Source organism: Macrosteles quadrilineatus, unplaced genomic scaffold (assembly GCF_028750875.1).
Source record: "Macrosteles quadrilineatus isolate MER2022 unplaced genomic scaffold, UCM_ALF_1.0 Scaffold_2__2_contigs__length_208266976, whole genome shotgun sequence".
NCBI lineage: Eukaryota > Metazoa > Arthropoda > Insecta > Hemiptera > Cicadellidae > Macrosteles > Macrosteles quadrilineatus.
Genome location: NW_026542595.1, coordinates 87,679,033 through 87,967,390, shown reverse-complemented (window position 1 = coordinate 87,967,390; position 288,358 = coordinate 87,679,033). Strand labels below are relative to the sequence as shown.

At 35.6% G+C, this 288,358-nt stretch overlaps 4 protein-coding genes across 5 annotated transcripts; 3 read left to right on the top strand and 1 right to left on the bottom strand.

The window, feature by feature from the left end:
• Window positions 1-106,362: 106,362 nt before the first annotated feature.
• LOC128986787 (signal peptidase complex subunit 3-like) lies at window positions 106,363-136,118 on the bottom strand. 2 transcript variants are annotated; one of them, XM_054407309.1, is made up of 5 exons: window positions 135,725-136,118; window positions 116,251-116,303; window positions 115,293-115,381; window positions 108,285-108,388; window positions 106,363-106,878 (listed from the first exon to the last, which is right to left on the bottom strand). In XM_054407309.1, the coding sequence occupies exons 1-5, from the start codon at window positions 135,865-135,867 to the stop codon at window positions 106,749-106,751; spliced, it is 519 nt and encodes a 172-aa protein (XP_054263284.1). In that variant the 5' UTR covers window positions 135,868-136,118; the 3' UTR covers window positions 106,363-106,748. The 2 variants fall into 2 exon arrangements, with proteins under 2 accessions (XP_054263284.1, XP_054263283.1); XM_054407308.1 differs by having other exon boundaries at window positions 116,251-116,324; window positions 135,725-136,115.
• On the top strand, window positions 116,906-118,175 carry LOC128986786 (52 kDa repressor of the inhibitor of the protein kinase-like). Its single transcript, XM_054407307.1, has one exon. It carries the CDS (start codon window positions 117,044-117,046, stop codon window positions 117,914-117,916), a length of 873 nt encoding a protein of 290 aa, XP_054263282.1. The 5' UTR covers window positions 116,906-117,043; the 3' UTR covers window positions 117,917-118,175.
• A 12,820-nt stretch (window positions 136,119-148,938) lies between the features above and the next one.
• Window positions 148,939-150,642, top strand: LOC128984556 (uncharacterized). The gene has a single exon (XM_054403891.1). The coding sequence runs from the start codon at window positions 148,939-148,941 to the stop codon at window positions 150,640-150,642; it is 1,704 nt and encodes a 567-aa protein (XP_054259866.1).
• Window positions 150,643-170,706: 20,064 nt separating this feature from the next.
• LOC128984555 (Bardet-Biedl syndrome 7 protein homolog) lies at window positions 170,707-263,038 on the top strand. The gene is made up of 18 exons (XM_054403890.1): window positions 170,707-170,975; window positions 172,189-172,312; window positions 187,493-187,607; window positions 189,379-189,508; window positions 189,891-190,087; window positions 195,779-196,570; window positions 197,369-198,421; window positions 198,834-199,029; window positions 216,011-216,095; window positions 216,616-216,733; window positions 226,965-227,082; window positions 227,638-227,790; window positions 228,421-228,623; window positions 243,912-244,130; window positions 245,004-245,113; window positions 258,936-259,015; window positions 262,168-262,312; window positions 262,911-263,038. The coding sequence occupies exons 1-18, from the start codon at window positions 170,880-170,882 to the stop codon at window positions 263,036-263,038; spliced, it is 4,062 nt and encodes a 1,353-aa protein (XP_054259865.1). The 5' UTR covers window positions 170,707-170,879.
• Window positions 263,039-288,358: the final 25,320 nt, after the last annotated feature.

The window sequence follows — 288,358 nt, the reverse complement described above, 5'->3', positions numbered from 1 at the left end:
CATACAACTGGCATTTACATATAGCATTGACATTTAAACAGAGAAAAAATGATTTAAGACCATCTATCTACAAATATTGCAGCTAAGAAATGCCTCTATTCAATGAAATACGTCGAGATTGAGCATGACATCTGACAAGAGTTTTGAACTTTTTGAGGTAACATACCGGTACTCAATTATGTGTAAAGATACCTAAGCCACAAAATAATTGTTATGTAGAAAATCGAACGGTCAATTTAGCCAAAGATAAATCATACTCCTTTAGGTTTTAGCCTAGCTTGCTATCCAGAGTTAAACCCAACAACTTGACTGATCGACAGCAAAAAGTATAAGTTAGTTTTGTTATTTAAGGTGAAAACTGTTTTAAATGACTTGTTTTCGTGGAAATAAGAGATTTCCGTCAAACCAGAAGTTTGCACATTTTATCGGTATATTTAGTTTAGTCATGAATGATTTTCGACATCAGAGTCTACAATACATGGTTCATTTACGTAGAAATCATTTACAAAACAACAGGAATTATAAGAAACCTAATACATAACGAACAACAATAAATACAGATTTAGGAAATGCATTTTTTAACTTCACCAATTGTATCCTATTAGATAACTGTAGGCACTATATAAGATTCAATTTTTTGTACTTATACTTATAACATTCCAAATTCTTCCAGAAACGCTAATATTGAATGTGACACTATGTCAAAAGCGTTCTTAAATTCGATTCAATACAAAATATAACTATATAATTATTATTTTTTTTTATTATTATTATTTTTTTTCTATTTGTTTATTTGTTTTAACTCAACGACGTCCATTGGACTGAAGACTCAAAACTGGCCCGCCTGATGATGGTACAACTTCGTGCCGAAACCTAGGTCGCAATAGCCGACTAATTTGAACTGGTGACTGAAGGTATTTAAACCATTATATTAGTTATATTATTATTTTCAAAAGTTATTTCTACAATAACATCTACAGCGCTCAGTTAGTTCTATTTCTATACAACCCCACTTATATCCTGTTATACTATACCTTTGATTATATACTCAATATTCCTTTGCCAATTTAATCATTTATTATATTTTAAACAAAATTAATACGAACATGCATATTTTATTAATACTCTTATTATAGGTGTCTTTCCCCAATAGCCATTGTCAGTAAGGGCCTCCTTTGACAACTTGTATTAATTTGAATTAACATAGTGCTTACATGAAATCGTAACTAGGCCTACCTGGAAAGTTAGTCTGTTAGGAAAAATACAATTACAATGCATTTGTCTTCGTTCATTCTCATACGGGACTTTGGAGCGTACTCCTAGTATAAATATAAACGTAGCAGAAACTGAAGATATTAGTCCTGAGGATTTAGTAATAGAAGGTGGATCTCAAGAAATTAATAATACTGGCATAGTGAATGAAAATACCCTGAAACGTAAAAGAAAGTAAAGACATCAAGTGACAGAAAACTAATGGGAATGTACAAAAGCAAAACTTTTGCGTGAACAAGGCAAAGAATATAAAGGACGAAAAGTTAATGGAAGAAAAGTGACAGGCTTTGTCAACAGACCGGAAAGAAAATTGGGAGCAATTAAGTGCAAGTGTAATGGCAAAACATATCCATTAATAAGATGGATATCTTCACTTCATTAGAAGAAACAGAAAGACAGAAAATCTTCGATGAATTCCGTAAATTAAGTTGAAGAGTAAGGAAGATGTTTGTAAAAACTATTACTGATATCAGCTTAACTCAAAGATCACAAGATAAAAAAACAGAGAATTATACTCGTGTAACACCAACCTGGTTGATGAGTCCTGGAAAAGTGTTGATGAGACGTCCTATCAAAAACTCTAAGTATGAACCAATAGTACAGGAGGTGACGTTGCTGGAAGGAAACTCTGATTACGCTCATGTACAATTGCCAGATGGGCGTGAAGCAACAGTGTCTAAATGTAACTTAGCTCCCCTTGTGTGAGTCTTGGGGTTCTCTTCATCCACGCATTCAACAATTGCCATGGTTACCAATCACCCCATTAGAGACTTCTACGCATTACTCATAATCAATTGAGCTGTTATCATCAGTTATTGATAACAGAATTTTATTTCTTATTGTAGCTATTAGAGAGTTATAAACAACAAATGTTAGTTGAGAAAACAGATTTTGATGATAATTCAACACCAGAGAACCACACAATAGAACTGAGTAACGATGGAAACTTAGTAGCCGAAAGCCAATATGTATCTCATCCCGATGCAGAAGTGTTAGAAGAATCTACAAATTTAAGAGCCTCTACAAACTGTGTTTCTAAAACCTGTGAAGTAATGCACCATGACATAATCTATAGTATTAAAACGAAACAGTGTTTTTATATTTCACGATTCTGAATCAACCAATCGACGGATTTTCATGATTTTTGTGTTGAAAGAAAGATAATTTTGAGAACTAGGGAATGTCGAAGCCATAATTTTAGTTTATGGTTCCAGTTTTTTAGAAATTAAGTTTTAATTTTTAAAAAGTCTAGCAGCCGACGCTAAGATTCTAAACTAGCTTTTTGCATAAAATAATTTGCTTAACATAACAGCTGTAAACATTCAGCTTTTGTGTCACAAATTCAGCATTTGGATAAAAATGTAAAGACATACTAAGGGTTGACTTATTTATACTATGTGTAATGCTAATCATTGATACGTTCAATTCTTCTGTAAGAGGATGACAGATTAATTAAATATACATAGTAAAATACTAGGATGTTCAAATGATTTTTTAAAGCAATCTTTGTAATCTTCTGTTTGTTTTAGAGCAATGTAATTTGTTTTAACTCACAGCTGGTTAAATATAAACTATGGAACTATGAGGTTATTTTATTTACTCTTATTTTGTCATTGATTATAGGAAATAAGTAAGATTAGTAGACCACCGAGAAAAGTAACGCCATCGATGTATACAAGTCGAGGCTCTGTACACGAGTCTTAAAAAAGAATATGCAAATTATTATACTGCTCAACTTTTTTAAAAAAGGGTAGGAAAATCCATTTTTTCACGTTTTAATTCATCTTGGTTTGTTTACAAACAATGTTTTTGAATGATTCAACTTTTTAGGATTAGGCCCGGAAATATTGATGACATAAAGAAAATCAAGAACCCTCAGGAATACAATTTTAAATTACCACCACAACCCAGACGGGTTTTATCCAAAGATATACAGATATGAATGACATAGATTGAGCACAACGTCATCATTGACCTAGGATACTGCAATTAGACTAACCATCCTTTTATGAAATCTAGAAAGTTGTTTGGCGTGTGTTTAGTTGTGGTTACGTTTGGAGGCACTGCATATTTTATAGTTTAAATAAATGAATATGGGGGATACGGTGTACATTGATTCAATGAGGGATATTTAATTATTAAGGATATTAGAACTGATAACGGAATGGATAATAAACATAGACAATTAATTACGTCACTAGCTTTACTAGCGTGTTTTACGTTTTAAATTCCTTCAACATGTGACCAGTTCTTTTGTTCAAATGAATATTATTTTATTTTTGACTCAGCTGTTTACCAAAACAAACTATATGTTGTTGTTTTTACTTTTCTTTGTTTACACTTATTTATTTAGCAATTGATATACAGTGAAATTGATATCTATATATATAATACGTGAAGCCGTATTTTGTTATAAAGGATATGTGTGGACGATTCGTTTAATGATGTCATGACACCAACGTTATAATTATGTGTACTGTGAATTTTATTGGATGTTTTAGTTTTATTTTAGGGAGTTTCTATTCAGACCTACTGGAAATTGTGTATAGTATGAGTAATTGTATTGTGTGTTTTTTCCTTCCACCATGGTGTTGAATGGAAGAGGCAGGTATGCGATGGAATTGGAAGGTGATATCGTTGACTAGGCCCATACACTTTCTCAATTGATAATTACTCTTTCTACTGTAGGCTGCAATACAATTTGTCTTTATACGTGTAAGCTAGCTGTTCTGATTTATACACAGTTTTAACTGACTACTCCCGTACGTAGGACGGGCTAACACCTCGTCTATATATTAATTTGAAACTGTTTTTCTTTGTCACAGCTAATTTGAGAGAACGGCTGGGCGTAGAAACTCGGTAGAGGTGTCTAAAGAATCTATATATTAATTTGAAACTGTTTTTCTTTGTCACAGCTATTTTGAGAGAACGGCTGGGCGTAGAAACTAGGTAGAGGTATCTAAAGAAAGGTCTTGGTCTGTAGATGAGCCATCAAAAGAGAAACATGGTGAATTCCCTTGGGGCTCTGCCCCCGTGGCCTTTAAATTCCCATCCCATGTTATTCTTATGGAGGAAAACGGGGTTTTTGTTACAGCTAATTTGAGAGAACGGCTGGGCGTAGAAACTTGGTAGGGGTCTTTAAAGAAAGGTCTTGGTTGTAGATGAGCCATCAAAAGAGGAAAGAGGTAAATTCCCTTGGGGCTCTGCCCCAGAAGCCTTTAAAGTTGCCTCTTCAGATTTGTTTACATTACGACCATATGCATAATTCTACACTACTTTTAATGCAACAGCTGTTAATATTTAAATTGTGATTTATTGAATTTGTCAAAATAAAGTACAGTATTTGCAATGGATTTTTCTGATTTTAAAATTGATTTTCTTCTGCATCGTGTCATGTTTTGCAATATAATGTTCTATTACCAAATCAGTGGAAAATCCTAATATCACAGTAACTTTTAAAATTATTTCTTATGGAGTTAACTTATATTATCTATTGTATGGGCTGGTTTCTGCCTTTTTTACCACTTCTTGGATATTGTACGTAGGTGATATTCTTTGGCATGTTGCATCTGTAGATGAAACTTGGGTTGGTGTAATTATTACAATGGAAAAGAGCGAGAAATCCTGGGTAATTTGATATAGGCTAAAAATAAAACTGAATTAACACTGTGCTACATTTCTTGAGCAATCATTGAATTTGCAAACAATGGAAACATAGAAAAAGTCATAGAACACAACCAAGTAAAATAAATAGAAATAATGTGTTTTTTTACACTAAAAACACTAAAACAACAAGATCAGCTTTTTGAAAAATCGTGAGTATTTCCAAAATCTTTGAGTCACCTGTAATGCTTCGCAATTGCTCGAATTTGAGCAACAGGTACACTAGTCTATATATTATTTGAAACAGTTTTTCTTTGTCACAGCTAATTTGAGAGAACGGCTGGGCGTAGAAACTCGGTAGAGGTGTCTAAAGAAAGGTCTTGGTCTGTAGATGAGCCATCAAAAGAGAAACATGGTGAATTCCCTTGGGGCTCTGCCCCAGTGGCCTTTAAATTCCCATCCCATGTTATTCTTATGGAGGAAAACGGGGTTTTTGTCACAGCTAATTTGAGAGAACGGCTGGGCGTAGAAACTTGGTAGGGGTCTCTAAAGAAAGGTCTTGGTCTGTAGATGAGCCATCAGAAGAGGAACGAGGTAAATTACCTTGGGGTTCTGCCCCAGAAGCCTTTAAAGTTGCCCCTTCAGATTTGTTTACATTACGACCATATGCATAGTTCTACACTACTTTTTAATGAAACAGCTGTTATATTTAAATTGTGATTTATTGAATTTGTCAAAATGAAGTACAGTATTTGCAATTGATTTTTCTGATTTTAAAATTGATTCTCTTCTGCATCGTGTCATGCTTTGCAATATATGTTCTATTACCAAATCAGTGGAAAATACTAATATCACAGTAACTCTTAAAATTATTTCTAATGGAATTAACTTATATCTATTGTATGGGTTGGTTTCTGCCTTTTTTACCACTTCTTGGAGATTAATGTCTGTAGGCCTATCCAATAGGTGATATTCTCTGGCATATTGCATCTGTAGACGAAACTTGGGTTGGTGTAATTATTACAATGGAAAAGAGCGAGAAATCCTGGACAATTTGATATAGGCTAAAAATAAAACTGAATTAACACTGTGCTACATTTCTTGAGCAATAATTGAAATAACCGATTTGCAAACAATGGAAACACAGAAAAAGTCATAGAACACAACTAGAAGAAATAGAAATAATGTTTTTTTTTTCATTTATAATCGTTATTATAGGCAACCGTTATTATAGGGAAAAATTGGTAGAAAACACTAAAAAAACAAGATCAGCTTTTTGAAAAAAAGATCAGATATTTACAAAAGATTTTGATTACGGTATATCTAACTGTTGTATAGATCGTGAGTATTTCCATAATCGTTGAGTCGCCTGTAATGCTTCGCAATTGCTTGAATTCGAGCAACAGATACACTAGTGGTGGTTGAATTTATGACTTTTATTGGGCTACTTTTACATACCAGTACTATACGATTGAATAGGTTGAATGACTACTGGAAAAGACGTCATTTGCTCAATGTGAAAGCTTTCAGTCAGTTCATGTCCCGAGACAGATTCCTTCTCATCATGAGATGCTTGCAGTTTTTTAAACCCCCAACAGCTGAACACTCCGAACCTGCTAACGATAGAACATATAAAATTAGACTTATGGTTGATTATTTGAATAACAAGATGAGAGACATTTACTACCCTGATCGTGAATTGACAACTGACGAGGAAATGGTACTGTGGCGGGGCCGCTTAGTCTTTAACCAATATATCAAGGGGAAACGCCACAAGTATAGCATACAAATATTTTCTCCCAATGAACCTGAAGGTTTTATGCTACGCTTTCACGTATACGCTAGGAAAGACGATCCTTGCGGAGGAAAAGGCCATACTATCAAAGTTGTCATGAAACTCATGTCCGATTATCTAGGTAAGGGCCACAATACCACAGATTGAACTGGAATATTTTCAGTTATTTTTTACAGACAACCTAATAACTGAAATTATGAATGAAACCAACCGATATGCAAGGGAAAGGATACAAAAAAAACACGCCCTTGATGAAAAGGTCGATATGTCGGTCTTGGAAACCTATGAATATTCCAGAAATGAAGGCGTTTTTTGAATGATTAATATGGGAATGAACCCAAAACCAGAAATAAACGATTATTTTTCTAACAACTCTGTGCATTCAACCTTTTTTCAAGAGTATTTTGTCGAAACATAGGTTTCTCCAAATCTTTTGGTCCCTTCATGTAAATACACCTCACAATGGACGGGCAGGAGGAGTGTTGTCAAGATCTGGTAAAGTACGTAGAGTTGTACTATATTTGGATAGAAAGTTTAGGCAGAACTACGTACCTTTAGACAAAGTAAGAAAGCAAAAGCTTTCTATGATTATTTGAAAGAAGAAGAGCCCGAAGTATTGAACATATCGTTTGACTGTCAGAAGAATTTACCCTTACCCAAAATCCCTGATCAGGAAGTTTACTATAGGCGGCAGGTTTATCTTTATAATCTCACTGCTGTAAAAGGTACTTCCAAAGATAAACTAACAAAAGAAAACTGTACCAGCTATTTATGGACAGAAGATCAGCACAAGAAAGGATCAAGTGAAATCTCGTCATGTATCTTTCACTTACTAAACAATACCGATTTCAGCGGTAAAACAAAACTGCGACTCTTTGCGGATGGATGTGGGGGACAGAACAAAAATCAAATCCTCCTTGCTATGTGCTCAAAATGGCTTTTGAAAACCCCATCAACTTATCAACGTGTAGAAATCATTTTTCCAATCCGTGGCCATTCATTCATGCCAACAGATAGGGGTTTTGGCCACTGTGAAAGCAAATTTAAGTCACTGCAGCAAGTAGAAAACCCGGAGAAATATGTGGAAATCATATCAAATTTTTCCACTTTAGTTCACGTAGGTATCGATTGTGACGTCCAAGATTGGCGAGAAGAAGCATACAAAGTTTTTAAGCCAGTAAATACTTGGCATTTCAAGTTTGCACCAACAAAAAAGTTTTTCCTCAAGAAATCTGTTAAAAATAAAAAGCAGGTCGTGGTGAAGGGGGAACACTTTTACTATCATGAGAAATGCAAGTACAGATTTCTGACGAAATCTAATTTTGCAATAGACGACATTAACCCTAAGTTGATTTCTACTGGAAGGGTTGGTTTGGTGAAAAAGGTGAAACTCACGGATGTTAAAAGACTACTAGAAATTCACTACGGCCCCAATTGGATTGAACACCCAAGTTTGAACTATTACAAAAACCTGTTCGAGAAGTTTGGTGACCAGGAAGAAATTCAGTATGAAGTAGAACCTGAGTGTGAAGGGACCGAAGAATCACCGGAGACTATTGTTTAGGAAAAGTCAAGTTTAAAAAAATGAAGTACTTCATTCGCTTTTTTAATTACGCTAAGAAACTCTGCGTTTTTATGTAATAAAGTTACTTTAAAATCCTTATGTTTTATTTATTATTTCCTTCAAACCTAATTAATATTATATTTAAGGCAACGCTAACATTATAGTTAACACTATTGAATTACAATTTAGTGTTAAAATAGGTATTTTCAGATATAAAATGTTAAAAACATATTCATAACAAACCCAATTAAGTAAAGACTTGGAAGCAAAAGCAGCAAAATCCACATCTTAAAAACAAAACTAGCAATGTCCAAACTAAAAGCTTGTGTAACTACTAAAATAATGAGTTCTAAGAACTAATTAATTTTAAATATTCATTTTTAATATATTGGAAGGTAGAGAAAAATTTTCAGCTTTCTATCTTTGGTTTCACCGCCTCAAATTGTATTTTGGCTCTCCTGTAAAATTTTCAGGAGTGAAATTGTGGCTTTTGCTTTTAGCCCCCACAGTTGTAAATGAAGTATATCCGAAGGCTGTTAGGTTTAATAGTTGGTTGATTTATTTCAATTAATTGTTTAAGGAATTTCCTTACAAGGAAAAGGCTGTTTACGCATTTCCCCAGAGGGATGAAGCTATTACCTTAGCCGGCAAGGTAAGACCTAAATGCGGAACCATTATAGTTTTTCATTTTGTGGTCTTAAATAATGAAACTGATAAAACATTGAGACCGAGCAAACCCTAGTAATCATAAAGTCAGTTTATCCTACTAATATTATAAATGAGAAAGTTTGGATTTATGTATGTTTGTGACAAGTAAACGCGAAAAATACTGGTCAGATTGGGCTGAAATTTGGCACGAATATAGCTCACATTCCCGATTAACATATATGCATATTCTTATCTCAAAAATCCTTTCGGGCTCCGCCCCAGTGGCTCTGAAGTTCCCCATGTTAATCCTATCTTTAAAAGGAATTAAAGAATTTTTTCAGCTGTTTCAATTAAAAAAGATGGTTCTATGATATACAAAAGCATTAAAAAGTTATAAGATTTACCAACAGGGTGCAGCACTATTACTTTTTTTGCATTCATGAAAACAGCTAATTTAGCAACAAAAAGCTGTAATACGCTATTATAACTGTCAAAGTAGGATTGTTTACAATTGTTTATGTTTTTGATTTAATGAATAATTTGTGATATTTTGCAAATTTCTATATAATTATAATTAATTTTTCTCTATTGATTAGGTGGCTTAGGTGAAGCGGTAGAACATTATGGCTATGGTAGAAGTGTAATACTATGTATACCGTAAATTTAAAGAAACAAATTTTATGAAACTGTGTCCTCCCCCATTGAAAACGCAAAGCTTGAATATAACTGCAATACAAATTTTATTCCTAACCCCGTACGAAGGACGGGTACTCTGCTAGTTAAACATATGTAATTTTAATATGATATGTTATTTAGTATTACATTGGACCCTATGAGTCTTCGGGCCCAAAGCCACATACAGCGCCAACGCTGCTGTACCGATCACAACTCTACAATCACTACATACCTACATATAGGCCTATTTCAGTAATATGTTTTGGAACAAACAAATTTTAATAAATAGAAAAAACCAAATGGAGGACCTTTTGTGCCAAATTACATTCATATGTTTGACCATGGAGAATGGGAAAAACTGAGGAACAACATCTGAGGAAAGGATTTTCACAGGTAACCTATTGTTTAATTCTACATAGCCTACAATTTTGGTAAACATTTGGAAACAGATATTATTGTTGCTTGATATTATTGTTAAGATTTGAATTGTGAATCGTTACTGTTCATTAGAAGAAAAAAACAGGATAACCACTGACTCTGGTGTCATGAATCATAAATTCTAGGAATTTTTATTTTTATTCCTATAAAAGTTTTGCCCACATATCTAAAAAAATTCAAACCTAAAAATATCTAAAAAAATAAGTTTGCAACTCATTATAATATCATAACTTGTAAAAAATAATCAGATCTCATGAAATTTAGCACAAACGCGTAAACCCCAATAAGACTATGGGAATGAAGGTTTCAGGGGGGAGGTTATATCCCAAACATGGGTTATTCGTTTTTACCTTGATTTGTTTGATAAACATTATTTTTGACTACTTCTTGAACTAGGCTTTAAAAGACAAACAATTTAGAACCCGACACTGTTATTCTACCCCTAACCATTGCCAAGAAATGAAGTGCGGTAAACATTGTCTCCGATGTTATTTTTATGGAGAATAAGTTTAAATTGCCTTTAATGTGCTTATTTGTAGTTGTGCTTATTTCTATTAAAGCGTATTCTCACTTTATATTTACACATACTCAAGTGGAAACCTAGCTCCCCACTATAAATCAGTTCAGTTGTGTTCATTCACTTGTGTTCTTCTGTTACATGTTAACTGTTTGAAAATTGTTGAATATTGTGAATATTGTTTGAAATAAAATATTAGAGGTATTTACTTGAATGAAGCGTAATTTGTCATCTCTACTTATGGTATATAGACATTCCATGCTTAATATTTTGTGTCACCCTACAGCCAGAAAAAGAAACGCCACTTCTCCATGGTAATTCAAAATATAAGTTGCCAATATGTCTATTTGATGACAAACTACAACTACGAACTTCTATTAGGCCTACATATTTAATTTTTTTAGACATTGTAACAAATTGTGGTGACGACCTTTAGGACCAGTAATCATCTCACCGGTTATACAGACATCAGAGATGCATTTACCAATTATCGACCCACAAGCAATCACCACTTCACCGGTTATATCGACATCAGAGATGCATTTACCAATTATCGACCCAAAAGCAATCACCACTTCACCGGTTATATCGACATCAGATATGCATTTACCAATTATCGACCCACAAGCAATCACCACTTCACCGGTTATATCGACATCAGAGATGCATTTACCAATTATCGACCCACAAGCAATCACCACTTCACCGGTTATATCGACATCAGAGATGCATTTACCAATTATCGACCCACAAGCAATCACCACTTCACCGGTTATATCGACATCAGAGATGCATTTACCAATTATCGACCCACAAGCAATCACCACTTCACCGGTTATATCGACATCAGAAATGCAACTACCGATTATTGACCAACAAGCAATCACCTCACCCAAGATATCTTCTAGCTTGATGTCAACTTCTTTTTGTGGTGAGGTTACTGTACCACCAGTTGCTCCTGTACAACTTATTACATACCGAGATAGGCCATTCTCAGTTACTAAATCCTGTGTTCAAGAAGATGAAGATACTTTATATGATTACTAAACCTGGACGGATGATAACTACTATCCAGACGATTTATCAGTATTATCAGATACAGTTCTGATAGGCCTACAGAAAATTCATCATCAGCAATTGGACATATATCTGACAAAACATATTTTTGGTGGGCATTTTAACACTAAACCAAATCCCCCTTCCCTTCTAATTGACTCTTCTATATCGTTTTACAAAATATTGATATTTCTATATTTACAGATACCCTCCAAAAAACCAGGGGGAAGGCTAACATTGCGCCCACTTGATCCGATGTCGACAAAGACTTGGGAAAAAAACAGTTATAAAAAAAATAGAAAATATGTTTTTGAATCAGACTCGCAACCCAGCTCAAGTTCAAACATAGCAAGTGGGATGGAAACAGTAAGGAAGACACTTTGGCCAAAGACAATGTATTCAGTGGCAAAAAGGACCGAAAGATTCTCCTTTAAAAAAACTTCCGAATCTTCCACGGAGATCAACGAGGAAAATTATTGAGATGCCGGTGGTCACTTAACCATCATCGGCCATGGACGATGAACGACCGACAGCTACCAGTACCCCTAGAGCAGGGCCATCAACAACTGAAAGTGAGACATCTATATTTAGTTCTTAGAGCAATTTTAAGGTCTAGGATAACATTGTTGTATCAGAGTAAACCATTACATCGAAATTATATAACTGAACATTTGGTAACTATTCATTGTATAATTTATAATTAAACTTGTTGACTTTCCAATAATTGCCAAATTAAGGTGAGCCAGTAGCAGCTATTTTGTACAGGTGCTATTTGTCCTTGCAAAGAAACTTAAAATGAAACTAAAAAAATAGGCAATATTTATTTAATAGTAGTTTTGCATTGGGTTCTTAGTTACAGTCCCAACATAAAGCAAATTGTACACATTGGCTTTGGACCGAATTATACTAGAACTGACACTAAGAACCACCAACTTTTTCAAGGTATATCATTCGGTCCACACTTTAGGTAAATGTAAAGGAGCAATGGAGTTGGCTAGCTCCGGAACAGGTTTACTCTTAATTAAATAACTTACGTCATCAATCCCCTAGAGGAATTAGATTGAGTTGTTGTGGAGTACGCGTTTCAACCATCAGGCCATCCTCAGCTCCACTGTCACTAGGTTGAATCTGTTTCTATGTTGCTTCGATTTTGTAGAAACAACGTCGATATGTCGAATAAATAGGCCAAACACATTTTGCATACATTACACATACACGACACGTACGAAACATTTACATAACGATAAAACTATGATTATACTACCGTGCGCACGGCTGGACGGGCTCAGGTTTGCGGCTACACTCACAAGTGACGAGAGCCTACCGCAGAGTTGGATTAGTCGTGCTGCTGACGACAATTTGAATCTTTTACGTTGGCCTCTACGAAGCCCGGACTTGACTCCTTGTGACTTTTTTTGTGGGGTTATGTGAACGACAAAGTTTTTGTTCCTCCTTTGCCATCGAACCTTATAGAGCTCCGAAATCGCATTACTACTGCATTTCAAAGTGTCAATGAGACCATTCATGAAAAAGATTGGGCAGAATTTAGTTTTAGAATAGATGTGTGTAAAATAAGCCGAGGATCCCATATTGAGCACTTGTAATATATGGGAAAAAAACTTGGGAATCTTAGCTTTCTAATGGTGTATTTCACTTTCTCCTAGGTAGTATAACTTTTCTGTAATCTTTTATTAAAGTTGTTCACTTCTTTTTGTGTTCACCTTGTATTTTTGTTAATTTCAGCATCGAGTCCCACGCTAATGATGGTGATGTTAAATAATCTGCAGGATCTAACTGATAATTCTTTAAACAAACTGATCCAAAACTTTCAAATATATCACCTAATAGCATCACATCTAGAATATTATACAAATCAGAATAATTTCCTGATGTTTTATGCTTTAATTTATTCCAAACTTTTAAACAGTGTTTAAAACCATCATCACTTATATTTTTATTTAATAAACAGCTATAAAATTGTAATTCATCGAAGATTTTATTTTATTTTATAATATCATCTATAAATTCATATGGAAATATGCCTTTGGAAGATAATATTTCAAGTGTTTCATTATCTTTTTCAAGTATGTCAATATTCTTTATATATTCACTTAAGGGTTTAAATTCTTTAAGATATTTAGCTAAATTGTCAATCGATGAAGCTATAAATCTAAATGTATCAATAAATATGAATTTTACAAATTGCTTAGGTTTGTTATCTTCAAATTCATATCCGTACCCAGAATTAACTGAATAGTTTATAAATTTGTCATCGGTGTTTGCTATTAAGTCAATTTTACCATATTTTTTTAGCTAATTCTCTAATGTGTATCATAGTTTGAACTATTAAGACAAAATATAGGAATGTTTTGTGGAAACTTAAGATTTAAATTACAACATAAATGTACTGCACCTCTATATTTTCCTGTTAAATGACAGTGATCTCTTACTTTTCGTCTTTTGTCATTATCAAAACCTATATTTTAGCAAATATGACAAACACTTGCTGAACTCATAGGCTTTTTGGTTTTTTAATTATACTTCTTAGCTATATACTTTGAAATGTCATCTAAATATTCAAATAGTTTATTTGTCACATTTTCCAACTCTTCTTCTTTTTTGCTCTATAACTAATATGTTTAAACATTATATTAGTCACTCTAGAAACCAAATAAATTGTAAATCCATAAGGTATGTATTTTTGAATTTTATTTGTATATGCGTTGTATGGATTATTTTCACAAGTATCAATCTTTTTTCAAAATGCTTTCAAAGTCCATATAAATTACATTGAGGTGTTTAAACTTTTTAAGTTTATACAGCACTTTTTGTTATTAAATTCATTTGTAATTCAAAATATGAACCAGCATTTAGTGAATTATTTTTAATTAGTTTTATATTTAATTCTTAACATCTATTTAATGACCAACCACTACCTTTAGATGGTCCATTTAAATTTTCTCATAATATTAAATTTTTTAACTGATCATCAATAAATTCATTAATATTCAATATATCTGAGCTTCTAAGAGCATAATACATTGTACTTGTTTCAATTTCACCACTATCAAATTTTCGTTGATATTAACAAGCTAAAGCAAATTGTCCTTTTATATTGTTAAATTCTAGTTTTTTACTCAATTTTTGAATTTCACTTCTTTGTGATTCTAAATAATCAGATATATCTAAATCATCATTTGAATTTGTTAAAATATATTCTTCAAAATAGCCTTTTAATGAAGATGCTTCTTGAATATTTAATATATTTTCTTTGGAATTGGTTTATGTTTTAAGATAATCAGTCAATAATTCAATCAATTCTTTTTTAGTTTTATTAAAATTTTCAATATTATTTTTAACAGCTAAATCTTGAATAAATTCAGATGATTTGTACCTTAAACTGTTTGGATTTTGTTTAATGTGTAGCCTTATGGTGGGAACAGGGGCAGAAACTAGGTTATGAATTCTGTGGTGATGTGATGTAGCCTACTGATTGTAATTGAGTGAAATATGTAGGTAATTGGCTGTTTTTGGTGCTAGGGCCTGGAGGGCCCCAGCATGTTGCAATTAAGAATATGCTATCATCTACTACCATCTTAAAATGATAATTTAATAGGAAACGTTGTTGGGGAACCAGAGGGCGGAAATCTTTACTCAGACCAGAAGCAGGCCAAGCCAGCTTTGATTACTTATAATTTAACTAGAAACAGAACTATAGCTAACCTCCCAAACTAAACTGCTAAATAGTGTAAAATTAAGATGATGATAAAATAGGTGAATTGCGTTCCCTAACTCCTTATTGAACAAATTTGGATTCATAATTTGTACATTGAAGTCGGTTGTATTTTTTACAAAAATTAATTAATTTCATGATTTTTAGTGACTTTATAATTCCTTATATATTAATTACTTTAAGTTTTTTGATAAGAAAAACTGTTTGAAACAATCAAAAGTGCCACAGAACAATCATTATTTTAAAACTGCTTGAGTCACCTGTTCAGGTTACATAATCAATGGGTATAAAAATAAACATTTTTAGATATTTCTTAAAAAAGAAAGAGTTCTCCATTACATTAGGCCTAATGAAAAACTAAATATCTTTTCTAGAGACATTGAAATGTCAGACATCATCGTTTTCTGCAATCGGTGTACTTCTACATTATAAAAAGAAATACAGTAACGTCTCAAGCCTTTTGGAAAAATATGAAAGTTATTCCTCAGCACACAGGAACATCAAGTTTACACTTGAGGTTGAAAACAACAAGTCATTAAATTTTCTCGACTTAAACATTTCAAAATGCTCTGACGAAAACAAACTGAAATTCTAAATTTACCGAAAACCTAAGACCACAAACCAGACGACACACAATTCCTCACACCATCCTCAAAATCAGAAATTAGCCGCTTATCATAGTTTCGTCGATAGATTATTGTCAATTCCATTGTCTATAGAAGATTACAAGGATGATGTCAACACACTAAAATACATCGCAGTGTCCAATGGGTACAATAGTAATATTATTGACAAACTGATTAAGAAACAAAAAGATAAAAACGTTCACATTGTCAAAAGATCCAACAATCCAATATATATATCCACCGAGTTCGGCACTTACTTAAATAGCACATTGAAGAAGGAAATGTAAAATAACAATGTTATACTATCTTTCAGTACTAACAATAAACTTTCAGGTGTTTTGAGAAATAAAGGGAAAAACCTATTACCGAAAAAACAGAAGGATCTGGTGTTTATAAACTAAATTGTGACAGCTGCCCTAGTTTTTATATTGGACAAACCGCCCGCTCATTAAAAACGAGATATAAGGAACACTTGCCGAAACCATCCATCCACAAACCCAATTCTGCATTTGCCGATCTTCTGATTAATTATAACCACGATGTCTCAAATATTGACAAAACCATCGATGTGCTACATTTTCACAAAAAAAGAGGCCGCTTTCTCGATACTATAGAAGCATATGAGATTTTCAAGGCCGGCAAAAAATCCCCCCAACACAAAATAAAATTAACGAAAAAACGTCGTTTGAATCTGACATAATTTATGAAGCAGCCGCAATGATAGAAGGATTATCAGAAGAAAAGACGCTGATAACAATGTGAGGGGAAGGGGGGAGGGAAAGGACACGGCGACGGTCAGTCTAGACCTACACCCTGAACCCTCGGCCGCGCCGTGAGAATTAGTGTTCTTGTGGCCATACTATATTATTTATTTGTAAATATGTTTGTGCGTGTCTCGTGTATATATTTTCAAGACTTTATGACGACCTCCTATAGGACGATGGCTCACAACTAGGCTCCTAGTTAAAATGACACTTTTTCTTAAAAACTGAATGAAATGTTAATTAAGACTATGCATCTTAAAGAGAATTTTCTAACGATAAATAGTATCTAAAAATCTTTGTAATGGGACAATTATTAATGGTCTTGCTTAAGGTGGTAAACTAAATATATTGTGACCGTAATATAAAAATGTTAACATTTAAATGTAAAACAAATAGACTAATTTAATATAAAAGAGCATAACTCAAAATAATTAACTTTCGAAGAATCGTTCATAATATGATGGATTTCAATATATTATTGCAAAAGGTAAAGAGTTGTGTTGTTTCAGATTAGTTGCATGTAGAGAGAGTCGTAGTAGATTGTTTTTCTTGGAAGAACGGTGGTTGTATATTTTTGGAAATTCCTGAGAATAGCCTCTCCTCCCACCCCTAAAACTTTTCCGCCCAGCAACCAGTTCACCACCGCGCTCCTGTGTTTGTAGATGTTTACCTGTTTCAGTTCGCGTTGTTGTGTGTGACTTGTGCGATGATGTGCTTGTGAGTTGTGATTGTAGCCGACGTTTTTCGTAATGCCGGGCAGTCAAGGGAAGGCACTAAATAGTCAGGCTAGTACGATCGTGCTCAGTGTCGTGCGGTATTTCCAACAGGAGAAAATAAATAATAGGCCGTTAAGGAACGTTAATCAAGTTTTAAAACGGGTTGCGGAAGCTTGTAATATAAGTCAGCGAACAGTGGTAAATATTCGAAACCAGGAGAAAACAGCTGAGAAAAACGATAACGGGAGTCCTGTAATGGCAACACCAGGTAAAAAAAGAAATAAGCAAACACCAGTTACGGATGTAGATAATTTTGACATTGATGCCATAAGACGACATGTATACTCATACTACAATAGGAAAGAAGTTCCAACTGTTCCAAACTATTAAAAAGTCTGAACGAATGTTGAATATTTAAGGGTAAACACACCTCCCTTCGTAACATTTTAAAGAAAATTGGATTTAAGTATAAGAAAATTAACAAACGTAAGGTACTAATTGAGAAATCCGACGTGGCACTTGCAAGATACCGTTTTTTAAGGGCTTCCAAACAGATTGACTGGAGTAAAACTGTATTTTTGGACGAGACATGGATGAATAAAAACACTACGAAAACTACAGGGTGGACTGATGAAACTGTACAGGGTAGTCTGGGGGCACCAATTGGGAAAGGAAGTAGAATTATTGTTTGCCATGCTGGATCAGCAAAAGGGTGGATTAACTCTGAACCACTTATATTCGGTTCAAAAAAGACTAACGACTACCATGAAGAGATGAACTCTAAAACATTTGAAAAATGGTTTCAGGAATCTCTGCTTCCCAACGTTGAAAGAGGGAGCACAATAGTCATGGACAATGCGTCTTATCACTCTCGAATTTTAGATAAAGCTCCAACAATGAAAAATAGAAAAAGTGATATAATTAAGTGGTTAACGATAACGAACAAAGGATTGCCTTTTAACCCTACATTAATTAAACTCAAACTTATGGAACTGGTTAAGAGGGCTAAACCCCACGTCCTCAGTATGTCTTAGATAAAATAGCGGAACAGTTGGGACATAAAACTACTAAGACTTTTCCCGTACAATTGCGAGTACAATCCAATAGAAATGGTGTGGGCTTGGCTTAAAGATTATGTAAAGGAGCGAAATGTGACTTTTAAAATAGGCGATGTTGAAACATTATTGCGGGAAGCAATCGATAAATTTACGCCAGAAATGTGGGCGAGATATGTCTCACAACACGGAAAAATTAGTAAATAATGCCTGGGAAGCAGAAGGTCTGCAACACGAAGACGTGGAACAGTTTATAATTTGTCTGGGTGGGGACGATGATGACTCTGATAGTGACAGTGACAGTGGCAGCGAGGATGAAGATGTTGATGATGATCTCCAAGAGTACGAGTTTCCTCCGGGTGTGTTTGACGACTTGGGTGTTTCGCCGTTGGATTAATAATTCGTCGTTAAGATTGGCAGATCCAGGTAAATGTTTTAACTATTACATTATACAACTGTAAACGCGGCTTATATTTGTCCAATTTAAATTATTTTTTTATATTAATTATCATTAAAGTTTGACCTAACATGTTATGATAAGAAATATTTTTAAAAAATCTCAGATAAAAAAAGTATTTGCAATTTCGAAAGAGCCTTTCTCATGAAGGGCACCTCGAGCCAAAGCGACAAGAAGCGGGCACTCGCCTCGGCGGTGCGACGTTGCCGATACAAAATCCACACGGAACACCAAAAATCCCAAGTGAAAAGTTATCGCGCGCGGACTATAGGAGTGACAACACGTCTTTAAGGCTTGACAATGACACCATGAGTGTCGAAACCGGTCACCATCCAGACGACAGAGGATTACAGTGGCAACAATAAGGTATTTAACCTCTAGAATAATAACATAGTCTGCTGGCGGTACAATAAAACTGGCCATATGCAGCGTTTTTTTTCGCGTGCGGCCAAACAACCCTGGAAGGACGTCGGGAAACGGGGAAGGGCCCAGTGGTGTCGCCGCAATAAGAACAATAAGTGCCGCAATAAGTGGACCCCGGCAATATCCACTTGAAAGAAAAGACTTGCAATACATTGTGTGTAGCTATATAAAATCAGTGGATAGAAAGACGACATTCAGAGAACACAAGCCATGCTACGACTTCATGGTAGGTTTTGAAAAAAGGTGGGTAGCAGAACTATCAAGAGAAAACCTGAAATATTGACTAAAGCAAGGGCTGAAGGACTATCTAATTTCGTAGTGGATGATTTTTTTTATTGTATGAGAACGCTCTTAAGGATAACGGTTTAAAAAAGCACCCAGAAAGGATTTTCAACTTGAACGAAACTGGCCTAGGCACAGATCAGGCCCGCCGAGAGGGGGGGGCAGCGGGGGCATTGCCCAGGGGCCCGGGCCTACAAGGGGCCCGGGCCCGGGCCGGGCCTGGTCTAAAATGTAGTATGTAGTATAAGTAGTTATAACGTAATAATATAATAGAGAATATTGCTGAACGTACTTTTTCAATAATTTCACAATCCATGTTGTATTTAAAATAAAACATTTTTTACGTCTTATTGATGATTTATGATGAAGATTTATTGATGATAATTGTTACAAAAGTTTTAAGTTTAAGGCTTATTGCGTAAGCTGTGGGGCACTGGCACTAATGTCTAATGTGATATTATTACCGACCGCGACGCACGACGGGTGACCAGTGACCATAGAATTTAAACAAACACGGTGTTTATTTAAATTCTATGCGGGTGACGCTCGCTACGATTCGTAGGATTGTATACCCGCCACGGGCAATTTCAGTTTCAGCCTGAGGGAAAAAAGGGAAATTTCGGGCTTCGGCGAGGGAGGAACTGTCGAAGCGAAGTGGAAACACTGTTTTAGTGTCAGTTCGTTGTTTTGATTGTGCAGTGAGTGAGGTTAATGTTCTGTTCTGCTGTTTACCGTGTGAGAAGTGGCGTTGCCGGCGTTGGTTTTTCTAAGCTTGTTTTGTTGTGAAATGACGATCGTTCTGTGTATAGGCCTTGTTTATTAATTAAAAAACTGTGCGTTTCTGAGAGTTTTGTAACTACAACTATGGACCCTTATAAACATAAATCGGGGGCCCTTAAAAGAAAAGAACGAGAAAAGCGACTTGAGGCTAGTAAAAAGGGATTGAGGACGTTATTTGAAGTTGGTTTAAAAAAGAAGATTCTAGTAATGAAGACGTATCATTGGAAAGTGCATCAAGAAGTACAGACATCTGTTGTAAGAATGATAAAGATGACAATCAAATCTCTTCATTTCAAGTTGAAAACGAACAGCCATCCTCAAGTAGGCCTAAGCCTATTCAGCTTGAAACCCCATTATTAAAGTCACAGAATGCAGAGATTACTCTATGTAAGGATAAAGCAGAAACTAGTACTAAAGAACCATTGCTTCAATTTGAGACTTGGGAGAGTGAGCTGTTTTCGATTGAGGATATTCCACCCGAAAGTAGGCCTACTTTAATTAGGCCTAATTTAGTCACAGACACATTATCTGATCAATATGACCTACTACAACTGCCAGGATGTCCAACTTCAGATCAACTTGAAAGTTATGTCCGTAAAGGGCCTAATTTAATTCCTGAATGTTTACCAAGTGATGGTAAACGACCCTTCCCGAAGGTTGTTCTATATTCCAAATCTAAGAATGGAGAAACCCGGCCTAGGGATCGGTTGACATGGAATAAAAGTAATGAATCACTTTTCTGTTTTCCATGCCGTTTATTTGGTCGTAGTAGCAATGACAGTTCTGAAAAAAATCGCTCAGTACTAATGAGCAACGAAGGTTGGAAAAAAGAATATACTTGGAGAAAGTTATATGACAAGCTACCTAACCATGAAGTGAGTGAACACCATAAAACTTGCTATTTAGAGTGGAGAAAACTAGAGAGGCGACTAAAAGAAGGTTCAGACATTGGTTCTCAATTAGACAAAGAATTGAAAGAAAGAACAAAATATTGGAATAAACTGTTAGAACGTATTTTAGCAGTTATTTTGTTTTTGGCTGAACGAGGTTTGCCCTTGAGAGGATCATCGTCAAAAATCGGTGACCCGCAAAATGGAAACTTTTTAGGGATCATTGAACTACTTTCCGTGTATGACCCGGTTCTGCTTGAACACGTAACAAAAGTGAGGGAGTGTCAAAAAGATGGAAAAAGAATTCAAGCACATTATCTATCATGGCAAATCCAAAATGAGTTTATAGAAACATGTGCCAATAAAGTAGTAAATGTTATTTTGGCTGAAAGGGAAAAAGCCAAATACTACTCAATTTTAGTTGATGCAACCCCTGATGTTTCTCACGAAGAGCAGATTACATTTGTGTTAAGATACATTTTTGAAAATGAAGACGGTTTCAAAATTTCAGAAAGATTTCTTAGTTATGTCAGTTTGTGTGAAAAAACAGGCCAAGACATTGCAGATGCGATATTAAAGGAACTAGCCAACCATGGGATTCCCTTAAACGATTGTCGAGGTCAAGGTTTTGACAATGGCGCAAACATGGCTGGCATTTACAAAGGAGTGCAGGCACTGATACTTCAAAAGAATCCATATGCTCTGTTTTCAAACTGTGCCGCTCACAGCCTTAATTTGTGTGGTGCCAATGCTGCTGAATGCTGCACAGAAGCAGTGACATTTTTTGGAATACTGCAGCGTTTGTACAATTTTTTTTCGAAATCTCCTACCAGGTGGAAAATTCTGGAAGAAGAAATTAATTGTTCTCTCCATAACCTGTCTGAAACACGGTGGTCAGCTAGGGTTTACGCAGTGAAACCACTAGCCCAAAATCTTCCTGGAGTCAAACGAGCTGTTTCCAGATGCACAGAGCTAAATCTGAGCGCTGACGCAAAATCAGAACTTAACGGAATTGAGAAATACCTCCAATCTTTCAATTGTACTTTAATGTGTTCCGTTTGGTACAAAATATTATTGCCAATCGATCACTTTAACAAAATACTGCAGAAAAGAGATGCAACCCTTGATGTAGAGATTTCTAACATTGAAAGCCTATTACAAGAGTTGAAGGATTTAAGAGAAAAATTTGACAAAATTTTGACGGAGACTAAACTTGTTACTCAAGCTATGTCTGCTATAGACAAAAACACAGAAACGACACTGAATGAACGAAGACGTAAAAAAAGGAAAATTTTCTTTGATGAAGAATGTGAAGAAGAAAAAACTGATGATGGAAACGAGGACGAAACCAAGCAAGAAAGAGATTTTAGAATTAATGTTTTTTATACAATTATTGACGCAGTGATAGCTGGATTGACCCATAGATTTAAAACCGCAAGAGAGCTAAATGATATTTTTAAAATATTGTGGCAATACCTCTCATCTACAGAAGAGACAATAGTTGAGGATTCCAACCGACTTTCAGTTACTTTTCCAGAAGATATATCAAAGGATATTAAAGAAGAAATAATCCATCTGAAAACAATCCATCGAACAAATTTAGGAAGCACGGCACTGAAACCATTTGACCTTCTAAACAAATTAAAGGAAATGAAGCTTGATTGTCTTTTCCCCAATGTTTGTGTGGCGTTAAGAATTTTTTTGACATTACCTGTGACAGTTGCTGGGGCCGAAAGAGTTTTCAGTAGTTTGAAACGGATCAAAAACTTTAATCGTTCTACAATGGGACAAGAAAGACTGTGTGGCCTTACAACACTTGCTATGGAAAGTGATCTAGCACGGCAAATTGACTTTAGTGAAATTATTGTAGAGTTTGCAAACAAGAAAGCGAGAAATTAAATTAAATCCTATCTGGCCTGATTATGTAATGATCTGAAGTTCCCTCAGATCATTAACTTTTAGGAAAATGAAAGTTACGCAAACTGCTAACTCATTTTAGTAGGCAATTTAGTAGGTAACTCATAAAGTTATGCAATTCTCCTTACTGTACTTTATGTAGAGAATGAGTAATAATTGTTTATCCATATACAGATTATTGAACGTGTAACCTTTTTCACCTAAAATTGCTTAATGTATGCATTAAAGGGAATATATGTAATTGTTCACTCGAGACCAACTATTAATAAACTAGTAACTAGTTTTAATTTTTAAATTGTGCCTTAATCATGCCTTGAACCTTTGTATTCAGATATTTATTTTTTTACCATCAAATTATAACCTAGTAACTCTTAGTGGGTTTCTTCGACTAAGCTTGGCATTGGCTTGGGCTTGAACTACCGGGCGTCCGGTAACCCACAGTGAACGTGTTAACAGCAATAAACAGTATTTAAGTATGAAAATATAGATATCTCTAACTAGCTTCTTATTTAAAAAGCTAGAGATCTTTAAATAACAGATCTCTTTCGAAAAAAAAGAAAAGTCCTTTATGGCCTTAAAAATGTATTTAAACTCTGAGATTGTGTGATAAGTGCTATCAATAAGTTTAAGACCATCAACCGCCGCGCCGGCGCCGTTGCGTTTGGTGGATGGGGGAGTGGAGTGGGCCCGCGGCAACGATTGCCCAGGGGCCCGAGATTTCTCTCTGCGGGCCTGGCACAGATCCTACCAAGGGTAGGAGGTTTGTTCCTAAAAGAGCAAAGGTTTCCTATTCTACAGCAGGAGGTGCTGGTAGACTGAAATACAGTGTTAGTAGTGGGGGTAGAAGGTTATCTTCACATCCGCTGATTTCGAGATTTAAAGTTTTAACGGATGTTTGGTGATTTTATGTGGAAAAACATGTGATTGGTGACGTTTTGTAGATAATTAGCGTATGTCGTCACAAGTGCAGCAGGTGGTACCAGAATGCAGGTGGTAGCAGCAGGTGGTAATGTTAAGAAGTCATACACCAAAAAGTATAAAAAACACGAAGCTATTAGTTTTTCATATTACGTTGTACAGCCTGAAAAAGATTATGCAAGACCTGTAACATATACTTTGGTGACGATGTACCCTTGTTTGAAGTTCCGTCCTAATCTAGCCATATCAGTATAGTTTTCCCCTTAAGATTGCCTCCCACCTGCGTGACGGGTAATTTGGTAATTTGATAATATTTAATATAGAAATAAATCGATTAATTTACTTGGCCTACGTGACAAAATGCTGTTTAAGAGTACATACAAAGTTCCTGTTGGGACTTGCTTATGGGGATGGCGTCAATGCGATGACGCAAACATGTCTCGTATATCTCCGGGGAAGTTCAGGAGCCGAGGGTGAGTTCGGCAGCCAATGGGAGAGCTCGAAACACACGGGTTAGGTGTGTGAGGTGAGCGGTGAGCAGGGACTAGGATAGGCAAGGCAGTCGAGGTATAGCAGCCTAGATGAATACACGTTTTTGTTTCGGCTCCGCATATAGTAGTGATTGGTACAGTCGAAGTGCAGTTTGAAGGACGACCATTCGTAGCGATTCCGTTGGTGTAGTGTTTTGAAGAAGATTGGTAAGAGGCAGCTTGTGTGGGCCCGATAAAATCAATTATAAGTAACAGACATAGGGCCTAATCACGAACCGACAACGTGTTGAGATGCCACCGGTACGTCTACAGAGTCGAGACCTTCGTCTGGATACAGGCCTGCTGCGTGACCGTGGAACGACACGTCAACGAGGGAACTTCAGATCATTACATAATCAGGCCAGATAGGATTTAATTTAATTTACTTACATAGCCATACATATCTATAACTTACAATCATATAGGTACTCTAAGTTAATTAAAATTTTGTAACCGGTCACTAAACTTAAAACAATATGTTCGATTTTGAATTGTGTATTTTATAAATCATTATGTTTAAATAAATGTCAATTTTTGTTCTTAACTTCATGTTTTTTATTTTTCATGTTTACCGTACAGCAATAGATCCTGAGTATGAAATAAACAATGAGGTAGCTTAACTTATTAGAACCCGAATAATTGGAAATAAATTTTAATTTTATTCAAAGATAAATCAAAAGACCGTAGCAGAATGGCGTACATCGTAGTGGCTAATTATTAAAGTTAAACTTTTAATAACTAAAAAGAACACAATATGCTATACAGGTATCAGGAAAAATAAACAATCAATTTCATTCAGGAAACATGGACTTAGATGATAGTGATATACCTCTGTCACAAATGCTGAACAATACAGAGACTGAACCACTTAGTAAAGCGAACCTAGATAGAGAGATATCAAATTGTGATGAAATTTTAATAGATGCTAACGACATTGATGTTGAAAATCAGAACCAAGTAGGCCTAAATGATAGTATGGATAGTGACATGATTAGTAATAATGGGGAAGGGAAATTCCGATAATAAGGCAATAGGTCTAAATGTTTGCTTTGATAAATAACATGAACAGCAGCATTAATGCTTAGTTTAATGTTATAGATAGTGATTGAGTTTGATGCCATGGATGCTTAGATAAACGAAGCAAAAAATGAAATGATAATATGTGTGTCCGACAAAATAAATATTTTGGAAAAGAGTACTGACCAAAAAATAGAGGTACTGTAGTAAGAACAGAATGTAGGAAATTGAAAGAAGTTGTGTTTGGTAAGGTAGAATGGCTTGAGAAACAGGTAACAGGGAGGGGGGGGGGAACAGGAAGCAGGGTATGCAAACTGTAGACGTAAGGTGTGGGAACGTTGGTAAGAAAGTACATAAGATTAGGAATGAATTAGTACAGTCAATAGGGGAGAATAGGGAACAAATGAATGACTTGTCAGTTGGTCATCGTCAAATTGTGAAAGAATTTAAGTCTTTGTCTTGAAAAAAGTAATAACAAGTTAAATTTACACTCATACTATTTTTTTAATAAGTTAAATCAACAGATATGTGTGATAGTGTATTTATTTTGTTTAAATATTAAGTACAACATATATATATATATATATATATATATATATATATATATATATATATATATTAGATATGTTTTATTAGTTTCGTCACTGTCCTCAGCCAGGTAATGTTAAGTTTTCAGGTTGTTCAAATGAAGAAAAATGTTTTTAAAATAAACGTAATACATATGAATGTGTTCATTTACCCTTATGTTCCTTACCAACACCTAGTTTTAATAAACTACTTGTATTTAATTCAAAATAACTGAAATCGATGAGTCACCTGATGTCAAATTCGTCTGCAAGCAGTTCAACAAATTGCCTCCAGAAAGTCAGACGACAACAAAAAACTCCCATCAACCCCTACTTTGTGTGAGAAACGGCAGAAGTTTGATACTGTGCAAGTTTTAAAATGAATTTTCGCAATACAATACTGTGAATTAGATAAAATCAAGTAAAACTAGGTGAGTACCTTAATCACTTTAGTTACTTTATTATTTCAGATAATCATCACAATTGTGAATCTAACAAGGCCATAGTTGAAGACACCGATGAAAGTTGACATAACCTCAAAGGTTTGTTTGTCGAATTCAATTTAGGTTAGAGCATTGTGGAAGCTAAATGCAAAGAACGTCAAGTTTCGCTACGATCAGTTTCGTTACGTGATGAAACTGATTTACCATTAGTCAGGTTACGTAACGTGACGAAACTGATTAACGTCACGTGACGAAACTGATTAAAACGTAATGAAACTGAGGGTTTTGGTTAAATAATAAGTACATTAACAATACTTGCTTCCAGTAAGTCTGAATTAGTTTAAAATACATCATATAATGTATTATTACAGAAATTAGCTAATTTATCGAAACATTTCCATAAGAAAAATAGCTATTCAGATGACCAACGTGATATTTTCACAGGATTTTTAGAAGAGGGGGGTTTAGACCATGATGTAAGGATAAAGACAAGGTGTGTGCATAGTCAGCTGATGTTACGTCAGCGAGCTTGTCGCTAGGGCTTCAAACTAAGATGTGTGTTTTTAGGGTTTGGAGTATTAACAATGGGGAAAACCACTAAAAGAAACGTTAAAACCCAATCTGAAAAGTATGCTAGGCAAAGTAAACTTACTGCTGCACGCCAAAAAAAGTACTGAGATAGAATGACTGATGAAAAAAGAAGAGTATAGAAGAAAAGCAAAAGAAAGATACCACAGTCGAAAGGCAAAAAATTAAGTGAGATTGATTAAAGACTTAAGTGTCAAGGAACAAAAAGGAAAGAGGAAACAATGGAAAATGGACTCAAGAAAGTACTGAGAAAAGAAAAAGATGGAGCAACAAGCTGTCGCCAACCCCCACCCCCCAAAATCAGAAGTAGATGAAGTCGAAGAACATTTGACCAGACAGGCTATCCTCGGAAGAAAAAAAGTGGGACGTGACAAGGCAAAGGCCTACAGGGAGTTTAAGGAAAAAAAAATGAAAAAATCAAAGAACTTGAAAGAAAATTATCAACAAAAAAAACGTCTTCAAAGAGAAAAAGACAAAAAAAACAAAAAGTATCCCCGGCAGTTAAAAAACGCCTCTTTGTCGAGTTCGCTCTAGAAAAGCAAATAAAAACTCAATTAAAAAGTGTAATCCCGAAGTCTAAAGAAAGCAATATCTTAAGGAAGTCTATTGGAACAAAAATAATAAAAAAATATAGAATCCAAAATCACTTGAAGGCCTTTTTACCGTACACAATTAATAAACATGAAAATAATGCAAGCGACACGGTAAATGTTACAATACAAAATAATAAAACTCAACTATGTTGAAATCACTTTTGTTAATTTTGTTAACTTATTGTATTTTTTTCAATGTAACGCAAATACTAACAAGCATAGCCACCAGTGCTACGGGAATTCAGTTAACTTCAAAATCGAGTGTTATTATTACATGCCATAATAATGATGTAAAGAATGTGTCTTGCTAGTAACTTATAGAAGCTCATGTTTAAATTGGCAAAACTTATATTTTGTTCGCTTATAGGTAACACTAAAACAAGGTCGTATAACAAGTTTTTTTTATTGGGCAAAAAATTCAATTCTTAAGATAAAAACCACGTTTTCCACCGCCAGTTTGAAACAGCTTTGATATGGCTAATATCTGGTAAATTTATGAGTAACACTATAACGAGGTTTCATACTAAATTTCATGATATTCGAACTAAAAACGCATAGTTTATAGCTTAATTACCATGTTTTAAATTGATCGATTTATTTATTAACATTGACAATAATTATCTCAAATTCTAGAAGTTGCCCAAAGGTACTTTGTAAGTACCCGCTATTTTCTGCATCTATATACCAAAATAAAATATAATCAGTAAAAAAACGTAATAGAACAAAAGAGGGTTCAAGGAAAATTCCCTGTTTGGTTGCCGGACTATTCCCAATTTACAAATCAACAAATTACAAGAAAAATTATTGATTTATTGATTGATGATCTATACCTATAATTTTTTGAAACCCAATAATTAATATTTTCCATGAAAGCCAGTACGTTACCGACTGTTTTCTTATAAATACATAAAACATAACATAATCACTAAAGATATAGGTAGGGCTTTGATGAGACTTTTTTATAATTAAAATTACTCTTTTTTGGGGGGGTCTATAACTAGCTACATCCTATGATTTAAATTATAATTAGCGTAAATGAAAGCCATTGGTTTATTGAGCATTTTGATACCAAAAACAGTAGAAAAGAACTACAGAATATTCTTAGGAAGAATTATATAAATCATTTTCATTTATTAGATACCCCTCTTTGTCATAGAAAAAATAAATAAAAGTAATTGTTTACACATTATTCTGAAGTTATCATTGATCCAACAAAGATCCATATAGGTGCATTGGATGCACAATTTTAAGATCTACAACTTTTGTAAAATGTATCATGGCCTTTTTCCAGAGATTTTAGCACAAAGTTGAAAAAAATAGGGATAGAACATATTTTTTATCTAAATGATTAACTTTAAAAAGAAATACTGGCTTTAAAACACACAATATATAGTTAAAATATGATATTTTCCTGCATAGAATTTCACTGTGAGTATTTTAAAAGTGTTTGCACTGCTGTAGGTAGCATGGTATTTTCATAACATAGTTTTAAGTAAAAGCTTACACTGTAAATTACGTTTTCCGCCATTTTCCAAGATGGCGGCTATTGCCCAAGGGTACCAAAAAAGTACCCGGTGGTTTTATGGTCTACATACCCTATATAACTCAAAACAACAATAAAAAAAACTTAATAGAACAAAACCAGGTTAGGGACAAAATCCTCATTTGGCTGCCGGACTAAAATCTATGCTGATCAGTCTGGATTTTATTCCCACTTCTTGTATTGTAAGAGTGTGTTTGATTATTAAAAGATACATCTTTTTTTCAATTTAAAAATCTTTCTGTTAACTTTTTTTGTCATACTCTTACAGTTTCAGTATTACAAGGGCCTGACATTTTTCAACGAGCATGTATCCCTGAATTAATTTTGGAAAGTACTCCTTCTACGTGTTGATCCCAAGTCAGGGTTTCATCAATCTTCAATCCAAGAACATTTGTAGTATTTTTTATATCAATAATTTGCCCCTGACAGACTAACCGTGGGTAATGCTTGAAATTTTTTTATTGATATGGGGTAAAATGGGTGTATAATGCTTTAAAAATCGAAAGATCGATTTTTGATTTCAGGTCATGCCACACACATATTTCTGACAGAAACCCCTCATGTATGACGAAAATGCTATCAAGGAGGCAAATCAAGAAATTGTAACAGGAAGCTCAGTTTATGCTGTAGCTAAAAAGTATAATATTCCGTACAAAACCCTGAGATGATGGTGTGAAATTCTCCCAAATGTGTCTGGTTTTGGGAAGACAACAGTGCTGTCAAAAGAAGAGGAAAAATCTATTGTAGAAGCTCTAGTGTTTTCAGTAAAATGTGGATATCCACTTGAAAGAAAAGACTTGCAATACATTGTGTGTAGCTATATAAAATCAGTGGATAGAAAGACGACATTCAGAGAACACAAGCCATGCAAGCCATGCTACGACTTCATGGTAGGTTTTGAAAAAAGGTGGGTAGCAGAACTATCAAGAGAAAACCTGAAATATTGACTAAAGCAAGGGCTGAAGGACTATCTAATTTCGTAGTGGATGATTTTTTTTATTGTATGAGAACGCTCTTAAGGATAACGGTTTAAAAAAGCACCCAGAAAGGATTTTCAACTTGAACGAAACTGGCCTAGGCACAGATCAGGCCCGCCGAGAGGGGGGGGGGCAGCGGGGGCATTGCCCAGGGGCCCGGGCCTACAAGGGGCCCGGGCCCGGGCCGGGCCTGGTCTAAAATGTAGTATGTAGTATAAGTAGTTATAACGTAATAATATAATAGAGAATATTGCTGAACGTACTTTTTCAATAATTTCACAATCCATGTTGTATTTAAAATAAAACATTTTTTACGTCTTATTGATGATTTATGATGAAGATTTATTGATGATAATTGTTACAAAAGTTTTAAGTTTAAGGCTTATTGCGTAAGCTGTGGGGCACTGGCACTAATGTCTAATGTGATATTATTACCGACCGCGACGCACGACGGGTGACCAGTGACCATAGAATTTAAACAAACACGGTGTTTATTTAAATTCTATGCGGGTGACGCTCGCTACGATTCGTAGGATTGTATACCCGCCACGGGCAATTTCAGTTTCAGCCTGAGGGAAAAAAGGGAAATTTCGGGCTTCGGCGAGGGAGGAACTGTCGAAGCGAAGTGGAAACACTGTTTTAGTGTCAGTTCGTTGTTTTGATTGTGCAGTGAGTGAGGTTAATGTTCTGTTCTGCTGTTTACCGTGTGAGAAGTGGCGTTGCCGGCGTTGGTTTTTCTAAGCTTGTTTTGTTGTGAAATGACGATCGTTCTGTGTATAGGCCTTGTTTATTAATTAAAAAACTGTGCGTTTCTGAGAGTTTTGTAACTACAACTATGGACCCTTATAAACATAAATCGGGGGCCCTTAAAAGAAAAGAACGAGAAAAGCGACTTGATGCTAGTAAAAAGGGATTGAGGACGTTCTTTGAAGTTGGTTTAAAAAAGAAGATTCTAGTAATGAAGACGTATCATTGGAAAGTGCATCAAGAAGTACAGACATCTGTTGTAAGAATGATAAAGATGACAATCAAATCTCTTCATTTCAAGTTGAAAACGAACAGCCATCCTCAAGTAGGCCTAAGCCTATTCAGCTTGAAACCCCATTATTAAAGTCACAGAATGCAGAGATTACTCTATGTAAGGATAAAGCAGAAACTAGTACTAAAGAACCATTGCTTCAATTTGAGACTTGTGAGAGTGAGCTGTTTTCGATTGAGGATATTCCACCCGAAAGTAGGCCTACTTTAATTAGGCCTAATTTAGTCACAGACACATTATCTGATCAATATGACCTACTACAACTGCCAGGATGTCCAACTTCAGATCAACTTGAAAGTTATGTCCGTAAAGGGTCTAATTTAATTCCTGAATGTTTACCAAGTGATGGTAAACGACCCTTCCCGAAGGTTGTTCTATATTCCAAATCTAAGAATGGAGAAACCCGGCCTAGGGATCGGTTGACATGGAATAAAAGTAATGAATCACTTTTCTGTTTTCCATGCCGTTTATTTGGTCGTAGTAGCAATGACAGTTCTGAAAAAAATCGCTCAGTACTAATGAGCAACGAAGGTTGGAAAAAAGAATATACTTGGAGAAAGTTATATGACAAGCTACCTAACCATGAAGTGAGTGAACACCATAAAACTTGCTATTTAGAGTGGAGAAAACTAGAGAGGCGACTAAAAGAAGGTTCAGACATTGGTTCTCAATTAGACAAAGAATTGAAAGAAAGAACAAAATATTGGAATAAACTGTTAGAACGTATTTTAGCAGTTATTTTGTTTTTGGCTGAACGAGGTTTGCCCTTGAGAGGATCATCGTCAAAAATCGGTGACCCGCAAAATGGAAACTTTTTAGGGATCATTGAACTACTTTCCGTGTATGACCCGGTTCTGCTTGAACACGTAACAAAAGTGAGGGAGTGTCAAAAAGATGGAAAAAGAATTCAAGCACATTATCTATCATGGCAAATCCAAAATGAGTTTATAGAAACATGTGCCAATAAAGTAGTAAATGTTATTTTGGCTGAAAGGGAAAAAGCCAAATACTACTCAATTTTAGTTGATGCAACCCCTGATGTTTCTCACGAAGAGCAGATTACATTTGTGTTAAGATACATTTTTGAAAATGAAGACGGTTTCAAAATTTCAGAAAGATTTCTTAGTTATGTCAGTTTGTGTGAAAAAACAGGCCAAGACATTGCAGATGCGATATTAAAGGAACTAGCCAACCATGGGATTCCCTTAAACGATTGTCGAGGTCAAGGTTTTGACAATGGCGCAAACATGGCTGGCATTTACAAAGGAGTGCAGGCACTGATACTTCAAAAGAATCCATATGCTCTGTTTTCAAACTGTGCCGCTCACAGCCTTAATTTGTGTGGTGCCAATGCTGCTGAATGCTGCACAGAAGCAGTGACATTTTTTGGAATACTGCAGCGTTTGTACAATTTTTTTTCGAAATCTCCTACCAGGTGGAAAATTCTGGAAGAAGAAATTAATTGTTCTCTCCATAACCTGTCTGAAACACGGTGGTCAGCTAGGGTTTACGCAGTGAAACCACTAGCCCAAAATCTTCCTGGAGTCAAACGAGCTGTTTCCAGATGCACAGAGCTAAATCTGAGCGCTGACGCAAAATCAGAACTTAACGGAATTGAGAAATACCTCCAATCTTTCAATTGTACTTTAATGTGTTCCGTTTGGTACAAAATATTATTGCCAATCGATCACTTTAACAAAATACTGCAGAAAAGAGATGCAACCCTTGATGTAGAGATTTCTAACATTGAAAGCCTATTACAAGAGTTGAAGGATTTAAGAGAAAAATTTGACAAAATTTTGACGGAGACTAAACTTGTTACTCAAGCTATGTCTGCTATAGACAAAAACACAGAAACGACACTGAATGAACGAAGACGTAAAAAAAGGAAAATTTTCTTTGATGAAGAATGTGAAGAAGAAAAAACTGATGATGGAAACGAGGACGAAACCAAGCAAGAAAGAGATTTTAGAATTAATGTTTTTTATACAATTATTGACGCAGTGATAGCTGGATTGACCCATAGATTTAAAACCGCAAGAGAGCTAAATGATATTTTTAAAATATTGTGGCAATACCTCTCATCTACAGAAGAGACAATAGTTGAGGATTCCAACCGACTTTCAGTTACTTTTCCAGAAGATATATCAAAGGATATTAAAGAAGAAATAATCCATCTGAAAACAATCCATCGAACAAATTTAGGAAGCACGGCACTGAAACCATTTGACCTTCTAAACAAATTAAAGGAAATGAAGCTTGATTGTCTTTTCCCCAATGTTTGTGTGGCGTTAAGAATTTTTTTGACATTACCTGTGACAGTTGCTGGGGCCGAAAGAGTTTTCAGTAGTTTGAAACGGATCAAAAACTTTAATCGTTCTACAATGGGACAAGAAAGACTGTGTGGCCTTACAACACTTGCTATGGAAAGTGATCTAGCACGGCAAATTGACTTTAGTGAAATTATTGTAGAGTTTGCAAACAAGAAAGCGAGAAATTAAATTAAATCCTATCTGGCCTGATTATGTAATGATCTGAAGTTCCCTCAGATCATTAACTTTTAGGAAAATGAAAGTTACGCAAACTGCTAACTCATTTTAGTAGGCAATTTAGTAGGTAACTCATAAAGTTATGCAATTCTCCTTACTGTACTTTATGTAGAGAATGAGTAATAATTGTTTATCCATATACAGATTATTGAACGTGTAACCTTTTTCACCTAAAATTGCTTAATGTATGCATTAAAGGGAATATATGTAATTGTTCACTCGAGACCAACTATTAATAAACTAGTAACTAGTTTTAATTTTTAAATTGTGCCTTAATCATGCCTTGAACCTTTGTATTCAGATATTTATTTTTTTACCATCAAATTATAACCTAGTAACTCTTAGTGGGTTTCTTCGACTAAGCTTGGCATTGGCTTGGGCTTGAACTACCGGGCGTCCGGTAACCCACAGTGAACGTGTTAACAGCAATAAACAGTATTTAAGTATGAAAATATAGATATCTCTAACTAGCTTCTTATTTAAAAAGCTAGAGATCTTTAAATAACAGATCTCTTTCGAAAAAAAAGAAAAGTCCTTTATGGCCTTAAAAATGTATTTAAACTCTGAGATTGTGTGATAAGTGCTATTAATAAGTTTAAGACCATCAACCGCCGCGCCGGCGCCGTTGCGTTTGGTGGATGGGGGAGTGGAGTGGGCCCGCGGCAACGATTGCCCAGGGGCCCGAGATTTCTCTCTGCGGGCCTGGCACAGATCCTACCAAGGGTAGGAGGTTTGTTCCTAAAAGAGCAAAGGTTTCCTATTCTACAGCAGGAGGTGCTGGTAGACTGAAATACAGTGTTAGTAGTGGGGGTAGAAGGTTATCTTCACATCCGCTGATTTCGAGATTTAAAGTTTTAACGGATGTTTGGTGATTTTATGTGGAAAAACATCTGATTGGTGACGTTTTGTAGATAATTAGCGTATGTCGTCACAAGTGCAGCAGGTGGTACCAGAATGCAGGTGGTAGCAGCAGGTGGTAATGTTAAGAAGTCATACATTAAAAAGTATAAAAAACACGAAGCTATTAGTTTTTCATATTACGTTGTACAGCCTGAAAAAGATTATGCAAGACCTGTAACATATACTTTGGTGACGATGTACCCTTGTTTGAAGTTCCGTCCTAATCTAGCCATATCAGTATAGTTTTCCCCTTAAGATTGCCTCCCACCTGCGTGACGGGTAATTTGGTAATTTGATAATATTTAATATAGAAATAAATCGATTAATTTACTTGGCCTACGTGACAAAATGCTGTTTAAGAGTACATACAAAGTTCCTGTTGGGACTTGCTTATGGGGATGGCGTCAATGCGATGACGCAAACATGTCTCGTATATCTCCGGGGAAGTTCAGGAGCCGAGGGTGAGTTCGGCAGCCAATGGGAGAGCTCGAAACACACGGGTTAGGTGTGTGAGGTGAGCGGTGAGCAGGGACTAGGATAGGCAAGGCAGTCGAGGTATAGCAGCCTAGATGAATACACGTTTTTGTTTCGGCTCCGCATATAGTAGTGATTGGTACAGTCGAAGTGCAGTTTGAAGGACGACCATTCGTAGCGATTCCGTTGGTGTAGTGTTTTGAAGAAGATTGGTAAGAGGCAGCTTGTGTGGGCCCGATAAAACCAATTATAAGTAACAGACATAGGGGCTAATCACGAACCGACAACGTGTTGAGATGCCACCGGTACGTCTACAGAGTCGAGACCTTCGTCTGGATACAGGCCTGCTGCGTGACCGTGGAACGACACGTCAACGAGGGAACTTCAGATCATTACATAATCAGGCCAGATAGGATTTAATTTAATTTACTTACATAGCCATACATATCTATAACTTACAATCATATAGGTACTCTAAGTTAATTAAAATTTTGTAACCGGTCACTAAACTTAAAACAATATGTTCGATTTTGAATTGTGTATTTTATAAATCATTATGTTTAAATAAATGTCAATTTTTGTTCTTAACTTCATGTTTTTTATTTTTCATGTTTACCGTACAGCAATAGATCCTGAGTATGAAATAAACAATGAGGTAGCTTAACTTATTAGAACCCGAATAATTGGAAATAAATTTTAATTTTATTCAAAGATAAATCAAAAGACCGTAGCAGAATGGCGTACATCGTAGTGGCTAATTATTAAAGTTAAACTTTTAATAACTAAAAAGAACACAATATGCTATACAGGTATCAGGAATAATAAACAATCAATTTCATTCAGGAAACATGGACTTAGATGATAGTGATATACCTCTGTCACAAATGCTGAACAATACAGAGACTGAACCACTTAGTAAAGCGAACCTAGATAGAGAGATATCAAATTGTGATGAAATTTTAATAGATGCTAACGACATTGATGTTGAAAATCAGAACCAAGTAGGCCTAAATGATAGTATGGATAGTGACATGATTAGTAATAATGGGGAAGGGAAATTCCGATAATAAGGCAATAGGTCTAAATGTTTGCTTTGATAAATAACATGAACAGCAGCATTAATGCTTAGTTTAATGTTATAGATAGTGATTGAGTTTGATGCCATGGATGCTTAGATAAACGAAGCAAAAAATGAAATGATAATATGTGTGTCCGACAAAATAAATATTTTGGAAAAGAGTACTGACCAAAAAATAGAGGTACTGTAGTAAGAACAGAATGTAGGAAATTGAAAGAAGTTGTGTTTGGTAAGGTAGAATGGCTTGAGAAACAGGTTATTGGACGAAATCAAATAGAAAAGTAGACAAAGTTAAGCAGGGTATGCAAACTGTAGACGTAAGGTGTGGGAACGTTGGTAAGAAAGTACATAAGATTAGGAATGAATTAGTACAGTCAATAGGGGAGAATAGGGAACAAATGAATGACTTGTCAGTTGGTCATCGTCAAATTGTGAAAGAATTTAAGTCTTTGTCTTGAAAAAAGTAATAACAAGTTAAATTTACACTCATACTATTTTTTTAATAAGTTAAATCAACAGATATGTGTGATAGTGTATTTATTTTGTTTAAATATTAAGTACAACATATATATATATATGCATATATATATATATATATATATTAGATATGTTTTATTAGTTTCGTCACTGTCCTCAGCCAGGTAATGTTAAGTTTTCAGGTTGTTCAAATGAAGAAAAATGTTTTTAAAATAAACGTAATACATATGAATGTGTTCATTTACCCTTATGTTCCTTACCAACACCTAGTTTTAATAAACTACTTGTATTTAATTCAAAATAACTGAAATCGATGAGTCACCTGATGTCAAATTCGTCTGCAAGCAGTTCAACAAATTGCCTCCAGAAAGTCAGACGACAACAAAAAACTCCCATCAACCCCTACTTTGTGTGAGAAACGGCAGAAGTTTGATACTGTGCAAGTTTTAAAATGAATTTTCGCAATACAATACTGTGAATTAGATAAAATCAAGTAAAACTAGGTGAGTACCTTAATCACTTTAGTTACTTTATTATTTCAGATAATCATCACTATTGTGAATCTAACAAGGCCATAGTTGAAGACACCGATGAAAGTTGACATAACCTCAAAGGTTTGTTTGTCGAATTCAATTTAGGTTAGAGCATTGTGGAAGCTAAATGCAAAGAACGTCAAGTTTCGCTACGATCAGTTTCGTTACGTGATGAAACTGATTTACCATTAGTCAGGTTACGTAACGTGACGAAACTGATTAACGTCACGTGACGAAACTGATTAAAACGTAATGAAACTGAGGGTTTTGGTTAAATAATAAGTACATTAACAATACTTGCTTCCAGTAAGTCTGAATTAGTTTAAAATACATCATATAATGTATTATTACAGAAATTAGCTAATTTATCGAAAAATTTCCATAAGAAAAATAGCTATTCAGATGACCAACGTGATATTTTCACAGGATTTTTAGAAGAGGGGGGTTTAGACCATGATGTAAGGATAAAGACAAGGTGTGTGCATAGTCAGCTGATGTTACGTCAGCGAGCTTGTCGCTAGGGCTTCAAACTAAGATGTGTGTTTTTAGGGTTTGGAGTATTAACAATGGGGAAAACCACTAAAAGAAACGTTAAAACCCAATCTGAAAAGTATGCTAGGCAAAGTAAACTTACTGCTGCACGCCAAAAAAAGTACTGAGATAGAATGACTGATGAAAAAAGAAGAGTATAGAAGAAAAGCAAAAGAAAGATACCACAGTCGAAAGGCAAAAAATTAAGTGAGATTGATTAAAGACTTAAGTGTCAAGGAACAAAAAGGAAAGAGGAAACAATGGAAAATGGACTCAAGAAAGTACTGAGAAAAGAAAAAGATGGAGCAACAAGCTGTCGCCAACCCCCACCCCCCAAAATCAGAAGTAGATGAAGTCGAAGAACATTTGACCAGACAGGCTATCCTTGGAAGAAAAAAAGTGGGACGTGACAAGGCAAAGGCCTACAGGGAGTTTAAGGAAAAAAAATGAAAAAAATCAAAGAACTTGAAAGAAAATTATCAACAAAAAAAAACGTCTTCAAAGAGAAAAAGACAAAAAAAAAACAAAAAGTATCCCCGGCAGTTAAAAAACGCCTCTTTGTCGAGTTCGCTCTAGAAAAGCAAATAAAAACTCAATTAAAAAGTGTAATCCCGAAGTCTAAAGAAAGCAATATCTTAAGGAAGTCGATTGGAACAAAAATAATAAAAAAATATAGAATCCAAAATCACTTGAAGGCCTTTTTACCGTACACAATTAATAAACATGAAAATAATGCAAGCGACACGGTAAATGTTACAATACAAAATAATAAAACTCAACTATGTTGAAATCACTTTTGTTAATTTTGTTAACTTATTGTATTTTTTTCAATGTAACGCAAATACTAACAAGCATAGCCACCAGTGCTACGGGAATTCAGTTAACTTCAAAATCGAGTGTTATTATTACATGCCATAATAATGATGTAAAGAATGTGTCTTGCTAGTAACTTATAGAAGCTCATGTTTAAATTGGCAAAACTTATATTTTGTTCGCTTATAGGTAACACTAAAACAAGGTCGTATAACAAGTTTTTTTTATTGGGCAAAAAATTCAATTCTTAAGATAAAAACCACGTTTTCCACCGCCAGTTTGAAACAGCTTTGATATGGCTAATATCTGGTAAATTTATGAGTAACACTATAACGAGGTTTCATACTAAATTTCATGATATTCGAACTAAAAACGCATAGTTTATAGCTTAATTACCATGTTTTAAATTGATCGATTTATTTATTAACATTGAAAATAATTATCTCAAATTCTAGAAGTTGCCCAAAGGTACTTTGTAAGTACCCGCTATTTTCTGCATCTATATACCAAAATAAAATATAATCAGTAAAAAAACGTAATAGAACAAAAGAGGGTTCAAGGAAAATTCCCTGTTTGGTTGCCGGACTATTCCCAATTTACAAATCAACAAATTACAAGAAAAATTATTGATTTATTGATTGATGATCTATACCTATAATTTTTTGAAACCCAATAATTAATATTTTCCATGAAAGCCAGTACGTTACCGACTGTTTTCTTATAAATACATAAAACATAACATAATCACTAAAGATATAGGTAGGGCTTTGATGAGACTTTTTTATAATTAAAATTACTCTTTTTTGGGGGGGTCTATAACTAGCTACATCCTATGATTTAAATTATAATTAGCGTAAATGAAAGCCATTGGTTTATTGAGCATTTTGATACCAAAAACAGTAGAAAAGAACTACAGAATATTCTTAGGAAGAATTATATAAATCATTTTCATTTATTAGATACCCCTCTTTGTCATAGAAAAAATAAATAAAAGTAATTGTTTACACATTATTCTGAAGTTATCATTGATCCAACAAAGATCCATATAGGTGCATTGGATGCACAATTTTAAGATCTACAACTTTTGTAAAATGTATCATGGCCTTTTTCCAGAGATTTTAGCACAAAGTTGAAAAAAATAGGGATAGAACATATTTTTTATCTAAATGATTAACTTTAAAAAGAAATACTGGCTTTAAAACACACAATATATAGTTAAAATATGATATTTTCCTGCATAGAATTTCACTGTGAGTATTTTAAAAGTGTTTGCACTGCTGTAGGTAGCATGGTATTTTCATAACATAGTTTTAAGTAAAAGCTTACACTGTAAATTACGTTTTCCGCCATTTTCCAAGATGGCGGCTATTGCCCAAGGGTACCAAAAAAGTACCCGGTGGTTTTATGGTCTACATACCCTATATAACTCAAAACAACAATAAAAAAAACTTAATAGAACAAAACCAGGTTAGGGACAAAATCCTCATTTGGCTGCCGGACTAAAATCTATGCTGATCAGTCTGGATTTTATTCCCACTTCTTGTATTGTAAGAGTGTGTTTGATTATTAAAAGATACATCTTTTTTTCAATTTAAAAATCTTTCTGTTAACTTTTTTTGTCATACTCTTACAGTTTCAGTATTACAAGGGCCTGACATTTTTCAACGAGCATGTATCCCTGAATTAATTTTGGAAAGTACTCCTTCTACGTGTTGATCCCAAGTCAGGGTTTCATCAATCTTCAATCCAAGAACATTTGTAGTATTTTTTATATCAATAATTTGCCCCTGACAGACTAACCGTGGGTAATGCTTGAAATTTTTTTATTGATATGGGGTAAAATGGGTGTATAATGCTTTAAAAATTGAAAGATCGATTTTTGATTTCAGGTCATGCCACACACATATTTCTGACAGAAACCCCTCATGTATGACGAAAATGCTATCAAGGAGGCAAATCAAGAAATTGTAACAGGAAGCTCAGTTTATGCTGTAGCTAAAAAGTATAATATTCCGTACAAAACCCTGAGATGATGGTGTGAAATTCTCCCAAATGTGTCTGGTTTTGGGAAGACAACAGTGCTGTCAAAAGAAGAGGAAAAATCTATTGTAGAAGCTCTAGTGTTTTCAGTAAAATGTGGATATCCACTTGAAAGAAAAGACTTGCAATACATTGTGTGTAGCTATATAAAATCAGTGGATAGAAAGACGACATTCAGAGAACACAAGCCATGCTACGACTTCATGGTAGGTTTTGAAAAAAGGTGGGTAGCAGAACTATCAAGAGAAAACCTGAAATATTGACTAAAGCAAGGGCTGAAGGACTATCTAATTTCGTAGTGGATGATTTTTTTTATTGTATGAGAACGCTCTTAAGGATAACGGTTTAAAAAAGCACCCAGAAAGGATTTTCAACTTGAACGAAACTGGCCTAGGCACAGATCAGGCCCGCCGAGAGGGGGGGGGGGCAGCGGGGGCATTGCCCAGGGGCCCGGGCCTACAAGGGGCCCGGGCCCGGGCCGGGCCTGGTCTAAAATGTAGTATGTAGTATAAGTAGTTATAACGTAATAATATAATAGAGAATATTGCTGAACGTACTTTTTCAATAATTTCACAATCCATGTTGTATTTAAAATAAAACATTTTTTACGTCTTATTGATGATTTATGATGAAGATTTATTGATGATAATTGTTACAAAAGTTTTAAGTTTAAGGCTTATTGCGTAAGCTGTGGGGCACTGGCACTAATGTCTAATGTGATATTATTACCGACCGCGACGCACGACGGGTGACCAGTGACCATAGAATTTAAACAAACACGGTGTTTATTTAAATTCTATGCGGGTGACGCTCGCTACGATTCGTAGGATTGTATACCCGCCACGGGCAATTTCAGTTTCAGCCTGAGGGAAAAAAGGGAAATTTCGGGCTTCGGCGAGGGAGGAACTGTCGAAGCGAAGTGGAAACACTGTTTTAGTGTCAGTTCGTTGTTTTGATTGTGCAGTGAGTGAGGTTAATGTTCTGTTCTGCTGTTTACCGTGTGAGAAGTGGCGTTGCCGGCGTTGGTTTTTCTAAGCTTGTTTTGTTGTGAAATGACGATCGTTCTGTGTATAGGCCTTGTTTATTAATTAAAAAACTGTGCGTTTCTGAGAGTTTTGTAACTACAACTATGGACCCTTATAAACATAAATCGGGGGCCCTTAAAAGAAAAGAACGAGAAAAGCGACTTGATGCTAGTAAAAAGGGATTGAGGACGTTATTTGAAGTTGGTTTAAAAAAGAAGATTCTAGTAATGAAGACGTATCATTGGAAAGTGCATCAAGAAGTACAGACATCTGTTGTAAGAATGATAAAGATGACAATCAAATCTCTTCATTTCAAGTTGAAAACGAACAGCCATCCTCAAGTAGGCCTAAGCCTATTCAGCTTGAAACCCCATTATTAAAGTCACAGAATGCAGAGATTACTCTATGTAAGGATAAAGCAGAAACTAGTACTAAAGAACCATTGCTTCAATTTGAGACTTGTGAGAGTGAGCTGTTTTCTATTGAGGATATTCCACCCGAAAGTAGGCCTACTTTAATTAGGCCTAATTTAGTCACAGACACATTATCTGATCAATATGACCTACTACAACTGCCAGGATGTCCAACTTCAGATCAACTTGAAAGTTATGTCCGTAAAGGGTCTAATTTAATTCCTGAATGTTTACCAAGTGATGGTAAACGACCCTTCCCGAAGGTTGTTCTATATTCCAAATCTAAGAATGGAGAAACCCGGCCTAGGGATCGGTTGACATGGAATAAAAGTAATGAATCACTTTTCTGTTTTCCATGCCGTTTATTTGGTCGTAGTAGCAATGACAGTTCTGAAAAAAATCGCTCAGTACTAATGAGCAACGAAGGTTGGAAAAAAGAATATACTTGGAGAAAGTTATATGACAAGCTACCTAACCATGAAGTGAGTGAACACCATAAAACTTGCTATTTAGAGTGGAGAAAACTAGAGAGGCGACTAAAAGAAGGTTCAGACATTGGTTCTCAATTAGACAAAGAATTGAAAGAAAGAACAAAATATTGGAATAAACTGTTAGAACGTATTTTAGCAGTTATTTTGTTTTTGGCTGAACGAGGTTTGCCCTTGAGAGGATCATCGTCAAAAATCGGTGACCCGCAAAATGGAAACTTTTTAGGGATCATTGAACTACTTTCCGTGTATGACCCGGTTCTGCTTGAACACGTAACAAAAGTGAGGGAGTGTCAAAAAGATGGAAAAAGAATTCAAGCACATTATCTATCATGGCAAATCCAAAATGAGTTTATAGAAACATGTGCCAATAAAGTAGTAAATGTTATTTTGGCTGAAAGGGAAAAAGCCAAATACTACTCAATTTTAGTTGATGCAACCCCTGATGTTTCTCACGAAGAGCAGATTACATTTGTGTTAAGATACATTTTTGAAAATGAAGACGGTTTCAAAATTTCAGAAAGATTTCTTAGTTATGTCAGTTTGTGTGAAAAAACAGGCCAAGACATTGCAGATGCGATATTAAAGGAACTAGCCAACCATGGGATTCCCTTAAACGATTGTCGAGGTCAAGGTTTTGACAATGGCGCAAACATGGCTGGCATTTACAAAGGAGTGCAGGCACTGATACTTCAAAAGAATCCATATGCTCTGTTTTCAAACTGTGCCGCTCACAGCCTTAATTTGTGTGGTGCCAATGCTGCTGAATGCTGCACAGAAGCAGTGACATTTTTTGGAATACTGCAGCGTTTGTACAATTTTTTTTCGAAATCTCCTACCAGGTGGAAAATTCTGGAAGAAGAAATTAATTGTTCTCTCCATAACCTGTCTGAAACACGGTGGTCAGCTAGGGTTTACGCAGTGAAACCACTAGCCCAAAATCTTCCTGGAGTCAAACGAGCTGTTTCCAGATGCACAGAGCTAAATCTGAGCGCTGACGCAAAATCAGAACTTAACGGAATTGAGAAATACCTCCAATCTTTCAATTGTACTTTAATGTGTTCCGTTTGGTACAAAATATTATTGCCAATCGATCACTTTAACAAAATACTGCAGAAAAGAGATGCAACCCTTGATGTAGAGATTTCTAACATTGAAAGCCTATTACAAGAGTTGAAGGATTTAAGAGAAAAATTTGACAAAATTTTGACGGAGACTAAACTTGTTACTCAAGCTATGTCTGCTATAGACAAAAACACAGAAACGACACTGAATGAACGAAGACGTAAAAAAAGGAAAATTTTCTTTGATGAAGAATGTGAAGAAGAAAAAACTGATGATGGAAACGAGGACGAAACCAAGCAAGAAAGAGATTTTAGAATTAATGTTTTTTATACAATTATTGACGCAGTGATAGCTGGATTGACCCATAGATTTAAAACCGCAAGAGAGCTAAATGATATTTTTAAAATATTGTGGCAATACCTCTCATCTACAGAAGAGACAATAGTTGAGGATTCCAACCGACTTTCAGTTACTTTTCCAGAAGATATATCAAAGGATATTAAAGAAGAAATAATCCATCTGAAAACAATCCATCGAACAAATTTAGGAAGCACGGCACTGAAACCATTTGACCTTCTAAACAAATTAAAGGAAATGAAGCTTGATTGTCTTTTCCCCAATGTTTGTGTGGCGTTAAGAATTTTTTTGACATTACCTGTGACAGTTGCTGGGGCCGAAAGAGTTTTCAGTAGTTTGAAACGGATCAAAAACTTTAATCGTTCTACAATGGGACAAGAAAGACTGTGTGGCCTTACAACACTTGCTATGGAAAGTGATCTAGCACGGCAAATTGACTTTAGTGAAATTATTGTAGAGTTTGCAAACAAGAAAGCGAGAAATTAAATTAAATCCTATCTGGCCTGATTATGTAATGATCTGAAGTTCCCTCAGATCATTAACTTTTAGGAAAATGAAAGTTACGCAAACTGCTAACTCATTTTAGTAGGCAATTTAGTAGGTAACTCATAAAGTTATGCAATTCTCCTTACTGTACTTTATGTAGAGAATGAGTAATAATTGTTTATCCATATACAGATTATTGAACGTGTAACCTTTTTCACCTAAAATTGCTTAATGTATGCATTAAAGGGAATATATGTAATTGTTCACTCGAGACCAACTATTAATAAACTAGTAACTAGTTTTAATTTTTAAATTGTGCCTTAATCATGCCTTGAACCTTTGTATTCAGATATTTATTTTTTTACCATCAAATTATAACCTAGTAACTCTTAGTGGGTTTCTTCGACTAAGCTTGGCATTGGCTTGGGCTTGAACTACCGGGCGTCCGGTAACCCACAGTGAACGTGTTAACAGCAATAAACAGTATTTAAGTATGAAAATATAGATATCTCTAACTAGCTTCTTATTTAAAAAGCTAGAGATCTTTAAATAACAGATCTCTTTCGAAAAAAAAGAAAAGTCCTTTATGGCCTTAAAAATGTATTTAAACTCTGAGATTGTGTGATAAGTGCTATTAATAAGTTTAAGACCATCAACCGCCGCGCCGGCGCCGTTGCGTTTGGTGGATGGGGGAGTGGAGTGGGCCCGCGGCAACGATTGCCCAGGGGCCCGAGATTTCTCTCTGCGGGCCTGGCACAGATCCTACCAAGGGTAGGAGGTTTGTTCCTAAAAGAGCAAAGGTTTCCTATTCTACAGCAGGAGGTGCTGGTAGACTGAAATACAGTGTTAGTAGTGGGGGTAGAAGGTTATCTTCACATCCGCTGATTTCGAGATTTAAAGTTTTAACGGATGTTTGGTGATTTTATGTGGAAAAACATCTGATTGGTGACGTTTTGTAGATAATTAGCGTATGTCGTCACAAGTGCAGCAGGTGGTACCAGAATGCAGGTGGTAGCAGCAGGTGGTAATGTTAAGAAGTCATACATTAAAAAGTATAAAAAACACGAAGCTATTAGTTTTTCATATTACGTTGTACAGCCTGAAAAAGATTATGCAAGACCTGTAACATATACTTTGGTGACGATGTACCCTTGTTTGAAGTTCCGTCCTAATCTAGCCATATCAGTATAGTTTTCCCCTTAAGATTGCCTCCCACCTGCGTGACGGGTAATTTGGTAATTTGATAATATTTAATATAGAAATAAATCGATTAATTTACTTGGCCTACGTGACAAAATGCTGTTTAAGAGTACATACAAAGTTCCTGTTGGGACTTGCTTATGGGGATGGCGTCAATGCGATGACGCAAACATGTCTCGTATATCTCCGGGGAAGTTCAGGAGCCGAGGGTGAGTTCGGCAGCCAATGGGAGAGCTCGAAACACACGGGTTAGGTGTGTGAGGTGAGCGGTGAGCAGGGACTAGGATAGGCAAGGCAGTCGAGGTATAGCAGCCTAGATGAATACACGTTTTTGTTTCGGCTCCGCATATAGTAGTGATTGGTACAGTCGAAGTGCAGTTTGAAGGACGACCATTCGTAGCGATTCCGTTGGTGTAGTGTTTTGAAGAAGATTGGTAAGAGGCAGCTTGTGTGGGCCCGATAAAATCAATTATAAGTAACAGACATAGGGGCTAATCACGAACCGACAACGTGTTGAGATGCCACCGGTACGTCTACAGAGTCGAGACCTTCGTCTGGATACAGGCCTGCTGCGTGACCGTGGAACGACACGTCAACGAGGGAACTTCAGATCATTACATAATCAGGCCAGATAGGATTTAATTTAATTTACTTACATAGCCATACATATCTATAACTTACAATCATATAGGTACTCTAAGTTAATTAAAATTTTGTAACCGGTCACTAAACTTAAAACAATATGTTCGATTTTGAATTGTGTATTTTATAAATCATTATGTTTAAATAAATGTCAATTTTTGTTCTTAACTTCATGTTTTTTATTTTTCATGTTTACCGTACAGCAATAGATCCTGAGTATGAAATAAACAATGAGGTAGCTTAACTTATTAGAACCCGAATAATTGGAAATAAATTTTAATTTTATTCAAAGATAAATCAAAAGACCGTAGCAGAATGGCGTACATCGTAGTGGCTAATTATTAAAGTTAAACTTTTAATAACTAAAAAGAACACAATATGCTATACAGGTATCAGGAATAATAAACAATCAATTTCATTCAGGAAACATGGACTTAGATGATAGTGATATACCTCTGTCACAAATGCTGAACAATACAGAGACTGAACCACTTAGTAAAGCGAACCTAGATAGAGAGATATCAAATTGTGATGAAATTTTAATAGATGCTAACGACATTGATGTTGAAAATCAGAACCAAGTAGGCCTAAATGATAGTATGGATAGTGACATGATTAGTAATAATGGGGAAGGGAAATTCCGATAATAAGGCAATAGGTCTAAATGTTTGCTTTGATAAATAACATGAACAGCAGCATTAATGCTTAGTTTAATGTTATAGATAGTGATTGAGTTTGATGCCATGGATGCTTAGATAAACGAAGCAAAAAATGAAATGATAATATGTGTGTCCGACAAAATAAATATTTTGGAAAAGAGTACTGACCAAAAAATAGAGGTACTGTAGTAAGAACAGAATGTAGGAAATTGAAAGAAGTTGTGTTTGGTAAGGTAGAATGGCTTGAGAAACAGGTTATTGGACGAAATCAAATAGAAAAGTAGACAAAGTTAAGCAGGGTATGCAAACTGTAGACGTAAGGTGTGGGAACGTTGGTAAGAAAGTACATAAGATTAGGAATGAATTAGTACAGTCAATAGGGGAGAATAGGGAACAAATGAATGACTTGTCAGTTGGTCATCGTCAAATTGTGAAAGAATTTAAGTCTTTGTCTTGAAAAAAGTAATAACAAGTTAAATTTACACTCATACTATTTTTTTAATAAGTTAAATCAACAGATATGTGTGATAGTGTATTTATTTTGTTTAAATATTAAGTACAACATATATATATATATGCATATATATATATATATATATATATTAGATATGTTTTATTAGTTTCGTCACTGTCCTCAGCCAGGTAATGTTAAGTTTTCAGGTTGTTCAAATGAAGAAAAATGTTTTTAAAATAAACGTAATACATATGAATGTGTTCATTTACCCTTATGTTCCTTACCAACACCTAGTTTTAATAAACTACTTGTATTTAATTCAAAATAACTGAAATCGATGAGTCACCTGATGTCAAATTCGTCTGCAAGCAGTTCAACAAATTGCCTCCAGAAAGTCAGACGACAACAAAAAACTCCCATCAACCCCTACTTTGTGTGAGAAACGGCAGAAGTTTGATACTGTGCAAGTTTTAAAATGAATTTTCGCAATACAATACTGTGAATTAGATAAAATCAAGTAAAACTAGGTGAGTACCTTAATCACTTTAGTTACTTTATTATTTCAGATAATCATCACTATTGTGAATCTAACAAGGCCATAGTTGAAGACACCGATGAAAGTTGACATAACCTCAAAGGTTTGTTTGTCGAATTCAATTTAGGTTAGAGCATTGTGGAAGCTAAATGCAAAGAACGTCAAGTTTCGCTACGATCAGTTTCGTTACGTGATGAAACTGATTTACCATTAGTCAGGTTACGTAACGTGACGAAACTGATTAACGTCACGTGACGAAACTGATTAAAACGTAATGAAACTGAGGGTTTTGGTTAAATAATAAGTACATTAACAATACTTGCTTCCAGTAAGTCTGAATTAGTTTAAAATACATCATATAATGTATTATTACAGAAATTAGCTAATTTATCGAAAAATTTCCATAAGAAAAATAGCTATTCAGATGACCAACGTGATATTTTCACAGGATTTTTAGAAGAGGGGGGTTTAGACCATGATGTAAGGATAAAGACAAGGTGTGTGCATAGTCAGCTGATGTTACGTCAGCGAGCTTGTCGCTAGGGCTTCAAACTAAGATGTGTGTTTTTAGGGTTTGGAGTATTAACAATGGGGAAAACCACTAAAAGAAACGTTAAAACCCAATCTGAAAAGTATGCTAGGCAAAGTAAACTTACTGCTGCACGCCAAAAAAAGTACTGAGATAGAATGACTGATGAAAAAAGAAGAGTATAGAAGAAAAGCAAAAGAAAGATACCACAGTCGAAAGGCAAAAAATTAAGTGAGATTGATTAAAGACTTAAGTGTCAAGGAACAAAAAGGAAAGAGGAAACAATGGAAAATGGACTCAAGAAAGTACTGAGAAAAGAAAAAGATGGAGCAACAAGCTGTCGCCAACCCCCACCCCCCAAAATCAGAAGTAGATGAAGTCGAAGAACATTTGACCAGACAGGCTATCCTCGGAAGAAAAAAAGTGGGACGTGACAAGGCAAAGGCCTACAGGGAGTTTAAGGAAAAAAAATGAAAAAAATCAAAGAACTTGAAAGAAAATTATCAACAAAAAAAACGTCTTCAAAGAGAAAAAGACAAAAAAAACAAAAAGTATCCCCGGCAGTTAAAAAACGCCTCTTTGTCGAGTTCGCTCTAGAAAAGCAAATAAAAACTCAATTAAAAAGTGTAATCCCGAAGTCTAAAGAAAGCAATATCTTAAGGAAGTCTATTGGAACAAAAATAATAAAAAAATATAGAATCCAAAATCACTTGAAGGCCTTTTTACCGTACACAATTAATAAACATGAAAATAATGCAAGCGACACGGTAAATGTTACAATACAAAATAATAAAACTCAACTATGTTGAAATCACTTTTGTTAATTTTGTTAACTTATTGTATTTTTTTCAATGTAACGCAAATACTAACAAGCATAGCCACCAGTGCTACGGGAATTCAGTTAACTTCAAAATCGAGTGTTATTATTACATGCCATAATAATGATGTAAAGAATGTATCTTGCTAGTAACTTATAGAAGCTCATGTTTAAATTGGCAAAACTTATATTTTGTTCGCTTATAGGTAACACTAAAACAAGGTCGTATAACAAGTTTTTTTTATTGGGCAAAAAATTCAATTCTTAAGATAAAAACCACGTTTTCCACCGCCAGTTTGAAACAGCTTTGATATGGCTAATATCTGGTAAATTTATGAGTAACACTATAACGAGGTTTCATACTAAATTTCATGATATTCGAACTAAAAACGCATAGTTTATAGCTTAATTACCATGTTTTAAATTGATCGATTTATTTATTAACATTGAAAATAATTATCTCAAATTCTAGAAGTTGCCCAAAGGTACTTTGTAAGTACCCGCTATTTTCTGCATCTATATACCAAAATAAAATATAATCAGTAAAAAAACGTAATAGAACAAAAGAGGGTTCAAGGAAAATTCCCTGTTTGGTTGCCGGACTATTCCCAATTTACAAATCAACAAATTACAAGAAAAATTATTGATTTATTGATTGATGATCTATACCTATAATTTTTTGAAACCCAATAATTAATATTTTCCATGAAAGCCAGTACGTTACCGACTGTTTTCTTATAAATACATAAAACATAACATAATCACTAAAGATATAGGTAGGGCTTTGATGAGACTTTTTTATAATTAAAATTACTCTTTTTTGGGGGGGTCTATAACTAGCTACATCCTATGATTTAAATTATAATTAGCGTAAATGAAAGCCATTGGTTTATTGAGCATTTTGATACCAAAAACAGTAGAAAAGAACTACAGAATATTCTTAGGAAGAATTATATAAATCATTTTCATTTATTAGATACCCCTCTTTGTCATAGAAAAAATAAATAAAAGTAATTGTTTACACATTATTCTGAAGTTATCATTGATCCAACAAAGATCCATATAGGTGCATTGGATGCACAATTTTAAGATCTACAACTTTTGTAAAATGTATCATGGCCTTTTTCCAGAGATTTTAGCACAAAGTTGAAAAAAATAGGGATAGAACATATTTTTTATCTAAATGATTAACTTTAAAAAGAAATACTGGCTTTAAAACACACAATATATAGTTAAAATATGATATTTTCCTGCATAGAATTTCACTGTGAGTATTTTAAAAGTGTTTGCACTGCTGTAGGTAGCATGGTATTTTCATAACATAGTTTTAAGTAAAAGCTTACACTGTAAATTACGTTTTCCGCCATTTTCCAAGATGGCGGCTATTGCCCAAGGGTACCAAAAAAGTACCCGGTGGTTTTATGGTCTACATACCCTATATAACTCAAAACAACAATAAAAAAAACTTAATAGAACAAAACCAGGTTAGGGACAAAATCCTCATTTGGCTGCCGGACTAAAATCTATGCTGATCAGTCTGGATTTTATTCCCACTTCTTGTATTGTAAGAGTGTGTTTGATTATTAAAAGATACATCTTTTTTTCAATTTAAAAATCTTTCTGTTAACTTTTTTTGTCATACTCTTACAGTTTCAGTATTACAAGGGCCTGACATTTTTCAACGAGCATGTATCCCTGAATTAATTTTGGAAAGTACTCCTTCTACGTGTTGATCCCAAGTCAGGGTTTCATCAATCTTCAATCCAAGAACATTTGTAGTATTTTTTATATCAATAATTTGCCCCTGACAGACTAACCGTGGGTAATGCTTGAAATTTTTTTATTGATATGGGGTAAAATGGGTGTATAATGCTTTAAAAATTGAAAGATCGATTTTTGATTTCAGGTCATGCCACACACATATTTCTGACAGAAACCCCTCATGTATGACGAAAATGCTATCAAGGAGGCAAATCAAGAAATTGTAACAGGAAGCTCAGTTTATGCTGTAGCTAAAAAGTATAATATTCCGTACAAAACCCTGAGATGATGGTGTGAAATTCTCCCAAATGTGTCTGGTTTTGGGAAGACAACAGTGCTGTCAAAAGAAGAGGAAAAATCTATTGTAGAAGCTCTAGTGTTTTCAGTAAAATGTGGATATCCACTTGAAAGAAAAGACTTGCAATACATTGTGTGTAGCTATATAAAATCAGTGGATAGAAAGACGACATTCAGAGAACACAAGCCATGCTACGACTTCATGGTAGGTTTTGAAAAAAGGTGGGTAGCAGAACTATCAAGAGAAAACCTGAAATATTGACTAAAGCAAGGGCTGAAGGACTATCTAATTTCGTAGTGGATGATTTTTTTTATTGTATGAGAACGCTCTTAAGGATAACGGTTTAAAAAAGCACCCAGAAAGGATTTTCAACTTGAACGAAACTGGCCTAGGCACAGATCAGGCCCGCCGAGAGGGGGGGGGGCAGCGGGGGCATTGCCCAGGGGCCCGGGCCTACAAGGGGCCCGGGCCCGGGCCGGGCCTGGTCTAAAATGTAGTATGTAGTATAAGTAGTTATAACGTAATAATATAATAGAGAATATTGCTGAACGTACTTTTTCAATAATTTCACAATCCATGTTGTATTTAAAATAAAACATTTTTTACGTCTTATTGATGATTTATGATGAAGATTTATTGATGATAATTGTTACAAAAGTTTTAAGTTTAAGGCTTATTGCGTAAGCTGTGGGGCACTGGCACTAATGTCTAATGTGATATTATTACCGACCGCGACGCACGACGGGTGACCAGTGACCATAGAATTTAAACAAACACGGTGTTTATTTAAATTCTATGCGGGTGACGCTCGCTACGATTCGTAGGATTGTATACCCGCCACGGGCAATTTCAGTTTCAGCCTGAGGGAAAAAAGGGAAATTTCGGGCTTCGGCGAGGGAGGAACTGTCGAAGCGAAGTGGAAACACTGTTTTAGTGTCAGTTCGTTGTTTTGATTGTGCAGTGAGTGAGGTTAATGTTCTGTTCTGCTGTTTACCGTGTGAGAAGTGGCGTTGCCGGCGTTGGTTTTTCTAAGCTTGTTTTGTTGTGAAATGACGATCGTTCTGTGTATAGGCCTTGTTTATTAATTAAAAAACTGTGCGTTTCTGAGAGTTTTGTAACTACAACTATGGACCCTTATAAACATAAATCGGGGGCCCTTAAAAGAAAAGAACGAGAAAAGCGACTTGATGCTAGTAAAAAGGGATTGAGGACGTTATTTGAAGTTGGTTTAAAAAAGAAGATTCTAGTAATGAAGACGTATCATTGGAAAGTGCATCAAGAAGTACAGACATCTGTTGTAAGAATGATAAAGATGACAATCAAATCTCTTCATTTCAAGTTGAAAACGAACAGCCATCCTCAAGTAGGCCTAAGCCTATTCAGCTTGAAACCCCATTATTAAAGTCACAGAATGCAGAGATTACTCTATGTAAGGATAAAGCAGAAACTAGTACTAAAGAACCATTGCTTCAATTTGAGACTTGTGAGAGTGAGCTGTTTTCTATTGAGGATATTCCACCCGAAAGTAGGCCTACTTTAATTAGGCCTAATTTAGTCACAGACACATTATCTGATCAATATGACCTACTACAACTGCCAGGATGTCCAACTTCAGATCAACTTGAAAGTTATGTCCGTAAAGGGTCTAATTTAATTCCTGAATGTTTACCAAGTGATGGTAAACGACCCTTCCCGAAGGTTGTTCTATATTCCAAATCTAAGAATGGAGAAACCCGGCCTAGGGATCGGTTGACATGGAATAAAAGTAATGAATCACTTTTCTGTTTTCCATGCCGTTTATTTGGTCGTAGTAGCAATGACAGTTCTGAAAAAAATCGCTCAGTACTAATGAGCAACGAAGGTTGGAAAAAAGAATATACTTGGAGAAAGTTATATGACAAGCTACCTAACCATGAAGTGAGTGAACACCATAAAACTTGCTATTTAGAGTGGAGAAAACTAGAGAGGCGACTAAAAGAAGGTTCAGACATTGGTTCTCAATTAGACAAAGAATTGAAAGAAAGAACAAAATATTGGAATAAACTGTTAGAACGTATTTTAGCAGTTATTTTGTTTTTGGCTGAACGAGGTTTGCCCTTGAGAGGATCATCGTCAAAAATCGGTGACCCGCAAAATGGAAACTTTTTAGGGATCATTGAACTACTTTCCGTGTATGACCCGGTTCTGCTTGAACACGTAACAAAAGTGAGGGAGTGTCAAAAAGATGGAAAAAGAATTCAAGCACATTATCTATCATGGCAAATCCAAAATGAGTTTATAGAAACATGTGCCAATAAAGTAGTAAATGTTATTTTGGCTGAAAGGGAAAAAGCCAAATACTACTCAATTTTAGTTGATGCAACCCCTGATGTTTCTCACGAAGAGCAGATTACATTTGTGTTAAGATACATTTTTGAAAATGAAGACGGTTTCAAAATTTCAGAAAGATTTCTTAGTTATGTCAGTTTGTGTGAAAAAACAGGCCAAGACATTGCAGATGCGATATTAAAGGAACTAGCCAACCATGGGATTCCCTTAAACGATTGTCGAGGTCAAGGTTTTGACAATGGCGCAAACATGGCTGGCATTTACAAAGGAGTGCAGGCACTGATACTTCAAAAGAATCCATATGCTCTGTTTTCAAACTGTGCCGCTCACAGCCTTAATTTGTGTGGTGCCAATGCTGCTGAATGCTGCACAGAAGCAGTGACATTTTTTGGAATACTGCAGCGTTTGTACAATTTTTTTTCGAAATCTCCTACCAGGTGGAAAATTCTGGAAGAAGAAATTAATTGTTCTCTCCATAACCTGTCTGAAACACGGTGGTCAGCTAGGGTTTACGCAGTGAAACCACTAGCCCAAAATCTTCCTGGAGTCAAACGAGCTGTTTCCAGATGCACAGAGCTAAATCTGAGCGCTGACGCAAAATCAGAACTTAACGGAATTGAGAAATACCTCCAATCTTTCAATTGTACTTTAATGTGTTCCGTTTGGTACAAAATATTATTGCCAATCGATCACTTTAACAAAATACTGCAGAAAAGAGATGCAACCCTTGATGTAGAGATTTCTAACATTGAAAGCCTATTACAAGAGTTGAAGGATTTAAGAGAAAAATTTGACAAAATTTTGACGGAGACTAAACTTGTTACTCAAGCTATGTCTGCTATAGACAAAAACACAGAAACGACACTGAATGAACGAAGACGTAAAAAAAGGAAAATTTTCTTTGATGAAGAATGTGAAGAAGAAAAAACTGATGATGGAAACGAGGACGAAACCAAGCAAGAAAGAGATTTTAGAATTAATGTTTTTTATACAATTATTGACGCAGTGATAGCTGGATTGACCCATAGATTTAAAACCGCAAGAGAGCTAAATGATATTTTTAAAATATTGTGGCAATACCTCTCATCTACAGAAGAGACAATAGTTGAGGATTCCAACCGACTTTCAGTTACTTTTCCAGAAGATATATCAAAGGATATTAAAGAAGAAATAATCCATCTGAAAACAATCCATCGAACAAATTTAGGAAGCACGGCACTGAAACCATTTGACCTTCTAAACAAATTAAAGGAAATGAAGCTTGATTGTCTTTTCCCCAATGTTTGTGTGGCGTTAAGAATTTTTTTGACATTACCTGTGACAGTTGCTGGGGCCGAAAGAGTTTTCAGTAGTTTGAAACGGATCAAAAACTTTAATCGTTCTACAATGGGACAAGAAAGACTGTGTGGCCTTACAACACTTGCTATGGAAAGTGATCTAGCACGGCAAATTGACTTTAGTGAAATTATTGTAGAGTTTGCAAACAAGAAAGCGAGAAATTAAATTAAATCCTATCTGGCCTGATTATGTAATGATCTGAAGTTCCCTCAGATCATTAACTTTTAGGAAAATGAAAGTTACGCAAACTGCTAACTCATTTTAGTAGGCAATTTAGTAGGTAACTCATAAAGTTATGCAATTCTCCTTACTGTACTTTATGTAGAGAATGAGTAATAATTGTTTATCCATATACAGATTATTGAACGTGTAACCTTTTTCACCTAAAATTGCTTAATGTATGCATTAAAGGGAATATATGTAATTGTTCACTCGAGACCAACTATTAATAAACTAGTAACTAGTTTTAATTTTTAAATTGTGCCTTAATCATGCCTTGAACCTTTGTATTCAGATATTTATTTTTTTACCATCAAATTATAACCTAGTAACTCTTAGTGGGTTTCTTCGACTAAGCTTGGCATTGGCTTGGGCTTGAACTACCGGGCGTCCGGTAACCCACAGTGAACGTGTTAACAGCAATAAACAGTATTTAAGTATGAAAATATAGATATCTCTAACTAGCTTCTTATTTAAAAAGCTAGAGATCTTTAAATAACAGATCTCTTTCGAAAAAAAAGAAAAGTCCTTTATGGCCTTAAAAATGTATTTAAACTCTGAGATTGTGTGATAAGTGCTATTAATAAGTTTAAGACCATCAACCGCCGCGCCGGCGCCGTTGCGTTTGGTGGATGGGGGAGTGGAGTGGGCCCGCGGCAACGATTGCCCAGGGGCCCGAGATTTCTCTCTGCGGGCCTGGCACAGATCCTACCAAGGGTAGGAGGTTTGTTCCTAAAAGAGCAAAGGTTTCCTATTCTACAGCAGGAGGTGCTGGTAGACTGAAATACAGTGTTAGTAGTGGGGGTAGAAGGTTATCTTCACATCCGCTGATTTCGAGATTTAAAGTTTTAACGGATGTTTGGTGATTTTATGTGGAAAAACATCTGATTGGTGACGTTTTGTAGATAATTAGCGTATGTCGTCACAAGTGCAGCAGGTGGTACCAGAATGCAGGTGGTAGCAGCAGGTGGTAATGTTAAGAAGTCATACATTAAAAAGTATAAAAAACACGAAGCTATTAGTTTTTCATATTACGTTGTACAGCCTGAAAAAGATTATGCAAGACCTGTAACATATACTTTGGTGACGATGTACCCTTGTTTGAAGTTCCGTCCTAATCTAGCCATATCAGTATAGTTTTCCCCTTAAGATTGCCTCCCACCTGCGTGACGGGTAATTTGGTAATTTGATAATATTTAATATAGAAATAAATCGATTAATTTACTTGGCCTACGTGACAAAATGCTGTTTAAGAGTACATACAAAGTTCCTGTTGGGACTTGCTTATGGGGATGGCGTCAATGCGATGACGCAAACATGTCTCGTATATCTCCGGGGAAGTTCAGGAGCCGAGGGTGAGTTCGGCAGCCAATGGGAGAGCTCGAAACACACGGGTTAGGTGTGTGAGGTGAGCGGTGAGCAGGGACTAGGATAGGCAAGGCAGTCGAGGTATAGCAGCCTAGATGAATACACGTTTTTGTTTCGGCTCCGCATATAGTAGTGATTGGTACAGTCGAAGTGCAGTTTGAAGGACGACCATTCGTAGCGATTCCGTTGGTGTAGTGTTTTGAAGAAGATTGGTAAGAGGCAGCTTGTGTGGGCCCGATAAAATCAATTATAAGTAACAGACATAGGGGCTAATCACGAACCGACAACGTGTTGAGATGCCACCGGTACGTCTACAGAGTCGAGACCTTCGTCTGGATACAGGCCTGCTGCGTGACCGTGGAACGACACGTCAACGAGGGAACTTCAGATCATTACATAATCAGGCCAGATAGGATTTAATTTAATTTACTTACATAGCCATACATATCTATAACTTACAATCATATAGGTACTCTAAGTTAATTAAAATTTTGTAACCGGTCACTAAACTTAAAACAATATGTTCGATTTTGAATTGTGTATTTTATAAATCATTATGTTTAAATAAATGTCAATTTTTGTTCTTAACTTCATGTTTTTTATTTTTCATGTTTACCGTACAGCAATAGATCCTGAGTATGAAATAAACAATGAGGTAGCTTAACTTATTAGAACCCGAATAATTGGAAATAAATTTTAATTTTATTCAAAGATAAATCAAAAGACCGTAGCAGAATGGCGTACATCGTAGTGGCTAATTATTAAAGTTAAACTTTTAATAACTAAAAAGAACACAATATGCTATACAGGTATCAGGAATAATAAACAATCAATTTCATTCAGGAAACATGGACTTAGATGATAGTGATATACCTCTGTCACAAATGCTGAACAATACAGAGACTGAACCACTTAGTAAAGCGAACCTAGATAGAGAGATATCAAATTGTGATGAAATTTTAATAGATGCTAACGACATTGATGTTGAAAATCAGAACCAAGTAGGCCTAAATGATAGTATGGATAGTGACATGATTAGTAATAATGGGGAAGGGAAATTCCGATAATAAGGCAATAGGTCTAAATGTTTGCTTTGATAAATAACATGAACAGCAGCATTAATGCTTAGTTTAATGTTATAGATAGTGATTGAGTTTGATGCCATGGATGCTTAGATAAACGAAGCAAAAAATGAAATGATAATATGTGTGTCCGACAAAATAAATATTTTGGAAAAGAGTACTGACCAAAAAATAGAGGTACTGTAGTAAGAACAGAATGTAGGAAATTGAAAGAAGTTGTGTTTGGTAAGGTAGAATGGCTTGAGAAACAGGTTATTGGACGAAATCAAATAGAAAAGTAGACAAAGTTAAGCAGGGTATGCAAACTGTAGACGTAAGGTGTGGGAACGTTGGTAAGAAAGTACATAAGATTAGGAATGAATTAGTACAGTCAATAGGGGAGAATAGGGAACAAATGAATGACTTGTCAGTTGGTCATCGTCAAATTGTGAAAGAATTTAAGTCTTTGTCTTGAAAAAAGTAATAACAAGTTAAATTTACACTCATACTATTTTTTTAATAAGTTAAATCAACAGATATGTGTGATAGTGTATTTATTTTGTTTAAATATTAAGTACAACATATATATATATATATGCATATATATATATATATATATATATTAGATATGTTTTATTAGTTTCGTCACTGTCCTCAGCCAGGTAATGTTAAGTTTTCAGGTTGTTCAAATGAAGAAAAATGTTTTTAAAATAAACGTAATACATATGAATGTGTTCATTTACCCTTATGTTCCTTACCAACACCTAGTTTTAATAAACTACTTGTATTTAATTCAAAATAACTGAAATCGATGAGTCACCTGATGTCAAATTCGTCTGCAAGCAGTTCAACAAATTGCCTCCAGAAAGTCAGACGACAACAAAAAACTCCCATCAACCCCTACTTTGTGTGAGAAACGGCAGAAGTTTGATACTGTGCAAGTTTTAAAATGAATTTTCGCAATACAATACTGTGAATTAGATAAAATCAAGTAAAACTAGGTGAGTACCTTAATCACTTTAGTTACTTTATTATTTCAGATAATCATCACAATTGTGAATCTAACAAGGCCATAGTTGAAGACACCGATGAAAGTTGACATAACCTCAAAGGTTTGTTTGTCGAATTCAATTTAGGTTAGAGCATTGTGGAAGCTAAATGCAAAGAACGTCAAGTTTCGCTACGATCAGTTTCGTTACGTGATGAAACTGATTTACCATTAGTCAGGTTACGTAACGTGACGAAACTGATTAACGTCACGTGACGAAACTGATTAAAACGTAATGAAACTGAGGGTTTTGGTTAAATAATAAGTACATTAACAATACTTGCTTCCAGTAAGTCTGAATTAGTTTAAAATACATCATATAATGTATTATTACAGAAATTAGCTAATTTATCGAAAAATTTCCATAAGAAAAATAGCTATTCAGATGACCAACGTGATATTTTCACAGGATTTTTAGAAGAGGGGGGTTTAGACCATGATGTAAGGATAAAGACAAGGTGTGTGCATAGTCAGCTGATGTTACGTCAGCGAGCTTGTCGCTAGGGCTTCAAACTAAGATGTGTGTTTTTAGGGTTTGGAGTATTAACAATGGGGAAAACCACTAAAAGAAACGTTAAAACCCAATCTGAAAAGTATGCTAGGCAAAGTAAACTTACTGCTGCACGCCAAAAAAAGTACTGAGATAGAATGACTGATGAAAAAAGAAGAGTATAGAAGAAAAGCAAAAGAAAGATACCACAGTCGAAAGGCAAAAAATTAAGTGAGATTGATTAAAGACTTAAGTGTCAAGGAACAAAAAGGAAAGAGGAAACAATGGAAAATGGACTCAAGAAAGTACTGAGAAAAGAAAAAGATGGAGCAACAAGCTGTCGCCAACCCCCACCCCCCAAAATCAGAAGTAGATGAAGTCGAAGAACATTTGACCAGACAGGCTATCCTTGGAAGAAAAAAAGTGGGACGTGACAAGGCAAAGGCCTACAGGGAGTTTAAGGAAAAAAAATGAAAAAAATCAAAGAACTTGAAAGAAAATTATCAACAAAAAAAAACGTCTTCAAAGAGAAAAAGACAAAAAAAAAACAAAAAGTATCCCCGGCAGTTAAAAAACGCCTCTTTGTCGAGTTCGCTCTAGAAAAGCAAATAAAAACTCAATTAAAAAGTGTAATCCCGAAGTCTAAAGAAAGCAATATCTTAAGGAAGTCGATTGGAACAAAAATAATAAAAAAATATAGAATCCAAAATCACTTGAAGGCCTTTTTACCGTACACAATTAATAAACATGAAAATAATGCAAGCGACACGGTAAATGTTTCCTACAAAAAATATAAGTACTTAACAGTTAAGTAGTCCAGTCAAGTAAAACATCCGTCTGTGCAAAAGGTCATGTAGTTCTGATTTTTAGTATGTTGTTATGGCCTATACCACAAGTAAGACACCAGGTTTGCAGCTTCGAAAGACCTGTGCTCCCGGCGTAGTAGCCAAAAAACCGTAAATTTGTACACTTTTTCACTTTTTGCTTAATATCTCTTAAAGTATGCCGCTGACAGAAAGTGTTGCCTTATTTTTTTCTTAGACTGGATAAAATTTGCTACATTTTGAGACTACAACGACTCCAGTACCTCTATTATTAGTGAATATACAATATTTTAAAAACTATAGAAATTTTTACAAAAATTAAAAAGTGTCATCATGGTCAATTATTTTGAGCCACATTGTTAAAAATACACATCTACGAGAAAATAAATACAGGAGTAAATTAAAGATAATTTAATTAGCTCTAATTTGAGCCCCAGCTAGCACTTATAGACCTAACGGTTCTTTAAAAAATGGCAGATAATACAGAACGTGATCAATGGATGTTAAAACCAGTGTGGAAATAATTATCAAAATTATTTACAGTTCATGCTCGTGTTGCTGTTGTTGTTGGCGTTGACCAAAAACACCCGATCAGCTGATCAGAAAAGTTTTGGTCTGGTTATGGTAATATCAGAGGAAGGGTTGACCGAGAGACATACAATTTTCAACAGTATTTTGGCAAGGTGGTCAATGGGAATAAGTTTAATAATAAACATATGTGAGGTATTAGAAAACTTCTGTCGTATCCTTTGTCCCACTGGGGAACAGCATATGGATATGAGGCCTGCTCGTATCATTCGAGATAGCAATGATGTGATAAACTTAGAACCTGGCTAAAACTTCACCGGCCGTTTAAAGTTACTAACAAAAGTTACTGACTGATGTCTTTCAGTAGTGGTTTAGTGTGAGCTCCTGCGATAAAATGTCACATGGCCCAACAACTTGGAACAGAAGGAGTGAAGCTAATCGTTGGGAAACCCTTTGACAAGTAGCTTTCAAACGGAGACACCATGTGGCAACATTGGCTTTACACACAAGATCTATTAAACTGTCCAACAATAATGTAGCTATTGATCCAGTTACAATATTTCAGCAAGTTTTCATAACTTAACAGTCAGAAAATTATTTACAGGAATACTTGAAGTACAAAATGGCCCGTTCCCTTTTTCTTTGTTTACAGAGCATGGGATGCAAAAAGCCTCTCTCTATTCTGCTTTCTCTCCTCTCCCCTACAAACTAATAGATGCAAAAAAATATGTCTTTTTAGACGGTGGTTATTGTCTGCACAAAGTGGTCTGGCAGCGGAAAAGTTCAGTAGCATCAGTCGTCTCGGGTTACACCATAGATAAAAGGAGTACACCACCTACGTGAATTATTACTTTGGTAAGAACGTCTCAATTGCTTCTTACGGTTCTCCAAGAAGCACAAAAACAGTGGAGAGACTTCGGCACTATGCTGCTCATTTAACTTATGAGTTAAGATTTGACGTATCCACCACTATAAACTTCCTCAAGCTAAAATAAAAAAACATAACCTCTCTTGGAGTTTATGTCTATAGATTGTAAGTCCTTTAGTTGGTAAGGATTTGTACGGATTTAGCAGTATGACTTAAAATATCGTACGCCACTCGTTCAGAATGTGTTTACTGGACTCGTATGTAATCTCGTTCTCGATTTGGTCCCACGGGGACGGGAACGACCACACTCATCCGGTAAACACCTATTTTCAGGACTAATAACGTAATATACTATCACAAATTTCGCAGCATTAGTTCCAAGTGTTAGAATTACAGACGTAAGTAAAGTTTTTGATACTGGTAAAAGAAAAAGCTATATTTTCAACCTCGGAAGTAGTAGGGAACTGGGCGTTTAAAAACAGCACGTGCAAATAAAGTATTTTGCAAGCAGTATGAGCAGTATGAGGAGTCAAGGAGTCGAGATGTGTAGGTGAGTGTAGAGGTGCGTGGCGCGGCGGTCCGTAACGGTAGGTGTGGGTTGGGCAAGGTGTGATAGGTGTGTTGTAATGGTAGGTGCATGTGTGGTTATGTAATGGTGTGTTATAGTGTTATGGTGTTTTATTAAAGGTCATTAAAAGTGATAATTAATTTGTTCGGGTAATTATCCTATTATACATTTTTAAAGAATATTATCAAAAAGCAATTTTACAGTTTTTGTGGATATCCTAAAACTCTCGGCAATGTGGTGTAGTGGTCATCTCTTCAGGCTCCCAAACTGGTGGCCCGGGTTCGATTCCGCAATACATAAAGTTGAGTAAATTAATATAGTTTATTTGTTATCAATATACAATATATTGATCATGATAAAACAATATATGGGTGTTAGTAAAAACAAATGTTTAAAAACATAAAGTATTATTTATTTACTAGGCAAAACCCGTCAAAATCGTCGGTTACTTTCAAGGCTTACGCTAATTCATGTCACTGTTTTGAGCATTCAGCATTGTTTTTTGTTTTAAGAGTAATAAGTGTAAAAACAACAATGATAATTGCATTAGTTACCAAATAAGGTTGATCATTCAATATAAATATATATATCCCATACCGCACGTCATCGGAGTTATTATTCGTATGTTATCTGGTATCTCTTCCTTTGGAAGAACCTTTAAATAGTATTAAAATTGTATTGGTGGATTTTTTGTAGTGAATATCTGTTTGTTGGGATGACACGTTCTAACTTCAAAGGGAGGTATATCCGTTATAGTGTAAGTTTGATTTATCCTTCGACACGTCGCGTCAGTTCAAATTGCACTACCGAACCAATGAATAACCCTTTAGCACAGTTTTGAGAAACTGGTTGTGAAGTTACTATTAAAGCTAGAATTCATTGACATGGAGGATGTCAGTTAGTTGTCTCAGCCTCAATTACCCCACATTACAGTTGTCTCAATTACATAAAGTTGTGAATATAATCTACCTACGGAATGTTAGGTGTAGTGGAATATACTTGAAGTGAAGTTGGCTTTTAATGTTGAACTGGGGCCTCCTCATTTATATAGTCGTGTGGCTTCATTGGCAACAAATAAAGTAAATGACATAGCAATGTGGCATTTCCATAAAGCAAAAACTACTGTAAATTGGCTGTTACGTAAATATTGACGTTTACATGCATTTTTAATCAACGTATCTTATAAAGGATGATGTAATCCAGTTTAAAAGAAATATGACCTTTCTGTCATGAGAGTAGCTGCTTAAATAGTATTTACTCATTGTGATATTGTTTACAGCCTAAAATGTCGTGTTATTTTCAATAATGTTACCAACTCAGTGGGCCACGGTCCGTAATATAGGCCACTGCAACTAATTTGTCAAGATAGGTACTGTTTTTGGCAAGGTTTCTGTATTTTGATGTTATTAGACACGGTAAGAGCACAATAAGCTTCTTCTGCAGATGAATTATCTTTTGGAGAAATATAAGAAGAATTATAAATGTCACATTGCGGTTTTGAGCATTTTGGAACTATAAGGGTAGAGCACCGAGATTTTTTAGGCTGCTGCTCAGTGCACTTTAAGAATATATATTTTTAGAGATAAATTAAATGGTTTTTATTGCTGAGTAGCGCGAGTGAACCTGCACAGCCCTTTTCGTTAGTCTTATAACATTCAAAGGCTCGTTAAAGTTCTTATTTGTATACATATCTATATTATGTTTTAACTAAGCTGAATGAATACATCGAAGTAACCTCTCTGAAAAGTCTGCAGTATATTTCAGTTTTCCAGCTTAACGACTTTCTAAATCGTACACATATTTCTACACAAATATTGTAAAATGTTTGTAACATGTATGACAATAATACTATGAAGACAGAACCACAACCACATGGCACTGCTTTAAAGACACCTTTAACTGAAGACAATGTAAAGAAAATGATGCCGCTTTACGATAGGTTGTCAACAGACAGTTTTTTGTAAAGATGCCTTGCTGGTAAGACGAACAACGCAAATGAAGCTTTGCATAAAATATATGAAGCTTTGCATAAAATATATGAACCAAGTGCCCCAAGACTAATTTTACCTCAAAAGGAAAGATTGACATTAGTGTTAGTGAAGCTATCAGCATCTACAGCACAGGCAACTTGAAAACAGCTGTTTGCTTCCAAAATGCTGCTGGTATAAGCCCTGGTAGGCACGCGGCCAAAATAGCAAAACACATAGACCGAAAAAGACTACAGCTTTCACATTCACGAAAATCTGAAAAGTTTCAAGCATACAGAAGAAAGTTAAGGTTAGCACAGGCAGAAGAAGAGGAAAAACTCCAAGAAAATGAAGGAATAACGTATGGTGCTGGCTGTTTTTGAACCTCCATAAAAGTCTTATAACTGGACCGGTATTACAACCTCAAGATGTATTTTTGGACATTTATTATAGATTTTTTTAGTGATGTAACATAATAAATTAGGGCCTATTATGGTTCCTGTTAGTGATTTAACAGGCCTAGATGTATTTTAAACATGTAAATATACCATTCACTGACTACAAACACATGTGGGGTAAGTTATTTTCATCTATGAGTTACTAAGTATAACTAGGCCTAGTATAAACTTCAACCCCTGTTTCCCACGACTTTAATTTTTTTTATATATATATAAGTTCTAATAACTTTTTAACTATTACAGCTATATGAATGAAATTTTTACCACACATTGTTTATACTATAAATCAACTTTCTGTGCATGGATATTGTAATTGGATAAATAAAAGTACATGAAAAAAAATTATAAAAATTTAAAGTCGTGGGAAAAAGGGGTTGAAGTTAACTTTAAGCTAACCTTAACTTTCTTCTGTATGCTTGAAACTTTTCAGATTTTCGTGAATGTGAAAGCTGTAGTCTTTTTCGGTCTATGTGTTTTGCTATTTTGGCTGCGTGCCTACCAGGGCTTATACCAGCAGCATTTTGGAAGCAAACAGCTGTTTTCAAGTTGCCTGTGTTGTAGATGCTGATAGCTTCACTAACACTAATGTCAATCTTTCCTTTTGAGGTAAAATTAGTCTTGGGGCACTTGGTTCATATATTTTATGCAAAGCTTCATATATTTTATGCAAAGCTTCATTTGCGTTGTTCGTCTTACCAGCAAGGCATCTTTACAAAAAACTGTCTGTTGACAACCTATCGTAAAGCGGCATCATTTTCTTTACATTGTCTTCAGTTAAAGGTGTCTTTAAAGCAGTGCCATGTGGTTGTGGTTCTGTCTTCATAGTATTATTGTCATACATGTTACAAACATTTTACAATATTTGTGTAGAAATATGTGTACGATTTAGAAAGTCATTAAGCTGGAAAACTGAAATATACTGCAGACTTTTCAGAGAGGTTACTTCGATGTACCGTCAAACGGGGCTACTTTGTACATGGGGGCTACTTTGTACATGGGGGCTACTTTGTACAAACTTTCAAAAAACTACTTAAAAAATCATAATTCCCGTAATTTTTATTATTTTTTTAAGTGTAGCATATTACAATAAACGTAAACTTATATTCTTTTTGAAAAAAAATATCCCAACATATTATTGTTTAGGATTTAAAATTTAAAAATTAAAAACTGAAGGTACTTTTTTCGGGGGAAAAAAATTGTACCCAAACTTTCGCATGCACAGCTAAGTGCATAAATGATCATAAGATATAACTTTTATATGTTGTTACCCCACTTTCTGGGACTCTAAAAATACCAAATATGTTACAAAAAAAAATTATCATTAATTAAAAAAAAATTTTTTTTGAAAAAGGTACACAAATTTTTAAAACCCGGGGTAACTTTGTACACTGCTTATTTTAATTTTTTCATGCCCCATCCTGCTTGCTTTTACCACCTAATCAATTATAACCCCCTCAATACATGTTTAACTTGTGAGAGGTTGCTGCTTGATGTGTTCCTTGCTCTTGTCACTCAGTCCCTAACTGGTTTACTTTGTTTCAGGTTGCTTCTTGATGTGTTTGCACAAGCTTACCATTTAACTGTAGCACAAGAATACCCCTTTGACTTGTACCACTCGTACTAGTAGTGAACAGTTGGTAGTGTATCTGCTAGTAGTGAACAGTTGGTAGTGTATCTGCTAGTAGTGAACAGTTGTTAGTATATTTAAAAGTAGCGGTACGTTATTGATAGTAGTGTTAAAAACATGGTACGAACTTACAAAAGAAAACTGGGTGCACGCCCTTACAGAAACTTTAGTTTACAGACATTGCAAGCAGCAGTGAATGATGTGAAAACTAAAAAGTTAAGTTTACGAAAGGCAGCCGTAAAATACAATATATCGCATATGACTTTATTCAATTACTGCCACCAGAACGATGGACAAATACCTGAAGGCCAACCTCAAAATCAAGACCAAAACAGGAACCCGCCACCACAACCAATTACTGTACCGGCACAAGTAACTCTGCGCACTCCTGGCCACCCAACAGTATTTACACGTGAAGAAGAGGTCATGCTGTGTGAAAATTTAGCAACTGTGGGTGATTGGGGGTTTCCAGTATCTGGATTTCAACTCCAGTGTATCATTGAAGCCTACCTCAACTCAATTGGCCGAGAAGTTCCCTGCTTTAAAAACGGTACAAGACCAGGACCTGACTGGGTGAGTTCTTTTTTAAAGAGAAATAGTGCCACTTTGAAGGCTCGTAACTGCACAAACATAAAAAAAAACCGAGCAGCCGTACCTCGGGATGTAATCGAAGATTACTTTAAGAATCTGGGCAAAGTTGTTCCTAACATTCCACCAGGAAACATTGTTAATTATGATGAAACCAACTTCAGCGATGATCCCAAATGTAGCAAAATGATATATAGACGCAAAGTTAAAAGAGCTGAACGTATAATAAATTTTACTAAAACAGCTTTTTCAGTGATGTTTGCAGTAACTGACGGGGGAGACGACTTACCAGTCTATGTGGTATACAAAGGTCAACATAAGTGGTCAACTTGGACTCAAAATGGTCCAAAGTATGCTCGATACAACTCCACAGAGTGGATGGTTCGACGAACAAACCTTCCATGAATGGTTCACAACAATTGTCCTGCCATGGGCTGAATCCCGTGAGGGAACCAAGATGTTGATTGGGGACAACTTGAGCTCGCACTTTTGCCCCGATGTTATAAAAAAGTGTGAGGAATATGATATTCACTTTGTTTGTTTGCCGAAAAATAGCACTCATCTAACGCAGCCGCTAGATGTAGCTGTTTTTGCACCTATGAAGCGAGTATGGCGAAGTGTCCTACTAGAGTGGAAGTCAAAAGAAGGGAAATCCTTGTCAAGTTTGCCTAAGGACCAATTCCCGGGGTTGCTAAAAAAAATGCTCAAACAAATGGAACCTACCTTAAGTAAGACAATCCGCTCGGGTTTTGCAACAACAGGCATAAGGCCATTTAATATGGACCAGGTCTTGAAAAAACTACCTGACGCTAACCCGGCAACACTATCACCGAATATGTCTGCTACTATGATCGACTTTTTGAAAGATTTGCGGCACTCCACTCCAGTCCGCAAACCTAGGAAGAAACTGATAGACGTTCCAGCAGGTGTTAGTGTTACATCGAATGATTTCTTAGACTTAAACGAACCATCTTCATCTCTTCGAGACATTTCAAAGAAAAGAGTTGTAAGACCTCTTGGCAGAAAAAAAGTACCGGTACAAAAACCAAAAAAGAATACTGGTGGTATTAAAAAAGAAAAACACACAGATTCAGATTTGGAGTCTGTTGATCTAGAAGAAATGAGTGCAGAATGCTTCACAGATATAATACCTCTAGATCAGCCATCATCATCACGACCAGACACTTCTGCACCTTTAGTAAAAGGTCTTGTCCCAACACTTCCAAAAAGTTCCGACACTTCAAAAAAGGTTGGCAGGCCTCGTGGTACCGGTACCGGTAGAGCAAACGTGAAAGAAGGAACGAAGAAGATAAAAATACCCCCGCCGCAGCAAACCTGCAGACTAAGCGAATTTCCATTTGCCTGATTGGATTTACACTAAAATGTCTCCTTAAAAATATCACATTTATTCACTATTTAAATCAAATCAGTTTAACACATACTTAGGTTTGCTGCAACAGGGAGGGTTAAAGTGTTTTTTTATGTAAAATGTTAATAGTTAGTAAGAAATAAAAACATTTTCCAAATTTGGGCAAAATATGTTAATAAATAAGCAAACTACAACAGTTTACTTATCCTCCATAAGAATAACATGGGAATTTTAAATTTACAATTTTTTTGAATTTTCTACGCAACTATTAGGCGCATTATAACGCTTCAATATACTAAATTATTTGTTTTTTTAAGCTCTACAAAATAGTTTGGAAAGAAATTGCAAAAATTTAAGTTTTTTGGGTCAAAAATGGGAAAAACCCATTTTTACCCCATAAAAGCCCCCATAAACCCCTGTTCCAATGGTCCGATCATGCTGGTTCGCGAACTCGTTCGAGTAAACGTAGGTTTACACGTTTGTACCAAATTTCATCAAAATCGGATCATTTTTGCTCCAGTTATCGCGCTAACGGACACATATATATATAAATATATATATATATATATATATATATGAATTTGAACGGATGCTATTTTTGGCCTCTAGGGACCTCAAAACGAAAAAAAAAATCGGTCCCGGGTCCAGGTCTTACCATGAGTACTACGGTAATAGCTTATTCCCTATATGGGAAATTCGCTAAAAAGAAAATACAGAGTCTGATTCAGTTTTGAAATCAGCAATAGCAGAAGAAGAAATAGATTCAGATTGGGAGTATGATGCTACAGAAAAAAACGATGAATTTGTCCCGATAAACTTCGACACAAAAGAAACTTTGGAGCAGAAAATCAAACCTAAAGCGTGGGTTATAGTTTCATATGAAACTAAACATAAGAAAAAAATGTATGTTGGTGAAATTTTGTTGACATATGGGGACCCATTACCAAATGCTTGTGACGTACGGTTCCTTCGAAAAGTGCCGGGAACTGTTAATGTTTTCCACTGGCCGAAACTATGCGATGAAGACCTGAACATGCCATTTGCTGATATTGTGGCAGTGCTGAATGAGCCCAAACTTAATAGAAGAGGTCTGTTAAGTTTTCCACACAAGTTTGAAGGACTAGAAATAGAATAAGTAACAGACTACTTACAGCTACAGCAGATTTTTATCTGAAAGGGCATGGCGACCCTTGCTTCTGGAGCCAATTTTCCCGGACAAGACAAAAAAAAAAAAAAACACAGGTAATTTAGAGCTAATTATTATTTTTTTTAGTTAAGTATAACTCTTTGGTAACTCACTGCATGCATCATTACAGCTCTATATACTTTCCTTCATTTGTATATAAATACTTTACAAAACCCTTATGGTGTACAAAGTTCCCCGCGCAACGGTTTTTCCAATTTGCTGTAACCTCTAAAGTAATAGAGATAAAAAAATGCAATTTCCACCAAACTGTTCCAAATAGCCCCAGCTTTCAAATGCATGTTATAAAGTAACCCCTAAGACTAACCATCTTGGAGTTATTGGTATCCCAAGTGACTGTAATAAAGTAGCCCCGAACCCGGGGCTACTTTTTACAAGTACATTTTTTTTTTTTTTTTTTTTTTTGTACACAAGCAATTAATTTTTTTTTACTACATAGCTCAATAGCTCATGCAAATCCGGACAATTTGATATAAAAAATATATATATATACCTTTATAAATAAAAAAGTTATTACAGTTATTAAAAAAAATTGTTATAAAGTAGCCCCGGTTGACGGTATTCATTCAGCTTAGTTAAAACATAATATAGATATGTATACAAATAAGAACTTTAACGAGCCTTTGAATGTTATAAGACTAACGAAAAGGGCTGTGCAGGTTCACTCGCGCTACTCCGTAATATAGGCAGTGGCCTATATTACGGACCGTGGCCCACTGAGTTGGTAACATTATTGAAAATAACACGACATTTTAGGCTGTAAACAATATCACAATGAGTAAATCTATATATATAATACGCTAAGCCGATTTTTGTGAACAGAACTCCTCCCTCATTTTTGGACCGATTTTTATGATTAAAGTGTCAAAATAATTGCCCTGATCCGTAGTTTTGCAAAGTTTTTTTCGTTTTTTGATATCTTTATTAGTTTGGACAAGATCATCCATCAAAGTTGGATTTTCTCCCATAAGATTAACATGGGGGAATCTAAATATTTAATTGAAAACTTTGTCTCCACTAATTTGAGAGAACGGCTGGGCGTAGAAACTTGGTAGAGGTGTCCAAAGAAAGGTCATGGTCTGTAGATGAGTTATCAAAAGAAAAACGAAGTAAATTCGATTAGGTCTCTGTCCCAGAAGCCTTTAAAGATCCCTCCACAGATTTGTTTACATTTTGGTCATGTGGATAATACTTTTAAATAAAACAGCTGTTTATTTTAAAATTGTATTTTAAACAACACACATTTATTGGGAGTTACTGAATAGTCCAAAAGAAGTATTTGCAATGTTATTTTCTGATTTTAAACTGGATTTTCTTCTGTATCATGCCATGTGTTGAAATATAACGTCCCATTACGAAATCAGTGGAAAATCCTTTTTTCACAGTAGACAATTATTTCTCATTGAACTATCTTATATCTAATTCACGGGTTGGTGTCTGACTTTTTCACACCTTTTCCCTATAGTTTGTCAAAATATTCTAAAAATATCATCATGGGTTCATGAGATTATTCTCATACATGCTTTCAATCATTGGAAAAATCTTCGATGGTGTAATACAATACAAAATAATACAAGCGCAGAAGAGCACGGTGCCGATTTGAGCCGTGTCCATATTTTGTTAAATTAATAGTGGTTTACAGCAACTGGATATAACATTTTACAATATTTATGTAGAAATATGTGCATGATTTAGAAAGTCATTGAGCTGGAAAACTGCAATATACTGCAGACTTTTCAGAGAGGTTACTTCGATGTATTCATTCAGCTTAGGGAAAACATAATAATGTATAGATATGTATATAAATAAGAACTTGAACTCTTAGAGAGCCTTTGAATGTTATTAGACTAACGAGAAGGGTTGTGCATGTTTACTAGCGCTACTCGGCAACAAAAACCATTTAATTTATCTCTAAACTATATATTCTTAAAGTGCACTGAGCAGCCTAAAAATCTATGTAACTTACCCATATAATATGGTTACAAAATGCTCAAACTCGCATTGTGACATTTATAACTCGGCTTATATTTCTCCAACAGAAAATTCATCCGCAGTAGAATTTTATTGTGCTCTTACCGTTTCTAATAACATCCAAACACAGAAACCTTGCCTAAAATGGTACCTATGTTGACAAATTATTTACTGTGGCCTATATTACGGACCGTGGCCCACTGGTTTGGTAACATTATTGAAAATAACACGACATTTTGGCTGTAAAAATGGCACAATGAGTAAATACTATTTAATCAGCTACTGTCACGACGGAAAGTCGTATTTATTTCAAACTAGATCACATCATACTTTATAAGATACGTTGATTCACAATGTATGCATCAATATTTACGTAACAGACAATTTACATTATTTTTTGCTTTTAGGAAATGTTTCATTACTATGTAATTCGCATTATTTTTTGCCAATGAAGCTGCACGTCATATAAATTAGGAGGCCAATAACAGTTCAAGAATAAAAGCCAACATTACTTCAAGTTTATTCCACTGCACCTAACATTCCGTAGAAAGATTAGCCTATATTGACAACTTTATGTAATTGATAAGGCTGAGACAACTAACTGACATCCCCCATTTCTAGGAATTCCAGCTTGAACAGTAACCCAAAAACAAATTTCTCAAAACTTCAAAATTTTAAAAACGCAATTAATATTATTATTGTTTTAACGCTTATTAATCTTTAAACAATGCTAAATGTTCGAAATATGTATAATTTCACTCAATTTATCACAGTAAGATGAATCAGCGTAAGCCTTGAAGGTAACCGTCGATTTCGACGGGTTTCACCTAGTACTATTTAAGCAGCTACTCTCATGACAGAAAGGTCATATTTCTTTTAAACTGGATTACATCATCCTTTATAAGATACGTTGATTAAAAATGCATGTAAACGTCAATATTTACGTAACAGCCAATTTACAGTAGTTTTTGCTTTATGGAAATGCCACATTGCTATGTCATTTACTTTATTTGTTGCCAATGAAGCCACACGACTATATAAATGAGGAGGCCCCAGTTCAACAATAAAAGCCAACATCACTTCAAGTATATTCCACTACCGTACCGTAACCTAACATTCCGTAGGTAGATTATATTGACAACTTTATGTAATTGATAAGGCTGAGACAACTAACTGACATCCTCCATGTCAATGAATTCTAGCTTTAATAGTAACTTCACAACCAATTTCTCAAAACTGTGCTTAAGGGTTATTCATTGGCACGGTAGTGCAATATGAACTGACTACTAATATATTACTATATTATTCTAGAAGTAGTTATATATTTCTAGTCTAACTTCAACTTCAATACGAATACGTTCGTTCTTTTCTGTTCTGTTTCTGATTCTGTATCTGTCAGTAAGCCTTTACCATCTTAGCGCCAGCGGAAACGGGAAGAGAAAAACAATAAATAAATAGATTAGTAATACAGTAATAACTTAGGTAAGTACAATATGTTTGTTAGCTGTTGTTTATTATTACTATTATTATTATTAAGTTTGCTCAATATTTTGGTGAAAAGAAATTCGAAAAATACCAAACCGTTCACAAATGGCAACTGGCAGCCTTTCACATTAACATAAAAAGGTAAAAGGTGAGAAGCTCCGGTAAAGATTTAACTTGGCGTATTGTTAACATATAGGTCTACATATATATATGTGTTGTTGGTAGGTTCCCTGTATTCGCCACGACTTTCAAAGAAAATGAAAAAGGAAGTAGGCCTACGTGGTGATGAGCCTTCAAATAAATTTAATCATATGTTCGAAGAATTCTATTCAACCTTCTTGTACTTGTTTGAAATATCATTCCCTAAAGTGCTGACTAATCTGAAAAATTATAACACAGTAAACTGGATAAACGATGAAATAAGAACTTCACAAACAGCCTTAAAAGACCTTTATTGGAATACTAGAACTTCAAATAATTTACAAATGAAAAGATTATACAACCAGGCCAAAGCCGATCACAATAAATTGATACTTGATTGTAAAAAAGGGTTCATACAAAATAAAATTAGTCATTCCAAAAATATAAGTCGTGAATCTTAGAGAGTAGTACGGAGCCTGACCGACAAAACATCTGCGAACGAAGATATAACCCTAAAAAATGAAGAATCTCTAATTAGTGACCCTGTAGATGTGGCAAACCTGTTAAATTCTGTCTTTGTTGACGAAGTAAGGAAGCTGACTGAACTGCATGGAAATGTCACCGAGGGTGTACAGGAGTTAACCGATGGGCCAGATTTTGATTTCGATGACTGCATGCGGCTAGAACCGACTGCAGAGGATGAAGTACTGAGGGTGATGACTGTTGTGGGAAGGAGGACTAGTGCAGGAGTTGATGAGGTACCGTGCCATTTATTTGGAAGTTGTGCTGAATTTATTGCCAAACCTTTTACACTGATCATCAATGAATCTTTTGCAACTGGAACTTTTCCAGACAAATTAAAAATATCAAAAATAATACCAATTCATAAGAAAAATGATAAAAAACTTGCAGCTAACTATAGACCAGTAGCAATCCAATCTGCTTTTTCCAAGGTGTTTGAGATAATTTTCCTTAATAGACTCATGCCCTTCTTAGAAGAAAACAACATACTTTGTAAAAATCAATATGGGTTCCGGAAAGAAAGATCAACTATAGACTCAGTTTTTAAATTAATGACAAAAATTTATGACAACATTGACTTAATGGAGGACTCTCTCCTTCTTTTCTATGACATGAACAAAGCCTTCGATTGCCTGGATCATGAAATACTTAAGACCAAACTAATGAAAATTGGTATTAGGAATAATCCCCTAAACTGGATAATGTCATTCCTTAAAAACAGATACCAAATTGTAAATATTAGAAACACCAGTGAGACGAATGTTATAAAGACTTTTAAATCAAATATCTCTGACTGTATCAACACAGGAGTCCCGCAAGGATCAAATCTCGGACCAGTGTTGTTCCTTCTGTATATTAATGATTTGCCTGAAGAGATCCAGGACGGGGAACTATTGATGTTCGCAGATGATGTGGGGCATCTTACCTATGGAAAAGACCGTATAACAGTTATAAGGAAAACTCAGGAAGGAATTAATAAAATGGTTAATTGGAGCGCCAATAATAAAATGGCACTTAACAGTTCAAAAACCAGTCTAATTCAATTTTACAATAGGAAAGAACCGGACTACTCACCACTTTTAAAAATGGGAGATACTCACCTAATGAAAGAAAAGTCAGCTAAATACCTTGGAATAACAATATCTGAAAATTTATCCTGGGAAAACCATATTGATAATATAGCAAAAAGATTAATAGTTGTGTGCCATCTTATTCGTAGACTTCAGAATATAATCGATAGAAACATCCTGTTACAAATTTATTATGGTTGCTTCCATAGTGTAATGGCCTATGGCATAATACTATGGGGAAACAGCACTGAAGCTCAAAGAATCTTTATGTTACAAAAACGAGCAGTAAGATCCATCTGTAAAATGAGAGGTCGGGACTCCTGCCGAGATACCTTCAAGGAACTTGGCATTTTAACTCTACCAGCAGTTTATATTCTGGAATGTGCCGTTACTGTTAAAGCCAAACCTGAATGTTTTACCAACAACAATAGTATTCACAACTATAACACCAGACAAGCACAAAATCTTCATGTACAACAAGTAAGAACAGCATTAGTTAAAAAAAGTCCCTATCACCTGTGCATAAAATTATACAATAGTTTACCTCAAAATTTAAAAAATGAAGATCAAAATGGCCTCAAGAAAAAATTAAAAATGTACCTGATAGAGAAGAAAATATATAATGTAAAAGAATTCCTGGAAGAGTAACTGAATATGAGAAATGAAGAGTAAATATAATACATTGACGACCACGGCGTAGATACGCTTCCAGTGGGATATTAACAAGTATCAAGTAAGTATCAAGTAAGAAAAGGAATTGGAGGATATTGCTAAGATTTTAAAGAAAGGTTGGGAGGAGGAGAAATACTACCCCATTTTACTGTGCCCATCTTTTATGGAGAATGTAATTTTTGATACAATTTCAAAAAACGTCATTCAAGGTTTTTAAATGTCATTAGTGAAGAGAACTCCAAACATTTTGAGAGAATTTCCTACCGTTCAAGAAGAGTATAATAACCTGCTCAATTCCTTTTTGTTTTTCATTCACTTCGAATTTATTCTCAAAGTACTTCAATTTTTTTCTCAAAGTACTTTGAATTTATTCTCGAAGTAGTTCGACTTTATTCTAGAAGTAGTTCGATATTTGTGGACCCTAAAAGCCAAGGGGTCAAAGTGACATTTTGGTCCAAATTGAGTTAAGTGCAATAATGGGTTCTAAAAAATCATATCTTTTGAGTGCAGAAGAGATCCAAGTTCAAATCTCGACAGGTGCTGCTACCTAGCGGAGTTTCCCTTAACCACCTAGACAAAGTAGTTCATCTGTTTCAGCACTAGGGGTCCAAGTAGGCACTTGGATCCCTCTTCCACCAAAAATTCTATTCACATGCTTTACAGCTCCGTGTGGTTGTGTGCTTTTGTCCTGAGTTTTGAAAGAAAACTAATATGTTTTACTGAGTAAAAAATTACTATTGTGATTCAAGAAGGTAATTACAGTGCTCAGAAGTCATTGATAGTATCTGGTGTGGTAATAGTTATTTGTTGATTATGTTCTAAATCAGTGAAAGTTGAAACCTATTGACCTTAACCTCAAACCTTAGGTAAGTAACATAGGCCTAGTATACTAGTATATCATACTTATTTTAATACAAAGTATTAGACTCACTATAGAATCTGAGAAAATACCATTTTGAGTAAATAACACAGGTAAGATGATAAATTAAATTAATGTTTGCAAAGATTAACGGGTTCATACTGTTACCATGTTTTGGGTCGATAACAAATTTTGACATGATTTGAGTTTTATTGTAGCTTTTTATGGCTACTTAAACTAATTAGTTATTAATAATGATTATTTTTACAGGTAATAAACTGGAAAATCTATTGGTGTTCCATAAACAACGCAAGGTTTTGAATAATTATGGCAAATAATGAGAAGGATTACGGCTCGACATCAGAATCAGGTAGGCCTATTGTCAAAATGTTTAACATTAGTTCTTTATCTTTGATTTCTATTGTAAAATGCTATTTCCTTTAACTATACAATTGTATTTATACATTGAACTTGGTGGTAAATTTATGTTTTTATTACCTCAACAATTTCCTGATATTAATTGGGTGTTTACTATTGCCACATAAAAAATTATCATTATATTATGTAACGGAATCTGATTATTTGTTTGACCAGATAACCCTCTCTTTGGAGATGACACTGATGCTGATTCAAACTACCTACTCTCCTGATGAAAACTATGAAAGCAGTACTTCTTCATCAGGTATTTACATGATCTCCATTTTAATTTAAGACAGGCTTAAAACCTGTTTATTATGAGTTATTATTTTGCAAATAAAATTGGTTTATTTAAAGATTATTTTAGAATAAGAAACTCTTGTATTATAAACCTCCTTGGTTGTATAGCTATTTCTCAATCTTCTATACTGCTACTGCTTTTTATAATCGTCCAGTAATTTGTGTGTGTCTGTGTGTGTGTGGTTTTTTAATTAAGGAATTTCAAATACAGCTTTTGACATTAGCCATTTGGTTTAGATTATGATGAAGATTTGGAAGGACCCGTCCACGATTTACCTGAAAACGCAATTCCACCTCCAAAACAGCTCGGAAAGAAACGTGTAAGGAGGACAGACCTGTGGAAGCGTGAAAAGACCAAAAGATTAAGAAACTCAGGCAAGGGTTATCGAGATAGGAAAATGAAAGACCACCCACCTAAGGAGCTTCGTGAGTATAACCACAACTGTCGTTTCAACTGTAACATCAATATTCCACAAGTGCAGAGGCAAGTTATATTTAACTCATTTTGGAACCTTGCTGATTGGGAACTGCAAACAGCATACATAAATGGGGCTTTAGAGCTGATGCCTGTTAAAAGGAGAAAACCTAATGATGTTAACAGGAAAGATGTTTCTGTTGCCTACAACCTTGCTGGATATAGAGTTTGTAGGGAATTCTTTTTGAAAACACTTGACGTTTCCAATAAAAGAGTGATAAATGTTACATTAAAAAAACAACAGACCCCATCAGGCGTGGCAATGACAGATAAAAGGGGTAAGAAAGAACCCAAAAACAAAATACCTGAAGAGACAATAGCTATCGTTGAGGAACACATCAGAAGTTTCCCCAAATATACGAGTCACTACAGTAGAGTAAAAAACCCCTAACAAAAGGTGTCTAGATCCAACCTTAAACTTGACAATGATGTATAATCTCTATATAGAGATGTGTCAAGATAAAGGAATCATGCCGGTAAAAGATAGTTTTTACCGCAAAATATTTAATACGAGGTTCAATCTAAGTTTTCACAGACCTCAGACAGATACCTGTGTTACATGCGACAGGCTTGATATAAAAATCATGCATGGAACAGAAGAAGAGAAAAACTTGGCAAAGACACAAAAAGAAGTTCATTTGCGGAAGGCTGACACTATGAAAGAATTAAAAAATTAAAGCAGCCAGAATAAGTCAAAGGATACTGTGTCTATATGCTTTGATCTTCAAAAGATGATGCCCACACCTAACGTCAGGAATTCGAAAGCGTACTACATGAGGCAACTCTGGACCTACAACCTTAACATCCACAATCTTCAGGACGGAACAGCAAACATGTACATGTGGCATGAGGGTCAGGCGAACAGAGGTTGCCAGGAAATTACTTCGTGTCTTCTTAAATACATCCAGACTCTACCAAACTGTGTTAAACACATAGAAGCATTCTCAGACAATTGTGGGGGGCAGAATAAAAGCCACCTTACGACAAAATTTTGGTTGTACATTATAAGAAACACCAACATCAAATCAGTCACCCAGCACTATTTCGTACCTGGACACTCATACAACGAGTGTGACCAGGACTTTGGTCTCATTGAAATAAAGAAGAAACATGTTTAAAGAGACTTTTATGTTCCAGAAGATTGGATACAATTGGTTGCCTCAACCAATAAAAAGTTTATTGTGACGCAGATGAGAGATGAGGACTTCATTCACATCGAACATCTCAACAAAAGTTTCCCCAAAAAGGTCAAAGGAATCAGAAAAATGCAAATTTTGCGTTTTAAGAAAGGAACACCAAGCATCTTGCACTACAAAAACTTTGCTGGAGACCTTGAAGGTTACAGTCAACTGAAGATGAGGAATGAAAATGCTGGAAAACTTCCTACGAAACTCCCAGCATTAATACCAACATCTTGCAAACCAAAACTGAAGGAAGATAAAATAAAGGACCTCATGTCACTCTTGCAGTTTGTGCCTCCTGTTTATCACGATTTCTACAGAGGCTTGGAGAATGTACCTGTTAGGCCGGCAGTCCACGAAGAAGCTGATGCAGATGAAGATGATGAGGAACAAGATAACATTTACGATACCGATGCAGATGAGTGATGTTATAAATCGTGTGAAGTAACTTTGAAGTTTAGCTTACATTTTTGTGCACTTTTATAAGTAAAATAAATCATTCTACTACTGAAATTTGTGATTTATTACCTACATTAACAAGTCAAGGGGTCCAAGTGCAGTGGTTCAAGGGATCCAAGTACAGCCTATAAAACCTTGATGTAACTATGGTAATAAAAATACCTTTGAACAAAAAAAGTTCACTTAAAATGCATAGTTAAATACTTCTAAGATGGAAACTAATCTATATAATTAATACGCTACATTAAACTTTGTCGGTTGAACTCCTCCACTATTTCTTAACCGATTTTATCCGTTGATGTCTCATTGGAAAGAGCGTGTCGCGTAGATTTGCAAACTGGCCTTACTTTTTTGAAAAAGTCCCTTGGGCTTTGCCCCAGTGGCTGTTAAAGTTCCCATGTTATCCTTATCTATATAATTCATACGCTACATGAAACTTTGTCGGTTGAACTCCTCCGCTATTTCTTAACCGATTTTATCCGTTGATGTCTCATTGGAAAGAGCGTGTCGCGTAGATTTGCAAACTGGCCTTACTTTTTTGAAAAAGTCCCTTGGCTTTGCCCCAGTGGCTGTTAAAGTTCCCATGTTATCCTTATGAAGAACATAATTGTTTAAATTTTGATCAGTTGTATAATTTAATTGCTGTTATTTATTTTTCAATCCTATGAAACGCATTGAGTGCATTATTTACTATTTGAGTTTGTGTAAACATAACCCCCAAGACGGATCATGTTAGTATGGTTGTATCTTAAATTTTTGCATTTATCGTTGTTTTGTGTAGCTATAATTTGTTTATTTGTTGTTTTTTTTTTATTTTATGCCTCCAACGTGACGACAACGAAACATAGACAGGAGGCGCAATCGTGATAACGACCGCAGCTACGGAACGGTGGCGCGTAATAGGCTTAAAAGTCAGCACCTGACCCTGGACAATCTCAACTATTAGGTGCGCTATTAATGCGCCGGCCCTAATACTACCCCAAAACGACTTTTCGTTCTCAATTGGCCCTCTATCAATGACCTGTGTTGCCTGTACAGTGAGGAATTTTGAGAAGGAGAAAACCGGCCGGAATGCTTTAGGTTTATCAATAACGAAGATAAACATAGTTTGAGTTACACACCGGTGATCTTTGAGTTGACTCTTTTAAACTCATTGTAAATATGACTGTTATTCTTTTTGAAATAACTCCTGTAATGCTTTGGAATTGCTCGAATTCGAGCAACATGTACACTAGTACTCAAAATTAACATATATTTTGACCCTAACTAAATATATTTTTTTGAACTTTGACTTCAATTATCTCGAAAAGTGGTTTTTGGTACTTTGATTCCTTGGCTTTTAGGGTCCTCATTTCTAGTCTAACCTCAACTTCAATACGAATACATTCGTTCTTTTCTGTTCTGTTTCTGATTCTGTCTCTGTCAGTAAGCCTTTACCATCTTAGCGCCAGCGGAAACGGGAAGAGAAAAGCAAGAAATAAATAGATTAGTAATACAGTAATAACTTAGGTAAGTACAATATGTTTTTAGCTGTTGTTTGTTATTATTATTAAGTTTCCTCAAAACTTTGGTGAAAAGAAATTATAAAAATACCAAACCGTGCACAAATGGCAACTGGCAGCCTTTCACATTCACATAAGGAAAAGGGTGAGAAGCTCCGGTAAAGATTTAACTTGGCGTTTTGTTAACATATAGGTCTACATATATATGTGTTGTTGGTAGGTTCCCTGTATTTGCCACGACTTTCAAGAAAAGGAATGGGAGGATATTGCTAAGATTTTAAAGAAAGGTTGGGAGGAGGATAAATACTACCCCATTTTACTGTGTCCATCTTTTATAGAGAATGTGATTTTTGATACAATTTCAGAAAAAGCAATTCAAGATTTTTTTTAATGCCATTAGTGAAGAGAAACTCCAAACATTTTGAGAGAATTTCCTACTGTTCAAGAAGAGTATAATAACCTGCTCAATCTCTTTTTGTTATTCATTCACTTCGAATTTATTCTCAAAATACTTCAATTTTTTTCTCAAAGTACTTTGAATTTATTCTTGAAGTAGTTCGACTTTATTCTATAAGTAGTTCGATATTTCTAGTCTAACTTCAACTTCAATACGAATACGTTCGTTCTTTTCTGTTCTGTTTCTGATTCTGTCTCTGTCAGTAAGCCTTTACCATCTTAGCGCCAGCGGAAACGGGAAGAGAAAAACAAGAAATAAATAGATTAGTAATACAGTAATAACTTAGGTAAGTACAATATGTTTTTAGCTGTTGTTTGTTATTATTATTAAGTTTCCTCAAAACTTTGGTGAAAAGAAATTATAAAAATACCAAACCGTGCACAAATGGCAACTGGCAGCCTTTCACATTCACATAAGGAAAAGGGTGAGAAGCTCCGGTAAAGATTTAACTTGGCGTTTTGTTAACATATAGGTCTACATATATATGTGTTGTTGGTAGGTTCCCTGTATTTGCCACGACTTTCAAGAAAAGGAATGGGAGGATATTGCTAAGATTTTAAAGAAAGGTTGGGAGGAGGATAAATACTACCCCATTTTACTGTGTCCATCTTTTATAGAGAATGTGATTTTTGATACAATTTCAGAAAAAGCAATTCAAGATTTTTTTTAATGCCATTAGTGAAGAGAAACTCCAAACATTTTGAGAGAATTTCCTACTGTTCAAGAAGAGTATAATAACCTGCTCAATCTCTTTTTGTTATTCATTCACTTCGAATTTATTCTCAAAGTACTTCAATTTTTTTCTCAAAATACTTTGAATTTATTCTCGAAGTAGTTCGACTTTATTCTAAAATAGTTCGATATTTCTAGTTTAACTTCAACTTCAATACGAATACGTTCGTTCTTTTCTGTTCTGTTTCTGATTCTGTCTCTGTCAGTAAGCCTTTACCATCTTAGCGCCAGCGGAAACGGGAAGAGAAAAGCAAGAAATAAATAGATTAGTAATTCAGTAATAACTTAGGTAAGTACAATATGTTTTTAGCTGTTGTTTATTATTATTATTAATATTAAGTTTGCTCAACATTTTGGTGAAAACAAATTCGAAAAATACCATACCGTTCACAAATGGCTACTGGCAGCCTTTCACATTAACATAAGGAAAAGGTGAGAAGCTCCGGTAAAGATTTAACTTGGCGTATTGTTAACATAGGTCTACATATATATGTGTTGTTGGTAGGTTCCCTGTATTCGCCACGACTTTCAAGAAAAGGAATGGGAGGATATTGCTAAGATTTCAAAGAAAGGTTGGGAGGAGGAGAAATACTACCCCATTTTACTGTGCCCATCTGTTATGGAGAATGTAATTTTTGATACAATTTCAAAAAACACCATTCAAGATTTTTTTAATGTCATTACTGAAGAGAACTCCAAACATTTTGAGAGAATTTCCTACCGTTCAAGAAGAGTGTAATAACCTGCTCAATTTCTTTTTGTTTTTCATTCACTTCGAATTTATTCTAGAAGTACTTCAATTTTTTTCTCATAGTACTTTGAATTTATTCTCGAAGTAGTTCGACTTTATTCTAGAAGTAGTTTGATATTTCTAGTCTAACTTCAACTTCAGTACGAATACGTTCGTTCTTTTCTGTTCTGTTTCTGATTCTGTCTCTGTCAGTAAGCCTTTCCCATCTTAGCGCCAGCGGAAACGAGAAGAGAAAAACATTAAATAAATAGATTAGTAATACAGTAATAACTTAGGTAAGTACAATATGTTTTTAGCTGTTGTTTGTTATTATTATTAAGTTTCCTCAAAACTTTGGTGAAAAGAAATTATAAAAATACCAAACCGTTCACAAATGGCAACTGGCAGCCTTTCACATTCACATAAGGAAAAGGGTGAGAAGCTCCGGTAAAGATTTAACTTGGCGTATTGTTAACATATAGGTCTACATATATATGTGTTGTTGGCAGGTTCCCTGTATTTGCCACGACTTTCAAGAAAAGGAATTGGAGGATATTGCTAAGATTTTAAAGAAAGGTTGGGAGGAGGAGAAATACTACCCCATTTTACTGTGCCCATCTTTAATGGAGAATGTAATTTTTGATACAATTTCAAAAAACGCCATTCAAGGTTTTTAAATGTCATTAGTGAAGAGAACTCCAAACATTTTCAGAGAATTTCCTACCGTTCAAGAAGAGTATAATAACCTGCTCAATATACTTAGACAAGTACTCAACAAAAACACAACTCACACAAGAAGCAATGCTTTCTACAAGGAATCAATGGTGTTGGATGATGCATCTGATTGGAAGGCTGCTATGGACGATGAAATAAAATCTATTCATGAAAATAAAACTTGGATTTTGGTGGATAAACCAGAAGGAGCTTGTGTCCTGGGATGTCGTTGGGTACTTCGAATCAAACCTACTTCTGATGGTTCTCATGAAAAATACAAAGCTTGATTAGTAGCCAAGGGATATGCACAACGTGAAGGAATTGACTATAATGAACTGTTTAGTCCTGTGGCACGTTATGACACCATTAGATCTGTGCTAAGTATGGCTGAAGACTGCCTTTTTATATGGTGATCTTTCATAGGAAGTTTACATGGAGCAACCTGAAGGTTATTCTGATTGAACTGGACGTGTGTGTAAACTACAAAAGTCATTATATTGTCTGAAACAATCTCCTCGTTGTTAGAGCTTGAAACTTACAAAGTTTCTTGAATCTCAAGGTCTTAAGAGAAGCAAATCGGATCCCTGTCTCTTTTATAAAAATGACCAAGGGAAGAAGCTACTTGTACTTATTGAGCGGAGCGAGCGAAGCGAGCGTAGCTCTTTTGGATCAACTTCAATGCAACAAATAGAGAAACATCACTCAATAACGGCTGAATGCATTTCAGCCAAACTTAACAAAATTACTTAGACTAATGGTGAGATGGTTTTTAAACAGACAAATTTCAATTAGATAACGCTAATGCAATTTAAAACGAACTTAAAATTTCCAATTTTTAACATTAGGCTTATGGGACTAAAGTAGCCATATGACAGTTTTTTGTTTACAAGAAAAATGTAAACAAGAGTACCCATAAGGTATTTCTGAACTTTCTAGACTTTTCTTTTAAACGTTCTTAAACCATTCCTATGATTTTAATAAACAGGAAAATGCTGTTAAAACATTTTTTTAAGGCGCGGAATTCACTGAAAATCGAGAAAATATACGGAACTACTTTCTCAATGCGCGGAGCATAAACAAGGAGCGGAGGGATACGGACCAGTGACTACTTTCTTGGGAACCTATTTGTGTTGCCAGCTGATTATAAACAGCCAATTTAGAAATCAGGATTTAATAAGCGATATATCGAACCGCATCGAAATCTATATTTAATCCGATAATACATCACAGGTTATATTATGTTGAATTACATCGACGGTACTGTAAGTTATTACACTTATTAATAAAACGCAGATTGAACACTGATCTAATTTAGGCATGTGGGGAATGTAGGTCGGGCTTTATGAGTATTCGTGACTAATAAACGAAATAATATGTTTATGATGTATAATTATTATTACAGCGTGCATAAATAAAAATATACTTTAAACGCCCAATAAAAACGAAGAATACGCTAAAAATAGTAAAGAAATTTCTGTATTAGGCTAATTAATTTGAGTTGTTTAGATAAGGCCAACGTTGTGACAAAATAGGATGACGTAATAGGAGACCAAATCTACATTGTCTCTGGCATGTCTTCCCTTATATTATTATTATGTTTTCATATAAATCAGCTGATGTGATGTTTACTTTTCACTTTTAGCGAATTTCCCATATAGGGAATAAGCTATTACCGAGCAAAAATTATCCGATTTTGATGAAATTTGGTACAAACGTGTAAACATACATTTATTCGAACGAGTTCGCGATCCAGCATGATCGGACCATGGGAACGGGGGTTTACGGGGGGTTTTATGGGGTAAAAATAGGTTTTTCCCATTTTTGACCTAAAAACATAAAATTTAGCAATTTCTTTCCAAACCATTTTGTAGAGCTTAAAAAAACAAATAATTTAGTATATTGAAGCGTTGTTATGCGCCTAATGGTTACGGAGAAAATTCCAAAAAATTGTAAATTTAAAATTCCCATGTTATTCTTATGGAGAATAAGTAAACTGTTGTAGTTTGCTTGTTTGTGAACATATCTTGATCAAATTTGGAAAATGTTTTTATTTCTTACTAACTATTCACATTTTACAAAAAAAAGCAGTTTTACCCTCCCTGATGCAGCAAACCTAAGTACTTGTTAAACTAATTCTATTTAAATCAAGAATAAATGTTATATTTGTAAGTAGACATTTCAGTGTAAATCCAATCAGTCAAATGGAAATTCGCTTAGTCTGCAGGTTTGCTGCGGCGGGGGTATTGTTATTATTATGCCTACATTTCAGCCATGTTTAATTGTTCAATAGTATTTTTAGCAGTTCTTAAGTTTTTTGTTTTACATAAAAATACAATTGATAATTTTAGTCATTTAGAAGTGTTTCAATTAATTTGAGTATAAAGTATTTTACGGTTGTGTTTTAAAGTTAAAACAGGCCTACCTTTTTCGTGTTATGTTTTATTAAGGCCAATATTAAAACCAATTCAACCGATTGGAAGGGTTAAAATGAAGACAAATTTAATGTTTATAATGCACAGTTGACTTTTAAATTTTAAATTTCCCCTCATGTTTTTATACTTATTGTTTTTTTATACTTCAATACTTTTTACCGATTGCAAGGGTCATAATGAAGTCCACTTTTTTTTTTTTGTACAGTTGAGTTTAAATGTAAAATTTCCCTCCTCTTTTTAGCGAATTTCCCATATAGGGAATAAGCTATTACCGTAGTACTCATGGTAAGACCTGGACCCGGGACCAATTTACTTTTTCGTTTTGAGGTCCCTAGAGACCAAAAACACCATCCGTTAAAATTCATATATATATATATATATATATTTATATATATATATTTATATATATATATTTATATATATATATTTATATATATATATATTTATATATATATATATGTGTCCGTTAGCACGATAACTCGAGCAAAAATGATCCGATTTTAATGAAATTTGGTATAAACTTGTAAACCTACATTTATTCGAACGAGTTCGCGAACCAGCATGATCGGACTATGGAAACGGGGGTTTATGGGGGGTTTTATGGGGTAAAAATAGGTTTTTCCCATTTTCAACCCTAAAAACACAAAATTTCACAATTTCTTTCCAAACCATCTTGTAGAGCTTAAAAAAACAAATAATTTTGTATATTGAAGCGTTGTTGTGCGCCTAATGGTTACGGAGAAAATTCCAAAAAATTGTAAATTTAAAATTCCCATGTTATTCTTATGGGGAATAAATCAACTGTTGTAGTTTGCTTTTTAATGAACATATTTTGATGGAATTTGGAAAATACACTAATTGTTTTCTAAACTATTAACATTTTACAACAAAAAAACTTTTTTACCCTCCCTGTTGCAGCAAACCTAAGTACTCGTTAAACTAATTCTATTTAAATCTTATCTTACTAATATTATAAATCTGAAAGTTTGTGAGTTTGTGTGTATGTTTGTGTGTATGTTTGTGTGTGTGTTTGTGTGTGTGTTGCTCAATCACGCATAAACTACTGGACGGATTGGGCTGAAATTTGGCATGATGATAGCTCACATTCCCGATTAACATTAAAGCATATTCTTATCTCAAAAACCCTTTCGGGCTCCGCCCCATTGGTTCTGTAGTTCCCCATGTTAATCTTATGATTTTTCATATTTAAAAGGAATTAATGAATCTTAACAGCTGTTTCAATTAAACAAGTTGGTTCTGTTCTATGATGTTCAATAGCATAAAAGTTACAAGGATTACCAACAGGGTGCAGCACTATTATTTTAATTTTTTAATTTATGACAACAGCTAATTTCCAACCAAAAGGTGAGTGAGCGTAGCGAACGAACTTCAACCTGGAGGCGAGTTAGCGTAGCGAACGAGCTAACCTGAAGGCAAGTGAGCGCAGCGAACGAGCTCCAACCTAAAGGTGAGTGAGCGTAGCGAACGAACTTCAACCAGGGCATAAATGAGCCATGCGAATACTTATGAAGTTAAACGGGGCGAAGCCCGCGGGTACAGCTAGTAGGGAATAAATGTGATATATTTTAGTGTAAATCCAATCAGGCAAATGGAAATTCGCTTAGTCTGCAGCTTTTTTTACTTTAATACCCGTTTTCAATGTTATTATCATAGTCCCAACTACTGTAATTTAATCTACTTTTGCAAGAGGTAGCCTATCTGAATCACATCAAGATGTAGTCAAGAGGTAAATTATTAAAATTTCAATCAATAAAACAAGCATTAATATATTGTTTTTTTATTTATTTAGTTAGTTACCCAAATATTAAATCAAGTTTTCTCCGCTCAACTGGCTTTCACCGCTCTGAAAGCAATCCTAGTTTATGTAGATGATGGGTTAGTAGCTGGGACCGACAATGGCATTATTGATGACTTCATGAAAAGTTTATCCAAAGTTTTTTAAATCAAATCTAATGAACTTGACAGTTCCTTACTAAACCTCTCAATCGAGTAAGGTTTACACATCTATCTATATATAATACGTGAAGCCGTATTTTGTTAACGCAACACCTCCCTTATTTGTGGACCAATTTCAACGTTTAAGGTGTCAAAAGATTCGTCTCAATATGTAGTTTTGCAATAAGGTTTTAACATTTTAAAATTCCCACTCTTAAGGGCGTGAGTCCCTAAAGTAAATATTGGACTTTGTGACATTTAGCTTCAAAATTGTGAAGGGAGTATTGGAACATTGACAATTTTGCTTATGTACTGTTTAAATGTACATTGTCTCAAGGTCACATATTCTACTTTTTATATTAAGCTGTGTTCATGTTTATGTTTGTGTGATATAAATAAAAGTGTAGATTCCTTTCTTTAAGATTTTGTTTCTCATTAATTTAAAAGTTTATTCTTATAAGAAATCAAGAGAAAGATTGCCTTGGACAAATACGTATCAAACATTCCTACAATCTTAATGAACAAGAAAATACCTTTTAAAGCATTTTTTTAGGCACGAAAACCACTTTAAATAACAAAAACATACGGAACTATTCTCAAGTCGCGGAGCACATTTCTTGCCGAGGAAAAAATATCAGAGTGATACGGATCGGGTACTACTTTCTCTAGGGCTCCTATTTGTGTTGCTAGCTGAACCTAAAAACGTGTTGTATAGTGTTTGAAAGACTAATTATTTATATGCTTTATAGTGACTGTAGAAAAAATATAATGTGTAACACGAGTGCAAAAGGCCCTTGCTGCACTCGAGATCATTCGTAAACATTGCTCTCGTGTGCAGCAAAGTGTCACTTTGCCCACTAGTTACAAAAATAACTATTTTCTAGAAGCCTACAAAGAAGAAAAGTGATAACAGTCTTAGGTAAAATTTGGGTTTTGCCTATAAGCGGAAGCGGAGAGATGAAAGGGGAGAGCGGACTCCTCTTGTCTTAGGTAATTTAATGTTACTGTTTTCCTAGAAGCGAAGCAGAACGCCATGTTAATCGCTTTTCCGCTCACCGCGCCTAGGAAAACCCAGCTTTAAAGAGAAATTTGGTCAAGATTAGTGAACCAATGATTTGGTTATGATGAAAGAAAGTTATTATTTCTACATAGCCTTTATAAGGGCAGTAATAAATCGAAAATGAATATAACAGATTGAAATGGCAGTATTGGAAAACCATAACTGATTCCAAGCTGCTCAATAATGCCTGTTATATTGCTGTAATAATGCTAATAATGTAATGCTGTGTGAAAATAGCAGCAATAAATGCAAAGCAGCCTGGAATAGCATTAAATATGTACAAATACTGGTAACTCAAACATTGATCCTGATGTTTTTATTGAACACTTTACTAAATGCATTGGTGGCATCAAGGGCAAGCTTAAACATTAATCTTTAACTTCAAGCTCTGTCCCCGTAGATTACATGACAAAATATGTTGGAAAAGTTAATGTCAATTTTACTGAATAATAAATCACACAAACATAGAACTAAGGACATACTCAAGTGAAATAATCAAACCCAGAGGTGTCGTCTTTGTAGAATGCAGGATATTGTGTTTCAAATAAATAGAGGCTGAAATGATAGATATTGTGTTTATTGATAAACTTTACATAGTGAATTAAAATTTCAATGCAATTTTCTAAAGAGAATGGATTAGAGAGGTAAAACTGGATTGGGCAGATCTTAAAACAGTTCGTAGCAATTATACATCTACTGCACTCAAAGATTTTTTGGACGCATTCAAAGAATTTTTTGAACCAGGAGTAGGACTAATACCTCACAAAAAAACACACTTGCAGCTTGTTGAAGGGACAAGACCTATTTTTGTGAAAGCTCGCCCAGTCCCATATGCACTAACTGAAAAAGTAGAACTCGAGTTGGATCGTCTGGAAGAAGCTGGAATCATTTCCAAAACCGACAAGTCTAATTGGGGTACTTCAATCAGGGGTGCCCATCCCCCCCAAAGCTCACGTCGCAGAATCCCCCCCAAATTCGTTGTTTAACCCATGCCGGAAGGTCTGGGGGCTAACCCATAGTTATGTTTATAATGCGGGGAGGGAAGGGGTGCCCCCTACACTTCTTTAAATTTATGGGAATTTAAGCGTTTGAATCAAACTTTTAACCCAATTTAAATGGACAATTTTCCTTTAAAACTCTAGTAGCAAACTATTTGTTAGTTTAGTTTTCATTTAAATGAGTTGGATTTTTAACATGCACACAATTTGAATCAAAATTGGCCATGTAGTTTTTTTTTATCCGATTTTTCATGAGTTAATAGGTTTTAAAAGGGAAAATCACAAAAGTTGCAATAACTTTTGAACCATAATTTTTACGGCATAGAGGGTTTATACAATTTTTGTCATAGTCAAAAAGTATAACATGTTAATTTTTAATCAAAATCGTTCAGGCCAATTCTGAGAAAATTTTATTCATCCATTATTTTATAGGGTTTTATGGAATATCACTACTAAAAATCCAAAATGAAAAAAAAAACATCTGGAGAGACCATGGATTGGTACCTAAAATACTAAATTTCATCAAAATCGGACTCGGACCACAGGCGTGGTCTGTAGCTCTGTACCATACATACATACACACATACAGACAGACACACACATCACTTCGAAAACCACTTTTTTGGGATCAGGGTTTTTACATAAACAATTCTTTTACCATATTAAATTGTAGGGGAGAAAGTACTTGAAGTTATGTAAAAAAGTTTGAGATATTTTCTAAATTGCCCTTTAATCCACTTCTGAGTTTGGTCCATTTTAAATAAGTGTAAAATATTCAGTCTCAAAAATATTACTAGCCCTAAACTTAATAGCATATTTCGTGCCTAGGGCCAAAATGAGGTTTTGCTGGTTCGAGGTAGTTTTTAAGTTCGATACGAGGTCGAGGATTGAAAACGATCGAGAACTGCAAAACCATTTCAGTCCGTGGTACGAACGCTATTATTCACCGCCCCACACTATACCCTATTACCACTAATTCACCTCCCAATGATAATGCACTGCACACTGATATAGTCAACACAACTACACAACTTTAAGGTCATGTGGATAAATAATTTGGGGAATCAGCAAAAATAATAATAAATAGTTGCTAGGCAGCGGTGACAATAAAACAACTCTATTGCAATGCTATGGATACTGATTGTGTATTTAAAACGGGCAGCTGATTTTGCGGCCCTAGGGATGTAAAAACCTGCTTCATCCCCAAATGACGATGACAGCTGGATTGGCCTGCAAAACGTAACTTTCAGCCACCAATTAATGTACCTATATGTAAAACAGTTAAAAACATCATAGTGTGGTAAAATAGTATATTACGTTACTAGTACTGAATCCCGTGCGAGACGAAGTCGAGTAGTGGTTTTTTTATACGAGTCCGGCCAACACATTTTGGACGAGTGACGTACGATAGTTTACGCCATACTACTAAATCCGTTCAAATCCCTATATTACCACCAACTAAAGGACTAAAAATCACTAGTCAGAGGTTATGTTTTTGTTATAACCACTCATTGCCACCCAAATACAGTATAATCAGCTGATTGGTAAACTCATTACAGTACAGTAGTACTGTATGAAACCCCATTTGATTAAGGACAAACAGCTGTTTTCTGGACTAAATCCTTGCATGGGAAGTTCGTCAAAATAGTGTAGTGTGGCGTAAAAAATTATTATATATCTATTCTAAGACTAGTAAAATTTGTTTGAAGCTCTTTCTAGATTCAAGAAAAGACAATGACAAATACAATTTAATTAATCCAGAATCATGTGTTTCAGCTCTTGAAGTTAACGTAAACACATAGCCTATCAAAAACCTTAATTAAATTGTCACAGTACTGTATGTCAATTTCTTCCAATGAATAAATGACCCAGGCATAATATATATTTGGGAGAGCCAAAATATTATCACAAGCTTTAATGTTGTTGTTCATGTTGTAAAAATAGCAAAATGATTATCATTATCATAATACTGTTTTTTTATGAATCAAAAATCTATAATATTAAAACGAAACAGTGTTTTCTTATTTCACGATTCTGAATCAACCACTCGACGGATTTTCATGATTTTTGTGTTGAAAGAAAGATAATTATGAGAACTAGGGAATGTCGAAGCCATAATTTTAGTTTAGGGTCCCAGTTATTTAGAAAATAAGTTTTAATTTTTGAAAAGTCTAGCAGCCGACGCTAAGATTCTAAACTAGCTTTTGGTGTAATATAATTTGTTTAACATAACAGCTGTAAACATTCAGCGTTTGTAACACAAATTCAGCATTTGGATGACATTAAAAGACATACTAAGGGTGGACTTATTTATACTATGTATAATGCTAATCACTGATACGTTCAATCCTTCGATAAGAGGATGACAGATTATTTAAATATAGATAGGTAAAATGCTAGGATGTTCAAAGGATTTTTTAAATAAATCTTTGCAATCTTCGGTTTGTTTTAGTGCAAAATAATTTTCTTTTAACTACAGTAACAGCTGGTTAAATATAAAAATGCTCTGTAGAACTATGAGGTTATTTTATTTACTCTGATTTGTCATTGATTTTTAAGAAATAAGTAAGATTAGTAGACCACCAAGAAAAGTAACACCATCGATGTATACAAGTCGAGGCTCTGTACACGAGTCTTAAAAAATGATATGCAAATTATTATACTGCTCAACTTTTTTAGGAAAGGGTAGGAAACTCCATTTTTTACACGTTTTAATTCATCTTGCATCTTGGTTTGTTTACAATCAATGTTTTTGAATGATTAAACTTTGTTTGGATTAGGCCCCGAAATATTGATGTCATATAGAAGGAGATCAAAAATCTTTAGGAATATAATTTTAAATTACCACCACAACCCAGACGGGTTTATCCAAAGATATACAGATATGAATGACATAGATTGAGCACAACGTCATCATTGACCTAGGATACTGCAATTAGACTAACCATCCTTTTATGAAATCTAAAAAGTTGTTTGGCATGTGTTTAGTTGTGGTTACGTTTGGAGGCGCTGAATATTTCTTAGTTTAAATAAATGAATATGGGGAATTACGGTGTACATTGATTCAATGAGTGTGGTTTAATTATTAAGGATATTAGAACTGATGACGGAGTGGATAATAAACATACAACATTTATTACGTCACTAGCTTTACAAGCGTGTTTTACGTTTTAAATTCCTTCAACATGTGACCAGTTCTTTTTTTCAAATGAATATTATTTTATTTTTGACTCAGCTGTTTACCGAAACAAACTATATGTTGTTGTTTTTACTTTTCTTTGTTTACACTTATTTATTTAGCAATTGAAGCATTGAAATTGATATAAAGGATATGTGTGGACGATTCGTTAATGATGTCAGGACACTAACGTTATAATTATGTGTACTGTGAATTTTATTGGATGTTTTCGTTTTATTTTAGGGAGTTTCTATTCAGACCTACTGGAAATAGTGTATAGTATGAGTAATTGTATTGTGTTGATATTGATTATGGAAGAGGCAGGTATGCGATGGATTTGGAAGGTGATATCGTTGACTAGGCCTATACACTTTCTCAATTGATAATTACTCTTTCTACTGTAGGCTGCTATAAAATTTGTCTTTATACGTGTAAGCTAGCTGTTCTGATTTATACACAGTTTTAACTGACTACTCCCGTACGTAGGACGGGCTAACACCTCGTATATTATAATAAACAAACCTAAAAAACCATCAATAGGTCCTCAAGGCAATGAGACTATTTGAGAATGAGTTCATAATGAAAGGTAAAAACAAACTCAAATTGCAGATACAATTTAATAAGCAACCATAATCCTTTGACAGCAGTTGGCTTGGAGTTGTTCTCACTGTCAAACATGATACGATTCAGAAAGTGGAAATCCACATAAAAGTATCTATATATTTTATAGCAATTATAAAATGATTTATTAATCAAGATAAAAAATGTCAAACGGGATTTTGATTGCATAATTACCCCAGTAATAAATTAAGGAGGTCGTAAAAATTATCTGATTAATCTTTTATGTGCTTTTAACCAACCACTGGCATGAATCCCCCCCAAAATCAAAAAATCCCCCCCAAATAAAATTCTGATGTCGCATTTTGCGACATCAAACCCCCCTGTGGGCACCCCTGACTTCAATTGTACCTGTAGTAAAGCCTAATGGTAACATATGAATATGCGATGATTACAAGGTTACAGTAAACAAACAAATCAAAGAAGAACATCATCCAAAACCTCGATTCGAAGACATTTTTGCTCAAATGAATAGAGGGCAGTTGTTTTGTACTTTGGATTTAAGTAATGCTTATCTGCACTTGAAAATGGATGCTGAGAGTGCAAAAATTACAACTTTCAGCACTCATTTGGTGTAAAAGTTGCTCCAGGGGTTTGGCAAAAGGTGATGGACGGAATCTTTCCAGACCTTCAAGGTGTTCAGTGCTTCTTCAACAATATAATAATTCCAGGAACATCATAAAAAGAACTACTAGAAAGACTAAAGTGACAAAAGACAAGTGTTTGAGCTTTTAAGAAGTCAAAATTTGAAGTTTAACCGTGATAAGTGCACATTTTTTCAAAAGAAAATTGAATACTTAGGACATATTATTGACGCCACTGGAATCCACAAAACTAAGGATAAAATCACAGCAATTACAAATGCACGAAGGCCTTATAACATACAAGACATACTATCTTTCCTAAGGCTTGTTAATTACTACAACCGGTTTGTAAAGAATTTGTCCACTGTTTTAAATCCTTTACATAGACTTCTAATAAAAGGACGGTCATTCATATGGGAAAGTAAGTGTGAAGAAGGTTTCCAAAACATCAAAAAAAGAACAAGTGGCACAGTTCTTTGTCACTTTAACCCAGACCTGCCATTGATCCTTTCCATGTTTAGAAATTAGATTTTAGTTATATAGATGTATGACAATCTGTTTTAATTAACTGTATTAATCATATGACAATGCCCATTTCATGTGCATGATCAACGGCAAATAAATCATTTCATTTCCAGAAAAATGCCTCGAAGTTACAAACCACAACCCGGCACAAGGCAGTATGGGACCAAGTCGGCATACTCTACCCAGCTGTTGCAAACCGTAGTCGAAGAAATAAGAAGCGGAAAAATAGGCCAAAGAGAAGCATCGAGGAAGTATAAAATCCCTCGCCAAACGTTGGTAAATAAGTTAAATAATAAGCATTAGGTACCAGAAAGTAGGAAAACCTGTAATATTTAGTGAGGAGGAGGAGGATGGACTTTTACTAAATGAATCTAAATCTAACATTATGCAATTCCACATCAGAATTAACAATAACCACAAACTCAATGGAACGGATTTTAATATCACAGATAAATATAAATTTCTTGGAATTAATATAGATCAAAGTTTCAATTGGAAATCACACATTCAATATTTGGTTAGTAAGTTGACTTCTTTTAGGTTTGCAATTAAATGTATTCAAAATTCAGTGTCACTAGCAACATTAAAAATTATTTATTATGCTTATATACACTCTCTGCTTCGTTATGGAATTGTTCTGTGGGGAAACTCAGGGGATATTAGCAAAGTTTTTAAAGTCCAAAAAAGTATTATTAGAGTGATGATAAGGGCAGAATATGGATCAAGCTGTCGTCGTTCTTTTAAGGAATTAAAAATAATGCCATTGACTTCTTTATACATCTATGAAACAGTAAATTTTGTTCATTTAAATAATACACTTTTTGATGAGTTTAGACCCACTCATAGTTATAATACCCGAAACCCAAATCTGCTAAATTATCCAATTCATAAACACTCTCATTTTGAAAAAAACCCCATCTATATGGGGATTTGTTTTTATAATAAGATCCCCTCAAAAATAAAATCCTATACACCACAAAAATTCAAAATTTGGACTAAATCATTATTGGTGGAAAAATCATAGGTACTTTCCTGTTAAAGGGAACATTCATTATTATCGATGATTTTTTTTCGATATATCGATATTTTTGTTTTCCAATCAGATCTATTACAAATTGACAACAACAACTAACTGATATTGTTTAGGCTAAAATAGTCTATATGGATTAAGAAATGAAACTGTTCTAAGCTAACCTAACATAACCAACCAAACTTGATGTACCATTTAAAACTTCCGTTTGGGTTTGATAATATAAAAGGCAAGTTAAACACGGAATTTTTAAATGTTACAGCAAGTTTGGTTAGTTATGTTAGGTTATTTTTTAGAACAGTTTCATACTGAATAATATTTATCGTAGTTGTCAGCTGATATGTTTCAATTTGTTAATATCGATATATTGAAAAAAATCATCGATAATAATGAATGTTCCCTTTAACAGGAAAGTACCAAATCATATTACTTCCTGGCAGATTTCCTAAATGACCGTGACATTAATTGACCATTAGTTTATGTAAAATATGACACAGAATGTTTTTAATTGTTTTTTTCTCTGATATTGCTTCAAGATCTTCATTTGAATTTGTCTTTTTTCTAACTTGTTTGAATTGGTAACTTTCTCTCAATTGTGCTGTTCTTGTTGTATTTTGTTGTAACTTATTACTTTTAGTTTTTTATAACTTATTGATTGACCATGCATCTGTTCACCATTGCCTTTGTAATGAAGAATGTTTTATGCAATAAAATACTTATGACTTATGAGGACTGCTTTGTTGCCCACACAATTTATGTCAGTAAAATGGGCATTCCAATTGGCATGTATGATTTACGACTAATAATAAAGGGATACCTTGATTCATCCAAAAGGAAGATACCCTGTTTTAAAAACAATATGCCAGGATAAGAGTGGGGGAAATGTTTTCTCAAATGACATAAAATTTCTCTAAAAGAATGTTTTGCAAAAAATATTTCCCAGAAGCTTGCTGCAGTCAATGAAGATATGATTAATAGTTTCTTTGACAACTTTGAGAAAGAAATTGAAAATGTTAACGATTGCAACATTTTTAACATGGACGAAACTGGTTTTCATGACAATCCATCATCAAAGAAATTACTTTTCCCAAGAACGTTGCGACACCCTGAAAAGGTCCTGAACCAAACAAAAAATGCTATACAAGGGGTGTTTTGTGGAAGTGCTGATGGGAAACTTCTCCCTCCTTACTTCATAATGAAAGGCAAAAATAAATGGGGTGATTGGCTCCTAAATGCTTCACCAGGAGCAAGAGTAAACATTACAGATAGCGGGTGGATGGAGCAAGATTTAATGGATGATTGGATCGGAAACATGTTTTTACCTTGGCTACACAAGAATGACATAGTGGGAAAAAAGATACTTATTTGTGACAACTTATCTGCGCATATAAATTAGGGCTCTAAAGATGTGCACAGAGAATGATATCTCATTTATGACGTTTCCTGCAAATGCGACACATTTGTTACAACCATTGGATTTAACTTTTTTTGGGTCTCTTAAATCACAATGGAGATCTGTGTTGACCGAGTGGAGAAGTACTCCAGATGGCAAGAAAAAAGTGGCTTTGCCTAAGAGCACTTTTGTTGCCTTAGTTAAGGAAACTCTTGATTTAGGCAGCCACAATGTTCACGAAATCGTGAAAAAAGGGTTTGAGAAGAGCGGGCTTTGCCCACTAAACCGGGATAAAGTAATTGACAGTCTACCTCTATATGCCAGAAATGGAACGAACACTGTAGCAAACGTCAGTGGTGAGTTCCAAAAATACCTGGAAGTGATAAGAGAGAAGGACTTGGGCATCAAAACGGTAGACAAATGGAAAATTCCATCTGAATTAGAAAAAATTCCATCTAGAAAAAACAAAGAGAAGAAAGAATGAAGAAAGCTGAGGAAAAAAAGAATCAGCGGATTGATAGAGCAAGGTTCGGCCCAAGAACAAGAGGAGGACTTAGATCACGAGGAATAATGAGAAGTTTGATTCAAAATCCAGAAGATTTGACCCTGACTGATGGACCTTCAACTCAAGATGCATCTTTAACTGAAGATGTATCTTCATCTTCATCAGAAGTAGGCCTATTAAATTCTTTAAATGATGTTGACAGCTCAGTAGGCCTACCTATTTCTGGACTTGAAACGGACATCCTTGTACAAAACTTAATTTTACCATGTATCTATCCGCATAATATAACATATTATTTTGCTATATAACCATTATAAGTAGCTTTTAACTCTAGAGAAGTGTTTTTGTTTTTTACCATTCTCATTTTTGTTTGAAAACAAGAATTTGTTACAATGATTTTCATTTGAGTCCTATAGGTACTCCGAAATTACAAGTTGTATTGTATAATCTTCAATGTAAATTGTATCAACTCTTAATCAACACTAAAACCATTGAAACCATTTTCTATATATGTCTAGAGAAGTGTTTTTGTTTTTAGCCATTCATCTTACAGATTTGTTTTGAAAACTAACAAGAATTTGTTACAAGGATTTTTATTTGAGGCCTAGGCACTCCAAAATTACAAGTTTGATTATATAATTTACAATGTTATTTGTAAACTCTTAATTTCGTTTATGTGTTAAATAAATATATGTATATAAGAAAAGTGCATTGTTTACTTTTATTGATTTCCCATAACGATATATGTAAAATTAAATAATTATTGTCATTGACCATTTCGAATGCACATTTGGAATGCAGAATAACCATTCGTAAACATTTCGAATGGATAAAACAATCGAAACGTTTCGAATGGTACATCTCGCAATCGCGCATCACTAGTACAGATCAAACATCAACTGAGGTAAGTCAAGCTATGATAATTATGATAACTTCAAGGTTATGTTAGAAAAAACTAACATTTTGAGATATAGGGTCAGTGCACCAGTGGTCGTTCATCGGGACAGCTTAACCGATCATTCACCGGTAGACTCACCGTACCTCTTGATTTATAATGAAAGTTTGTATAGTTAAAATATACCTTTTGAGGAGTCAATGCTAAAGCCACAGCTGTACAAAATCATTGTCGTAAACAAGGATAGATTTGTAAGATATCGGTTGGATGAATTATTAAGGGGAAGAGGACAGACCGTTTTACGTCTACCACCGTATTATCCAGATCTTAATCCTATCGAAATGATTTGGGCAGACATTAAAAACTATGTTGCTACACACAACACAACATTCAAACTCCCAGACATACAAAAGCTCTGCGAAGAAAAGTTTTCTACGATTGGCTCAGACCAATGAAAGTGAAAATGCGACCATATTAAGAATGCAGAAAATGAATAGTCCGCCAGGGAACCAGCGATAGATGACATAACTGAATCCTTTATCATCCACGTCGGGAGCGACTCTGAGAGCAGCGAAGACGCAGGACCAGACGACTCGGATGTGGAGACATCCGGAATTGAAGAGCTGCACTAGATTTACATAACACCGGAATTTACCGTTAGGAAGGATCACGTGAAACGCCAGCCAAACTTCGGTGAGTTGTAAATTCTTTTTTCAATCATATTTCATGAGTATTGTTTGGTAAACAAATTTTCTATCCGAACACAAGCGTGATTGATTTGTTCAATTATGCAGAAATATATGTAAATCAAACTGGTTTACACTTCACGATTATGTAAAACGTGATAATACTCAAATATTGTTACGATAAAACTACCTACTCTATATAATAATCTATCTCGTGATACATATATTTATTTTGGATATCGAAAACATTTGTATACGCTGAGTTTTAATGCTTCTTTATTGGAAATAAAAATTTTCAAAAAATTCTAACATTATAAAACCCGTTAAAATAATCCGATTTTAATGGGACAAAAACGGAAATTATTGTTCAATAATTTTATAACATAAGCGCGATATAAAATTCCAAATTTTTGCACCATTTGTATTGTTGTTTTTTTAACTAGGGCCAGGGACGTAACTAGGGGGGGGGGGTCACGCGGGCGCCAGTTGTTGGGGGCGCCAACACAGGCACAGATTTTTTTTTCAAACAAAAATTGTTCAAAATATTTTTAATCCGTCTTGTATTGCAAAAGAAAATCATTATATTTTTTAATTGTTATACAAGTCTAAGAAAGTACAAAGTGAAATGATGAATGCTATCTGACTGTTATTATACTGTTTACGAATCATGTTAACGGTCCGTATGAACTTGTACAGAGCGAGTATGAGGATGAGCATACTGCGTTGTCTGTCTGTCGTCGATGAGTCACTAGGACGGCGCCGGCGCGGAGTCAGAACACTTCCAGTTGACAACTAACAGTTCATACGGAACTTCATTCTACTAGTAATCAGTGGTTCAGGACACGAAATGTGGTTGCGGTGCTGTTTCTTTGCGTGTTACTAGCAATATTATTTTCGTGTTTTGAATAATAGTCATGTCAAAAAAACTGTCAGGTGTGGAAAATCGCAAAAGAGCTAAAGAGAGAAAAAAAACACATCAATCCTCGTCTCTTCTATCATCATGGCTAAATGAAACGAAGAGTAAAGTTAAGATAATATACAGTACTTTGTTACTTTGTATTTATTTATTAATACAGATTCATATTAATATCCAGTCTTTCAAACACTTTGTTGAGTACCTAACTTTTTGTTGCTGTATATATTTATGTGTTTTCAAATTGTTTTTAATTGATTTACATGTTTTTTTTATTAATTTAAGAATTTATTAACAAGAAAAGCCCGAAAAGTGAAACTCTATAAGAACAATTAAATGTTTAAAATAAGTATTTTCAGTTAAATTTTTTATAATTTTATCTAATACATGACCCACTTGTACATAGTTTATTACCTTAAGTGTTTGTTGTAAACCTGAATGATTTTGTTTTCAAATAAACTATTTGTCTTTGAAAATACGTACTGTATTCAATTATTTACCACTTATATCTAGGCCTTAGTACTTTGAACTTGAGTTTAAGCATTTTAAGATCTGAATATTATTAATGTATTGCACCGATGGACACACCACACATTTTTTAAGAAGATTTGTAAGGAATTAGTTTCAGTCCAATTGAGGGGGGGGGGGGCGCCAAAAGGCGTTTGCCCCGGGTGCTGAACGTCCCTGACTAGGGCGTGCACAGAAGCGTGCTAATAGGATTGTTTGAAGGGTCGGGGTGGGCCTATATTTATATTTAGGGGTCATAAATATACATATAAATACACATTTTGTACCTAGGAGCCAAGTGCCAACTTACAGTATTTTACATGTACAAGGAAAGTGAAGAAGAATTTAAATACTATTATTGTTGGCCCTACTGACGATACCTTATGTTGTGATGCAATACATATTGAGAAGGCAACAAATGTAGTTAACGTTAAGTAATGAATGGTTGTTTAGAAACACTTTAATCATGATTTATATTGCTTTTAAGAAGCTAGCTGTTTCACAGTGGGGCAAATACTTGAGAACCCAGTTTTTTGTATCGGAACCTGCCATTCCTCGCACAACAATAGGTGTTTAGACAAAGCGATTTAAGCTGCCTGGCCACATATTTACAACCCCCCTACGGTTTCAGTGTATTCCGCCGAATTCCTAGGGACTATCCCTTGTTCGCGGGGTTAATATCCGCATGGGGTGAAGTTGTCTTAACTTTTAAACAATTTATACAATTTTTTTTTTTTATTTATATAATCTAACCTAGCGGTGGTGCTGAACACGCTGAATCCGTCTAGAGGGTAAGATACGCACCCTGGCCTACCTGAACCTTATCTCTTTTAGTCTGGCATATACTGTTTTTTATTAGCCGCCCAAAACGTGATATTAGTTTTATCAAATATTAATACTGCTTTCCAGTTTTCTTACATATTTCTATTTATTTCAGATCTCCAAAAGTTTTACTTGGCTTCATTTAAGAAATCATGGGACGTACGGCGAAGACATCAGCCAAGACAACCCTTGAGCAACAGAGGGCGAGGAAAAGAGAACAGCAAAGACAAAGACGAAGCAAGTTTACTGAAGAGCAACTAGAACAAGATTTGGAAAGGTATTATAGACTAAATGAAGCAAAGCCAATCAAAGGAATTGCCGACAAGAAACCAAGAGAGAAGAGGAAACTGCGAAAATATTGGAGGAAGAGTTCAAAAAAATACAGAGAAAAGAAGAAGGCTAAAGAGCATGCTATAAGAAACACGCCCACTGCATCTGATATGGAAGATGAACCAAATGAACAAAAAGAATAGAAAAATAACCCCGCCGCAGCAAACCTGACGCCTAAGCGAATTTCCATTTGGCTGAATTGATTTTCAATTGATCTATCTAAATAACATTAGGTTTAACGAGTACCTAGGTTTGCTGCTACAAGGAAACTAATAAAGTGTGTGTTTTAAGTAAAATACTTATTGCTTAGTATAAAATGAATATATTTGCCAAGTTTGATCAAAAGATATCCATAAACAAGCAAACTACAACATTTTACAATATTCTCCATAAGAATAACATGGGAATTTTAAATTTACCATTTTTTTAGTTTTCTCCGTAACCAATAACCGTACAAAAACACTTTGATATACTGAATTGTTTGTTTTTTTAAGCTCTTTAAGAAGGTTTAGAGAAAAATTGGGAAATTTTGTGTTTTGAGGGTCAAAAGTGAGAAAAACCTATTTTTACCCCATAAAACCCCCCATAAAACCCTGTTCCCATGGTCCGATCATGCTGGATCGCGAACTCATTCAAGTTTATCCCGCCTTACACCTTCAAACCAAATTTCATCAAAATCGGATAAAAATTACTCAAGTTATCGTGTTCACGGACACATATATATATACATATATAAAAATTTGAACGAGTGGTGTTTTTGGCCTCTGGGGACATCAAAATGAAAAAGTAAATCGGTCCCGGGCCTAAGTCTTACCATGAGACCTACGGTAATAGCTACTTCCCTATAGGGAAATTCGCTAAAAGAGGATGAAAGCAAGTTAGAAGGGACAGAGCGAAGGCCTATAAAAAAATTAAAAACAAGACGACGAAATAAAAACAAATATAATAAAAAGTAGAAAAGTACAAAAAGCGATACCAGAGAAAAAAAAAAAAAACTAAAACCAAATGTTTCACCATTTCCAAGAAAAAAGGTGCAGGAACTGTTAGGGAAAGAGAAAGTTTTGCCAAATGTAAGGAAACAATTGTTTTTAGCCTTTCAAAAACAAGTTGAGAGCCAGATCGAAGAAGCAAAAGGTGGAAGAAAGAAAAAATAAGCTGCCCGAAAAGTACTTTGAAACAAGGTGTTAAACAAATATAGAGTCCAAAAGTATTTCAAACATTTGGTGCCTTACAGGGTGAACGCAAAACTTAAAGAACAAAATTTTGAATACATCAGAAAAACAAGACAATGCGTTCAACAAAAAGAAAAAAGAAAGTTGATTGACTTTTTTGAAGATGACACGACAAGTAGAATGTGCCCAGAGAAAAAGATTTTGTGGTAAGAGCCAAGGTAAAAAAACGTCGCAGAATCTTGTTGGACTCTATGACAAGCTTGTACAATTGTTTTGTCGGTAAAACCAACACAAAAATATCTTTTTCAATGTTTTGCAGATCACGTCCATTCTGGGTTACGTTTCCTAAGAGGTCTGACAGAGATACCTGTGTTTGTATTAAACACTGCAACATGGGACTCATGCTGGAAGCCTTAAAGAAAGATAATGTCACTCCTGAACACAATATCACAGAGATGATACAAAAAGTGGAGATGATACAAAAAACAAAATTTATAAGGCAGTCAAATTGGACAAACAAAACGTGCTAAACAACAAGCTTTCATTCTCATCTAATTTCATTTACAACACTACAATAGAAATAATGGAAAGGGAGAGGGAGAAGAATGATACCCACAAACAACCTGTTACTGATAAGACGCACCGACCATAGTGCCCGGCAGTCTAGACGTAAACTCCCGCCAGTCACATCGTTAAAGCTAGGCCTAGGCATGCATGTAACGTGTTTTAAATGTTTTTTGTGTTTTGCAAATATTGTGATCTTTGACGACCTTCAGAAGAAGTGACAATGTCCTTGGGAAAACCTGAAGAAGGCTCCTTTGTGAGCCGAAACTAGTTGTTTCACAACCGATTGGATTATCGACATTACAGGTATTTAAACCACTTTAATTGTATCTTGATAATCCGGAGGCTACCCATGCGAAAAAATGAAATTAAAGTCATTTTACTATTTTAATTCAATAATCCATTATATTAAATAAGGCCCTCAATAGATTCCAAATACGTTTTTATGGTTAACACGTTCGCTACTGCGCGTCGCATATATGCGATGCCGCGATCATTGCCACAGACCGAGGTATACAATTGAATCTTACACATAGACCAGCTGTCACTTGGTTAACAGTACACACAGACCATGAGCGAAAACCTGTAAAACAGTGATCATTTACATTGTAATACGCTGCAATCGTGTTTCTTTCTTTTTGAAGTTCTTTTTTTTAGTTGGAAGGGGTGGCCAGAAAAGTGTTTTAAATTCTAAGGGGGAATGAAATTGTATTCACAAAACAGGCTAGACCTACTCCTAGAACCAGCCACATTCGAATTTCTTCCCCAGAGTGCTCAGAAGGAGCTAATAAAATCCAGGGGTCGATACGAAAGCTGTTCTACGGTTTTAACTGATTACTTTAATTTAATTGAAGGTTCAGAGCTCTAGAAGCGCTCAGAAAAATCTGCAAACGCTCAGGTGGAGCTATATTATCATCACCTTCATTAAAGTGGCTTAAAAAATGTTGCCTATCTTTTAGAATGGCTCTGTAGGTCTGACTTGTCAATTCAAAACTACTTGTCTTACTCTTTAAATGATTTAACAAATGGCTATGATAAAAGTATGTTGAGAGATAGTTTACTAGAAAAAAAATATAATACAATTATTCCTACAAGTCTTCGGGGACCTAATTTGGAAATCTAAATGAAGAATTTATTGTGATATGGTTGAAATGAACTTTGTATTGTTTACAAGAAATTCAAGAATATTTTACACGTCAGTCACATTAAATATATTTTATACCTTTTTTTGTAGTATTTGGAGAAGGCTGACTAACAGGAGTACTTGCTAATAAATAGATTAAAATAACATTAAAGTTATGTTTTGTGTATCGGTATTACCTTTAAAACTCTTATTTTTTTATAACTTAAATGAAATGATCATTCTCTGAATACATTTTTAAAAATCTACAAAAGTCATTTATCATTCCTAATTAAGGATTTACACAAATGAATCAACTTATCACTCTGAAACAGATCTACATGGAAAACATAACCTAAAATTTGATGTTTAGTTTGACATCTAAGTTCGATTTTTGTTTCCTGCACCCAAAACTGCAACCAAAATGGTTTGTAAAGTTTATTGGATTGAAACAATACTCATTCAAGTTTTGTAGAGTTATTAATAATATATTTCGTACCTAGGGCCGATGAGGTTTTGCCGGATCAAAAAAAGTTTTGGTCCGTGGTACGAACGTTTTTTTTTACCACACTATACCCTATTACTACAATAATAATGCACACTGATAGTTAACACAACTACAACTTTAAGGTTATGTGAAGAAATAATTTGAGGAATCAGCAAAAATAATCTTACTAATATTATAAATCTGAAAGTTTGTGAGTTTGTGTGTTGTTCAATCACGCATAAACTACTGGACGGTTTGGGCTGAAATTTGCCATGATGATAGCTCACATTCCCGATAAACATTTAGGCACATTCTTATCTCAAAAATCCTTTCGGGCTTCGCCCCAGTGGCTCTGTAGTTCCCCATGTTAACCTTATGAGTACTTATATTTAAATGGAATTAAAGAATCTTAACAGCTGGTTCAACTAAACAATTTGATTCTGTGATGTTAAATAGCATTAAAAAGTTAATATGTTTACCAACAGGGTGCAACACTATTATTTATTTTAAATTTATAAAAACAGCTATTTGCAACCAAAAGGTGAGTGAGCATAGCAAACGAACTTCAACCTGGAGGCGAATTAGCGTAGCGAACGAGCAAAACCTGAAGGCAAGTGAGCGCAGCGAGCAAGCTACAACCTAAAGGTGAGTAAGCGTAGCAAACAAACTTCAACCAGGACGTGATTGAGCGATGCGAACGAGCTCATCTTGAAAATAAACGAGCATTTGACACAAAACCACATTAGGACGTCTTTTGGGTCAAAAAGTTGTGGTAAACAATGAGAACTTTACTTTTTTCTATGGTTTAGGTGCAGTGGTAGAACATTAGGGCTATGGTAGATGTGTGCTACACTATAGGATACCTTCTAAATTAAAAGGGCAAATTTTCTTAAACTGTGTCCCCTCCCATAACTGTAATATGCATTTTATACTTATATGCTAACCCCGTACAAAGGACGGGTACTATGCTAGTATTAAATAGTTGCTAGGCAGCGGTGACAATAAAATAATTCTATTTAAATGCTATGGATACTGATTGGTCATTTAATATGCATTCATGTTTTAAGAAAGTAAGCGGGCAGCTGATTTTGCAGCCCGCCAAGGGATGTAAAAACCAGCTTGGTTCTCAATGACGATGACAGCTGGCATGGCCAGCCAAACGTAACTTTCAGCCACCAATTAATGTATGTAAAAAAGCTAAAAACATCATAGTGTTGTGAAAATTGTATTATTTGAGTGTGACTGCAGTATAGAATAATAATTCATACACTTTTTAAATAGTACAAAATTGTTTCTTAAAATAACAAATAGATGGGAAATCTATGTTAAGCAGTTGGGAAAATTTAGGCTTCTCCCCCCCCCTTGGAATTTTACCAAGCAACACCACCGTGTTTTTTTTTTCATTTCCAGTTTTTTGTCAAACAGAAAATTATTCTACCATATATTAGAATCAACATCTCTTTGGGAAAGAATGGATTTTAGATAAATCTCTGACAACTTTAGTGAAAATGTCTTTATTTAACCCTAACAAATATACAATAATTTAAACATGGGAAGATCTTTCACATGACCCAACAAAACGCTAACAGATGAGAAATTCATTCTTAGCTTAGACTAAGAAATCCAAACATTTTTGTTATTATGAGATGATTGCTATGTTTCCAAAGCTTAGTAAGTATTTAACATTATTTTTTACAATTTTAAAACATTTTTATAACCTTTTCACATTTTGAAGTGTCATGACAAAAAAGACCACATTAAACCAACTAAGTGAAAGTACTTCAATAAACACAACCATTCTAAGTGTAAAAAAAACTTGACCGACACAGGTGCAGATAACACAAGTCCTCAGGAATACTGTTACAGCTGTTACTGTTGGTGAGCTCACAGCCTCGAAGTGGTGTATTCGTTGGGGAACTTGAACGAGTGGTGGCCGAGCGCGAAGATGCTGGGCAGCAGTCCGGCGTTGGGGATGATGTTCCAGGTCAGAGTCAATGTGACATTTGGGTTACTTCTGTAACAACAAATCAAAGATAATATATTGAGTACCAACCCTTATTTGACAAACACTCCCTTATCGATTTGCCATCCTAATGGATCAGCTCAAGATCGCACTACTGACTCACCGCATTGCTGCTAGACAATGCACTCTTACTCCTGGACTCTGAGGATCTTGCAGGTAAGGACATTAGAGTGATCTTCTTACCCCCTTATGTGACTTTCCCAATTCAGCCAATTAACCAAGGGGCTCTAATGAAAAGTTTAAAAGAAACTAGGAAAAAATGTTGACTTTATACATTTAACAGTTAAATTAAGGGAATACTGTGCCGGCAACTCAGAGGGAATTACAGTAGACACTTAACTGACCCTATCGGGACTGGACCTAGGTCAAATAACTCTAAAGGTCAGTTAACCCAAGCAATCCCTAAAAACTTAAAATATCCTTTTTCAGTGAATTTCCCTATAGGGAAGTAGCTATGTACGTAAACGCGATAACTTGAGTAATTATTGTGCGATTTTGAGTAATTTAGCTTGAAAGCGGGATAAACTTGAAGGATTTCGCAAACCAGCATATCAAACCAAAGGAAACGGGGATTTACGGGGTAAAAAAGAGGTTCTCTAATTTTTGAAATACAAAATTTTCCAATTTCTCTCTAGACCATTTTGAAGAGTTTAAAAAAGCTTATTCCCTATATGGGAAATTCGCTAAAAACAAATATGCCTAATTTAGTTTATTAAAGTGTTTTTGTAAAACTATTAGTTACGGAAAAAAAAAAAAAAAAAAATGTAAATTTAAAATTTCCATGTTATTCTTATGGAGAATATTGTGATCTGTTGTAATTTGCTTGTTTATAAGTATATTTTTATCAAACTTGGCAATCTTGTTTAGTTTATACTAAGCTTTTGATATTTTACTAAAACACACTTTATTAGCCTCCCTGAAGCAGTAGTAAACCTAGATAGCCTACTCGTTAAACCTAATATTATTTAAATAAATAGATTTAATAATTGAAAATCATATCAGGCAAATTAAAATTCGATTGGTCTGCAGGTTTGCTTCGGCGGGGGTATTTTTCTTTAGAAAAGTCATAAATAAACTCAAAACACAGGTTAAAAACTATCAGTGGAATAAATTATTTTTGTAGGCAAGAGTCAATAAAAATTCTTATTTTTTTTAATACCTTTTGATGTAGGCCTATACAAGTTCATTTTGGTTCCATTTACTGTTAAATGAGTGGAACTCTACTGTATTTTTTGAAAGACTTTGTTGCATTTTCAACATGGTTAAACAAAAAATGTACTAACTTAATTACGAAATAGGCTTTTTATTTTCTTTAGATAAGCCTATTAAACCTAAGAAAATCTTAAACACAGATACATATTTGATCAAAAAGTAAAAATTTCCTGGTTGTAACTTACTTTAAACCGTTTCCATCATCCCAGAAGTAATATTTAGTGTTCATATTTTTAAAATCCAGCACTGCATTTTCACCTCTTAAAATGATTTTGTCCCATAAGACAACCTGAAATAGACATCATAACATTAGTGATGTGATCTGTACTTAAGGTTCCAATACCTGGTAATGGTAATACTCCAAGTGATTGTTTTCATTTTACTTTTGATGTGGTATTCATTGCAAAAAATTCTCTAATATGCTATGGCACTTTTTTGTAGACTAAGTGCTGACACCGTTGTTGAGCTGACAAACTCCTTATGCTTACTTACAGCTCCACACAGGAAGCACAAGGCTAAATCGTTTGTATAACTATTGCACAACTCACCGCCTTTATCAGTAATTATTTGTGTGGCGACAGAGGAACACCCAGAACCAAGGATAGGTTCTACAAAATAGCACTAATTGTAGATTACTAAAATCTTAAGATAGAAGAAGAGAAAATTTTGTCCTCTCCCAGTAGGTACGACGAAGAAAAGCGCCACAATTCACAAATAAGGTCTCAGGATATAGTCAATGAAGGAACTGGAGGGGCTGCAATTTGGTTTTCATGTTAATTAGGGGAAAATTGAATCCATGTTCTAGCAAAGGGTAGGCCTCTACAATAAAAAGATCGTTTGGGGGAAGGCATTAGCTACTTAAGGAAAAACTACAACAGCTATACACCTTGTCATAAAACTAGGGATCTGAAGGTCCCCAACTTTTTGGGTCAGGTCGGGCCAGCAGAAGGCCTGATTGGGTTGAATCAGTGATTTGTTGCCTACAACTCAATGATACTTTCGATAACTAAGTGTACCATTAAATAAATCAGACTTTGATACAGAGGTAGCAATAATCAAACATATCGCTAGGGCTAATGGTTATGTTGACAATTTAGTGAACAGACTCATCACCAAACAGAAGAACAAATGTAAAACTAACATTGAAACTAGTCAACTGAACAATGATAATAAGGCCAAATATGTATGTATTGAATAGTCACACTATCCAACACACTTTGAAAAGTCTATGAAGCATAATAGCTTTAATCTAGTCTTCAAAACAAAAATAAAACAATAAAAAACCTACTGTAGGAGAAAAAACCATGGAAAGACAACAACATTCGTGTATGCAGAAAAACCTTATGTGCAATTTTTTATGTCACGCCACGCCGTGTCCAGATACTTGTGGTTAAATCAAATTTGACAGAACTTTGTCTGATGGGCGAGGTTTACATTGGAACCACCCTCATAAAGTAACGGAATAAACTAAAGACCTAATTAGGCAACACATTTAGTCTTTTACATTGCTAGAAAACCATTACTCTTGCTCCCAGAGTAAAGAAATTGCTTAAACCCTAACCTTAAAATAAGAAGAATGTAGAAGCTCTTTGTTATCAATCATCCTGAGACACAAGTAACTAACTCTTCATATGTATAGAGATGTTTTTAATTCCAATTTTGATTTAAGGTTTGGCGTGCCAAGGTCTGATACTTGCATCTATTGCGACCGGCTCTATATCAAATTAATAGCAGCTAACGATGAGATCGAAAGAATAACAGTCGAAAGAGAAAGTCAATTTCACCACTCAAAGGTAGATCTTGCCTATAAGTCATTGGCAGAAGACACTACTTTTGCTAATGCTAACCCAAACACAGTTGTGCTGTGTGTTGATATTCAACAGGTTCTTTTTTGTCCAAACCTTACGAACAACAATGTATTTTATCAAAGACAGCTTTCATGTTAAAATTTAGCCTTACACAATGCAGGTACGAATTAGGCCATGATGTGTTTTGGTATAAAACTGTTGGGAAAAGAGGTTCAGCCAAAGTTTGGTTCATGTGTTTTGAAATAGATAACTCTACATTTTTCTTAACTCGCGGAAGGTGAAATACGCAACTTGGTTATCTGGTCCGATAGATTCGTTGGCCAGAATAATAACTTGCGCATTATTGCTTTGCTAAAACATCTCCTTGTAAAAGAATATTTTTCGTCAGTGGAACAACATTTTTTGACCACAGGCCACAGTTTCCTTCCTTGTGACCGAGACTTTACGATGATCGATAAAGCAAAAAAGGGAGAAAAGTGTACATCCCCTTTTATTTTGTCAAAATCATCGTAAACGCCAAGAATTATTCCCGACCATTTGTAGTAAATGTGATGGATGGCAAGGACTTCAAAAAAATGGATATAGTCTTGAATTCATTGTGTACAACTAAGTTCAACATAACAGACCACGGATGGTACCAAATCACCAGACGACCCAATTACACTACGTGCAAGACCATCACATAATGTCTTGCAACCATGGAGGTCACACTGTTTGGCAAAGAAAATCAAAAACACCAAAAGGTTCTACCCCCCTGTAAAAGTAGCAGCGTTCCCTAACTTGTATACCAGTTCCTTAGGAATAAAGCCTGCAAAGAAGAATTTAGATTATTTGTCCCGATATATGCCATAAGAGTTTAAAGCTTTCTATGACAGTATCAAGACAGTATAATATAAAAAGAAGAAAAAAAAACTGCACTGGCCTTAGCCTTGAACAACACGCCACCAGATTCGCCAGGCATAGATGAACCAGCTGAGATTCAGGTAAATGAATCCAGCCAAAAGAAAAGGGGAAGGAAGGCTGTTTAAGGAAAGACAGAAGTGCTGCTTATAGAGAAAAAACAAACAGCAGAAGCAAATAGAAGATCTTGAGCAAAGACTGAAAAAGTATAAAAAACTACTAGAAAGACAAAAAAAGAAGTCAGTAACACAAACTTCATCTCCATCACCAAGAAAAAAGGTTGCAAACCTTGTTGGAAAGACATTTGTCTCGCCTCAGATTAAAAAAGCAGCTATTTGTAGGATATGCATTACAAAAGCAAATAGAGGGAAAATTTAAAGAGATTAAGGGGCAGAAGAAGAAGGTCCAGCACTTAAGAAAAGAAGTGGGATGCGATGTAATAAAAAAGTATAGAGTACAAACGCATCTAAAAAAAAATAATACCTTACAAATGTGCTAAGGGAAAGAAGAAATGCTTAGTGAGGAGTTCTTTGGCCAAAGAATTGATAACTTTCTTCGAAAATGATTCTGTCAGCAGAATTTGCCCTGGGAGATGAAGAGGGATGTCATAAAACGTAACAAAATCACAAAACAGAGGTGTGTTTTGCTGGATACACACAAAAAACTCCATGTAAGATTTCAGGAAGAAAAAAAGAAAAATATTTTATTAACATCCTTCACTAGATCTAGACCATTTTGGGACACATTTCCAAAAAGATGCGATAGAGAGACCTGTGGATGTATCAAACACAAAAACTTTGGTCTGATAATTCAATCATTGAGAGCAGTGAAAGTTATAGAAAAAAAAACACCACAGAAGTAATTAGATCACTTGTTTGCTCGGTAAAAAACAAAACATGTATGCTTGGTGAATGCCAAAAATGCAGAAACAAAGAGTTGGCATTTTTTTATAATAGTAACTTCAGCATAAAGTATTACCAATGGACAAATGTCAAGGAAGAAAGGATGATAAAAAACAAAAAGAAGGTTGTGAAAAGAACTGCGAAAGTGAATAAGGTCACACAAGTAACGCAATTGATCAAACTTTTCAAAAAAGAAGTGGCCGGATTTAAAAAACACCTATATTATTCCTTTCACCAAAACAGCAAATTGAATGAAAAGTTAAAAAACCTAAAACATAAAGAGCTTCTTTTCAGGATTGATTTTGCTAAAAATTATGTTGCAAAATATGCTAAAGAGGTACAGTCGGTTCACTTTAGAGCCTCCAAAAGGCAATTGTCCCTACACACTGGTGTTAGATATTCTAACTATGAAGGCCAGCCGCAAACAGCATGTTTCACTACAGTAAGTAATACTCTTGATCATCAGTCACATGCTATTTGGGCCCATCTTGAACCCATTCTAAAACGATCTGCAATCCAATACCCTAATGTTGAAGCAATTCATTTTTTTCCGACTCTCCGTCCACTCAATATAGAAACCGCAATAACATATATCTATTTAAAACCATCATTCCAACTATTTTCCCTAAGTTGAAGGCTATGACATGGAATTTTACGGAGTCCGGCCATGGTAAAGGAGCAATGGATGGCGTGGGCGGGAATCTAAAAAGAGAAGCTGACCGTGCTGTGTTACATGGCAAGGACATTACTGATGCAGGTTGCTTCATAAAGGCCCTGTCAGGTGTGGACATCCATTTGATTGAGATAGGTTCAAAGAACATCGCAGATCAGAAAAAACAATTAATTAAATTATTATTGTTACCTTACAATATCCGTTTGGTGTTGGTGGATAAACAACTACATGTTTCGTGGCGACTGCCACATCCTCAGGTTATTCTCTTCTTAGATTCGTCATCAATTTAAAACATAAAACACAGAACACACGTAGAAAAACACATTACATTAAACATTTATTTTGATACCGTCACGGTGCGTGCACGCATTTGGTCGGGCCGGCGGCGACTCGCCGGCCCGACCAAATGCGTGCACGCACCGTGACGGTATCAAAATAAATGTTTAATGTAATGTGTTTTTCTACGTGTGTTCTGTGTTTTATGTTTTAAATTGATGACGAATCTAAGAAGAGAATAACCTGAGGATGTGGCAGTCGCCACGAAACATGTAGTTGTTTATCCACCAACACCAAACGGATATTGTAAGGTAACAATAATAATTTAATTAATATAAAGCAATATCCAGAAGTAGGACAATGAATTCTGAAAACAATTAAGTTGGAACGTTATTCCACCAATTGAGGGTATAACTCAAATAACTTTTGTTAAAGGAGGGAAAATGTATGGAAACATGCTGTCATGTTTCACATGTCCCATGGCCAGCCTGTGCAAGCACTACAGACTTTTTGAGGTCTTTCCTGAACTACCCGTGTTAAAACGCAAGCTGAAGGTTGAAAACGTCTGGTCTTCTGACAGTGACGACTGCTACATGCCTGAAGTTGAAGAAACGTCCTTCTACGATATGAAGAACATGGACGTGCCTGAATATGGGGTTGAAGTTTTTGATAATGGCGTTGACTTTCTTGAAGATGACAATGGCGTTCTTAAAGATGACGTTGACGTTTTTGAACCAGTGAATCCAGGTAATTAAATAAAATTTATTAAACCAAAGTAAAAATACATATACACATTTTGGTTTACAGTAATAATAAAAAAGCTAAAATCATAAGTTCTTTACAATTTATTTCATTGTTCACAGAGAAGATTAATACTAGCCATCAGTCAGGAAGTCATGGACGCTGAATTCATGTAATAGAAATTATTTTTAATTCCTTTTGAATTTTAGATGGTTTACTATGTTTTTCAGTCAGATGGTTTTACTTTCAGGTGAAGAAAACGTCGATTTACCACATGCAATGGGGATCACAATAGGAACTTTTCTCTTAATCAGGATCAGCCATGCGGGACCAAGCACTTCGAGAGGCCAGGGCTTTGTGGCAATTAGCCAAACTGAAGTTATAAATGAAGAATTTGAAGTCATGTTTATGAAGTCATGTGAGAAATACGCCGGGGTTGATTTTTCCCCCGATGAAAGTGATGTTTCTTTTGTGAGCTCTAGCCAAGTTGTCAAAGTGCTGCCAATGCCAACAATGATATTACGAGGGAATCATATTATTTATAAGTTTTCTGAGGCTCCTTTGGACAATGTGTAAAAATGTAAAAATGGACAATGTCTTAAAGTGTTTTCATGCCTTTCAACTAAAATTGTTAACTTTTTTTTAATAAATAAATGTTTTGTACTGTAATTGACAGGCCTACAAACATTGAACTTAGTACAAATGTTTTGTGTATTTTGAGGACGATTACGTGTTCAACAAAGTTTAAGAAGACAGCTTGAAAATTTAACTATGACATTCCCAAACTAGTCGCTTGAGGCCATTTTAGGATTAATGACCAATGTAGTAACCTATTTTAAAATTTTCAAAAAAATAATTGTGGAAGCAGTAATAAACAAATAAAAACTTTCATTGTTTCATGTATTCTTTCTCAGTCATTATCCCCAATTATACAATATTGATTGTCTTAAAAAAAAATGGAGAATTGAATGTGAAAATAAATCAACGCTGCTGGCCACTTCAGTCCGGTCACGGCCATTTCAGTCCGGTCACAGCTGCTCCATTCCGGTCACGGTAATGAAATGTATTTCATTTCACTCTTATATTTCCAAAGTGTATACCATTTTGATTTTAGTTTATCAACTTAAGTTGTTGCTTGCTGTTTTTGTGAATTTTCATTACAATTATTTATTTTTACTAACCTTTTCACAACTTGTGGTATTGATTACACAAATTTCAAAATACAACATTTCTTTTTAAGGTTATTAACGTCAATTGTACAGTTTAAGGATAAATAATACTTTTATACATTGACAATATGTCTATTGAATACAACCATGACTTTATTTTTAAAATTGCTCATCGAATTTTTTTTTTTTTTTTTTGGTAACTTTAAAAGGTGTGACCGGGTGCTAAAATTTCAGTTGCATCACTCATTAAAAACACCTGTAAAATGAAAAATACAACAAAAATAGCTCTGCTGCTAACTTGGATGCATATATTATGAAACTATTTATTGTATTTTACTAAAAATATATATTTTTTTTAATTAGTAAAAAATTAAAAAAATGTTTTTTAAAACTATCCCATTTCGTGATTTTGACCCCTAATCATGACCAAAGCCTGAACTTGCACCACTTTAATAACATAATAGGTTTTTTTTCCTAAGGACGCTAGGCACGAGCCTGGGATTGTTTTTCACATTACTTCAGGCTAGACCTAGGGGTTGCGGCATTATCACTTAGATAAAATCCATTGGTGACTTGGCGGGGATCGAACCCGGGACCTCAGGGACTGAAGTCCCGCGCTCTAACCACTACGCCAGCTCGCTCCCCATAATAGGTTATAGATGTGATATATTTTAAAGTCTGTAATTAATACATAAGTAAGGCACATGTGAACGTACAAACTTACCTGATTGAGAACATTGTTGGAAGTTGTATATTCTGCTGTCAGATACAAGAACAGCTGCTTCACATTCCAGTTGAAAAGATGAGTGAGATGTACACAGATATTAAGGAAACTATAGGCGTAATAAATTTAAAATGGAATCATCTTGCAATAAAATACCTATATATATTTTTTCAACAACTAATTCTAAATTTGATTAATTTTATACAAAAACAATTAACATTACTTAGTAAATAAATACTTAAATACCCCACCATTGGTGAAGTTCGCTCTGCGATCAGATCTGTGTTGGAGAGAAATTACAAGCCAATTCAAATTTATTACCAGATTTGTGATTTTTACTTCAAAGGAAACAGAGTGATGGGAATTCCTTGATCAATGCTCGTTGCATAAATGTATCAATGTTTTAACGGTTCCCTTTACAAAAAATGTAAGAATATGATAATGGAATCTTAATAAAAATTAAAAATAAATGCACTAACGATAGCTATCTAAATTTATATGTTTTGAACTACTCTTAATGCAAAAAAGGCCTGAGGCTGTGCTTGAAAAGTGTTGTGAGCAGGTGACCAAGAACACATAAGGTGTTAGGTTTAGTACTGGAATTGTTCAAACGGACCATTGGCCATAAAGAATTCAGACATATTCTTTACAAGACAGATTGAACAGTTCATAATTTTTATATGTTTGTCAGTTCTGCTTTATTCATTAAATTCACACAAAAAAAAAATTGTTGGTTTATAATTTTCTGTGACATGGAATTTGGAACAAGTCTTTTCAAAAGAAACTAGACCTACTTGGCTTGGATGAAATGTGATGAGATGGGTGGGCTCTTTGCAAGTCAAATCAATATTCAGCTATTTCCAACTGTTTGTCTTTGAACAATGTAGCAAACTTTGAAAAAATATTTATAAACTACTAAAACCAATATTTTTAGTCAAGAAGTCTCAGAAAAGGATATCAGTCTTCAAGTTGAATGTCAGGTAGCCTAGGTCGTTCTTCTCTCTTGACGCACTGTAATCAGGTACATTTTTCCTAAAACATAATACAAAACCATACTAAACAAAAAAGGATGTATGTAAAGCATGATGTATTTATGTAATTAATTAACCTATATAGGCCTACTCCAAACTAAGGAGAAGTAGGATGGTGAGAGATTTAGAAGCTCTTGCAAGCCCATCTCACATTTCTAGAACAAAGATGAGACAAGTATATGTTTGCCCCAAAACAGGAAAAGTGATTGTGGCTAAAGGCTTTTAATCCATATAAAGTTAACCAAAGTCTATAACAGATAATGTTGACTACTAAAAGTGTGTCACCTTAGCCACTAGACTCTCTCAAGAAAATATGATTAAAATATAAAGTGATGTACCATGTACCTGGGATTGGATGTTAACCTTTTTAAGGCCGGCGGCCGTAATAGACCCCGCAGTAAAACATGCTCATGACCGGTGGAAAATACATAATAGGTACATACAAAAAGCATAATAGCCTGCCATCTCGTTTTTGTCAATTTACTGGCTTCTCACAGATCCAAATGCCTCAATTCTTTGTTTAGGAGTAGTTTAGACACTATAAGCACAGCCACCTCTAATACAAGGCCGCGGCGAGCGAAACGTGGCAACGTCGCATTGGTGTCTTGACGCGCGGCCGTCTTACCATTACAGTAAATGGAGGAGTCGCGTACCGACACACTTATTCACGTTCTACTACCCTTAATCGTTAAGTTATGGCATTGAACTTGCTAGTGAATCATGCCAGATAGATGTGTTGTTCCTGGATGCAAGAGCAATTACGAGAGCTCGATTAAAACTGAAGGATACACGCAGTGTTTTGTGTTTCCAAGTGATCCGGTGCGTAAACAACAGTGGATTCGCGCTATTCCTCGTTCAGATTGGACACCTTCAAAGAGGTCTCGTGTCTGCGTGAAACATTTTCACAAAGATGACCTTAGTTTAGTAGAAAAGTACAAGAATAAAGACGGTGATTGGTGCGAATATAGACGTGAGAAGCCAGTTTTAGGTGAGAATGCTGTGCCTAGGATTTTTCCTAATTTACCTGCGTATCTTAGTGACACACGAAAAACGACAAAGAGAAAGACTCCTGAAGAAAGAAGGCAAGAGGAATGTAACAGGATAAAAAAGAGTCAAAAGGATGAAGAAATTCGACTAACAAAGGAAAACGAAGTCGGGGACTTTACTTCATTTTGCAACAACCTTCCTTCTAAAATTGACTGCAGTAAGTTATCTGTTTTTAAGAATGATAACTGTTGTATTGTTTATGATATTGATATTTCTAAGGCACCTAAAATAACTTTCAGTATCAGAGTAAATAAGGACCTTAGTATTGAAGTGCACAAAAACGGGGGCATTATTCCCAATAAAAATGTATTGGATGAAAAAAGTACCGCCCCACTTTTACCTACTTCTATCTTGGAAAAGTGGAGTCAATTTGTAGAGCTTATTAAATTTTGTAAGAACTCGCAAAACCTAAGAAGCAATAAGAATTCATTAATTAAAACTATCGATACAACATTTGATGATTTAATTAATATTTTAGAGGAAGAGCAAGATGAAAACACAAGTTGTAAAAATAAAGATCCATTACAAATTCTCAAGAATTTATGAGATCAGTTTACCTTGGTATTTTTGAATAAGCCTAAGTATACAGTTGAAACTGTATTAAGAGCATTTTTAATATACATGCAATCTGCTAAATGTTATAATAGCATAAGATTGAATAACATCCTATGTCTACCTCACCCTAGATATTTAGAAAAAATGTGCACTTCTTTTAATGTATCAACTACTAATGAAGACGGGACAAACAATTTGTTTAAACATCTTGTTAAAGACTTGACAGCAATTCAGAAATATGTTAATATTCAAGTTGATGAAATACATATTAGAGAGAGTGTTGACTATAAAAATGGAAAATTATATGGTATTGCCTCTAACGATAGAGCTGAAACTGCAAAAACAGTTGTAGCCTTTTTAGTAAGTTCTTGTTTTGGTAATTTTAAGGAAGTTGCCAGGTTAGTGCCAGTTAAACAACTTACAGGATCGTTTTTAGCAGACACAGCTAAAAATGTTATTAAACAAGTAGTTGATAGTGGATTAACTGTATTAGCTTTACTAAGTGACAATAACAGGGTGAACAGAGTAATGTTCAACAATCTTACTAAAGATTCAACATCTGAGTTGTTTTTTGAATTTCCTGGAAACCAAACTAAAATATATATGTTTTATTTGATACAGTGCACATTTTCAAATGCATTAGGAACAATTGGATAAACTTGAAAGATATTGATAAGACTTTTTGTGTTCCTTTTTGGGAAAACTTAGGGAAATCTAGTGAATCTCTTACTAATGATAGTATTACTAGTGATAATGTTATTACTGCTAAGTTCAGTGATCTTAGAACTATACATACAAAAGAATCTTCAATGTTGGTGAAATCTGCACCTCACCTCAATCACAAAACATTGTACCCTAATTCATTCGAAAGACAGAAAGTCAATCTAGTAGTAAATGTTTTCAATGAAACAACAATTTCGGCTTTAAAGAAACATGTATTTATTGGAACAGCTTTCTTTGATCATATAATCTTTACTTGGTGGTCAATCATGAACGCAAAACGTCCTCTCATCTTTATTTTAAAGAGAGAGCCTTTAAAGGAACCATTTACCTCAATAAGTGACGAGCGATTAAATTTTTTTGAAAATTTCCTTGCATGGTTGGACTCATGGAAAGAGTATGCCTCAAAAAATGAAGCAGGGTTTTTAACTCAAGATACATACAACGCACTAAAGCACACCACATTAGCAATGAAAGAACTCATAAATTACATTTTAGTAGACATACAAGTACCTTACATTCTAACAGGTAAATTTCAAACTGACAATATTGAATCTAGGTTTGGCCAGTATCGCCAAATGGCAGGAGGGAATTATAACATAAGTGTAATTCAGATATATGAAGCAGAAAGAAAGATACGGGTAAAAAGTTTACTTGGTTTGCATTCTTCTAAATATGGGGAAGTAGCATTATGTGCAAATTTAAAGGAGCTAGAATGTAAGGACTCTGTTACTCAGGGAAATGTGACGACGGAAATAGATTCCAAGTTATATGACAGGGTGTCTACTACATTCTGGATAAAAAATTCATGGACAATTCCCGTACATTTAAGGACACTTTGCCGTAACCTTTGTCGGTGTCATTAGGCCTACCGAATAATTTTCCTGATTTGTCAAACTGTATTAATCTTGTTATTAACTGTACTTGTACCAGAGAGAACAGTAAATAACAATAGATAAGAGTTAAAATTTCAAAATAGAAATTTATTGAAAGTAAAAAAGTATAGGCCTACCTTTAGGTAAAGCTTTTATAGTGTAACAGAGAAACGCAATCATTGTCTCCTGCGATAGCGACAAATATCTCCATCGGTCACGTAAACTTCATAACATAGCTTATCCGATCCAGGCGGATTAATTTGGCATGATTCGCCCTGGCACAACGTTAGGCTCTCGACTACTTTTGAAAAAAAATCTTTAATGCATATTGTTACTCAGTTCTTAGTACAAAATCAAGGTATGGTAAGCGGCTACCAATAAGCAATAAGCACAGAGTAAGATTATTGTATTTTCATTTGCAAAGTTAATATAGACACATAGCAATCATTAGTTGTTTATCTAGGCTCAATTACATTTTCTTAATATATTTTACAGCTCTTTCAAGAATCAAAATACCCAGGCCTAGACCTAATTATTTAGGAGGGCCTATATAAACTGGGTAACAAACAATGAGGTTATAATAGCAGCAAAGTCACTATCATCATTCTAGTTCATAAGATTTAGATTGCTTAAAGCATACAACTTAATAAATAAATATATGGGAAACAAAAAACATTGAAACCTGAATAGCCAACAATATAAGACAAAGATACAGAAAATGCAATGACATAATTTGAAACCAAGCAGGCCTACATAGTGATAAAACATTAATGCAAACAACATTGCTTGTGGTTTTGTCAAATAAAAGATCAAATATCCATAAAAAATGGGTTAACTTACAAAATAAAACTGTAGATTATTTACATGTTTTATATGAAACCATAAACAGTTTTATGGCACTAGGCAATGGCCGCGGCAAATTGAATCTTCAAGCCAAAGTACAGGTAAGAAGTAAAATTTAACAGCCATTATAAAGCTATTATTTTCATGATAAAATAGGTTTGGGGTCTCATAATAATTACCCTAGTAATAAAAAAAGAAGTTGTAAAGGAATAAAATTGATACAACTTTTATGAGCTATAACTGAGTCAACAGTTCTTGGAAGTACTTGACTTGACACTTGATTGTCGTGATAAAATATTAATGGGTTTGAAATTGCTAATGGGATTTTTATTGCATAATAACTCTAGTAATAAATTATGAAAATGTAAACAAACATCTGATAAACCTTTAATGTGCTCCTAACCAACTAGCGATCAATAAAATTATGGCCCATTAAAAATTTAAGGACATAGTCTGGCATTTAAGGACAATTCCCGTACATTTCATGGCCAGTAAAAAATTAAGTACAATTCCCGGTTTTCCCGGATTTCCCGGTTGGTAGACACCCTGTATGAAGTATTGGAATTAGATTACTTAGATAGTGTCCAATTCGATAAATCGGGGTTTCTGTACGTTTCAGGTTACATTAGCTTTAAGTTGGTGCACAACACTAAATGCCAAAGTTGTTCTAAGCTGCTTTTAAGTGAACATGATAACTTAAATGACGAGTACTTTAAAGAAATAAACAGAGGTGGGCTCTCTGTGCCTTCAGATTTTGTTGTTAACTTATCTTTACATGCAATTGGGATAATGAATACTCTAATATGTGAGCCATACGAAGAAATATTTCTTTCTAGTACTAACCAAAAACAAGTACTACGCCATCTTACAATGATAGCATTAGAGTCTGACCCCAGTCTGAATGTAAATTTGATTAAGAAATGCAATGAATGTGGAAAACCATATGAAGGCCTAGCTTCTGAGATTGTTTCCACAATGGCAAACGTATTGCTAAATAACTATTCCAAAAAAATTAATGATTCAGTCAGTAGGCCTTCAAACAAGAAAAGGAAACTTAAAATTTTGTCGTAGCTAAGACAATGGTTCGTCAGGTAGGCTAAAACAATAATAATATTATTTCAAATTGAAAGTTATTTTATTTAAACAATATTATTTTTAAATTTTACTCTTTCATTTGTAATTGGGAGTTTTGCAAGACATTTTCACATTCATTGTACGAGATTGGCCTACAAGCAAATAAACACGGACGCAGAGGGGGTGTGATTGCGGCGTTGCCAGTTCGAACGTCGCGGCCTTGTATTAGAGGTGGCTGTGCTATAAGGCTTCATGGTAACACTCATTGATGGCCTTTCTGACAGTTGCCAGCTGGCTTTTTTATCTTCTTCAGTCCTACCAGTGTTTTTGTTTACATTGGCTATGTAGTATAACGTGTGTTATTCTCTGATGGTTAGATTTGAGATTCATACTAAGCGATTGTTTTGTAGTGAATGATGTTTTTAATGGTTATTTTAATTATATCTTGACATAAATATGAGAAGAAAAAAAACTTTAAACGTCCCCTACAAGTGAAAACACCTTTATACAAAATGTAGTTTCAAGTGGTGTTAGATTTTGTGATGATGCCGGACTTTCTGAGAGTGTGCTAGAAGAAATTATTGAAAATGAATCTGAGGACGATTTAGAAGACATATTAGTGACTTGTTTAGAACGACACTTCACTCCTTACCATTCATTACGTTCCGCTTCTAACATTAACTAATAGTTTGAATCTTTCCCGGTAGAATTCGATAGCGCACGGCATATCTGCCTTCCAATAGTTCACTAATCATCCACTAGTAAGCGCTAGGCGTAGAGAAGCGATAGCATAGCAACAGAACAGAATACTCATTGTCAGTTAACCTGTCAGTGCTAGTGTTGTTTTGTACTTGGTTAGTATTGATTTTGTGTGACATGGATCGTTATTTAACAAAGAAAAACGATGTTAATACCTGTTCTAACTCAAGTGAACAGACTAGTAGTGCTGACGTTAGTGGAAACAAAACAGTTATGGCAAGTAGGCCTACAAAACGAAAACATAACGAACGTAACGATGGTGGATCGGTTAAGTTTCGTCAGTACCATGACAGCTACTTGTCATTCGGGTTTACGTCGTCTGGTGGAGAAGAGCCGAAACCCCGTTGTCTAATTTGTAGTGACCAGCTGTCAAATGAAGCTATGGTACCAAGTAAGTTGAAGTGACATTTAGTTACGAAGCATGCTTTTGCTGCTGAAAAACCGGTTGAATATTTTAAAAGACTTTTGTTAAATCAATCCGTACAGGCTTCAACATTTACAAAACTCTCTTCTGTATCAGAAAAAGCACAGGAGGCCAGTTACGTTGTAGCTGAATTAGTTGCTAAAAAAATGAAATCACACATAACAGCTGAATCAATAATTTTACCAGCTTGCTGTGAAATTGTTAAAATTATGTTTGGTGAGGAATGTGAAAAAGAAATTAGGAAAATCCCATTGTCTGACAATACAATAAGTAGGCGCATTGAAGACATGTCCAAAGACGTTGAAGCTCAAGTTATTAAAAACTCTTAAAACAGTAGATTTTTTTGCTCTTCAGTTGGACGAGTCCACAGATATTACCAGGAAACCTCAGGTTCTAACATTTGTTAGATTTATTTGTGAAAGTGAGTTAATTGAACAGTTTTTATTTTGCAAAGAACTTCCTGGAAATACAACTGGACTAGATATTTTTCTGCTAGTGAACAATTATTTCTCCGCTAATAGTTTGTCATGGCAGAATTGTTTGAGCGTTTGCACAGACGGTTGTCCTGCAATGGTTGGCCATATAACAGGTTTTCTGGCCCTGGTTAGGAAAGAAAATCCTGATATTATTTTTACACATTGTTTTCTTCACAGGGAAGCTCTAGTTGCCAAGTCTTTGGTACCTGAGCTGAATGATGTTTTGCAAATTGTTATAAAAATGGTTAACTTCATCAAGAGTAGGCCTTTGAAGTCCAGATTTTTTGACAGTTTGTGTTCTGCTAAGGATGCTGAGTACACCCAGCTATTACTACACACAGAACTGAGATGGTTATCACGAGGACGTGTCCTTCAAAGATTTTATGAACTTAGAGATGAGTTATTGATATTTTTTACTTATGAAGAATCTGAGTATGCTGATTTTCTTAGTAATGAAAACTGGTGTGCGAAAGTAGCTTTTTTGGCTGACATATTTGGGAAATTGTATTTTTTGAACAAAGGCATGCAAGGAAAGCAAGAAAACATTCTCACTTCCACTGACGAAATAAGTTCTTTCCAGCAGAAGCTTTCGATGTGGATAACTAAAATTGAAAAACATGGAACCTTGGGCATGTTTGAACTGACAAAAAACTCAACTTTTTCCAGGCTAATTTTGAAAAGTCTGCGCCTGTTTGAAGGAAATATAAAAAGTACTTCTCATCCCTTGATATTTCCTCAATGGACTGGGTGAGAAATCCTTTCATTGAAGCTGCTTACAAGACTGCATTGTTTACGACTGATTTATTTATTATTTTTATTAAAAAAAAAGATGAAATGATGAAGAGAGTGAGCTGATTGACTTGAAAAATGACCGTGGTTTAAAGCTACAGTACTCCAAATTAGTTGAAGATGCGGAAGCAGAATCAAAACTGAAGAAAACCAAAGTTAATATTGATATTTCATCTTTATAGATTCCTTTGCTAAAGGAGTATCCGTTAATTTCAAAGAAGGCCATGAAAGCAATATTTCCCTTTTCTACTTCGTACATTTGTGAAGCTGCATTCTCATCAATGAACGCAATATAGACCAAAACCCATTCTCAACTTAAGTCTTTGGAAGAAGATATGAGAGTCTGCTTGTCAACCATTCGTCCAAGAAAGAAACTTAATGAACAAACATCAAGCACAAGTTTCCCACTTTTGAAGAATACACGGAAGTATTAATGTATTTTGAAGAATACAGTTTCAAAAACACTAGCTACGGGGCTTAGGGTACGGGCAATTGTGTGTGATCAGGGAGCACCAAATAGAAAAGCGTTATCTCTTCTAAAAGTAACAACAGACGACCCTAAATTAATAATTGATGGACACAAGATCTATGCCGTTTATGATGCTCCTCACCTCATCAAAAGCATTAGAAACAGATTAATGGAAGCCAAATCAATTAAGTTTAAAGACAGTGTCGCTGAATGGAAACACATACAACAACTATTTACACTTGACAAAAAGGTAGGAAAATAACATAACAGTAAAAGCACGCCTTAACGTGAAGTTGAGTGAAAAACACGTCAATCCAACCTCAAGGGTATGCTATTGCATGGCAACGCTGGTGGCGCTGCCTATGGATTGACAGACAAAGCTCTCTCAAAACGCTTAATGCGTTTTAGCATGCGGTTGGCATTCTGGGTTATAGTAGTACGTTTTCTGTGAAGAAAGACTATGGAAATGACAAAGGTCAAGATGACAACGGAGTTGTGGAGGATACACTAACACTTTGCGATGATATTAACGTTTCACAAGAATCTTCAGAAGACCTAAGAAGATGGGTATTAGACGACAACCTGTGTGCTGACCTAACAGATGAAGATATAATACAGGAAGTCACATCTAATGGACAAGACGACACTATTGAGGAGGCCGTGGAGGCAAAATACACGATCAGCTGTGACGAAGCTATGTTGGCTGCAAACACTTTGATTCGCTGGTGTGAAGAGCGTGGACTTGATTTGAACAACGTATTAATGTTAAGACACATTCAAGAAAATGCAATGACAGACTGTTTGCGTAAAAAGAAACAAAAAACTATCACTGATTTTTTCAACCCGTAAATGTGTAGGCCTACACCGTAGTTACAGTACAGTATTGTACTGTATTTAGAAAAAACGGAGCACTACATAGTATTTTAGTTTTGATTTACTGTATACTGTACTGTTTTTTGTATTTTGATATGCAATAATTTTTATTTTTTTTGTGTAATATGTAATGCCTAAATTGATTATTTGACACCCATAACAGTTAAATAGTATGCGATATGTATTAAAAACTGGTTTATCTTAACGTATGCAGTTAAATTCAGTGAAATAAAGCTAACCTTTGGTAATTCGACGTTTTTGGTAATCCAACACCCCCCCCCCCCCCCCCCCACCGGTCCCGTAACTGTCAGATTATCAAGAGCAAACTGTATAAGCAAGATAGTTCATTATTTTAAACTCTTTAGAATATCATTCAAGTGTGTAATTTACTTTGAAACTTTTTTTCTTTCTGCGCTAACATTTTGTAATTCATGTACCCAAAGTTTTTATCAATTATCAATTATCAATCATTAAGATGGGGACGCCACTAAGGTGTGTATTTTAACCCAAATATGAGTGAAGGATGAGTGTAGAATGGTGTGAGATGATCTGTGTAGCTTTGTTACTTACTAAGATCAGCTGGGTCCAGTTTCGAACCATCAAAAAGCTACTGACTTTTCTCAGGATCGAACCGGCGACCTTTTGATTAGTAGGCGAGCACTGTAACCACTCAGCTACCCAGCCAGTTTGAATTAAAAGTTTGAACTCAAAAGTTGAATAGGCTATATTTTAAAAACTTATCAAATAATACATATTTAGAATTTAATAGCAAAAACATACAAAGATAAAATTTATTTAGAATTTAATAGCAAAAACATAGCAAAGATAAAATTTCCTGGCCCTAGACTATGTTCAAACCATTCAATTTACATTTTGTATTATTTTAATTATAAAACTGCTGTAGGCTATAGTGCTCCGTATAAATAAGGTAATCACTTACTTATTAAAGGTCACTGTCTGCATCAAATCATTAAGTAGGGCCTATTTATTTATACCTCTCAGCTATTTTAACATTGCACCTATAAAGCAATTAGGCCTAATTTACACTGTCCCTGTGGGAAACGGAACAGTTCTAACAAGTAGATTTACGAGAACACGTTTATAAAATATTAATACCATATTTGGTATCTTTGGAAAGCTAATTTCATTCTGCATTTATCGGAATAGGTTTCAAATAAAGGTCTTGATAATTATTGGAACGACACTTAATCCCCTAACTTGTACTTTGTTCAGTGGCTGACAGCGGAATAGTGAGCGTAGCGCAGCGCTGTCGCGACCTGTTGTATACTCTGTGAACTACGTCCAGTGGGGACAACATCGGGACACGGATTACGCGCAACACAGATATTAACTCTGTTTATATTACTTCTCTGTGGTTCAAGTTAAAGAAGCACTCGCCATTACAAAAATTATGAGGAAGACATGGTATCTAAAATGATGCCGGGTAAAAAAGACTATGTTCAAAGAGGTCAAATAAAAAAAAAAAAAAAAAACGTTTTCTCTTGCACTCATTGCAGAGCATTAATTGATGGAATGGAAAGACCAATTGCTTATGCCTCACGTTCACTCACTGATGCCGAATGTAACTATAGTCAACTAGACCGGGAAGCATTGGCCATACTTTTTGGTGTCTCCCACTTCTATTATTACTTATTCGGGAGTCAATTTCAACTTGTAACAGATAATCAGCCCATATCTAGGATCTTCAGACATGACAAGGCTCTACCACAAATGACTTCAGCTCGTTTACTCAGAAATGCATCATATCTGTCAGGTTTCAATTACAAGTTGGTGTTCAAAAAGGGCATGGAAAATTAAAACGTGGATTGTCTTTCAAGAGCTCCTCTTACATAGACTCACTCTACTAAAGACAAGAAATTCGGAAAAGAGGTACATCAAATCTGCAGCCAAGTTATTTTTCAAATTTCAAGCCATGAAATCACAGCTGAAATCATTAAGAATGAGACAGCCAAAGATCCAGTGCTCTCTAAGATTTTGAAAGACCTACTCACCAATTCAACTAATTCTGATTTTACTTTGGACGAAAACATTATTTTCCGGGGAGAAAGAGTTTACATTCCATCACTACTTAGAAACAAGATTCTAAATGAACTTCACGAAAGTCATCTTGGAATCACAAAAATGAAACAGCTAGCACGGCACTATGTTTCCTGGCCAAATATTGACAAGGACATTGAGCATCTTGTGAAAGGATGTGAAAATTGTGCACTAACACTGTCAAATCCGCCCATAGCTCCCAATCACCCGTGGGAAATCCCAAAAGAGAACTGGGAAAGAATACACATTGACTACGCAGGACCGTTTCAAGGCTTCAACTTCCTCGTGTGTATTGATGCTAGATCAAAATGGGCGGAGATAAAAGTAATCAAAGATGCACCATCCAGCTCCAATACCATACATCTACTTGAACAAATTTTTGCTACACACGGCTACCCGAATGTTATGGTATCTGACAATGCCTCAATTTTTCAAAGTGATACATTCCAAGCTTATTGCAAATTGCATGGCGTTTTCCAGAAATTCATATCTCCAGGACACCCAGCAACAAACGGCTTAGCAGAACGCTCTGTTCAAACATTGAAGAACCGCCTGAAATCCACAGCTTCGGAAAACATACCAATGGCAATAAAGGTTCAGAAGATCTTAATGCGGTACCGGGCAACTCCTCTAGCATGTGGCAAATCACCGGCTGAACTTTACCTCCGCAGGAAGTTAAGAATACGAATGGATGCTAGTTTTCATAACGTACAAAAACCTTCAACTAGAAATGTTCAACTCCTCCTACACGTTCATTCAATGAGGGGGAGAGAGTTCAGGTTCGTCTCTTCATGAACAACAAGAACGTTTGGGAGTTTGGAGAGGTAAATAAAAAGTTGGGAACTCGACACTATCTAGTTTCCCTTGATACGTCAAGCCGACTTATAAAACGACACATTGATCAATTGCGGTCTACTTTGATGCCAAAACCAAAGGTTGTTAGGGCTGGACCAATCCACATATTTGATGTTCCACGGGCTTCTAAATACAGCACCAAAGGAAACACTACGGCTGCTACTCCTTATAATCAATTAGCTAATCCTGAAAGACCGTCAACTCCTGAAAGACCATCAACTGCCGTAAGAACATCAAATCCCGGAGGACCGTCAACTCCCGAAGGACGATCAATTCCCGAAAAACCGCCAACTTCCAAAGCAAACAATTCAGAGGTTCCAGAAGTTCAGGTAACAGAAACAAACAATGGCCATATTCCTGAGAATCAAAAGAGATCAAGGCGACAAAGGCAAATGCCGGGCCGATACAAGGACTTTGTGCTTTCATAATAATACACTGAAAGTTCAAAATAGTGGGGGAGACTGTTATGTCTTCTCTAAGACTGTTAATAATTCATTTATAAATATTACTTATTTTACTATTTTACTATTTTACTATTTTAAATATTTTATTTTACTATCATATGTTTTTCTATTGTTTTTGTTTTGTAAACATTCATGAATTAGATTTTGTGTTGAGTTAATATGCGTGCATTTATTAATTATTTTGTAATTGAGTCATTTTATATATGAAAGACTGAGATACGAGTTCCTTGTGTTAATTAATCTAAAATTCAAACAAAAAAAAATTTAAAAATGAAAAAATACAAACTGGGTCAAGTCTCCCAACCTCCCCCTATACAAAAAAAGTTGAATGAAAATCCAAATCTATCGGCTACAGCTAGGATGAGAAAGTGGGTGAACTCCATCATCTCAGAGATCAAAAAATGGTTCTCCCTATTTATAAACATGGAGATTTTGAGGACCAAAAATGTAATGCTTAACATTACTGGGATACATAGGAATCACAGAACGTTCCTTTTATTAGTAAGGTTATGTCTTGTAACCGCTTCCTTCTTATAATGTCAAACCTACAACTGACATCAAGCAATCTATTTCACGACTTGAAATCATCGGTCCATATTTCTTCGAAGAAGAAAGCGTTGCAGTTACTGTGAACTCACACAGGTATACTAACATGATTCAGAATTTTTTTGAACCAGCATTGCAAGAGAGGGATTTTGAACATGTATGGTTTCAGCAGGATGGTGCCACATCTCATACTGCTCGGTTAACAATGACCGTTTTGCAGCAGATGTTTCTTGGCAAATTAATTTCGCGGGAAGGGGGCCATGCTTGTGAGAGTCCACGACAGCTTCAGAGTTCGTAGCTGCAGCAGTGTATCAACAGCCATGGTCACCACTTAACAGACAGTAATCCGCCTAGTGTTTGGTAACCACCCAATGATTTGTAATACCCTTTTATTAACTTACAGCTAGTGTCACATACCATAGAACAATTTTTTTTATACCATATGATAGAGCACATTTTTCTCTACAAACTGGTTGTTTTTTTGTTATTGTGATTGTCTACTCAGTTTTGGAGGGAAGTTGACCAAAGTTTTGCCTCAAAATATTCTTCATTTTTGTTGAAAAAGTTAAGAGGTAAGTAAATTTATATCCATCATAATCCTTAGTATTAGTAGATAACCTTAAACTTCTTAGATAGGCTTATTCTGCTAAAAATTCTCTTTAATAACATGTGCAAAACAACAACATAACCTAACCTTAAAGAAGGAATTAATGCTTACCAAAGACTGGTTAGGCAAGACATAGATTTTCCTAGTGTTTGGTACCTGTTACCATACACTGGATAGGCCTATAGGGATTTCTAGTGATTGGTAAGTCAAAATTGAACCACTTGTTCTAGCTAAAGTAGAACCTTACAATGGTTAGACAACTTAAATAAAATTACAAATGAAAATAAATCATGCCCAAAAATATTCTTCATCATAATAGGCCCTAACTTACTAAACAAATACTATTTTTTTTCATTACGGTATATAATGTTTGCCAATCTCTACCTAAGTTTGCTTTCAGGCTACCGTAACTTACTGTGGCATATCCAATACCACTTTTTATGAGGCTTTTTATAGTACAGTATAATATATAGTAAACATTTTAAACTAGGCCTATCCTTCCATCCAAATTATGTGCAACACTTTTCAAACTATTTATCTCTTTAGAGATAGGCCTAGGATAGACACTAAAAGGTTGTTTTAGCGAATTTCCCTATAGGGAAATAGCTATTACCGTAGGTCTCATGGTAAGACCTAAGCCCGGGCCCGATTTACTTTTTCATTTTGATGTCCCCAGAGGCCAAAAACACCATTCGTTCAAATTTTTATATATCTATATATAGAGATATATATTTGTGTCCATCCGCACGATAACTTGAGTAATTTTTGTCCGATTTTGATAAAATTTGGTTTGAAGGTGTAAGGCAGGATAAACTTGAATGAGTTCGCGAACCAGCATGATCGGACTATGGGAACGGGGGTTTTATGGGGTAAAAATAGGGTTTTCCCATTTTTGACCCTAAAAACACAAAATTTCACAATTTCTTTTTAAACCATTTAAAAAAAACAAATAATTTAGTATATTGAAGCGTTATTATGCGCCTAATTGTTATGGAGAAAATTCAAAAAAATTGTAATTTTAAAATTCCCATGTTATTCTTATGGAGAATAAGTCAACTGTTGTAGTTTGCTTGTTTATGAACATATTTTGATAGATTTTGGAAAATACTTTTATTTCTTACTAAACTATTATCATTTTATAAAAACAATCTTTTTTACCCTCCCTGTTGCAGCAAACCTAAGTATTCGTTAAACTAATTATATTTAAATAGGAAATAAATGTGCTATTTTTATGGAGGCATTTTAGTGTACATCCAATCAGGTTAATGGAAATTCGCTTAGTCTGCAGGTTTGCTGCGGCGGGGGTATTTTGTTTTCAGATGGCGCCTAAGAAAAAGCCCAAATTCTCTTACAGTCAAGAGGATCTTTTGAAAGCGTTGGACGCTGTTCAAAAAGGTCAATCTGTAAATGCAGCGAGCAACTCATTTGGGATTCCCCAATCAACTTTGGCTTTAAAAGTGTCAGGTAAAACCCCATTAGAAAGAAAAATGGGCCCTCAGCCTATTTTAGGGACTGATAATGAATTCATGTTGGTCAATTGGATTAAGGGACTTGCTGAGAGGGGGTTTCCAGTGACAAAGGCAGACATTATCCTATCTGTGAACAAAATGATCAAAGCAGATACGAACCTTGCTGACAAAACCCAAAATGGCCAGCTTGGGGAGAAATGGTTTTCACTCTTTATGAAAAGACATAGCGATCTTTCAGTTCGTAAACCTGAACAGCTAACTAAAGTCAGAGCTGATGTGAAGGAAGAAGTCGTAAGGAAGTGGTTCACAGAAATAACCACTTACCTAGAAAATAACAACGCCACCGATGTTCTGAAGGATCCCAAAAGAATTTTTAATCTTGACGAGACTTGTTTTTGGTTGTGTCCAAAAACAGGCAAAGTTATCTGTGTCAAAGGAAAAAAGAATGTCTATGAAGTTCAGGGAGGGAATGATAAAGAAAATATAACAGTTTTGGCAAACCTCAATGCAGAGGGTGATGTTGTGCCGCCACTAGTTGTTTACCCTGGCCAAAGATTCCCGGCATCCAACAGCCTTAAGTTCCCTGATGAGTGGAGCATTGCAAAATCAGAAAGCGGTTGGATGAACGGTGAAATTTTCTTCGAGTATATGGCCAACTATTTCATGAAATGGTTGAAAACTCAAGTGGGAATTAAATTCCATATTGTTGTGTTTTTAGATGGGCACAGGTCCCATTTTACGTATCACCTGAGCGTCTTTTCCTCTCAGAATGAAATCATTTTGATCGCTCTGCCACCAAACACCACCCATTTTATGCAAGTGCTAGATGTGGCAATATTTCATCCACTTAAACAGGGGTGGGCACTGAAGGTTCATGAATGGCGGATGTCAAAATTGTTGGAAGAAAATGAGCCTCTTACCAAGTTCAACTTTGCTCCCCTTCTAAAAACTGTGCTAGATCAATCAATGAAGAAAGAAACCATTGTCAATGGATTTAGATCATGCGGCATTTACCCTTTCACTCCTGAAATCCTAGATTGTTCCAAACTTAACGTTGTAAAAGGACCTGATCAGCAATTGTTAAAAAAGGCCCCTCAACAAGTGGACAAATCGCACAGAAAAACCCTGACCATTGTTGTTTAAAGTTCATGAAGCAGTTTATTGAAAGGATACACTACAAGAGTTCCATGAAACATATGTCAAATTCACTCCTATGTGGTTAGGTGACGAAAAGTCACAAAACCTTTATGTCACTTGGAAGAGAGCAAAGGACTCAATAATTGAGAGTCAAACTCGATCAACCGGCGGACAAATGACTCCTGAAAACCCACCTGAAAAACTGTTGCCCACTCCTGAGCAGCAATTGTGGAAAAAGGCTAAAGATTTTGTCGATGTGGAAATGGATGTAATTGAGGAAGAAAAATTGGACGACCCGGGCCTTCCGGATGTTGGTGAGACTCCATCTACCTCTCAAGGAACTTCAGCAGCTCGGCGAGACACTTCAGCTACGCCATCCTCATCTCGAGAAACTTTAGCCAAAGTTTTATCACCAACTACAAATGGTGAAGGGGTACCTTCACCATTTAAGAAGCACCTTTTCTGGCCTGGAACTCCAACAAAAAAGAAAAATAAAAGAGCACCTAAAGTAAAGCTTCCTTCTGTAGTCTCATCCCAGGAATGGAAGTCTTATGAAGAGAAGAGGCGGCAAGATAAGAAAGAGATTGAAGACAAAAAGATGGAGAGGAAAAAATTAAGGGAAGAAAAAAATAAAGGAAAGCAGACTACAGAAAAGAAGGGAATGGAGACAAAGACTACCACAAAAAAAAAATAGTTTTTGATGAGGAAGAAGACTGGACCTGCAAGATTTGCATGAAGAGATACTCAGCTGAACTTATTTTGCAGATAAGGCGGAGATGGATTGAGTGCGATTCTTGTAAGGGCACCTATCATTATAAGTGTTTACCTAAAAAAACACTTGGACGTCTTTGGGCTGGAAGAGAGCGACGAGGATGACGACTAAGTTCATTTTATTTGTCATCTTTATTCGAAGGATTGTGATTCGGACAATGAACCCTTTGTTTTAAGTGAGAGTGAATCAGATTAAATAGGCCTAGCCTAATAACCTTTCAATTTTTGACTGTTCACAAGATGTGGTCTGTTATTGCATTAATTAAAGATGTAGGCCTATGTTTGTCACTCGTTCATAATATGATTTGTTGTCCTGACAGGTTAAGCGTTAAATATAACCTTATTACCTTATTACTTTATTACCGATTCTTCATCTTTTACCCCAAGGGGGATTGATGGCGTCATTAAAAAATATATAAAATCACTTATTTACACATATATACAATTAAAACTAAGGCTGTGGACAGGCATACTTCAGCCTAGGCCTAATAGAGGGTCTTCAAAGTAGGCCTACTCCTTCAGCGAGTAGTAGGCTTTGTCTTTGAGATACGCTGTAACCATCTTAAGGAGTTTCCTTTTTTCAAGGTGCAGGATGGAGTTTGGCAACTTATTGTATATATTTATTGCTCCATTACTGAAGGCTTTCTGAGTCCTTGACAGCCTAACTCTAGGGACATCTAGTCGGGTACGATGCCTAGTAAGATGTTGATGTGTTGCTGCTCTGGTAGGAAACTCCTCGATATTGTCTAACACGTATTTAATGCAGGCGAGCATATAGTGACTAAACACTGTAAGTATACCTAGCCTGGCAAATATAGGCTTGCAGTGAGCCAAACCATCGCTGAAGGTGATTATTCTCAGAGCTCTCTTTTGCAGGATCAATATTTCTTCGGTCATGGGTGCGTGTCCCCACAGCAAAATACCATAGCTCACATGGCAATGAAACATTGCGTGATACACACTCAGCAGGTATTTCTCTGTGACCAGATATCTTAGTTTTAGAAGCAGGTAGCATACCCTCGATAGTTTACTGCAAACATGGTCTATATGGTCACTCCAGGTTAGTTTTTGGTCAAGTGTAAATCCCAACAACTTCACTGGATCATTCGGAGGAGCACGTTTGGCCAGACTGCAGACAAGAGACTGTGTTTTAGTTTGATTCAGCTGGAAGCCATTGGCCTCAAACCAGTTTGAAGCTTCTAGTAAATGTTGCTCTGCTCCCGCTACAGACTGATCAACGTGCAGTCCTCGTGACACAAGGGTGGTATCGTCAGCAAACAATACAACATTTCCAGTCTTGTCAAGGTCATTAATCATGACTAGAAAGAGAAGTGGCCCAATGACAGATCCTTGCGGGACTCCATAAGCTACCTCTAAAGGTGCTGAAATCGCCCCCTCATGTAACATTATTTACATTGGAATCCTAACCTTATATTTATGTTCACCTCACCTCCTTGTACCAAAACATTAAAATGTGAATTTGTAGGATAAATGTAGCCTAGTTACTTAAAGTGTATAATTAAGTGGTAAAAAAAAAAAAAAAACAAATAGCCTATGTTATCAATCACTGGGTAGGACTAGGTTACCAATCACTAGAAATTGTTATCAAACACTAGGTAAAGAGTGCAAATTTAAGGGAAAAAAATTTTTGGACTTAATTTTTACTTAGGCCTATATAGAGTTCAATTTCATATCAAAAGAAACAGAATTAACTGAGGATCAATATGGTATTTTTTTTACTCAGTTGTGATAAAAATAAGAATTCTATGGCCTGATGAAATCAAAAAATTATTAAATTACCAAACACTAGGCAGATTACCCCATTCTTTTTAAAACTAACTTAAGTAAAAGTAAACTTCACTTGTTAGAGAATAAGTAAAAAAAATAAAAACCTGTTTTTTATTTACGTTTAAAAATAGGGAGGTTTTTTTGCCGCACCCTGTACAACTTGAAATAGGCTAAGTTAGTAAGTAAGCACAGTTTACAGAGTACCTACTATTCCTATTCCGTTGTCTGAGTTTGTAATGGATAAAGATCCTAAGCGTTGTCCTGTCTCCTGTCCTAGGAGGAATAAACTTTATGTTTAACACAATGTTTAATCCTCCTAGCTTCTGTCCTAACGTCATTATCAGTGTAGTATATTTCCCCCGTCCCCCTGCATAAGTCCATTAGTCTTTAAATTTGGTTAGGCCTAATTAGTAAATATTCTATAATGTTAAGTAACTTAGAACCTTTCATTCATATAGGGTAACAAGACTAACAACTGTTAGTCTTGCCTTAGAAATAGAAAAAATAATTGATTCGATACTGTACTCATTCAATAAACTTACTTAAGCTTAAACTTACTTAATCGATACTTTTTTCGCAATATTCTCGTGGTATCGATACCAAGTAGCCGATTGGAAGATTTGGGGTGAAATCGGAATGTCCCTAACTTAAATCTCCCCACCTAAAACCCCGAATGGCACTGTGTCCCCAACTAAGTTGGAGCTGAAAGGTTTTGTTTGTTTATGTGTCAGACACAAAGAATTAGACTACCAATAGTCCAAGGATACCCAAAACTAACTAGGCTAGGCTACAAAATACTTACACAACAACCACCACTGTTTCAATCTTAGATGTAGTTCTGTAGTCGATAAAGAGTGTCGAAATAAAACATACGAATGTAAGAAAGGCCAAAACAGTTAATGTGTAAGCTAATATTGCATTTGCTCTACTTAAAAATGAATGCATCGTATTCGGGTATTCGTAACCTCTAATATACAAGAAAACTCAACAATTGATATTGAAAATGTTATAATCCTAACATTCGTTGATGGAGTTGGTTCGATAAATTATTTTCCCTAGTAAAACCTGAAACATAGATCCCGGTCGGTAAATTCTACCTTTCAACAGTTTCAACCCTAATAATAAGTCGAAATGCCGAAACCCGAGCTCCAATTTCGTGTCAATAAGAAAGAATAAAGAATGGCGGTAGGTAGGGTTGACGTAAACAACGACGTGTACAATCCCAAATGGTGTGGAATGAAATAGAAAAAAATCAATTCGACGAATATTGAAATGCATAGAGTAACAACTTAACTGGAAAATATGTTGTTCTGTATGAACATAAAAACTGGTATTCGTTGGCCCTACAAATAAAAGAATCGTTGGGCCTTCGTTGGGTTTAAGAATAAAACATTCTAAAAAGCATTTTAACCAATTGATTTATTTAAAAGTACATAAATGTTATGGCAGCAGAATATAAGACAAATATTTTAAAAATTTGGATCTATAATAAATGTAGTCAGACGATGTTGTGATACTAGTGGGGAACACCTGCTTAACATATAATAATTATAATTCCTTTTTTTTACAATATTTTTAATTTATTTGAGCAAATTTTTAATAGTTATAGGGGAAAGATTAATTAATTATATAACAATAAATTATAACAGTAGCCTACTAATCTAATGGTAGTTAAAAAATCTATATTCAAATTCTAGTATACACTCCAACCACCAGAAAAACAATTCAACTACTTCATACTTCATACTTTTCTCTTCATCGTTGACCGGTATAACTGGATAGATGGCGACAATACTATTACTAAACAAAACATATATTTACAGCAAAAAAAACTTTGAGAAATTAAATTCTTAGATCTTTATTTAAATTTGGCGGCAGGTCACTTCATTTTATTGAGGAGTGGTCGGCTTCTAGATACTCATTAAGTGTGTAGAAGGGGTTGTTTTTAAGCCAAGTCCCAATTTTATTTTCAAACGTCCTTGGTTCTAGTTCTTTGACAGCAGCCGGGAGTAGGTTGAAAAACTACTTGACCCCTACTTGAAACTACTTGAGGCCTAAACAGATAACAGAATCATTTTATACTGTAGCATCCAAAATTTAAGTATTGTGACCATTGCACCTGTCGGCTACTCTTTGACGACTTAAAAACAAACTAATCAACAAGCACAGTTAGCTCAGAGGTTAGGCGTGAGGCCCACAAGGCGAAGGTACCGGGTTTGAGACCCGTTCCGGCCAAATAATTTTATCTCGTTTTTTTAAATTAGTTTTTAGCGAATTTCCCATATCGATGGTTATATGCACAAACATTGTATGTCCAACTTTTTTCACTTTTGACATTTTTATATATTTGGAAAGCTGTAGTCTTCATCTTTCAGATCACACATATTGTATGTCCATATTACAATAGGAAAAATTAATATAAATTCTCAAAATAAAAGTGTTCACTTTGGTATGATGTAATTTTATCCTGCACACTTGTAGCATGTCCAATGATTGCAGTACCAGCTGAACAGAGAAAAACTCCTTTAGAGCACAGATATAGTATCTTTGGACTTGCAATGATTGTGCATGAAAATACAAGGCCTACTATCTCTGGTATTTGTTTTTCATCTTGTAGTATGTCCAAAAATCTGATGATCTCAAGTGCACTCTTAACTCTTATAGTATGTCCACATTTTATTTTACAATTAGGTTAGGTTTAGGACATACAGCATCTGTGCACAACAGAACATAACACCAAAAAAGAATCCGTGAATTGGCTAAAGGTAAAGTGGTTTGGGTTTTAAAAAGCAAACCCCTTTGAAATTCTATACAAGTACGAACTTAACAAGGAAATCGAGTTTTTGACTCTTGATGTACGAATGGATTCCGAGACGCCATTTGTCTGGGAACAACAACTTCTCAGTCCAAAGTACACCGAGCCTATTCCTATTCCGGTTTCCAGCGCCAAGAAAAAGGATTTGATGTAACTACTTAAAGCGGGTGTAATCAGGTGTAATCCCAGAAGCATTCACGCATTTTGTCACTGAAATCCCTAGTTCCGCATCGGCAAGAGATATTGTACTTTACGTCATAGAGGAAGAAGAAGGAAACAAGTCTCTCACTGAAGTTACCAAAAGGAAAGAAGGAAGACGCAGTAGAAGAGATGTTATAGGGCAAGAAACCAGAAAAAGAAGTAATGTAAAGAGAGTTTAAGAAAACCAAGGAGGCTAAAAAAAAACCAGAGAAAATAAAAGAAATTAAAACTTCATAAGAAAATAAAGTAATGTGTCTAAAGGACAGCACTGTTGAATAAACCCCATAAAGACTGACTCAACAAAATACAGTTTGTACTGTATAGGTACCATTTTACAAAAGGCACTACCTGATTTATTTCGTGCTTAGTTTAATGTTTCGTTTAGGCCTATTTGTGTTTAAGTTTCTAATAGCTGATGATAATAGCAAGTAATTTTTATTTTAAAATGTTAAAAATAAAAGTAGTCTACAATGTAAGACAATAACAGTCATGGGCGTCCGCAGAATTTAGAACAGGGGCAACCCCATTATATAGGTCTAACGAACCTCCAGGGGTTCGGGGCCTTCCCCGGGGAAAAATCTGAAAATATAGTGTTTTAAAACATATGTTTACGCTATTTTGTAATACATAAAACCAACCAAAACAAAATAGTACATTGTGCATCAAGGACGGTCACCTGAGGGAGTCGTCGTTTTTTATGCCAACATTAACAATTAACCAAACAATTATAAAGAAAAAAAATTATAGTTGAATAAAGCCTACATAACAGCCAAGAAAGTTTATGTTTTGTTTTCTGAATAGTTTTGTTAAAGTATGAAAGTATACAAAGTATAAAAGATTTTTACATCTGAGAGTCAACTACTTATTTGATTTAAACATCAATTTAAAACATTTTTTAGACATGACCATTTTGAACATACTTTTATAAATTCCTTAAAACCCAAGTGATCACAGAACATTATGTGTATTAAATTTATTTCTAATTTTTTTTAGCCAGGGGGCGCCCATGATAACAGTTGTTTAAATTTTTCATTCCTTACTAAAACCATCTAGGGGCAGTTTTTGTATTGCACACTCGTAGCATGTCCATAAATCTGCGCGTTCAGAAGTGCACACATATAGTATGTCCAACATGGTTTGATTTACAAATTATTTGTAAAAATGTGGCTTGAATAAAGATAAAACTATTTATGTAGATGCATTTTTAATAAATGGGGCCAATAAAATGTATTTATTTTAAACATTTAACAGTTTTAGTTTAAGTTTCCCCCATAATACAAACTTTGTTTTTGTGGTTTCCGAAAGTTTACCAAAATGGACATACAACTATTGTGCTTATAACCATCGATATAGGGAATAAGCTATTACCGTAGTACTCATGGTAAGACCTGGACGCGGGACCGATTTTTTTTTCGTTTTGAGGTCCCTAGAGGCCAAAAACACCATCCGTTCAAATTCATATATATATATATATATATATATATATATATATATATATATATTTATTTATTTATATATATATATTTATATATATATGTGTCCGTCAGCACGATAACTCAAGCAAAAATGATCCGATTTTGATGAAATTTGGTACAAACGTGTAAACCTACGTTTATTTGAACGAGTTCGCGATCCAGCATGATCGGATCATGGGAACGGGTGTTTACGGGGGGTTTTATGGGGTAAAAATAGGGTTTTCCCATTTTTGACCCAAAAAACTTAAAATTTTGCAATTTATTTCCAAACCATTTTGTAGAGCTTAAAAAAAACAAATAATTTAGTATATTGAAGCGTTATTATGCGCTTAACGGTTACGGAGAAAATTCCAAAAAATTGTAAATTTAAATTTCCCATGTTATTCTTATGGAGAATAAGTAAACTGTTGTAGTTTGCTTGTTTATGAACGTATTTTGATCAAATTTGGAAAATTATTTTATTTCTCACTAACTATTAACATTGTACAAAAAAAAACACAATTTTACCCTCCCTGATGCAGCAAACCTAAGTACTTGTTAAACTAGTTCTATTTAAATTGGGAATAAATGTTATATTTTTAAGTAGACATTTCAGTGTAAATCCAATCAGTCAAATGGAAATTCGCTTAGTCTGCAGGTTTGCTGCGGCGGGGGTATTATAAACTATTTAATCAATTTACTCAACTGATAATTATGCTTTTAATACTAAATCTTTATTATTTTGTGTTTTTTATGTTTAGGCCCAATTGGATGGTTGGCCCTTCCGCAAAACTTGGTTGGTTGGCCAACCGTAAGACTAAGTGCCAAAATATACCGTTGGCCAACGATCGACAGAAACGTTGGGCCAACGATTTGCCAACGATTTTTGCTTTGGGTATGCTAGGCCAAAGGCGAGCGCACGAGCAAGCACGAGGGAGCAGCGAGTTCGGGGAAACAGCTGATTTCTTGATGTTCCATATAGTTATACAGTAGTTAGTTGTCAAATTGTCTGCTAGCCACTACTAACTTTGCACATGCATCAATCAGCAATCAGCGGTAACACCAGTAGCCTATTATTACCATATAAACACTAGTGTTAAATTTTATATAGTCAATGATATTACTGAATTCGATACTACCTATATATATTGTGATGAATGAATGAATGAATGAATATCGTTTATTCCAAAAAAAAACATAGGCTACAAGCTATGAATATAAACTAAATAAAGTATAATAGACATATACTTTTGTCACTAAAATATATTATACAAGTTTTAATAAAGCCAAATATTATAACAATAAAATAAAGGAACTAGCAGACATAGGCAGTGCTACCTGTGCGTCTGCTAAGTTGCTGTCAAATAGAAAAAAGAAAAATTATTGAATTTTGGAATGGCAATTAAAAAAAGACAATTATTGTCTTTTTTTAATTGCCATTCCAAAATTCAATAATTTTTATAGGTCGTTATTATTATTAGTTAAATAAGTAAATGTATTTCCATGAACACAGTAGGATAGATCTATCACGGCCGCCTCTGATCTACAGGTGAAATGGAAGGATTTAGGACAATTGGGCACAGTTCTAGCAGTTAGAAATGGCTTTATAAAGTCACCAACCCAAACGGCGTTTAGGATATATGGCTTCGTAGTCTACAGTAGCCAATGTTTTGAAATTCATGAATGCAAGTTCGTCATAAGTTTAATTTTTTAAATGTCTATTTGCTCATGACAAACAAAATGTCAAATGGGAGTTTATGGACAATTGGGCGCGGTTTTAGGTATTAAAAATGGCTTTAGAAAGTCACCAAATAGCTTGGAAAATTCAAAATTTTCTCGGGGAAGGACCCATGGACCCCCTGCTTTATTGAGGGTCACCCCGGTATACGGAGGACCCGGCGGTAGCCCCCCCCCCCCCTTGAAAAGGTCATAGAACCGCCACTAAAAGTCCCAGCAAAGGGAGATCACCGGGACCGGTAGTGGGGAATTTTCGCATTTATTTTGAAGGATTTACTGTCACCCAAGCAATTAGTTAACCCCGGTTCGCTTTGTGATAACAGTGTAGCACTCTTTGAGTAGGGATTATGTGTTTGAATTATGTACTATCATTTTCGGTACTATTGATACATCTGTCTGATACCTCTGATCATAAAAAGATCTCTAATATGGCTTTGAGACATAAAGATAGGATTGTCAAAAGACCATATTTTAATACAAATATTTTAATGTGGCACTATTTTGCCTATTTACATTTAGGGATTTAATATAATATCTATTATATTATTAAAGTGATACAATCAAATTTTATGTAAACGGTTAAAGCCATTTACCAAATAAAAATATAGGCATATGGCATATCATAATGAAGCTCAGAGTGGGTAGATTTGCCGAAAAGTATTGATATGGACGAACTCCCTAAGGGCCCTGCCTCACAGGCTGATTTCCAAAGGGCTACGCCTTGCATGTTTTGGAAGAATAATATAGTGAACAACAGCTGGCCAATGCAATTGCCAATATAGTTTGTTTGTTTAATTTTCTTTTACTTATTTTCAGTGTTGGGGAAGCTACTTTTAAAATGTAGCTAGCTACAACTACTGCTACATTTCCAAAAAAGTAGCTTAGCTACAGCTACAGCTACAGTTCCGAAAAAGTAGCTAGCTACAACTACAGCTACAATGAAATGTAGCTACAGCTACAATTTTAGCTACTTTTCCAAAGACGTTACTTTTTTTTCTACGAACATTAGGTAAATGTAAAATTAATTGCAACTACATTTTTAAACAAACATTTAAACAAAAAAGGTCAGTATTGTATCCAACATTACTTGGAAAACAAATTATTCATAGATTGTGTTTAATTTGTTGGCGTATAAACCTAACATTACAACAACAGAACCAAAATAGTTGGGTGCCCCGTCATATTTAGTACATATTTTTAAATATTGCATTATTTTTAAGCGTCTTATATGTAAATTTCATTAAGTTCAAAGGACATACAACCAAACTATATTTTAAAAGCTCATTTTATTTCCTTAATATAGATTCATTTATATATGTCTTATATCAACAATTAAGACCAATAAAACTGTAAAAACGATGATTTAAAATACTTTTTTGTGTTACAGAGCCTAGCCTACTGAAATTGGAGTTTATTGCCTTTCTTTATTTTTAATGTTAAAAACGACATTGCTATAACTTTTAACCATAGTGATAAGTTACTTGTTCTATGAATAACACTTTTCTATGTCAAGAAATCGTCCTTTATTGTCATTATGCATAGGGCAAATTGTGCTTCAACCTAGTTGGTGCAGAAAACAGTATTCAGCAACTTATCCTAAAATCGGCTTTTAATTTAAACATGTTGAAAATTGTAAAGTAAAAATAACATGTAGGCCTACTTGGCTATGTAACAAGTTGGCTATAGTAGGCTTGTTCTTGCAAGGACTAAACAGATATATTCCTAATAATTGAACTTGGAACTTTGTATTCGTCTTAAACCATAGCATAGCAGTAGTATAGTTTGTCGGTGCCGTTTTTTGCGCATCGGCATTTTTGGGCTAACTCCCCACCTTATGCCTAATTGCTAGTACATCTACCATTCCCCTTTCTAGTTGATGTATTATATTTCTATCTTATTTATATATTAGTCATATGAGTTGTTTAATATTGTCATTATAGTTTGTCGGTGTCGTTTTTTGGGCTAACTCCACGCCCCATGCCTAATTGCTAGTACATCTAACATTCCCCTTTCCAGTTGTTGATATGTTGATATATTGTTGTCTATATTACAATCTTATCTATATATATATTAGTCGTAGGAGTTGTTTAATATTGCCATTCTCTTTTTATGTTATTCCAACCATATTGTATGTTATTGCCTTGTGAGTTATTACACCCGGTTTCTGCATATATCATAGTAAACATAAATTTGTTATTATTTAAATTATATATTTATAATTTTTATCATGCCTATGCTTTGAGGATTAGCTATCTGAATGTGAGTTGTAGTTAACACACTTTTGCGAATCCAGGTTGTGGTCTAATGGTTTGACCCTCTTCCCATCAAGGATCTTTTTATCCCGCGGATTAACCGCATGTGAGTCATAGCTATAGCACACTTTTGCAAATCCGGGTTGCAATCATAACGGTTTTATCCCTCTCCACACTCGTACAGTATAAAACATCAAGCCTCCATTTCGCCAGCCAGTATTCGTCTTGAGCCTCTACATACTAAGGTAAGATGTATTTTCTATATTTATTTCCTTTCCTTTAAAATCTAAAGACAACTTTCACGATTTTATCAGAATTAAACAATATTTCACTTTGTTTTGGTTAGCTGTATGATTTTTTTTTCTTCTAGCAAATTTCAATATCTTTATGAATAATAGCAATATTTACTTGGTACTTATGGGCTATGTCGTTAGCCGAAAATGTCAGATGTAAATTAGGAGCGAGTAGTAGATAGAGATGGTTCAGTAACCTGAGTCCTGATATAACTGTATGCTTGTCGAGTAGTTGACCTTGGCACGGAAGAAAGCAAAAGCTTGGATGCGTGGGCTATGATCTTGTTTTAGATTAGGATGTCATTTTATGTTACTAGTGATTGGTTAGCATATTTTAGTTCGATTTTATGTGTTTTGTTAGTTAGATGTGTCTTAAAACAAGACTCAGAAACACGATTTTAGGCTATTAATTAAAATGCGGCAGAAATTGCATACAACCGCTATATTTTCTTAGCTTCTATAAACAAGACCCCTTTTAAAGCTGCCCACATGTTAAGTTTTATCCTTTTTAGACTAGATTATGCATTAATTTATAATATTTGTATTTTTAAGCTTGTATGTGTGGGGTCGAGACTACTATACCAGCCGTCAGGACCATTTCCCTCTTCTTCTAATAATCTTTTAAGGTGTGTATTCACATATAATTTTAGGAGTATAAATAAATGTATATAAATTCTTATCTTGAAAAGAACTATGTATCAGTCTGTTATACTTAAAAACGTACATATATATCATAATATATCAATGACAGTGTTTTAAAAATCAATGAAAACATCGATAAAATTTTTATTTGGGCTGATAAACATGGAAACAAGACCAATTATAATTTAGCATTCATGTTTACGAAACTCAATTGACTTTGACATAGTGAAATCAGTAACTATAAATGGGACAGCTTTACTTTACAATGGTAAATTGAAAAAATGTAAGACACTATAAACTCGACACTTGTTATTTGTATTTGTTAGTTAGATGTTTCTTAAAACAAGACCCAGAAACATGATTTTAAGCTATTAATTAAAATGTGGCAGAAATTGTATACATCCACTATATTTTTTTAGCTTCTATAAACAAGACCCCTTTTAAAAGCATGTAAAGCTTTATTCTTTTTAGGCTAGATTATGTATTAATCCTTAATATTTGTATTTTAAGGTTGTGTGTGTGTGGGGTCTTAGAACGAGACTACGATGACAGCTGTCAGGATCATTTCCTCCTTCTCCTAATAATCTTTTAAGGTGTGTATTAATTTTATCAGCATTTTTATGCATATAAATTCTCATCTTGAAAAGAACTATGTATCAGTCTGTTTTACTTAAAAACGTACATATATAACATCTATTACACTTATTGGGGAGATATATTAGTGGGCATAAGTAAAAGGTGTTTGCAACAATCTACTCACTGAATAAGTTATCGATTTTTTTTTCTTTTTACCTTTACACTTCACTAGAGCAAACTCTGTGATCAATGATATGACTGTAAATCTCGCTGATGCTCTCTAATAAACTCAGAACTAAAGCTTAAGATGTAATGAGTGTACTGACCCTTTTTGTGTTGATTCTAAATTATCAGGTGTGTGAGTGTTTGTGAGTGGATGTATATGCGTGCGTGTGTGAGAGGTGTTAGTATTCTATGTTTTACAAATTTATTCGTTTTTTTTTGTTTTGCATTAAATGTTGTAAATAGACTACAGAATAATATTACACAGTATAATATGATTAGATTTTTATCCAGAGGTTGTGGACGTATAAATAAACCATTTTTATTTCATTACATTTAATTTTACATTGACAATGCTCTTTAAATTTAATTTCTATTTTATTATCAGATAATTAATTGTATGTTAAACATTACTTCATTGACTTTAAATACAGAAGGACTTATAAATCCTCTCATGATAAAAAGTATTCTGACTTTTTTTTATTAGTTTCACAGTGCAAAGGGTAGTATTTACAGCTGTTAACACACTAGATTGTCAATTCAATGAGATGTGTTCAAGCTTCTGACATGTAGAGTTATCACTTTTAAATCCTACTAGATCTGACAAGGGGAAAAGGTCCATATGGCTGGATCCTTCTCTATTTAAAGTCAATGCTTAACATACAAGATTATATATTTTTCTAAAGGTCTTTTTTTTTACTGCTCGTGTGTATTTTTACCCAGATTTTTTTTTATCAGTTGGAGAAAATGATAATATTTCAAGAAGTCAATTATAATTTATTTTGTTAATATTTCAGACTATGTGACATCTCACGTTTTGCCGTAACATCCCAGTTGGATGGTTTTGTAGCTGTAGCTGCCGCTTCTATGTAAGTATATATCTTTTATTATTTCACTATGTACTCTTTTTCTACATTTTGTCGAGACATCTATATATTAATTATGTTTGGCGATTCTTTGTGTCAAAATTGTGGGCGTAGAACATCGGGAGAGGGATCAAATTAAAGGTCATTATCCCGTGACAGGAAGAAAATAAAGTGATTCCTAAAATTTTTACAGAAATTTATAAGTAACATAAAATGTTCTCCATAAGGAATTGGAAAACCATTAATAAAGTTGACCATGCTATATTTGCAAACCAGTATTCAATACATGCAGTTGGTTTTCTTCTTAGCCAGTTAACTCTGCAATTTGCTATATACTATATCAAAACCAGGAATATCGGTTATCTATAATTGTGCTTTGTGCCAACTGTCTATATTGACTTGACAACTGGCAAATGGAACCCAAAAATCATAAAAATATTAATCTATTTGGCTAATAAAACTGTTCGTTTTGTATAGTACTAATTAGTTAAAGTTTCATCACGATCTGATGTGTATAAAGGCCGAATAGATAACAACAGAGATACTTTTAAAGCATTATTAATTTGTACATCTTGATAAATAAATAATTTGATTCTTGATTTGTTTGAATGTTAAAATATGTTGTTTTATATCTTCAACTTTTTAGGGTACATAGAGTCGTTGATCATAATCTTGTACCTAGTAATTTATTAATAACTGACTAAGATGATTTAATTCTCTGCAAAATTTCAAATTTTATACATTTACACACAAGTAACTAAAATTCTCTAAATTATTATTTAACACCGCAACAGAGTATGGCTCCATAACAGTTAATAACGGTGGTCCTTCTTAAATGACGGTCGCGAGTATGTCTGTACCAAAGAGTCTGCCAAGGCTGTCGACCTTGCAGCTACAAACTGGTTGTTGAAAGTGAGAGTTATCAGGATGTTGACTCGGGGTCCCGCTAACACCGAAAATATTTTTTGTCGTGTTTACGGTTCTAGATATTAGAGTTATCGCTGCTAAATACTTAGTATCGTGTTGTATAGTCGTGTATAAATTAATAGTTCCTAGTAAAATATACATTTTGATATCAAAATATTAGTATTTTTTCGTTTGGTCACAGGTATTGGGAACGTCATGGCGTCAACGAGTACAGCCCAAATTGAGTGCAGCCTCTGTCCAAATTACATATTCTCAACGCCGGACGAGTTAGAATCACATTTTAAAGAATCCCACCCGGACAGGTTTTACTGTGGCATATGTTTTGCTCTTGGGATTGTAAGGCATTATAATGAAAGGCGCCGTTTGAATGACCACATTAGAGATTGTCATTCGGATAAAAGATTTCCTTGTACGTTTCCAGGCTGCGGCAAGACGTATCTTAACAAGAGAAATTTAATGCAGCATTACAAATTCAAGCATGTAAAGACTGAGGGTCACAAATGTACCATTTGCAAAAAGATATTTCCACGCCACAATGATTATTTAAGACATATTAGAACTTGCAACAAAAAGGCTAAGCGGCAGTATAAATGTTCGGAAGAATTGTGTGAAACCACATTCTCTACACTTAAATCCTACAAACAGCATTTAAAGAACACACACCATAAAGTGGGCAATAAATATTGCTGTCCTAATTGCGACACACTTTTTGCTAAAAACGATAAATTAGAAGAACACATGGATGAGACCTGTACCGGTGACAACATTCTAAAAAATACAAATATCATTCTAACTCCGGTTCAACACAAAAACATATCTTTTAAATATGCTTTATTGTGTAAATTTGCTCAAGCAGACCCCACAAAAGCCTTTGAATTTGAAAATGAATATGACTGGAGCAATATCACTTTTCCCGTTTTGAGACCGGACAATGATTTTATTGCACAGTTTGAAGCAAGAAATAATTGTAGCTTATCTATTTTCTTTATACATGCCGGTCGAATACTCCCATGGAACCCACCCAAGGACAACTTAGACAACAACATAGACTTATTGTATGTAAATGGCACGTTCCACTACATTAAAGACTTTGATGCTCTCGTTGGACTACAACTTGGAAATTTACATCGGCGGGCTTGCGTTTGTAGAAGATGTGGGCAGCGATTTTACGATAGAACTGGACTGACTGCTGTACAACAGTTGGATAGGCACAAACCTACTTGCGATCCTGATAACCCCACTAAATTCGAAATGCCCATTGGAGATAAGGCTCATATGAAATTTCAAAACTACAATAGACAGAAAATGATTAGATTTATTGCTTATTTAGATTTTGAGGCGTTAAATGTACCACAAGTTTCAACTGGCAACACTACCATTCTACAAAAACATTGCCCTTTTGCTGCATCTTACCTCCTACTGGATGAAGAAGGACAGTATACTAAACCTCTTCGAGAATACTGCGGATTGGATGCGCCACAAAAAATATTGTCTATGCTTATGGACGATGTTCGGGAAATTGAGTCTATTCTCTACAGCAATAGGATTAAGCAGATACCAGTATTAACAGAGGAACAACAGCGACAATTTGATAACTGTACAACCTGTCATGTTTGTGGCAAGGGCGAATTTACACTTAACAACCCAAAATCAATTGATCATAATCATTTGACTGGCCAATATCGTGGATGTTGTCACAGGATCTGTAATCTTTTTTATAGAGATCAAAAACACATTCCAGTAGTGGTGGCTAACCTAGCGCGGTACGATTCGGCATTCATAATACCGAACCTCGGACAAGTGAAAGTCGTACCAAACACTAACGATAAATTCACATCGTTTTCTAAGACTGTGGGAAAGATGGAACTCCGTTTCATAGACTCTTTTAAGTTTATGCCTCGCAGTCTTAGTGAATTATGTAATAACCTACAGAATGATCAAAAGAAAATTTGTAGGAAGTTTTTTCCTAGCGAGGAAGACTTCAACCTTATAATAAGGAAGGGTGTCTATCCTTATAATTATCTAACAGACATGTCAAAATTTAGTGAGACATCACTCCCACCAATTGAAGCATTCCACAACTCCTTGACAGATGAAGAGTTAAGTTCAGAAGAGTATGAACATGCCTGCAAGGTGTGGTCACACTTTAATATTGCTAATCTTGAAGAATATACAATGCTATATTTACGGACAGATGTGATTATCCTTGGAGATGTTTTCCAAAACTTTAGGAAGATTGTACACTCGACTTATGGTTTGGACCCTGCATATTATTTCACCGCTCCAGGTCTCGCATTTGATGCCATGCTAAAAATTACTGATGTACGGCTCGAGTTGCTAACTAGCAGAGAGATGCACGACTTCTGCAGAAGGGGGATGAGAGGTGGATTTGTAACGGCACCCCTAAAGTATTATAAAGCCAACAATTATTACATGGGGGAGTTATATAATAAGGAGGAGGCATCATCCTACATATACAACATAGACATGAACTCACTTTATGCAACAGCCATGTGCCAACCCCTTCCTTATGGAGGATTTGAATGGTCTGACATTGACGAATTGGAAGGCATCTTAGAAGCTGGCGAGGATTCGGAATTTGGAGCATTTTTAGAAGTGACCATGGAATACCCTGAACATCTCCACGAAGCCCATGGAGACTACCCTTTTCTTCCGACTCAAGAAGAAAACGAGGACGGTAATATGTGCCTCATGGCCACTGTTCGTGACAAGACCAACTATGTACTGCACCATACTAGTCTACAGCTAGCTATGAAACATGGTCTTGTTCTCAAACATGTACACAGGATCCTAAAATTCAAACAATCAAAATGGTGTGAGAAATTCATCCTTTTGAATACAGAGATGCGTAAACAATCTAAAAACAAATTTGAAGAAGACTTTTACAAAGGGTTTTCAAATTCCGCATTTGGTAGATCTATAATGAAACTGGATGATCGTGTCAATATTAAGATTGCGAAGACCAATCAACAAGTGGACAAGTTCTCAAGAAGTAGACTATTTAAAGAGTTTTATGCTGTGTCAGAGGACACCCTAGTCTTCGTCATGCATAAACCCAAAATTATATTCAATACTCCAATATACATGGGTGTTGCTATATTAGACATCAGTAAAACTATAATGTATTCGTTTTATTATGACTATTTAAAACCTATGTATGGAAATAAAATTAGAATGGGGTACAGTGATACAGATAGTATTCTAGCCCACATATATACACAAGACTTGTACCAGGACCTAAAAAATAGTCCAATCTTCACCAGGCTTGACACATCCAACTACCCTAAGAATCATATTTTGTACCAGGCTGGGAGACGTTTTGGTTTGGGCCTGGCAAAGGACGAAGCTGCTGGAGATTTGCCAGTAGAATATGTAGGGCTGTGCTCCAAAGTGTACAGCAAGAAGAAATTGATACTGGAGACAGGACAAATAGTGGTTTACGGTATGAAGGCTAAGGGGACACAAAAATCGATGTTGCGAAAACATGTGACCTTCGACGACTACTTTCAAAGTTTGATGTCTCGAGGGAATTTTGAAATGAAGCTCCCGTTTACACGCATTTCAAGCAGTAGAATGCAAATCACTACTGTTACAGGATTTAAAACTGCTCTACGATGCCACGATCCGAAACGTTTCCTCTGCTCTGACAGGATACACACCCTCCCCTTCGGGGAACACAAATTCACATCACAGTCACAGCTAGTTGTTACATAACATAAAATTTGTGTAAAAATTGTGTGAAATGTGTAAAATTTGAGTAAATTTTTCACGCAAATTAACATCAAAGTTACAGTAAGTTGTTATATTGTGTGAAGTGTTTGTACAAATTGTGTAAAACATGTGAAATTTGAGTAAAATATTTTTACATAAATTAACATCACGGTCAAAGTTAGTTGTTAAATTACATGAAATGTGTGAAATTTGTGTACAAATTGTGTGAAATGTGTGAAATTTAAGTAACTAATTCACATGAAAGTCTCAGGCCACAGTCAATTGTTGTGTTTGATAACATTATTAAACATTTTTAGCATGAAAATATAACTAATTTTACTTTTAGAAACGTACACAAACATGTATATTATTATTCAAACAAGGCATTGTATTTCATTTAATCAATCCACAAATTCCAGGATTGATTTTCATAATTAACACGGATAGGGTAAAAACAAGTAGCAAATATTATTTTTATTTTCTTGTCATAAAGTATTGTACTGTTGTATATGTATGTTTAAATAACTTTTACATTTAGATAAAAAGTTGTAGCTCATCATGATAATTGACTCTCAGATTTACATTGCATAGCCGTAGTGATTTGTCTATTATAATGATAACACAAAAGTAATATTATAAATAGTTCATGTTACAATTCAATATGATAAATGTATTTGTTAATGTATAGTACGTTCACTTGATGTTTACAACTCAAGGGGACAAATATCAGAGTATTTGATGTAAAAACTCATACATATTCTAGTAACAAATTTGTAATAGTATTGATGCTATATTGTACAATAAACCTCTTAACGTCATGAAAATGTAGTACTTTTTATCCCTAGTTAAGGTTTGAAGGTGATGATTATTTGTAGATTTAATTCTTGCAACATTCTCATAGTAATCTTGCACAGTTACAAGACAGATTAAATAATATAAGTCTATAGAGATGTTTAGCTTTGACAATATCTTTACTATATCCAGAGGTATAAAAAAAAGTGCAAGTCACGTTCTATTTCCTTGTAAAGGTCCTCTGTAACATAGAAATCTTTTGTTCTTAAATTTGACATTTGTATTAGTGTCTTCAAATTACAAGGTTGTAAGCTATTTTAAGTTAATTTTTAATTTTAGAGTATTTTCTTGTAGCAAGACTTAAAATCACTTGTATCTCAAAAATTTCAAACGATACAGCAAAACGGAACAATAATAAAAAACAATAATACATCTAAAAATTAAGACAATTTTAAATATTATTTCATATGGATGACTCTAAAGGTAAGAGGTATTTATGCAATATAGTTGGAATAACATAAAAAGAGAATGACAATATTAAACAACTAATACGACTAATATATAGATAAGACAAAAATATAGACAACAACTGGAAAGAGGAATAGTAGATGTACTAGCAATTAGACATGGGGCGGGGAGTTGACAACGCACCTCAAAAAACGATACCGACAAACTAAACTGACAATATTAAACAACTCATACGCCTAATATATATAGATAAGATAAAAATATAGACAACAACTAGAAAGGGGAATGGTAGATGTACTAGCAATTAGGCATAAGGTGGGGAGTTAGCCCAAAAATGCCGATGCGCAAAAAACGGCACCGACAAACTATACTACTCATAGCCTAGGAATAGTCCTAGATACAAGAGCTGTTAACAGGAGCAAACTTTGCTAATTTTTCAATGTAAGTTTCATGTTATATGGAGATTTTTCGTTACAATCATCATGTAGTCTAGGCATATCTTAAATCTCATCAGGTAATTTCCTCTTTGTTAATTTAGTAAACATTTGAAAAATATTCGTAATCTAACCAAGGAAGGGCTTGTGATGATGAACAACAATCAACAGCTGAATCAAAGGTTGATAGACCAGCTTTCTCATTAAGTTAAGGTTTAGTGTTGGTGTCCATTAAAACCCAAGTTGAAACACTATCGATATAATAAAGAAACTAAATTGATTACTAATTTCCCTGCCAACCACTTGCAAGCATTCAATGATTCAATAGCTTCTCTTGTCACCGGTAACGTTTAAACGTCGTCTGCATCTAGCGATTTTATTTTATCTGACAGTAATCATAGAGTAGTAAATTGGAAATGAGAGCCAAAAATTCGGATAACACTCATTTAATGACCTCCATGTCCACACAACGTTGTAATAGGGAATGAAACGGCTGCCACCAGCTGTATGAAGCCAAGAAAGTAGGCCTATTTTTTTTGAAAATCTCAGTTTGATATTGAAAGAGGTTGTTTCACGTAAGGTTGAGGTTATGATAAAAATCACTATATCAAACATGGTTAATGTAGCGAGAAAAGTAGCTAAAATTCCGCTACAACTACTTTAAAAATGTAGCTAGCTACAGCTAAAGCTACAAAATCTTAAAAGTAGCGTAGCTACAGCTAACGCTACAAAAAAAGTAGCGCGCTACTGTAGCGTCGCTACTTGTAGCGCGCTACTTCCCAACACTGCTTATTTTATCATTTACTTTGATTTCCTAAAAGAGGTGCGGTGAATGGACAGTGAAGATATTTCTACCTGTTTGATACAAGTGAGTGACTAAAGGTGATCGAAACACGATGAATATGAGATTAACTAACGATGTATGTTGTTCGTTCCAAGAGGTTGTCACTGATCTTTAACAGGTCGCCATTTCATTGTAAAGTATTAAAGTATTAAAGACGTGGAGGAGAGCGGCGAGTTCAGGTACAACCGTACCCACATCGGCCACCTCAGGACGTAAGGTATGAAGGTTCCACTGCTTTTAACATCCTTTAAGATGAGAATTTCTCAAACTTGGGCCCTTTGAAATATAAAGTCAAAGTTGATTAAATTAATTTGATGGTGACTTCTGTACACCCGTGAATTCGCGGGTAGAACCTCTTGTCCTTAATTTAAAACTAGATAACATGTTTGTTAAGAGAAGAAAAAACATTATTTACATTCTCTTTTACTCTTTACTAAAATAATTAATCACAGTAACTTATATCCCAAACAGTAAGGGAGGGCCTTTAATTAGGTTATTCTTAGCTGTGGGAGTGTGTTCCGTTGTTAAAATTTTAGATGTTTTATCGGGATCACATCATTTGTCCGAGTTTTCAACTGTCCGAGTTTGTTAAAAATTACAAAATATTAGAAAAATCATTTGTCCGAGTTTTCAACTGTCCGAGTTTTGATAAATAACCAATAATAATTAGATAAATCAACTGTCCGAGTTTTCATTTGTCCGAGTTTTTAAATTATTTAAAAAAATATCAAAATATCATTTGTCCGAGTTTTCAACTGTCCGAGTGGGGGCAACATCAAAATGTGACACTGCGCGCCGAGACTAGCGTGTCTAAAGCGCCTGTTCAGAAGTCGATGTGAACTCAGGCATTGTGCGAGAGCCCCTCACGTCGAATTAAGAAAAATTATTTTATTTTTATATAAGACTAATTTTACAATTATTAATTATAAAATTAAACTCTCATCACCTAACACAACCAACCAAACTTGCTGATAATATAAAATACCCCCGCCATTATTATACTATCAGCAAGTTTGGTTGGTTGTGTTTGGTGATGACAGTTTAATTTTATAATTAAAAATTGTAAAATTAGTCTTATAATAAAAATAATATAATTTTAGCGAATTTCCCATATAGGGAATAAGCTATTACCGTAGTACTCATGGTAAGACCTGGACGCGGGACCGATTTTTTGTTTTGTTTTGAGGTCCCTAGAGGCCAAAAACACCATCCGTTCAAATTCATATATATATATATATATATTTATAACATATTGATGTATACAATAACAAAATATTTATATATATATATATATGTGTGTCCGTCAGCACGATAACTCGAGCAAAAATGATCCGATTTTGATGAAATTTGGTACAAACGTGTAAACCTAAGTTTATTCAAACGAGTTCGTGATCCAGCATGATCGGACCATGGGAACGGGTTTTTACGGGGGGTTTTATGGGGTAAAAATAGGTTTTTCCCATTTTTGACCCAAAAAACATAAAATTTAGCAATTTATTTCCAAACCATTTTGTAGAGCTTCAAAAAACAAATAATTTAGTATATTGAAGCGTTATTATGCGCCTAATGGTTACGGAGAAAATTCCAAAAATTTGTAAATTTAAAATTCCCATGTTATTCTTATGAAGAATGAGTAAACTGTTGTAGTTTGCTTGTTTATGAACATATTTTGATCAAATTTGGAAAATGTTTTTATTTCTTACTAACTATTAACATTTTACAAAAAAAAAACAGTTTTACCCTCCCTGATGCAGCAAACCTAAGTACTTGTTAAACTAATTCTATTTAAATCGGGAATAAATGTTATATTTTTAAGTAGACATTTTAGTGTAAATCCAATCAGTCAAATGGAAATTCGCTTAGTCTGCAGGTTTGCTGCGGCGGGGGTATTTCTTAAGTCGACGTGAGGGCCTCTCGTGGCTCGCACAATGCCTGACTCCTTCACAGAAGGGGTTCACATCGACTTCTGAACAGGCGCTTTAGACACGCTAGTCTCGGCACGCATTGTCACATTTTGATGTTGCCCCTACTCGGACAGTTGAAAACTCGGACAAATGATATTTTGATATTTTTTTAAATAATTTAAAAACTCGGACAAATGAAAACTCGGACAGTTGATTTAACGAAATATTATTATTATTTAAACCATACTCGGACAGTTGAAAACTTGGACAAATGATTTTTCAAATATTTTGTAATTTTTAACAAACTCGGACATTTGAAAACCCGGACAAATGAACCTCACCCGTTTTATCTATGCTTTAAGTAATAATCGATCATTTAACTTTTACTTCCATCCATGACTTTTAGAAGAGGCGAATAATTGGTTAGGGTTCACTTACTCTACGAATCATTGACACAATGAGCCTCCAAATATGTAATTCTTAAAACACATGGCTCACTTACTCTACAAATCATAGTCTATACGAGCTTCGTAAATAATATTGAAGGTTCACTTGCACTACAGGCTCGTATACTATACGAGCCGATCAAAAATATCAAATAAATGAAGAGGGTTCACTTACTCTACAGATCATAGTGCCTATGAGCCAAGCGTATGAATTCTTGAATAATTCAGGAATAAGCTCGTATAGTATACGAGCCAAAATACTGAATTTAAATAAATTACAGGAGTAGGCTCGTATACTATACGAGCCTATTTCATGATAACTATTACACAAATAGAAGACGGCTCACTTACTCTACAGTTCATTGGCACAATGATCTGTAGAGTAAGTGAACCCTCTACAAATATTAGAAGGCTCACTTACTCTACGGTTCATTTAGCTACTCGTCGCGCGGTTTGCAGCGCATCGTTGCAGGCGTGTATGGTAAACCAATACCGCAGTTCTGCCGGCGTGAAAGAGAGCTTGTTATGTTAATGCATTGTTGAATTTTTAACTTGTGTACTCGTTGCTAGAAATCAAGCAATTATCAAGTACCGGTATTACAGGAGCTATTTAAGGAGTTATTACAGACTTAATTTTCAATTAATTAAAAAGACTCACGTAAAAGCTTATGCAACTAATGGAATTACTTACTGTGTTATGAACATTTCTATATAATTAAAGTTGTAAATATTTTAAAATTGTTTAGAAGATTGCCTTTTTAGTGTTTTCTACAAACGTGTCTCAACTTTGTAACGTTATTTCCAAGATCAATTATCTTCTATTTAGTGGAATTGGCCTTAAGAGGAGACCCAAAATAAAAATTCATCATTGTTACAAAAGTCATGGTTTATTTAAAATAAAACAGTTTCTTCTAAACACTTTCAAAACCAAACCCAAAATCAAACTGAAATTTATTTACTTCCATTAGTTTTCTTTAAATATAAAAAATCAACAAATTTAAAACATTCGGCTAATATTTTTTATGGGACATTTTAAAACCATTAATCACTGGTACACACTTGAGCCCTGTGAACAAACAAACCCGTTCCTAGCTTATCTGTCTACAATACAAATACATATTTCTTTAATGTTTCAAACTTCTTTAAATTGAAAAGCTAAACAATTGAATTAAAATCCTTCGAAATTAAATTAGGTTACATTAATTTCTTCCTGAATGAAATAAAATTTACAATTGCTAAACTTTTCTAGAAACTTTAAAAACTTTACTTTAATTAGCATTTATTATTTTTAGATCCAAATTTAACTCTATTAAATAAGTTCTAAAAGAATAAAAAAGGTGCATTTTATATTTACATCTTTTACTAATTGAAAGAAAAGTTAAATATCTAATAAGAAAACTTCTATGGTCTTTCTTGTTATTACAATAATTAGCAGAGAGGGAGGGATAAAAGTGAATGAATTAAAATAACATAAAAAATAAAATAAACTTACTACTCATTGAGTAGGCTGCAGAAAATTCACCCCAGGTCTGGACACTGTACATCTACACTCTTGAACTAACAACCCCACATGGAAGCAGCTCCCTTATATAAGACATCTCAGTTCTGGAACCTTCTACCCCTACTCTGGCCAGCACATGCACTGGACCAGGTGATAAGGAAGCTTCCAGAGCTTTCTTATCAAGAAGTCTTGCTACTGCAGGCTACTCTTGACTATTGTAAATGTAAAACTTTATTTCAAATCATTACAACAAAAAATAAAATAAAAATTATTTTCTCAAATTTCTATATGAAACTAAACCATGTTACAACTTAAACACATAGCCGCAATAATGTTAATGTGCATGAGCATTTTCGCCAATGATAATGTACCAATGTCGACCGTACCAATGTCTAAACTTCACTTTCAAATGGATTTGTTGTTAAATTTTTTTATATTTATACATCATACATAATTTAAATGTTTTTACGTGACAAAATAACGAAATATAACAAGCTAGATTACATACAATATAATTTAGGCTTGAGCTAATCGAAAACTGTAGTTTTCGCATACTTGTCTTAACTTACAGATTCAATTACATCCTTTGTTTACCAAACAAGATATTTACATTTATTGAAAAAATAACACTTAGACAGATCAATAATTGTAAATTACGATGACAACTGCATTTACATAACAATCATTATATAAAGAAGTATGTTTTTGTGACAAAGAGGTCAAATAGAAATTTCTTTTAGAACTATATAATTTATAAAGACCGGCCTTTTACAGTAATACGAGAGGTCGTCCAGTGGTCGAAACTCGACCAAAAATATGTAATGTACTCACTTCTCTATTTTCACCCCACACTGTAAATAAAACATGTGATTGGAGTTTCTTCCATTTGTTTTGATTTTCTGTTTATATTTCGTTGTTATTTCGTCACCAGCATGGCAACGCATAAAATCCATGTTAATTTTTTCAAATTTTCAATCTCATTTTTTGTGCTTATCTTTGAGCCTATTTAAATTTATAAAGGGATTCTGCACACCTACAGGAAAATTGCTTTCTAACGGTATGCGCAGATTTACCCCACGATGCACACAAGCTGAGAAAAAAGGTTTTAAAGAAACATGCTTGCCTATTAATATATAGATAGATAGATGGTTTACAGTACTTATTAATTGCGCAGTTGTTAAATGCCCTTATAAACATATGAAAATTAAAAATTTAAATTATTAAATCATTTTCTTTACAAACTCATGAACAATACAAAACGTTCGCTGACCCCTCATAGAAATGAAAAGTAAAGATGATCGCAAGATCTCAAGTTCAAGTCACGTTCTCATGGGCAAAGACCTGGCTGAGAACAAGCCAGGCATAGATTGAATTTCGATTTTAATGAATAAAGTGTAAAGAAAATGGCCTGATCTGTAGTTTTGCAAAGTGTTTTTAAATTTTTGAAATCTTTATTAGTTTGGGCAGGATTATTCATCAAAGTTAGGTTTTCTCCCATAAGATTAACATGGAGGAATCTAAATATTTAATTGGAAACTTTGTGTCCACTAATTCGAGAGAACGGCTGGGCGTAGAAACTTGGTAGAGGTGTCCAAATAAAGGTTTTGGTCTGTAGATGAGTTATCAAAAGAAAAACTAAGTAAATTCCCTTAGGGCTCTGCCCCAGAAGCCGTTAAAGATCCCTCCACAGATTTGTTTACATTTTGGTCATGTGGATAATACTTTTTAATGAAACAGCTGTTAATTTTTAAACTGTATTTTAAACAACACACATTTATTAGGAGTTACTGAACTGTCCAAAAGAAGTATTTGCAATGTTATTTTCTGTTTGTAATCTATTATATTATTAAAGTGATACAATCAAATTTTATGTAAACGGTTAAGGTCATTTACCAAATGAAAATATAGGCATATGGCACATCAAAATGAAGCTTAGAGTGTGTAGATTTGCCGAAAAGTATTGAAATGAACGAATTCCCTGAGGGCGCTGCCCCACAGGCTGATTTCCAAAGGGCTACGCCTGGCATGCTTTCAATGTTTAAATGATTTAATTTAATTTAGTTAATGAAACAGCTGGTCTGTACAATGAACTGGTGTTTGTTTATTTACTCGAAAAAGACGTTGGTGTTGTGAATGTAGATTGAGGATGGTTAGTGAGGTTGTAGGCTATACGTTTTGTAAAGTATTGCTCAAAGTTTCATTTTTTAATTTAAGAGTAAGCTACATGTCAAGAGGCTTGACTAAAATTGAAGGATTATGGTTAAACATGTTATTCATGAAGGGTATTGCTAAAGTATGCTAAGGTATGTTGCCATATTCTTAGGGATCTATTAACATCAAAAGTAGGGGTTTGAAAGTAAGTAGGTTTACGCTGTTTGCGCTTTTAAATCAGTTTATATTTTCAAACTAAATCATAGAGTTGCTGTATTTTAAAACACACATCAGCACCACTTTAATAGCTCTCTAGGTCACATTTTCTTCCCGTTGCAAAGCACGGGTATAGCAGCTTGTAGCTATTTACTTTACAAGAGTAGTAAGAGCGTTTTTACATCACGCAGGTGAAGGTTGTGCAACGAGCGGAAGCGAGTTGCATAATTTACCTAAGTGATGTATAAACACGCTAACGTACAAGATTTTACCTGACCCGACAATATACAGGAGGTTGAGGTTACGAACAATATTAATCATTATCCATTTCACTCATCTTCTAACAGTAACGTTCATTTACAAACAAAAGCTAGGTTAGGAAAATTCTTCAAAACATAACAATAAAATTCAAGAGCACAGCTGATTTCTAGCGTTGAACGTCGTTGGCTCCATAGATGTATATTTTTTAAGTTAATCACTAAATGTTATTTAAATGGGTTTCATTACATCACCGAGTGAGTTTTTGATACTTTACATCACTCGAGAAGTAAGGAAGTTGTATACATCACGCTTGGGATAGGGAAGTTTAACATGGCGGGTTAGGTAAAATTAATTTTCTTCTGTATCATGTCATGTTTTTCAATATAACGTTTCATTACGAAATCAGTTAAAAATCCTTTTATCACAGTAACTCTTTCAATCATTTCTTATTGAACTATCTTATATCTATTGTACGGGTTGCTGTCTGCCTTTTTCACCACTTTTGTCTATATTTTATCATATTATCTTTGACTATCAATGATATTATTCTAGACAGATCATCATAGGTTCATGAAATTATTGTCATACATGTTTTCAAACGTTGGACAAATCTTCGATTGTGTTATACAATACACAATAATACAAGTGCAAAAGGACACGTTGCCCATATGAGCCGTGTCCATATTTTGTTAAATTAATAATAGTTTAGAGCAACTGGATAAAACATTTTACAATATTTATGTAGAAATATGTGTATGATTTAGAAAGTCATTAAGCTGGAAAACTTCAATTTACTGCAGACTTTTCAGAGAGGTTACTTTGATTTATTCATTCAACACAGAAACCTTGCCTAAAATGGTATACCTATCTTGAATTATTTGCAGTGGCCTATATTACGGACCGTGGCCCACTGGGTTGGTAACAAAATTTAAAATAACACGACATTTTGGCTGTAAACAATAGCATAAAGAGTAAGTACTATTTAAGCAGCTACTGTCGTGACGTAAAGGTCATATTCCTTTTAATTTAGATCACATCATCCTTTATAGGATACGTTGATTAACAATGCATGTAAACGTCGATATTAACGTAACAGCCAATTTACAGTACTTATTTTTATTTTTGGAAATGTTAAATTGCTATGTTATTTGCATTATTTCTTGCCAATGAAGCTGCGCGACCATTTAAACAAGGAGGTCCCTAAAAGTTCAAGAATAAATGCCATCTCCACTTCAAGTACATTCCACTACACCTAACATTCTGTAGAGAGATTATATTGACAACTTTATGAAAATGATAAGGCTGAGACAGCTAACTGCCATCCCCCATGTCACGCAATTCCAGCTTTAACAGTAACCCCACAACCAATTTTTCAAAACTATGCTGGAGGGTTATTTGTTGAACAGAAGTACGATAAGAACTGACGCGTTGTGACGAAGGAAAACTCCCTTTGAAGTTTCAGGCATTTGACATGTCTCACATATCTAAGTTTTCGACCAATCGTAAACTAACTTTTTTTACTTCATTAATACTATCAATCCTTATTGCCTTTATTATTCACTTTATTCCAAAAACATAAATCGCAATAGCGGACACCAACTTACACGGTCAAACTCAAGTGGTAGACTGACTGACTAGTTTACCAAAGCGTCAAATTCGACTAAACAAATTTTATATTTTGGATAGGAAATAAGAATAATACTGTGACAGAAGTTAGTGCTCAAAAGTCTATAAATTTCCTGGGAAACGGAAGCTATATGCGTTCCCACGCATGATGCCTTTTAATGCTAGTGGGACGATTTTTGCAGATGACTCTTTATATAATAATTATATTGAAACTGAATTTACACTACACATAGGTTGTAAACTTAAAGGAATTTTTCAAAATATGCTATTTTACTAACTTCAATGCATTTTTCAAAGCGGTTTTTTACAATTGTAACTATATATTTGCATAGATTTTAATTGTTGTTTCAAACTTCAAATTCTCTTGCAAATTGATTGGCCCTCAAGGTCCTGCGATCTTACACCGTTATATTTTTCTGTTTGGGGGATCATTAAAAATAAAGTTTTTGCCGAACAACCCCTAGATAATGTCGACATTAATTTTGCAAGAAGACTCAATATTTTAAACTAGTGTCCCTGTTGCTCGAATTCGAGCAAATGCTAAGTATTAAAGACGTTATTTTAAAACGAATAACGGTCATAATTTCTGACGAATGTAAAAAAGATTCGACTCAAAGATTTTGGAAATACTCATGATGTAGCTACATAACATATCGATATAATCTCTGTAAATATCTTATCATTTGTCAAAAGCTAATCTTTTTTTAGTGTTTTCTACAAATAGCCTTACTCATAGCCTCATTAGATTGCCATAATAACAATTATAAATTCTAAAAAAAATTCTATTTTTTCTCCTTGGTGGTGTTATAAATGACTTTCCTATATTTCCATAGTTTAAATCAGATCTTTCAATGCTTACTAAGAAATGCAGCACAGTGTTAATTCAGTTTTCTTTTGAAGACATCAATTTATCCAGGCTCTCTCGCTTTTAGCGAATTTCCCTATAGGGAAGTAGCTATTACCGTAGGTCTCATGGTAAGACTTAGGCCCGGGACCGATTTACTTTTTCATTTTGATGTCCCCAGAGGCCAAAAACACCATTCGTTCAAATTTTTATATATGTATATATATATATATATATATAGATATATATATATATAGATTTATATATATATGTGTCCGTGAACACGATAACTTGAGTAATTTTTATCCGATTTTGATGAAATTTGGTTTGAAGGTGTAAGGCGGGATAAACTTGAATGAGTTCGCGATCCAGCATGATCGGACCGTGGAAACAGGATTTTATGGGGGGTTTTATGGGGTAAAAATTGGTTTTTCTCACTTTTGACCCTCAAAACACAAAATTTTCCAATTTTTCTCTAAACCTTCTTAAAGAGCTTAAAAAAACAAACAATTCAGTATATCAAAGTGTTTTTGTACGGTTATTGGTTACGGAGAAAACAAAAAAAAATTTAAATTTAAAATTCCCATGTTATTCTTATGGAGAATATTGTAAAATGTTGTAGTTTGCTTGTTTATGGATATCTTTTGATCAAACTTGGCAAATATATTCATTTTATACTAAGCAATAATTATTTTACTTAAAACACACTATTTATTAGTTTCCTTGTAGCAGCAAACCTAGGTACTCGTTAAACCTAATGTTATTTAAATAGACCAATTGAAAATCAATTCAGCCAAATGGAAATTCGCTTAGACGGCAGGTTTGCTGCGGCGGGGGTATTTTCTATTGTAATATTGACGCCAACCCAAATTCAAATAGTAAACATTTCATTTCAACCAAGTCAGTAAATGTTTGTAGCAAACTGTTAAATTAGCAAACTTATTGACTGTTTACAATTAACATTATGTTCTTCTTCTCACTTTTAATTTCTGACAACAGCACAGCTGGAGGCTCATAACAATTTTTGTTTCCCATGTTAATCTTTGGAGAAATACGAAACTTTAAAGGGCCCCAGGGCCTCACTCTCTAATTAATTCCCTAAAATGAAAGTCTCCTGCACAACTTCACGTTACGCTCTTTCCAATGAGACCAAAAACATGTCAATCGGTTCAGTAGTTTCGGAGGAGTAATCGTCACAAAAGTCCTGCTTGCGTATTAAATAAGTACTAGTGTACATGTTGCTCGAATTCGAGCAATTGTAAAGTATTACAGGATTGGCAGACCAATAACAATCATACTTAGCTATCAACATTTCAACAAAAACACACCTATCTTCCCTGTAGCAGCAAACCTAAGTACTCATATTAAAATTAACTTAATGTTATTTTAATAGGAAAAATTACCATTTTAAGGGAATATTTAATCTTTGTATTAATTAAGCCAGGTAAATGGAAATTCGCTTAGTCTGAAGGTTTGCTGCAGATAGATATGGATTTGCTTATGTTAAATTTATTATTTTAAAAGCAACCATCACTTAATTTGAAGACGATAATTAGATAATAAATAATAATTAGTTGATTTGGAATTAGGAATCACATCCCTATTTCACAGTAGACATTCTATAATGACCGAGTGGTTTTATTAAAGTAAGTATATTTAACTACTAGCTGGTGCCCGTTCTACGTACGGGAATCTTGTGAGTAAGTAGAAATTTCTTAAATTCAGAACAGGAGTTGGTTTCCATATTTAGTGTGCACTTTTCCAGATATACTGGAAAAACTATTACTGTATAGGAATACATAATAACCTTCGCAAATACAATATCTGACAGTTTCAAGCCAAAACGAATGCTTCGCAATTCGAATTCGGGCAAAACGAATGTTGCCCAATCTTGTTAGTCCATATTTTATATCTAATGAAGGAAGCAAAGGAATTGCTTTATAGATCTACTAGCAACAGTCTGTTCTCAATCCAATGTTGTGTGTTGTGTTTGTGATGTAGAAGTGATTATTAAGTTGTTTAAATATAGACCCTGTAGTTTTGTACAAGTTAATGACAGAACCCCAGTTATTTAAACAACACATACAATTTACAGTTGGAATTGGGTCAACCCTCTTAAAAATGTTATTACATAATATAATGATGTAATTTATATTACAAATAAAGAGTAAAGAACTCATTTATATACTAACTAGCAACAGTACCCGTTGTGGTTAAACACAACGGTCTCTAGTAAAATAATGGTTATGAAATCCATACACCACTTTACTCACTAATATTAATGGTACAGTTTAAGCACATAACATTAGAATCACATACTAAACCTAATGAACACACTTTAATTACAAATGCAAATTGTTAACAACAACATTTATAAAGAAAAATTAATTAGATAACAATAAGCTGTTGAATTATTAACACACTAGCAGAGTACCCGTCCTTCGTACGGGGTTGGAATATAAGTATAAAATGCTTATTGCAGTTATACTCAAGCTTTGCGTTTGCAATAAGGGAGGACACAGTTTGATAAAATTTGCTTTTTTAAATTTACAGTATTCTATAGTATTACACATCTACCATAGCCATAATGTTCTACCACTTCACCTAAACAATAGAGAAAAATAAATTATCAACAATTCGCAAAATATCACAAATTATTCATGAAATGAAAAACATAAACATAACTGTAAACGATCCTACTTTGACAGTTATCATTGCGAATCACAGTTTTTTTGCTGCTTAGTTAAAATTAGCTGTTTTCATAAATGCAAAGAAAAATATAGTGCTGCACCCTGTTGGTAAATCTTATAACTTTTTAATGCTTTTCCGTATCATAGAACCAACTTTTTTAATTGAAATAGCTGACTAAATTCTTTAATTCCCTTTAAATATGAACGAGGTGTTAGTCCGTCCTACGTACGGGAATTCAGTAGTCAGCTAAAACCGTGTACAATTCAGATCAGCTAGTTTACACATATAAAGACATGGTTTCTTGCAGTTTTAATGTGAAAAATCATATTGTAAACAAATGTTGTGTGACCAAATATGTTTTTATTCCATCATAGGCCTATACGATATGCATTTTAAATTCGATAATTTTACAATAAAACAGCAATTCTGTAATTTTTACGATGTGAAAAGCGTTGAAGTGAGATTTACAGCTGATTCGCACAGACGCACACTGATTATAAGTAGCCTACAGTAGAGAGAGTAATAGTCAATTGAGAAGTGTATAGACCTAGTCAACGATACCACCTTCCATAGCATACCTGCCTCTTCCATAATTATTATCACCACAATACAACTACTATACACAATGTCCAGTAGGTCTGAATAGAAACGACCTAAAATAAAACGATAATATCCAATAAAATTCACAGTACACATAATTTAACTTTGGTGTCCTAACATCAAAACTAATCGTCACACCTATCCTTTATATCAATTTCACTGCATTAATTGCTAAATAAATAAGCGTAAACAAAGAAAAGTAAAAACAATAAAAGTTTGTTTTGAAACAGTTGTTTGGTTCAAATAACATTCATTTGAAAAAAAGAACTGGTCACATGTAGCAGGAATATAAAAAGTAAACACGCTAGTAAAGCTAATGACGTAATTGTCAATGTTTGTTATCCGTACTGTAATTGTACTGTTATCAGTTCTATCCTTGATAATTACCCACCCTCATTGAATAAATATACATTGTAATTTCCCATATTAGTTAATTTAAACTACAATATATTCATAATTGAAATAAAAGTGATATTTTCACGTTTGTACGTAACCACAACTGAACACGATTTCATAAAAGGATGGTTTGTCTAATTGCAGTATCCTAGGTCAATGTTGACGTTGTGTTCAATCTATGTCATCCATCTGTTTATCTTTGTATAAAACCCGGCTGAGGTTGTGGTGGTAATTTAAAATCGTGATTCCTGATTCATCTTTTTATGACATCAATATTTCCGGGCATAATCCAAGCAAAGTTAAAGCAGACAAACATTAATTGTAAACAAAAAGCTACCACGAAGAATTAAAACATGTAAACATTGTTATTTTTCTAATCTTTCCTTGAAAAGTGTTGCAGTAAAATAATTTGCATTTATCCTTTTTTATTAAGACTCATGTACAGAGTCTCGATTTGTACTGTGGTTTAATTAATTTAGGTTAAAACTGTGGTTTAAACTGTGGTCTAATTATCTCTACTAATCTTACTTCTTTCCTATAATCAATGACAAAATAAGAGTAAATAAAATAACCTCATAGTTTCATAGTTTATATATAACCAGCCGTTAGTTAAAACAAACTATATTGCTCTAAAACAAATCGAGGATTACAAAGATTGCTTTAAAAAATAATTTGAACATCCTAGTATATTAATATCACTTGACTTTTATGAAAACATTATAATGTCCCTGCCGTACCGGTTTAATTCGGCATTAGAGGGGTTTCCTTTGCAAATCATCCTAAAGTTAAGTCCGTTTTTCCTACAAAATAGTAGCACTTTCGATAACATCCTTGTTCATTGTTTGTGGGAATTTTCATATTGTAGGTGTTCTTCTTTTATATAGGATGATAACGATAATATTTTTAAAAAATCTCGATTTCTGCTACTTGGTGGCGTTCTATGACTTTCCTATGTTTCCTTGGAAAGCAATTACGACCTTTAAGGGCAGTTTATGAAATAATGGATAGTTTTGCGCTAGTTTTCTCGTCATGACGAACATTTTAAGTATATGGTTTATGGGGTTATGACTTGTAGTTTTCACAAAAGTTCATGTGTACTTTGGGCTTTATATTGATCAACTAGTGGCTTGTAGGGACATAAGTCCCTAAAAAGCTCAAATGTAAAACAAACTATTGTAATATTTAAACAAACTAAGAATAAAATTATCTATGTGTCAGAATCGATACAGTGCTACAATAATACATGTACTCATATTAGTACCCTGGCCAAGTTATTATTTCTAATATTATAGCTCTACTCCTTTTGTAAAGACACAACTGAATTAGTGTAAAGGCTGCCCTAGTTTCGTTTCTGATCAACATAAAATATAAACTACTCTCTGTGTCAGCTTATGTGGTGGGATTCCTCCTAAAGCTGTGGTTGACTTTATACTCTCTTTAAAATTGGCCAATTTAAACGTTCAGTGGGTTCATAGTTTGTTAAGACCATAGTAAAGTATTTATTTGCTAATCCGTTATAATTTTTAAGTTAATAACATAGCGCTGTCTGCTGTTATGACGCAATGTACAGATAGCCGACAGCTAAGCCATATCAGCTATAGTCATGTTAATAGTATATTATTTTTCATTCAATGGATGTAAATTTTGTTTGAAAACATTTTACCGTTTATATTATTTATTTAGCCTACAGTTAAAAAAGCTAATCATCGACTGATTACTAACTCTTTTGCCATTGGTTAGGGTTCCATTATCATGTTAATGAAACCAATCAAGAAAACAAATTCATCAGCAATTAATATAGGTACATATTTTTGGTTAGTGAAACATGAAGAATCGAAAACTACCTCCAGGGTTTACTGTTATAGATTCTCTCTTCACTATCTATATAGATTGTATATATATATACAATGCATGTTGGGCTATATTATTTTAACCTTTTTTCCTTGGAGCAACAGACAGTAGATACCTGGTTAAAATCTACTCCAAACAATTTTATTTTTCCGCCCATTGGAATTTGTTATAGTAATTAATGAAAGGAATATATGTATTGCCTGTACAAACCTATTTCAAATTTTATTCCCAGGTTATTCTCTAGAGTAACTGTTAAGGTTATTCCACTCGATACAAAGTATAGATTAAACACTACAATTACGTGTCAAATTAAATGTTATGAAATTTAAAACAAAAGTTTTGAATAAATTTTCAATATATGTTTTGAAATAAAAACAAAACAGAAGTTTTCTAACTAATCTTGCATCGTTGATTGTTTAGTCAATGGGGCTATTTCATGTTAAACATTCCTTCAGCACAACAATAACCTACTAATGTGAAGAAATGTAATTAAAGTAAAATAATTTTGTAAACTTCGTGAACATATGTTTAAAAAAAACCAAAGCTTAAATATTTCAGCCATTCTACTTCCATTTACTTTGATTTTAACCATCTCCCACGATTCTACTAAATTTCATGCGCTTGGCTAATTTAGATACAAATACACAAATTTGCAAATTGCACAGTAAAATTAATTTCAACATTCTAAGACATAACGACAAAAGTCTCAATTGTATGTAACGTCATCCCTGGTTTTATATAGTATACAGTACATTGCAGAATTTACTGGCAAACTAGTTAAATCCAAATGTAATATTGCTTACTGGCTTAATGATAAATCACGATCAGCTGTATTGAGGTAAACAAAAATCAACAGACAAATGGCTTCTAATGCTATTCTTATGGAGAACATTTTACGTTATATCATTGACTAAGTCAAAGGTTATGTCTAATTTTGTGTTAAAATTTGGGGAATTTCACTATTTTTCCGGGATCGAGACCTTTAATTTGAACCCTCTCCCGTCGTTCTACGACTACCCAGTCGCCCACAATTTTGACGCAAAGAATCGGCTTTCGTAATATATAGATAGATATTTAATTTCCACAAAATCAGTTAATGTAACCAATGCGTTTCGTTGAATTGAAAAACAAAGAACACAATGAAATTAAACAGCTGATGTAAACAATATTATGTTCTTCGTAAGGATAACATGGGAACTTAATAAAAAGCCACTGTGGCAGAGGCCAAGGGACTGTTTCAAAAATTTTAGGCCAGTTTGCAAATCTACGCAACACGCTCTTTCCAATGAGACGTCAGTGGATAAAATCGGTTTAGAAATGGTGGAGGATTCAACCGACAAACTTCGTGTTCGCGTATTAATTATATAGATTTCATATGTGCATGAAATGTTGGTGTGAAACCAACTTGTATAACTTTAAGCTAAATGGTTTAAGTTACCTGGCTTAGTCAAGTGATCCTTCTTCAGTATTACACTACTATAGTTTCGGACTTGAAAATAAGTCCATCTTCAGAAAACGTCAATAGGTCATCTAACCAAATTGGTTAGATGACCTATTGACATTTTTGTTAACCTGAAGATGGACTTCCAGAGGCTACCTCACCATGTATACCTTTGAAGTAGAGGCTATATTTATTCCCAAAAGGTATCAAACGCCAGCTCCTGATCAAATCTTTTCTATCCCTTTAAAGTTTGTTTCGTGTTTTTAGTCTTCACGTACAGAGACTTAAATCTTTGTATTAAATTGTTAGCAATCATAAATCGTGGACAGAATCTTCCACAAAAGATAAATACAATATAGTTTAACACCCTAGAACTCCTTAAAAAAATATATTTTGTTAAGGCTTCGTCATAATGTTAAAAATACTCAATACCACAACAAATTCATTAATTTTACATATGTAAACGTTGATAGTTGTATGCGTATTGTATTTTAATATATCTTCTGTATACATCTAGTCCTCTATATTTTCTGTGAACACAAATGCTTCTGTATACACTTTTTTGCAACTCACAGTAACTGAGAAATATTCTAAACTGATGAACTGTTTTTATAAATTTTTGCCATTATTTCTCAACCCGTGCTTAAAAAATTAGTGACTCGTGGATGAATCCAGATACAAAATTTAATCTAAATCGGACCACAGGTTTTGTCTGTAGCTCTGTATCTGGATCATACAAGTGTGTATTATATAACATGATCAAATCACATAGTCAAAATATGTTTTATTCTATAACTTTTAATTTAATTAAACATAAAAGTCATGCTCCCTCCATTTTTAAAGTATTCAGTCCAAAAATGTAATAAATTTACTTGTGCATACATATTTATTTCGTTTTAATAAATAATTGAGGTGATGCAATACACTTATGTAGGCAGTCGCAGCAGTCGAAGCCGGGCATAGCGCCTAGAGTTTCACGAACGCAAACCGCGCAACGAGTAGCTAAATGAGCCGTAGAGTAAGTGAGCCATCTAATATTTTGAAGAGGGTTCACTTACTCTACGGATCATTGTGCCAATGATCTGTAGTGTAAGTGAGCCATCTAATATTTTTCTGCAGGCTCGTATAGTATACGAGCCTATTCCTATAATTTATATTATTCATTATTTTGGCTCGTATACTATACGAGCCGATTCCTGAATTATCAAATAATTCGTAAGCTTGGCTCATAGTCACTATGATCTGTAGAGTAAGCGAACCTTCCTACTGTATTTTTAAATATAATACACGAGGCTCATAGGCACAATGATTTGTAGAGTAAGTGAACCCTCTTCATTTAATTTTTATTTTCGATAGGCTCGTATAGTATACGAGCCTGTAGTGCAAGTGAACCTTCAATATTATTTAAAAAGCTCGTATAGTCTATGATCTGTAGAGTAAGTGAGCTGTCCCCGAATAATTCAGTTAGCATTGACTGTGATAAATTAGTTGTTACCATGTTACCATAGCAACACACCAGCTGGTTTTTGTTGTGTAGTTAGTTGGTTGGTGCTTGGTGTTGGTGGTAGTTTTAAGTCTTTCGTTTTTCGTTACTGAGATAAGTTACTTGAGTTGTCTAAATAAATGTCGTACAACAGCACAAGACAAGTCACTTACTTGCAAACAGTTTTCATTTTAATAAGCTGTAAAGCCTCTCTATCAATCTAGTTTGTGTCTTTCAGAGTGTAAAATTATTGAACAATCTAACTTATAGGCTACAGGCTATATTTATAAAATGGAACTAACCAGGGTTGATTATACACTTCTTGGATTAACTTCACCACATTGTATGAAACTATTGCCTAATAATATACAGAAAATGGCTCAAAAGGTAAATATTTCTTATTAAAAGTGTCCCAGAATTAACGTCTTTCAACTTACAGTATAACTTAGCATTTGCAAACCACACAGTAATTTGGGTAATTTTAAACCCATGAGGTTGCTAATCAAATATGACATAAATTACCTGGCGTGGACTTCCTTATCTGTTGTCAAAAACAACCGAATGAAAATGTTGATTGTTCGATTGTTTCATTCGATATATAATTTGGTTAGTTTAAGTTAGGTTAACCTAACTAACCAAATGAGATATTGAATAATCGATATATCGATCAATATTTTCATTCGGTTGTTTTTGACAACAGACACGGAAGTCTACCCATTACCTTATTTATAACTAAAAATAAATGCAGTCCAGAGAGGAATCTTATGAAATTTCAAAGTTTTACAATACATTTTGATGTATGTATAGGCCAACACCGTATTTCAAAGTTCAAACAGGGGTTAGGCCGATTTGGAGGATGAAGTAATTTTTTGAAGTTTCGTCGGCAGAACTCTATTATTCAAAGAGACGGAGGTGAATTTATAAACTTGTTCTTGCCATAAACGTTGACTGCTGAAAACCTTTACTATGTCACTCCCTAAACTGCAGGCGGAGCCCCGGCGCGCTACTGAATCAGCGATCGCTATTGGCATTGAAATATCTCTGTAAGACGAATCACAAAAGAGCAGTGGTGATTGTTCTGCGTTACCCTGAAAGTGGATGTAGTTCACTGAGACACCCAAAGTGAGCAGCACTGCCTCAGGGATCAATAACCAGAGTCTTTGTAATATGGCTCTAACAGAGAAAATCCCTGAAAACGGGACAAAAGCATTGCCAGACGGGATTTTACGTGAGTTTTTAATACCAACCTACACTAAAATAAAGCTCGTATTCCTGGCAACAATCACATTATCGCCAGCCGAGTGCTGGGTTTAGACAGACGCAATATTTGCCGGGTGAGCGCACTACTGATATTGCAGTAGGCCGCGAGCAGTGCCAGTTTCGTGCTACTGATATAGCAGTAGGCCGCAGTCAACGTGTTAAAAACTGTAAAATTGACATCCTGTTTGACACAGTACTGTAGGCTACTTACACGTAACTTTGGTGTTTAGTTGGATCAGTGATCAGTAGACTTACTACTAACATTCAGGCCTTAATTACACTCAGAATTATTTATTCAAGAGATTTATTCAATTTGATTCCACAAATTGTTTGATTTTAGGTAGCAGTTGGTGACCATGATGGAGTGGTTCAGTTATTTTCTTTAAAACGTGGAGAAATTCAACTTGGCTTCAAGACTTTACCTGGAGATAAAATAACAAGATTACTTTTAGGAGGAGCCTTAGGTTAGTACACCTCGTACGCTCGTAGGTTGAGTTAAGGTTTTATCCTACATTTTGCCACCTAAGCTATATACGACTACTGCCGGCCTACAACAATTAATTGATCTTAATAGTTTTTCTGAATCCACCACCCTCTGGCACTTTCAATCACCTCTCATTTTTCAATATTAAGGTAAACCACCCTAATTCCGGTTGCCACCAATTGCCGGTCGTATAGTTTACAGCTCCAAAAATAAGGATTGTATGGTTTGAATCTATAAGATATTGTCGTTGGTCGTTTTCGAGGTTAATCTAGTTTCTAACCGTACTGGATTGAAGATTGAGTGAGAAGAAGTAAAATATTTGTTGGTCTTGGAAGGACGAACTACAACGTTGGCGGGAGAAAATGCAACATCTCTAGAGCTAACTGCTAAGGATAGAGGTAAGAGAAATAAGATTTCACTTAAACTTTTGTGAAATACGTCAAATAAACTACCTGTTTTTATGATTCCATATGTGAATACTTTGTTATCATGTGATTTATAATGAGTAATTCCGAAAACTGTTAGAGTAATAAACCGACCGGGTTTAGGGTGTAAACAATGTAGCATCGCGTTATTCCGGTCGGCAAAACCGGGATTACGGCGTTGCGTTATATTGACTTGTTTTAAGTAAGATTTAGGACGTAGTGATATTTTGAGATTTGTATTAACTTACACTACCGTCAACCGGGGTTAGATTGACCCCTTTTTTGATGTTTTTGTTGATTAATTTTTGTTTATATTGATTAATATTCACAATATATTTTTAAATGATATACAGGTACTGTGTGAATACCTACCAGTAATTATTTTGTTTTTTATTGTCATATGTTAGTCATAAAAAAAATTATAAAAGGGGTCAATGTTACCCCGTGTCTTGGGGTGACATTGACCCCCTACATTTATTATACTAAAATTATACATAATAAAGCACTGGGGTCAATGTTACTAGTGTACAATGAAACTTTGACCCCTGTAAAAGGGGTCAATGTTACTTAAGAACAATAGAGTGGTAACAACATCAAGGAGTGAACATAAAAAAAAATTTTATGAACTCACCTAGGCTAATGATGGAATAAATCAAATTAGCAATTTTTTTTATCACATGATTAGGATGTAACACCAAGGTAAAACATCAAAACTACAAGTTATTAGTGACTAAAATCATTAAATTTCCTTTACTCAAACCCTTCCAAAAAAGTTATAGAAAATTTTGCGCCCATTAGATTCCAGAGTTCCCGGCAACTTACCAATCAGATCTACAGATGGGGCAGAATAGAAAACACATTATTTTCTTTTGGATGTAAATTTGTCCCCATAGTTAGTGTTAACAGAATTAAGTCACATTACTTCAACAAACTGTTAATTTTTTTAACTTAACAGGCAGAGACCTGGTTAAAGTGTTGTTTTCCTCGCTTTCCACAGATTGCTTTTACCTCAACTTCATAGATAAAAATAAAACAATTATAAATCAACATTTTTAGTATGTCTATTACATTATATACATAAATCAATTAAATTAAATATACCAGAATTAATAAAAATGATGTGTAGGCTAATTACTAATTAGTAACTTGGAATTATAACGAGGGGTCAAAGTTATCCGAAGGCAAAAAAAAATAAGGGGTCAATGTTACAAGGCCTTAAAAAATAATTATTAATTTATTAAATTTTCTTTATTTGCTTGTAATAAGTGCTCAAATATTCCTAAAAACATATATATTTTACCATATAAAATCCTGACAGTGCCAGAACCAACAGTTTTTGCTGGGCTGAAAAAGTTTTTTGTTATGAAATTATACAGCTGTATTGTAGATGATTGTATGATATTTTTTTTGTATTGTTATAAAACTAATTTCTGCTAAATATTATTTGTTTTCAAATTGCTACCAAACTACTGAAATTTATCATATTTTTTATTTTCAATTTATTTATAACCTACTATATAAAAAAGAATATAATAAAAATAATTGACCCCGGGGTCAATGTTACCCCTGGGGGGTCAGAATTACCCCGCTTGACGGTAGAGACTGTATTAACACTGTTGGTTTTCCCAGGATAATTTATTAATATTTTATCGAGTACCAGTTCTCCTCGTGAATTTAATAACACACACACACACACACACATATATATATATAAAAAAGGTATATGTTACCAAACTTCACCCTAGCATAGTTACTTATTTTGTTCACAGGAAAGATGCCGACTCCAACTAGACCAGCGAAGAAATACTCCATCGACGATGTAGAGAAGGCCATCGATGCAGTTCGACGGGAGGGGATATCAATTGCTGCCGCCGCAAAATCTTTTGGGATACCAAAGTCCACTTTACAGGATAAAATAAATGGGAAATATGGAGTAAACTCAAAGGCTGGTCGACCATCTGTACTGTCCAGTGAAGAGGAGGATTTGTTAGTGCAGTGGGTGGTACAGATGGCTAACCGAGGTTTCCCCATCAATAAAGACCAACTAATATCGTCGGTCGCAAAATTGGTGAAAGACTTGGAAAGGGTAAACCCATTGGTTGATTCAATTCCCGGGGAGAAGTGGTATTCGTTATTCTTAAAGCGGCACCCTGAAATCTCCCAACGTGTGACCCAACTGCTAACCACGTCAAGAGCAGGTGTGACAGAAGGGCAGATCAGGAACTGGTTCCATGAAGTTAAACTATACATAGAGGAGAATAACCTATTGTATGTGTTTAAAGACAAAAAAAGAGTCTTTAACGCAGATGAAACCGCTTTTTACCTCAGCCCTCAAGGTAAAAAGGTTCTCGTTAAAAAGGGAGAAAAAAGGGTGCACACCGTAAGTGGGAACGACGAGAAAGAATGTTTAACCGTCTTAATAAACGCGAATGCCGCTGGGGACGTTGTGCCACCAATGGTCATTTTCCCATACGCGAGAATCCCAGGCTACATTGTAAATAACATGCCAGATAATTGGGGGATAGGGAAGTCCGAGTCAGGGTGGATGACGTGTGAGACATTTTTTGAATACGTAACGATTGTCTCCCATCCCTGGCTCGTAGCAAACGGCATCACCTTTCCCGTGGTCCTATTTATCGACGGCCACACGTCTCACTTAACGTTCCACCTATCAGACTTCTGCCAGAAGAACCAAATAGAACTAGTAGCACTATTCCCTAACGCTACGCATATAATGCAACCTTTAGACGTGGCTGTGTTTAGTCCTTTAAAGTCGTCCTAGAAAAAGTTCGTTCAGAAATGGCGCTTTGACAACGGGGGCAGAAAGATGAAAAGGGAAGAATTCTCGCCTAATCTAGAGAAAGTCATAAAAGAATGTTTGAAAAAAGAGACTATCCAAAATGGATTTTCTTCAACTGGATTGGCTAACCTGGACCCGGACAAGATCAAATATGAAAAGTTGCTGAAGAAAGAAGAATTTGCTCCTTCAGCTCAAAGTCTAGAAATGAAATTGAAAGAGGTGAAGGGACATCTGCAATACTTTGAGACAAAGATCGGTGTGGACAAAGTTAGAAGATTTGCTTCAGTTCAGGTCGAAACAACAGATGAATCGCTGTATGCCTTATGGCAAACCATCAACAAAGACGTGGCTGACATGAATAAACAATTAGCAGATGCGAAAGCAAAAAATCAGCGAGAACGTGAACAAAATAAAAATCAGACTGCACAAGAAGTAACAGAAATTGAAGAGGGTGACAGTGAAGTAGTGGATGAGGACGTCATTCCTGTTGACACATTTGCTGATGACAGAATTGAGGACAACATTGATGATGATACAATAGAGGGAAACGTTGCAGATTTATCTGCAAATAATGTTATTATGGAAATTGAAAATTTACTTGGGATCAGAAATAGTGAAGAAGAAATTGAAAACATTGGTGACCTATTGATGGACGAGGAGGAAGGAAATATCCTGGCAAGTACTGAGGACATTCAGCCGACCGCCGAGCAGCATAATTTAACAAATTCAGAACTAATTCAGGTTGTTGCAGAAGAGCATTTCCAGCATGGCACTCTAACCAACGAAAACGTCAATGCAGAACGTTGTAAATAACATTGAAGGAAATTCAGAACATATCGAGGTGATTTTAGATGTGACGTCTGACCTTGCTATAGGTGCACACTCAAAGGCTACTCCAGAAAAATTCAGCAGCTCACCTTCTAACATCCCATCACCCTTCAATAGATGTCTGTTATGGCCTGAACCAAGTACATCTACTCAAAAAAAAAGGAAACAAAAAGAGAGGCTTCCTGCAGTAGTTACTTCCGCGCCGTACAAAGAATATTTAAAGAAAAGGGAGGATGACAAGAATGAAAAAGAAGCAGCTAGGGAAAGAAAACGAATCGAAAATGAAATAAAAAGAAGAATAAAACAAGAAGGCAAGAGCAAAGACAACAATAAAATACCCCCGCCGCAGCAAACCTGCAGACTAAGCGAATTTCCATTTGACTGATTGGATTTACACTAAAATGTCTACTTAAAAATATTACATTTATTCCCCATTTAAATAGAATTAGTTTAACAAGTACTTAGGTTTGCTGCATCAGGGAGGGTAAAACTGTTTTTTTATTTTGTAAAATGTTGATAGTTAGTAAGAAATAAAAACATTTTCCAAATTTGATCAAAATATGTTCATAAACAAGCAAACTACAACAGCTTACTTATTCTCCATAAGGATAACATGGGAATTTTAAATTTACAATTTTTTGGAATTTTCTCCGTAACAATTAGGCGCATAATAACGCTTCAATATACTAAATTATTTGTTTTTTTAAGCTCTACAAAATGGTTTGAAAAGAAATTGCTAAATTTTATGTTTTTTGGGTCAAAAATGGGAAAAAACCCATTTTTACCCCATAAAACCCCCCGTAAACCCCTGTTCCCATGGTCCGATCATGCTGGATTGCGAACTCGTTCGAATAAACGTAGGTTTACACGTTTGTACCAAATTTCATCAAAATCGGATCATTTTTGCTCGAGTTATCGTGCTAACGGACACACATATATATATATAAATATAAAAATATATAAATATATAAATATATATATATATATCGATGGTTATAAGCACAATAGTTGTATGTCCATTTTGGTAAACTTTCGGAAACCGCAAAACAAAGTTTGTATTATGGGGGAAACTTAAACTAAAACCGTTAAATGTTTGAAATAAATAAATTTTATTGGCCCCATTTATTAAAAATGCATCTACATAAATAGTTTTATCTTTATTCAAGCCACATTTTTACAAATAATTTGTAAATCAAACCATATTGGACATACTATATGTGTGCACTTCTGAACGTGCAGATTTATGGACATGCTACGAGTGTGCAATACAAAAACTGCCCCTAGATGGTTTTAGTAAGGAATGAAAAATTTAAACAACTGTTATCATGGGCGCCCCCTGGCTACAAAAATTAGAAATAAATTTAATACACATAATGTTCTGTGATCATTTGGGTTTTAAGGAATTTATAAAAGTATGTTCAAAATGGTCATGTCTAAAAAATGTTTTAAATTGATGTTTAAATCAAATAAGTAGTTGACTCACAGATGTAAAAATCTTTTATACGCACTTTCATACTTTAACAAAACTATTCAGAAAACAAAACATAAACTTTCTTGGCTGTTATCTAGGCTTTATTCAACTATAATTTTTTGTCTTTATAATTGTTTGGTTAATTGTTAATGTTGGCATAAAAAACGACGACTCCCTCAGGTGACCGTCCTTGATGCACAATGTACTATTTTGTTTTGGTTGGTTTTATGTATTACAAAATAGCGTAAAAATATGTTTTAAAACACTATATTTTCAGATTTTTTCCCGGGGAAGGCCCCGAACCCCTGGAGGTTCGTTAGACCTATATATTGCACCCCCCTGTTCCAAATTCTGCGGACGCCCATGACTGTTATTGTCTTACATTGTAGACTACTTTTATTTTTAACATTTTAAAAATAAAAATTACTTGGCCTACCAGCTATTAGAAACTTAAACACAAATAGGCCTAAACGAAACATTAAACTAAGCACGAAATAAATCAGGTAGTGCCTTTTGTAAAATGGTACCTATACAGTACAAACTGTATAGCCAGTCTTTATGGGGTTTATTCAACAGTGCTGTCCTTTAGACACATTACTTTATTTTCTTATGAAGTTTTAATTTCTTTTATTTTCTCTGGTTTTTTTTTAGCCTCCTTGGTTTTCTTAAACTCTCTTTACATTACTTCTTTTTCTGGTTTCTTGCCCTATAACATCTCTTCTACTGCGTCTTCCTTCTTTCTTTTTGGTAACTTCAGTGAGAGACTTGTTTCCTTCTTCTTCCTCTATGACGTAAAGTACAATACAGTATCTCTTGCCGATGCGGAACTAGGGATTTCAGTGACAAAATGCGTGAATGCTTCTGGGATTACACCCGCTTTAAGTAGGTACATCAAATCCTTTTTCTTGGCGCTGGAAACCGGAATAGGCTCGGTGTATTTTGGACTGAGAAGTTGTTGTTCCCAGACAAATGGCGTCTCGGAATCCATTCGTACATCAAGAGTCAAAAACTTGATTTCCTTGTTAAGTTCGTACTTGTATAGAATTTCAAAGGGGTTTGCTTTTTAAAACCCAAACCACTTTACCTTTAGCCAATTCACGGATTCTTTTTTGGTGTTATGTTCTGTTGTGCACAGATGCTGTATGTCCTAAACCTAACCTAATTGTAAAATAAAATGTGGACATACTATAAGAGTGCACTTGAGATCATCAGATTTTTGGACATACTACAAGATGAAAAACAAATACCAGAGATAGTAGGCCTTGTATTTTCATGCACAATCATTGCAAGTCCAAAGATACTATATCTGTGCTCTAAAGGAGTTTTTCTCTGTTCAGCTGGTACTGCAATCATTGGACATGCTACTAGTGTGCAGGATAAAATTACATCATACCAAAGTGAACACTTTTATTTTGAGAATTTATATTAATTTTTCCTATTGTAATATGGACATACAATATGTGTGATCTGAAAGATGAAGACTACAGCTTTCCAAATATATAAAAATGTCAAAAGTGAAAAAAATTGGACATACAATGTTTGTGCATATAACCATCGATATATATATATGAATTTGAACGGATGGTGTTTTTGGCCTCTAGGGACCTCAAAACGAAAAAAAAATCGGTCCCGCGCCCAGGTCTTACCATGAGTGCTACGGTAATAGCTTATTCCCTATATGGGAAATTCGCTAAAACGAAAACAACAAAAAACGGATGACCCAGCCAGCTCAGATAGTGATGGTGATATATATTCTTCACTCGGGACTGTTATTACAGATGAAGAAAGAAGATGCTTGGCTGTCAACAATTGGGTGGTAGTGCCATACCTGATAAATAGTAATAAGGAACATTTTGTGGGTCAGATTAAATCCATCCAAGGAGATAAACTTGGAATTAAGTTTCTGGAGAGAAAGGGGAATAAATTTGCTTGGCCTGAAGAAGATGACGTTGACAACGATGTTCCTCTAGAAGACGTTCTTCAAGTTTTAACAGAACCTACTCGGGAACGGAGAGGTTTTTTCACGTTTCGTCAAAAGATCATCACCTAAATCATTAGTAATCCAATACCAAACATGACGTGATTTTCTCAAGTTACCTTAATAGGTTATATTTGTGTTAAAATGTGTAGCATTCTAAAGACACTTGTTATACTTGGAAGTTTAAATGACTAGTTTTCTCTAAAATTTTCTTACATAATAGTTACCCAGTGTGACAGATTGATCGCCTATTAATTATGTATGTGTAGCATTAATTGCTTAAGATGTGTCATTTTATCCTATAACATATTGTTCTGTACTCCGTGTGATTTTCTCCTACAACATATTGTTCTATACTCCGTGTGACTTTCTCCTACAACATATTGTTCTATACTTTGTGTGATTTTCTCCTATAACATATTGTTCTTTACTTTAGGCCTATTGCTTATTTTTTTTTGTATTTTATTGTATATATCAATACTGTCCAGTAAAAGTATTTTGAACGTCTATGCATTTGTCAAAACTGGCCATTTATGTATGTGTAGCATTAATTGCTTAAGATGTGTGATTTTATCCTATAACATATTGTTCTGTACTCCGTGTGATTTTCTCCTACAACATATTGTTCTATACTCCGTGTGACTTTCTCCTACAACATATTGTTCTATGCTTTGTGTGATTTTCTCCTATAACATATTGTTCTTTACTTTAGGCCTATTGCTTATTTTTTTTGTATTTTATTGTATATATCAATACTGTCCAGTAAAAGTATTTTGAACGTCTATGCATTTGTCAAAACTGGCCATTTAGAGGTATTGATATTTTGATATTTTTGACATTTGATATTTATTATGACAGACGACTGATTTTATATTTTAATTATAATGTAGGTGTAATAGTTTTCATGATGTTATAGTTTTTCCTCAAAATGTGTGATTTCTCCTATAACATAATATAATTTTTTACTTTATTGCATTCTTTTTATTGTATTTTTGTACCCATCAATAACTGATAAGTAAAATTATTTTAAACGTCTTTGAATGTGTCTAAACTGCCTATTTAGAGGTTTTGGATGAGATATTTGGTAATTGAGTTACATTTACAGTGGTTTTTAATATGTTGGCTTGCATTAATAGCAAAAATAATCGTTGTCAGGTGGAAAACAACATCGACCGGAATTAGGCAGGGAGAAACCGGCATTAGGGTAGGAACCGACCGGGATTAGGATTATAGGGTTAATTTGAGGAGTCCAAGAAAATAAACCAAAACAATGTTATTTATTTAGATATCTGTTTATTTTTTATATAATTTATACAAGAAAACATAGGAGGATAAAACAAATATAAATATATGATCATAACATTTGAATAATTCATGCAACAACTGATTAAAACCTAACCTTACCTTATCCGACCGGAATTTGGGTGGTTTACCTTATTTCAATGGTGATAATAAAATACCCCCGCTACTGCAAACATTCTGGCTAAGCCAAATACCATTTGTCTGATTTGATTTTCACTTAAATTTATTCAAATAATATCAGGTTTGACAAGTACCTCGGTTTGCTGCTTCAGGGGGGTCAAAAAGTGTGTTTTAGTAAAATGTTATTAGCTTAGAATTAAATAAATAAATATGCCAAGTGTTATGAAAATATCTATCCATAAACGAGCAAACAACAACAGTTGTTTTATTTCACCATAAGAATAACATGGGAATTTAAAATTTAATATTTTTATAATTTTCTCCGTAACCAATAACCGTACAAAAACACTAGGGAGGCTATACTAAATTATTTGTTTTTTAGTGCTTCAAAATTGTTTAGAGAGAAATTAGGGATTTTTTAAGGGTAAAAAATGGAAAAAAAACTATTTTTACCCCATGAAACCCCCCATAAGCCCCGTTCCCATTGTCCGATCATGCTGATTCGCGATCTTGTTTGAATAAACGTAGGTTTAAGTTACACATTTGCACCAAATTTCATCAAAGTAGGATGATTTTTGCTTGAGTTATTGTGCTAACGGATAAATATATATATATATATATATATAGGCTATCCGTTAAAAATAATAAATATAATCCGTATAAATAAATATATAAATATGTATACAGTACATAAAAACTCTCGCTCATCCGGATCGGCCTTGTCTGGACTCCCACTAGTCCGGATCGGCAATCGTGATTTTTTTTAGTGGCACAGTACGTATTATCAAATAAAAACGCTAACTTAGCTAACTTTATGTTTCAACGCCTTTATTTATTGTGCAAGCAAGCCCGCATCACATTACTCTCTTACTCTTATTCTCATGGCCACATTAATGGCACATTAAACGCATCACATTAATGGCATAAATTTTGCGTCTTCAGGCGTTCAAAATCAATAATCATAGTGACGATGACACAAGGCCATTTTGGGAGAGGAAGAGGGCATGTCATTAATATAACCTCTGTCAGACAGTCGGCTACCTGTCAGCCTGACTGTTTCGTCGCACGCGTAGGCTATTGTGTTCTGTATGTGAGTTCTATATTGTGATTAAATGAGTTGTGATGAACCTCAAAAGTTGTTTGTGACAGTTGAAGAGAAACTCAACTACGTGCTATCAAGCGTATTGATGCTGGTGAAACGACAAAAAAAGTTGCCTTTGAGTTAAGAGTTGGTACAAGTACCGTTTCGGACTGGAGGAAAAATCAGGAACAAATAGAAAAATGGTGCACCTCTCAAATTAGTAAAAGCGCAAGTAAGGTGAGGAAAACAATGCGTGCAGGTAAACTTAACGAAGTTGAAGACGCGTTATTTTTGTGGTACTGACACTTGGTAAAGGTGTTCCTGTTAATGGTCCCATGCTCCAAGAGAAAGCTAAGTTTTCTAACATGAAATTGAGGGGGATGATAAAATTCGCTGCCAGTAAAATGAGTTAGATCGCTGGAAAAAGCTATATGGGGTTCGGCAACTGTCAGTTAGTGGAGAAGCTTTATCAGGGAACAAAGACGCTGTCCCAGAATTTAAGACTTTCCTTCACAATCCCCATCGACAATTGCTTGAAGAATCTAGCTAAGATCTAGCTTGAAGAAGGAATTGCCAGCGATCAGCTGTACAACTGGGATGAAACAGGCTTAAATTATAAAATGTTACCCACTAAAACGCTTGCCTCAAAAAAAGAAGCCACTGCACCAGGGTAAAAAAAACCCTAGGAAAGGGTTACGGTGTTACCTTGCTGCAATGTTACTGGCAAGCTCAGGTTAACTTTAATCGGAAAATCAAAGAAACCTAGAGCATATTCAAGAATTTAATGAAAGAAAAAGTGTTGCCATTATGGTACACTAATCAGCAAAAGGCTTGGATGAATTCGGCCATTTTTAAGGTACTTGGTTTTTACTGAATTTGTTCCAAGTGTTGAAAAATATCTAGCAGCTAACAACTTGCCAAGAAAAGTGATTCTGTTGTTGGATAATGTGTTGACGCAACCCATTGCTAATGAGTTAAAGGACGAGGACGTTAAAGCTGTTTTTTTTTTTGCCGCCAAATGTCACTGCCCTTTGTCAGCCTATGGGCCAAGTGGTACTTCAGGCACTAAAGTTAAAATACTGCCACCAACTTCTTTCCCATATCGGAAATAGACATTGATGAAGATTACATCACTTCATTGAAGAAAATTGACGTCTTAGATGTAATTAGGTGGGTGGCTGAAGGATGGGAAGAAATCCCGCCCATGACGATCGTTTCATCGAGGAAGACTATGTTGGACCACGAGAGTAACAAATTCAAAGAGATCGACGGTGAAGAAATTTAAACATGATGAGAACAAAACAGAAAATGTCTCACTGTTGGAGAAAATACTAGTATGTGACGAAGTGAACGAAAGTGATGTATTGGAGTGAATGAAAAGTGACAAAGAAGATGAAATTACATACGACGACTTAAGAATGGTGTCAAATGACGATGAAGCGGAGTACGAAGAGGAACTATCGGAACCCAAGCCTTCCATTCCACACTTCGAAGGGTCCAAGATGCTGGACGGAGCCGTGGAGTACATCATTCATCTAGAAGGCGTGTCTGCTGCTGAAATAATGTGCTTACATAAGCTGAGAGACATGGCGGCAAAACACGAGCCAAGACGGTAAAGCAGGCCACGATCAAAGATTTGTTCCAAAAATTAGTCGTACTAAACTGTAAGTTGCGTCAGTTTTAGAATACGTTACAGTACAGATTTTATATTTTATTTAACTTATAGAGTAATAACTGTCTAAAGTTACTATATTTGTTATTTACGTTCAGTTTGTAACGTTTAAATTTACCAATTGGAACTTCCTGAAAGTATGTAACTCAAGTTTTTTTTTTTGGCCTTTACTTTATTTTAAATAAATTTCTTATACAGTACTGTATTGTACTAAGTTTAGTACTGTACAGTATATTTTGTTGTTGCAATAAAAAAATTGTATGTTCATCTCGTGAACTTAGTTATTTTACTCCTGTCATGTTTATTCATTGCTGTACTGTACTGTAAATAATTTATATTTACAGTATAGTAAATTGCTTTATTTTTTACAGTTCCTGCAATAGGCTACATTATTATCAATACAGTACAGTAGTGCTAGTGTAAAATACAGTACAGTAGCTGACTGTAATTTATTACGATGAGTTTTAACTTGTTTAAGCACTCCCGTTTAAGGTGATGGACTATGTCACCTGTTTCACCAGCATTGCTGAAAACGCTTGAAATGTATCTGTGACAATCTATATTATTATTATATATTATACTTATTTAATACACAAGCAGATTTTTTGTGACAATTACTCCTCCGAAACTACTGAACCAATTGTCATGTTTTTGGTGTCATTGAAAAGAGCATAATGTGAAGCTGTGCAGGAAACTTTCTTTTTAGGGATATAATGAGAGAATGAGGCCCTAGAGCCCTTTATAAAGTTTCGCATTTCTCCATAAGATTAACATTGGAAACAAAAATTGTTATGAAACTCCAGCTGTTGTCAGAAATAAAAAGTGAAAAGAAGAACATATTGTAAACAGTGAATAAGTTTGCTAAATATATTTGCTGACTTGGTTGAAATTTGTTTTATAATAACGCCTGTGATACTGTTGGTGAAATTAAAGTTAATGAAAGAAGATTTGTTATAAACTCTTTTATTTTCTTACAAACACAACACAACTCTGAATTATATTTTGTAAACAACTTCATATGTACAATGTAAAAACATATGATGGTCCATCACTAATCCAGACTAGATGAGTTGGGTTGCAATATTCAACAGATACAAAAAAGTACTTATCAATTGCTCGAATTCGAGCAACAGGGACACTAGTAAAGGAATATTTCATTTCATTTCCCGTTTGTATTAGTGCGTGTTTTGCTGAAACCGCTTGCCGAAACAGTAAAGTTTACGAATGTTTGCTCGACTCTTGATAGTCCGGATTTTTTGTAATCTTGACTGGACATCCGTCACATTAGTCCAGATAAGCGAGAGTCTACTGTATATATGAAATTTGAACAGACCTCTGGGGGACATCAAAATGAAAAAGTAAATCGGTCCCGGGTCCAAGTCTGACCATGAGATTCATGGTAATAGCTTATTCCCTGTATGAGAAATTTGCTAAAAAGGAAAGATTCATTGATTCCAATCAATAATATTTTAGTTTTCTCATGATAGATGCACTGACACACTAGACAGTCATACATAGGACCAATTGAGATTGATTCAAGATGCTGGCCATTGGAATGAACAGTTAGACCATTTTGTTTTAAATGCTTACTAGTGGAACCCCGTCGAAATCGACGGTTAATCTTGGGGCTTTATGTAAAAAAACAGCTAACTGCGATGGATAGAGTGAAGTCATTAAATCTTAGTTAAATGAAGGGAAGATAAGCAATAATAAGTATGACGATTGTGTTCCCTAAGAAACGTGATTGATGAATTCGTTTAACGCAATATTTCCTACCTTTTTATCGGCTTTAGGTTGCCCAAAAGGTTTTTTAGGAGTCTTATAATTGTTTGTTCATGAGTTTGTTTCAAACCAAAGCCTCTTTCACTATATGGGAGAATGAGTTCATATAATTAGTCTATCATGTTACGGAAAGAGTCAATATTTATTACTAACCACTAATTCCTTCTGCTTTATGAAAATCATTCAGATTGTACCTATCCGTATTTATAAGTAATATTCATCTTTGGTCATAAAAATACAGAATTCTATCAGCATATTAAATCAGTTTTTTTTGTTTGGTAAAAATATTTGATTCTCCAGAAAGCAGTAACATTCTTACTTCGATGTCAGCAATTTTAATTCCTTCTCTTGCCACATCGACCCATGTATTTAATCATCCTGTTCTTACTTGATAATTCATTAACTTGTGGGGTAGTTTTGTCTTGGCCATATACATTATGTGTAGATCACATAAAGCTCTACATGTATTTCGTGGATTGGAATGAACCATAATTGTAGGAAATTTTATCACAAATCTTGAACATTTGCGGAACCAAATCCATAACCTAGTCCAGCCTTGGTAACAAACTATGCAAATGCGATGAGATGTGATGACACTGTTGTGTGTCCGAATGTTTTGTATGTAGTGAGGTTTAGATGCGTTGTTCGACCTAGCTACATGTGTACATCAAAGTAAAAACTGTGTACACATTTTTTTTTAATACCTGAATTGACATTAGTTCACCTACTTTACCAAAACCATAGACTCCGTAGTTAGTCTATTCCAAAACTTGAACACAGCTCTCATCCTCAACGTACTCATCTATGACACAATTTTCAACCCGATTATCAAAAACTTTTATACCAATAAATGAATCTCAGGTGTTCTTTCTTGAATTTAAAAATAAATGGTGATTGAAAGTAGGAAAAAAGGCAAGTGCCAACCGTACAATATATATAAGCTAACCCGATAAGGAATAGTTATATGTTCCTTTGAAATTGATATGTCACACTTATTTCATAATTTAAAATTTTCTAAGAGCAATAAAGCATAGATTTTTGAACAAAACATTTAAAACGTATCATAAATTCATCATTTTGTTGAAACTATAAAAAACTTGCCATGCGGTGGAGAATCCATTTAAAGTCATGAATAATAATGTAAACATTTAATTTTGACAGTTTCAGTTGACCTTCAGATACAATTTTAATATTAACAGCTGGTTCATTAAAAGTAGTGTAAAATTATCCATATGGTCGAAATGTAAACAAAATTGCAGAGTGAACTTACCTCAGAGCCCCAAGGAAATTTACCTCGTTTCTATTTTGAGGGCTCACCTACAGACCAATACCTTTCTTTAGACACCCCTACCAAGTTTCTACGCCCAGCCGTTCTCTCAAATTGGCTGTGACAAAAACCTCGTTTTCATCCATAAGAATAACATGGGATGGGAATTTAAAGGCCACTGGGGCAGAGCCCCGAGGGAATTCTCCATATTTCTCTTTTGATGGCTCATCTACAGACCAGGACCTTTCTTTAGACACCTCTACCGAGTTTCTACGCCCAGCTGTTCTCTCAAAATAGCTGTCACAAAGAAAAACAGTTTCAAATTAATATATAGATTAACGTTTGTCAGAGTACAGTTTGTGAAATTGAGAGTGCATGGTTTAATTTAATTGGTAATGCAATAGCCACACTGATCAAATAACAACATTTTGCAGGAACTCCTCAAGATAAAATCTTTGTTTCCTCAAAAAATGAGGTTCGTGGCTACACAAAAAAAGGCAAATTATTCCTAGGATTTGAGACAAATCTAACAGAGACCATTCAATCGATGTAAGTTTTGATTGTTACTGTAGTAAGAGTAATTTATTGTACACATTAATGATAATAGTAATATTGATTGGTTGTTAAATCTGTATACTTAATGAAATTTTGAGTCAAACATTAATTATTTATTTAGAAGGTCGTCATTGATGATAATATACACATGAAACGCACATTGATAGTCAAACTTTAAACATGAAAACAACTGACTACTCAAGGACACAAGACAGGTAAGACGCAACTGAGCCGAAGTTGTAGTTCGAACTGACAACATCAATGTGCGTGTTTGTATGTGTATTATTTCCTTTGATCATCAATGACGACCTTCATATACTGTAGGTAAATAACCTGAACGACACCTTGTATGGCCTGAAGATGGTTTCTTAGCAGAACCAAAACTAAAGTTGCGACAAACAACAATTTGGATTACTGAATGCTGGTACTTAAACCATTATAAATATTCAAACGTAACCCGGAGGCAAATAACTCTTCAATAATTAATTTACAATAGTCAATCAATTGTTTTGGAATCATTATTGATTCACAACTAAATTGGAAAAACACATTAAAAGCCTGCCAAGAAGGCTACGCTTAGCAAACATTTGTTCTTATGATAGTTCCGGATACTACTAATCTAGAAACTGTAATATCAGTATGAGACATATTTTTCATTGACATGAATCATGGAATTACTGTAGGAGGCTCGTCAAACCTGGCCAAAAAATTGTATTCCTCAAAAGAGAGCTGTATGATTAATGACCAGAGTCTCCCACAGAACATTGTGAAGATTTATTTATTCCGTTTAATATCTTAACCTTGTATAGCTCTTACTATTTACAATTGGCATCAGTAGTTAAACATGATTTTGACATATTCACGGATAATCGGCAATGTCATGCACATAAAACAAGATTCAAAAATACCAAAAAAACCCAAGCCTGGAATGCTTTTTTCAAAGGTTTTTGTTTTTTATGTTATAAAAAATTTAAATAAGTAAACCAGGCAAAGATAGTTTTGTAATATTTTCACCATATGATACTCAAATCTATGAACAAGAAACTAATAGCTATTTAGATTACAAGTGTAGTAAGAGCGTTTTTACATCACGCAGGTGAATGTTGTGCAACTCGCTTTCGCTCGTTGCATAATTCACTGAAGTGATGTAAACACGCTCTTGCGTAGCGTGTAACGTACAAGATTTTACCTGACCCGACAATATATAGGAGGTTACGAGCAAAATGCTTCATTATCCATTTCACTCATCTTCTAACAGTAGCGTTCATTTACAAACAAAAGCTAGGTTAGGAAAATTCTTCAAAGCATAACAATAAAATTCAAGCACACAGCTGATTTCTAGCGTTGAACGTCGTTGGCTCCATAGAGTTATATTTTTTAAGTTATCCACTCAATGTTATTTAAATGGGTTTCATTACCCCACCGAGTGAGTTTTTTTCAACTTTACATCACTCGTGAAGTGAGGAAGTTGTATACATCACGCTTGGGATAGGGAAGTTTAACATGGCGGGTTAGGTAAAATACTATAAAACTATATGACACTTAGGTTTTTGTAATATTTTATTATTATCACTTTGTTATATTAATAGTTATATTAACTTTAATTATTGCATTTTTTTCCAAAATGTTGTTTATGGTATTTTTTGGAAGAGAAATTGTTTGGTAGAACTATTTCACAGCTTCATCTACTTGCTGTTATTCTTATTGTATTTACTTCACAGTATGATCAATTCATGTATAAAGATAGCTGATATTGTGATTGCAGGGCAGTGAGTGCCAGTGACCTGATGGTGTGTGGCAGCCAGATCTACAACCACTATAGAGACTGTAAGGATGCAGACTCTTACCTCTCAGCTGATCATATCAACGATGTCATTGCACTTTCGGCTGAGAAGGTAAGTTTAAAAAATATTTCACTCAGCTTTTTCTTTATTTTGGAAATTTTATCTCTAAAAAAAAAAATCATACCTTTTATGCACAGTAAATATTCTTAACACGTTCATTGTGCATGACAAGCAATCTCCTCACCGCTAGAGGAACCTAACCTCGTATTTGTGCTTGACCGCTTTTTTGCGGTATTTTTTTATGGTGTATCAAAAAATGGTAGGTTCATCACCCCTGCTTTTTCCCTCCATTTGACAATACTGAGGGCCGGCTAGCAGTATTGTTTAGTGCTGCTATATGTTGAATTGTTGTAAAACTACGTCCACAACGACTAGGAGCAGTATGCCTCTCGTTTGGATGAAATAAAAGGTTTTGATTGTGATTTTGTTGCAGCTCCACCGCTTGACCCCGGTGTTGGCTTGTGAGGACAGAATGCTCAGAGTGCTGGATCACTCTACTCTAGTACACAGCTTCCCTCTGGCAGGTGTACCAACTGTGCTGCACCTGTACAACAATGATGGCAGCAGCACCGGGGACCAACTCTTGTATGGTACAGACGACGGCTCCATTGGCTTGGTGCAGATTACCAAGTGAGGCAACCTGCAGTTCAAATAGGGTTTTGGAGTTGCAATCTAGTTTTATTCAGAGGAATTCACAAACCAGCATGATTGGACTATGGGAACGGGGGTTTAAGGGAGGTTTTAAGGAAAAAATAATCTTTTGCAATTTCCTTCTAAACCATTTTGTAGAGATTAAAAAAAATTAATATTTGAAACATTGACTGCGTTGTTGTACGCTAAATAGCTATGGAGAAAAGTTTAAAAAACTGTGAATTTAGCATTCCTATGTAATTCTTATGGAAAATAAGGAATCTGTTGTATTTTGATGACATATTTGGCAATTTTTAATTGTTTACTTAACTATTTTTAATTTTCAACAGAAGCAACCAGCCAAAGCTTGCCTAAAAAACTGCCCCATTTTTTATCACACAATATTTTCAATTTTCAACAGAAGCAACCAGCCAAAGCTTGCCTAAAAAACTGTCCAATTTTTTATCACGAAATTTTCTCAATTTTCAACAGAAGCAGCCAGCCAAAGCTTGCCTAAAAAAACTGCCCAATTTTTAGGCGCTGTCCAGAAAAACCAAACCATGTCTAAGACTCCATGTGGTGCATGTGACCTTGGAGTCAAGTACTCAGCAATAGTTTGCACAGGTCCTTGCAGAAAGTGGTTCCATTCTAAATGTACTGGAATGTCAACAAGTGATTTCAGAAAAATCATTAAAGCTGGTTACAAATCATGGAGCTGCAAAGAATGTAAACTTCAAAGGGACTCAATCCCTTTTCTGCCTACATGCACAACCCCCTTAATCGATCAAAAGATTGAAACAACCTCTGAATGTCAAGTCAAAACCAGCTCAGAAGACCTTCAAGCAAAAATAAAACAATTTCAAGCTCAAGAACAGGAAGACTTAGAGACATCCCTAACTTTAGCTGCCGAAGTTGGTAATGTCCTACTTACAGAAAACAATAAGTTAAAACAAGACCTACATGATTTGACTATAGAAAATACTAAACTAACCCATCAGATTTTCAACAAAAATAATTCTCTTGAAATGAGTTATGAAGCAAAAATCGAGGAACTAGAACATGAGAAGGAATCTTTATTAAATCAAATAACATCGATAACAGAAACCTTAAATGAAGCTGAGCAACAGCTAAACAAAGAGAGACAACTCAGAGCTGAACTAACAACAATGTTTGTAGATCAAGACAAGGACAAAGATCAAGTAATTTGTAATCTAGAAAAAGAAATAAAGAACCTACAACAAACTATTAAGAACCCAACAAAATATAATGTTTCTGGAAATCATCAAGAAAAAAACACTTTAACATTCAAAAACTCCGAATCTCAAACCCACAGCTCTGAGCTCCCAACACAAAACAGCTCATTGTCCCTGCTACTTGAGCTAGCGAAGCTGAAGACCTGGCAAGAAGAAACAGAAAACACTTTAACAGCAATTAAAAGTAAAATATTTCAGCAAGAGAATGCCAAGAATACAAACTTCCCCAGTGATACACAACCCACACCGTCTTGTGAAAGCCCGAAAACCAATGCAAACGGAAGAATAAGGAAACAGCTAAGGGTAATGAATAGGAATATTTTTAGTGTGTCACTCCCAACGATATAAACAACTCATGGATCGCTGGCTCAGTGTTAGCCGCGCGGTCCGACGTTCCCCCACTCCCTACTGGCAGAAGCCGGCGCAGCCCATACACTCACCGTATAAAACACACCTTTTTAGATGCTGCTCTGTTTAAACATGTAAAGATGAAAAATTGCTAATGCATGTCAAACTCGTTTTACAATTAAAAACTTAATGTATGTCTTGTTTCTTGCATAGAATAACCCATTTGAACTCATTAAAACTACACATTAACTAAACTTGATTGTAGATGTTTTTTCACACTACTGACATGACTAGTTCAAAACTATACATGTTAAAATAATAAGTAATTGCGAAGAAAGGATATTAAGTACGAAATTTGTCATTTCACACTCGATTTATTAATGAACACAACAACATTAAACATTTTTGAATAAAATAATTTTTGTGAGTTTCTGTCGCAGACCTATGTTAGGCGTAAACGCGATACTTTTTTTTTTAGCTGTGTGGTGGCAATATGTTTTACAAAAAAGGTCACAAATAAACTTAATTAGTTGTAATTCATGGGTGTCTTCCCCAAAAGAACTGTTCTCGACGTGCCCCTTAAAAATAGTGCCCACAAAATGGGAACACGCGGCTACAAATAGTCTTTGTGTGTTAACGTTTCCTGTATTTTGAATCTGGCAAGTTAATACATTGTAAATGTACTTAACTATCTTAAAAACATCTTCGTGTGCCCTAATGAGTTTACCTTTAGTTATGCAGTCTGTCAGTTGAGTATAATAACTCAAATTATCTGTTTCAGAAAGGAGCACAGCAATACAGTTTTGACATTTGATCTTAGGTACAAGTTTCCTTACAATAAAGCCACTAATGTAATACAAGACATTGTCCTTATAATATGATCGTTCTTTGCTGTCAAATAAAAGAGCCATAGCAATGACTTCATCGTCATTGTCTTCCTCATTGTCACTGTCAAATCTCATCTCACTACTTGAATCGGACAATGAGAAGGCAAAATGGTGAACATCTGGATCAAGATCCAAACAATTACCTTGACCAGATGGTCTAACACTGTTTCGGAACATTAATTTTCTAACCGACCAGGTAAATTGTTGCACATTAGGATTGTTGTTGTTACCACATCTACTTCGAATACATGAAAAAAATAGTTCTAAATGGTCTTGTGAACATTTGTACGTTAGCAAGTACTTTAAAGTGTTTGTGCTTAACAAAGAATCTCTTAACAGTCTTACAGCTTTGATATCACTTAAAAACCCAAGTGCAAATGTTTTCCTTGGATGATCAAGAATATTTATACCGTTAATTTTAAGGCTAGATAAGTACTTTTCTGATTCTTTTAACATACTCTCATCCCTCTCTACGTTATCAAGTTTTACGGGACCTTTAAATCCCTTGCCAAATGGGTCCCTACTATTCAAATAGTCAAATAACCTATCAATTGTTTTGATGTATTTTACAGTTGCCATACAATCAGCAAAATTTGGATCACCCTTAAAATGTAAAAATTCCAAGGCTTGTGCCACACTACTGCTTAAAGTCTGAGCTGCTAATCTCACGTTCATTTTACGGTTTCTATAGAATACGTGTTTATCTGAGAGCTTGTTCGCTAATTTTAATCCCTGATTGTTTTGCAATTCGTTCAATTTTTCAATATAGGAATAGTTAATGACACCAAATTCAGATTCAATGCACCTCATATCAGCTAAAGTGTTACGGCTTAATTTTAACATATGTGGAGGGTCTAGCATCACAGATATGTTATGGTCGATTCCATTTAGTTTAAAATATGGTTTATCGGGAAACCTACAACCTAACTTAACTAAAGCACTTATATTAGCAGAGGCCCCATCAAAGGTGACGTTTTGCACAGAAACACCAACCTCTTTCAGTTTGTATATGCACATTTTTACTAGTTGTGACAGAGTCACAGATGAAAGTTTGTTAATAAAAAAATACCCGACAACACATTTAAAACGAACACTTAGTGAAACTATTTGAAATACCAAGGCTTCCGTTGCTAGCTGCTCGTGATTATCAGTTTTAACACCACCTAAATCGACGTATCCTATATTTTTACCTTTCTTGTGATCATAAATTACCTGCTTCCTTATACTCATACCATCAAATGTTAAATGTTAAACGAAGCAACACTTGTTTTTTTTACACTTTCTTGCTGTCCAATTATTGAACAAGGAAAACTGAAGGATGTGTCCGCTGAAGTGCCTGGTATGTCTTGCTGTGCAATTCCAGGTTTAAGAATGATTCTTCTTTTTTTGGGGGAAGATTTCTTCAGATGAGGAGGAAAATCAAATACTGTAGGTACAGCATCCTCTTTAAGCAGGGGGTAGCTAGCATGGGGCCGTAGTTGGTAGCTTTCTGGTGTGAAATGCTTACTACACAGCCTGCTGTACTTTGAAGGAGTGAAGTTCTCTCTCTTCATTGACAAAACCCATTTCTTTAATAGGTCAGGATTTTGATGTGGAAATCTAAAGCAAAAAGAAAAAAAAAACTGTAAACCTGCGTACCCTGTCTGTAAAACAGCTGTAATTGTAATCGCGTATTGCATACAAAATAACGACATAGTAAAAAAATTATATTGTTTCCTACGTTCGTGTAACATTAAAAAACTACTTACATTTTATGGGTATCACGACGTTCCGAATACAGTAGTAATAAAAGCTTCATTTTTAACTGTCTTGAAGTGATTATTTGTTTACGATTTGATATAAGCATTTATAGCAATAATAAATATTTGATACAACTATGACTAAGTCACGTTAGCCAACTTGAACTGGGTTGACTAGTTTGACTGATTTATACGCCAAACACTAACCAGTATTAACACAAAGGAGTAGGGACTGATATCACAGGATGTGAATAGTACATTATACCTAATAAATATCAACCCGATCTACCACCATAACCCATAGTTTTGACTAACCTCTAAAAAAATAAGCCAAGACGCATTTATTTCATTGTGCATGATTTTGATTTACAATTTACAATTTCAGTTTAACGCTATCAACAAAATAAAAACAAAACATATTTCAATTAGGTTAACATGCTGTAACGAGTTAAGGAATAGATTATTCATACACCTTGTTTATAAGCTATTAGATTAGGTACTTACTTGTGAAACGAAATGCCACTGCCTTTCTGTACTCTGTTGGTGCAGTTGTAAGCAGAACACGACACAACCATTTTAAACACATACTTAGCGTACAATTAAAGATATTTATAAATTGTAATCACAGTTTTAAACAACCGGACGCTGTTGTTTACATCAAACAAGTGCTGAAATGGGCGACAGTAGCATGCACGTGAGGTACGCCGCCGCTATCTTGCCAGTAGAGGGTGGGGGAAGCGAGACCGAAAACAGCGCCCGCTACGCCACTGAGAGCGCAATCCAGTAGTTATTTAGATCGTTGGTCACTCCAGATGAAAAAAAGTAAAGAAAAGGACATAAACATAAACAATACAAAATCGAAATTAAATACTCTCCAGAGCAGTCTAAAGTCTACTCCTTGCCCTAAGTCCACTCAATGTGCACAACAAGAATCTCCCATCATTGATAAACTTCCTGCTAACAGACAGACATTTAAAGTACAAAAAGGACCTCCCTGTACCGCTAAAAAACTACAACCAAATGAATCACTTGAAGACTTTTTAAACCAACACATAGAGTACATAAATGGGATCTCACACCATAAGCTACCACAATGTAAACAACATAACCAATCAATACTGAAAGACTCAAATCAGACCCTAAACCATTTTTTAGGTGTGAAGAAACAAACAGACGACAAAACATAGAATCAACTTCCCCCCTGAATGACAACAACCAAAACACAAACCCCAAAGCACAAAGAAGAGATAATCAGGGACATTTAGTTATTACACAAAATAAAACAACCTCCATCACAATTTTTCACCAAAATGTTCAAGGTCTTAGGAAAAAGATTGAAAGAATAAATCATCTAATGAGTGAACTCAAACCCACTATCTTGGTGATTACTGAACATGGACTCAGCTCAGATATGTTATTACTCACTAAGATTAGTGGGTACAACCTAGTCACATATTCCTGCAGGGAAGAGCATAGAATGGGAGGAGTTGCAATCTATATCCAGGAAACTGCTGCTATCAAGGCAGAAGAAATAAAAATCTCCAACCAAAGTTTAGAGTTAGTTTTTGAAGCAGCATTAGTGAAAATAAGGATAAAGAACAAAAACTTCTACTTACTTGGCATGTATAGACCACCAGGGGGACAAGCTAGGTTAGCCATTGACATCCTATCAGAAGTTCTGGAGTCACTTCAAGCTGACACCAAGACCGTTGTATTAATGGGCGATATCAATATAGACAGGCTAACTGAAAATGCCAGTAGTAACTATCTTGAAGAGGAACTGTCAACTTTTGGAGTTAGAAGACTACCACTCCCAGCGACAAGAATCACTAACCATTCAAGAACCTCTATAGACTGTATCTGTACAAATACACATGATAATGCTATAGATTTCGCTATAATTAACGCTGGAATAGCAGATCACACAGGCCAAACATGTACCCTCAAAATACAGAGTGAAGTTACTGCTAAAACGGATATGTCACAAAAAATATTTTTTTCAAGAAAAAACCTGGATAGCATGAAAGACGAACTCTCCAAAGAAAATTGGATAAAGGTGCACAATGCCCCTGATGCTGAAGAGGCATACTCTGCATTCCAAAGGACTGTAAGGCTCATACTGGACCATGCCTGCCCTATCAAAAAAATAAGAGCTAAGCAGAAAGGACAGAAAATTAAGGTTCAGTATGATGAAGAAGTCAAAATACTAAAAGAAGATTTTCTAGATGCCTTACACCAATACGAGCTTACCGGAATGTAAATGATAAAACAACAATGTCGGAAAAAAAGAAAACATATGATTTAAAGCTCAGGTCCCTCAAGCGACAAGCCACTGCAGAATACATCACAAGTGCTGATAATAAATCCAAAGCTGTCTGGGAGATCATCAACAAAGAAAAACAATGTAAACAGAAGGAAGAACCAAATCTGCAGCTGGAAATAGAGGGAAAAATATTAGATAACCCTACTGACATTGCTAAACCAATATTTTGCAGAAATAGCAGACTCCACTTTAGAGAAAAACAGAAGCCAATTCAAAAACAAAAAAATTACACATCCACTATTTCTACCACAAAGCAATGTCCAGCCACTAATTTTAACTCCTACAACCATTAAAGAAGTCTTAGCAACAATAGCCTCACTGAAATCAAAGCTGTCATGTGGAGTAGATGAAGTGCCATCAAAAGTTGTAAAACACTGTGCCGAACAACTGGCAGCCCCACTTGTCAGCATAATAAACAAATCTTTTAGCCTTGGACAATTTCCCTCCGCCCTAAAAATAGACAAAATATACCCAAAGCACAAAAAAGGCTCACGCACTAAACAAGAAAACTACCGCCCTATCTCATTAATATCAACCTTTTCAAAAGTAATAGAAAAGGTCGCTCTGTCAAGAATGCTGAGTCACTTGGAAAGCAATGATCTCATCACTAAAAACCAACATGGTTTTCTCAAAGGGAGGTCCACCACCACAGCTCTAACTAGTTTAATCGAACAAATCATTGACCATCTAGAAGCACGCAGATATGTATCAACAGTCTTACTTGACTACAGCAAAGCTTTTGACTGCCTGGGCCATAATCTCATCCTAAGGAAACTCACAGCCCTAGGAATAGAGGGAATGGCCAAAGACTGGGTGGCAAGCTATTTGAAAAGACGTACACAAATTGTCGAAATCCGGCAAAACACAAATGGGAGAAAATCTGTACATAGGTCCACACAACTTTCGATTAACAGGGGAGTGCCCCAGGGCTCAGTCATGGGCCCATTTTTGTTCATCCTTTTCACCAATGATTTTCCAGATTTTATTAGGAATGACAATTGTGAAACAATAATGTACGCTGATGACACAACTCTTCTATTTATGCATGACTTACCACAAGAATTACACTCCAACATCTTATCCTCAACAGACAAAGCACTGCAGTACTGCCTTCAAAATGACCTGGCCATTAATCCATCAAAAACAACCCAGTTAAATTTCAGCCGAAAACATGAACAAATCCAAGAAATTCCTGAAATAACCGTTGAAAAAAACTCAAAACTGCTGGGCCTGACAATTGATGAAGACCTCTCCTGGAACGACCACATACACAACCTGACCAAAAAACTTGCATCTGGTGTCCATGTAATAAAGAGGATGAAATGGATAGGAGGTCTGGAAACAGCTAAGACAGCATACTATGCTGTAATAGAATCGCATATAAGGTATTGCTTAATATCTTGGGGAGGAACATCAGAAGCAAACCTCAACAAAGTGTTGGTACTCCAGAAAAAAGCTGTCAGGGCACTCTCCGGCCTTGAGCGCTTAGACAGCTGCAGGGAAGCATTTAAATCCCTTAAGCTCCTAACAGTGACAGCACTCTACATCCATGGAGTTGTCCTGTACACAAAAAAACTTAACCTTCCCAGAAATGAGAATTTTCACTCCTACCACACCAGAAAAGCGGCCGACTACAACCTTCCGATCCATCACACTACACAATACAGCAGAAAACCCTCTTATATTGGCCGAAAAATCATCAACTCTCTTCCAAACAACCTCAAGAACGCAACAGGAAACCAATTCAAACAACAACTCTGGGACTGGCTTGTGGACCGACCGGTGTACTCCCTTAAGGAATTTTTTGACCAATTATGAACTTTCAACACAAAAGAAATTGTAAACTGTTAAAACAATCTAAATGTTAAACATTCTGAATTTTTCTGACGCCATTGTATTTCTTAAAGAAATCACAAATAAAGAAAATTGTCTATTGTCTTTTGTCTATTGTCTATTGTCTATTGACATGTTACTAAAAACACACTCTATTAAATTCCATGTAGCAGCAAGCCTAAGTACTAGTTAAACTAATGCTTTTCAAGTAGGGAATAAAAATTCCATTTTTAAGGATATATTTAAGTGAAAATCCAATCAGGCAAATGGAAACCCTCTAATTCTGGAGATTTGGTGTGGTAGTGGTTTTTTATATTATTTATAGGCTACTGTGTTTGTGTTTTATAGATTTGTTGTTTACAGGGCAGGGGTGTCAGCCAAGTGGCGTATAGAGCCAGGCAAGCATCGTGGAGGTGTTCAGTGCCTCTACTGTTATGACATGACGGGTGACGGAGTGCCAGACTTGCTTGTAGGACGGTCTGATGGGACAGTGCAGATCTATTCTATTCCTGTTGATGATGCTGATGACTTAAACCAACCTTCAGAGAGGTTTTCACATGTATGTAGCCTATATTGTTTTTATAGAATATTTTATTTTAGATTTAAAGGTATCTTATGTGTTTAAAACCATGAAAAGAAGACCAAGCAGCAACTAATTTCATGTATACTGTAATATTTCATGAATATTGTAAACCTAAGCAATTGTAACCTAAAGATAAGACCTATAATCTGATATTTGAAGACTAAATTTCTTTGTATGTATAAAATGGATAAATAATTAGCTTTAGATGATAAAATGCTAGCACGTTTAAGTATAATACAGCTTAGTCCTAAGAAAAGAGCTCGATTTGGAGTGGAAATTTACAAGGTTTTTTGAGTCATTATCTGAAAATTATTCTTGTGTTTTCGAAACATGTGTTGAATCTGATAAAATGAAGGACGTAGTGGCAAGTGAATCGGTGTACAGTGTTACTTGATCTAATCAAACCCTTTCTTCACAAAGGATATATTGTCTATTTTAATAAATGGGAAACTTCTGATACAACCACAGCTAATTAATTAATCTGGTTGGTTAATTTTCTAGGTGTGTCTGTGGAAAATGTTAACGGAATCATCACAACAACAGCACACACAAAAGCTAATAACCACCGACACTTTGAGAGCTGCCACCCTAACAACACAAGACTTTCACTCCCCTACAGCTTAGAATCAGCTTAGAATAGCTCTAAATCTGGTTGGCACTAATGCGGCAGATTGTTGTCTTGAAAGCTCTGCATTCTTTTTGCTTCTACAGGAGTTGTATACTTTATTCACAATTCCACATGGTGATGGGAAGTTCTACAAATGTCAAAGACAACCAACCAAGAAGCAGAAGCACAGTCACAAAAAGACTCTTCAAAAGTCAAAGGTCTGAGTACCATAAGATGGTCCGCAAGAGATGATGCTTTGTGACGCATAGCGACACGCTAGTTTATATAGTGTGTGCATTTTGCGAAGCCGGGCTGCATGACCAACTCGTTGCCTGCCGCGACTGCATTAACGCTCTCTCCCCACCTCCCTACACTCTTGTCCTCCTTCTTCATCAACCGCCCTGACAATAGGAACAGCAAATTGTGACCTTCTCTACCGATGCAATGGATAAGTTATTCTAATTATATTCATGTAGGAATTAATTAGTAATTATGTTGGGCTAAGTCAGGAAAAAAGCGGGGAGCCCTTCTGGCTCACCCGACTATTGAAATGAAGGAAATTACAACATAGGCGGGTTGGTTGCCTTCTGCAGCCAAGGGTGTGAAAACTTAATCACATGATCCCAGAATGTAACTTAATAGTTATCTATCAAATTCATACGTATTTCACATTCAGTATTCAATTTACATATTATATCATTCACTCATCAATATTAGTAAGTAATTATCCATGTTCAGTTCCTAGTTGGAAGGACAGGTCTACAGTTAGATAGTTAGTTAAATTAGTGTAAATCAAAGCTGGCTAGGCAGGTGTTCTGATCTGGGTAAAAGGTCCCTCTGGTCCCCAGCAAACTTCCTAATTTTATTTGTAGCAGATTCAGCACGCTAAAAATAAGTTTGGTCCAGACACAGCTATTCCTAACCTATTAGCATTACCCTGTTTATTCCCTCCTGATTCCCCGAATTCCCACCAATATCTCACACCATATCATACCATTAACTTAACAACCCCATCACTTTAATTTAATCAATCCCCCCCGGCTACAGCTTGCCAAGGACTTCTGGAACATTGGGATAAAATCTTAAGAAGTGCCCTTAGAACAATCGGTGAAGATATTTCACAAAAACCACTGACCCGTGCAGAGGCCAACGGTCTATTTAAGAAAATTAATACCCTGGAGACAGCAGTTCTAGTACGAGGGTCGTCTCAAAAGTAAGTTACACAATTGTTTTAAATCACAGCGTCGAGCGCTAGAAAGCTGGGAGTCGCGGGGAATTTTCGTCTGGATGTAGTGGCAACACTGTAAACGTCGCGGCCGCCTATGGCACTCGCCCCTCCAGTATCGCTCCGGCCATCATGGAGACACCACTTGTTCCCACCGCCGATTGTGAAATCCGTGCAGTAATTAGATTTTTGACTGCAAAGAATAAAAATGCAGGTGAAATTCATCGAGAATTGTGCAGTGTTTATGTGAAAATGTGATGTCTAGGCCAATGGTTTCCCGCTGGCGTCAATCGTTTATTGATGGACGAAAATCGTTACACGATGAACAACGAAGTTGCCGCCCGTCCACTTCCCGCGCTTTGACTGTTGTTGAAGATGTCCGCAAGGTCATTGAAACCGACCGGCGCTTGACATTGGATGAAATCATTACACAGCTTCCTCCAAATGTCCATTTCGGACGATCTCAGTTTGTCAAAAGTCTGTGCAAGATGGGTGCCACGCCTTCTTTCAGAAAGGCATAAGGAGCAGAGGGTTGATGCTGCTCTCCAGTTCCAACAATTTTTTGATGATGAGGGAGATGGCCTATTCAACAGGATAGTAACCGGGGACAAGACTTGGGTGCACATTTGGACCCCCGAAAGCAAGCGGCAGAGCATGGTGTGGAAGGGAAAGGACGAGCCTACTCCAAAAAAGGCAAAAGTCGTCAAATCAGCTGGCAAGGTCATGGCAACGATCTTTTGGGACTCTAAGGGAGTATTGTTGATTGATTACCTGCCAAGGGGGGAAACAATTACAGCTGAACGTTATTGGGAAGTGCTACGTAAGCTGAGAAGGGGGATACAGAACAAAAGGAGGGGAAAGTTGACCAAAACAGTGTTTTTCTTTCACGACAATGCTCGCCTACACACCGCCCGTCAAACACAAGACCTTCTGGAATCCTTCCGATGGGATGTTTTCGGCCATCCACCTTACTCTCCTGACTTGGCGCCGAGTGATTTTCATCTCTTCCCGGAGTTGAAGCGGCATTTAGGCGGGAAGGGCTTTGAAAACGAAGACGAACTGAAACGGGAGGTGGAACAATGGCTAACCAAAATGGCGGCAGAGTGGTATGATGCTGGACTAAAAAAACTGTTGCTACGTTATCAAAAATGCCTTGAAAAAGATGACGACTACGTAGAAAAATAGTCTATGTATGTATCTTTTAAAATATACCCTTTTCAAATCAAATTTGGCTTTTTTATTTATTTTGGAAATAGGTGTAACAGGTGTAACTTACTTTTGAGATGACCCTCGTACAATCCTAGGGATTCATACTCCATCGGTTGAATGCAACGAATAAGAAATTACAATCAGCACAGCACAATTAGAAGCAGTCGAAACAGATTTAAAAACTGTTGTATGCCTCTATGAATCTCTCGTTGATCTTATTACAAAGACACAAAATGAGTTTGAACTTTTTGAAAGAAAGGCTAAAGAACTCTCTAAGATGAACAGCTACCAGGCCGATTTGAAAAGAACCAAGTGCTTAACTGGCATATGTAATATGGACCCAGCTCATACTATCTTAGTGTGAGCTAAGAGAGGCTGGGGATCGATTTCACCACTTATACTGTTCAGATATTGAAGATAACTTCTCTGATGAATTTGTACACTTTAAATCTTATATTGAAAGTGTCAAGTCAAAACTTGTAAAAGAGTTGAAACCCCCAGCAAAGATTAGAAGCAAAACTGACATTGAACTTGAACTTGAGGTCAAATGTCCAGATGAAACAAAAACCCCTCAAAAAGTCATTCCGCTAAGACTTTTAAAGGAAATTAGAGACAAAGATCTACAGTCAGTGTTTCAAAATGTAGAGATAGCATTACGGATCCATGCAAGCACAGCTATTTTAAACTGTTCAGCTGAAAGATTGTTTTCTTGCCTTAAAAGAGTAAAGAATTATTTAAGAAACAGATCTTTATAAGAAAGACTTTGTTCTCTAGCAGTCTTAAATATTGAAGGAGAACTGCTGAACTCCCTGGACTTGACTTCTGTTATTGATTCTTTTGCTAGGTTAACAATCAAGAAGGAAAGTGTGAACAAACTACTTACTACTGTACCAAGCTTAACTAATTTAAAATTGTATATTATTCTTTCAGTAAAAGTACGTAATTTTTCTTTTCGATTCATGTGTTTTTTGTAAATAAAAATATTGTATAAGTAAACATATTTCTTTCATTTCAAATCAAAGCCAATAGCACGTCTCTCAAGTGGATCTGACTAAAAGTGATCAATGAAAAGCGTTATAAGAACCATTGTATACAGACGATGTTGTGTGCCGTTTTACGCCGCAAAATTGGATTGTAACAATATTGATTAGATAAAAAAAGTGGCATTCCTTGTCTATCCAAGACAGAATGTTTTGCATAAAAACGACGCAAAAATCGCCCGTTGAAAAGGGGTCAAAAAAGTTATTAAATTTGTTAATGCAGCATGCAATATTACCGATTATTTTTCTTTTCTACAAAATCAGCTGACAGGGCATGTAGGTCTATTGGCCATTAGGGTGATATTAGTGAGGTCGGGAGGGGGGGGAGCGGCGACTCCCCCTAGAGGGCTTTGTTGCCTAGAGGCGGCAGAATCTTAAATACGTCCCTGCATTAGGCTAATGATACACATGGGGACCGTTTAAGGATCAATAGGTTCAACGATTACTAGAATAATTCCAGATATTTTGACTTCCAATTTGTACTAGAGCAAATGTCCAGAGACCGATTTTTGATCCTATTATAGTCTGGGCGTCGACCCATTGTAATTAACGATGACCTGGAAATTTGGGTGGACAAAGGTTTTTTGACTGATTCTGACTCAGTCTTGGGCAAACGCCGCCATATTGGAAAAATGGCGGCCAAAACTGGTTTTTCGATAAATACTCGAAAACGGTTAGTTTTAGAGATATTTATGTAAAGACATAAAATGTAGAGCGTAAAAAACTACACAGAAATGATATCAACACTTTTTTTGTAAACCTCACGGTTTTAGCACAATTTTGTGAAATTGAAGTTATTATTAACATAAAGTTGTAATTTAGTGCCAATACCTATGACATATTACATTCATTCTTCAAAAAAACATGATTATATTATGCATTACACATTTGTACAAGTAACCTTTGAATTAAAATAATTGTTAGTTTCATCTAACATCCCTCAGTTACCCACCCCGTGGCCATTATGCTATTTCTGTATGCGAGTCTTCAATAAAGTTGCAAATACAGTTGTGATAGTTGCTTGTAAGTGGTGTACAAGTGATATGTAGTTGGATACTTTGGTTGGAAATTACTAAGGTAAATTATCTTAAAATTAGATTTTTATGTTATTGCATTATGTCATTGATTTAACCTGCTTATAAATACCTGCCAACTACATATGCTATTCTACCTATAGGACTAGATAAATACGATGATACTATTACATAATTTTTACTCTGTTAGGTATTTAATTGACAAGCTGTAATACTAGTTAGTACAAGGTTCTATTATAATATATTATGTATCAATATAGGCCTATACATTAAATTGGCAAATAAAAATGTATCGAATATTAGAACGAATGATTTTCTATTTAAAAGTTTGCATTAAAAAAATATATATATATACATGGTGTGGCGAAACTTTACCGTGCTCTTCCCCCAAATACCACCACCCCGACGAAAAAAACCCCAGATCCGGCACAGTATATGTTTGTGGAACGTCTTTATAAGTTAATGAAGATTCCAATTGATGTGTTTTGTTCTAGATTGGAACAATGAATTGAATACGATAATGATGGAAAATAGAAGTGCAATTGAGGATGAAAACTTATCTCAAAGGGAAGGGAATATTCTTGCTTTTTAACTGCGGAAAAAATGGACAGTTAATAAGTGGAGGCCCTGTAAGAGTCTGATCAATTAAATCAGCAAGTATTGAACTACAAGATGAGTTGTTCATATACCTGGATGAAAATTTACTCGATTATTTTCATAAATCTTGTGTGTCCTCTTCCTCATAGATATCAAAGACCCACATTCAGCGTGCATTTAAAACATTAGCCGGTCCGTAGTTCCTCCACCACCCAAGCGTTTGAAAATATCAGATATTCAGAGCTTTGATTTTAGACTAAATTGCCTGTACTGTGGAGAAAAATGTTTGAAAATTGATCTAAAACATCCCGACCGATGAAAACCATATTCCCAAATCCGAACTGTTGATAGACCGAACAAGCCCACTTTAAACAATAAATTTTAGAAACATGTGAGTTAAGGCAAGATGAGTTTTCTAATAAATTAATGTTCGAATCAATGGCGTAATTGGAGATCTACATGCAGCCGATGCACGTTATCATAGGGATAGTCATAATGTTTTTTTGCACCAAAAACAAAGACCTATAAATTACACAAACACAAATCTTGGTAGTGAAGATACTATTTTTAAATCAGTTATTAATATAATGAAAGAAGACCCATCACGCGTTTGGAACTCAATAGAGCTGTTTGAGTTTTATAAATCCCAGGGTGGGTCAAACATAACACGTAAAACTCTGGTAAAAAAAATAACAGGCATAGTAGGACCTAGCTTGATTGTGTTAATTTCTCCTGGAAATACTAACATAGTTGCGTTTAAAAATCAAATGACATTTGCGATGAAACTGGCATTATCTGATGAAGATGGAGAATGTAGTTTTGGAAAAGTAAAAAAGAAAATTGAATCAGAAACTACATCACGCACAGTTAACAGAGACAACTATGAAACCAAATTGAATTATGATAGCCTTGAATCTAATATCAGCAAGATATTGTTGCCATTTTTAAAAGAGCTTGTACTGGTCTACCTTCCTTGATGATAGGTAACCTTGTTACTTCGATAATGACTAAACAAAACACCACAATTAAAATAGCATTATCATTACTGCTAAATAAGAAGAAACCGATCAATGAACTACCTACACAAATTTGGTGTAACCTGTATATACAGTGATGATCGGCGGTTTAAAGCATCAGCGGCTGTTGCAGCTACTAAAATTCCAATGTTAAGGGGTATAAGAGACTGCAAAGATGGAATTATACAAGCTGTAAGTGACAATTTCGATCGATACATTCTTATCTACATAGAATTGCTTACGTCAAACCCACAGCATGCCTTTACTTATGACTCAAGCTAAAACCTCGAGCGACTTCTCAGTTATATGCAATAACTCCATTATTTACATTACTTAAATATAAATCTGTAACTTTACCAGTATTTTTTTTTTTTCATCACACCAATAATATTGTTGCTTAAAATAAACCGGGAGATTCTCACTGTACCTACAGATTGGGGGAATACGAGAATGTTCAGTGTAAAGGGGCGAGTGTGATGTGTGGCGAGGGGAGGGGGGGTTTGAAGGCACTAATAACAATTATTTTTTACAAAGGTTACTTGTACAAATGTGCAATGCATAATATAATTCTGTTTTTTGAAGAATGAATGTAATATGTCATAGGTATTGGCACTAAATTACAACTTTATGTTAATAATAACTTCAATTTCACAAATTGTGCTAAAACCGTGAGGTTTACCAAAAAAGTGTTGATATCATTTCTGTGTAGTTTTTTACGCTCTACATTTTATGTCTCCACATAAATATCTCTAAAACTAACCGTTTTCAAGTATTTATCGAAAAACCAGTTTTGGCCGCCATTTTTCCAATATGGCGGCGTTTGCCCAAGGGTGCCAAGGTGGCACCCGGCATATTCGTAATCAGCGCAAAAAACTGAGTCAGAATGAGTCAAAAACCTTTGTCCACCCAAATTTCCAGGTCCCCCTAGCTGACGCCCAGACTATTACGATGCCTGCATTTCAGTAAGAAGATGCTGTAAATTGCCAGAGAGATCGTTTACATAAGATAAGACTCCTGATTGATGAGTTCAACACCAGAATGGATACTGTATATTACCTTGGGAAAGAACTGTCTTTGGATGAAGGGACTATCCTATGGCGAGGAAGACTGCAATTCAGGCAGTACATCAAAGAGAAAAGACACATTCTGGCAAAGGAGGGGAGTTGGGAAAGGGCATGCTGCCAAAGTAGTGAAGCTTCTTATGCGACATAAACTAAATGCTGGCCATTCCATATATATGGACAACTATTATATGAGTTTCCCACTCAACGTCCTTTCTGCTCACAAACAGGACCAAATGCACAGTTACTGTACAATAGACTCGTAAACACTCTCTACTAGGTGACATCTACTAAGCTCAAACAAGGTGAGCATATCGTGCTTTATGCTGAAGGGGTCTTATTCCCAAAGTGGCATGACAAACGCTCAGTTCTCAACATGTCGACTGAATATTAAAAAACCAAACTGTGAAAACCACAAATGAACGGAAGGTGCAGCAACAGAAGCCACTCCCTATAGTGCAGCACAATGCCCACATGAAGGGAGTTGACAGGAACGATCAACTCATCTCATACTATCCTTGTGACCACAAGAGCTTGAGGTGGTACAAGAAAGTTTGCGACGCTACTTTCTGCACTGAAAAAAAATTATTAAAAGTGCAGTCGCAATCGCAAACGTTTGCCGGGGATAGCTCAGCCTACAATGGCTGGGTAAAGTTCCAGGGTCTGCGATAAGGTCAGGGAAACCACTAGGCCAAAAGCCGGGTCTAACCGGTATAGGACTGGTTCATACACGGGCACTGTGAACAAGTCAAAAACAAGTCACCAAAACAAACGTGCAATAATCACTACCAGGCCTACGCCGATTCTCCACTCTCCTAGGGGGTCGTTGCTGACTACGCAACTCGGGCTTCGTCCTAACTATCCTATAGTTAAGCCCAGAGTGCCTAAAACACAGTGAGTTACACGACGACTTGCCAATAAAAACCACAACGCGAGTTATCACCAGGCGGGGTCTACTAGGCCACTATAATCCAATACACAACTCTATTGCCCAAGCTAACAATCAAACAGTTCACTCAATAATAATACCAGATAACAATACAAGTGCACTATAGGTAGAGTGACTACACCACTAGTAGCTGGTCTCAATAAATACCAAACCAAACAAGCAAAACTAAATGGCAATTGCACTATTAAAATATTGAGCTACTTAGTAGCAGATAAATAAATATTAAATGCGTTCCAAACACTAGATAAATATATTATCTGACAGCCGGTACTCCGCTATCCAAGCTACCAAGATAACGTGTTGGACTACCAAACAAGCTGTTCAGGTTAAATTAAAATAATCAAATGAATAAACAATAACAACCCTACTACTGTTACTGCTACTACCAACTTTATTTTACTTAGCTGGGCTTCTGTTAATAGGCTAATAATATTAGCTACTAGCCTACTGGCCACGTGTTTCCAACTACGCACGCTAAATCGTGCAGCCTAGGTTTGTCGGGCCTCAGAGTTATTAGTAATATAACTAACTCTAGGTACAACGCAAAATAATATCTACTACAGTCAATTAAATTATATTATTTGCGCTCTAGCACCTGCCCAGAACCGTCAGGAATATACCTTGATATTATTCCTGACTAATAAATAAACCCTAACTACCGTCAGGCTTTGACCAGCACGGTTACAACTCTAACTCTCTAACTCTCTTAAACCAAAATATAATAAAACGTCGTCCACTCACCGCAAGTGGGTCACTGTCTCACTACCCAACTTGAATGCCGACACTCACTCCTTGAGCACCAATCTCACATGACACCGATGTCACCAAAACACTCCACGTCTCATTCGACAAACGCTCGCTCTTCACTGCACGGGATCCACGACTAGAATGTCCGTCCTATACAGTCCTGAAGATCTAGGATATCCCAGGCTTATCCGAACTGATAAGCCGGGTCAAAGGGCGCTAGCTAGGTTCGCCGCCGCCGCTTGCTTACCTCTACAATCGGTACGCGGCCAAATAGCGAAAATATACCCCCCTAGGAAAAATAACTCGTTACAAGTTTTTCTGCTCGTCATCCAGAGGATAATCATTAACTCTTACAAACTTTATCAGTGTACCAATCCAGATTCCAAGAAGTCCCTCTACCACTTCAGACTGGACATCCTGGATCTATCACTCGCTCCAAATACTGGACCATCACCGAAACGACCGAAAAAGATTACCAACGTCATTCGCGTACTGTCAAAATCTGACAAGCGAACATCTGATGGATCAAGATTTCTACGACAAAGACGCTAGGTGTGTTCAAAGGAGGGAAGATTTACCCGCACAGTGTACTTTTGTGCTTAGTGCCAAACATTAGGGACCTCACTGTTAAGCCCCTGAATAAGTCCCGACAAAGTATCCCAAATGCGAGATACATGGACCTCAAGTCTTTGTGTGAAGGAAACACTCCTGTCATACGAATTGATGACCACAAGAAGTTATTTACTCAATTAATAACCGAATAAATAATAATCACTAATGAACAAAATCAGCCTTTCCTCCTAGTTGTAATGTATTTATTATAGTAACAAAAACTGTACAATGTAATCAATGGCTTACTGTAATCTATATCGCAAAATAAATGTGATTGGCCAACAGCCTATCCCCACTCCTACCCAGGGTCCTGAGCAGCCAGTCCATCATACTCTTATCTTATCTTATCTGACAGGGGCAGGTCGAGACCTTAAAGCACTTCATCCGAAATCGAATTATTGCGCACCCCAGATACTTAATTGCTTTCTTGTTGACCTACAAGTTGAGGCGCCCAATGAATGCCTGTAGCTTCTCAATTAGTTCATCCTCAGGAAGAAATCTACCTCTAGCCATATTTCCAAGAGTTATCGATCTAGCGTCAGAGAGCTCAATACAATCAAAGAGTAAGTGATCAGCTGTCTCTTCTGACCTATCACAGTACCTACAGATCGGTTCACCATCATATAAGCCCATCCGTTGTAGATGTTTCCTGAATCTTCCATGACCAGTTATCAGTTCAACAATTAATTTAATTCTTCGTCTGTCTAGTCTCAAGAGGTCACAGGCAACCTTTTTGGAAGGCCTAAACAGAGTAAGCTTGCTGACCCTAAGAAGGGGAACATCGACCCAGCGTTTGCGATGCTTTTCCTTGGCCCATGACGCAATCGCAGAACATACACTGTTTCGTGAGATGCCACAGAAGGGTTGCGGGCCTAACAATGATGTCGCAGAGGCAGTATTTGCCAATCTGTCTGCAGCTTCATTTCCTTTAATGCCTGAGTGTCCTGGTACCCAGCAAAGCGTAAGGTCATTTCTCCTACCCAACTCAGACACAGAAGCAAGACAATCCCACACGAGCCTGGAGTTGAATTCGTAAGAGTTTAATGCTTTTAAGGTCGCTTGACTATCAGTAAAGATATTGATTGTTTTGTCTCTGATATCTTTGTTAAGATGTTCTTGAGCACAAACTAGAATGGCAGTGACCTCCGCTTGAAAGACAGTTGGGTACACCCCCATTGGAAGACAAATACCAGTGCCTCCATTCATCCAATGCACACCTGCTCCAGTGCCCCCATTTTTGATCTTAGAACCATCAGTATAGCATTCTAAGTCACCTGTGGGTATGGGTCCTTTTCCGCCAGACCAATCCTTCCTATCTGGTATTAGTACTTTGAAAGGCTTTCCAAAGGAGTATTTTTTGGACATGTGATCTGAAGGTAAGTCCAATTCATCATTATGTACCACCTGAACAATTTTAGAGTGCCCTTTATTGTTCCCTGAGGCTATCCATAAGTTTTCGCATCTAAGGCGTTGGGCTGTTTTACTTGCTACCACCTTAATATAAATGTCAATAGGTAGCATGTCAAGCAGACAGTCAAGTGCCGCTCCAGGACAGCTACTTACTGCCCCAGTTATCATAATAAGAGCAAGCCTCTGAACTCCTGCTAAAGCTTTGACAGCTATAGTTGATTCCATCTTTGGCCACCACACAAGCGAACCATATGTAAGGGCGGGTCGAACAACAGATACATACAGCCAGTGCATAAGTTTAGGCTGTAACCCCCATGTGCCACTTACCATCCGCCTGCATGCCATAAGGGACCATTTGCCACGCTCAATGACTTTTTGAAGGTGTGGTCCCCAGTGAAGTGATCTGTCCAAAATTACACCAAGATACTTCACCTGATTCTGCAGCTCTATTACAGTACCCTGCAGTCTTAGTGGGCCGATCCCGTCCAGTTTCCTCCTTCTTGTGAAGGGTACCATTACAACTTTCCTGGGATTTATAGAGAGCCCAACTTCCTGGCACCAACGGTCCACTACCCTTAAAGCTCTATTCATAAGGTCAGTTATGGTTCCGTGGAACTTTCCAACCACAAGGATTGCAACATCATCAGCATAACCTAAGGCGAAAACCCCACTTTCGTTGAGGGTCCTTATAAGGTCGTCTGCTACCAAATTCCAAAGTAGAGGAGAAAGAACCCCCCCCCCTGAGGACATCCTCGAGTAGTTCTTGCCTCGATCGTATCATTGTGGAGTGAGAGCCTAACCTTCCTACTGAGAAGCAAGGATTCAATCCATCTACATATTATACCGTGAAAACCTCTTGCTCTCACCGCATTAAGAATCGCTGGAGTACCAGTATTGTCAAAAGCACCTTGAATATTGAGAAAGGCACCCAGGGCCACTTCACTGCTCTCTAGAGCTTTCTCAATCTTGCTTACAAGTTGGTGCAACGCAGTCTCGCATGATCTTCCTGAGACATACGCATGCTGATTAATATGTAAAGGATGTGTCCTAAGAGCTGTATCCATCATATATCTTGAGACCAACTTTTCTAGGATCTTAAGAAAGAAAGAAGATAGAGAAATGGGTCTGAATGACTTAGGGTCAGTGTAACTATCCCTTCCTGGTTTAGGAATAAATGCGATACGCGAATTACACCACCCTAAGGGAATGTGTCCTAACGCTAAGCTGGCTCTGAAAAGTTTACAGAGTGGGTGTATAATTGTATCAAGACCCTCCTGCAAACAAACAGGTCTTACCTCATCAGGACCCGGCGATTTGAAGGGTCGTAATAAGCCAACAGCCCATCTTACCTTGCTGAAGGTGACTATGCGGCAAGCAGTGCTCCACATAGAATGAGTGGCACGGCGGCCCAGGTTAGGCCGCTCTGGACTCACCTCCTCCTGCTGCACTTCAGAAACAATACAACCAGGGAAATGAGTTTTTACCATAACCTTTAGTATTTCGGTAGGTTCAAAAGCCATTACACCATCCGGTCCCTCAACGGCACCCAAAGTAACATGCCTGTCTCTAACAAGTACCTTATGTATTCTAGAAGTATCCTTGATACTCTCTAAATTTCCACAAAAATTTTTCCATGAGAGCCTTTTGGCCTTACGTACTGCATGGTTATATTCTGTGAGAGTTGTATGGTATGTATCCCAATTATTGGTTATCTTTGCTCGCCTAAATTGGGCCCTTACTCTCTTCCTAAGAGAGGCAAGTTCAGGACCCCACCAACTAGCCCTGTTGCTCTTTCCCTTGCTCAAAGGACAATTATCCTCAAAGGATGTAACTATGCACCTAGTTAGACGATCTGCCGCCTCGTCAAGCGCATCAACTGTGTTAATAGGAGATGTGTTCAGGTTCGAGGCAATTCTGCCCCGAAGATCAGCTCTGAAGGATGCCCAGTCGGTTTTAACTGGGCTCCTGAATAAGCGAACCTCGCCGCAGAAATTCCCCAACCCGAAGACAATGTGCCTATGATCAGACAGGGATGGCTCAAGGGACACTGACCAGTCAATAATCCTGTCAGCCATACCCGCCGAACACAGGGTAAGATCAATTACTGATTGGCCTATCCTGCTTAAAAAAGTTGGTTCTGAGCCTACATTTGCAACAAGTAGGCCGCAAGAAGCTATGTATTCTAGAAGTGACCTACCTCGGTTGTTAGTGTCCCTGCATCCCCAGGCCGTATTATGGGCATTGGAGTCGCAGCCTATCACGAGTTCGGATCCAGACTCGTGTGCGAGGTCGACCAATCTTCTGACCTCGGCCGATGGGAGCAGTCCATCGTCGCCCTGTGGCATGTAAACAGAGGCCAGCAGCAGTTTTATGTTGGATTTAGTACATACAGTCTTAATTACTGTTACGTCCCTCGAACAAAGCTCTAGAACTGGATTACATTTTAGCCCCTCTTTAACCCAAATGCAAGTTCTAGGGTGTGGTACAGATGCAGAGAAGATGCTACCCTTTATAGTTCCCATCCCCGCAATTCTAAAATTATTGATCCAGGGTTCCTGAATCAAGGCATAATCTAAGGACTGCTTAACCGTGCTCAGACAGAACACAGCCGTGGCAGCCTTACTGTGTTGTAGGTTCGCTTGAAGGACCTGAGTCATCAGAGGGAGCACCAGAGATAACTCTGAGCTGTATTTTCCCCAGACCCAGATAGATAATCCAGCCACGATCTTTCAGAACCTGCGCATTCATTTCATCAATAGCAAGAACAAGAATCCGATGATCATCCTTCCTCTTCCCACCAATGACGCGCCAGTCCTTTGTCGTGACACCAGGATTTTGCCGCTCAATCTGAACAAACACTTTAGAGGCTTCGACCTTGGCCAAGCGCCTGTCAGTGCGTAGGAGCACTTTGGTCGTGCGCAACAGATCCTTATAGTCTGCTACAATGACCTCCATACTCCCCTCACTTCCCAGCGCCAGCTTCGGTGCCACCCTCTTTAGCCAGTCAGTTGTTTCAGAATTACCACAAGTTACGACAAGAGCACCCTTCTCATGGTAAATTTTTTCAAACTGATGAGGAATGTTGGCGCCATCATCACCAAACACCAACTCCATCAGTTTGTCCTGCAACAAATCACATTCCTCAACAGAGAATCTCGCATCGGGATAGGCCGCTGGAGCTACTGCCAACTTGTGACCCACAAGCTGATCTCTGTAGCTGGCCTTTCCTGCAACGAGTCCATCTGCTGATTGATTAGAGTTTTTATTTCTCTTAGAAGGAGGATTTTGAGACGACCCAGGGTTACTATCGGATCCGGTTCTACGCATCGGTGATACGCCTGAACCTTCCCCAGGAGAACTCAAGGACTCTCGCTTCCTCTTTCTCCACTGTCTGTTAGGGATCCACGTGCCCTCAGCCTTTTTCCTTTCTCTAACAGACATATTGTACTCAGTTTTGGTCATAACTGTAAAAGTGATCTCAGAGTCGGACGAAACATCCGCCAGAGATGGAGAGTCGCCAGCACTGCTGGTGTTTAGTGGCTTATTCAGGTCTGCATCTAACCTGTGGCAAAGCTCAAGCACATCAGTAGATGAATTGGGTGGAGTTCTTGCTGTTAAGGAACTTCTCGAGAAGACCTCTGGCGTGTCCAGGATCTCCCCAGGTTCCGTCTCCATAGCGGTGTTCTGCACAGTAACATTATCATTGTTAAAGGAAAGCTGATCGTTGCCCTCCCCAGAATCCATGGGCTTGTCCTCCAAAAAGGAGGAGTGGGCTTGAGCAGGTACCCACCTGGGGTAATGATTCCGTTCGTTTACTTTCAGCCATTACTAAAACAAGAAAGCAAAAAAGTTAGCAGTTTAGCAGCCGAACCGTGACCCACTCACTACGCCTGCTAATATCCAAGACTGGACCCTTTCGGGGTAGGACCCCTCATCGTCTCCAGCTCAGTCCTGTCACAGCTGCACACATACCTGTAACAGTTGGCGGTAACATTAGCTATCTGGGCCTTGGCCGGATTGGTGATTGTCACCTCCGCCCAAGGCCAGTACTAGAGCAGCCGCTCCCTACCCTAGGGCTGTCTAGTCACGACACAGCCAGCGCTAGATCCGCTGCCTTCAGCGAGTGCAGAGGCACCCCTTGCAGGCTGTGCATAGCACAGTACGACTTTGCTGAACAAAGTCGACTCACAGCGGTCTTGGAGGAGGAGCTGTCATAGACAGCTCCCCCTCCCTGAGGAGCTTACGCTTGCCTCTCACCTCCTCCATCATACTCTATCCTGACTCTTTTTTCCGGTATCTCATCTCGTTCATCGGGACTCCTTCCTTGACCATGTTGGACCGTCATAAGTCTAATAACCGTGTTGTTATTTCTACCTAGGTTACCCCAAAGCTTAGCAAGGCGACTAGGTACAACATATAGTTGTGCGGCAAGTTTAGCGCAGATGTAAAGTATTTTGCTAGTAGCGCGATATTGTGTGCAGATCTGCATATACGGATCATCAACATCAAGACGACGGGACGAGTGACGCCTCGCCATTTTGGACCACGTTGACGTCGAGACCAGAATCTAATATGTCTGGGATAATAGGAAGTTTAGGGGAGTTTTACTCTAGTTTTGAGACTTGGGAGGCGTATATTGAGAGATTCAAACTATTTTTAACGTGTAATAACATTAAGGAGGATAGAAAAGTGTGTACACTGTTGACAGTAGTGGGTATAAAAACGTTCAACTTACGAAGGGATTTGTGTACGCCCGAAAAACCATCGACGAAGACTTACGACAAACTTGTGAAATTGATTGGTGACCACCTGTATCTAAAACCTGATGCAATCACCGAGCGCTACAAGTTTAGTCAGCGGAATTAGCGTGAAGGAGAGACTATGGCTCAGTATGTAGCAAGTTTGAAAAAAACTTTCAACTCATTGCGATTTAGGTAACAATCTAAACAAGTACCAAAGAGACAGAGTGGTAGGCGGAATTCGTAATGAACATACAAAACTAGCAGAGACCGGCCTGACCTTCGATAAGGCAGTATCGATGATAGCTTCAGTCGAGACATCAGAGAAAGACGCAGCATCACTTTCAATCAATGCAGACATCAGCGGTAAGCTACAGAAAATGACAGTCCGACCAAAGGGAGCAGCAGCATCAGCGCCAAGGGATGGAGAGCAGCATGGGATAAAGAAGCAGGCAGCACAGACATTCCATCAGACACAGTTTAATCGTGGGATTAACAACAGAAGTGATAAGAAGTGTGACTGTTGTTATGTAGGAGTAGGACACTATAGTCGTGAGTGTAAATATTATGGGGCAGTTTGTCATTTCTGTAAGAAGAATAATCATTCAGCAAAAGTTTGTAGATCTCGATTGGGTAATATAGATAATACTAAGGTATGGTATGTAGATAGTATAGTATAGATGATACTAAGGTATTTATCATATTTTGTAGGTTTCCACTGAAAGCGTAACAGCCATCCAAGGAGGCGTGGTGGGAAATAACGGATTTGATGAAGTTCTAGTCACAACATATACTGGTGAGTGCAGTTCTGGGCAGAACCAATAAAGATGTCTGTTTTAAAATGTATGATTCAGGAATTATCATCGTTGAAGAATCTTTGGAAAAGTGTAAGATATAGAGTATTTTACAATCGTATCAATGTAAGTGTATACTCTCTGTAGTCTGGTATTTAATACTAAACACAATTTCTTTTAAACAACTGAAGAGTATTTTCCCTGTTTCTATTTTTTTAATCAACTCATATACTAAATATTTGAATAGGAAACAAAATGTTAATCTCTTTACCAAATGTTATTCACTACCACAATCCTAAAGACTGGTTCAACATTATTATACAGAATAATTGTATTTTAGATATCAAAACAGTACAGGACAGTATTAAGATATAGTGTAGTTTTATGAGTTTATTTTGATGTATATTTAATCTTTGAAATTCTTGACTTATCTCACACCACCATGTGGTCAATTAAAACGAGGGAGAAGTAAGGAGTAAGACAGTTTGTAACTTAAAAAATATATGTATTATTTATTTCAAGGTTGGTTTTTTGGATTGACAACAGAAGTTATTGACAAACAAATGAGTGGAGAGGGTGGAGACTTGAACACCAAAGTTAAGATTTCAAATGACGACAAGCTAAAAATTGTTCGGCTAAGGTATCAACAGTTAACATACCGCACATTAACATACATTACGCACTGTGAATTGTTTTCTGTGGTTGCACTGACAATAGAGAATCATTGCACTGGAGAATCGGTAATAGTAGTAGGGAATCATTGCAATTGCTCACCAAGAAATGATGTCAAATATATAAGGAATCTAGGTATTTAAAGACACTTAGGGTTACCGTAGTGATGTATTTAAAGCTGACGTAGCCTAAGTGACGTCATTTGATGACATGACCTGATTACATGGGAGAATATGACAATCACAATCGACCTTAAGTGGAGACTTATTCACTTAAATAAGTCCTCTAGATCTTTTGATGCAGTTGGTTTTTTGGTTTTTTGACGGCTCTAGTCTCCTCCGGGCCAAATTGGGACGCCGTATATGACAGGGCGTCCTCCGACTTGGGCAAGCTCAAACTATGGTTTGACCACAACATACTATCCTTAAATGTGTCCAAGACCAAATGTCTGCCCATTTACTTTAGATGCGACAGTGGTCCGGGCCATAGAGTACTCAGGTTGCACGGCTGCGGGGGTCCATGGACAGCGCCGTGCCATTGTGAAATCATTGAGCAAGTCGAAAATTACAAATACCTTGGGGTCATAATTGACTACAAACTTAGCTGGGCTCCACATGTTGATTACGTCAACAATAGATTAAGAAAAATGATCTTCGCTTTTTCACAGCTTGGTTGTGTGCTGTCTGTGGACCATTGCAGGTGTGTATACTTTGCGTATGTCCAGTCACTGTTACAGTACGGGATACTTGCGTGGGGGGCTGCGTCTGCCTCTGTCTTGGCTCCTCTTGCTGTTACCCAGAAATCCATAATTAAACACATACTAAAAAAAGACCAAAGATACCCCACCTACCTACTTTTTCAAAATTTTCCAGTCCTTAACATCAGGAAACTATTCCTAAAAACAGTTATAACCTTTTCAAAAAATAATAAAAGCAAAATTTTCTCCGATTCGCTACATTCTTATGACACTAGATCTAGAACACACATAGGCATCTCCGTTCCCAAATTGAACAATAAAGCACAGCTTCTTACCCCTCACTATCTAGCCCACATTATACACACTAATCTCCCCATACAGATAAGAGAATGGGAGGGAGACAGTGTCACGGTTTTCAGCAGAAAGATCGGGCGCTGGCTTCTCGGTCTGAGCGATGATGCTGCCGAAGAGCTCATCAGATCCCAGTACAGGGCATAATGAAAGTCGATGACAATTCTAAAACTAAATTAGGCTAACAATACCAAACTACTTCAGTACTGGCACCCTCATTCAAGTACTTCAAATATTGTTCATGTTCAGTCTTTTTTTTTTGCCAACAATATGGCAAAAAAAATACTTCTTTTTATTTAAGTAATTATTTGTTTATTTTGTTATCTTGTCTGTGAAGTGGTGAGCGACGGAGAAGACTCTCCCCACACGCAGATGTACAGTCTTTGTGGGGATTTTTTTCCTTTGTACTTTGCTTTACAGCCACGATTGTAATTTTTGTAATTTGTAATTTTGGAAATAAATAGTATATTCTTATTCTTATTCTTATTCTTTTTGAGACCTGGAGGTTTAGCAGAACAAGTGATGTGGAAAATATTGATGGGGAAAACTACAAGCGGAAGATAACCTCATAATTTATTGTGGCTGAAACGACGCAGTACGAAATGAAGCCCAAAAAGCACTCTTGATTGAAATTACTTTGCAGAAATACTTAACGGCATTAAAATAATTTTCATGGACTTGCCTATCGTCACTTAACATGCAATACCGCCTATCTGCAAATTTTGCCAAATCAGGATTTTGAATCCAACACATTCTATGAGCAACTACGCTATGGAACTACTTGGGTTAGTTTTCAGTTTTAAATCATTAGATGGTGCAGTCATATTGTTTGCAGCAATACCGGTAAACTGGTTTCTTCCAGAAATACCTCCCATCTGTTAGGTGACTGTTGGACTCTCTGCTAAGCAACAGGTAAGCTCTGATTATCACTGCCTCTATCACATTTAAATGCATTGTTACTTATGTACTTGCAGTTATGCCATTCATGGAATAGTCACGTAACTTATTTTGTTTAGACTAAGTTATTGTATTTTAAAATTAGAAAATACTAAAACTGGCCATAATTAAATGTGTATGTAGATAAAGTAGACTCACTCTAATTTGCCCTCGGTTGGATCGGCCGCCGGATGGTTCAGCCGGTCTGAGAAATGAGTGGAACTCCCTCTTGTTGGCCGCGGTTGGATCGGGCGCCGGATAGTTCGGCTGTTATCAGAAGCATGAGTCATGTCAGCTACATTGTCGCGCCACTAGTGACTAAACTTTGACTGGATTCAACGTGAAAAGTTTAGTTTTCGCCCCATTGTCATTGAAGTAAACATCGTTACCTAGTACTGTAGAATGAGTTACAAGTTGTTCATATACCTGTAGTGTGTTAAGTGTGTTCGAGAAAAATGTTTTCTAAAATGTCTGAAAAACTAAAACATACTTTTGTTTCAATGGAACAGAAACTCGCTATCCTACTGTAGAGCGCCTGGATAAGGGCGAATCTGTCTACAGCATTTGTAGAGAATTTAATGTCGAATAGATAAGCAGTCCAATTTTAAAGGAGAAGGCAATAATTCTTCATGGAAAACTGGAAGGAAAAGACACTTTCACAGCAAGTGATGGCTAGTGGCGATCATTTGTCCCTGTTGGAACAAAGCAAAAACTTGAGCCAATTGCATGCTTGTGGCATGAGGGAATATCTGGGAGAAAGAAAGAGGATATTGCGAGTGTGCGATGCAAGACTTCCTTGAATTAAACGTAGATGCAAAAAAATTTTTACCTGGCTTGACATATGCTCTAGCCAGAACAAAATTTGGGCCCTGTTTTCCCACCCTGTAGGAGCAGTAAACTCCAATTAAATTCAAGCAACTTCAATTAAGCTCAGTTACCTAGAGCCTGGTCACACCTTCATGTCTGCAGACCACTTCCACCACCAAGTCACTCAACCGGTATGAACGTCTACTTTCATAGATACCTTTCTAGGCTAATTAATAAGGCATGTAAAAAGTAAATTTTTATTTTAAAATTTTTATACAAGCATAAATATTTATTGCACTTGGTGTTGATATTAATTTAAATATATATGTTTCAATTAACACAAACTTTTTTTACAGGTAAAAAACAAAGGAAAGTTTATGACTTCGCAGAGTTTGAAGAGTGTGTGCAAAAATCGTGTTCTAGGAAGGTTGAAGTTAAAAGTCGGCAAACAACTGATTCTTTCTTACCTTTTGACTTTTGTCCCTATATAAAATCATGAAGTAATATCCCCGGCCTTACCTGAGTGATTTGGTTCAGGTAGTTTTTATGAGAGGCAGTTTGGATCTCTGATTCAAAAAGAGGTCTGTAGAAGAAAGTATTGAAGTGTCAATTCTAAAATCGGGGTACTTGAAAAGGAATCAGTCCCTAAACCAGAAATAAGGGAAAGCGAAAGGGAGATTAACCAGCTCAAAAAAGCAGATATAATCTCTAAACTGGTTCCTCTTATGCCCCAAAACTGGCATGAGTTTAGGCTGAACTTTCAAACAAGAGATGAACCTGACCTTGTGACAGAAATTGATGACTGAACTATGAAGAAAGTGTTTATATGCTGCTGTGATTTTACTTTGTCGAATTTATGCAAACAAATGGACAACCCTTAGACGTAAATTTCAGACATATAGCCAACATTTATTTATAATACCAGTGAACCATGAACCAGTGAATTTATGCAGATGAACAATCCTTTACACAAGGATTATTCCTGACATAGTCCACCTTATGCTATATCAAATATTTTGATGTTATGTTACGTAACTACTGAATGAACAACTGGTTTTTAAGCCAAACAACAGTATCTGCAGATTTTAAGCCAGAAAACTACATTGTGGATACTGTAAGCTTAGAGAACTGTTACGGTTTTCTTGGTTAGAAGACACTAAAATGACTTACAGTAACTACAAGTATTTAAATAAAATACATATCCTGAGGTTAAAAATAAAGTTATATTTAGATTCTAAAGAAAACATATATATGAATGAGAATAAAGAATCATCAAAAAACACTAAACCAGCTGTATCTCAAAATCACCCAGACTGCAGTTACGGTTTTCTTCCTTAGCAGGACAGAACTGGAAAGAAGAGTTCCTACAAGGTGATTTTACTGGTACAGCTGTTTAAGGAGGTCAGACAAACTTTTCAAGTAATTTTGACCGTGCAAGGTGAAGGAAAAAAGGTCAGATCTGAATCACTTGGTTTAAGTGTGCAAATTCAACAAAACAGTTTTATTTTCTATCTTCATGCAATGGAAAACATTTTAGGAACCACGTATATTTTGTCCAACAACTTCAATAAAAAGATTTGGACTTGTCAGCTGCAGTGGCCCTAATTAAAGCCACTCGTAAAAGATTTGTTGATACAAGAACTGACAAGGCAGTCAACAAGATTATTGTCAAAGCAAAATCTTCAAGCGTAAAATGTGGGATAGAGTGGTCTCAAGAAAGGAAAAAGAAACGAAAATAACTATCCCTATGAAGTTACAAAGTGATGTGGTATATTCCAGCTTGGGACAAAACCAAAGAGACACTCCAACTAGTGAAGAAGACCAACCTGAAATCAAACGGGTATGTTTTGAAATCATCGAACAAATTATCCCAGAGCTTGACCATTAGTTACTTTGTCCCTTTGGCAGCGAAATGCTTTAAAAAGGATAGTGAATCATTTCTAGAATATAATAAACTCGAGCCTTTCTTAGACTACTACGCAGGGCCGTCGCGTGGGTGGGGCGACCCACAGGGGGCCACAGTCTGGGGGGCGCCGCGTAAGCGGTGGCTTGGAGGGCACCACGGCCACGGGAGCGCCGCAACAAAAGTGATACAACAAAATTGAAAAAAAATTAATTTAGATGTACATAAAGTAATTTGAAAAGTTATGTATGACTGAATTTTTAATATTACGTTGTATACATTTTTTGAACAAATACATATTATTTGATACCGATAACTTTATATATTTTCAATGTTTTCCCAGATAAACATTATATAAAAATGAAGTAGCTAGATTTGCTTGTTTTCTACTTAGTTTGGTAATAACAGCCTAATAATGAACTCAACTGTGGAGTTGAAGGCCCTAGCCCAAATTCATTATCTTAATATAAATCAATATTGCAAAGTCGCAGTGTCACTCTGTCCGTCTGTAGGCCTTTCACACGAGTAGCTTGAAAACTACTCGTGTAGTTTTACACGAGTGCTACTAGCCTAGCTGCCGTGTTCTATTTTTGTTTCACCCGACTACCCTCCCCCACTTCCGTCTCTGACGTCCTGATGATGACTCACGGTAGAGACAATGACCTCAACTATGCACGTGATGACGGGATGCCCATCCCCCACCACCGCCACTACCCCACCACTCCTTTACGGCAGTCTTCGCTCGGCTGTCAGCTTAGTTTGTGAGGTTATGTGAATATTGTTGTGTCCAATATGTCCAAAAAGTTAACAGGTGCACAGCGGAGAAAATTGAATAAAGAAAGTGAAATAGCCCGGGAAGTGTTACTGTCCAAAGTGCCGAAACTAACAAGTTATTTTAATACTTAATCTGCAATCCCAGCGGCAAAACCCGATACCGTCTGTGACCTGCCACTGTCAGTAGGCCTACCAAGTACGAGTTCTCAAGGAGCTAGCACTAGCGGAGAAGTGTCTACCCTTCCTACAGACATTGACATTGAAACTGAAATCCCAGATAATAACCAAGATGAAGAGGTAAATTTAGAGCCTAAGACTGACAATGACAGCAGAATTAGCAAACATATTGATTGCTTGACTTTGTCTGGAGATCCAGCGACATGGCCAGATCGCATTTTAAATGAACAGCGTAATGACCTAATTTTAAAATATCCTGCTGAAATTTCCATGGAAGATTATCAGTATCCAAAAAAATTCCGATAAAAGACATTTTTCAAATGGCTTTCGATTTCGTTTCGCTGAAAACCGCGAAAAAGTTCTTAGACGTTGGTTGGTTTATTCAGAAAAAAATTATTCGGCTTACTGTTTTTGCTGCAGGATTTTTGACCCATCCTCTAAATCACAGTTTGGGCAAAAATGGGTTTTAATAATTGGAAACACATGACTGAGAGGTTGAAATCTCACGAAATATCTCAGGATCACTTTAAATACATGGTCCAGTGGTGCATGGCTGAAAAATAGACTCAAAGGGGGTACTTCAATTAACCAGGAAATTATTAATCAAATCAACACTGAAGCACAGCGCTCAGAGGAGGTGTTGCGACGGATAGTCGAAATTACTTTGTATTTAGCAGAGCATACCATAGCATTTCGAGGCTCGTCTTCCAAGTTATTTACAAAAGACAATGGCAATTTTCTCGGTCTTGTACAACTATTAGGGAAGTTTGATGCAGTTTTAATGGAACATTTACGCAGAATATCCAACCGAGAAAGTAACTTTCACTTGTTAAGTGTATCGAGTCAAAATGAGATCATTAATATGTTAGGCAATGCAGTTAAGGAAAGCATCATAAACAAAATAAAGAATGCCAAGTATTTTTCTGTAATTTTCGACTGCACTCCGGATATTAGCCGCAGAGAGCAAACATCTCTAAAGATCCGCTATGTTAATGAAGAAAATGATGAAATTAACATAGAGAAGAGTTTTATAGCGTATCGAGTAGCTGAAGAAACCTCCGGTAAAGCTCTCACTGACCTTATGTTTAACGAAATCGCCAAATGTGGACTAAACATGAAAGACTGTCGGGGCCAGGGGTACGATAATGGTGCCAATATGGCAGGTATCCACAAAGGAGTTCAAGCTCGTGTACTAGCAGATTTCCCTCTGGCTTTATTATGCCTTGTGGATGCCATAGTCTGAACCTGGTAATTGCTGATGGAGCGAAATCCTCGGTCAAATCTACATCTCTATTTGGAACACTCCAGCGTATATATACGATATTTGCTGGCTCTACAAAGCGTTGGTGTGTGACAAGTGAACACGTTAAACAAGTATGTCAAACACGATGGGAAGCCCGCATATCTTCGGTGCAAGCTGTTCGCCATCAGTACGTTGAAGTGCGAGATGCATTGATAGAACTGAATGAGAAAACGGACGACCCTAAGACAGCGAGTGAGGCTCATTCCTTAGTCAACCAGATGGAAGACTTTTCTTCATAGTATGTTTACTACTATGGCATGATTTGCTTTTTGAAATAAATATCATAAGTCATAAGTCTTCAAGGGAAATCCAAAGGCGTCAGTGATGCTGTCAGTAAGTTCAATAATTACTTGGACTTCTTAGACAAATTTAGAGAAGATGGATTCACAAATGCAGTAATTTCCGCAAAGGAAATTGCTGAAGAACTCTAAATAGAACCAGTCTTCCCTGAAACCAGAATTCGCAAGAAGGAACGTCTCTTTTTGTACGAAAGTGCGAACAACGAAGTGCAAACATCTGCAGAAGATACATTCAAGAGGGAAGTATTTTATTCATTGGTTGATACAGTTATAACTTCAGTTAAATGTAGGTCCACTGCACTTTATAATCATAACTCGCAGTGGGGTTTTTTGTATAACTTGGCTAATCTTCCACCAAAAGATGATTTGAAACAAAGCTGTTTGCAATTAGAAACTCTCTTAAGAAATACTGACGGAGTATCAGATATCAACGGGAATGAACTTTTTTGTGAACTACAACACGTGAACTCCATCTTGGATATCAATGAACGGGAACGCCAACTTCAGCAAGTTCGACCAATTGACGTGTTGCGAGCAATCAAGAAAACGGACAGCAAATATTTATTTATAAATCTCTGGATTGCACTAAGAGTTTTGCTAACCACACCAGTGTCAGTTGCGAGTGCTGAGCGTAGCTTCAGTAAGCTGAAACTTATCAAGACATATCTAAGATCATCCATGTCACAGGAGAGACTGAACTCTCTTGCCATCATGTCAATTAAAAACGATGAAGCTAGGAAAATAGACTTCAAAGACATTCTCAAGACATTTACTCTTGCAAAATCCAGGCGAATGCCATTTAATGTTTAGGTTAGGGACTAGGGTCTTATTTAAGATTTCTAAATGTAATAAATGTAATAAAACTATTATCCAACCAGTTCTCTTATATGGATCTGAGGCCTGGACCCTAACCAAACAAAACGAAAGGAGATTAATCGTCTTTGAGAACAAGATATTAAGAAAGATTTTTGGCCCTATAAAAGAAAATGAAATATGGCGGATCAGGAAAAACAGAGAACTACGAGAACTCTACGAAGACCCAGATATAGTAGCTATTGTTAAGAGCCGAAGATTGAGGTGGGCAGGACACATAGCGAGAAGAGAAGAAAACAGTCTCCTGAAGATAGCTACAAATGGACGACCACGAGGGACCCGACCACTAGGAAGACCCAAACTACGATGGGGAGACCAGGTGCGGAAAGACCTTCATCGCATGGGGACATCAATTGACCAAGCAGCAGACAGAAAACACTGGAGGCAACTTGTTGGCGAGGCCAAAAACCAACTTAGGTTTGAATGGCCAAGGAGGTAAGGTAAGGTAAATGTAATAACGTGGTTTTATTTTATTCTGTCATTCTGTAAATTCTATTCAGAATAGGTCTGGTTTGAGGTTTTGTTTACCATTGTATTGATTTCTATTGGCACTGTATTAATTAATAACATGTATAGTAATTTTTTAGGCCTTAATATTTTCTTACATTAATTGTATGGATTTCATTATCATCTATTAAAAAGTTTTTCTTATAAAATGTAAGTAGTTTAATCCATGATTCCTGACTCTAGTATTTTTAAACGGTTATTCAACCCGCCACGTAACTTTGTATAACGATCATCACTCATCATCCAAGTGTTTGAGGAGGGGGCGCCTGACAACCTCTCGCCCCGGGTGTCAATAAACCACGCGACGGCCCTGCTACTACGGTCAATTTATTGACTTGGGTGTAATCAAACTACAGTTGCCACTTGCCAAGACACACATATCAAGTGTTTTTTTAGGATTGTGTTCTTTCATTTTTGAATACTCTAAAGGTTCTGCCAGTGACTCTGAAGTTATTGAAGTTCTACTATCGTTTGCTCTTTACCCATCACAACTGCTGAAAATGAAAAGTTCTTCTCCGTCATGAAACACTTCCTAAAAACAACAACAACCAGTGATATTGATGACAGTGAAAAGAGAAGAAGTAAAAAAAATTTGACCTGAATCAACTGGTGAACAATATTTATAATACAATTCAAATTTCAATACGATAACATGCGTAGAATTTGAATTATATTCAATAAAGTGAACGACTGCAATTACCAGGTTTGGAGGCAGTCTGGAAAAGCTCAGGGAGGGATAATTGGGAACTTTTCCAAAATACACTTCTTAATTGGTTCTATCACATGTAAAATTCCAGCTTTCCACTATTTAGTTACAAAAAAAGTCAGTTTGTGCATTTATTGACTGGGCTAGATGCGACGACGAGAGGTGTTTGCTGACGCCCAGCTCTTCATCAGTTCACCTAGATGACCAATAATTTATTTGAATAACTTGAAGAACATACTAAAACTTTTGTTTGAACCATATTTGTGTATTATTTCTATTTGAAAGTAGAAAAACTAAATTGTGTACTCTGAAACAGAAGTTTTAACAAAGTTTAAATTTTATATCTCCCTGAATACTGGTTTTAGAAGAAAATTTTAAGTAAACAAAAGTTGTAGGAAAACTTATCAGAAATAAATTAAAACAAATTGCAACACGAAAGTGTACATCATATTTGACTTATGATCAATTGAGTAAACCCCGCAATTTCTAGGTTTGGAGGGGAGGTGGGGGTAAAAGCTCAAGGGGTAGAAGTGAGTACTTTTGGGAAAATACACCTCTCATGTGGTTTTATCACATATAAAAAAATCTAGCTTTCCACCATTTAGTTGCAAAAAAGGGCGTTTTATTGTTTTCATTGACTGGGCTATAATTAAGTACCAAGACTGAACTGCCCTGAAATCTGTCACTCTAAATAATTATTTGCTTTGAAATTATACTTAATTGTGATACAAAATGATTATAATTATGTGATACAAATTTAGAATGTGCTAAAACAATCTCTTACCACCAATTTATGTATTCTTAGCATGCGATTGTGTAACATACAAGTACAATTCAAGCTGCTAACCAATACCTTCCTTCTCCAGAACCGAGATAGAAGAACTGGAACAGAAGCTTGTGAAGGAGAGAGAGCGTTACCACATAGCTTCTCTGGAAGATGGAATCGGAATTTCTACAATCCCATTTTTCAATGTCACTGATAAAGTAAGCAAAGCAATATTCTCCTTTAATTTGGGTTGTTGGCTGAATCGTATTTAGTTACTTACAAACTATTTTACAACTATACGGCATAACCTTTTGATTTAAAAGGCATGCCACAAACCAAAAAGAATTGATGCTATCATATCAAGCCACAGGTGGTGTACTGATGCCAGTTGTCTATTGCTGTAACCTTAACAGCAACAGCCAATTCCGCTATCAAGAAAAATATTCATGGTAGTTTTCGATGCCAACCGCATAGTGGTTCATAAATTGCTGCCGGATTTTTTTGCGCTTACTATGAAGATTTCTATGGTAAGGCTGATATTAACGAATTATGGCAAGGTTGACGCCGAAAACTTCTAATGACACCGACTTTGAAAGCCTAATTTTAGGATAATCAATAAGAAGTTTCACTCGCTAGAAAAATTAAAATATGAAAGGACAAACTAGCAGAGGTGTCATTATTAAGGGTTATAAAATGACTAGAAATAATTTATTTATGGGTCATAATTACAAAGTAAAAACGTCTTCTTGAGTTTTGATTTTTTTTATTTACAGATGACTCTAGTAAAGGATACAGCTGTGTATCAGCTGATGATAGAAGTGGAGACAGCAATAGACAACATTCTGCTGCAAAGTGATGTCCCACTGGACCTGCTGGATGTTGATAAGAACTCTGCCGTGCTTAGTCGAAGTGCATGTGCTCCTGGTGTAAGTACAGTATATCTGTCTAGCAAAAACCTACACACTTTTGTTTTTATGTATTTTCCCAGTGGCAAGAACTAGGCCACACACCGTGGTGAAATATATTGGAGGAATATAACTTCATCCTGTAAGAACAAAGGCTTAAGGTAACTTAGTTAAAAAAATTAAACACTTTTGTTGTAAGGAATTTTACAATTTTGTATAGTAGATTTTACCAAGTAATAAAATTGTTGGTAAATACAATCACGTTTTAGAGATAAGAAGATAATTCTGTTATTGCATGCTAAATAATATTATTACCAACTTGGAACTAATGAGGTATCCATGATTTTAGTAAAAAAGAGCTACGTTTATGTGTTTTACACAAATTCCATAAGTCATCGTCACAGTGAAACAATGGTTATATCTGAATTATCGGTAACTGGTAACATAAATCTTCAAAACATTCATCCAGATGCCTATAGATGTTGTAAACAAAGCAAAATTAGCTTAAAAATCTAGTAGTAATGCTCTTACTGCAAAGTGCAAACTAAACTAATGCTGCATACCAAAGTCATTTATGCAGCTTCTCTCAAACCCAGAATGCAATCTTTAGTTTTTCAGTAGGATGACACTGTATCTACGTTTGTTTGACAGTCGGACAACCGGTTACTGGCGACATACCGGTGTCAGATGAACACCACGAGACTGGAGCTGTGTTTGCGTACGACCGAGGGTGTCGCTGGCACTCTGTGTGTCTACATCACTGCGGTACTGCAGCCCAAGTGTTGCCAACTGCGCAGACACCAGATCAAGCCACTCTCCCTGCATACCCGCTGCCACCAGCTGGATGTCTCTAGGTACTCATGTGACATTTAATAAGTTTACTCCTGTAAAATAACTTGTTATGTGTGTTTTGAGTTGTTGCGTGTCAGTGGCGTAATGTCAGTGCGTATCAGTGCGACTGGAGAACTACTTCCACCCTAAGTCTGCTACAAAGCAGAACGTCTGTGGGACTCGTGGGTCGTTGGGGGTCCAAATGGGACCAGATACAACCGGTCGAAGAGTGGGTGGATAGATGAGACCACATTCACCGATTGGTTTAAGACCATCGTTTTGCCTTGGGCCCGATCCAAAGAGGGCACCAAGGTTTTGATCGGTGACAACCTGTCCACCCATTTTTCACCAGAGGTAATAAACCTTTGCAGTGAAAACAACGTGTTGTTTGTTTGTCTTCCTCCTAACGCAACACATCTGTTACAACCGCTGGACGTTGCCTTTTTTAGGCCCCTGAAACGTGCCTGGAGGGACATCCTTTGCAAATGGAAGCTAAATGCGGATCCTCGGCTCTCCAACCTGCCAAAAAACCATTTTCCAACCCTCCTGAATGAACTGATGTGTGCTATCTCCTCAAACGCTGCGAAAAACCTTCAAGCGGGATTTAAGGCATGTGGAATTGTACCCTTAGACGCCCAAGTGGTTTTAAACAAACTTCCAACCACCACACAACCAGAAACTCCGACTAAAAAAACCAAAAATTTGGTTGGAGAAGGGGTCATCGAATTACTCTCAAAGCTCAGATATGAAGCACCAGGCGCAGGCAGAAGAAAGGCAAAAAAAAGATTTAATGTCACACCAGGGAAAAGTGTATCCCAAGATGACGTGATTGAGAACTCAAACCCTACAACTTCTACTGACCTACCATCTGACTTGTCTCCACCCAGGAAGAGGAAGCGGAAACAGATCGAAGACGAATCGTACTTGAGCTCCAACCCTGATGACGATCTTCTTTCGCTGAAGGAATTTTCAGACGAATTTAATGAAGATCCGCCAGAGGACGACGAACATTTAGTCTTCAAAGACCCCAAAGTCGACGATTGGCTATTAGTAAAGTTCCCCGGGAAGAAATCAGTAAAGTTTTATGTGGCCCTTGTAGAGGGTAAAGCCATGGAACTATTTGTAAGATGTGCCCGAAATGTGGGGAAAGCCAGTTTCATGTGGCCAGATCCAGAAGACAGGTGTTTCATAGACTATGACCAGATCGAAAGAAGGCTCGAACCACCGAAATTCAACTACAAAAATGACAGGCTTGTCTCTTTTTCCTTTAAGAACTCGTTTTCTGGATATAACGTTTGTTAAAGACTTAACGTAACAACGGCTTCTACGCCATTTTGTAAGCCTAGTGTCAATTTTTCAAATGTTTGTTTAAACTTTAAAACCATATACTGTACCCGTAATAAATAATTAATTGTTTGTTTAAACTGTTTTGTTTAATATCCTAATCTGTTGTCATTGACTATTACAACTCCACATGTATTTATTAATGCTTTTGGTTCCTATTTTATCTTAATCTATGCTTAAAATATTGAACCCCTTAAAATGTGATGTTATTTTAGAGTTCCTTGACTAACTTACCTTACTACCAACATTTTAAACGTCATTGATATGTTAAAAGACATCAGACGACTCAAAGCACTGTCCAAAACCGGACAGGAGAGGTTAGTTTGCAGGATTTTAGCATTATTAAATACGTGTCCGACTTAACCCCGATTGGGTGGGTTGACCCGGACACTTTATTTTATTTTATATTTAATTAATGTTAACATCTAAAGAAAGATCCCCTGGGTTAAGGAAATAATAAATGAAAGACGCTCTTCAAGATGTTAATATTTTTATTGTCGATATTCAAAACACAAAGTCACTATAACCTAAAAATAACAAAAAAGTGTCCGGGTCAAGCCTGATTTACGGTAACAGATTTGTTTAGAAAGCGTATGGTAAGTGAGAATACTGAAAGTGATGACAGTTCCATGGGTGCCGTGAACAACGAGCGCGCACCGTCAACATCGGCGCCGGTGCCGGGGGAAGTACAGATTGTCTCCACCACCCAGTCACCGAGTAGGCCTACCTCCTTCACACCAACCCCGGTACTTCGCTCATCCAGGTACCTGTTCAACCATTAGAAATTGGTGGTAAACCTTTTCCATGTCATCCTAACGGTATTGGACTATATATAAGTAAAACACTTGGAGTTGTAGAAAAATATGAAATTTCACCAAATGTTTGGCAACCTCCTTCAATCTATACTTTCCCTATTTTAGAAAAGATTTCTACAAGGAAAATTATTTTTCAGTGGAAATGGATTGCAGAATTTCCGTGGCTTGCTTACTCTGAGGTGCAACAGGGGGTGTTTTGTAAATATTGTTGTTTGTTTCTAAGCACGGCGTGGAGATTAATCACCAGGAAGTAGGTGATTTTGTTAAAAAAAATGACAACTGGAAAAAGGCTAAAGAAGCATTCAAAAGCCATGAATATGCTCAATATCATAGAAGTTCTTTAATGGACATTAAAAGCTTCGAAAAAGTAAAAGAAAAAGAAATCGAACCTATTAGTAACCAAATTGACCAAGCACGCAAAGACGCGGTTGCTCAAAACAGATCAAACCTGAAGGCAATCATTGACGCTGTAATTCTATGCGGTCAACAGGAACTAGCATTGCGAGGGCACCGGGACTCAGGACGTATAGATGTTGAAAATTAGTGCAGTGAATCTAATGAGGGAAACTTTAGAGCCATATTAAAGTACCGCAGTCAGGGGGACCAGGAGCTACATCAAGAAATAGATAGTCCTGGCAAGATTAAGTATCTTTCACCTAAAGTCCAAAATGAAATAATTACATAATGTAACACAATAATGTTAAGAAAAATTGTAGATACAATAAATGATGCAACATGTTTTTCAATTTTAGCGGATGAAACCACAGACATTTCAAATATTGAATAGCTGACGCTTTGTGTATATCATGTACAGGTAGTTAACGGAAGTCACTTAAAGAAGACTTTTTACAATTTGAATCAGTCATGTCAATGACAGGTGAGGGTCACTAATTTTGTGACTGAATTTTGCCCTTGCCAAACAAATCATTAAATGCTTACAGAGATATGGAATTGACCTACATTTTTTAAGAGGGCAAGGTTACGACGGAGCGGCCAATATGGCGACATACAATTGTGTACAAAAAAAAATCCAAAACGACCACCCGGCTGCATTGGACGTGTATTGACAATAGACAATAGACAAATCATCTTTATTTACACATTCATTAAGAATAGTAGTAGCGTCAATAATATTGTGCAGCTTACGCCCTCAATCTGGCAGTCACTAAAGCCTGTGAGGTACAGAGTATTAGAAACTGCCTTGGAACAGTGGAAAAAGTTCATACTTTCTTTAACCTAAAAGGCAAGCGGTTTTATTGAACTGCATTGAAGAGTCCGGTTTGAATCCTCGAGTCAAAAGTGTAAAAAGAATATAAACGACCGGATGGACTTCTAAGTACAATTCGGTTCAAGATTTATAGCACATTTTAGATTTTGTGATCGAGGCATTGGCCTTGTCATTGCAACTTGAACGTCGGAGCGTGACAAGAATATTGCACAGCCTGCACTTTTATCCTTACAAGCTTCAGAATGTTCAAGCTCTAAAACCAAATGACAGTGAGATACACTTAGCTTTTTGTCAACAGCTACTGACTAAAATCAATGACGACACCAACATCCTTGAAAACGTTTGGATGTATGACAAGGCCCACTTTCATTTAAATGAACATGTCAACAAGCAGAACATGCATTACTGGGCTCAACAAAATCCTGCTGGACTTCATCAACACAGCCCCCAAGTTACTGCATGGTGTGCAGTGTCTTGTCGTGGTTTGATTGGACCTTACTTTTTTGAGGATGAAAATGGTTCCACTGTAACTGAATCATCTCGGCGTTACATTCAATGCTGAAGACATTTTCTGCTCCACGGCTTCATGCTTTTCCAGATATTGAAATTCAGCAAATCTGGTTTCAACAGGAGGGAGCCACCTCACACACTGCCAATCTGTCAATGGCTCCATTGAGACGTTTGTTTGGGGAGCAACGGAACGCTAACGTCGCTTAGCCCCTACGGTCCCCAGACCTCTCAGTATGCGACTTCTTTCCATGGGGACATCTAAGAAGCATTGTGTACCAGACTAGGCCAATAAATCTTATTGAGCTCAAGACTCAAGATCGAAGAACACGTCGCCAACATCCAAGAAGACACATTCCGTCGCACAATGCTTAGTCTTCAAAATCGATTGAACAAATGTGTTAGTTGCAATGGACAGCACTTCTCTGATGTGATTTTTAACTTTATTCTTATTTCCAACATTTCTCATGTATTTTTCCACTCATGACCAACACATTTTCAGCATAAACATTTTTTTGTATGATTTTCTTGGTTTATCATGTTTATTTCTAAATTCACCGTTTCTCTGTGCTATCCTGTAATTAGCTAGCTGTGATCGCCATGTTTTTTTATATAATTGAGAAGAAAAAGAATCTGTTCCCTCCGTTTTTGAGTGTGAGCGAGTTGAATTCATCAGACCCTGTATGTCGACTGTGATTTCAGGTAACAGACTTAGTGTATTTCACTGAAAACAAGTTTTTCGTTAGAGATTAAGTTTGAAAACATATGTATGTGGGTTGACAGTTGTTTTAATGTTTACGAAGGCATTTATCTGTTTAAATCTGATATTCAAGTATTGAAATCTAAGCTGTTTGTCCTTCATTTTAATAAAGTAGGTATTTGAAGCCAAATTTAATTTTGTAATCTCGTCAAATCCAACGTGGCACTGTTGGTATTAATTCCCATATGGTTGTACGCAAAACAATACCGACACTTGTTTGAAAAAAAAAAGACAAACTATTATCATTCTTTAATAATAATTACATTATAATTTATTAATAATAATAATTATAAATCTTAATTTTTTATACCGGACTAGCCTTTTCAATGCCAGAAGTTGTTGAAGTAATTATTGAACTTATTTATTTTCTTAAGTCTGTGGTAAAGAAATGCCAACAACTGTAACTTACATGGTAAAGTTGATAATTTTAACAAAAATGTTTATCTATATGAACACCAATGCTGTGTTTTAATTCTAGTTTTTTCTCTCTCTTCAGAATGCTTGTTAAGAAACGCCCCGACCAAAGAAACGCTAGCAGTATGCTAATGAAGAAATGAAAAGTGCCATTCTGGTGGTTAGGAGTGGTACCGAAACTGTGTCATCTGCAGCAAAGCAGTTTGATGTTCCTAGGGTAACGCCATATGACAAAGTGTCTGAACGTTACGATGAAAATTGAAAATTAGACAGGAAGCCTAGTTCTGAAGATGAAGAAGAGGTTCTAGTGAAATGGATTTTGGCCTGTAAAATTAGGGGCTTTCCCATGACAAAAGAACAGGTGATATACAGGGTCCGGCAGAAAAAACTCCCCGATTACAAAGTAACGTGATGTGGACAGTAGAAGGAGCAGAGTGGTGGGGGGCGCGTCTTTGAGTAGCTGCCGTTTTCAGTGTACGCCATGGCGTGGTCTAGTGAACATTGCACGTTCGTAGTAGAAGATTTTATTCAAAATGGCGAATCGCCTATTAATACTCAACGTACTTTTCGTGTTTGCTTTGCACTCGGACGACGGGACCCGTTCCCGATAAGAAAACAATTTATTCTTGGGTTTCTAACTTTCGTGAGACAGGTTCTGCATTAAAACGGAAACCACCTGGACGACCACGGACTGACTGCAACAGGCCCCGGAAACGTTGACGCAGTTAGAGCTTCAGTTCAACAATCTCCCCAACGATCCGCTAAAAAACATGCGGCAGCATTACAGATTTCTGATCGAAGTGTGAGAAGAATCTTGCATCGAGATTTAAAAATGCATCCTTACAAAATTGTAACTACACAAGAACTGAGTGAACGAGACTGTGGTGTCCGTGTAAGGTTGTGCCAAGACCTTCTTCGAAACATTCGTCCCGAAGATGTAGTGATTGTTTCTGATGAAGCACACTTTCACCTTTCCGGAACAGTGAACAGCCAAAATTGTAGGTACTGGTCTGAACAAAACCCACAAGAACTTCATCAACGGCCACTTCATAGCCCGAAAGTAACAGTATGGTGTGCTGTTTACAATTCCGGAGTAATCGGTCCTTACTTTTTCAAAGAAAATGACAGGAATTTAACCGTCAACAGTGAACGCTATTGTGCCATGCTCCGCAACTTTCTCCAACTGAAACTAAGGGAACTTTTTGGTGAAATTGAGAACGTGTGGTTCCAGCAAGATGGCGCTACAGCCCACACAGCGCGGCAGTCACTGGCATTGGTGAAGGAAATGTTTCCTGGCCATGTGATCTCGTTGCGTGGTGACATTGGCTGGCCCCCAAGATCGCCGGACTTGGCGCCCTGTGATTTTTTCCTTTGGGGCTATTTAAAATCAAAAGTTTATGAACAACGTCCACAAACCCATTTACGAATGAGAAACCAGGACGACGGTGGTACCGTCATGGGCCGCCACACAAACTTGCCGCCTGGGATTGCCAGAAACTAACAACTTCATGTGCTGCTATCACCGAAGAAAGGGTCGCTGAGGTGAAAAACTACACGGAAGAAATGCAGCTGATGCTTGTATTCAGGGATCCACGGCCAGTGTTCAATTGTGACGAAACAGCCTTCTTCTTGGGTCCTAAAACAGGGAAGGTTATTGCGTTAAGAGGAGACAAAAGAGTATATAACGTTGCAGGTAATACAGACAAAGAAAACGTGACCCTTCTTATGAATATTAGAGCGGATGGTGGCGTTGCACCGCCAATGCTGTTGTACGCGTATGAACGGATCCTGGTACAAGTAGGGATGGCTGTTCTAGAAGGGTGGGCAGTAGGCAAAAGCGAGGCAGGATGGATGACATGCAAGTCATTTTTTGAGTATATAGCGAACACATTCAAGCCATATCTGACCACAACGGTTGATTATATTTTTGGACATGTGTCACACATGTCCCTCAAACTTAGCAAATTTGTGCGTCCAAGAAAATTAAGGCCGTGGCTCTTTTGATTAATGCCGTATCTTGCCATTAGAGGTTGCAGTTTTCCAACTGTTAAAAGCGGTGTGAATAAAAGCTGTTGGAGAGTGGCGATTAGAACACTCTTCTCAGGAACTGAGAAAAGATATCCCGAGCATTTTGCTTGTCGTAATTGGTTCAACTTTAAAGCCGGAAACAAATTGTGAAAATGACTGATGAAGTTATGATCGACGCTCATATTTGACTGGACTTATGCTTAATATTTTATAAATTTGAAAATCAGCTGTATTTTAATTGTATAATTTTGACAGTTGACAAGTTGTTTACTTTTTGTAAGTTTTCTAGAATAAAAACAATGATGGAATTGCCACATTTAAAAAAGAATTGATTTTTTCTGTGATTTAGTTCGAACGGTCTAATTTCCACAAAAGTTGAACCGTACAATGTTTAATTGTTTCTAAGTTTGATTTGTTTCAGTAATTAATCTCTTTACAGGAATTGAGAACAATTCTAATTTTATTATAACCAGAAGAATTGTAAAACAAATAAAAATGGCTTTAAAACTTGCGGGTTGCTAAGATTGAATGTCAAAGACATAGATTTGACAAAAATAGTTGGGAACTTGGCTCAAAAACAAAAGTCAACCAGTTGTCAAGACTGAGTTTGAAAAAATCAAGAACACTTTGTGTCTTGAGAAAAAGATAGGCAATAAGAAGCTAATAGTTTTTAGGCGAGATGGGCCTGTAAAGCACCGGGGTGAATCCCTCTTTGTAATATGGAAGAGCAATAGAGAAGACCTCAAAATTTCCACCAATGATCTTCACAATGAACCAGACGCCACTAATGATCTTCTTGATGAACCAGACGCCACTAATGATCTTCACCATGAACCAGATGCCACTAATGATCTCACACCAGTCAAGGAACAACACTTTGCGTTATACACATCTTATAAAAAAAATGTTAATTGTGTGTCACGCTGGAAGTTCCAAAGGTTTCATGAATGCGCTCCCGCTAACTTTTCAGTCAAAGAGAACAAGTGATTATCACGAGGAGATGAACTCTGAAGACTTTGAAGCTTGGTTTTTAAATGTTTCAATTCCAGCAATTCCTCCTGGAAGTAAAATAATAATGGATAATGCGCCCTATCATTTACGCATCAAAGACAAAGCGCCGACTTCAAATGCGAGGAAAGGAGAAATGATTGATTGGTTGAATAAGAATAACATCTCACACCCAGTTGACGCAAAAAGACCAAATCTTTATGATCTCGTAAAGACCCACAAACCAAGACTGAAAACATATAAAATTGGTAGCAGAGCTTCTGCACTTGGTTTTAAAATCCTACGTCTACCTCTTGATTACTTTTTTTTGTTCTAAGACGCTAGGCACGAGCCTTATTACTGCCAGTATAACGCAATCGAAGTGGTTTGGTCAGCGTAAAAAGGCTATGTCAAAAAAAGGAATAGTACTTTCAAATTGAAAGACATCGAAAAACTGTTCATGGAAATAATCAGCACTGTGACACCTGAAAAATTGGCAAATTATGTTAGCCATGTAAGGTTGTTGATAACAACTGGAGAAATGAGTCCCTGAATGACCGCAGCTTCCAAGAAATTATTTAATCTGTACCCCGGCGACAGCGACAAAGACGCTGACTCCGACGAGGAAGACATGGGTTGTAACCTTGTGGATTGAAAGGTAAATGCACAATACATCATAACATACTAAATATTGTATTTTTAGATTTAAAATGTTGTTTTTAGAATTTGATATCAAAACTACCTGTTACTGGGTATGCTTTAAAATGGAAAATATGATGGATTGGCGTTCATTTATGGCAAAATCGTTTGCTAAGCTCCCTTTTTTTTACTTGGAATGAAAATTCACTTTTAATTGGTTATTAATAAATATTTTTTATAATGCAATATTAAGCACAACAAATGAATAACATATTTATTTGTTTGTTTATTTTTATAAATATTTTGATTTAGAAACAGAACGTTTACCGGTACTTAAAAAGTTATTTTTTTCAGGGATATAAGTTATCGCCGTCAGCATCGTAGGAGCACATTTCGTAAAAGAAGGTTTTACAAATATCTGTTGTTTGTAATTAACTGTTAAAAGCTCTTACTGTAAATATTTTTGTAAATACATGTAATTTTTAGGTAACTTTTAATATGTATTCATCATTTTTTAAATTGACTGTTATTTATTATTATTTCCTTCTATAAACCAAATAATATACAATATCACAGTTACATAGTGTTTGGATTTAATTTTCTTATAATTCTATTTAGACTACAAATATGAGGTTACTTTTATAATATTTGACTACCCTAATTAACAAAGCTGTATCAATTGCACTTTTAACCCATGGGGTGACTAATGACCAAGGCCTGAAGCGGTCGAGCACGGTCTAATTGGGGGTAGGCTCACCGACCCGGGCGTCCTAATCCCTCAGCTGCCACCAGCTTTTGCGCAGAGTATAGATGCTGAATTGAATGATAATATTATTCTGACTGAGGAGCTATTTAAAGACTTGGGCCTCGTTCCAAACACGGTTGTACAGTTAGATTTGAGTGACTGTGACTGTTATTTCAGAACCACTTTTACATGATCTGAATCTTGTCAACCAACCCCCTCCGAGCTTTCGACACATCTACCTCACAGGCTGTTAAAAGTAAAACGCCTCCGCCGTCTACTTCTACTAGTTCTTCTACTCAGGAAAAATTTAACACATTTGCTACCGGTATGCATAAAAAATCCATAAATATAGCCCGGCCGGATCAGTTATAAGTCGGCTGTTATGTCGAAGTAGTCTGGGAACTCTAATATGAGCCGGTGTTACTGTTGTGACTACATGGTCGATTTAGAGATATCTGTCTATTTTAGAGGCTTAAAACTTTTGTAGCGGTCTATAGGGATACGGCCGCATATACTGTATGTGTGGTCTCTGGGTTTCTTGACTCATAGGGTAAATACAGTGTAACTCTGTTGGTACTCCTGGACACCTATAGCTATCTTGCAAAAATAAAACAAAAGATCCGACAGCTTAAAATGCAGATGTTAAATGCAATTGGAAGTAAAGTGTTGAAGAAGTACAGAGTACAAAAGGTGCTATCCTACAGAACAAACAAAATTATCCAAGAAAATGAAGGACAAATCAACCTAAATTACTTAAGGAAACAATATCAGACAGTAAGAGTGAAAGAAGCTCAGGCCCTGCGCAAGTTTTTTGAAAGCGATACAGTTTCCAAAATGTGTCTGGGAAAGAAAGATTTTGTCTGCAAAGGAAAGCAGAAGGTTTAGAGGCGTATTCTACATGACTCTATAAAGCACCTTTATAAAAGGTTTACCGAAGAAAATGATTTTAAAATCAGTTACGCAACTTTTGCAGGCTCAAGGCCAATTTGTGTCACCTTCCCAAAGGCACAAGACGGAGAAACATGTTCATGTATGAAACATGAGAATTTTGAGTTCCTCGTCACTGCTCTAAAAAAAAGGAAACATTATAAAAGAAAGCAATAGCCATCATGTTTTAAGACAAATTGTTTGTTCAGTATAAAACTAGAAATGCATGCTAGGCCTATGTAGAACATGCAAGTCTAAAGAGATAGTTTTTGCCATGACAGAAGATGAAAAGTACTAATAAAGTACTAATAAGTACTAAAGTAAGTACCAGTAATAGCAAGTAGGTATCGTAAGTACTATTAAGTTGAATAAAGTACTTCAAGTGGGTACAAATTACGGAAGTCAGAATTATTAAGGGAAGGTGAAGAAAGTGAAGAGGGTAGTAAAAAAAGAAGAAAATGCTCTTGGGTCAGAAGTTTTTAATACATTCCAAAATGTGTTGCCCGTGTAAAAGAATCATGTTTATAGCATGCTCCATAAAGCGGATTAGCTTCATAATCTAAAAAAAAACCTAAAGGAGGGAGAACTTTTACTTCTAGTAGATTTCTCGAAAAATTACGTTGCTAAGTGTGCTACAGAAGTTCAGGCCATGCATTTTGGGGCTTCAAAGAAGAAAATTTCCCTACACTTTGGGGTTTGAGCCCATCTGCGACCTGTTTTGGAGGATCTAGCTGTGGAATTCCGTTACACAACCACAGTGCATATTTTTTCTGATGGCCCGTCGTCCCAATGTCGGAACAAAAACCTATTCCTAATGAGAACTTTGTTACCGGTTTACTTCAAGTATCTTAAGACATTCACCTGGAACTATTCCGAGCCAGATCATGGGGAAGGCTCCATGGACGGTGTTGGGGGATCCATCAAAAGATGCGCTGACTCCAAAGTCAGATATGGAAGAGACATAACGTCTGTTGCTGACCTTGTTAATGCATTAACAAATGAAACAAGTATACAACTGTATGAAGTCTCCCATGATGAGGTCGAAGTAGCAAAAAAGCTATTGCCAAACAACCTGCCTGTTGTTAAAGGCAACAAATGCAGCAAATCGAGAAACATGCTTGTGCAAAATTTATGAAAGCTTTTCTTTCATGGTCAAAAAACTTAAGAAGTGTAATTTAATTGAAGAAAACTCTACATCACAAATAATTAACAGTTTGTGCTGTAAAGAAAACAAAGACATCTGTTTGGAAAGAACCTGTAATTCCTGTCTTAAAAAAGATATAAAGACTCTGGAAACTGAAGATGATACAGAACATGTTAGTTATGAAAAGTGGGTTACCAAGAAAATCCTCATTGTTGTGAAGAAAGTTGAAAGGCTTAGCTTAAAAACTTTTAAAACCACCGTGACATGTACAAAAAAAGACTTAGTTAAGGCGTTTAAAGAGTACTTACCAAAAATCATGATACACACGGCAAACATCAACCAACAGTATAGATTTTTGGTTACCATCAAGAAGGAGCTTAAATGTGATGAGATTTTTATTCATATGGATTTCTCGGAAAACTATGAATGCAAATATACTAGCGAAATTCAATCCATCCACTTTGGAGGGTCTAAGCCTCTACACACTGTAGTAGTTTACTACTGTGATCAATTGAGTGGGGAGCACAGGCACAAATCCTTTGTCACCCTTTCTGACTGCAACCTACATAGTGCAGTGGCAATTGAGGCCTATTCCGAAAAAAGGGCACATAGGCCTATGTGCCCTTTTTCCGGAAAGTAGCTCAAACGAACCGCCATATTGTACTGTGTAACCACAGTCAATTTTGTTTAGTTATCTCAACAGTTGGCTCCCTGGCATATTTTTTCCTAACAATGTGTACAGCTGATTTTTCACACAATCCAGTGCAGTGTGAGATAACCTCATTTTCAGTACATTCTACATGACTCTTCTTATGTTTGTTGTGATATATTATTTTTAGTGTGTTTTTCACCATGGAAAGCCCAAGTGAACCACAGTATAAACGTCGAAAAATAGTTTACAGCTCTACGAACTTAAAAGTTAAAGAGGCAAAAGTTAAACGAGTTCGTGGAGAAACATATAAAAACTCAAGTAATGTTGAAGTACCAGCTAAAGTGTTTAGTGCAGTTGATCATTGCTGTAAAGATAAGTGTTTTGAGAATTTTTCTATACAACGCCAACACAGTCTGTTTGATTTATTTTATGGTGGACAAGGTAAGCCCCTTCAAGATTCTTATTTGGCATCGCTTTTAACAAAAGCTGAAAATACCAAGGTTAGTACTGACCAAAAGAAGCCAAGACTGCACACATGGGAATATTGTGTTAAGGATGGTGGTATGTCTACCAAGGTTTACCAAAAGTTTATCCTCGGTTTGTTTAAAATATCAGTTAAACGCATATGAGTCATTCAGGGGAAGTTGTTGGAGGACGTTGGATTCGAAGAGAGACGAGGATCGCATGACAATCGCCCACATAAATTGAAAGGTAATGTTCTAGAGCTAATGGGAAAGCATCTAAATATGTTTCCAAGTGACTACTACTCATTATACTCAGTATACTCATTATTGTGGGCATAAATCAAAACTACGATACTTTGAAAATCCAAACTTATCCATCAAAACGTTGTTTGAAATGTTCCAAGAATACTATCGTGAAAGTACAGGTTAAGCCCTTCGTCTTTCTTATGTAAAGTACTTTAAAATGTTTAAGGAGAATTTCCATTATGGATTTACTAGACCAAAAACTGACATTTGTGACTTTTGTGCTGAATGTAAAGAAAAACTTGAACGAGACCCAAACGACCCACGCAAAGTGCATCTTCAAGTGCACGAAAGACGATTTCAACAACGTAAACAGCTGAAAAATGAGTACATATCAAAGGTAAAGTTAAGCGAGAATGAAACCCCTGATCACCTTGTTTTAGAATTTGATTATGGACAGAACTATCCGATTCCTCGCCTAAATGTAAACTCTCAGTTTTACAAGCGAATGCTCTGGCTGTACGTTTTTAACGTGCATGTTTACAATGATGACTCATCCTACTTTTACTGTCATATGGAAACCCATTCTAGTAAGAATGGAAATTCTGTAGTTTCTTTCTTGCATGATTGTTTGGTGAAAAACTTGGCAAAATTTCCAAATACCAAAACTATTGTATTACTTAGTGATGCTAATGGTGGCCAAAACCGAAACACAACAATGACTAAGTTTTGCAACTGGTTTGCAAAGGTAACGAGCCCATCTCTATCATTGAAAATAATGAAATTGTTTCTCTGGTGCCTCTGCTTATTAATAAACGAGGACAGTACTTGTTTGAAATCAACAAAAAAGACATTCAAATCAACTAGAGCCTAGAGTTCAAGCTAGAGTTAGTTTCAATGATTTTTTTTCAATTTTTAAATACTTCTATGTTAATACTGTGACCATTAAATACACTTTTATAAATTTGAGTGTTTTTATTTAATTTACTTTACATAATTTTATTATTTTTGTTATACAATTGCTATAAAAATTGAGAGAATATGGTTCAAATATCAACTCCGTGGTCCATATGCAATCAACTCCGTGGACAAGCAAATTATTCAAAATACAATAAATCTTTGAAAATGAGTCTACGATCTCAGCCACTATGTTGGTTATGTCTCTGAAGGTATAAAGAAACATTTACACTGGCTTTTGATTTTTTTCATGAATAAAAACTTTTTTTTTCAAGAAATTCTTATTTGTACATTAATTTGAAAATGACCCTAGTATTTACTATTTTTTTAGACTTTTAAAAAGTTAGCGACTTGATGTTGTTTTTGAAGTCGATAAGACAAATATTTGTAAAAAAATATACATTTAAGCTCAGCTAAGGTTGGTGATATATAATTTAACACTTTGTTAATCATTTGGTCAATAAATTATGTACTTTACCAAAATAACATTTTTATTTTTTTGTTTTCATTTTCCCTCTCAATTTGATATTCACCTATAAACTCAACAAACCCAGTTGAAATATTTCACAGTATTTTTTATGATGTTCTGTTGAAGAAAATGGTAAAATGGACTGATAAACAAGCAACAGGTGTTTTTTGTATTCCATGACCAAAGCGTAGCCACTCTAAGTTGTGGACGCCAGTTACTGAAAACGAAATGAAACAGTTTTAAGGCATATGCCTATTGATGGGGAATTTAAATATAAACAAGTCATGACAAAGGTAACTTTTACTGTTGCATGGTAGTATGACAACAGTTAGACCGGGTTCTGCCACCTTAGCTGTTTAAATTCAAGTATCCTTTGCTAATAATAGTAGTTGCCCAAGTGAGCTACAACCAATCTTGGGCACTGATTAACGTTTAGGTTTCTGATCAACTTGATAATATAGTTGGGTAGTAATATGTTACTTTGTTTTCATCATTATTGGCTGGTCTGCGCTATTTATTTTTCTTTTTTTCTTTGGAAGGATCTTGTATAGATATATCTTGCTTTTATATACATTCACCTTGGCAATCTGCGTATTTTATTGAATTTTTGTGGTAGTTTTCTGGACTTACTGGAACAGTTGAAGACCACTACTATTTTAACTTGATTTTGAGTTTACATCCATAGATTAAACATTTCTAAATCTCCAAAACCGTCAATTGAACCTCCCTAGGTTGTTCAAAGTCTAAGATAGCCAAGTGGATGACTGGGAAATGGATAATTAGCCCATACCAACAGAACAACAACCGATGAAAACTTGGAAAAGACAGCAAAATAATGTTATATAATCTTAATCTTTACATATTAATTGGCTCCTGCAATGTCACTTTTATAATCAAGATGAGCGTTTAGAACTTTGGATGATTTTTCCAAAGATCCTCTACATATTCAAACTTGACTCTGCCTGCTGACTATTCAGTGTTTTTACAGGTCCTTTAACAGTTTGGGTCTGAAAGGCAACTTCAGTTTAGCTGAGATGCATAGTTGGGTGAGTCATTGTCTGCCAGAAGTGCCAGAGAAACCCCCCTTGGAGGATAAAGTCTCTTACATCTTTACTTCTACTCTGATGCATTCCATGCTACATTGCACATACAGGTCTGCAAGTGTAATTTGCTACATGATATATCAAATTTCAGTCACAAGACCTTAGTTCAAAGTATCACAGTATTAATTAAATAAATTTTAATGTAGTTCATGATAAAACTATGACACATATAATGCCCAATTTTAACATAGTCGGATCACTAGTGTTTTTTTTTTTTTTTTTTAATAAAGCCTAATAATTAAAACAATGATTAGAATGTAAGGCAACATGCAAATTTCAGTTGTTCACTGGTGATTTTGTACTTTTTGTACTATTTTTGTACTTTGACTTTGGAAGACATATTTAAAGGGGGTTATTGGGAAATGGAACAATCTCCTTATCTAAATAAATTTTCCCTTGCGATTTTGGTTAATATTAAAGTTCGGTCACATTTGAAAGATCTGGACCATTCTGTATTTTACTATGCATTAGGCCTATCTTTATCTACAGCTTGTAGACAGAAGTTGATCATGAACTCGTGTTTAATTACCAGCGTTAACAATGTCTAATAAATTCCATGTTGATGGCCCCTGGATTACTATGAATGACTATAATATTATGGTATAATTACCTCGTCAAGTAATCCAAATGTTTATGATGTGAGATTAAAAATCTACATGTTTCACTGTTAATACGGCATCGTCAGGGTACAAACACATAAAAGACATTAATGTCACACGCACACAATAAATAAATAACTTGATGCCGTATTACGGTGAAACATGTAGGTTTTTAACTTCACATCATCAACATTTGGATTACTTGACGAGGTAATTATACCACAATATTATAGTTAACAATGTCTGCTATAGATCAACCCAGTGTGTTTTCACTTTATAAAACAATATAATACAGACATGCTTTCTATAACTTAACGTAAATATTTATATTTAGCAAAAGGCACAATTTTTAAACACTAACTGAATATTTTTATACAGCAAAGGAGAGGCAGAATTTCGCTCTGACAATGTCTCGACAATCTGCATTCTGAAAGATTTTATCACCAAAGAAGCGACCAAGAAAAAAATCAAGCTTGAGATATCTATTGGTAAGAAAAGTCCCTAATTAAAACTTTCTAAAAACAACCTTTTTATAAAGTGGTGATGTTCTTTAAAAACTTTGTTGTTTCTTAATAAATTATATTAATCTAAAGTTAATACTCGAGGAACTCTAAAAATTAAAACAAAAAAAGCATTGAGTCTCTAAAGTTCATTTTATTAATGTTCTATCTGATTACACTTGTTGTCTGCTACCATGGCCTCCTCTAATCAATGCCACAGAACCTCCCTATTGAAACAGCTGTTGCACTATTTCGTAATGGAGGGTGTGTGCAATGTTTATATTTTTACACTTTCTCTTTTGATGTAATCAAGGAAATCTTTGCTACAGATATTTAGTTGCCTAGATGTGTAAACTTCTCTTCACAGAAATACAGCAGCGTTGTCAAATCAGGAATCAAAAATTTTAAGAGAACTAACTGCATTGCTGTTATCAGTGCCTAGTTAAAAGAAGTTTTGTAATTTACATGTTCAGGGAGTTACATCAGAAAAATTAAATTTTCAAATTCATTTTGTGAATTAATATCCAAGACCAACAAGTATGCAAAAAAAAAGTACCCTAGTCTAAAAAAAAATTTAAGAGTGAAAGAGCGAACACAAAAAAGTATAATACCGTTAGTATTCATGCGATATTATAAACAGGATAGGCCTAGTTAATTATAAAAATGAAAGTCTGAATATAAGTTCTTCTATAGAGCTTATACATAACCGGTGGGCATAACCGTCACTTGGTGTACACCCCCAAAATGGGGGATTTTGGGGGAAACTCAAACATTTCAAATACAAAGACCCATCGAGTGACCCCTCATTTTGAAGGTCCTGGTAAAAGAAAACCATAAACGCAAACTAGAGGTCTTTATCTCAATCCAGTAAAAAATGGCAGCCAATTGAAATTCTAAGAAATTGAATTTAACTTACAGCTTTCCAAGTCTGGAGACCCCCTGTAAATTTTGTAGCGGCTCACACTAGGAAAACTAAACTCTACACACCTTTTTGGCATGTTATGAAGTACTTTTTAAGCCTAATAGCCACTTGCTTACCAAACCCAAAATGGGGGATTTTGGGGGAAACTCAAAAGTTTTAAATGATAAGCCCCATCGAGTGACCCCTCATTTTGAAGGTCCTGGTAAAAGAAAACTAACAACGCAAACTAGGGGTTTCTATCTCAATCCAGTAAAAAATGGAAGCTGATTGCAATCTTTAGAAATCGGAAATAACTTGCAATTTTAAATTCAATTGGCTGCCATATTTTACTGTGTTAAGATAGAGACCTATAGTTTGCGTTTTTTATTATGACCTTCAAAATGAGGGGTCACTCAATGGGGCTTATCATTTAAAATTTTTGAGTTTCCCCCAAAATCCCCCATTTTGGGTTTGGGAACTTATGAGAATTTCAATTGGCTGCCATTTTGTACTGAACTGAGATAGAGACCTCTAGTTTACATTGTTGGTTTTCTTTTACCAGGTCCTTCAAAATGAGGGGTCACTCGATGGGTGTTTGTATTTGAAATCTTTTAGTTTCCCCCAAAATCTCCCATTTTGGGGATGAACATCAAGTGGTGGTTATGCCCAAAAAGTACTTCATAACATGCCATAATGGTGTGCCGAGTTTAGTTTTTCTAGTATGGGCCGTTAAAAAAATTACAGGGGTCTCCACACTTTTTACTAACCCTGTATATTTAGGTGTTTATATTGTGATTCATTAACTAATTTAACTTTTGTACAGTAAAACCCCTCTCGTCCGCCGCTCCGGTTAATACGACCGAGCTCAAGCTCGCATACTTGTCCAGACGCGTCAGTGACTCATTTTCTGTCGCGCGCCACTTGCCGTTTTGCATCTGATTCCATGCTTCGTCATCTCTCTTATAGTTTCTGCTGATTTTTGTGTATCACTGTACTGTAGTGTATTTCGTGGTGTACTGTGCAGTTTTTTGTTTACCGTGTACTGTACTGTGTGTTATTTTTCCGACAGTATTCTTCTGTAAGCCTACATATTTTTATTTTCCTTTTATGTGTTTTCAACATGACAGGAGTGTAACGTAAACACATCACCCTTTCATTATATGACAAATTAGCAGTGCATAAGTTAAAAGACTGGATAAAGGTGAATCGTTCCAAAAAATTGCCAAGGAACTCAATATAGGCGTTACGACAATAAAAGACTGGCGTAAAAATCGGAAACATAATGAATGGTAGTAAACCGGGGCTACTTGGGTCAAGGGGGCTACTTGGGCCAATAATGTAGGGAATTTAAAAATTGAGTGTGTGGTACCCCTGCTTAGAGTTTTCACAGTTCTTACAGATGTTACAAGATGCATGCTGAGATGTACTGCAGTTTTTTTTACGAGCCTTGCTGGAGTGAAGACAATGGTTTATGCTTTGTTTACATCCTACTATCCTCCTTTATTTACTTCGATGACTTAAACGCACTGCCAGTCTATATTCTTTGTTAGCTGGTATTACCACACGTACCCGAGATTTCGTAGTAGCTACGTTCATCTTAAGATTACGTGAATCTTAGTATGTCAAGCAAATCATGGATTATTCTATTTTTTTATACATATTCATAGAACATTTTACAATTTCATTTTTTTTTCAGGATTTAATTTAATTTTTCATAGAATTTATTGAGGTAGTATTTTCAGGTTTTTAAAACAATGGTGAAAAAAGTTTCATACCAGGCATTATGGGAAAATTGATTTTTCATGGGTGAAAGAAAGTCGTATAAAGGGTTATGCAACATGCTTGATCTGCAAGAAGGACAACATTTTCTTTGGGTCCATGGGCATGGCATGCGTTAAAAAGCCACAAACAAGGTAAAAAGCACAAGGAACTAGAAAAAACTATTAATTAACTATGCCTATCAAAACTTGGCTTTCTTCAAGTCAGTCCACTACTGGATTAAATTTAGCAACTACTACAAACCAGCAACAAACTCCCTCTCAACCTTATACTTTGGGTTCCTCATCCATGACAGTCTCCGCATCGACTTCAACAACTACACCTCAACAACAAACATTCTCTCAACCTAATACTTCGTCAATTGTATCACCTACAACTCACAGCTTGTCGGCAACACCCCTACCTTCATCACATTCTAAAGCATCTGAATTAAAAAAAAAAAAAAAATTGTGGCTAGCTAAAGACATTGTAACAAAGGTAGAGATCTTGTAGTGTGCTCACACTTGCCTTAGTCACCAATCTCTAAGAAATGCAGAGGCTGGGGTTAACTTATTCAAAGTTATGTTTCCTGACAGCAACACTGCTTTGGATATGAAACTTGGTGAAGACAAAATTTCATACTCTATTGTCTACAGTCTTGTCCCCTTTTTTAGAAATCATCTTTTGAAAAACATCAATAATTCAGACTATTACGTAATTGGTTTTGATGAATCGCTGAACAAATATTCTCAGAATCAACAACTAGACATAGTCATTCGATTTTGGAATGGAAACACTGATGAAGTTTCAATATCTTTCATCTGTTTTTTTGACTCAGGCGAAATCTACTGATTTATTGACTGCCATAAAAGAAGGGCTCTCAGGACTTGATTGGAGAAAGATTGTTCAAGTTTCACAATGGGCGGTCCCAATGTCAATATCAAACTTCTTCGGTTGCTGAAGAAGGAAATTGAAGACAGTAGTAGTGACAACCACAACTTGTTGGACATTGGTAGTTGTTAGCTCCATGTTTTAAATGTTGCTTTTAAGACAGGAATCCAGAAGACTGGATGGAACGTGATTGAATTTTTAAGAGCATGTTACTATTTGTTTAAGGACTGCCCTAGTCGTCGAGGGTTGTACATTAAAGTGACAAGTGACGATTCAAATCTGAAATATTCCCCTTGAAGTTCTGCAGCATAAGGTGGCTGGAGAACTCAGCTGTTACTAAGCTAGCACTCGATGTTCTGGACAGTTTGAGGAAATATGTGGGATATGTTGAGAAAGACAACACCCATAAAGCAACTCAATCCTCCAAGAGTTTCAAAACGGTGAAGAGGTGTCTGGAAGACAAACTCTTTAGAGCTAAGCTAGCCTTCTTCCTCTTGCTAGCTGAGGATGTAGAGCCGTTTCTCAGACAGTTTCAGCAGACTCTCCTATGGCTCCCTTTATCTATGGCGATTTGTTGGCCTTACTCACAAGTTTGATGGGAAAGGTACTAAAAAAAGAAGTTATGAATAGCCAAGCAGTAGAGTCAAAAGACATCTCAAAACCAGAAAAGACTGTGGCATCTTCATCCTATGGTTTGCTGAGCTGCTTGCCAGAAAGCAACCCATCCCGCACGCTCCCTTGGAGTTGGATACAAAGTGGTGGCGTACCCACATAGAGGAGACCCTGACAAAGCAAAATTTGGGGAAAGTGAGTCTACAAGGAGAAGTACCTATAGACCTGTCCGGTTGGGAATGGATGGATGAGGCAGCCAAAGTCAGTGCACCTTCTCTCTCACCGGCTATGGACTTTGACACCCTGCTGGAGGCCCTGGGCAAAGCCTGCAACACCTCCATCGACCCGAAGCACGCATTGCAGTCTGGGGAAGAGGATTGGGTGAAGGTAATCGAGGACGCCCTAGTCGACGTAGTTGAGCGGGATCCACTGCCTCCACCAGTCGTTGTTACTTTACCTGCCTCCCCGTGCTTGTCAGTCCAGGCGTCAGAAGCGCTTCTGGAAGACATGAACTGTACAGCCACCTCGGAGCAAGAAGAGGCTACGACCAGCACTGTCCCGGACGGACCCCACATGGTCACTCCAAGGGAGGAGCCGTCGACGTTCCGGCCCAGAAGGTGGCGGCGGAGGAATACGAAGCGAACCATTTACCTGCCCAACAGCACCAAACTGCGAGTGCCCAGAAATCTTTTGCTAGGATGTCATTTTTGTTTTTAGGTAATGTTTGTCGTTTTTGAACAATGTTTTTTTTTACTTAAGTCTTTCTGGTTTTGTTAACAAGGAGTATTAAATGGTGTTACATATTTGCATATGGTAGTGTAAGATCCAAGAAGTTGTAGAAGTGAATAAGTCTCAGAGCTGTGATTTTTTTGTTCCTTTATTTTAGAGGTGATTTTTTTTAGTTCCTTTCCCGGTTTGCACAATGTATATTTTTATTGAAATCTTTCCACAAGGAGTATTCAAGGAGTATTGTTACATATTTGTCTAGAGTAGTCTAAGTTCCAAGAAGTGTAAGGCTACAAGGAATGTATTTGGTTTACCTTGTAAAAAAGAGCTACATTATTTTCGTTTACGATACTATACCATACATTATACCTCTGAGGGAAGCACCCTACCTTTCCGGTGGGCCCACATCTATCCTTCCCTACTTCCGAGATAGTTTTAGTGCTTTTTTAAAGGGATTTTTTAAAATAGGAGTTGAGAGGAAAATGTAACATATTTTTTTTAACCTATGTTACAAAAGTGTATTTTATTAAATATGAAATAGCCTGAATACAAGAATAAGATTACACCTCAGCTTTAAGATAAATATTTTAAATATTTCATTTAGTTATCAGAAACAACCCTCCCACTGAAATAGTCTGGAAACCTCGGTTGCTGGTAATTGGGAATTAGTGTACAGGTTCAGAGCGTTTGAAAAGCCCGCCAGTCCAGTTGACATCATCTAAACGTGTATGCCACCGACCATGTGCCTTAGACTCTTTTGGCCGGACCGGCGTGTCGATTCCTGCACACCACCAGACATGCGCACAAGCGGCTATCCTTCTCAGCTGCCGCCTGAGAGTGACCACTTATATTGGGACTGCCCGGCACCGAAGATAGTACGCTGTTTCAATTGTGAAAAACCTGGACGTGCTTATAAGGAATGCCGCTTACCCAAGAAACTAAGATGTGTCCATTGTAATACCGAGGGGATTCGTACCATAGATTGTCGATGTCTATCGGGAAATGTATGTCGAGGCCGGAACAGCAGAGGCAACCCGAGTCTCGAGAGGGAGAAACCTCAGAACTAGCCAGCTGGAGGAAATGGTTAGGATTCATAAAGGATTTCAGTGTAAATAATTTTTCAGAACACGAATCTGTGGACACTCGGCCCTTCATCAAGGTTAACATCAGCAGTAAAGTCTTTCAAGCAATAAAATCCAACATCCAACTCTCCAAAATCCACAAATAAATCCAAATCAATTTGGAAAATTATTAATTCTGAAGTAAATACTAAGACAAAGCCTGGGAAAAATTTTGTTTAACGATAAAATCGAATCAAACCCAACTTACGTAGGTAATATTCTGAACTACTACAAGTATTGAATCTAACCTTAGAAAACCACCCCAACCAACCTGCAACTTCAAATTTAGAGAAGTTGATGAAAGGCTAATAGAAAAGATAGTTAAGTCATTAGATAATAAATTCTCAACAGGGATGGATGACATACCAGTTACCATTGTTAAACATGCTTTTCCTCTTATATCAAAACCATTAACTCATATCATAAATTCCTCTTTAATTTGTGGTATCTTTCCTCATAAATTAAAAGTTGCCAAAATAGTACCGGTCTATAAAAAGGGGGACGAATATGATCCCACAAGTTATAGACCAATCTCGTTATTGCCTGTGTTTTCAAAAATTTATGAAAAAGTAGTATATAACCAGCTTTTAACCTTCCTTGAATCAAACAAATTGTTGGATCCCGAGCAACATGGCTTCCGACAGGGAAAATCTACGATAACTGCTGGTATCGATTTTATTGAATCAATAATTGACTCCATTGACAGAAATGAGAAGGTAATTGGAATTTTTCTCGACTTTTCAAAAGCATTTGACTCTGTTTCACATAAGAAATTGATAGAAATTCTTCACGGCTTAAATATAAATAATAAAGAGCTTAAGTGGTTCAGTTCATACTTGCAAGGAAGGCAACAATGTGTCCAAATACAGCATAATTTCTGCCATCCAAATAATAAATACTCTTATACTCAAAATGTTTACTCTGAATACAAAAATATTAAATATGGTGTCCCCCAGGGATCTATTTTGGGCCCTCTTTTATTTCTTTGTTATATGAGGGGGTTCCCACTAGCTGTCGATGGAGGAAGTTCAGTGTGTCTTTATGCTGATGACACCAACATCACAGTTACAGGCAATTCCCAAGAGGAAGTCGAACTGAAATCTTTTCTAAATCTTTTATCAATTAATGATTTCTCAAGTAGCAAAAATCTCCTAATAAATTACAGTAAATCAAATTTTGTATCATTCTCCACAAAACAATCAAGATGTAAATTGAACCCGAATATTTACCTTGATAATTCAAACTTGAGTCAAGTGGAGTACACAAAATTTCTCGGATTGATATTGGATCAAAACCTAAATTGGGATAAGCATGTTGAGCATGTAATTGATAAAATGTCAAAAGGTAGATACGCCCTGCGACAAATGTCAAGGGTGTGTGATATTGATACTTTAAAAACCATATACTTTGCATTAATAAATTCTCACATATCCTATGGTATAGCAATTTATGGAGGAACTACCCAGAAAAATTTGGATAAAATTCTTCATCATCAAAAAAAAGCACTCCGAATTATTTTCAAAATTAAAAATAAACTCCAATCAATGAAACCATTTTTTTCTAAATTAGGTGTTATGACAGTCTATGACTTGTATATTTATGAAACTATATTACATGTAAAAAAATTAAACCTCCAAACTAATAGTACAAATATTCGACACTATAAATTAAGGCATACTAGGCAGGTTGAACGACATGAATTAAAGTTTTTTGAGAAGAAATGTAGTTTCATTGGCATAAAATTCTTATTTAATTTACCTAAAGTTATAATAGAGGAAAAACGTTTTGACGTTTTTAAAAAAAGATTGAAAAATTATCTCCTTTCATTGTCTTTGTATTCTTTGGATGAATTTTGAAATTCAAGAGAAATCATAAATGATAGTTTAGAAAGATGATTTGATTTAATTTTGTTTTGTTTATTATTCTTAAGCTTAAAATTTGTTTTGAAAAGATAATGATTGTTTTAGCGATAAGTAAAGCATAATTCATCTTAATATTTATTTGACGCTATTCATTGTATAAAAACTTGTACTGTGAAACTTGTACTGTGAATGAATAAAGAGAATTTGAATTGAATTGAATTGAAGCACTGTTGGACACGGGCTCGATAGCTACTATTGTGGGAGAAAATGTAGCTCAACATTTGATTACAAGTGGATATCTATTAAATTGTCAATTATCAAAGTCAAAAATAAGAATAGTCAATTTCAGTACAACATTTCATCACTATTTATTTACCCATTTTACATTATTAAAACATGTGATAATTTATCTTCACAAATAAACCATACAACAGAAATATAAGGATTAATCAATGGTCATACATATGTATGAAATTAGTCATTAACAATATCAACCAAAAATACAAGAGATCAAAAATCTTGCTAAGCCTGGCTGATAATTCTCGTGATAATTCCCATGTAATGTTCAAATTTGAAGCAAAATTACGTGGTGCAATCTGTTGATAAGGATAGTCAATGGTTTCACTAAGCTTGAAGTCGACGATATCGATATATCGATGGTCGACACACGGTAACATAGACGTAAAGAGTGAAAGCAGGAACCGCTCCAGTTCTTGCCGACACGAAAATACCGTACCCTCCCGGATTTTATCGTATCCGCCCCTCTATAACTAAATAGAAGCAGGGAACCGTTCTTGTTCATTACGGCATGAAATAATCATGCTTTTTAAATTCTGTTTGAATTCTTTCTGATTACAGTATTTATTTGTGGTTCTGTTCTTTGAGAAAGATATGTCACAGTAGCTGTAAAATGTTATTTTCATTAAAAATATTATACTCTGATGTAGAATAGCGGCTGGAGCTCGGCCCTACCTGCGAGCTCCTCACACACACACACACCATCACCCAAATCGCCTAAAAGCTCCGATCCCCTTCACTACCTAGAAATATAACATATGTTGTATGATACCTAAAAGTCGCAAATCATTTGAAGTTATATATACAGTAAAATGCTTAGTGTTAGTAAATTTTTTGTATAATTCCATGTAAAATGAGTCCAAATACAAAATTATTACAAAAAGAGATAGTAGAAAAATATTTGTAACTTCTACATTTTACAAGCAAAAATTATATTGTTTGGTATCATTTTACTTAACATTTTGAGCTGAAGTCAAAAGCATTAACCGATTTTATAACGAAAGTAAAATTTAAAAAAATGATGGTTTAATTTCTTTTAGCCAGGGATGAGTCACACAGCAGGTCTCTGGTCCGTCCTAATCCCTTGCGTGTGTGAGTGAGAGTGGCCTGCGTGTGTGTGAGTAGGGTTGACCCTTCAGCGAGCCGCGTTCCCTGAACAGTCTTAGCACCTCTCCTCTCCATACAGATACAGCCACTGTTAGTGACCAAGTTACTGATCCTGGCCCTTCTACTCAATCCACTGCCTTGCCCCAGACCTTGCCCCACAGTACACCAGAAGATCAGCTAGCTCGAAGAAATACTCCTGCCCTAAAACATTTCTTATTCTCAGAATCCGTTACAAAATCCGAGATATTTTGGTCAACGCTGTTGGTGAAATTAAAGTTAATGAAAGAATAAATTGTTATAAACTCTTATTTTCTTACAAACACAACACAACACTAAATTATATTTAGTAAACCACTGCATATGTAAAATGTAAAAACATATGATGGTCCATCACTAATCCAGACTAGATGAGTTGGGTTGCAATATTCAAAAAATGCAGATAGTTCTCAATCATATATCTTTCAGAACTGTAGCCAAACTAGCCGCTGGGTTTAGTAAGCAATTTCCAGATAGCGAAATAGCTGGGAAAATAAAGCTCCAGAAAACTAAAATAGGGTACACTATTTTGTTTGGACTTGCACCGTACCACAGAAAGCATACTACTATAACCCAGAATGCTAACCGCATGGTAAAAAACGTTAAGTACTTTGAGAGAGCTTTGCCTGTCAATTCGTAGGCAGCGCCACCAGCGTATGCTGAGTGCATTGCAACGCTGGTGGCGCTGCCTACAAACTGACAGGCAAAGCTCTCTCAAAGTACTTAACGCTTTTTACCATGCAGTTGGCATTCTGGGTTATAGTAGTATGTTTTCTGTGATCGTACTTCGGGTGAGAGCTGGAGTCGTCATTGAAAGATGCGTCATACATTGTTGTTTGTTTTGATGAAGCGCTAAATTAAGTGTCCCAAAAACAACAAATGCACATACACCTTAGATTTTCCAAAAATTCCCAGATTGAAACCCACTACTTTTCCTCTGTTTTCTTAGCAAATTCTAAAGCATCTGCCTTGTTGGATGCCTTGACTGGCATATTACCAATAGATTATCTAAAAAAAGTCATCCAAGTATCAATGGATGGTCCTAACGTAAATTTGAAAATGCTAACAGAATTAGATACCTATCTAAAAGAAATACCGGACAGTCACTTATTGCTAAACATATGAACTTGTGGCCTTCACACATTGCATAATGCATTTAAAGTTGTGATAAATAGTACAGGATGGGAAATAATTACTTTTTTAAGAGCTTTGTATAATTTATTTAAAAAATCACCTGCTAAAAGGTCTGAATATGTACGGCTATCAGGATCTTAATTGTTTCCTCTTCAAATTTGCACAGTAAGATGGGTCAAAAGTGGACCTGTAGCAAAAAGGGCATTTAAAATCTTACCCAACGTAATAAAATATGTAACAGATACGACTAAAGAACCCAATTCCTACAGTTTCAAGGTTGTGAAGGAAAAGATTAAAGATAAAATGTTGATGCCTAAACTTGCATTCTTTTCATCTATGGCCTCAATGATAGAGCCTTTTCTTCGTGAATTCCAAGGAGATCAGTCGATGGCACCTTTTTTGTACCAAGAATTAAATTCTCTAGTCTTCTCGTTTATGGAAAGAATTGTAAAGGAACATGTTTTGACAAATGCTGAAAACAGAGCAGAAAAAATCCAACCCACTAATGACAATCTCAAACCTGCCAAAACAATAGATATAGGTCTTGTTACACGTGATGCCCTCAGAAGCTCAGGCGCAAAAACACAATTGGATGTATTAACCTTCCGAAATGAATGTAGAACGGCTATTGTAGCCATGACGAAGAAACTCATGGAAAAATCTCCACTACATTACAGTTTGACAAAATATATTTCTTGTTTGGTTCCAGGAACAATTGGTTTCAATAGAGCACTTGCTGAGGTTAGATTGACAAACTGCTTAGAAAAAATCTAATTTCTAAAATAAAATCCGACTGTATTAAGAAGCAATATAGAGAAATATTCCTCTCTGAAGAAACTATGCGACTGTGCAAGAAGTACAAAAGAAACCAGGTCCGACTGGACAAGTTTTTGTTAGAGATTATTTCTAATAACGGAGGGACAGAACAGTACATATCTGACTAAATTTTGTTCAATTATTTTGACAGTGTCTCACGGAAACTCTACCCATGGAGCGAAGTTTTTCTATCAACTCCGAATGCATTGTAGAAAACCTGAAGGAGGAGAGTTTGGTCGCTTTACGCCAAGTATATGATGGGATAAACTCAGTTGGTGTCCCGGTAGAGCAGTTCGAAATAACTAAGGAGCTCGTGCATTGTGCAAGAAACGCTCACTCACTTTATACAGAACATTTAAGAAAAGAAACTGGAGGACAAATGAGTAAATCATTGACAGCTTACATTTTTAAAGTTGCCTTAATTTTTCAATTTACTGTAATTTAAGTGTTTTTTATAAACTATTTAAAAGTCTTAAACATCTTTTCCTCTGCCACAAACGTGGAATAAACTACATCCTACTTGTAAGTATAATTTGTATGTTCATTTTGCATGTTTTTTTTTTAATACTGGTACATCAATTGTTTTTTTAGAACTATTAATAACTCACTAATTAACAGTTATTATTTTATATTTTAGTATTTTTATTTTTCACTCATGTTAAGTAATGTCTTAAATTATTAACTATCATAATATACATACTTTATTAATTTACTATTGTATGTATACTAACAATTCAGTATTCATTTCAATATTTATATGCAAGAATTGTTACGGTGTGGGAGCTATTTGACAGACGCAACATTCTTACTACGTTTAACTCAGATAATTGGGTTCGGTGCTCGATGGGGCGCGAGGAGGGAAGGTGATTGACCTTGACAGCCTGGTCAAGGCTTATGTAACCATAAGCCTTGACCAGGCTGTCATAACTGGTGCTTTACTGCTGTTGGACAATGCACCATAACATCCATCTGAAGAGGATTTAGTGAAAGGGGACATTAAAGCTATCATCCTGCCTCCAAATGTTACATCCCTGATCGATCCAATGGTTCAGGGAGTTTATTGAATGGTTAAAAAGGCGCTATCACAGAAAGTTCATCAGCTCAATTTTGGAAAAGCCTGGAGAAGGTGCTAACTTATTTGAGGCTATGAAAGCCCTTAATATCAAAGATGCTATCCATACGATGGCTGAGTCATGGGAAGAACTGAAGTCTGACACGCGGCAAAAATCATTGCGTAAGCTTTGGCCGGATTTTATGTACAAAAGTGATCAGATCGAAGAGGAGCAAAACAAGGACACAAAGGAAATCGTAAAAGATCTCCAAACTCTAGAGGCAAATGTCCCTGTCAGTGAAGTTGAGGAGTGGATTGCCCAATGTGACAAGACAAAGACTGTGAAACCAGCGAAGAGAGCTCAATGACGACCAGATTATTGCCACTGTTTTTGATAACGATGGGGAAGAAAATGTGAATGAGGACTCGGATGGTGACAACAACAACCCCCCTACCCGGATTTCACACATGGATATTTTGTGGATCAAGAAATGGCGGAACACTGCAGCTAAGTCTGGAATTTCATCAACTAAACAAAAATCTATAACTGACTTTTATTTCCAAGTAATTTTGTACTTCAGTAAAACAGTAGGCTAAACTTTTTCAGTACAGTACAGTCTTACACTCTTTTATCAATCATAATAACAACTTTTGTGTGATTCATTGCAATGTTTGTAACATATAAACAACATATGTTCAATACTGTACATACAGTTATAAAATTGTTATTTCTCTGTTAATACGTTTTATTAAATGACTTTTATTAAATATTGTCTTTTCTATGATAATCCGACCTTTTACTTTCTCCCCCTATACCATAGTATATGGAGAAAGTATTATGTTCGTCAAAATTTTCGAGTTTGAGTTTTGAGTGGATATATCCGTTTTGGGTCCCCCTGGATCCAAAAAAGTGGTTTTTGAAGTGATGTCTGTGTGTGTGTCTGGATGTGTACAGAGCTACAGACCACACCTGTAGTCCGATTTTGATGAAATTTGGTATGTAGGTACTAATCCATGGTATCTCCAGGCGTTTTTTTTCCCCATTTTTTTGAAATTTTGATTTTTAATGTAACTTTTTCCATAAAAACCCATAAAATAACGGAAAAATCGGATTTTCTCAAAAATGGCCCGAACGATTTTGATGAAAATTTAGTATGTTGTAACCCTTTGAATTCTGAACAAAATGGTAGAACTCCCATTTTTGTAAAAATTACGGTTCAAAAGTTAATTGGAAATTATGTTATTTTCCCATAAAAAAACCCCCATAAAATAAGAGAAAATCGTATTTTTGAAAGAAACCGGTTTAGATTGAAATTAGTATGTGGTAATACTTATAATTCCAAACAACATAGTGCAACCCCCCATTTCTGTAAAAATGATGGTTCAAAAGTTATTGTAACTTATGTACCAGCTATCTCCCCAGAGGCGACAGATTAGAAGGGTTCTACTGTATACCTTAATTATACTTCATGGGATCATTTATATTGTTTTTTGCCAGACATCAACGATGATAGTGCAGCAAGCTTGTTGCGACGTCTCGACTCTCGGCTGAGCTCAGAAGTTGTCCTGGCTCGACAGGTTTGTGAAACATCTCACTACTACATTGTAACTTGACAAAATAGAATTTATTCAAATATGTTAAGGGCCTTTGTACACTACGTGACCATGACAGCGCTACATTGGGAGCGTTAGGTGGTGAGTAACCTTGATTGGTGAGCCACTTCATTAGGCACATCAGTTACTTTAGGAAAGAACACCGCTCTGGCTCTGTACCCGAAAACGTTATAGTAAATGAATCCATTTTTATAAACGATAAACATAAAATTCCACAAATGGAACTATTTAAATCTTGTATTTGATCAGTTGTATAGTAGATTTTGTGGCCCTCAACATATTTAATTACTTCTTTTGGAGGTTGGATTCCAAATGGGCTCAAATAAATTACAATATATTTATTTTTACGATATGCTGTCCAGTGTGTGCCAGATGAGCTATCTAAATTAACTATTCCGCACTCTTTTACTTTTGGTGTAAGATTTTTTTGCTCGTTTTTAGTTACACCCCCGGAAGTGAAGCACGTCTTTTGCGGCCTCTAACAGGTGGTAGTTGTCCATATTTTTTATTAAATTTTAATCCCATTCCCAATTTTGCTTTTGCTATAATCAAATTTATCACGGCATAAGCTGCTGCTTTTTCAGCGAGATTTGCATCTTTGGCAGTAACTCTAGTCCAAGCTAAGTCTGCTAATCTCATGTCTGATTTGTTCCGATCAGCAGTGGGATTATTTATATAGAATATGTCATGCTCTTTGCAAAAAGAGTCTAGCTTATTTTTTGGAGGAACATTTTTGGCAAAATTTTCACGTTTCTTAGTTCCAGGACCACAATATGAATATGAAGGGATGTGGTGGGGGAATGGAAGGTTCTTTATAAGGGTATTTAACAACCCTCGGCCCCTAAAGGGTTTTAAGAATAAACCTTTGCCCTTTTTACATGTTTTCTTACCCATTTTCACTAAACAAAAATTGTCTTTTATAAAAAAGATTAAAATAGTACATAAGGAAAATATACCAAAGAAGTTGGGTCTATTTCCTACCAATATTCAATGTGTTATTTGTAGCCCAAGCGGAAGTGGAAAGACGGTTGTCATTTATATTTTAATTGTAAGAAAGGAAGCACCAAATGATGTCGAATCACAGTCGGTTGTTTTATTTGATGACATAAATAACCCAAATATTATACAATTAACTGTTTTTACTTGTGCCAATCTTACAGCAAAGTACACAAACATTTACGTGATAATGTAAATTTCCTAATATTATTCAAACAAGATGATTGAAATTTAAAACATGTATATCACAATCATCTACACAATCAAGTACCCATGAACTTTTGAGAAAACTACAAGTCACACCCCCATAAACCATATACTTAAAATGTTCGTCATGACGAGAAACCTTGCTCAAAACTATCCGTTTTTTCATAAATTGCCACTTAGGGTCATAATTGCTTTCCAAAGGGAACTTCTAAAAATACCTCAGCTGTTCTTATTTGTATGTTATTCTTTCAATGTATTACCTAAACTGTTGTGATTATTTGTTTGTAATGCTGTAATCTGTTTTGTTTATTTCAGCCTAACTTGACCAATCAATAGTTTTATTAATACTTATGAAGTCAAACGGGTTGAAGCCCGTGGATAACAGCTAGTGTTGGTAATCACTTTTCATTTGACCAATTTTATTTACGATTAAACTTTCCCAAGTGTTGCATTATTAAACGTCCATCATAATCTTTCAAGTTATGAATGAATATTGGAATTTTCTTTGTTACTTAATAGTTTAAACTTTAAATTACAATCATTGTGGGCAGCTCCACGGAATCGGCCTGTTAAATGACAATGATCTCGCACCCTATAAAAATATAGGGGCTTTTCGCAAATATGACAATGTGTTGAGTTTTAGAAAGATGCCTCTTGGTCTTGAGTCATACAGGGGGAATATATTTCGCCATGAAGACATAAGTCTGAAATAATCTTTTGAAAAATACGTCCATAACATTTGCACCACTGTATAACTCTTCAGAAATAATTTTAGAATCTCTCACTACAACAAATGCAAATCCAGTTGGAGTATGGTTGTTAGAGTTTATAAAACATTCAAAATCTACATAAATCCCAAATAGGGCTTTAGTTGATATTTATAATTTATAATTTGTAATGTATTTTGTTTAGACATTTCCACTCGTTGGCATCAAAGTTCTTACAACATGTTGTGCGACGTTTTAATTTATCATTAGTGTAAAAATGTTGTAAACACAACTTGGAAAAATACTTCTTATGATCATCTTTTGTAGACCGCAGCATTAACCTATCAAAATCACGAATTAAACAGTAATACGATTTACGACCTTGTAATAATAATAGGTCTATGTGAGTATTACTATTCATCTTAGTTATTCTTAATGGATATACTCATATCTATCATCTTAAATCTCAAATACATTAATATAAGTGATATTATTTTGTCTTTCAAATTTATCTATATCAGATATATATGGGATATTTTATATTTGTCATATTAAACTGAATATATGAAATATATTATGAATGAGGAATTATATGATTGAAAGATAATGATACACTCTCAAAAAACCCCAATACAGTATTTTAAATATTGGGTACTAAACAGATATTAAGTGTGGTGGTTATTCCAGTGTTCAGATACATCATCCAACCTTTGTTGTGTGTGATGCATTCCTCAGTCTAAAGTCTCACATTTTGTAAGACACATTCTCCTGTTCGACTAGTTGTTATTTGTCAGCAGATGGTAAATTGTTTACGTCGTGGTCAGTCCATAGACGGGAAAATGATTAAAGCTACGGGAAAATTATTAAAGCTACGGAAAGTTCGAAACATTGAGATATGGATGAATAAATTTGTCTTGATGAAACATGGCTCAACGAGAACAAAGTGGAGGAGCAGTAAAAAGGACCATAAATTCACCTTTTGGAAAAATAAAAGAATAACTGTCTGCCACGCTGGTATTGCTAAAGGATAATCAATGCACCTCTTCTGACTTTTAAAAGACTTTATTCTTCAGTTACCATATGCTAAGCTCACAAACATATTTGGAATGTACAATGCGTAAGAGGTAGGATTGTTGGAGGAAAACTATAAAGATTTTTTTCTTGAGTTATACTCACATAGAGATTTACAATGTACAATGCGTATAGGTAGGCTTGTTGGAGGCTCTCAGAGAACTGGAGACTGTGGAAGGCAGAGACCTGCTCAGCCCCGAGTACCAGCAGATCCTTGACAACCAGAAACAGCTGTTGGAGCGATACAACAGCCAGCCTGGCTATCTCACCCGCCTCACTGGTAATTTTAATACCTTATTAAAATATAATAATTGCTTTAGTTGTTCGTTGTGATGACATGTTTGTGATGAGAGCTATTTCATTTGTTGAAATGATCACATAACTATTTGTTTCACTTTTAAATCTATGTTTTACCTATAATTTTAATGATCAAATTCGTCTTTATGACATTTTTTTAACAATTTGTTGCTATTAATTTATAAAATAAACATTTTCATGTGTGTCTGTTACTTCTGGGTAATAAGTAAAATTGATTGTAACACGACAAATATTATAAAAAAATGAGAAATTACAGTATTACTGATAAAATTGATACCTTAACGAATGACTGAATTTTTCAAGACTACCAGTATTCTTTAATAAGCATCTGCCTTAAACTACCTTTATAATATGATTAATTTCTCATCAGTCATATTGGTAAAATATTTACTGTATTATTAATTTACTTATAAAGCTACCTTGATTTCCTGGTTTGCAAATTTTAGATTTGCACAATACATAAAATATTATGGTCTCATTTGCGTAGAATTTCTTGTTATATAATTTATAAATGACGCTATGAGATATGAACATGTATTGATTAAATTAATTATTTTCAGATACTATAGCTGAGATGTACATTCACTGGCACAAGATAAAAGGAGTTAATGTGAAAGTGAAGATTCCCGTTTTGATGGAGACATTACAAAATTTTAACTTGGATGACCTCCTTTTACATTTTAAATAAAAGCAATTCAAGTATCTATGTCGATAATCAGTCATTTATCATTGGGACGCTTATTGCAGAGGGGGATCATTTTTTAGTAACAAAAATTTCTTATTTCAAATATATTGTTTCCTTATAATATTGCCAAACGGCTAAATCATTAACCAAAATAAACTTATTACACAATTTTTTAAAGTTCTATATTTCGGCATTAGCCTTCTTCAGGAACGAACAAACAATAACAAATAGAAGTGTTTACCACTCTGTATCAGATGGTTTTAGCAAACAATTAGTTATTGTTTGTTTGTTCCTGAAGAAGGCTAATGCCTAAATATAGAATTCTTTTATAAAAAGTGTGATAAGTTTATTTACTTCAAATATACTTAGATTACGGATTTCATTGATGAAGAAGATTTATTGCCTAAATTCCAATCTGGGTTTATAAAAAATCATAGCACAAACACTGCATTGATAAACCTGTTTGCAGACTTGTTTGCGGCGAGAGATAGCGGCCGGTGTAGCTCTTTGATCATGCTTGATTACTCGCAGGCATTTGACTCCATCAGCCATGGTTTGCTACTCAGCAAATTGAGACACTTTGGAATTTGGGATGTGGCAATTAGCTGGCTAAGGTCGTATTTGGGAAACAGATCCCAGGTAACCAGGATGGGTGTAGACACCTCGCCTCCCCTTAAAAAGCTTAGGGGAGTACCGCAGGGGAGTTTTCTGGGACCCATCTTGTTTACACTCTGTACAGCCGACCTTACCACGTGTGTACGTCACTGTAATGTGCATGCATATGCAGATGACTGCCAGTTTCATTTTTCCTACCCAATCAGCTCATTCAATAGCGCGCCTTTGAGAATGCAAACATGGATCTTGAGAGAATAAGTGAGTGGTCAAGGAAGCACGGCCTTAAGTTGACTGTTGAAAAATGCACAGTGATCCACATTGGATCACCACCCATCGTAATCCAAAAAATCTGCGACGGTAAAGTGCATATTCAACTTGACAATGAAAAGCTTGGGGTTTGTGACACTGTCAGGACATTGGGCGTGGTTCTTGACAGTGGTCTTACCTTCTCCAACCACATCACTTACGTTTCTCAAATTGTTTTGGGAAGGCTGCGAGGACTGTACAGATTCCGTTCGATTCTTCCAGAGACTGCAAAATTGAAGTTGGTTCAGTCTCTGGTGTTGTCAGTGATGTACTACTGCATTTCTGCATACGGTAACAGTATTTCCCGGGAGGATATGAAGCTACTTAATAGGCTGCAAAACACCGCAGTTAGTTTTGTCTACGGACTTCATAAGCGGGAACACATATCCTCTTTCCAGGATTCTGCTGGTCTGTTACTAGCCGATTCTGTATGCAGAGTGCAAACTTGTTGTCTCATCCATCGGGTATTATCTCAGAGAACCAAAATACCTGGTGGAGAGACTTGTGACACGTGGAGCAATTGCTCGACGGGTCACTAGGCAGGACACCCTCCTCCACTTTCTAAAAGTTAATTTGGAAATAGGGAGGAGGGGGTTCTCCTATTTTGGCCCAACCCTTTACAATGACCTCTCCTATCAGTTCAAAAGCCTTTCGGCATTAGCTTTAAAAAATAAGGTTAAAATGCATTGCAAAGCAGGCGTATAATTTTTTGTTGAGGTTTTATTCTTGTAAATATTTTGTTTATATATTTGACTTGTAATGTTTAGTTTTAGTGACGTGAGTTATTCTGTAAACCAGTATTGTATTGAGAAGCGCTCAAGAATAAAGGCATTTTGATTTGATTTGATGATTAGGCTAGCTACAAGAACGTGATATTTGATTTGAAGACCTTTTGTAGCCAATATGTTGGACGCCATTAAAAGAAAACAATGCGTATTTGTTTTGTTATGGTGTAGTAGCCCACTTATTCTGGCCTATGTTTCAAACAATATTTTCACTACCCAATTGGCTAACTGCACGTAAATTGTGGTGTTATATAAAATGAGTAACGGTAGTGCCTTTGGAATTTGGTTAGGACAAATTAATTATGATTATAAGGACTCACTATCCAGGTATGTACCTTTGCAGAATCCCTTTATAAATTAAAATAGGTTCAAAAATAAGCACAAAAAATGAATTTAAATTTTGAAAAAAATAACATAGATCAAATGGGTTGCCATGCTGGTTACGAAATAACAACTAAATATAAACAGAAAATCAAAACAAATGGAAGAAACTCCAATCATATGTTTTATTCACAGTGTGGGATGAAAATAAAGAAGACTGTACATTAAATATTTTTGGTCGAGTTTCGACCACTGGACGACCTCTAGTATCTATAAAAGAGGAACTATGTATGTATGTATATATATGTGTATATACGTTATGGACTCCGAAACCGCTCGACAGATTGTAATGAAACTTTTAGGCATTATTAAGCATCTTTCAAGGATGGTTCGAGTGAAGTTTGGTGCAGATCCGTCCAAAGGGCTCTGCCCCAGAGGGTTTTAAGTTGGCCAATGTCAGACTTTTTGATCTAGAATGTTTACAAATAAATATAATTTAAAAACAGATGTTTACTTTCACCAACTGTTTTGTACGTTTGAATAACTACAACATTCTGTATTAGCATTAGTCATGATTTGAAATTGTGCCACGGTGTTTCTACAGATTGCAGCACAGAAAACTATTTTACTTTTAAATAAGTCCAAATGTATTAAACCCCAATCGCAGCACACCTGTGCACTTAACAACGTTTAAATTCTCCAATGTTAAATATTAAAACATAAAAACCTTTATAAAAGTACTGTATTATAAACAATTAAGGGATGACTTTTTTAAATGTATGACAACAGCTAATTTGCAACCAAAAGGTGAGTGTGCTCACAAAAAAAAAACCTAACGAACATCAACCTGGAGGCGAGTAAGCGTAGCGAACGAGCTAACCTGAAAACAAGTGAGCGCATAGAACGATTTCCAACCCGAAGGTGAGTGAGCGTAGCGAACGAACTTCAACCGGGACGTGATTGAGCCATGCAAATACTTATGAAGTTAAACGGGGCAAAGCCCGTGGGTACAGCTAGTATTTAAATAAATTAAAAATCTTAAGGATTCAAATTATCAAGTATTCTGTTACAATAGAAGTTTATTAATCATGTACGTAAGAAATAGGGTATTACAATAATTGAGGTTTCATAATTCAAATGAATAAATATAGGGTCGCCATCTTAGGTTTAGCTCAGTAGAACATAACACTGAGTTTATAATCTTAATACAATAATTCGATTACTAATATTCTGAGGGAGTGGCACTCGTCTGACTCATCAGATCTTAAACATTTGTTAATACTCAATAACATATGCCAATTATTAAAAGTAAAATGGGGATAGTTAGTTTATATTGTACTTAAACACTTGGATGGGCAGCTTAAATAGTCTAACAATTAATTTAATAGGGTTTAAATTTAATAAAGGTTGAAGTTAATAAATCTTGCTCGAATTCTTTTTCTGAATTTATTCTTGATGATATGGAGATAAAGTTTTTGAAATATAAAATTTAGTTTGATCAGATTGAAAATAAAAAAATGTATCATTGGTAAATTTCTTCAAGTATGCTAGGCCTAAGTTAATAATCCCAAAATGGAAATTTCTCACCAGGTTTGTTCTTCACAGTGGCATTCAGTTAAAATTCTTGATGTGGTAGTACAAATTTAAACAAACAAGGAAGTATAAATGTATGCCACTGCTATTTTGTTACTTGTGATACACTTGTATAACGCTTTTGCTTTGAAGTATATTTATTAAGGGATGAGACCTTCACTGAAAAGACGCTGCCATGTCTGATGGAGAAGAAAGTAATTTTTAAATTTCACTCAAGAGGTTCATAAGTTCATTATTGTAGCTAGCTGACTTCTTTCTTGATACATTAACATCACTTTCACTTACATTTAGGCGATTGAAAATTTATTTTTCCTTCAGTTACCTAACAATGTGCATGTGATCCCACTGCTTTGAGAAAGCAAAGTGGCCAATTCGCTCGACAATGAGACAATGTTAACATTGTCTCACTCTAATTACTTTTTCTCACTCCAGATTTCCAACGTGAAGTCACGTTTCTTTACCAATTTATTTGTTTTATGGAAACTGTACGAAAAATATAATGAGCAACTCGAGTGCAAAGTGCAATCGCCTCACTCGAGAAACCACTCCTAAGGATTTCTATCGAGTGAGGCAATTGCTCACTTTGCTCACTAGTTGCACAAATAACTATTACAATTATTATTGTTATGTTATGAGCTATTATTATTGTTGGGATTTTAGGATGAATTTAAACCATATTAATAGTAATGGATAAAAGTTTTATTACAACTATGGATTAAATTCTATAGTAACAGGCTTGTTGTTAACAATCTATTAGATGGTATATACATATTAAAAAATGATGATTTTTTTCTAAAGGGTTATTAAAGGATCATACAATTTAATTTTACTATACATTTTCTGAGGATTTAGCTAAATAGACTATATGTCAAATTTTGGTACACACAAAGAAAAAAATATATATAACTAAAACGAATGAATGTAATGAATAGGCTATCATTAACATTTAACATTGCAAACTCTAATGGTTCTGTGTTAGGTCTGGGGGACAAACATCTGTGGATAAATATTATACATATAGCTTTAATAGCACATTGACATGTGTGTCATAAATTATACACATGGCCCAAGTGGCAAATCGCTTGTGTATCAAATAAGATTCACAAAGCCCACAGGGGAAAAAGTAATAAAATACTTTAAGGCCTAATAGAAAAAAAGGCGCTGAATGTAACTCAAGACGTATGCACAGAGCACCAAATAGGACGTTGGGGTGAACAGAGGGAAGCGATAATTCCCGCCCTCTCTCAAGGTCAGCCCGCCTGATCTTGTTACTACCGCTACAGCCATACTCGCATCTATCCTTTTGCACGTGAGGGGTGAGCGCTATTAGTTCTAGTGCTGCGATCTAAGCGAGGCATTTGTAAGTCTCAAAAAGTAATCCAAGTTTCTAGTCTAATTGTATTGAATTTGATGGTGAGTGCTTTGTAGTCTTATATAAAATGAAGCGTGAAAGGCCTCGAAAAGTAACTGCTGAGGAGGTAAGCACAATTATTTTACGCTACAAAACAAGCGCTTTTATTGTGGGGAAGGTTGTGGCACCGTCAAACCCTATTTATAACGAATTATCTAGTCTTTTAAATGATCAGATGACTCCAAAGGCGATTTATCTATTGATAAAAATAATAAAAATGCACAGATGAAGCACAATGAGTGATGACTAGATGATAACGAAGAAGAAGATCAGCAGCTGATGGATCAGTATCAATATCTCGTGAAATTGCTAAAAGGATGAGAGCATGCAAGCTTTGTTGCCTAAGCTAGCCCGTTCAAAACAAAAAAAAAACTCCTAAATCTTTATATTTTTTTAATTATATTTGGTGTTACTCCTGGCTAGGGCGGGGTTATGAAGCTTAAAGTACATGATATTATATTTTTATATATTGTTATATTTTGTTGAATAAATTCATATTTGCGCCCAGCCATATCTTCTGTGGTTATTGTTTGATCTACCCAGACTCCCGCATCGATTTTGCGCGTCTAAGGGATTCACCCATTAATCAATGCAGTTGGGTATCCGGTTACAACTAGTGGGATCAACTTGAAAACGATATTATTGGAAACATTATAGGAAGGTTTAAATGAAGGACCTAAAGCATATTTTTGGACAAAGCATGGATTGAGCTGCTAATATGATAGGTTCTGCAGTTGGGTTGAAAACTCTTAGTCAAAAAGAAGAAAAATAGCGTTGTACATGTGGTGCACATTACACATGTTTACTTTAGTTATTGAGCAATCAATCAGCAAGTGCCCCCAGATGAAAAAAAACAGGTTTTAAATTCTTGAAGAACTTTACCGAATGTTTAAGATTAAGATTTAAGATAACTTTAAGACTTCAGGACGCAAAAGACATGATGTTCTAGTGAACAGTATGTCCAAAAGGGTTTTCTTTGTTATGAAAAGAAAATGAGACTAAGGTGGGTCCAAACAACCAGATGGCAGAATAAGGCAAAATCTATCAAAGTTGTTTTGGCACGTTACGAGGAGGTAAAATCATATTTGGAAAGTTACAATATTTTCAAATCAGCTACTCTGAGGCTACTCTTTCAAAGGGCATTTTAGTCAAGCTTAACATAAGTGAAATAGTGATTGCTCTCCATGTTGCTCAAACTGTATTCAACGTAATGCACCCAGTTACCATTGGTCTGCAAGGTATCGTTTTGGACAATGGAGGTGTTCAATCCATAATTAAAATTACGGAAACTAAGCTTGGCAAATTAAGAAAAGATTAAGAATGGGGTAAAGTTATGAAAAAGGCAGAAGATTTTACAAAAAAATGATACTCCTGAAGCGGTGTAAAAGAGAGCAAGAAAATGGAAACGCTTTGCTGATTACCTAGGATTAGGATAGTCCATTGTTGACGTTCATAAGAAGCCACAAATTGATCTTTATTTCAAGCTTCTAGTATCTTTACATTTTCAATTGGAAGACCACTCCCTTGCCATGGTAAGTGAGGTGGCTTACTTCACTCATGCTGGTTTAGTCGAAGTGTCAAAAAGCAGTATTTACTCGAAAATTTAAAAACTCTGTGTGAGTACTAAGGCTGGGATAGCAACGGTATAAGCAAAAATCTCACCTCTTATGTTAATTTGTATACTGTTGCTCATCCTATTGTCCCTGTTAACGACTTGATTTCTCCCCTCCTCCCCCCCCCCAAAATGTCATTGACTCAAGAAGAAGCAAAGATAAACCGGACGAAGGGGAAGAATTTGATACAGAGTGGGAGTGAAAGTGGAGATTTTTCGGAGCAAGTAGATATTTTATGGATAGCTAAAGGATTTTTGAAACCCTACAGATGTTAAATGAACTTTTCTGGCTTTTACGTGCTGAAAGTGGTGTATACAACTTAGCTCTCTTTGACAGTAACTAGTTGTACATCGGAGAGAGCAACTCACGGTCGTCTAACCTCGGTGCGGAAATGTGCGTTACTCAACAATCCTGTTTTTAAAACCCATTTTTACCACGTATGTGTTCCGTGTGACAAGTTTCATGTTTTTTTGTGTTATCGATACCTTGTAGATGAACGTCTGATGATGTCACAGTGATGCCGAAACGGCCTTAACCGTTACACTTCAGGAGCTTGATGAATAAATCAACAATTTTATTGTATCTATTATTGTATGTATCGTATGTGTTTGTATATTGTATGTATTGTTGTTTGAACTGTTAAACGAAACTAACACTCGTCTCTTATGGCGGGATGATGGCCGTTAGCTTCCATGTACTCCCTTGGAGAATGGTGTCCAATACAAAACCACACTTTATCGCCGATGCCTTGTCACGGATGTATCGTGACGCGCCCACTCATGCAGAATCCCCAGGTGTGGTGATGTTAAAGTTTCCTCTGGCTTTAGGAGACATTGTTCAGCACCAGCGTTCTGGTCCTGAACGTGGTCCAGTCATGCAAGGAATCAAATATGGCACCACAGACCCCCTTATCCCCTCTCCAAGGGAGTAGTCTCTTGCCATCCTAGGAATAAAGGTGGCACCCACATTGTTCTCCCTTGCCGCAAGGGCCTTGCACATACAGGCATACACTACTTTACTGTAAGCAACGTGATTTTAAAGTGGATTTTGAGATCATGTTAATATTTGTAAATAATATTTTAAAAATAATTTGTCGATTTTCAGATCCTTGGCAGCTTGTGCAGGGGAAGTCAAAGTAGTGGATACTTTATCAGCCAACATGGATAACAGGTAGTGGGTATTACAACGCATTTAAAAAGTGTGAAATTCTTTTTAAAGAATTTCAGTGATTTTTGCATTTGTAATTTACAATCTGTAGTAACTAACAATTACACATTTGAATGCTGATAAATAAATTATATAAACTTAAATTAGGTTTCAAATTCTTTTAAATTGTACTTCATGCCAAGATATCATAGACTGTGTTTTAGCTGTTATCTGTGAAATGTTGTTCAGATTTTGTATTGTATTAATGACAAATTACAAGGGGTTACAAAAAAACCAACATTGTGTAAATTAAAATATATCCTATATATAATACGAGTAAAGTTTGTATAATTGTCAACTCGATCTGGGAATCGTCCCTAACAAAAACGTTTATATTTACGGAATAACTAAGTTCTGTGTCAAAAATAAGTTCTAGACCAGTGGTATAGCCAGGAAAAATATATTTTCGCCATAATATGAGTACAAACTTTTGAAAATTTAACATGGGCTTTATGAGAAAACATTCCGCCATTATTGTAATTTTGTTTACATTTTAAGACATAACGTGACGTTCTGTACCCACGGGCACCTCAGCTTGCGCATGCGCAGAAAGCTCTTGAAGCACTTTCCGAGGTCCAGGTGACTGTTACTTCTGAATCTGATGTTTATTGATACATTGATTTGCTTCTGACATACAATTTTGCCAACTTGTGACAGAAAGAAAGAGAACGGCTCGACTTTACTCCAGTTCATTAAATCGTTTGATGTATAAGAATTTGCATTATATTATAAAACTTGAGAGAGTAATGAGTTTCTAATCCATGAAAAAACTATTCTTATATTAGCCTCAACGAGCGATATATCGTATTTTTAACGAATTTCCCATATAGGGAATAAGCTATTACCGTAGGTCTCATGGTAAGACCTGGACTCGGGACCGATTTACTTTTTCGTTTTGAGGTCCCCAGAGGCCAAAAGCACCATCCATTAAAATTCATATATATATATATATATATATACAGGGTTAGTAAAAAGTGTGGAGACCCCCTGTTATTTTTTAACGGCCCATACTAAAAACTAAACTCGGCACACCATTATGGCATGTTATGAAGTAATTTTTGGGCATAACCGCCACTTGGTGTTCATCCCCAAAATGTAACTTAATATATTTTACAATTCTTCTCCAATATCTCATATAGAATAGCTGGACCTGTTTTGTTTTCAACTTTGTTTTGAATTTTTATAAATCACTCTAAAAAAGCTGTTTATTAGGTATGAAAGGTCATTCAAAAGTAACACTAAGAAGTAAGAAACTGCTTCTTTAACGTCAGTTTATGAAATCGGCAAAACTCATTCGTGTTGAAATTGTATAAGCACATCGACCATGAATTTTTTTTAAACTACCAATGAAAAACATGAATTCTGCATGAATTTTATCATCCCACTATGGTGGCAACCCTGAAACCCAAATTTATATTATGTTTTTCTTAAAATTGTAATTGGGGTTCCTCTTAGCTAGGACAGGGCTCTGCAGCTTAAAATAGATTATTTTTATATTTGTAATACATTGTTATATTTTGTTGAATAGATTTATATTTGTTTCCAGCCAGCTCTTGTGTTGTTAATGTTTGGTCCTTTCACACTCAGCATATTGTGTCGGACTCCCACGTAGATTTTGCGCATCCATGGGCTTCACACTTTAATCAATGTAGTTGGGGTTCCAGTTACAACTAGTGGGGTCAACTTGAAAACGATATTAATTAAAAATACCCCCGCCGCAGCAAACCTGCCGACTAAGCGAATTTCCATTCGTCGAATTGATTTTCAGTTAAATATATTTTAATAACATTAGGTTTAACGAGTACCTAGGTTTGCTGCTACAAGGAAACTAATAGTGTGTTTTTGAGTAAAATATTGATAGCTTAGTACAAAATAAATAAATTTGCCAAGTTTGATCAAAATATATCCATAAACAAGCAAACTACAACATTTGACAATATTCTCCATAAGAATAACATGGGAATTTTAAATTTACAATTTTTTTAATTTTCTCCGTTACTAATAATCGAACAAAAATACTTTTACAAACTAAACTATTTGTTTTTTAAGCTCTATAAAAAGGTCTAAAGAGAAATCGGGAAATTTTGTGTTTTGAGGGTCAAAAGTGAGAAAAACCAATTTTTACCCCATAAAACCCCCCGTAAAGCCCCCGTTCCCATGGTCCGATCGTGCTGGTTCGCGAACTCATTCAAGTTTATCACGCTTTACACCTTTAAACCAAATTTCATCAAAATCGGACAAAAATTACTCAAGTTATCGCGTTCACGGACGTATATATATATATATATATATATATATATATATGTCTAAATATATATATACATATATAAAAATTTGAACGAATGGTGTTTTTGGCCTCTGGGGACATCAAAATGAAAACGTAAATCGGTCCCGGGTCTAGGTCTGACCGTGCCACCTACGGTAATAGCTACTTCCCTATAGGGAAATTCGCTAAAATTAAAGGAACTTGGTCTATACCTGAAACATATTATTGGACAAAGCATGGATTGAGCTGCAAACATAAGAGGTTCTGCAGTTGGGTTGAATTTTACATGTGGTGCACATTACAAATGTTCGCATTTTTTTAGCAATACATCAGCATCTGCCACCAGTTGAAGGACCTGTTTTCAATTCTTGAAGCACTGTACCGACGGTTTTCTTCAGGGGACATATGACATGATGTTCTAGTAAACAGTATGCATAAAATAGTTTCCTTTGTTCATAAAAGAAAAAGAGACTGAAGAGGGTCCAAACAACTAGGTGGCAGAAAAAGGAAAACACTATCAAAGTTGTTCTGGCATGTTACGAGGGGGTGAAATCGTATTTGGGAAGCTAAACAATTTTCAAATTACCTACTCTGAGGCTACTACTCTTTCAAAGGGCATTTTAGTTAAGCTTAAAATAAGTGAAACAGTGATTGCTCTCCATGTTGATCAAGCTGTATTCAACGTAATGCACCCAGTTGCCATAATTAATCCACAATTAAAAGTACCAAAACTAAGATTGAAAATTAAGAAAAGATTAAGAATGGGGAAAAGTTGTGAAAAAAGCAGAAGAGTTTAGAAGAAAATTATATTCCTGAAGCGGTGCAAAAGAGAGCAAGAAAATGGAAACTGCTGATTACCTAGGATTAGGAGAGCCCATTGTTGACGTTCATAAGAAGCAAAACCCCTATATTTAAAACTCTAGATTCTTTACATTTTCAATAAGAAGACCGCTCCCTTGCCATGGTAAGTGAGGTGACTTACTTCACTCTTACTGGTTTAGTCGAAGTGTCAAAAAGCAGTATTTACCATGGTATATTTTAGGAAAGAATTAGGGTGAAATTTTCAAAACATCCGAGAAACCTAACGACGAAGTAACTTCAAGTAATATGCCAGAATGTGTTCCAAAGAAACCATAGAAAGCGAAGTAACAGTAAACCATACAGCATCTTGACCGAACAAGAACGATGTCTCACACAAAATCTCATGTCTAATCTAATTGCCCAAGAGGAATTTGTGGACGATGTTCAACCAGTAGAAGAACCATTTATGGATCAAAATAAGGACATCCCTGAAGCGGAAAACGTAATTAGTAGGGAAGGTTTGACATATCTTGCTGCATCTTGCTACATTGCTTTTTTATTTAGACATAAATGCCCAGACCTTCGGGAAAACTAAGAATTTTCAATTAAAATCAAAATCCAAACTGGATTAATTTTATTACCAGAAGCCGGTTAATGTCACCATGAAAAAAAAAACGCTTTTCTGTTATAGAGAAAGCTGAAAATTGTTTTTTTTCCGAATTGCATAGACCCTACTCTATTATGACGACGACGTGAAAATAGAACATACCCTACCTGCACCATCCCTACCCGGATCACACCTGTCTTACCTCCACCGTGGATAGAAGGATTGTTAAAATCAGCGACATCATAAGTCAAATGAAAATCTTGGGCCCCAACAGGCCTTTGGGCTGCAGTATAACAAACATGGATCTAGTGCGAGAGAAGAGAGAAGGGCTGAGATCGGCATTCGTGTTCAAATGCAACTTTTGTCACCTGGAGCAGTCTGTTTAGTCGGAGTTTAGAAGACAGTCAGTGATGGATGTAAACACTTGAGCCATGAGAGGCCCATCAATACCGGTGATGGATACAGTCAGCTGGAGGAAGTCGACCATGTATATTTCCACCCCCCAAAAACAAGATCTTCAGAAAATGTGAAATTGGTGTCGGGGATTTTTTGATATGTGCGGCTGATGATGAAATGAAGAAGGCTGCTGCAGAAGAGCAAAACAAGCCAGAGAAATGGGAGATGTGGACACAGATGGGAAATTTGATTACCGTGGTGGCTGACGGATGCTGGGACCAAATAACTCTTCATTGTTAGGAGTGGTGAGTAAAATTCCGTTTATGCAATTATTTTTAGTAAATTATTTAAATTGAAAAGTTACAAAACTATATTTTATTGTTTCATAAAAGTAGGAGTAAGCTCCGAAGCTATAAACAAGAAGACCAATATAACACCTAAATTGATAAAATACGAAAGTTATTGAAAATAATTATGTTTCTATTCATTTAGTTACATACAACTTTCGTCCAGTGATAAAACCCGAACCTAGCATAAACTTAAGATATCATCTTCAGTGTATCTGCTGTTAACAGTATATTTAGAGAGCCACATTATTCTGTTATGTATTATCACTCTGCAGCGAATCACAGACAGAGCAACTAGTACTTTGACAGTTAATTTGATTCCGTATTATTTGTGATTGAATCACAATTGATCCGTAATATTAATGTGATGTTTGATGATTTGTTACAGTCTGCTTTAGTGGGCCATCAGACAAAGTGCAATAAATGGGGGTGAAAACTAAATATTGTACTCTCTGTGTCCTAGGAGAAGCCAAGGATGTCGAGCCGAAACCCCACACTTGCTATAAGACCAGGAGGATGAGGCAAAGCTCGTCGAGTATGGAGCCAGCTCTCGTCGCAGAGGGATTCACTTGCAGTGAGGAGATGCACGGGGTGCGATACGCGCCTCTTCACAGACGGGGACAGCAGCGTGTACAAAAAGCACTTGACAGACTCAACCTTATAAAAGTACAACCGTAGAGAAAATTGAGTGTAAAAATCATTTGTTAAGATGCTTTTGTAATAACCTGCGGGAAATCCTAATAACGGGGAAGCTGCACAGTTCAGCTTCGCATGAAAATTGGTGAGGAAATTATTAACTTCAGAACGGCGGCATCGAAGGCAGGGGACTATAGAAGAAAGCAGGATGGACCTAATGAACATCCCAACCAAGAAGTCGGGGAGCTAGCACATTGTTTGGACAGAGGCTACTTTAGCACCGCTGAGCCTGAATCTGATCCTGCGACCCCCTGCCTTGTTCATGCATTGACCACTTCGGGGCTATAAACAACTGACCTAGGTAGAATAACCTTAGATTAATTATTCTTGACCATTGACGTACTCTTAAAAGATAAGATTTTGCAATTTCTTTTAAAACTATTTTGTGCTGCTTAAATTTCAAAATAATTAGTTCATTCAATCATTGTTTCATGGCAACGGAGAAAATTTCCTCAAAAAATTTCGGAAAATCATAACGTGTATATCGGTGACTAGAAACAATTGTTTGATCTCCGGGGTGCGAATCGCGAAACAACGAGTGCTAAATTATACGAATTGAATTAATAATTGAGTCTTATCGTCTGACATTGATCGGCAAACATAGTCAAAATTGACCGTTTTACGTAGTCTCCCCCAAGTGCAGTTTTCGTAATTATATGTTTAAGTGTCGTCAAATTGTCTTCAATGTAGTAAATGTACTGTGTAAATTGTATTTATATTAAGTAGTAGGAGCCGATCTGTCCACATTGCATATTTAATCATACTAGTGTACATGTTGCTCGAAATCGAGCAATTGCAAAGAAGTACAGGAGTTATTTATAAACAAATTACTTATTTAAAAACTAAGAATAGTCATAATTTCCAATGATTTTAAAAGAGCCAACTAAAAGATTATTAATCAATGGAAATACTCACAATTTACATAACAGTCCTATTCCAGTTTAAAGGGTAAATTTTTAACAATCAAACTGCCCATGGACGGGAATTGCTTACAATTTAAGTCAACGTAAAAAAGCTGTCCGCTTTTATAAAGTACCAATTAAGTAAAAATTTAACTAATAACTTATATCATTAAACAGAAACCAACATCCAAAACTATACACATTTTTAATACAACGTAGATAATTTACACATTGACTGTTTACAATTAACGTATGTTTTTCTTCTCACTATTAATTTTTCCTTCGCAATGGGAAAAATCTGTTTCATAATCATTGAAATAGATTTATAATAAATAATCTATCATAGAGTTTAAGGATTAAATAAACCTACCACATAGTTGTTTTAATTTTTTTATCAGCTGTCTAAAATTGTGAAATAGGCATTTGACAGTTCTGGTTGTTTACATTTAAATGTCAAAGCAAATGAAAACATTGTGAATTTTCTCACTCTTCCATGGAGACCAATTATTAATATTTTATTTCTTACAACAGCTGGAGTTTCAAAACAATATTTGTTTCTCATGTTAATCTTATGGAGAAATACGAAACTTTAAAGGGCCCCAGGGCCTCACTCTTTAATTATTTCCCTAAAAAGAAAGTTTCCTGCACAACTTCACGTTACGCTCTTTCCAATGACACCAAAAACATGTCAATCGGTTCAGTAGTTTCGGAGGAGTAATTGTCACAAAAATCCTGCTTGCGTATTAAATAAGTATATAGATTTCTTGCAGCTGTCATGTTTTAGTACGTAAACTAGTCACATGTTTCAAAGTTAGTGTCATTCATTTATTTTAAATAAAAACTGTAAAGCAATTGTAGATTTCACTAGATCAAGAATTTGGGAAAAGTTTCATATCAATCGAATTTGTATTGTAATTTTTATATTTAACTTCATTTTTAGTATTATCAGTTTATCTTGTAAAGCTGTTACAAACTTTGTTCTGTCGTAAAATATTTAACCTGAGATCACTTCCTAAGTATATAGAGATATCTGAGAGTATTTGATTGTGTATCAAATTCAGTCTTCGAATCAGAGCATAGTCCCGGTTGAAGGATAGGGTTGCAGTAAAGGATATGAGGATAGGCTTCCATTAACGCCATAAACGTAATTTTATTAACACAAATTAAATAATCGACTCAGTAGTCGATTTGGCCCAGTTTGCGATAATTCCCGCCCTCTCTCAAGGTCAGCCCGCCTGATCTTGTTACTACCGCTACAGCCATACTCGCATCTATCCTTTTGCACGTAAGGGGTGAGCGCTATTAGTTCTAGTGCTGCGATCTAAGCGAGGCATTTGTAAGTCTCAAAAAGTAATCCAAGTTTCTAGTCTAATTGTATTGAATTTGATGGTGAGTGCTTTGTAGTCTTATATAAAATGAAGCGTGAAAGGCCTCGAAAAGTAACTGCTGAGGAGGTAAGCACAATTATTTTACGCTACAAAACAAGCGCTTTTATTGTGGGGAAGGTTGTGGCACCGTCAAACCCTATTTATAACGAATTATCTAATCTTTTAAATGATCAGATGACTCCAAAGGCGATTTATCTATTGATAAAAATAATAAAAATGCACAGATGAAGCACAATGAGTGAAAACTAGATGATAACGAAGAAGAAGATCAGCAGCTGATGGATCAGTATCAATATCTCGTGAAATTGCTAAAAGGATGAGAGCATGCAAGCTTTGTTGCCTAAGCTAGCCCGTTCAAAACAAAAAAAAAACTCCTAAATCTTTATATTTTTTTAATTATATTTGGTGTTACTCCTGGCTAGGGCGGGGTTATGAAGCTTAAAGTACATGATATTATATTTTTTATATATTGTTATATTTTGTTGAATAAATTCATATTTGCGCCCAGCCATATCTTCTGTGGTTATTGTTTGATCTACCCAGACTCCCGCATCGATTTTGCGCGTCTAAGGGATTCACCCATTAATCAATGCAGTTGGGTATCCGGTTACAACTAGTGGGATCAACTTGAAAACGATATTATTGGAAACATTATAGGAAGGTTTAAATGAAGGACCTAAAGCATATTTTTGGACAAAGCATGGATTGAGCTGCTAATATGATAGGTTCTGCAGTTGGGTTGAAAACTCTTAGTCAAAAAGAAGAAAAATATCGTTGTACATGTGGTGCACATTACACATGTTTACTTTAGTTATTGAGCAATCAATCAGCAAGTGCCCCCAGATGAAAAAAACAGGTTTTAAATTCTTGAAGAACTTTACCGAATGTTTAAGATTAAGATTTAAGATAACTTTAAGACTTCAGGACACAAAAGACATGATGTTCTAGTGAACAGTATGTCCAAAAGGGTTTTCTTTGTTATGAAAAGAAAATGAGACTAAGGTGGGTCCAAACAACCAGATGGCAGAATAAGGCAAAATCTATCAAAGTTGTTTTGGCACGTTACGAGGAGGTAAAATCATATTTGGAAAGTTACAATATTTTCAAATCAGCTACTCTGAGGCTACTCTTTCAAAGGGCATTTTAGTCAAGCTTAACATAAGTGAAATAGTGATTGCTCTCCATGTTGCTCAAACTGTATTCAACGTAATGCACCCAGTTACCATTGGTCTGCAAGGTATCGTTTTGGACAATGGAGGTGTTCAATCCATAATTAAAATTACGGAAACTAAGCTTGGCAAATTAAGAAAAGATTAAGAATGGGGTAAAGTTATGAAAAAGGCAGAAGATTTTACAAAAAAATGATACTCCTGAAGCGGTGTAAAAGAGAGCAAGAAAATGGAAACGCTTTGCTGATTACCTAGGATTAGGATAGTCCATTGTTGACGTTCATAAGAAGCCACAAATTGATCTTTATTTCAAGCTTCTAGTATCTTTACATTTTCAATTGGAAGACCACTCCCTTGCCATGGTAAGTGAGGTGACTTACTTCACTCATGCTGGTTTAGTCGAAGTGTCAAAAAGCAGTATTTACTGGAAAATTTAAAAACTCTGTGTGAGTACTAAGGCTGGGATAGCAACGGTATAAGCAAAAATCTCACCTCTTATGTTAATTTGTATACTGTTGCTCATCCTATTGTCCCTGTTAACGACTTGATTTCTCCCCTCCTCCCCCCCCCCAAAATGTCATTGACTCAAGAAGAAGCAAAGATAAACCGGACGAAGGGGAAGAATTTGATACAGAGTGGGAGTGAAAGTGGAGATTTTTCGGAGCAAGTAGATATTTTATGGATAGCTAAAGGATTTTTGAAACCCTACAGATGTTAAATGAACTTTTCTGGCTTTTACGTGCTGAAAGTGGTGTATACAACTTAGCTCTCTTTGACAGTAACTAGTTGTACATCGGAGAGAGCAACTCACGGTCGTCTAACCTCGGTGCGGAAATGTGCGTTACTCAACAATCCTGTTTTTAAAACCCATTTTTACCACGTATGTGTTCCGTGTGACAAGTTTCATGTTTTTTTGTGTTATCGATACCTTGTAGATGAACGTCTGATGATGTCACAGTGATGCCGAAACGGCCTTAACCGTTACACTTCAGGAGCTTGATGAATAAATCAACAATTTTATTGTATCTATTATTGTATGTATCGTATGTGTTTGTATATTGTATGTATTGTTGTTTGAACTGTTAAACGAAACTAACACTCGTCTCTTATGGCGGGATGATGGCCGTTAGCTTCCATGTACTCCCTTGGAGAATGGTGTCCAATACAAAACCACACTTTATCGCCGATGCCTTGTCACGGATGTATCATGACGCGCCCACTCATGCAGAATCCCCAGGTGTGGTGATGTTAAAGTTTCCTCTGGCTTTAGGAGACATTGTTCAGCACCAGCGTTCTGGTCCTGAACGTGGTCCAGTCATGCAAGGAATCAAATATGGCACCACAGACCCCCTTATCCCCTCTCCAAGGGAGTAGTCTCTTGCCATCCTAGGAATAAAGGTGGCACCCACATTGTTCTCCCTTGCCGCAAGGGCCTTGCACATTGGTTCCTATGGTATTTGCCTAACTCCATTCTTCCCCTATAGGCGGGTATCTTAACATCCACAAAAAATGTAAAAATCCACAAGGAGTTCATTTAGGAGAGAATTGACAGAGATATTGCATAGAGGGTGAGATCTTGCAAGCTTTGTTACCTAAGCAAGCCCACTCAAAACATCAAACCATCAAATAGCGTCAATATTGGTGATTGGCAGAATCTGGTACTAAGGGACAGAATTTCAATTTTAGTTAAATTCACATACAAGTTGGCAGGCATACACTACTTTACTGTAAGCAACGTGATTTTAAAGTGGATTTTGAGATCATGTTAATATTTGTAAATAATATTTTAAAATAATTTGTCGATTTTCAGATCCTTGGCAGCTTGTGCAGGGGAAGTCAAAGTAGTGGATACTTTATCAGCCAACATGGATAACAGGTAGTGGGTATTACAACGCATTTAAAAAGTGTGAAATTCTTTTTAAAGAATTTCAGTGATTTTTGCATTTGTAATTTACAATCTGTAGTAACTAACAATTACACATTTGAATGCTGATAAATAAATTATATAAACTTAAATTAGGTTTCAAATTCTTTTAAATTGTACTTCATGCCAAGATATCATAGACTGTGTTTTAGCTGTTATCTGTGAAATGTTGTTCAGATTTTGTATTGTATTAATGACAAATTACAAGGGGTTACAAAAAAACCAACATTGTGTAAATTAAAATATATCCTATATATAATACGAGTAAAGTTTGTATAATTGTCAACTCGATCTGGGAATCGTCCCTAACAAAAACGTTTATATTTACGGAATAACTAAGTTCTGTGTCAAAAATAAGTTCTAGACCAGTGGTATAGCCAGGAAAAATATATTTTCGCCCATAATATGAGTACAAACTTTTGAAAATTTAACATGGGCTTTATGAGAAAACATTCCGCCATTATTGTAATTTTGTTTACATTTTAAGACATAACGTGACGTTCTGTACCCACGGGCACCTCAGCTTGCGCATGCGCAGAAAGCTCTTGAAGCACTTTCCGAGGTCCAGGTGACTGTTACTTCTGAATCTGATGTTTATTGATACATTGATTTGCTTCTGACATACAATTTTGCCAACTTGTGACAGAAAGAAAGAGAACGGCTCGACTTTACTCCAGTTCATTAAATCGTTTGATGTATAAGAATTTGCATTATATTATAAAACTTGAGAGAGTAATGAGTTTCTAATCCATGAAATAACTATTCTTATATTAGCCTCAACGAGCGATATATCGTATTTTTAACGAATTTCCCATATAGGGAATAAGCTATTACCGTAGGTCTCATGGTAAGACCTGGACTCGGGACCGATTTACTTTTTCGTTTTGAGGTCCCCAGAGGCCAAAAGCACCATCCATTAAAATTCATATATATATATATATATATATACAGGGTTAGTAAAAAGTGTGGAGACCCCCTGTTATTTTTTAACGGCCCATACTAAAAACTAAACTCGGCACACCATTATGGCATGTTATGAAGTAATTTTTGGGCATAACCGCCACTTGGTGTTCATCCCCAAAATGTAACTTAATATATTTTACAATTCTTCTCCAATATCTCATATAGAATAGCTGGACCTGTTTTGTTTTCAACTTTGTTTTGAATTTTTATAAATCACTCTAAAAAAGCTGTTTATTAGGTATGAAAGGTCATTCAAAAGTAACACTAAGAAGTAAGAAACTGCTTCTTTAACGTCAGTTTATGAAATCGGCAAAACTCATTCGTGTTGAAATTGTATAAGCACATCGACCATGAATTTTTTTTAAACTACCAATGAAAAACATGAATTCTGCATGAATTTTATCATCCCACTATGGTGGCAACCCTGAAACCCAAATTTATATTATGTTTTTCTTAAAATTGTAATTGGGGTTCCTCTTAGCTAGGACAGGGCTCTGCAGCTTAAAATAGATTATTTTTATATTTGTAATACATTGTTATATTTTGTTGAATAGATTTATATTTGTTTCCAGCCAGCTCTTGTGTTGTTAATGTTTGGTCCTTTCACACTCAGCATATTGTGTCGGACTCCCACGTAGATTTTGCGCATCCATGGGCTTCACACTTTAATCAATGTAGTTGGGGTTCCAGTTACAACTAGTGGGGTCAACTTGAAAACGATATTAATTAAAAATACCCCCGCCGCAGCAAACCTGCCGACTAAGCGAATTTCCATTCGTCGAATTGATTTTCAGTTAAATATATTTTAATAACATTAGGTTTAACGAGTACCTAGGTTTGCTGCTACAAGGAAACTAATAGTGTGTTTTTGAGTAAAATATTGATAGCTTAGTACAAAATAAATAAATTTGCCAAGTTTGATCAAAATATATCCATAAACAAGCAAACTACAACATTTGACAATATTCTCCATAAGAATAACATGGGAATTTTAAATTTACAATTTTTTTAATTTTCTCCGTTACTAATAATCGAACAAAAATACTTTTACAAACTAAACTATTTGTTTTTTAAGCTCTATAAAAAGGTCTAAAGAGAAATCGGGAAATTTTGTGTTTTGAGGGTCAAAAGTGAGAAAAACCAATTTTTACCCCATAAAACCCCCCGTAGGGCCTACACATTTTTAATACAACGTAGATAATTTACACATTGACTGTTTACAATTAACGTATGTTTTTCTTCTCACTATTAATTTTTCCTTCGCAATGGGAAAAATCTGTTTCATAATCATTGAAATAGATTTATAATAAATAATCTATCATAGAGTTTAAGGATTAAATAAACCTACCACATAGTTGTTTTAATTTTTTTTATCAGCTGTCTAAAATTGTGAAATAGGCATTTGACAGTTCTGGTTGTTTACATTTAAATGTCAAAGCAAATGAAAACATTGTGAATTTTCTCACTCTTCCATGGAGACCAATTATTAATATTTTATTTCTTACAACAGCTGGAGTTTCAAAACAATATTTGTTTCTCATGTTAATCTTATGGAGAAATACGAAACTTTAAAGGGCCCCAGGGCCTCACTCTTTAATTATTTCCCTAAAAAGAAAGTTTCCTGCACAACTTCACGTTACGCTCTTTCCAATGACACCAAAAACATGTCAATCGGTTCAGTAGTTTCGGAGGAGTAATTGTCACAAAAATCCTGCTTGCGTATTAAATAAGTATAGCCTATATAGATTTCTTGCAGCTGTCATGTTTTAGTACGTAAACTAGTCACATGTTTCAAAGTTAGTGTCATTCATTTATTTTAAATAAAAACTGTAAAGCAATTGTAGATTTCACTAGATCAAGAATTTGGGAAAAGTTTCATATCAATCGAATTTGTATTGTAATTTTTATATTTAACTTCATTTTTAGTATTATCAGTTTATCTTGTAAAGCTGTTACAAACTTTGTTCTGTCGTAAAATATTTAACCTGAGATCACTTCCTAAGTATATAGAGATATCTGAGAGTATTTGATTGTGTATCAAATTCAGTCTTCGAATCAGAGCATAGTCCCGGTTGAAGGATAGGGTTGCAGTAAAGGATATGAGGATAGGCTTCCATTAACGCCATAAACGTAATTTTATTAACACAAATTAAATAATCGACTCAGTAGTCGATTTGGCCCAGTTTGCGATAATTCCCGCCCTCTCTCAAGGTCAGCCCGCCTGATCTTGTTACTACCGCTACAGCCATACTCGCATCTATCCTTTTGCACGTAAGGGGTGAGCGCTATTAGTTCTAGTGCTGCGGTCTAAGCGAGGCATTTGTAAGTCTCTTATATAAAATGAAGCGTGAAAGGCCTCGAAAAGTAACTGCTGAGGAGGTAAGCACAATTATTTTACGCTACAAAACAAGCGCTTTTATTGTGGGGAAGGTTGTGGCACCGTCAAACCCTATTTATAACGAATTATCTAGTCTTTTAAATGATCAGATGATTCCAAAGGCGATTTATCTATTGATAAAAATAATAAAAATGCACAGATGAAGCACAATGAGTGATGACTAGATGATAACGAAGAAGAAGATCAGCAGCTGATGGATCAGTATCAATATCTCGTGAAATTGCTAAAAGGATGAGAGCATGCAAGCTTTGTTGCCTAAGCTAGCCCGTTCAAAACAAAAAAAAAACTCCTAAATCTTTATATTTTTTTAATTATATTTGGTGTTACTCCTGGCTAGGGCGGGGTTATGAAGCTTAAAGTACATGATATTATATTTTTTATATATTGTTATATTTTGTTGAATAAATTCATATTTGCGCCCAGCCATATCTTCTGTGGTTATTGTTTGATCTACCCAGACTCCCGCATCGATTTTGCGCGTCTAAGGGATTCACCCATTAATCAATGCAGTTGGGTATCCGGTTACAACTAGTGGGATCAACTTGAAAACGATATTATTGGAAACATTATAGAAAGGTTTAAATGAAGGACCTAAAGCATATTTTTGGACAAAGCATGGATTGAGCTGCTAATATGATAGGTTCTGCAGTTGGGTTGAAAACTCTTAGTCAAAAAGAAGAAAAATATCGTTGTACATGTGGTGCACATTACACATGTTTACTTTAGTTATTGAGCAATCAATCAGCAAGTGCCCCCAGATGAAAAAAAACAGGTTTTAAATTCTTGAAGAACTTTACCGAATGTTTAAGATTAAGATTTAAGATAACTTTAAGACTTCAGGACGCAAAAGACATGATGTTCTAGTGAACAGTATGTCCAAAAGGGGTTTCTTTGTTATGAAAAGAAAATGAGACTAAGGTGGGTCCAAACAACCAGATGGCAGAATAAGGCAAAATCTATCAAAGTTGTTTTGGCACGTTACGAGGAGGTAAAATCATATTTGGAAAGTTACAATATTTTCAAATCAGCTACTCTGAGGCTACTCTTTCAAAGGGCATTTTAGTCAAGCTTAACATAAGTGAAATAGTGATTGCTCTCCATGTTGCTCAAACTGTATTCAACGTAATGCACCCAGTTACCATTGGTCTGCAAGGTATCGTTTTGGACAATGGAGGTGTTCAATCCATAATTAAAATTACGGAAACTAAGCTTGGCAAATTAAGAAAAGATTAAGAATGGGGTAAAGTTATGAAAAAGGCAGAAGATTTTACAAAAAAATGATACTCCTGAAGCGGTGTAAAAGAGAGCAAGAAAATGGAAACGCTTTGCTGATTACCTAGGATTAGGATAGTCCATTGTTGACGTTCATAAGAAGCCACAAATTGATCTTTATTTCAAGCTTCTAGTATCTTTACATTTTCAATTGGAAGACCACTCCCTTGCCATGGTAAGTGAGGTGACTTACTTCACTCATGCTGGTTTAGTCGAAGTGTCAAAAAGCAGTATTTACTGGAAAATTTAAAAACTCTGTGTGAGTACTAAGGCTGGGATAGCAACGGTATAAGCAAAAATCTCACCTCTTATGTTAATTTGTATACTGTTGCTCATCCTATTGTCCCTGTTAACGACTTGATTTCTCCCCTCCTCCCCCCCCCCAAAATGTCATTGACTCAAGAAGAAGCAAAGATAAACCGGACGAAGGGGAAGAATTTGATACAGAGTGGGAGTGAAAGTGGAGATTTTTCGGAGCAAGTAGATATTTTATGGATAGCTAAAGGATTTTTGAAACCCTACAGATGTTAAATGAACTTTTCTGGCTTTTACGTGCTGAAAGTGGTGTATACAACTTAGCTCTCTTTGACAGTAACTAGTTGTACATCGGAGAGAGCAACTCACGGTCGTCTAACCTCGGTGCGGAAATGTGCGTTACTCAACAATCCTGTTTTTAAAACCCATTTTTACCACGTATGTGTTCCGTGTGACAAGTTTCATGTTTTTTTGTGTTATCGATACCTTGTAGATGAACGTCTGATGATGTCACAGTGATGCCGAAACGGCCTTAACCGTTACACTTCAGGAGCTTGATGAATAAATCAACAATTTTATTGTATCTATTATTGTATGTATCGTATGTGTTTGTATATTGTATGTATTGTTGTTTGAACTGTTAAACGAAACTAACACTCGTCTCTTATGGCGGGATGATGGCCGTTAGCTTCCATGTACTCCCTTGGAGAATGGTGTCCAATACAAAACCACACTTTATCGCCGATGCCTTGTCACGGATGTATCATGACGCGCCCACTCATGCAGAATCCCCAGGTGTGGTGATGTTAAAGTTTCCTCTGGCTTTAGGAGACATTGTTCAGCACCAGCGTTCTGGTCCTGAACGTGGTCCAGTCATGCAAGGAATCAAATATGGCACCACAGACCCCCTTATCCCCTCTCCAAGGGAGTAGTCTCTTGCCATCCTAGGAATAAAGGTGGCACCCACATTGTTCTCCCTTGCCGCAAGGGCCTTGCACATTGGTTCCTATGGTATTTGCCTAACTCCATTCTTCCCCTATAGGCGGGTATCTTAACATCCACAAAAAATGTAAAAATCCACAAGGAGTTCATTTAGGAGAGAATTGACAGAGATATTGCATAGAGGGTGAGATCTTGCAAGCTTTGTTACCTAAGCAAGCCCACTCAAAACATCAAACCATCAAATAGCGTCAATATTGGTGATTGGCAGAATCTGGTACTAAGGGACAGAATTTCAATTTTAGTTAAATTCACATACAAGTTGGCAGGCATACACTACTTTACTGTAAGCAACGTGATTTTAAAGTGGATTTTGAGATCATGTTAATATTTGTAAATAATATTTTAAAAATAATTTGTCGATTTTCAGATCCTTGGCAGCTTGTGCAGGGGAAGTCAAAGTAGTGGATACTTTATCAGCCAACATGGATAACAGGTAGTGGGTATTACAACGCATTTAAAAAGTGTGAAATTCTTTTTAAAGAATTTCAGTGATTTTTGCATTTGTAATTTACAATCTGTAGTAACTAACAATTACACATTTGAATGCTGATAAATAAATTATATAAACTTAAATTAGGTTTCAAATTCTTTTAAATTGTACTTCATGCCAAGATATCATAGACTGTGTTTTAGCTGTTATCTGTGAAATGTTGTTCAGATTTTGTATTGTATTAATGACAAATTACAAGGGGTTACAAAAAAACCAACATTGTGTAAATTAAAATATATCCTATATATAATACGAGTAAAGTTTGTATAATTGTCAACTCGATCTGGGAATCGTCCCTAACAAAAACGTTTATATTTACGGAATAACTAAGTTCTGTGTCAAAAATAAGTTCTAGACCAGTGGTATAGCCAGGAAAAATATATTTTCGCCATAATATGAGTACAAACTTTTGAAAATTTAACATGGGCTTTATGAGAAAACATTCCGCCATTATTGTAATTTTGTTTACATTTTAAGACATAACGTGACGTTCTGTACCCACGGGCACCTCAGCTTGCGCATGCGCAGAAAGCTCTTGAAGCACTTTCCGAGGTCCAGGTGACTGTTACTTCTGAATCTGATGTTTATTGATACATT

Coding starts and splice junctions, on each gene's coding strand:
- LOC128986786 (XM_054407307.1), top strand. CDS start 117,044: ATGCCAGATAGATGTGTTGTTCCTGGATGCAAGAGCAATTACGAGAGC.
- LOC128986787 (XM_054407308.1), bottom strand. CDS start 135,867: ATGCATTCATTTTTAAGTAGAGCAAATGCAATATTAGCTTACACATTA. Junction 108,389..115,292: donor CCAACAATGTTCTCAATCAG/GTAAGTTTGTAC, acceptor TGTCTATTTCAG/GTTGTCTTATGGGACAAAAT. Junction 106,879..108,284: donor GATGATGGAAACGGTTTAAA/GTAAGTTACAAC, acceptor TTGTTGTTACAG/AAGTAACCCAAATGTCACAT.
- LOC128984556 (XM_054403891.1), top strand. CDS start 148,939: ATGTCAAAATTTAGTGAGACATCACTCCCACCAATTGAAGCATTCCAC.
- LOC128984555 (XM_054403890.1), top strand. CDS start 170,880: ATGGAACTAACCAGGGTTGATTATACACTTCTTGGATTAACTTCACCA. Junction 172,313..187,492: donor ACTTTTAGGAGGAGCCTTAG/GTTAGTACACCT, acceptor AACATTTTGCAG/GAACTCCTCAAGATAAAATC. Junction 245,114..258,935: donor CAAGCTTGAGATATCTATTG/GTAAGAAAAGTC, acceptor GTTTTTTGCCAG/ACATCAACGATGATAGTGCA.